Raw genomic sequence first — 288,358 nt, 5'->3', positions numbered from 1 at the left:
GGCCTCCTTGCACTTTCCCTTTCCTTCTGGGGCGCATGCCCACTCCGAGCCAGTCCAGGTCCTGGTTTTCCCCGTCGCCTCCTTCCCGCCGGCAGCAGGCTGCCTGTAAACAAGCGGGGCTCGCAGGGAGAAGCAACCGCTATTGGAGGAGCGATCCTGGCCTCCGCGATGCCTAGCTTTGGAGCTGTCAATTACTTGTACAGTGCGAGCTAGATTTTGGCGCCACAGCTGGGAGTGAGGCTTTTGTTCCATAACAAAAACAAGCGCCTGAATGGCAAGGCTGCCAGCGCCCAGCCAGGCCCAGGCAGGCGCAAAGGAGCCTTCGTCGGGAATGTTTGTGACCTGTCATTAGAGACAGCTCCCTCTGCTTCCAAAGGATCACATGGAGACAATGTGGCAAATTATGTTTGTACCAGCAACCACCCTGCTCCAGTCGCGCGGAGGTGAATATTCTGCACCAGACTCCAAGAATGGGCCTGTGAGCTCAGGTGGAAAATCACATTGTTACTGACCCACGGAGTCATTTTCTGTACTTTTTGTCTTCCCTGTCAGAAGAACTTCTGCTCCCCCTCTGTGACTGAAAGGCTGTCTTTCTGGAGCAAACAAGTGAAATGACAGATTCATTTATTCCAGGAGGAAAAGCTAAGCATTAAATGTCTTAACGCAGTTCACTTGACTTTTGGATCCCTGGTTAAAAATACGTGCAGACTGCTTAATTTTTTGCACATTTTGATGCTAAGTTAAAACACATCCAGATCCAGGTTAGTCTCTACTTTGAGGAAAAAAATCATATGTGCACACCGAAGTTAAAAATCCAGATAGATTAGGGGCAAGTATTTTCATTACAGAAAGGATGTTTCAAGTTTCAAAGCATTCAGGAGACTCCAAAGGCACCCCCTCCAAAAGAAAACAAACAAATAAATAAAATTGAACATCCCAATCCGTGGAGCTGATATCTAAAGGGCCACAATTAAAATTGTATTGCTTCTGAGTTGTTCTTGTCAGGATGAAAATACCCTTGTGGAAATAATGAGATTAAAAGATAATCATTTAAAGGGCTGGGGTTGTGGCTCAGTGGTAGAGAATTTGCCTAGCATGTGTGAGGCGCTGGGTTCTATCCTCAGCACCACATTAAAAATAGGTAAATAAAATTAAGGTATTGTGTCCAACTACAACTAAAAAATATTTTTTAAAAGGATAATCATTTAACTGGGCTCAGTGGCACACATCTGAATTTCCAACTACTCTGGAGGCTGAAGCAGGAAGATAGCAACTTTGAGGCCTGTCTTGGCACCTTAGCAAGACCCTGCCTCAAAATAAGAAAATTAAAAGGGCTAGGGATGTAGCTCCATGGTAAAGTTCCCCTGAGTTCAATCCCCAGCACACACACACACACACACACACACACACACCCAAACTGAGCCATTTATACCTTAGTGTGATGTGTTTCTTTCTTGAGAGTAGGTTTTCAGGACAGCTAGAGACTGGTTAAAACTAAATTCCTGAAAGGACACAGAGAAACAATATGAGTAACAATACAGGCAGAAAAGAGTCTGGTGCCTCAGAAAACAAATGTTTGTTGCTTTACAATTCTCAGAAAAGCTTGGCTTTTTCAAGAAAGGATTTGTTTGTTTATTCACTTGCTTTGTTCTTGCAATAGAATAGTGTGCAATGTTGGAAATGCTCTCTATCTGCCCTCACTAATATAGTAGACACTAGGCACCTGAGCACTTGTGACTATGTGACTGTGACTAAGAAATCCAACTTTTAATTTAATTTTAATAGCCACCATATTGAACAGTGCAGTTTTAGAGCATTTTAAAAATTGGATGTTTCTACAAATCTTCAGGAATAAAGAATCATGCAAGGTAACTGAGGTGGGCACCCTCTACAATGGCCTCAGTACTTCCCACCTCTTGTACTTGTGCCACTGAATGGCATGCCATCTCTTTGAGAAAAGGTACACCTTGCCACTTGCTTCTAGCAACATAACATGGCCAAGGCGATGAGATGTTACTTCTGTGTCTAGGTTGCGAAGAGACTCTGGTTGTCTTTAGCCTCCTCACTGGTTCTTCATTCATCTGTCCAGGGCAGCTAGCAGCTGTGTGGTCAGCTACTCGGTGGAGAGAACCTGGTGGGAAGGAATCCATGCCTTCAGCTAACAATAGCCGTCCAGGATCCAAGGACCTCAGAGCAATGACTGTCAAAGAACTAAGCGCTGCCAATGGCTAGGGGCATGACCCAGGCAGTGAAGTCCCCAGAAGCCCAGCCTTGAGATAGGTGCAGCTCTAGCTGATACCTTGATTACAATGAACTAGAGATGGGTAAGTCATACCTGAATCCCAGACCCACAGAAAATGTGAGATAATGAATATATGTTTTTTGGGGGTAATCTGTAATATAGTAACAAATGTTTATATGGTTAGGCTTATTTAAAATTCATTTGTGCTAGTTAGGGCAGGCTATAGTTTGGCTACAGTTTCAGTGGTCACCAAGGTTCATGGGATGCAGCTTGGTCCCAAGGGTATTGAGGGGTTATAGGGTCTTTAAAAGGTGAGACCTAATAGGAGATCCTTATGTCATTGGGAATGCTCCCTAGGAAGGGATTAAGGAATTCCAGGCTCCCTGGCTTCTTGTGTTTCAAAATGTGATCCTTGGGGTCTGGGAGGTAGCTTAGTAGTAGAGCACTTGCTTAACCCTGTGTTCAACCCCTACTCCTTAGTGGGAAGCAGGGGAGGAGAGGGGTGTGATTCTTTTCCCATGTTCACTTTCATCATTTATCATGGGACCCTTGCCAGAGCCAGTGCTCTGTTATTGAGACTTTTAGTCTCCTCAAAAGAATTTGAACTAAATAAACTTCTTTTAAAAACAAAGTTAGACTGCTGCTGGTATTTTGTGATAGTAATGAAAAGCAGAAAACTACAGGGCATCCTTAGATCCAGAGAAACTACCAAACATCAGTGCCCAATGCAACCAAATTTCCCTTGTGTTAATAGTCCAATGTGGGCATTCTTCTGAGGGCCATATAGAATCTTATCCCCGGCCCTTTTTTTTTTTTTTGGCTTTGGCTCTAATATCTTTAACTTACAGCTGCTCATGTTTCCCTAGAAGTTATTTCCATTCCAGCCGGATGGAAAGAGAAAAGAATACAGTGGGTCTGGTAGGGGATAAACCTGGAGATGATACACATCATTTCAGCCCATGTTCTACTGGCCTCGGTGAAAGAATCACCCCCTAACAATAAACCAGGCCTGGAAATAGAATCTGTCCAGGATGAATGTGAAGCAGAGTTGGAGATCAGCTGGCAGGTTTTGTTATAGTACAATATCCTTTTGAGTGGTGAGTTTCTTGACAAAACAAAACAAAAACAAAAACAAACAAACAACAACAACAAAACCCAAACCCCAAACAACAAAAACCTTTTTCATGTCTTCCCCAACCCCAGCCTCAGAATCTCTACATAAATGATGGTGATGCTGATGACAGAACCTGCACGTGACCAACTCTGCTCCTCCCTTCAGAATGCGAATTCACCAGAGTTCTCAGAATGTTCTAGTTCTGTAAGTTTCCATGACTTAACCAAAAGCAAAATGGTTCAAGAAAATGTATAACATTATGTTGAAAGTGGCCATGGAAAATCAGGAAGAAGTGTCAGTTCATGTTGGAAGGGGACATCTGAGCTACAGGTATGGTTGAGGGGAATCCTACAAGAGAGGCATCCCTCAGGTAGAATTACCAAGGAGTCTTTCAGGTTGATTGCTTCTGAGGTCAACACTGATTTTCTATTGCCCTTCATATCACTGTCACTTTTGGGATGTATAATAAAAGGATTGAAAAGCAAAAAAAAAAAAATGGTTTGATTGATTTGGGTTGTTTTAAATTGAGGAGCTCCTGTGTTAACACTTGTTATAAATGTCACTCCTCCTTTTATGGCCCTGGGCATCTTCTGAATACCTTCCCTCAGCTCAATCCGTGAGCTTGCTCCCACCCAGTGAAGATGGTGAGTTAGTCAACTTTTCATCACTGTGACAAAACACCTGAGAGAAATAAATTGGAAGAAAGATTGATTTGGGCTCATAGAAGTTTCTTTCCATGGTCACTTGGCTCCATTGATCTAGGCCTGAGGTGAGGCTTCTGCCTTATCATGGTGAAGAGGGTGTGAGAGAGCAAAGCTCTCACCTCATGGCAGCCAGAAAGCAGTGACAGGGTGGGGTCAGGGTGCGGGGTGGACAGAGGGCATGGTTACTTTAACAGAGTATGTATCTGTTAATATTATTTTAAAATTATTATTATTTTCTTTTGCAGTGATGGGGATTGAACCTGTCACAAATACAAGGGCCTCACAAACACCAGGGCCTCACAAATACCAGGCAAATGCTCTACCACTGATTACAACCTTAGCTTGACATTTTTTTTTTTTTTTAAAGTTTGGGAATCCTGAAATAAACTACTGAAAGAAAGAGAGAAGGGAAGGGAAAGGAAAGGAGGGCGCTTGGGGAGTATCCAAAGGAATTTCCAAGGAGCTAATGCAGCTGAAGCTATAGGGCCTGTCACTTTCAAGGCCCTTCCCATGCTGTGTGCCACCCTGCAGAGAGAAGGAGAAGCAGTAGCAGCTCTGGAATGGGCCTGAGGCAGGAGTACTGCCTTGGCTTGGGATGCTTCTGGCATGTTCCTAAGTTAATGAACCTATTTATTTTTTACTTTATTTTTATATTTTATTAGTTATTGATGGCCCTTTATTATTTATTTAATTGCTTATATATGGTGCTGAGAATCGAACCCAGTGCCTCACACATGCTAGGCAAGCACTATACCACTGAGCCACAACCCCAGCCCAGAACTTAATGCACCTATTTAAACTCTCTAATTCAGTGCTTTTTTCCCCCAGTATATTCACAGGTTGTGCAGCCTGCACCATAATCTAATTTTAGTACATTTTTATCATACCCCACTCTTCCTCCCCCAGATTAGCAGTCTCCTCTCATTCTTGCCTCTAGTATCTGAAATCCAGATAACCATTTGTCTACTTTCAGTTTCTGTAGGGTTTCCCACTCTGGACATTTCATATAAGTGGTGTCATATAGTATGTGGGTTTTTTTGTTGTTGTTGAGTGGATTCTTTCACAGAGCATAATGATTTCAAAGTTTATCCATGTGGTAGCATCTATCAGAATGTTACTTCTTTTGTTGCTGAATAACATGTCATGGTATGGCTATAACATATTCTGTTTATACAGTCATCAATGGATGAGCATTTTAGTTGTTTATTTCCACACCTTACAGCCCTACCTCCGTATCTACCTAGTCTCCTGTGAAAACTTGCCTTTGACAGTTATCAGGGAGCATTTGGACCTCATCTTTGATCCTTGGAGAAGGATGGAAACTAAGGCTGCTCTGTATCCTTCACATAGTGCACTGGGACCCAATTTTCCATATGTCTTATCTTTTAACCCCAGGACTGGCCCAGTGAGGGGAGAAGAAGGGGTGAAGCATAAGAGCCTGGTCAATCCTAACTAGCTGCTGAGATCCTAGCTGCAGGTACCATATCAATGCTGATCAAATTGCTGTGGTTCTTCCAGGGCTGGCTCTATCAAGAAAGCTTTGCCTGAGCAGGGCTGGAGGAGGTTGTAAATATGATATTGTACATCAGCTATCAGAAATAATTTTAAACTGTCAGTAATTTCTTTTTTGGGGTGTGGGGTGGTACCGGAGATTAAACTCAGGGGCACTCAACCACTGAGCCACATCCCCAGCCCTATTTTGTATTTTATTTAGAGGCAAGGTCTCACTGAATTGCTTAGCTTTTGCTGAGGCTGGCTTTGAACTTGTGATCCTCCTGCCTCAGCCTCCCAGAGCCACTGGGATTACAGGCATGTGCCACCATGCCCAGCTAGTAAATTTTTTAAAAAATCAACTATACTTAAGGAAAAACTGGGTTATCTTTCTACTATTTCAATGGAAAATTGTATTATAAAAATCATTATCATATGGAGAAGTAACCAAAAACAATACAGAAAGAAATGACATCAGTAAAAAGGGTGGAGTGTGGGACTCCATGTTCAGTCTGCTCTTTCATAAAAACAAAGACTAAAAAAAAACTATCGGAATCAACTTTTTAGAACTCTGGAAATTAATTAAAGTCTTACAGCCACCAGGAATGTTTATTTAAGGAACCCGAACCTCAGTAATGATAGCTTTGTGGCATTTTAACTCATATTTCAGCTCCAAGGAAGCCATGAAGAGAATGTCTGCATTCCTGAAACAAAATAGTGAAGGGGCAAAAATGGACCTCATTTTAAAAATAATTATAATTATTTTCTTTTTAAAAAAACTTATCTAGTGGCTCCATGAAGGAACAGCTCAAAAGGCTTATCTTTGTTTCGCTTGACTTGGAACAGTTCCAGTTTAAAAGCTACTGGGAGGGAGGGAGGCATTTGTCAAAAGCATAAGATAATGTTTTAGTTGGTACTGCCTGAAGGGATAGATAATAATTGGCATGAACCAAAAAGTTTGGGAGGAAAGTCTGGGAAACGAGATCTCCGTAAAAGCTTTGAAAAGTTCACACATGTTCCTGAGACTCTGAAATGGCATGCTTGTTTAGGAATGACCTGATAAGGCCCTAAGCTCTGACCTCTGGCTGACCTTGAGGTTCTGTAGGAGAAGGAAGTAAACGCTAAGGCAGAATTGAAAATTGCCTGGCTGAGGGTAGAAGGCAGCTCCCAATTCACACACAGAGTTTCTTGGTAAAAATCTGCTCAGATTTTTGGCTCCAGGCATTTAAGGAAATCTTCCTTTGATTATTATCTGACTATTGATCTTATGGAATAAAGACTTCAGAAATCACAAATGACAAAGGACACAGATGCTACCGAAGTTGTTCCTAAAATCATTAAATTAACAACAACAATAACTGAAGTGAGTGGCAGCAACAATAAATTACAGGGAGAAAGAGTTTGATTTCCAGAGTTGCCACATTATAGTATTCAAAATGTCCTGTTTTCATGAAAAATTATGAAACATGCAAAGAAAAGAAAGTATGGGCGGGGGAGTGGTGGAAGAAATTAATAGAAACTGTCCCTGAGGAGACTCAGACATTGAACTTACTAGAGAATGATGCTTAAATCAACTATTTGAAATAAGTTCAGTAAGCTAAAGGAAATCATATCTAAAAAACCGAGAAGTATCAGAATGATGTCTTTCCAAGTAGAGACTATCAATAAAAAGATAATGTTTTATTTTTAGAAGAAATTCTGGAGTGGAAAAAAGATAGTAACTGAAATAAAAAAAAAATTACCAGAGAAGCTCCACAGTAGATTTGAACAGATAAAAGAATCAGGGTCTTAAAGAGAGGTCAATTTAAGATTATGCAGTCTTAGAAGCAAAAGAAAAAGAAGTGAAGTAAAAAATTAATAGAGCCTTAGAGAACCATGGGGCATTTTAGTATACATAATGCTAATCTCAGAAGAAGAGGAACTGAAAAAAGTGGGAAAAATGAAAAAAAGAATGGCAGAAAATTAGCATTGATAAAAAACATTACCTACACATCCATGAACTCCAAGTAGGACAAACTCAGAGAGCTCCACAATGAGATAGTATCATCAAGTTCTCCAAAGACAAAGTCTTTTGAGAGCAAGTGAAAAATGACCCATTTCCTTGAGAAAAGCTTCAGCAAGATTAACAGCTGATTTCTCATCAAAAAAACCGTAGAGATCAAAAGGCAGTGGGATAAGTTCAAAGTGGTTAAAGGGGAAAAAAAAAGTTAACCAATCAACCAATAATTCTATACCCGGCAAAAGTATCTTTTGAAAGTAAAGAGAAATTAAGGTATTTCCAGATAAACAAAAACTCAATTTATTGCTAGCAAACCTATTCTCAAACAAATGCTAAAGTTCTTCAGGCTGAAACAAAACGAAACAAAACAAAACAGAAAGACACTAGATAGTAACTAAAAGCCATGCAAAAAATAAATAAATATCTCTGGTAAAGTAAACATAGGAATAAACATAAAAGATAGTGAAAATATAGATTTTTTTGGTTTGTAACTTCTTTTTTTCTGACTTAAAGATGATATAAAACAATATTTATAAATCTGTGATGACAGACCTATAATATATAAAGATATAATTTGTAACAATTACATACTTGTGGGGGAGAGGAGACAATGGAACTATGTAGAAGCAAAGATTTGACATGCTGATATTAAATTGATATTAATCAGTAAATTATTATAAATTGAGGCAAATTTTAAATTGCGAGGGCAACCACTAAGAAAATAACTAAAAATATAATAAAGAAAATGACAAACAAATTTATATGTATGATAGAAAATGTCTATTTAACATAGGAAATAATGGAGAAATTAAAGAATAAAAAAGGTATAAGACACACAGAAAAGAAATTACAAAATGCATTACACTAAATTTAAGTGGAATAAACTCTCTTACTAACTGGCAAAATGGGTTTAAAAACACAATCCAATTATATGCAACTTGAAAGACTCATTTTAGATTTAAAGTTACAAATATGTTGCAAATAAATGAATGAGAAAAGATATTCCACACAAATGGTAACAAAAGAAAGTTTCAGTGGCTACATAAAGCCAAACAGATTTGAATGAAAAAAGGTGTTAATGGAGACAAAAAAGGACATTATATGATGATGATGATGATGATGATGATGATGATGATAATAATGTGTGGGGTGGGTCAGTCCATTAAGAAGACATAAGAATTATAAACATGCATACACCTAAAAACAGATAAAAATTCTAAGAGATTGAAAGAAGACAACTCAACAGTAATTTTAGGAGACTTTAATATTTCACTTTCCATAATGGCTATCACAACTAGACAGATGATCTGCAGGAAGTAGAAAAATTGATAATGTCAAAGTATACTCCCAAGAAATTAAAAAGACCATCTCAAGAATCATGTATATATTAAGAGTCAAATATCCACAATAGAGAAGGAACTCATATAACTCAACAACAAAAAGACAATTTAGAAATGGGCAAGGGATTGGGCTGGAGTTGTAGCTCATCGGTAGAGTACTTGCCTTGCAAGTGTGAGGCACTGAGTTTGATCCTAGCACCACATTAAAAACAAATAAAGGCATTGAGTCCATATACAACTAACCAAAAATAATTTTTTAAAAAGAAATGGGCAGGGGCTCAGGTTGTGGCTCAGTGGTAGAGAGCTCTCCTTAGCATGTGAGAGGTGCTGGGTTCAATCCTCAGCACCACATAAAAATAAATAAGTAAAATAAAAGTATTGTGTCCAACTACACCTAAAAAATAATAATAAAAGAAATGGGCAAAGATTCGAGAAGATGTTTCTTCTGACAATAATACAAATTAGCTACATGTACATATCAATATATCCAACATCATTAGCTATTAGGAAAGTGTAAGGTAGAATGATAATGACATACTTATTATAATGGCTATAATAATAATAAAAAAGGAACAAAACAAGGGTGGATATGTAGAGAAATTACTGCCTTTGTATAATATTCAGGTAGAATGTAAAATGGCTTACTAGCATGAACCACAGTTTGGTAATTCCTCAAAATGTATAATACAGAATTATCTTAGGACCAGCAATTCTTCTCCTAGGAATACACCCAAAGGATTTGAAATAAAGTATTCAAAATATTGATGCACCTACACATTCACAGAAGCACTCTTTACTGTAGCCAAAAGGCAGAAAATCCTTAAATGGCTATCATCAGATGCATGGATAAACACAGTGTGGTATATCCACATAATGAAATATTATGCATTTATAAAAAGTAATGAATACATGCTACAATATGGATGAACCCCCAAGACATTACACGAAGTGAGAGAAGTGCAACATAGAATGTCACATCTTGTACAATTCCATTTATGTGAAATATCCAGGATAAATCCATACAGAGAGTAAAAAGGTAGTTACCAGGAACTGAGAAAGGGAAAAATTTGGAATAACTGTGTAACAAGCATGGGGTTTCATTTTGGTTTAATAAAAATATTCTGGAGTTTGTCAGAGGTGGTGATTGCATAGTATTGAGAATATACTAAATGCCATGGAATTGTTTATTTTAAATGGATAGTTTTTATGTTATGTGAATTTCACCTCAATACAATTTTTTAAAAAAGAAATGAAGTAGTGTTAGAGATAAAACATGGATGAACCTTGAGAATATTATGTTATGTGAAAGAAACCAGATCCAAAGGCCAAATATTACATGGTAACCATTCATATGAAATGTTCCAGAATAGGCAAATTCAGAGACAGAAAATAGATTAGTGGTCTCAGGGGATCAGCAAGTGGGGAATAGTGACTGATAGCTTATAGGGACATGTTTTCTTTCATGGTGATGGAAATGTTCTGCAAATAGAGGTGAAGGCTACATGGCATAATGAATGTACTAAAATCCACTGAGCTATCTACCTTGAAATGCTAAATTCATGTTATATAACTTGAATTCAATAAAAAAGGAAACAATACTGGAGAAGTGTGTCTGGTAGTAATATTTACAACAAAATTATTGTGTTATTTTCTAGATTTGTGATTTCGTTTTTTATTCTAAATGTATGCTCATTTTTTAACCAATTTTGAAAGTTTTTTCCCTAAGAGGACTCTCAAAATTAATTGAGATTCAGATCCCACAAAACCAGGGTTCTACAAGATTAAGGAATTCTGTCGCTAAGCAGGCTATGCACCATTTCACGAGGCCACCTGTCAACTGCTCTAGACCCCACTCCACAGTTCTTCTGCTCATTCTTCTCTAAGATGCCCCTCAGTCACCCCCACCTCCTACATTGTCTCTGCCTACATTCAGCTGCTTATTAGCCATCTAGTCCCTGGCAATCCTCAGACTGTTCTAGAGTTCCACAAACCACTTACTCCAACCGCCCTTCAAATGCTGGGTGCTTCATCTTGCTGAAACATACATTCTTCCCATTTTCCCTCTGCTGAGAAGCCTTCCAAGGCTTTAATTGCCTGTAGGATAAAGAACAAAGGCACTTGTCCCAGCCTGTCTGTTAATACCCATCTTGTAGCTTCTCACTAAAACATATCCCCATATTCACTCATGTCCAACTTCTACTGCTCCCCAGAACCTCACATTTTGTATGCCTCCTGTTACCTTTTGTGGGATTCTTCACTTACCTAGAATGAATTTCTTCCTCCACCCCTTGAGGAATTCTTTATCATCTGAGCCCAGCTCATATGTGGCCCTTCCGGGGAAGGTTTTCCAACTCCCTCTTCTTGTAGCTATTTGTATAGATACATGTGCACTTTACACATTCATATATATGTTTACAAATCAACAAATCACTTGGACGGCTTTGTGTATATGAATATATACAAATACATACATGAATATATAAATATTTGTATATATCAATTCATATGAGTTTATGTAATATATATATATATTTAATTTGTTTCCTCAAGATCTAAGTGTCTATAAATATGTCCAAGGCAGGGATGGTGTCTCATATCTTTAGAACGTGTTCTCAGCGGTGACTCTATTTTGTGTGCACAGTATGCCCTCATATGTTTCAGGCAATGTTATATTGAAGTGAATGCTTTTTGAATTGAATTGAATCAAATGTTCTTTTCCTTGAGGTCATCAGGCTCTGAATAAACAAATAAGCACCTGAGCACAATTAAGAATATTAACATTATGAGTAAATATCACGTGGTAAACTGCAAGCCAATTAAGTGAGCATCATCGACTACCTGGGGAACAGAGTGGATAACATCATCCAGGCAGTGGTCACCATGGTCCTCACTGTGGATTAGAGCTAATCCAAGCAACATTATGGAGTAGAGAAGTTATTAACAAAGGTGATGGGGGGATGTCCCAGGATGCAGGGCCAGCGGGGAGGCAGTGTTTCTCCTTGGTAAGGAAAGAGCTTGAAGACTGTTGGGGGAATTTTAAGATATTCAGAGGGAGGAAAGGGAATTCATTGATCCCATTGGAAGGCACATGGGTATTTTAGTGCTTTCTTTGGATGTACTACTTTCTCGCACTGAGATGAAAAGTGATATAGCAAGGTAAACATTTTTCTACATGGGTGAAAATTCCCACAAACACTCACACATCTCATTTTGTGAGGGAGATGGGGACTCAACTCAGTGAATGGGGTGAGTCTTTGGAACTCTATTAAAAGGAGGCAGGGAAAACACACTTTGTTGTTTGCTGTTGTTGTTGTAGATGGACACAAAACCTTTATTTTATTTATTTATTTTTATGCTGTGCTAGAACTCAGTGCCTCACACACGTTAGGCAAGCGCTCTACCACTGAGCTACAATTCCAGCCCCACACTCTGTTTTCTTTCCCATTCTTCCTCTCAGGTGGAGCAGCACATTGTGGCTGGGCTTCATGGGGAGGTGGCCGGCTGTGCACTTGCAGGATTCATGGTGTTGTTAGGAGAAAGTAGCAGATGCCTCTCTGGACTCGAATTCCCAGAACATCACGAAAAAACAAGTCACACTCCATATCTGTGTGTGGGAGGAAAAGGATAAACTCTCTTTGGCATGCTAGTGAAAAGGAGATTGTAAACTCCTTAAGGAAGCATATGCTAATTTTGGTGTGATTTTAAATTTAGTTATGTAATTTTAAACTAACTTCAATGCTTATGGTTTCTCTCCTTTCCCCTTCTTCCCTTCTATCTACCTCTACTTTTCCCTTTCCCTTCTCTCTCTCTCTCTCTCTCTCTCTCTCATAAGTAAGCTTGAAGAAGCTTGCTTTGGTGCTATTCTCTTTCCCTTCTGCTTTCTAAACCTGCTTGTGTACAGTGTTCTGAGCACCACAGAAATCTTTGGGAGGACTTGACCCTGCTTGAAAGTGTGCGTGATAACATACCTTGTATAGAAGATGCTCATTAACCTGAAAGAACAAATCTCTGGGGAGAATGAGTCAAGGCAGGTATTTGGGGATTTATCAGAAAGTCTGAAACAAGAACATAATCAGTGACTTTGATACTTTGTTCCTTTCTTCCTTCCACAAGCGATTGAGTGTGTACTATATGTTTGGCACTGTGCTAAGCATTTGAGTGGCATTATTGGAAAACCACAGAAGACATTTTTAAGCAGAGAGGCAATCAATGCATCTTATCAGTAAAGTTACCACCATGTTACAAAAGAACAATTGTATCTGGGGTGCCAGTGGGTGAGGCTACTCTGTGTGGAAGGGACATCACACACCAAGGCTCTGTAGCCAGAGGGAACATGGCAGGTGGAGAGATTATACAAGAGTCCTGATGAACTTGCTAGATTTGAGGTGCTTTTTTTTTTTTTTTTTTTTTTTTAACCACTGGCTGTTCTATAAATAAGAGCTGAAGTAGATGGAGGGAAATCTTCAGTAGGACCCAGGGTAGTGCAGAAGACCAGCAGTCTGGAGGCACAGCTAAGTTTCAGAAAGACTGGCACCTGGCCCAAGGAACGCTGTCTCTCCCTCTCTCTCCCCCTCCCCTTTTCTTCTCCCTCCCCCACCTCTTTTCTCTCTCTCTGTCTCTGGCTCTCTCTGCTTTTGTCTTTCTGTGTTTCTCTAGCCCTCCCTCCTTCTCCTGCTCTCCTTTTTCCCTCTCTCCTATCAGTGCATGTTTTCTCTGTCTCTTTCACATGCCTGCATTACCTTTTGCTCTCTGAACCCCAACATGGACCTTACCTGATCTTTTAGAGAGATCAGTTAAGGTTCAAAGAGACAGCCCAGAGCTCTGTGCCTCACCCACCCATGCCCCACCCCTACTGATTTCTTGCTGAATCAGCTGAGGCTTGAAATTGGGGCAGGGGCGTAGTTGTGTGGGCTGACCCTTATAGGTTTAGTTAGTTACTAGCACAGTTCCCAAAGAAGGGTGTTGGCTGGCCATACTTCCCAGATGTTGTTGCTGTTTTAAAAATAATAAGTAATTATCCATCAACATGTTTTTATGCAGTGACCAAACAGATTTAAAAAATGGCCACACGGGGACCAATCTATAACCCTTATCCAAACCATTATTTATTTGGCAAACATTTACTCATATATCTCCTATGTACTATACACTGTAATAGGTGCTTGAAACACACAAAACTAGTCCCAGACATCAAATCACTCACATACTAAGCAGGAATCAGGAAAATACATCAACGGCCCTCCATATCCATGAGTACTCTGCAGAATATTTTTTGTCTTCAATTCAATTTAACTCAATTCATTTCCTATATTACAAGAACCTTTCAGAGAAATACAAAGATAAATGCCTGGACTCTATCCCCAAGAAGTTCAGAGTTCAGAAGGGGAGGTAGACATATCAACAAATATTAACAGGGTGAAATGCTAAGTCAATAGCATTAAGTATGTGAAGGAGTCACAGGCAGAAAAGAGAAGTGATTAATGACCCCCCCCACCTCCCCCCCACCTGGACAGAGTCTCAGGAGTCTTTGTGGAGGAGGTGGCATCTAATCTGGGCTTTGAGGGATATTCTAGGCAATGAGGTTGGGGTACAAAGATACGTGGTGCTGAAAGTAAATGCTATGTTTAGAATGATAGCTGGAAGATGAGGTGGTTCTGCTGGAGGTGAGAAGCTGAGACACAGGAGAAGGCAGCCATATGAGACTGTAAAGGGCTTTGAGTCCCTTTGACAGCAGTTAAGCAGACAGGAGGGTGCTCTATGAAAGACAGCTGGAAGGAGAGACCATGATCAGGTTTTAGTTTTACAGCAAGTTCTGTAGCAGGAGCATGGAAAACTGGCAGAGTGGAGGCCGGGCTAGATGTAGAGGGGCCAGGCAGAAAGTGGTCATGAGAATTCAGACAAGAAGTGAGCACCTAAGGCAAGTGATTGGCATGGGAGAGGAAGAAGAGAAGCTGAATGGAAGAAGGGTTTGGGGAATAATTTGAGGGTACCTGTAACTGGTTGGATGCACCAGGTGAAAAACAGGAAGAAGTCCAGAATGAATCCCAGGTTTCTGCCATGGGAAAACTGGGTCAATGGTGATGTCACTAACTAAGAGAGAATAGAAAAGGAAGAGGGACAGTCAGAAAGAGAGAAGAAAATCATTCCAGATAAAGGCAGGTGAACACTTAAATGGGATTTTTCAGTTGGGTACACGTCTTAAGCAGGAGAAGAAAAAACTGAAATGCAAATATGAAATCTTCCCAAATTTTGGTGTCAGAGCCAAGGGAGAAGTTCAAATCTCCCTAGCAGAGAAGACAGAAGAAGCCAAGACAGACCACAGTCAATTGGGATCATTCGAGTAACATGATTAACTGATAAAGCACATAGGCCAGGAGAAGGGAGGATCTCATAATTGAAAGGAGAAAGTATCCATCGCCAAAGGGAGACTAGAAAAGCTTAGTTAAAGATAGGGAAGTTGGAAATTTTTGTCAAGGTATTTCCCTGCATTGTTGGTAATGGGAGACTAGTTGTAGGGTTGAATGTGAAGAAGTGGACTTATGAGTGAAGGTCATTGCATCTTGACCCTTATTTTTTAAGACATGCAGAGAGAAAATGGGATGCTGGGTTTGGGGAGGATTTTAGAAGTTGAGTCTTGAATATGTTTGTAGATTGAAGAGAACAGATTACAGAGCAGGCTTGGAGATACTGATCTGTAGTAGTGATGAGCATATTTCCATCTGATAGAAAAGGTTCCTTTTTGTGTGTGAGTATGTGTGTGTAACAGGAAAACTTAAGAATTTTAAGCTCAGTGGCTCAATGACTCAAATATGAAGCAGGGTGAAGCATCAAGAGAGGAGATAAACCACAGAGGGCAGACAGCGGTTCTTATATCTGCCATGGACATTGATGGCATGAAACTTCCAAGGAGGTACTAACTGGGCATTGAAAACCTTTGGGAAAATCATTAATTATCAGCGACACCAATCAGAAATCCAAAGGCTGAAGGATCTTGCTCACTACCATGCTACTGAACCCAGGTCTGATCCAATTTTCCCTAGATTGTCTATCTTCTAGAAACTCAAGACTCTTTTCTGCTGTTAAGCTAAGTATTTAAGTTAGATTGATTAATATAAAACCAGTGGAAAAATTATTTGGCCTGTGGACTATGTCAGTGGGAACTGAATGCAGGTTTTCTAGTGTTGGGGAGAGGGGTCAGGCTGTTCAGTATCTTTGTTGAGAACTAGCAATGGAAACAGGCTTAAATTGCAGCAAAGTTTCAGTTAGGAATGGTGTTCTAAGAAAGAGTGGTGAAATAGCAGACAGTGAGAGAGGACAGAGAACAACCTGTCCTTGTGATCCTTAGGAATAATTTACCTTAGGTGGTTTTGATTCAATCCTAAAATGATAATTTATGTGATTTCTTAAATGCCCTTTTAGCTCTATGCCACATTTTGGCATTAAGAAAAAAAAAAAGTAGTAACAGAGTCCGCTTAATTGAGACAATACTTAATACCTTGTTTCTTCCTTTGCTTTAATTTCCCTCTTGTTCGATTCCTTAATAAGCACATGAGAAAGTAAATTCTATGTAAAATGATCTGGACATTGAAGCCAAATAAGTCACATGTAATTATTAATGGTGTCACAGGCCCCATCAAGAAAAAAGAAATTTATAAGTCCCCCATCCTCCATCCAGTCTTGTTGGTTATCTCTAGCTTGATTAAAGGGAATGATACTCATTTGTAAATGCATTTGGCAAACTTACCCCGCTATTGTTTCCATTATTTTGCAAATTACAGACATTGAGATGAAGGCTCTGTAATTTCCTAGCGTTCCCTTTATTCCTGCTTGGAAAACTGGTATCGCCCTGGCATATTTCCACTTTGCTGTTATTTCATTTGAATACAGCAAATTCTTTATTATGATTAACAAAGACTTCTGCTCCATTCCTCTTTGAATATCAGTCTGCTTGTGAAGATGCGTTGATTTTGAGCCTGCTGTCTCCCTGCATCTCTGTTTCGCTGATCTCAAAGATGTTCAAGATAACAGACCCCCCCCCAAGTATTCCTAAATGACATGTTTTTTGTATGTTCTCCATTTTGAATTTGTTATATGTTTAGTAATTTAACTATCGTCTGGAACTTTTTTTCTCTTTTCAATTGTCTGATTCTAAATGTCTCCTTCGCTCATTACTTAAAAACCTGAAAGTATGCCAGTGGTTCAGTTTGGTAATTGTTGGAGATCAGAACAATGATACCCCAAAGCAAAGTCCTCAGAAACAGTTACTCCTTGACCTTCTCCTGTCCTCCTATCTCATCCCTTCTCCCAGGTCAACCATAGAAACTAGAATTCCTCTTCACCGCAGCAGATGGATCATAGAAAGCAGAACCCTCTTCCTCAAAGCCAGGCACCCTAATAGTATTACTGTAATTTTCCTGCCCTATGTAAGAGCTGGCCATAAACAAATTCTCTGACCTTCTTTGATTGTAGATCTTAAGATTCCCTATTCCATACCTGGAAGGAAGGAATGTAGATAGGAGGCCAACCAGAATCTGAACAGACAGCCTTGCTGGACTGGGCTTCCAAAATCTGTGCATACATTAGTTTATGACCTAATCACATGTCTACATGGATGTCTATAGTTTATAGAACCTAACCATCAAAATGAATCGTTTACCTTGGGTCTTTGGATATTTAATCTGAAGGCTCTTGGGTCATATAAAACTATCATTGGATCAATTTATTAGGCTTTTTTCTTATTAACCTGTTTTTTGTTGCAGGGGCAATGGCCATGACCCTTTATGATGGACATGACTTTTCATCCCCTACATGATCTTAGAATTTTTAAATTTTTCTCTCTTTAATCTTTTGGATTTTCTTCTTTGTCATATGTATATCAGGATTTTTATAATATTTTGTAAGTAGACTTGATTCCAGGTACTTTTATTGTTATTTAGATATTTATCATGCATGTATTGAGTGCTACTGTATGCTAGGCTAAATTTGACCTTTCATCTCATTTAATTTTCACATAGAATTAAGGTTTCCATTTTGCAGTCAAGGAAATGGAATGTCAAAGGCATTCTCTAACTTGCTCAAGATCACTCAAGCTAGTGGGCAAAGGGAAGCCCCCGGTACATCTTAGTTAGTCTCTGCTTTTCATCCCTCCACAGGGGTTTGCTTTGGAGAACATACTGGATTTTGCATCATCAGACTGAGAATTCTAACAAGGTCAAGGTCACATTATGAACAACTTGGAAGTCAATAACTTGTGTTTTCACTTGCACAGACAGGCAGTGGTCACTGAGGGGTAGAACACATGGGCTCACATATATGTCCTGCTGGGAGCTGTGCCTACTCTGCAGGGTCCCTCTAACTGAGGTGGGTGAAGGGAGTTGTTGTACAGTGGTCATGAAGTGGCACCCCCTTTCTCCACAGAAAAATCTTAACTCCAGAAATCTTCACCATGGCTGATTTTAGGACTGTCGGCAAACGAGTCTCTACAAAAGAGTTCAATGTAGACAAACTTCCAATGTTCATGTTGCCCTGTTTTACTTGGCCGCTGGCCGGGAAGAAATCAGCACTCCAGGTGCTGGACACCCCCTTACTCATTTTTCACAAACATGTATCCAGTAGAGTAGTTTGTAGAAATGTGTAAACAAGGCTTCTAGCCTTGAGCTGGGCTTCACAGAGATGTCTACATTTCTAAGATAAGAGAAGTGACCAATTGGGCTCCATGGTAACAGCTGGCAGGGGGAGGAAAGAAAGAGGAGAAGAAGCTCTCCCCTTCTCAGGTGTTGTCCTTGAAGGGTTAATTTACCCAGAACAGTAAAATAAAAAGCTGCTTTATGTGAACTTCTATAGACTGTGAAGCCCCTCCCCTTACATGCTGGGTATAAAACTCTGAAACTACCTGAACTCAGGGTTCAGGGAATTGATTGAGTACAGCAAAAGCTGTGCCTTCTGAACCTGGCTGTAGCCCAATAAAACTGTTTCCTGATATCTTTGGTGCCTTGCCTCGTCTGTCCCTACAACAGTCATTCACACCTGTCATATCCTCATGGTGCTTCTAGTGCCCTGGTTCTCTGACACCTAGAGCTATTGTTTTCAAGTTTTCTTAAAAATATTAAAGAAGCTCTCTCACTTTCATTTACAGCTTCTCTGCTGTCCATACAAGTCAAATATGAGTGCATGTGGTCCAGGCCAGGGCCCAAAAACCACATGACAGATTCCCTCCTGTATCTGGAATCATTTTCCCTGTCTACCCACTAAGATGTCTTGCTCCCTGGTTGACCTCGTTGAGTCTGGGTCTTTTTTGCTCAGAATGAATTCTCCCAGGAGACTCCTCTGGCAAGTCAGCCTATCCATGTTCTCAACGTGTTCTACACTATAAACTTCACTTCAGACTCTAGGGAGGAGCCTCTAATGACTGCTTGTCACTTGCTATCTGTCCAGCATCCAAACAGCAGCCCCTATTTCAGTTGGGGAAATTGCCTTTTCTTCATAGTTTGTTGTCTTGATGGAGGGCAATATCCGCCTCCTCCTAGGGAAGTTACAGAGCCAGGAAGTGAGCAGGTGATCTGTTTGGCCCATCAGTGTTCTTCCCTGGGGCCCTGACTGGTAAGTGACATGAAGATGTGGTGGGTGGGTATCAGTGAATCCTCCAACAGAAATGCAGCCCACCAGCAGGGTAACTCCTGCTGGGGATCCTGAGAGCTTGCCCTTGAATGGCCTGAATGCCTGCCAATTCTCTGAGCTTCTGGTAGTTTTATAATAAATTACCGTGTGTGTGTGTGTGTGTGTGTGTGTGTGTGTGTGTGTGATGATTGAACCCAGAGCCTCATGTATACTAGGCAAGTGCTCTACCATGGAGCTTATCCCCAGCCCTAATAAATTATCTTTAACATAAACTAGCACAGGGTGCATTTCTGTTGTACATTTTGAAGAATCCAGATTGAAATACATTTGAATTGGCAATGTAAATGTGATAAAGAACATTTTTGTGGCCATCTCGTGTCTCCTTTTCATTCCCTTACCTCTTAGTGTCTCCTCTACTTCTAACCACCAAGGATCTTAGGCAGCCCTCACAGCATAGGACCTCTCATGGCAGTAATTTTCCTGAGCTTGCTCTCTCCAGAGCCCAGAGTGTGGGAGACCAACCTTACACGTGACCGAGTCACACTCCCCGGCTAGGTGGCGAGGCGTTCAGTCCCAGAAATGTGGCAGAGCTTTCCCCACCCTTCTTGGGTCCGAGGGTCGGTGTCTCCTGCATGGGTGTGTCTTGCTACAGCCCATGGGTGAAGCTATGCTCACCTGTTCCTTCGTAATATAACCCCTTGTTCTGTTTAGGACAGAATCTTCCATGGAAATGCCTGTGTGTGTCCCCTTCTCTTACTGTGCCCTTGGGTGTGGCCTACCCAGGTGTCAGTCAACCTGCTGACAGTGGACATCATGAAGATACTTAGCCCCCTGAAACCTGACCCCTTGCCTCATTTGAATAGCTTCTCCCAATAAAAGGGGTCAGCGGCATGCTCTTGCTCTCTCTCTCTTTCTACGGACCCTTAAGGTCAGAGGAGCTGTCACAGTGACCCCAAACAAAAAGGTATTTGTGTCTCTTGTGTGGTTATTTTGTGCAGCCCAGTTAACCCAGTTTAACTGGAGTGACCCCTGAGCCTTTAGTCGCAAGAACAGAAACCTGGCACCAGAGGTCTGGGTTTCTTTCTCCACCTTTTGCCACAACCCACAAAACAATATATTCTATTTTCTTCAGCAAGGACTGCTACCCAGGTGATCTGCACTGTTGGGTGCCATAAAATCATATATCTTAACTCATAGAATACTCTTGAAATGAAGTCTTAAAGGGGCAATCTGGGTATCAGGTAAAGAGCAGTTTCTCTGGCTCACTGAGTCTGAAAACTAGTGTCATAAGCCAGTTTATGATTCCTTCTCCCACGGGTATTCACAGCTGTTGATGGTTTTGAATGGGCAAGGGAAAGAAATGATATTGATTGGATCTGAGGAGAGCTAGGATCATCTCCTACCTCTGCCACCATCTCAGAGGGTAGCTTTAATCCAATCACAGAATCTTGTGTGGTTTTCATTTTTGAATTTGGAAAAACAAGGGTGTTGTATTAGATTCTCTTTCCGTTCCTTCCAGCACTAGGGCGTGACTATTACTTGTTATGGTGGTATTTGCATGTTCCTAAAAGATTCTTGAAGATTTCATACTCTTGAATTCCAAATATAAATCATCAGTGTCCAGAAGTTGACCTTTACGACAGGCTATCATGAAAGATGTTTGGGAAGAAGGAGAGAGGAAAGAAAAAGAGAAAAGAAGTATCTCCAATTTGACTGTGGATGCTTTCAGTCAATTGCAACTCCAGGACCAACTCTTTTTTATTAGACAATGGAAGAGACTAGGAGCCACATCAGTAAGGTATAAAGGGCTTCCTGGTGTGCTTTGATATTTGGCCCAAACATATGACTGATAGCTTTCCTTTGTGTATGTGCACTACCAACTCATTGCCCCAATGCAGCAATATCAATTTCCCTAGGAGAGCATTGGTTCAAAGCACAGTGACTCCATGCTTTCTCCAGGAGTAAATAAAACCCCCTCCTTGCCATTCTATAGGGAGTGGAGGGAGCTCGATGGCTTTCTACTGTATGGGTGCATGTCTTTGTATTCTGTCCCTTTCAATGATAGGGATGTGTTTGTATTGTTACCCTGGTTACAATTCACACCAAGGAATGTTAGCCATGCTGGAGGTAGTTACCACCTCGGGATTCTTCAACAGAGACAATGTTTATAAAATGCTTTTAAAATATTACTATTTAGTTTCAACAATTGTGTGGAAGAAATACATTTTTCCTTTTCATTAATGGATGAGGAAACTGGGAAACAGGAAGCTCAGTAACTTTTCCAAAGTCACACAGCCATTAAGAGGCCGTGCTGGGATTTCAACCTGCACTCATTTCCCTCAAAATTCTTGCTGCTCAAAAATGAACCTTGAATGAGATTTTTTCCAAAGTGTGGGCAGATCATCTGAGGAATCGGAGGAGGATAAGCGCCCATTTATCTCTATTCACTGCGACTTAGGCCTGTCTAAAAGCAGGAGAGGATAGCAGGCATGAGTGTTCCCCATAATATTTGCAGTTCATAAGTTAGAAATTAGCAATCAGTCCCTTTTCACGTTGGACACAATAATAGACACTGGCACAGTCCCTGCAATTTGGTTTGTGCAAAGAAAACAGGAAACAAGCCCATTTCAACCGCAGCTTCAGTCTGGGGAGGGCTGGCATCTGCCGACCGAGGGCTGGATTTTCTTGTCAATATTGTATTTACTATCCTGGTCACATGAGCGGAGAGAGAAGGATGAGTCACAGTTAACTGACTGCTAAATTAGGAAAATGTAATCCATTTGTTTCTTTCAAATTAGATTCCCCCAAAGCATTTTAGAGCTTTTTTTTCCTCAGCAACCACAGCCACAACCTAAACAGCGAATGCATTCCCAAGTTGGGCTAATCTCGCTCTCCATTATAAGTAAATAAATGATCATTTTGTAGCCTTCTCTTCCTAAGTTAGCAGGATTTTGCGTATATTTATCTTCACCAACAAATACTAAACTTCTTCCACCAAGGTTTTACCCATATCCAACCCCCTCACTGCTTACTTTCCAGAGCCATTAAAATATAATGTATCATGTTGGATGTTGATTATTCCTAGTTATCCACAATGTAGTCCTGATCTAATGAAAATCATATCAGTCGCTTTGTAAGGAACCTGTTGGGTCACTCAATGTAACTTCCTTTTTTTTTTTTTTTTTTTTGCCCTGTACCAAGGATCAAATCCAGGGCCTCCTCCTGCTAAATTGCTAGGCTGGCCTCAAACTTGGGATCCTCCTGACTTGGTCTCCCTAGTAGCTGGGGTTGCCGGTGTACACCAACATGCCCACATTTAACTTACTCATTTTATATGTAAAGGAATAAGAGACCCAGCAAGGCTTAAGCAATTGCAAGAACTCAGGTTTCTGGTTGCCCAGGTGACCATTATGGACCCCTTTTTCTTGTGTATACCAGCACAACTGAACCTCAGTGTTATACAGGAAACCTTGACTTGAAAGTGTCAAATGCATGAAGGTTAAATCAAACAAACAAGCAAAAAAAACAAAACTGGCCAAGCAAAAAGAGAGAAAGTCCAAATAAATCAGTAGGTTTACACAGGTTCCAGATAGGCCATTCCCCAGGAGGGATGTGGTAGTGGTCATGGGTAGGGGAGGAATCCAAAGCTCTTCTATAGAAGGTAGTTCTGCTTAATCTCCTAATTGTATCTATCAGCTTAATTTCTTTATCGAATTTGCTCGATTGAATCAGAGCCAGATTTCTCATTTGACCCACCTTTAGCAATGAGATAGATCAGCAAGACTTGGTTTTTTTTTTTTTTTTTTTTTTTTTTGAAGCATAGACACTAGATTGTCTGTTTTGTTCTTTATTTTCAGGGAATGTTTTTGCTCTTTGGAAACCACTGATGATATTTTTCCTATGAACAGGGATGTGTTTCCTTTGGTCCTGACAGAGGAGGTACAATTTAGCCCATGGGTAGGAGCAGACTTCAGCAGTAAAGTGGGCCAGAAAAAGGTTACCCCTGAAACCATCCTTTTTCCTCATGGTCATCCTTACCATCTTACATTTATGCTGAGCACTATTAGGGTCTGACAGGTCTCACTTTATATTCTTGTGAATTTTTTTTTCTCATTAACGAGAACACCAAGTCTTAGGTTAGAACTTGGCCTAGACCATTATAGCTAATGAAAGACAACAACCTAAATTGAGGATTTTGACTCTGGAACAACAGATCAACACTGCCATTGCAGGAGGCCTTCGCCCACTCACCCAGAGGGTATATAGCCCCGTGTTTCTGGCAGTGTGTGTGTTTTTTGAAAGAAAGCATTTATAGTCATGTGGGTCTAGGTCCTGGTTCAAATGCTCCTGTTTTCTGCTTGGATCATGAAAATTCACTTTTCTGTCTTGAGTCCACCTCCAGGGTTGCAATAAGCATGAAATGAAAAAAATTGTGCTATCTTTGAAAATCCATGGAGCCATGAAAAAGATATGGCAGATATCAATTGTTTCTTCCCTTCCATCAAGGAAACCACCAGATGAACCCAGAGCAAAAATAATATAAGCAGTTAAATGGTGATTTTTAAAACAATAGGGACCAGTCCTCCTGGACAGAGATTTTGGGGTGACAATGTAGACTTCCTTTCAGCCATTTTGAGAAAGTAGGAATCTGTGTAACAAGGAGTTCTAGCACAGGACTAAGATCCCTCAAGCCAGACAGCCTGGGTGCAAATCTCAAGTTTGCCACTTGCTCCTCTTGTGGCCTGAGTGCTCTATGGCCTGATGGCTCTGTGCTTCAGTTTTCTTGTTTGTAAAATTAGATTATGGTAACAGAAAACCAAACTACCCAATTAAAAAATTGAGAAGGGACTCATTTATCCTCTAAAGAAGATACACAAATGGCCAAAAAGGACATGAAAAGATGTTCAAATGTCTTCAGCCACCGGAGAAGTACCACTCAAAACCACAATGAGATACTACTTCACAGCCAGTGGAATGGCTCTTATAAAAAGAGAAAATGACTAGTGTCAGCAAGGATGTGGAAAAATTAGTACCTTCGTACATCGTTGATGCATATGTGAGATGGTATAGCTTTTCTGTAAAGATTTGGTGGTTCCTCAAAAAGTAAAATATAGAATTAACATATGACCCAGCAATTCTACTCCTAGGTATATACCTAAATAAATAAAAAAAAACAGTCTTCCAAACAAACACATGTATGTGAACATAGTAATATGTATAATAGTTAAAAGGTAGAACAAGCCCAATGTTGATATACTAGTAAATGGGCAAACAAAATGTGTTATGTCCATGCAATGGTACACCATTTGGCCATGAAAGGGAATAATATACTTTACCATCCTAGACCATGGACAAACCTTTGCAGCTTTGCACTGTATTAAAGTAGTGAGACACAAAAACCATACAATGTTGAAATCATATTCATATTTAATATGTATGAAATATCCCAAATAGGGAGATCCATAGAGATTAAAAATTGATCACTGTTTTTAGGGACTGATCAGAGTGGATGATTGAATTATCTCCTTAATGGGTACAGGACTTCTTTTTTTGGGGTGACAATGTTCTAAAATTAAATGGTTCTAAACTTTGACAATGTTTTAAAACTAGATGGTGATGACATTTGTATTGTATTGTGAATGTAATAAGTGCCACCTAATTGTGTACTTTAAGATGGTAAGCTTTTTTTTTTGATATGTGTATTTTATCACAATTAAAAAAAGAGAGAGAGATCCTGGTAACAGACCTCATGGAGTTTTCAGTCTTAAATTACATGGTAAGCACTAACTAATTGTCGTCACTGATGGTATGGACAGGGATGAAACCTGGGAGAAGATAGAAAGAGGGTCCAAAAAGTCAGGATTGAAAAGCTAGTGGGAAAGAAATAAGTTGAAGCCTGGGAGGCCAGGTATTGAGGAATGAGTCCGGGAATTGTGTAGGAGGACACAGAAGAGGTGATGTGGATGGAAAAGGTGCATGCATGAGTGTATTAAATTAGGGAAAGTCATAGCAACCTTTTTGCAAAATTCTAAGCAGTGAGATAATTCCTACAAAGCCCGCTTAAAGTCAATAGGATGGCTGATATTTTGTGACAAGAATCAGGTCAATGAATTCAGTGCAGCATGAAAGTTCTACCTTTTGAAGTCACCCAAGTTCACATCAAGGGCTTCCCTCATTAAAAAAACAAAACAAAACCAAAAAACATTTCTGGGTGCAATACAAAAGCATTCTTGGGGCACTTTGGTTAGGATGGACACATTTGCTAAGTAGTTGTAGTAGATTTCAGGAAATGAGAATGCAATATTGGACCTTTTCTCTGTCCAGCAGCAGCTCTGATTCTAGAATATTCTTGATAAGTACGTTCCAAGGTGTGAGTTCAGAGTGAAAGAATAATTAGCCATAGCCGGTGTTTTAGTTAGACTTTTTGTTGCTGTGACTAAAGAATCTGACCAGAACAATTGTAGAGGAGGAAAAGTTTATTTGGGGGCTCATGGTTTCAGAGGTCTCAATCCACAGACCTCAGGGGTTGAGGTGAGGAAGAACATCATGGAGGAAGAGTGTGGCAGAGGGAAGCAGCTCACATGATGATCAAAAAACAGAGAGAGAGAAAGAGGTCTTCATTTTCCAGATACAAATATATACCCCAAAGTTACGTCCCAATACCTACCTCCTCCAGTCATACCCTACCACTTCAGTTACTCCTCAGTTAATCCCTATCAGGGGATTAACTCATTGATGGGGTTAAGGCTCTCTCAACACAATCATTTCTCCTCTGAACTTCTTGCATTGTCTCACACTTGAGTTTTTTGGGAGAGACCTCACATCCAAACCATAGCAGCCAGTTTTGCAGCCTAATGTGGCTTTCTGGGGACTTTTCATGAAAAGTCACCTGTTTCTCATATCCATTTCATTCCTAATCCTCCTTCACTTCCCCTTCCCCAATATTCTGGCCACACTAGGCTAGGAGTGATTATACACATTACACACAGGGAAAAGTTGTAATTCTTGGGGTCAAAACGAAAGGGAGGGAAAAAATAAGGTTTGCGTATAACAGATCCCTGCAATTCATAGCTATCTTACTCTTTGGCCCTGTTTTAGGTAGGGTACTTAGAAACTTCTTTCTGGCAAATGCTCCCCTGGGAAGAGAAACTGCAGATTTGCAGTAGCTAGGGCTAAAGAAACCTGAGTAGCTACTCTGGGATTGGAGAAAGAATGATAGCTGTATTTATAAGCTGTATTTCTGTCTTGAAGTCCAGTGGGTTGGGTGGTTTATGGGCCAATGTTTCCAGGTTCCATCTTGAACCCTTTACCCCACCATGAATTTTCTTCCAAAACTGGGTCTCCAATTATTAATTGAGAGTCCTTGCCAGTTGGGTTTCTGGATAGTTTATGAGAAGGAATTGGGAATGCTCAAGGAAAGCAGGCTAGAGAAATGGGTGGGTTGGTGGGAAGAAAGTGGGATAAAAGGAGAGAGAGAAATGGGGTCAGGGTGAAAGGGCAGAGAAACGCCTGGTGGGCTTTTCTGAGACAGCTTTGGATGTTGCATATTAGACGCTCTGGGGGGGTTTCAAGAGAGATGAAAGCTAGGATCCCAATGCTCTTTAATTCCTACCAGGCAGCTGGACATAGAGATGAGGCCACAGGAGATGAGCTTATATTTGGGTTATACAAATAAGCGGAGAGACTTGAAAGCTCTTCTGGTATGAATTGTCCCTTTGTTCTGAGAAAGCAACTGAGATAATGCAAAGATTATTGACTCCAATACACTGACAAAAAGCCATACCTCCAAGAAGTTAAACTCTCTGGCAAGCCATTGGAGTTATATCATTTACAATGAGATACTTAATGGGTTCATCTTAGTAGCAGCAATATTTTTCTTTTGTGTTTGTATTAGATCGAGTTGTATCTATGCAAACCAAGTTTGTTTGTTTGTTTGTTTTTTCAGGGAAAATTTTTCCTTCCCCATAAAGAACATGGGTTGAAATATCTCTTCAGTCATGAAAGCAGGGAATATCCCTGGCAGTGCTACAGTGAAGGGAACTCAGGAAAGATCTTAAGTCCCATTGACTGGGGACTCAATTTAACTCCAGGTGCATCCACTTGACCAGTCACTTTTGCTTTCACAACCAAATTTTAGGGAAACTGAAGTTCTTTTAATCTAGGGAAGAGTTTCAACCATTCACCATGACTAAAGTTACAAAGGACTCTGGTGATTTAAGTATCCAATTATTTTTTCTTATTTTTAGAAATGAATTTTTTTTTAACATCTAAGAAAGAAAGCCTATTTCTTTTGATCTTTCAAAATGTTAGAGCAAGGTTATTTGAGCTCTGGTTCTGGTAAAAATCATCACTTTCCCCAAGTCTATTGCTAGCTCTTGTCTCATCTTAGGAATGATCAAAGGGATCACATATAGAATCCCCTCTAAAACCTGGAGCAGGGAGAGGGAACCAGCAGCCCCACACTGTGAAATCTTTAGAAGACTCTGACACAATAGAATACTTATTAGAATTACCAAAGTGTAACTGTATCTCCTATTTAGGTATTTTCTTTTTAAAATATTTTTTTTCATTGTTGATGGACACGGTATCTTTATTTTACTTATTCATTTTTATGTGGCGCTAAAGATTGAACCCAGTGCCTCATACATGCTAGGCAAGCACTCCACCACTGAGCCACAACCCCAGCCCCAAGGGGCAGTTTCTTTCTTTCTTTCTTTCTTTTTTTTTTAATTTTAAAATTTTCTTTATTCTACTGTGTTATCTATGACAGCAGAATGCAATTCAATTCATATAACACAAATAGAGCACAACTTCCCGTGTCCCTGGTTGAACACACATTAGAGTCACACCATTCGTGTTTTCATATGTGTCTGAAATTATTATTTCATCATTACTTCCACTGTCCCTCCTACCTCCATACCCGCTCCCTTCCCCTCCCTTCCCTTTACCCTATCAAAAGCTTGTCTATTTCTCCCATGCTCCCTCCCCCATCCCCATTATGAATCATCATCCTTATATCAGAAAAGACATTCAGCATTTGTTTTTTTTTTTGGGATTGGCTTACTTCATTTAGCATTATATTTTCCAACTCCATCCATTTACCTGCAAATGCCATGATTTTATTCTCTTTTAATGCTGAATAATATGCCATTCCACATTTTCTTTATCCATTCATCTACTAAAGGGCAGCTAGGTTGGTTCCACAGTTTAGCTATTGTTAATTGTGCTGCTATAAACATTGATGTGACTGTGTCTCTGAGGTGTGGTGTTTTTAAATCCTTTGGGCATAAACCAAGGAGTGGGATAGCTGGGTCAAATGGTGGTTCCGAAATTCCCAGTTTTCCAAGGAATCTCCACACTGCTTTCTGAGGGGCAGTTTCTTAAGCCTCAGTTTTAAAATCAATTGGGATCTTAAATCTCTCAACTTCCCACTCTCTCCTCTCTCAGTGACTTCTGAGGACAACCCCCAAGTGGGGGAAAAAAAATTACTGTGCTTTTAGTTCCTTTATGTTTAAAAACTTCTGAGTCAGAGGAAATTGTTTAACGACAATTTTATCCCAACACAAATACATGCAAGGGAGAGGAAGGAAGAAAAGCTCACCAGCTCACAAGAGCATTTTCTCATTCACTGCCCACTTTTGCTGACCTGACAAATTAAAGTATGCAATTTCCTTACAGCATTTCAGGTATTCTTTCAGCAATATTTTGAAAGAGGAAGAAAAAAAGTCCTGTTTGCTCTTCATAAACAGGCCTCTTGGACTTTGGTTCCCTGAATACAATCCTGAGTTTGGAAACACTCCAAGTGACAGAAAATTGGCAGGTTCCTCATCATTGATTCCTGGCTGGCTTGGAGGTGGAGGGGAGGGTGGGGAGAAAAGGGTTCTGCTAGGGACTTGGCCGAGCTCTTGGCTTGGCACCCCAGCCAGTTACTCAAAGTTCAAGGAACTTGACAGACAGAGGCTGCTTGTCTGGCGAGAGACTTGGACGCGCTGGTTCAGTCTGCCATCTCATGCGTGGATCTTCTGTCTCCTTCCAGGGAAGCCTGATTTCTGACTAGACTCATGGTGGGTGTATTCTATGTGGAAAGACTTTTATCCACTGAGAGTGGTATTTGCCCTGTGTCAGGGTGAGCCCTGGATCCCTCTGGAATTTCAGCCATGCAGCCTCATTGGGTTGCACAAGATAGTGGTTGTGTGTGTGTGCGTGTGTGTGTGTGTGTGTGTGTGTGTGTGTGTGTGTGTGAGAGAGAGAGAGAGAGAGAGAGAGAGAGAGAGAGAGAGAGAGAGATTACTCACTTAAAAAAGAAAAAAAGACAGAAGGCTTAGACAGATTTCCGACAAACAGACTGCAACAGTCTAGACTAGTTAAACATAGCCAATTTAATTTCTGAATTTGCGAATATTATTGCTGTATTTATTTTGTGTTTAACCTCCCTCCCCACCAAAAGAATAAAGAAGTGAGAAAAACTATATGTATGTACTAAGCTAAGAAATGACCAATCATAACAACTGCTATATTGGCATCAAGACGGTTAAAATTCCAAGGATTAGAAAGTATATATCGTTTCTATAAAGAAGAAACTTTAGTGGGAATCTTTAAAGAGCATTATTTTATTTTTGAAGAAAAAACTTACACTGTTATTTTCAATTATACTATTGTTTGTGTAGAAAAATACAAAAAAGCATAAAGGTCACTAGTTTTTTTTTTAAAGCCACATTATTAAAACTTTAGGAAAAAAAATAAACAGAAAAATATTGAAACTGTGTGTAATCTCTCCATCTAGATATAAGATTACATGTCATTATAAAGCAGATATTACCCCCGAGTTGCGTAGAATATATTTAAAATTAAGGGCCTAACTGTATGATTCAGAGCATGTTAACTTTGCTGAACATCAATTTTATCTTCGTAAACCATGTAGAGTTATGGTAAAATTTTGAACACAAAAATAATTGCTGATTCATATCCACATTTTATTTATCATATCTATTTATCATATCTCACTATTTATCATATCTCACTATTACTTTCATATGACTTACAGTTTTAGAAAATGAGCTCCTTTTTTTGTCGTATTGTTGTGACATAAATTTGATTTCCGTCTTCTGCTTTGTAGTTTCTATTGCTTTTACTTGTCTGGGGTAAAATGTATCCAGGGTCATGTTTTATAGAGAGCAAGTCTGACTCCATAGTCCTACCATGTGTGTGTGTGTGTGTGCGTGTGTGTGTGAGTGAATGACATTACAGCAAATCTGAAACCAACTTTATTTTCCTCCATGTAGGTGATTATTTTGCCTAGTATTTACTTAAGAGTTTCTTAAAGTTTGTAGCATACTTAGGAAAACTTTGATACTGATATTCTCATTTAAATATCCCTGGAACATGATATCACTTTTTAACTTCAATTTCAGTAATATCTTAAAATTCAGATAATTCTCTTGTATTATATCTTGGAATATATCTTTGGGGACTTTCAAATTCACACACATCTATCATTCTTGTACTGGATTATGTTTATCTAGTATATACAATGTCTTCCATGCAATTGCCTTTCTAACTTTGTACTCACTCAGTAATTTGGGATTCTTCAGTTTTTATTTTGTTTTAGTTTTATTAGCTCTATAACTTTGCTGCTTCGTTCTTCAATTTTTCTTCATTTAGAAATTATTTTTTTAAACCTCATGTTTCCCTATCTTACTGATTGGATATTTTTATTCATACTCTAGTGAGAAATAAGTATAATATGTTTCAGTTGCTTAAGTTAAATTAAAGTTTGAGCTTTGTGTCTTTTGTACACTATGATTCCCCCTTTTTTCATCTGCTCATTGGGGGGAGTTTATTATTATATCATTTTATTTATTATTAAATTTTATTTTGGGATAATTAGAGTTAAGAATTAATGCTGAGAGATTGTATGAATTTTTTATCTATTTCCTTCTATGCTAACATCTTGTAGGCTAGTGTATCTAGCACTACAGCAAAAATATAGAACATTTTTATCAAGATTAGGGTCCCCTAGATTGTCTTTTATAAGCCAAATGGACTATTTTGGACATTTCATATAATAGAGTCATACAATATGTGGCCTTTTGTGACTGAATTCTTTCATTTTGCATACTATGTCTGGATTTATCTGTAATGGAGCATATTTTACTAACCTCACTCCTTTTTATCGCTGAAAACATTCCATTTTATTGCTATATTTTATGTATCTGTCCATCAGTTAATATGTATTGGGATTATTGATACTGGATGTTATGAATAATACTGATATTCCTTTTTTTTTTTTATTAGAGGATCCTAATAGGTACGAAGTGATATCTTGTTGCAATTTTGATTTCTATTTTCCTGATAGCTAATGATGCTGAGTATTTTTCAGGTACTTATTGGCCAATTGTATATTTTATTTCCTCAAATATATGTTGTTGTTGTTGTTGTTATTATTATTATTATTATTATTATTATTATTATTATTTTGGTACCAAAGATCGAACCTAGGGGGTGCTTAACCCCAGAGCCACATCCCCATCCCCTTTTACTTTTTATTTTGAGACAGGGTCTTGCTAAGTTGCTTAGGGCCTCGCTAAGTTACTGGGTCTGGCTTTGAACTTGTTATCCTCCTGCCTCAGCCTCACGAGCAGCTGAAATTACAGGCGTGTGCTACCGTGTCTAGCTTACATATTCATTTATTAAGGTCATTAAAAAAAGTCTTTACTACTGATTTTTGTAAAAGTTCTTTCTATATTTTATCTACAAGTCCCTGATTGTTATGTAGTTAACAAATAATGTCTTCAGTTCTGTGAATTGTCTTTTCACTTTCTTGATAATGACTTCTGAATCAGAAAATGAAAACAAAAATTTTTTTTGTAGTACTAGGTTTTATTTTGAGACAGGGTTCACTGAATTGCTGAGGGTTACCTTAAACTTGTGATATTTCTGCCTCAGTCTCCCAAGTAGGGTGTACCCCAGACTTTTGATTAAGTCCAATTCATTTGTTTTCTCTTTGTGGCATGTGGGGTACAGGTATTAAACCCAGTGCCTGAGCATGTCAGGCAAGCACTTTACCACTGACCTACATCCACAGTACTGTTTCTTGTGCTTTGGGTCATATCTAGTTAAAGTACAAAGTCATGAAAATTGATACCTACTTTTCTCTAAGAGTCTTGTAGTTCTTACACTGAGATCTTCAGTTCATTTTTAGTTACTTTTCAGATATAAGGTCAGATAATTTTTGTACAGGGGGTCAAATAGTTCCAATGTCATCCTTTGACAGGTGGATAATCAGTTGTTCTGGTATTGTTTATGAAATGACTATTCTTTCCTTCATTGAATTGTCTTAGTTACCTGGTTAAAAAAACAAAAAATAAAAAAACCCCAACAAACCAACTGTTGCTGATGCTTCTTGTCTGGGCCTTTGCTTTCCCCCCTACCTCCTTGACTACAAGGCTGTTTTTTAGATGTCTTCATTTTCCTGAGGCTTGCCATGTTTCTCTCACAAAGTGGGGGCTGTTATAAAACCATTCTGTGAACACCTGTAGTTAAGTCCCCCCCTGGCTTTGCATGATGAGGAAGCAAACACTGTGAATGACTTCCTTAAGTTGCATGAGATCCATGAAGATCTTTCCCTTCCACCTCATGGTAGTGCAGCTTCCGTTGCCCCAGTCTTTTCCAGAAGTTCCACAAGGTTCTCAGACTGCTCTGGATCCTCTCCGTTTTTGAGGCGGCCCTCACCAGGGCTTTATGTGGCTTCCTTTGCTACTTTAAAGCCAGGCACACCTGCTCTATCTGTTTTCTTTCTCACTGGTCTTGTATGAAGAGCAAGCAAACATTTCCCATGTTTGTCTTTCTCTATGGCTAAGGCCACAGAATACTGCTTGTTTGCACTCTGTTCCTTAAAAGCACAGTTGGTTTTTTGTTTGTTTATTTTTCATCGCAGCTCTGCTTCCTGAGACTTTGAAACCAGGCTCAGAGAAGCTGAGCAGGAAAGACCCTGACAGCTCCTTCTCTGAGTTCCTTCCTCCCTCAACCTATAGTGTTACCCCAAGTCTGTATCTCCAGGACCAGTCCCACCACTCTCTCCCTGCAGGTGATTTCCTTTAACTTTCCTTTCCTATTAAGAATGGCCTTTATCCTCTACTAGGCTTCAAGTGAGTTATGAACTCCCATTTTTACCCCAAAGACAGATAGCAGAATACAACAGTTACTAGTATGGCATTATGCAAAAATGTGGATGTGTAACTGATATGATTCTGCAATCTGTCTTTGGGGTAAAAATGGGAGTTCATAACTCACTTGAAGCCTATGTATGAAATATGATATGTCAAGAGCTTTGTAATGTTTTGAACAACCAATAAAAAAAAAAAGAATGGCCTTTATTTGCTCATCAGCCCAACGGGCTTAGTCTTGCAGAAAGGTCTTCCTAATAGCTGACCCATGTCACATGCTACCTTGTACCCCCTTGGGCTTTCACACACAATCATCAAAGCAGAATAGTTAGGTGTCTTGGTAAACTGCAGAGACATGAGTCAGAGCTACCAGGGACCATGAGAATAAATGAAAAAATTGGGGGCAGACTTTGAACCTCTGCAGTGCATGGAAAAAGGAGTCAAACTGACATCATCTGTAGCTCATTGGCCAGGCTACTCCAACTAACATCTGGAATCCATAGAAAGCAACACAGGCTGCCTTTTGTCAAAAAGTTAAAGGAAATCGCCTGTAGGGAGAGAGTGGTGGGACTGGTCCTGGAGGTACAGACTTTGGGTAACACTATAGGTTGAGGGAGGGAGGAATTGTGTCTCAGAGAAGGAGAAGCCAGGGTCTTTCCTCTTTTTCATAGCAGTATTGAGAAATGTGCATTTTTGCCAATTTGGGGTAGGTTGGTCAGTATAGGATTTAAGACACTTTTCTAATCATGCAAACTTAACTTTGCTGGTCCATTTTCCACCCACCTGAGGAAGATCTGCTCTGAGGGCATTGTGTTATAGAACCTCCCTGTTACCTCTGGGTGCTTTAACTTCATGTCCAAGATTATACCCAGGTATTATGTTCATTCAGGGAGCAATCAGGGAGAACTTCTCAGAGTATTTGAGAAAGATGAGTAGGAATTAGCTAAATAAGAAAATGGGGCAGGAATTCCCAGCAGAAAGACAAAGAGTGCATGTGAGAGCATGGAGGAACTACCCCCGCGTGGCTCTGGGGTAGAGTGGGAGGGGCAGATGAGGCTGAAACTTAAAGTTTCATCACTGTGAAGACCTTGATGTTTTATATTGCTGCTGCAACAACTTAGTTCAACACAAATTTATTATCTTAGTTCTGGAGGTTAAAGGTCCAAAATAAGTCTTGCTTGGACTAAAATCAAAGTATTAACAGAGCCATGTTCCTTTCTGGGGACTCTAGAGAAAGATTCATTTCCTTGCTTTCTCCAACTTCTAGATGCCACTTGCATCTAGAAGTGGCTCCATCATCCATCTTCAAAGTCAACTGTATATGATCTTCTAATCTCTCTGATTTCTGCTTCCCTTTTCTACTTTTATAACCCTTGTGTGTCCATTGATCCCATCTGAATAATCCAGGGTCATCTTTCTATACTGAGGTTGGCTGAGTAGCAATTTTAATCTTATCTGCAACCTTAATTCTCCCCTTGATGAGCAATCTTATGTATTCATAGGCTCTGGGGATTGGGACATAGACATCTTTCGGGGGCAATTATTCTGCCTACCAAAGATAAGGAGCTAACAAGATTTGAGCAGAGGAACAATATGATCAGATTTGGATTTAGAGGAATAGCTATTTTGGTTGGGTGAAATGAGGTTGGGGTAGCTGGGGTTGCTAGGGTGGGTGGCATGGGGAGCTGGGGGTACCTTATACAAATTGTAAATAAACAGCCTAGTAATTAAGTGAAAAATGATTGAGTCTACATGCACACACATTAGCTAACTTAACCTGGGGTTCTTTCAAAAGTTCAATATAACTAAATTTGAGGCAGACCTCCTAGTGTGGAGATAAGAACATTGTTTTAAAATTCCAATTGAAGACATGAAGGACTTTGGTGCAAAGGTTCAGTCTTCACATAAAATTTTCTTACTTTTCCTAAGAAGAAAAGTTTTCTTAGTTTATAAAATTAGGCTGTTGGACTAGGTCATCTCCTGTTTTCTCCCTATTTACTTTCCCCAGTTCAAAAAGGAGATGGAAGTTATTTCCAATCTACTTAGATTGTGGCCTGGAGGTGACATAACAACAGAGCTAATGCTACAGCAGAATCCCATCAACTATTGAACTACAGAAGCTGAAAGAAAAAGATGTAAATATGTAAAATCTGAACATCTCTGAATCCCAAGAGCTGAAGTCTGTGAAATTCAGAGGGTGTGTTTTCAAAAGAAATACAGCAGGTTTCAGCTTCAATTTTTGTAAACCCTGCAGATGGAACGAATGGTCTGAGGGGCAGACTTCTCCTGTGTCCATTAGGACTCCTGGTGGCAGTCCACAATGGAGGCTGAGCGCCTTGGGGGCCTCTTGAGGGTGGAGATTGGCAGGGAAGCTGAGGTCTGGCCCTTGAGGACTGTCAGGAAAAAAAGAGCACAGACTCCCAGAGATAGGATTACGACAAGGGGGTGCTGCAGAAATGTGCTGCCCCTGTGCCTGCAGAGAAAGTGACCTCATCTTTGTGTTGCTGAAAGGTAAAGCTGAAGGGTCAGAGCCCTAGAAGCAGACATCTGATGGGTTTCACACCCAGTTCCTTAGCTACAGAGGAAGAGTAGGGCCACCTCAGCTTCACCTTCCAGCCGGCCCACTCTTTACAGTAAAAGGCTCCTATAAGGACGGAAGACGTTCCAGTAAGTGTGCAAATGGGGTGAGGGTGGGTGGTGGGTGGGATGTTTGGTTGCTTTAATGGCCAAAAAATTGACCAATGTCTTCTAATCCAACTATCTGGAGGTTTCTTTCAGCCTCCTTTTAAACTTACTGAAAGGGAGATACACTGCCTCATTCTAGAATGAGGGTTAAAGTAGCACCTGAATTGCCAGGGTGAGTCCAAAAAATGAGGTTTTAAGAGTCCCCTATTCTTTTGAGAGTGCCATCGATAGAGCATATTGACACCTGCAAATGTTAAATCCCCACCTCAAGGAGGCTTAGTGGAGTTTTTTCCAGCTGATTTCTAACTGGTTCTAGTGGTATATGTGCAGCTCCTGACTGCCTCCCAGCAAGGCTGGTGGACAGACACATACACGGAGAGTGGCCTGAAGGGACCATAGCTTTGGGAGATGGAAACGTTAATGGCAGTTATGTTTGTCCACAAAGCCCATGGTGCCTGTCTGGTTCTATACCATCCTTGCTATGTAGTAATTCTAGGCAGAGCTCAATGACAGGGATAAGCTAAATTGACTGCTTTGCTCTGGAAGTATCTGCCTGTTGTTAATAGGACCAGAGACAGAAATTAGTGCTGAATTCCACCATCACTGGTGGCCCAGAGTAAGAAAACAAGATGAAATTCATCAACCCGGGAGGAAAATGTGTGTTTTTTAAGGGGTCACTCTGTGTGTCTGGATGAAAGGCTGACACAAACTCATAGTTCCCAGTAGAAGAGGAGCCAACAGGCCTGGGCTGGAAAACTCAAGTTTCTGTGGTTGTGCCCTAGAATCTAGTTGCTGAGAAATAGAAGACAACAACTTTTCTTCTTTCTGAATTATTCATTTTTTTCTAAATTATTGTCAAGTTGTAATATTGAAATGTTCTAAAAAATCCTTAAAGCAGAGGATTTTGAAATAAAAAGCAGCAGCCTTTCCTTCTTTGTGTGCATTGCAGAAAGTCTTTGCCTCCACCCCAAGCGTGGTGCGGCAGGGTGAGTCAAAGTAGAGATGAGCCAGACCTGTGGCCCTTCCCCCCTGGATGGAGGCTGGCCTGGCTGAGCTGCAGATTCTCAATCCGTCTCAGCATCATCATGAGGGGTGGAGGGGGGCAGTGAGGGTTCTTAGGAGAACCTGATCTTCATGGAGACGGAAGCCTGATTCTGGCCTTGAGAAATGGAAGCTGGGGGGGCTGCAGCAACTATTAGTAAATGGAGTTTATACAGATAACTCACCATTCACCATTGTCTTATATGTGAAGGATTTTTTTTTTTTTTTTTGATACTAGGATTGAACTCAGGGATGTTCTACCACGGAGCTAGAGCCCCAAACCTTTCTGTTTTCTGTTTTGAAAACAGGATCTCACTGAGTTGCTCAGGCTTGACCTTCAACTTGTGATCCTTCTGCCTCAGCTTCCTGAGTGGCTGGGGTTATGAGTGTGCACCAGTGAGCCTGGCTTAAGTCATTACATTTCTAGTAATTTATTACACCAGCAATAGGAAATTGACACAGGTCCTGGCTTGGTTAGCTTGTGTTGCTATAACAAAATGTCATCGACTGGGTAACTTATAAACAACAGAAATGAAGTTCTGGAGGCCGGGAAGTTCACGACTGAGGTGCCAACCCTCCTGTCTGGTGAAGGCTGCTTTCTGCTCCCAAGGTGGCATCTTCTTGCTGCATCCCCTTGAGGGGAGGAAGGTGTGTCCTCACATGGCAGAAAGGATAATGGAGCCAAAGGGTGCTTCAACCCCTTCAAACGCAAGCCTTTTCCACAAGAGTGGGCCCTCACGACTCTGTCACCTCCCAAAGGCCCGCCACCTTTTAATATTGCTGCACTGGGGATGACATTTCAACATGTTTCCTAAAGGGAAAAATGAACATTCAAGCCATAGCAGAACCAAAAGTGCTGATGAGGCAAATACACACTGATCTTATTATGGGATAGTAAAACCAGCCCGGCCTGTCACCCTGCAGCAGGCTATAAAAGAAAAGGCAAGATGGCGGAAGATAAATTTGTTAAAGAATTTTGCATGGAAAAAATAAATAAATAAATAAAAAAGAATTTTGCATGGAGTCCTTGGAGCAAAAAGTGTCTTGGGTCTGCCTTTCCTTCTTTGGATGCATTGTAGAAGGTTTTCGCCTCCACCCCAAGCATGGTGCGGCAGGGTGAGTCAAAGTAGAGATGAGCCAGACCTGTGGCCCTTTCCCTCTGGATGGAGGCTGGCCTGGCTGAGCTGCAGATTCTCACTCCATCTCAGCATCATCATGAGGGGTGGAGGGGGGCAGTGAGGGTTCTTAGGAGAACCTGATCTTCATGGAGACGGAAGCCTGATTCTGGCCTTGAGAAATGGAAGCTGGGAGGCTGCAGGAAGCAGTTGGGGCTGTGGGTAAAGGTAGAAGCCATGGCTGTACTTCCACTGGGATGTGGGAGCCCCTGACAGTGCTGTGGCAAAAGAACCCAGCTCTAGAAACCTGCCCACTGGGCCCCTCACCCAGGGAGTCTGAGGCTATGGGATAGTGCTAGGGGTAGGAACTAAGGCTGAGATGAGAAGTCACCATGGTGCGGTATAGCAGTCCCTTCTGGCCTTTTCTGAAGGGACTACTGACTTACCCCGTCAACGAGCCGGTATTTGGATGCTTTTGTGACCGAAGGACTGGACAATCAGGTTCAAGGTGCCTATTTCATTTCTTTTTCCTCGAGGAAAGGAGGAACTAGAAGGGTCACCAGGGCGGAGGGCAAGTGGCGGTGGGGAAAGTGGAAGGAAAGAATGGACCCTCCCCCTTTTTCACTTGGGGCCGTGCAGAAAGCTGCTGCCAAGGGACAACCCGAGGAAGCCGAGGAGAGGATTAGAGATTTGTGGATTTACAGGTGAGAATCAGTGTCCATGTTACAGGACATACTAGGCCTCCCTCCTTCAGGGTTTTGAACAAAATCTTCGGATGGCAGGATCGTGAGTGTATGTCACCAGAAGGAAAATGGTGAGAGCCATGGCATGCCATTCCCTTCTTTTATTTATCAATTCATTGAAAGAATATTTACTCGATGTTGACTGGGTAATACTGTATCTATAGAGCTGGTCTTTCTGAGAAAGGGTCAAGCCCTTTGCTGGATTTCTTCAGCCATCAGTAAGATTCCCCTAGTGACCCTTGGAGAGATCCACCTTGCCGGAGACACTAATGTGTCCTTCCTCATCGTCACCAGCATTGTCTAGTATAAAATGCATGCACCAAAAATCAGATGAGCAGTTTCACATTGAGGGAGTATCTTCTGATTGTACTCTGGAGGTTTGTTTTCCAAATATTTCTAAGTGAGCCAAGTACCCAGAAGTGGCGAAACTTTAATCCCTCCAAATCCTGGCTGATGGCTTCAAAAGTATGAACAACTCACCAGGATATTCCTGCCTTAAGTCCCTGGGAGAAGGGGGCTCATTTTCTCACCTCTCTATTGCTAAATTAGAATTTAGCCTCTCTGTACAACTGAATCAGAGTCTTGTACTACAGCCAAAACACAGTGTGCCTTAGACAACTAAAGATGTCTTTTCAAGTGAAACAAAGAAATTTAATTAGAACCAGGCAGGAAAGTATTTGCAGTGTGACATCTGGCTTTGTATCCTCTCTCTGGCCCTGCAGGCACCACCAAGGAGGGTACAATGTGGCAGGTGGTGGTTGGGAGTCTAAGCCAAAGCCAGAAGTTAACAGAGAATCCCTCACAGGATGGTGGCTGCCACCGGAGGTAGTGCAGGTGAGCAGTTGGGTCTCCCACTGGGCGGGAATCAATGTCAAGTGTGTGTGTGTGTGTGTGTGTGTGTGTGTGAATGTGTGTGCACATGTGTGTGTGCATGTGCATGCAAATGCTGTGTAAAACCTAGGCAGGTGGACAGGGGAGAAGGACACTAAAATAAAGTCATGATAATGATAAGTGGGCATCTTTTCCTCCAAGGTAAAGGTACGGCTCTTTGAAGGAACTCAGTCACTTTCACATGATCTTGAAATCCCCCGAGTTGAGTATGCTCCCCATTTCATACTCAAACAGACTGAGGCAGACAGAACGATTGCCCAATCTGTTCAAGGTTCTCTGGTGAATAATTGCCAGTGTTGGGATCTTTGATGTCTTTGACGCTGACACCTGTGACATCCTTTCTCCCACCCTGCCTCTCCAATAGCCCCTTCCTGTCGTTTTTTCCAAGGATGTGTGCCTTGTTGACTCCATCAGTGGGGCTCTGGAGGTAGATGATTCTGCCTTTCTGTCTTCTGTGGCTTTATCTGTAAAATGAGCTGGACCAAGTAGGCAAGATCAAAGATCCCTTTTAGCTGAACATTCTGTTTGTGAAGGGTATCCCAAACCAGAAGATGCTAGCTAGCGGTGGTGGAAATCTGACTTCATCATCAGACCCAGATACACACAGTGACATTTAGTTTTTCCAAAGCTGACTTGGAATTGGACACTAGTTCCCACTCTGCTCCACTGCAGGCCTACTGTTTTTAGTGTCTGGCACATAAAATGCTCAGCAATTGTTTGCTGAATGAAAGACGGAATGGAGCACAGCACTCATTTGATGGTGTGTTCAGGGTCAGGAATGAGAGTCTTCTATAGGTAACAGGAGGGATTATTAGGGCTGCAAGGTGAATAAAGCCTGGATTTTTTTTTTTAATTTTAAAGCAAACAAAGATCCGGTTTCAGTGGTTTAGTTAGATGACTTAGTTTGATGTAGCTGCATTATAGGCACATAAGAGCAAAAAAGAAGTGAAACTTTAACGCTACTGTTTATTTTTGTGGCAAAGAAGGAGATCCAGAGCAGATGATATTTTGTCTTCAAGCAGCACATCAAACAGTCTTAGAATATGTGATGGAAAGTCTTGAGCCCGGTGTGGGGGGGTGGAAAATGGAATTGCCCCGCACATTCAAATGAGGAGACTGAGGGGAGAGTGTTGGTGAGCAAGGATGTGGGAGGTGAGCTCCTCACTCCATACAAGATGCTTAATATTCAGTTTCAACTTTACTTTGTGTGACATCTGTTACCTTGATCAATGCTATGTGGGTGCAATTTTGAGGGAAATTTAAAAAGTAGGACTTGGGTTATTGTAGCAATAGAAACAGAGGAAAACAAGGTGGGTGGTTTAACAGAGATCAAGAGCAGCTGATCCCTGTTGAAGTCCCTGGCATTCTACAGAAGGCTGAGAACAACTTTGACCCACCTATAACCTTACTTTACATGGAAACTAATTTTGTTGAAATTTCAAATGAGAGCTTGACCTTCCCTGAAATTTGTGTAGTCTGGAAGGCGTGGGGCTTTGCCAAGGCAAGGGCTTCCATTCACTAGAGCCAGAGAGAGAGGGGGCATTTGGTTTAGGAGGCACAGCACAAGCAGGGCTCTATACACATGGCTGCTTTATTTCAGGACTCAGGAAGAAGCCATTGACGCCAAGGGATATGAATATTTAACATTTTCCCAAGAAAACAGTCAATCTGTTAGTTTTACCCTTCTGCATGCAACAAGATGTGGATGGTAAGCAAATGAAAGACACTGAGGACAATTCAAGGACACTGGATCCAACTGGTTATGAGAAATAATGAAATGAGAGAAGCACCAGAGAATTGAAGACCATGTAGAAAAATATGAGCAAGAAGAGCTAGTAAAGGAGATAACTGTGTGTGTGTGTGTGTGTGTGTGTGTGTGTAAACTATTTTACTTAAATTAAAAAATGCTAATCAGGTTAATAGTTTAGTTCTCTGTGCATTCATTCCTCCTCTTCCTCCTTCCCCTCCTTCTCTTCCTCCTCCTCCTCCTTTTCTTCTTTGTACTTGAGATTGAACCCAGGGATGCTTTACCACTGAACTACATTCCTAGTTATTTTTATTTTTTCTTTTGCAATAGGGTCTTGCTAAGTTGCTTAGGCTGGCCTTAAACTTGTGATCCTCCTGCCTTAGTCTCCCAAATTGTTGGGATTATAGACATGTGCCAACATGCCTAACATTCTTTCTTCTTTTTAGCTGTTCTCTCGGTCTCCACTATGTTGTACTTCTATTTGGTTACTAAGCTAGTCTTCACTCAAGTAACTGTGGACTTTCATCCAGTGCTGACATGATCATATCCTACAACACTTATTTTCTGGGGCTGGGGTTCATATACTGTTAATGGACAATAGCTATGAGATTTTTGGAAAACGATCAATGAAGTCTCCATGTGGAACGACTCACTGATTTGGTTCAGGTTTTTCAATTTATTATAATTGGAGATCTTACACCTTTCCTCCCTCAAATCCATGTAATAATAGTACAAATTGTCTTTTATCAACAAGCTCAAAGCAATATTATTATTATTCTGGTACTGGAAGTGGAACTCACAGACACTTTGTCACTGAGCTATATATCTCCAGAGCCATATATACCAGTTCTTTCTTTTGGGGGTTGGTGTTACTAGGGATTGAAGCAGGGATGCTCAACCACTGGCCCATACCCCCAGCCCTTTTTTGTATGTTATTTAGAGACAGGGTTTTGCTGAATTGCTTAGTGCCTTGCTAATTTGCTGAGGCTGGCTTTGAACTCTCAATCTTCCTGTCTCAGCCCTGGAGCCGCTGGGATTATAGGCATGTGCTACCATGCCCGGCTATCTCCAGGTTTTTTTTTTTTTTTTAATCTTTTATTTTGAAAAAAGGTCTCACTAAGTTGCTGAATATGGCCTCAAACTTGTGATCCTTTTACCTCTTTCTCCTGAGTTTCTGGGATTATAGGTGTGTGCCATTACACCAGGCTCAAAGCAATATTATTAAATAATTATGAAATCAGTAGGAAATAATAATGTGTTATTACTTGTGGAAAGTGAGAGGTGCATATTCTAAGTCCCAACTTAAATCATTATCTATTCCCCTTCAAACTTTCTCTTTCTATACCTATTGTAATATCATCATTTATCTAGAAATCCAAGAATTATCTTTACATCCGTATGCTCCTAATCCTTTACATTGCAGCAGTCATCAGATCTCTTCTGTTCTACCACTCAATTAGGTTGAGAATTAGCATCTTTGTGTTTTTCCTCTATTGTATTTGCCTGGTGAAGCCCTCATTATGTGTGAACTGGTCTCCTGCCTTTGGTCCTCACACTTCCCAGTACAAACTCCAACTGCCTCTGGCTGAAGCCCTTTAACTCCTTGCAAATGCTTGCATCTCCCACACACTGAGTTCACCTTTATGTCACCAGCACACGCGTACAGCTTGGGAGCCAGCTACACATAGACTTAAATATTATTCACCTACCACCTGCTCATGTACCATCCATCCCTTGACAGATGTTTAGGAGTTCCTACTTTGTGCAAGTGTACTTTAGGTGAATGAGATCATGGCAGCTAGTGCTGTCCTTAGATATGTTGCTTCTTATCCTGATGCATATATTTAAACATTTATAAAGAAGTTTTATAAATTTATGAAGACAAATATATCAGTGTCTTCCTTTATGATTTGTGCTTTTTGGGCATTTCTTGAGAAATCCTTCAGTTCTAAACCCTACTAAAAATCTTCATAGCACAATTTTGATTAAGAACTGAGGCCTGGGGCTGGGGTTGTGGCTCAGTGGTAGAGTGCTCGCCACCATGCATGAGGCAGTGGGTTCGATCCTTAGCACCGCATAAAAATAAAATATAGTGTCTAACTAAAAAATAAATATTAAAAAAAAGAATTGAGGCCTGGGATGAACTACCTGAGTTCAGATCCCTCCCAAAGCTGGACAACTTAGTTGTGCTGCTTCAGTTTGATCATCTGTATAGTGAGAATAAGAGTATTTAACTTATAGTTTGTTTTTAAGATTAAAGGTGGTGTCATTCACAGGAAAATGGATGGAATTTTTAAGACCATTGTGCTAAGTGAAATAAGTCAAACTCAGAAGATCAAGGGTTGTCTTTTCTCTCATACGTGGAAGATAAAGAGGAGAGCAGAACAGAGGAGGGAAGGGAGGGGTGGTATGCTGGGGAGGAATATTATCCAAATTATATTGGTATTTTTTTGTATACAAATATGTAACAACAAATTCCATCATTATGTACAACTATAATGCACCAATAAAATTATGGAGAAAAAAAGATTAAAGGTGCATATTGAACGGCACCTCATAAATGGCAGGTTTATATTGTTTATATTGTTACAGCTATTCTGTTAGTTCTTTATCTCTTAATATCAAATTTATTTTCATTTATAATATAAATTATAAATCCAATTTTTTTTGGTATGGAAAGATAATTGTTGCTAAACCCATTTGACATCGTTCAATGCCTTCTCTTTGCTCCTAGAATCACATCTCAATTCCTGATCTTGGTCTACTTTGCTTTATTGGATCTGATCCCTGCTCATCTTTAATTTTTTTTTCTCATTCTTTATCACTGGGACTCCATGGAGGTTTTAGAATAGCCTCTTTTCCTCTTTAGAGTTCTTTGGGATTGCTCTTTTTTAAAAAAAAATATTTTGTTGCTGTTGATAGACCTTTATTTATATGTGGTGCTAAGAATCAAACCCAGTGCCTCACACATGCTAGACAAGTGTTCTACCACTGAGCCACAACCTCAGCCCTGGGATTGCTCTTTTCTTGGAACGTTTTGCTCCTCACGTTTTATATGGTGCCAGGTCACTCACTGGTCTACCTACAAGAAAAAGGTATTCTCTTTCCTCACTCCCGAACTCTGGAACTCTTTACTTCATCCTCATTTATTTCCTTTACCTCTCTTGTTTTATTCATCACACTTAGGATCTGAATTTGTTTTGACAAGTTGTTTATGTTCTTCTCCCACTAGACTCAATGTTCATTGAAGTAGAAGCTCTTGTTTTATTTACTCCTGCATCCTCAACACCTGGAACAGTGTCGGGAAATAGTAGGGGTGTAGTACTTACCTTACTGAGTAATCTGTCTTTGTCTCCTTACCCGAATGGGCTTGCTTTTTGGGAGGATAATTCTAGTAACATTATGGAAGGTTGATTTGGAGTGTGCAGAGGTACTCAGGAGGGGAATGGCTAGACATGGGCGAGCAGAGTGGAGAGAGAGACATCTGGGGTCCAGTGGGTTGACCCTGCATTAACTTGTGTATATGTGTATGAGAAGGTCTATGCTTTCCTGGCGTGGAGCTTTGGTGTTGGCTGGGTGCCATGCCTGGAGTGCTCTTTCTTTGAATTAATCTTTTGAACTCATATAAACTATAACCTGCTCACAGACCCCTTTTATCTAAAGTAGATCTCTAGAGACCATACAATTGGCTGAGATATCAGGATACTACATTCCCTGAGGATTTAAATGTGTGTGCCAAACATTTAAAGGTAGACACTAAAACCATTACAATGTGAGCTCCAATGAGACAAGAGTTTTGTCTCTCTTCTGTCACTGTCTTTCAGCACCTGGGACAAACTAAGTGCTGAGTAAATATTTATAGAACGAATCAATAAGTGGATTTCCTGTGGTTTCTTTTGTTTTCCTGTTAACTTGTCTTTCTACTTTGATGTTGCAATGATTTTTTTTTTTTTCCTTTTGGGCTTGAGCATTGAAAGCTGTTTGCTTTGAGTCTGTTTCAGAAGACCCCTCTGCCAGGTGGTGAGGCTGCTTAGCTCAAGTCAGATGCCTCTCTTTCTCCCCCACCACTTTTTGCATTGGTCTAGTTTGGAGCACATCCCTACCTTGTTACTCAGCCATCTCTTCATAAATTCACCATCACAGAGAAGCTTTTGGAAAAGCTCAAGAATAAAATGGTAAACTTGAAAAACACTATTACAGGATGTACTCGTAGGACTATGGATGATAGAGAGGTGAGAGAATTCGAGCCAGACCAAACACTTATTTGGTGCTTGCTAAGCGTAGAAAACTGCAGGATATGTTATGAGGGCCACTTCACATCTCAAATGTGCCCTAAACGCCAAGATGAGAAAGCTGAGAAAGATGATTCCACTCCAGAATGATCACATTTTGAGATGACAACAGGACATACAGATGGAGACATCTTGGAAACAGATGTGATGCCTGGTAAGACAGTTGGCTTTGGAGCCTCTGAGGTCCAGCCTTAAGATTTTGATTTAAGAATCAACTAGGATGAGAACAATCAGAATGACAGCCTTAAAGGTAGCTGGGGACGTAGCTCAGTGGTAGAATGCTAACCTAGCGTGTGCAAGGCCCCCAGGTTCAATCCCCAGCAGTGCTAAAACCCCCCAACAAACCAACCTTAAAGGTATAGTAAGGTCCTGGGTCATATTTTAAATGAATAGAATCATAATGCAGATTGCAGTCTCAGAGGCAGAAAAGTGGACGACTGAACCAGTTTTTGAAACAATGACAAAGTGAGTGGGATATGTTTGTGTCACCATAATTAGGGAATCTGAATTCTTATTTCTCAATGAACATTTGCTAACTGTCTGCTAAGTGCTGGAATTGGCAGTGTACTTCTGCTAGAATAGCAGAGACTCTATTCCAAGATGACAGAAACCCTACTAACTTTCTGAGCTCCAGAACTTCAATTTGTTCAGTTAGTCCAGGTGCAATGACTGGTTCTGTCTCCCAAAGACTCAGAACAAGCTTTTCTTAGCTCCGAGGTTTCACATATAGAATGGCATTGAGACTAATGGGTCTTAGAAAGGAGAAGCAGTTCTCCCACATGGTTAGAAGTGAATCCAGGGTTGGAAACCAAGATGATCAGGAATTTCCCCACACTTGCCTCCAGGCTGCCATTAATGCTTTACGGCATATGCGAGGAAGCTAAGTCCTCTGGGGAGCCATGTCCTTTGACACCGGAAAGGGGCAAGCATGGCCTCTGAGGGCTCAGCAGGCCCCAGGTAAGATGGCCTATAGTCTGGGGAAGCCATGGCTCTCTGTTCTGCCTCTTCCACCCCATATACTCCCTGCAGCCTCTCTTGGGCTTGCAACACCCATCATTAGAGTGAAGGACGGTTCTGGTTCAAGAGCCCCAAGAGCAAGCTCCTTAAACTGTGAATGGTCCTAAAAGTAGGGGGGATATTTACCCGCTCCATAGGAGAAAGTTAGCTGGTTAGAAATGAGCATGTGAGTTTCCTGGAGAAATGGGGCCATGAGGTGAGTATCCTGGTGCAGATGGGGTGGGACAGAAGGAAAGAGCAAGGAATAGGCTCAGAAAGGGAGGCTGAGCTGTGGGTCGGTCTTATCTGAGGGGATACAGAATATAGGGCTTGGGGCATCCTGAGTTCAGGGGCACTGATAAAAAGGAGACAGAACACAAAAGAAAACCCTCACTGTTACACCTTTTGGCTCCAAGGCCAGTCTCCCCCACCCCCATATTAGTTGTAGATGGACACAATATCTTTATTTATTTATTTTTATGTGATGTTGAGGATTGAACCCAGTGCCACACACATGCCAGGCAAGTGCTCCACCCCAGAGCTACAACCCCAGTCCTCAAGGTCAGTCTTCATCAGGACAGAGTGGCCAAGGTTAAATTCTAAGTAAAGCCATTTGCTCTGAGACCTTCTCCTGGAGTTACTTGGTCCCTTCAGTGGATTTGCAGATGGGTCCTCAAGACCTGGGCACTGCCTGCTCACTTTCCTAGAAGTACCTGTCAAGTGCAGACAGACACCACCCAAAATTTCCCAAGGTTGTTGTGTAAGTTGGTCTTGCTAGTATTTAAGAGCATTTAGCATTTTCTGGGTACCATGCTGAAGACCTTAGTCCCCCAGGTAACCCTTTAGTCAGCTCTATGCTATGAGCCCACAGTCACCTAGGAACTGGGATGCAAATCTGCAGGTTCTTTTCTGCAGATTTTGACCCTAATTGCTACTCACTTTGGTCTGAGATTTACTCATATTCCCCTTCCTGTCAGGGTGGTGAGCTGACTGAGGGAGTCCCCAATCCTGGCTATGTACTAAGAGTATACGAATCAGCTCTTCTTGACCTTTCCAAATACCAAATGAATTTTAACAAGCTTTTATATAAAACTGACCTTTATTATAATTAAAAAAGAACAAAGACAATTTGATAAGTGCCTTTAATTACAGTGTACCTGCTATTTACATGTAATTATACTTTTTATATACAGCTTGAATAAGGTTCATTACATGTAAACTATAAGATATTACAAGCTACACTCCAGCCTTTTCTGAATATTCAGAATTGAAGTACTACCAGCAGGAACACAGAAAACAAATACCCACTTCAGTTCTTTAGGTACCATTACTGGATGAATAATCAAGATCTAGCCACAGAAGAGAATTGGAAATATGCATCAAATTGAAAGAGATTCTTAACATGACTAACAGTATTGCTATTATCTAAACTCTAACACAATTAATCATTGTATCATTAAAAACAATACAGCTTCAATTTATATAGCACCTTTCTTTGAAAGAGGTCAAAGCATTCATACTTATCTATATTATCTCATTTGTCCCCAAAACATCCCTATGAGGTAGGCAATGGTTGATATCATTATCCCCATTTTGAATATGGAGAAACTGAGGCACAGAGAAGTTAAATCATTTCTTTGAGGTCACACAGTAAAGTCAATGCTGGAACAGGTACCATAGCCCTGTGCTCTTGTCTCCAAAACCAATGTTATTGTTTCAACTAAATTGTTCCATTAGAGCATCTAATTCAACGCCTCAATTCACTTTTCCAAGAAATAAAAAAAAAGTGCATTTTTTTCACTCATAAAAATTGTTGAAATATTAAGAACCCTTCTGGGATGGATGGTAAATTGATGTTACACTCTTCTAGAAAGAGCTTAGGGAAGTTTTTGTTTTGCTTTTTTCATTCATTCAAGGAGTTTCTCTTCCTAGTTGGAACACAGAAGATGATTTGAAAGAATCCTCTTAGTCACATCCACATCTTAGTTTTTGTGGCCACATTATGTTATCTGCAAACCAGGTTTATTCCTGGGTTTAAAAAAAGAAGAAAACGTCTAAATAGTTTTATCATGGATACATATTTTCTGTTCACTCCTTAAAAGACTCCAGGTGGTAGGGAGGGAGTTAGTAACATACGTTTTCCAGACAGACATACAGATGAGAAACACAAAGGCAGTAAGTCACCCAGGTCACTTGGTTCAAATTTTACTACTAATCCCTTACCCCTCTCTGAGTCAAATATATAGGTCTATACTCAAAGGAAGAAAAAAAGTTTTTTTTTTTTTAAAGAAGTGTCAAAATCTAAGGAATAGAGCATGCTCTCAGGTTACCAGTTGCTGACTTGAACCTAACATTTAGTTTTCTTTGCTTAACTACTGGCACAGGTGAACTGCTTCTCCCAAGAGGCAAGCCCTGCTAAAGGTACTGACCCCCTCTGGGACGTCTGTGGGCAGCTGTGGAGCAGCACAGAGAAATGAAGGTTCTGGTGGTTCCAAAAAAAAACAAACAAAAAAAAAATCAGAGAAGCCTAGATGTGGAAAATACATTTTTAAAAAGCAAGCGAGCTAAGGGATCGGTGGCCAGTGTCACATCAGGTTCTTCTACGAGTTTTACATGAAAAAAATGCATGGAAGCCTGTCAAAGCAATGTTCTCATCTCAAAATCGTTTGCAAATAGTAGACTCCAGCTTTTGGTTTTAGCAGCTTCACTGAGGGAAGGACACTGCTGTCATTCAGGAAGCCTTTACTCTCTAAATGGGAGATAAAGACTAGAAAAAGAAAAAAAAATTCTCTTTCAGCTTCAGAAGGGAAAAGGAAATATATAGAGAGTGGGAGTAGGGAGAGTGTGTGTTTATATGTTTTAGTCCAGGGATTGAACCCAGGGGTGTTTTAAGGCAGGGTCTTGCTAAATTGCTGAGGCTGTCCTTGAACTTGCAATCCTCCTGCCTCAGCCTCCCAAATAGCTGGGATTACAGGTGTGTGCCACTGCACTTGGTTGAAAATAGTGCCTTTTAAACTCATTGTTTCCAAGTTGTTGAGTTAAAAAGGAAACTAAACAAAATCAAACCAGGACATTACAAGGCAATTCTGAACTGTAGGCTCCAAGCACCAAGACTAGTCTGTCTTCTAGCTTTAGTTCACCATTCAGGGTGAACTTTTAAAACAAAACAAAACAAAATAAACAAACAACAGCAACAAAAATATATATAGAGAGAGAATGAACAGATATGTATACTGTTAATTTTGAAAAGGTTATACTCTAGAATATTCAAATAACTATGATGAATTACAAGGAAGTTTAAAAATCAAAACTAGACACATCTTGGTGCCTTAAATATGTAGAAAAATGAGAATCTAGACTGCTTTATCACCCATTCACCTGTGCCAGTAGTTAAATAGTACTGCATTCCATAAATCAAACCTTTGCCTATAAATGATAACTTTGTATTTAGATACAGTTATTCTCAATATCTGATAACTTTGTATGCTGGAACATTGTCAGTTTTCTTGAGACCTGGGAGAGTAGCACAAACTAGGTTTTAACTAACATAGCTCATAAGCACCATTTCCCAAGGGAAGAGAGTCTAAGAGTTGGATGGCTAAGACATTTTACATTCAATTTATTTATAAAGTAATTAATAATTATGATTAAAAATAATTATGATTAATACAAGTGATTAAAAATTATTAATAATTTTCCCCTTGGAATAATCAGCTTTCTCCTACTTTACTGACAACAATTGCTGTGCAGCTGAAAGAGGGCTACCTTCAACAGGATGCTCAGTGAGGCTACTCCTTCCCTGGGACATGTAGGGACACATGCCAGCCTTGGAACACTGTGGGGGAAAGCAAGCTTACTTGTTATTTGGTGACAGTATGGTGCTAATATTTCTGAACTTGTGAGTTTGATTCTTCCTCACCATTTTAAAAAGTTCTGGGTTTTTTTTTGAATTTTTTTGTAGTTGTAGATAAACAGCATACCTTTATTTTGTTTATATTTATATGATGCTAAGAAACAAACTCGGTGCCTTATACATGCTAAGCAAGCATTCTGCCATTGAGCTACAGCCGCAGCCCCCAAAAGTTCTTTTCTTAATGTCAATTATGCTTATAAAAGAGGTGGGCAGGAGCGTGTATGGTTTAGCAAAACTTGTGACAAAAAAAACACCAACATCTGCTTCCCTAGGATGACCTATGGTCTTCTCTTGGTACTCCGTGAAGCAGGGAAATCTGACTTGGGCAGAACTGTCTGGTCACCAGCAGTTTTGGAGAATGGTTCTGGGCTGGCTGACAGGGTCTGGGATAATGGGGGATTGTGATTTGAAAAGATGTTAGTGGATGTCCTTTAAGTAGCAGACGGAGAGGTCTGGGTGGTAAAAAAAAAACCCAGGTGTGGTGGTATTCAAAGGAAAGCGACAGAATCTGTGCAGGACAAGCCAAAATAAGGCAGGGAGAAATATCAACCTCATGACCCCGTTCTTTAGACTCCCTTCTTCAAAGGAGTGAAGGAGACTCAATATCTAAGAGACATTTTTGCACTTACAACTAAAGTTTAAAAATTCTCACTTAAGTATTAAAAGCAACTTCCCCATGGTTCTATGAATTGGACAATTTGACCATTACAAAGACCTTTTGAGACAATGAGTAAAACGTCTGTTAAGTTTCAGAAATTATATTTTACTATATTTTGAGTAAGGGGGAGTATTCTCAACTGATTAGGACCACCCTTTAGATAGTATGTCACTTTTGGGGTAACCATTTTTATGAGGAAAAAAATGCATGAATAATGAAATGATAATTCTTATTTACAAATAACAGATTTGGGCAGGGAGCTATATTTTAATCTCCTCCAGAAAACATGAGACATGTTAACATAACACAAGTATCTAAAAGATAACAACATTAAAACATTTAACTGTTGATAATTTAACATACAGAAATCTGAGGAATGATAATTACTCACCTTTATAATACATTACATAGGTGATACAAAACAACCGTAGCACAATACTCTTTTGAAAATTACCCATCGTATGTAAGTGGCCAGCAAAGAAAAATCTTTCTGCTTTAAGATAAATTAATTCCAAATCAGATTTTTAAAAACAATCTTTAAACAAACAACAACATTTTTCTCATTTCAAAAGTCTGACATGTTGAGGAATTTGAACTATAATTTTTCATTAAAGAACATGAAAATAAATGAAATATTTCAGAAATACTAGAAACTAGATGGGAAAAAGACTTAAAAATGAGCAATGGGATTAAAAACAACACCATTACATAATGTTTGTTCTCTTCTGGACCATGATTTTAAAATTTTATGTGCAAATTCCAGATAAAAATTCTGATTCATCCAGGCTCCTGGATTGATCCCTTAAGTTGAACTCTTTCAGTTTTGGTGTGTTCAACTTGTCTAATGCCACTGCAAGGAATAATGGATTTTAAAAAAAAGATACAACACAGAGCAAGGAAACGATACTACAAGATAAGGAAGTTAGATTCCACTGCAAATAAAGCCATATTTGATATTATAGACACATGTTCCTATTTTCACATCAGTCACTTCTCAACACCAAACATTATACTTTAACTTTTCCCAATGACACAGTACAATAAGCCTGACAAGATTTCCAGGAAATAACCATCAGTATCTACTGCGCTTCCAGCAGACAAAGCTTGGCTGGGTACCTGAAATCAACACTTTTAGAAGAACAGCATCACAAGAGTACACAGACTTAATTATTACAAGGAATGTTGAAAAAAATGTGACTCATTTACACAATCCTAATTCAGTCTTGAGCTGGAGCTTTGTAATCTTGGCCATGGTGTCCTCTCAGGGCTGTTTTGCATATCATATCACATCGATGCCTGTTGATTCTGCTATAAAAACCTCTGGGTTTTAAAAGGGAACAAAACAGATCACCACCACCAGGTAACCAGTCATTGGTACTGGGACACTGGGAGTCACCTGGCCTGGGCTCCATCCTGGCTCAGGGTCATTCACTTGATGCTTTTGACCAAATCTCTTCTCACACACTTATCTGAGAAGCACACCTATCTACATTTCCTCCTCTCAGACAGAACATGTCTAATAAAAATCTTAAAATAACACTGTTTTTCAGCCAAGAGAATTATAGACATAATTTAAAATCTGAATGTATTCATTAGAGAAATTAAATGAGGTGCACTCTAGAAGGTTTTCTCTTAATTACCAAATTCAAACTATTGGAGGACTGTTTCTTCTAATCCTGCTTTTTATGACCAAGAGTTCATCATAGTCATATGATAAATACTTAATAGAGTGTATGCCAATTAATCAAGCACCAGAGCTGTGCAGAGCAACAATACATACATGTGTGTGTGTGTGTAGTTTATTCAAAGTTAAAGTAAGTAATTTAAGGTAATTAATGCTCTAATTTGAAAACTGAATAAGAGAAATAGATATAGTGACATACTAAGATTAAATTTTCATACTTTGACTACCTATTGTTAACTTAGAACTCAATTAGAATTAACTCTGGGATTTTGATGGCGGATAAATCAGTGATTAACCTTTTCCTCCCACAAAGAATTCTGGTATCTTTAAAAGCTTTAACTGACTTAATGATGTAATTTAGATCAGGAGGAGAAAAAAATATGTAGCAAATATATTTTCAAAAACTACTCTCTTCTAGAATTCCTTAAACATTTCACATATAACACATTAACTTTCTGCTAACTATACTTGGGAAATACTAAAAGCAGCACAAAAATGCTCCTAAACTTTAAAAATATCTGAACAAAATTTCTCAACCAAGGTAGATTTATAATTCTGATTTATAGCACAAAATTTTTATTAATCTTATTATCTTTTTATATAATTTCACATAACCTAGGTTATTATAACTAGATGCATACTGTAGATGTCAGTGGTGAATTTTAAATATACAGTGAATTGTTTTTGACAATCACCTTTCATACATTTAAACTCTGTAGCATTAAGATCAAGATCAAACTTTTAAAAAGAGGCCACAGGCTTCTAACTCTAAGACTGGAGTATAGATTTTGAACAAAGACGTGAAATTTATGAAAAACCGCACAATAAAGTCAAAACAAAGGTGAGACATCAATAAATACACTTCAATAAAACACCCGGTGCTCCGAAGAGCCAAGCTGTCTTCCTGGAGTTCACTCTGCATCTCCCTCCCCCATCCTGATGGACTGTGCTATCATATATTCTAGAATTTTTGCAGGAGGGCTTTAGAGTTCTTTTAAAAGTACACTTAGAATATTTTCTATCACAACGTATTCTCACCACTTGTTCTCAAATTAAGAGAGTTATTTCAGTGCATATCTTATGACTATATTGCATAACCTATATTTGAACACTTCTGGAGGAAATTCTGATAATGAAATTTTACTATGACGTGATTATTAATGATGAATTTGTCTCTAAAGAAAGTATTCTACACTTTAATAGAGATCATACCTATTTCCCTGGCTATAAGTCAGATATCATGAAATGCAATGAAACGTTTGACCTGGAAGGTGCCCACAGAGGAGGGTACAGCAGCGTGCTGTGTGCAGCGTGCTGTGTTCCCATTTACTAAGAGAACCTGTGACCTGAGATTGCTGGGTCAAACTCATTCATACAAAGCAGTGAAAATCAGCAGGCAGAGCAGAGCTTATGAAAGGTCTGAATTCAGAGAAGTGCCTTGAACTTTCCTGATAAACTTCTCTCAAGAGATTCAAGGTTATTCCACCCTTGTTTTCTAATCAACAATAATTGGGTTCACGCACTTGACTTCTTCATGGGAGAGACTTAGTGGATGGACAATGAATGGCAACCAACCAGTGTTCCCCAACAGAGTTCACTGTACAATTTCAAAAGTATAATACAAAGTCTTCACAAAACCAATCTACAAAGAGAGGGACACATACCAGCGGGCTGGTCTCTACATTTTCAAGATGCTTCATTTTCCCAATTGCATTCTTCATAAGGAAGGAAAACAGCAAGATTATCAAATGTTTAAAGTCACAGAGGTCACATTGGCATAGGATTATGACCTTTTTCTTTCTTTCTTTTTTTTTTTAATCAGTGCAGGAAGGTTCCCCTTCTGTAGCCTATACTTGATGGCACTTCAAATGACAAGTGAACAAGTTTTCCATGTTGGCCATATAAGACTTAAAGAGATGATTAAATTCAAACCAGGCTGACCTCTTAGTCTGAGCTACTTTCAGCCACTGATTTTTGTCAAATGAAGGAAAAAATTCTAATAGGCAATTTGTACTGGCAAGCCCTGGACTGTAGAATTCATCACTGTTTTCTTTAAAAATGCTATTAAACTTTATTAAAGTATGATACTTTTAGGAAGTTCATAACTCCTTATCATATTTTATTCTTCCATCCCTTTTCACCATTTCAAATATTTCAGTAGCCCACCACAATCACTGAAATGGATTATTTATTCCTATCACAACTGCTGTAGGTTATTGATGAGGAGAGTTCCAAGTACCATTTGAGAAGTTGAGTCTTTAAAAACCTTCAAAGTTTTAAATGTTTGTTACCAAAAACAAACAAACAAACAAACAAACAAACAAACAAAAAGTTACTTGTAATTATCTAGCTTATGTGCTTTGTGGTGTCTTTTCAAAATGAGAGTATAAATCATTGTACATAAAATCAAAATAGTTAATATACATTTTTCTGGCACTTTCTAGAAATTAGGCATTAAACATAAAACATCTTATAAATTTATATAATAAAAATAAATGTTTACATTTTAGTCTTAGATTACCTTAGGGTGTAGACAACTTATGCAAGTCTACACAGTTGGTGTGGGCGGCGACGATCACTGGAAATACCATGTCCACAGCCCTTCCAGTATGGATGCCTCGCTGCGGTCCACTTATGTGGTCTGTGTTCCAACATAAAGATTAAGGCTCTCTGTTTGGAAGGAATGAGCTCTGGGCTTCAGGAGTATAGGCGTACCACGATATTCATTGAAAATACTGAAAAGGCTCTGATGAGTTCCCAAGGTTTTGATTAGAAAAATAAAACAAAGCATCTAAAACTGACTTCAAGTACTTTGGGGAAAGGCTGCGGATGCACAGTACCAAAATAAAAAGGAACGAAGACCTAAGAGACTCAAGGGACCTCCTGCCCCAAACCTATGCATAGTTTGGATTCCCAGAGACGAAAGTTGCAGCTCTGGGAAGAGGACGAGTGAGATGGGTGGGGACCAGCAACCGGTTTCTCCCCATCCTATCTCCTCTCTGTTGAAAACCATTGCCAAGCCCTGTAGGAGAATTTCCTTGGATTGGACTGTAGAGATCAGAAGATTTTATAGGGGAACATGCCATATATTTTTAAGGTTGGTAGCAGACAGAGAAAAGAAAAGATAGAAAGAAAAACCTGGTTCTTCCAAATGGCAGTATTTCAGGCGGGTGGAAGTGCAGCTCTTGCTGAGTGTAGTTCTTCCTTACAGCATGGCTGTCCTTACTAGAGGGATAAACCCTGACAGCTGGGATCTTTTGTGGACGGTGAGGGGGTGTGCGTGTGCTGGGGTGTCTCCCGGGGCAGGCGGGTGCACACTTGGGGACAGCCAGGTCTGGACATCAGAGTTTCAGGAACTGGGGAAACAGTCGTGGCGTGTGCGATCATCTTCAGTTTACCAAAGCAGCATATATAGTAGAGATTGATGTCACTTCTTATCCCCACAGAACTGTCCCCAGATACTAACCACAGGCTCTCTGGAGTTGTCTTCTGGGTTGCTAGAGCCTGGTGACATCTCTGCATTGCTGCAGGTCCCCAATGCTCTCATAGTCATTCTCCTTGGGGACAAGACCAGGGTGGCCATTAATCTCCAGGGGGAGCTTATCTTCTTCTCTGTTTAGTGTCTGTATTGCTTCATAGTCGGGCTCTGGCTCCTCCATGGGTCTCCCTGCCGGTGGAAGCGTGCTGTTTGGAGTTTTCTCAAAGTCTTTAACGGTGGCATAGAGGTCATTACAAGAAGAGGGCGATCTCTGAGGGGCACTTTGAATGGTGGTGTAGGTGGATTCTAGCGCTTTAGGTCCTGGTTTATGCACCGACTGTCCAGGTTTATTCACTGATGAGTACATGGCTGAGATCTAGGAAACAGAGGGAGAACGGAATAAACAGGCTTCAAGATGTGACTTCTTCCTCCCCTTTCGGGTGACAAGTTATATACTTAGCACTCATGGGCATGTGTGTGCACGCACGCATGAGTGTGTGTATGTCTTTAAGATTTGTTTTACTTATCTGTACTAATTCTGGAGTCCATTACCAGAGAATAATGATAGATGTTATCTTCAAACTTTGTAAATAGATCAATCTTATTTGCTTAATTCTGTGCAAACTGAGTTCCGTGAGTCTACTGAGGGGACTAAAGGCACAGGCAATGGTGGGAGCTCAGGGTGCCCCAGGACCTGGCACACGCCCTCCTTTATTTGATTTCTAGATCAGAATGATATTTTACCCAAAACATCCTACAGCTTTACCAAAAAGGTAGAAGACATATTTTAGACCAACAATTCTCCAAATGTGGGTTTCCAACCAACAGCAGCAGCCTGTTGGAGTTTTTCAGAAGGGTAAATCTTTAGGCTGTACCTCAAGGCCTCTGACTCAGAGACGCCAGGGTAGGGCTCACAATCTGATGCCCACTAAAGTGTGAGAACCACGGAAGGAGACCATTCCATGCCTCCTGCTTCTGGTGGTGTGAGTGGCTGCTGGGCTCTGGGACATGTGCCCCTGTGAGCATTCAAGTCTCCACCACGCTCTGACTTGGCTGCATGGTACTGGTTAAAGAGACATTTACAGAGCAGGCTTAGTTTTCTTCAGTGGGAAAATGCATTCTTTTTTTGCAACCAGAAATGAAATTTGGGGACCATTTTGGGGTTACTCTTTCCTATAGTCAGAGCAGGCCCTTTCTAAACACACTGTGGCAGTGCTAATATATTCCACAAAACCTATAATATCAAGAGGGATTTAATTCTTCAGTCATGATAGATTAAATATACTGATGCACAGATATTTGGGGAGTACGACTCCCCAAATTTTTCTTAGAGATCATCCAGTAGGACATGATCTTCATTACCTGTATTTATTTTTACCACAGTGATTAATTCATTTAAATACCTGGGAAATAAATAAACATGTTTCCTGACAGATGCTTGGCTTCCCGAGCGCCCAGGGACATGTTCCTGTTCTCCCACATCTCGCAGACTGTGGGCGAGCTTTCCAGCTGGCTGCAGACGCTTCTGAAGACAGCCCTGCCGCCTGTTAACTGGTCATCTGCATCAGAACTTTCTACTACCGGCTGGTGGGTCTGTTTTGTGAGGCCCTGACAGAGAAATCATCTTTGGAAGACTCTTGCCTTGCCCATCTGACTGTTTAATGAAGAATTATATTATCTTAAGAAATATTAAATGAAGAGTCCCATCTTAGAGGTTTTTGTTTTTGGGGTGCTGGGGATCCAACCCAGGGCCCCCGCACATGCCAGGCAAGTGCTCTATCACTGAGGGATGCCCCCAGCCCTCGCCTTAGTTTTTAACGGGGAAATTGCTCTCAAATAGAAGAATTATAATTTCTTTCAATTTAGGAAGAATTTTAAAAGCACCAATTTTCATAGTTAGGTATACATATGGAATTTATTATCTAAAAGTGGTCTGAAAGCCAAAAATGGGGACAGATTATATAGGGGTAAGCCATGGATGGCAGTGACAAAGGGAACTGGTATAACAGCTTATCTTTCACCTTTACTTGGACAGTGACAATGACAGGTGGCCCTCACTGCCATCTCAATTCCCCCCCTCCAAGGTTACTGCCATTAACATCCTCCTCTCTTAGGAAGAGTTCTTGGGTGTATTTGGCCTTTACACTTTTTTTTTAAGTACAGGGCAGCACTGTACCTTTTAATTTTTATAAAAGCTTGTCAAGCCTTTGATTATTCCTTTTGAATATTTGTCTTCTATAGCTATGATTTCTACTTTATATATCAGTTTCTCAAGACCTCTTGCTACCTAGCTTTTTAATTTTTTTCTTTAAAACCTTAATCCTTATTACTCAATAAATTATTATAGTCTTAGGGATTACATGAATTCTCTTTTCCTTTACCCATTTCTCATCTGTTTATAATTGACTCTCTCTTCCTCACTCTTTTAAATCGGGACAGCAGGACTCAAAGTGCACACACACCTTAGTTTCAGTCTAGGTTATCACTAAAGGCATACAGGAATAAATAATTTCTACATTTTTTTTTCCTAAATCTTCCTCAAATGAAATTCTGTAAGTCACAGTGTTTTAAGTTAAAAATTCATCAATATAACTCTATTAAATATAAAGTGCTATTTCACAAATCTCAAATATGAGGAGTAAAGTAGTTTGAATAATTTATATAGATTTATTTATTTTATTTTTTTAATATTTATTTTTAAGTTTTAGGTAGACGCCATATCTTTATTTTACATTTATGTGGTGCTGAGGATCGAACCCAGTGCCTCATGCGTGCTAGGCGAGCACTCTACCTCTGAGCCACAACCTCAGCTCCTTAATGATTTATTTTCAAGGATGAGCTTCCAGATCTTCTTTATATTTTGCTTTGCTTTCCCAATTGTGTCTCTCTGGCTGCAGAAAACAGACCAGAGGGAGGCAAAGGAGCTGCCAAGGACCCAGAAGGAGGGGACTGCTGTAGTCTCCTGGGGAAGCCAGCAGATGGGGTATGTCTATGAACCCGTTTGGAGGTACACTTGAAGGAACCTGACAGTTTACTGCACCAGGGAAAGGAGGCATCAAGGATGACCCCTAGGGTTTTGGCTTGTGCAAGAAGGTGGACAGATGGCAGGTCCGTTCCTGGGGGATGGGACATGCAAGGGATTAGGCAAGACTGCCTAAGGAAAGCACTTTTGCTCCTTGAACTTTCAATGTGGGAGTCTACCTTCACACTAACCCTTTACTCAGAGTCCTGTTTAGGTACATACCTGTACACACACATCGATCTTGTATGTGCGCAAAATTTACTATACTGGAAGTTTCAGCTAGAAGCTATAGGCAGCTAGATCCATGAAGATGTTTATCTCTCTGTCTGAGCCTATCTTGACATGTACCACATATATTGGCTTTTATAATTTTAAGGCTTCACTAAAAGTCTAGCTAGCAACATTTCCGTGCAGTGTTTTTGAAAATACAAAATTCATTCTTGTTGGCTGCTATGTCTGACCCTTGTTCCAGTCTGGAATTGAACTTTCTAAAGCTTCCTGCTCCCTGGTGTCCAAAATTTCTCACTAACACCGTCTTCCAGGTGTGGTCACATTGGAGAACGCACTATCGATTTCCTTCTGATGTGGTCTTCCTGGCTTTTGAGTAAAGCTCCCATATTGAAATTCCTCTCCTCTTGTTCTTCTGTCCTTCCTTCTCCTGTTCTTCTTACCCTCATTTCATTTTACTTAGACTTCCTGTTCGTCTTGTCATCCTGCTTGGCTTACCACCTGCCAGTCACCCATCCTCAATTTTGACCTCCACATACAGGCATAAGAGAGCATTGAGCTCCTTCAGACCAAGGGAAACATTACATTCGGGGGAGACGTTCTGTTCTTTATTACAGGAGCTTTCTGGTTACTTCAAAAAGAAACCCAACTTACCTCCTCTTCTGTGAGAGTTGGATCCTCTTCCCGAGACTTGTATGACAATGAGCTAAATCTCTGTCAAACACAAATCAGAAAAAGATAGATTGAAGTCAGTAATCCCACCATTCTTTACATATATTTCCATGGATTTATTAAACCAATGTGATCCTGCAATCTGTACACGTAAAAATAAGAATTCATACCCCACTTGAACCAAATGTATGAAATCTGATATGTCAAGATCATTGCAACCAATAAAAAAATGTTTTCAAATTATTTCTATGGAACCACAAAGAAATTATGTCAAATGATTCCTATTGAACTATGAAGAAATTTTGTGAAGCACCTGGGAAATAGACATTTACACAATTATTGTGTAATATTCTTATATAACTAGTAGCATTACAAATAGAGAAACTGTTAATTTAACATTACAAACTGTAATTGCAAATAAGCCAGGAATAAATATTTAGACTACTATTTCAAGTTCTAATTGTCACTAAAGGGTTGATCATCAAAGGAGGATTGATGATAAAAGGCCTCTCTTTATCAAATGCCTGATTTTGATATTTCTATAGTTTGATGACATCATCAGGAAGATCCTTAAGTAATTCTGGAAACTTCAACCCCATGAAGAAATGAACTCTCAACTCTCCTTGTGTGGCCTTCCCCCTCTTGATTTCTCAATGACTAGTTCCTGTTTGCTAATTTTAACACACATCCTGTCTTAATTCTGTGATTGATTTTGAGGGAGATGTAAAACGGCTTAGGCAGCCAGGGAAAGATGGCGAGTGAGGAGGTTGGGGGCAGGGCCAGAAAAACGGAGCACGAGGAAGGTCTTCTAATGAGGTCTTCCAATGACTTCCTGGATGATGAAAGTGTTCATGGACACAAGTGGGGGACCCAGTCAGACAGACACTTCCATACGGGTGTACCTAAGTAGGGGATCCAGTAGAAAAACTAAAACAGATGTGTGGACAGATGTGAGGGCAACAATCTATAATAGGGGTGGAGGTGTGTGTAAACAGGAGAAGAGATAAGGAGGAAATTCCAGAGATCATAAAAAGAACAAGCCCAAACTCCCTCACCAATTCCCAGCTCCGGAGCCTCTTCTCTTTGGAGAAGTCTATCTTTGTTGCTTTTGCAGTAAATCTGCTGCTTACTGGTGCTATCTCTCTGTCCTGTTCTTCAATTCTTTGCTGAATGGATAAAATGAACCCAGCACCCCTAGACATAACAATTTCAACAAATGTGGACCTTCTCAAACCTAGCACAGATGATGGTGTGCTCCACCTGAGCTCCCCACCTACTCTCAGAGCTTTGCTCGCCCTGATCCACAGCCCCTCCACCATCCCTGCTCCTAGCAACTCCCTGCAGATCAACACTCACTGTTCAAAGTTTCTCCTTCTTTAATCAAATTCCAGGTCTTTTTTTTTTTTTTTTTGAGTGTGGAGTACCAGAGATTGAACTCAGGGCACTCAACCACTGAGCCACATCTCCAGCCCTATTTTGTATTTTATTTAGAGACAGGGTCTTACTGAGTTGCTTAGTGTCTCATTTTTGCTGAGGCTGGCTTTGAACTTATGATCCTCCTGCCTCCGCTTCCTAAGCTGCTGGGATAACTGGTGTGTGCCACTATGCCCAGCTGCATTTTTGCATTTTATGAACACTTTTGTGAACAATTTCATTGGTGATCTCATAGCTGATTTCATGGATAATATGAGAAGCTGGAATACATTCAGAGAATAGTTTTTCAATTTTTTTTTAGTTGTAGTGTTTTATTTATTTATTTTATGTGGTACCAAGGATTGAACCCAGTGCCTCACATATGCTAGGCAAGCACTCTATCACTGAGCTATAACTCTAGCCCCAGAGAACAGTTTTAAGAATGACTTGCTTCATGTAACTTATACAACCACAGCCAGGGGTCACCTCTGACCATGAACTCCAAGAAGTATTTTAGGGCCATAACTGACTGACCAACTCTTATTGGTCCTTCTCCCTTAAGTAGAAAAGGACTTTGCTATTTTCTTTTCCCATGTGGAGACCAGAAATTAGGTATAAATTGCCTAAAGCAGACGAGGGTTAGTTAAATCCCAAGGAAATTCTGTCAACTGAAAATGTGAGGTTCCAGATATCATGTTGGATACACACAGAAGGCTGTAGAGTACCAAGGCATTTTAGAGCTTTGTTGAGGTCTCAGTTTTACAACTGTAGGTTATTGCTTAGAAACTGTCACAAAATAAGATCTCTTGACTTATATAAAAGTATACACAACCAGAGAGAACCAGCTGCACCTGAGAGTCAGCTCTCTCTATAAATGTAACTAGGCTTTGATTTTGGGGGTCCTGCAAGGGTCAAAGCCACGACCAAAGACACCGGTAAGCAGAAGAGGTAAAAAAATGTACAGTGGAGAGTCTAGTAGCCTATTTAGTTCTTAGTCTTCGAAGAAAATAATACTTGGCCCTAACTCGACACAATGCAAAAACTGGAAAATAGCCAAGTAAGGTGCTGGGAGAGAAATATTTATAAACATGAGTTTTCAGAATTTTATTACTTGGAGTAGGGAAAAAAGAAAACACAGCTGACACTAAAATAGTTTTCATCAACGAACTTGCAAGTGTTTGGAAATAGTTCCTAGGAACACGTGCAAGAACACGTGTGGATGACCCACAAAACAAAGAATTGGAGCCTACCTTATTGGTCTCCCTGCTCCCCTCTGGGGCTTGCTCTTCTGCCTCTCCCTCCTCCTTCTCCTGAAGGTTTTCATTTGCATCCAGAAGTTTCACAGGAACAGGTGGTGGGGCCTCCTCTTCTGGCTCACACGCATTTCCAAGAATGCTCTCTACATTAACACTCTGGCGACACTTTTTGTTTCTGTCCACAGATGCATATTCAGCAAACTCCACTTTGTCCTCCGTTTGGGGCCCCGGAAGCTCTTTCAAGGTGGAAGCAGACTTTGACTTGCCACCCTGGCCTCTGTCTGGCTGTCCTGCTGCTGCCAGCTCCTTGATTTCCTTCACGGTTTCATACAAGCAGTCCTCCACCATGTTTTCCTGGGAGGAACTGTCCTTGAGTACCTCATAGGGCCCTTCTGTGCCTGGTCCCTGGTCCCCATCCACGCTCCTGTCAGTGAGCATTGTGTCCACCACACTCTCTGGGGGGATCCTGGGCAGCTCCCGACTCTGGTGACACTTAGGCTTCCCTGTGCTGTCCTGGGAGTCCAGCAGATCCGAAGCAGAGGTCTGAACTTCCTCATAAGGCTGCATGCAGGTCAGGGTACTGTCTTCTGAAAGAACTGAGAGAGCACAAGTATCACAAGATGGACGATTCCCAAAATGACCATTACAGTGAATCAGATGCACGACCTTAGGTTGAATCAAGATGCGTGCTTTTTATTTGATACCCAGCCGCAAATTTATATGGTTGAACTCTTATATTCTTATAAGGATTCTTATATTCTTAATTTTCCATCACAGCTTAAAATGAAACCCATTCATTCTCTCTTTCTCAGTACAACATTTAATAAATTCTCCTGGCTACCATCTGGCTCACTGTTACTTTCATTACTTGATATTATTCCTAATGAGACTCCTAAAGGCAGAGAGGTCCCATGTGACCAGAGGATGAAAGTGATAATTGATGGGGCCAAACTGGGAAGCTGGACACTAAAGAAAGGAGCATGTGGCGGACACTCTCTCTGGCCCTCCTGACTTCTACCTATTGGGAGGGAGTTGGTAGCCATGTTCTTTCACTGGTCACTATGTTCTTTCACTGGTCACTTTCTTTTGGCAGATGTAACAGAAGCAATGGGAAAAAAGAAAATGTACCCTTAAGCCAATATCACAAAGGTCCTGGAAACCTCGTGTCTCCTTCAGGAACTTTCTTCCATCTCCCTTCCCCACCCAACATCCCTATCTCAAGTTAGGACCTCCAAATGAGAAATTCTTGGACTGTCACAGAAATGTTCCTGTGTGAAGTCAGGTAGCTCTCCCTTCATCAGATATTTTAACAGGGTCTGCTACATACCAGGGATGGTTCAAGAAGGTGGAGGTACATTTGCCCATGAAGCAGAGTCCTGTCCTTCTAGTGCATACCCTGGAGTGAGTAAGTTCTTCGATGACTGTGCAGCCATTTGTGGCAGGTTAGAAATAGTATCCTCAAGGGATATGTGGGAAATGACACAAATTCCTGTGCCTTTGAACAATAACCCCCTGTGTTCTATACTCATCCTGCCCTTTGGTCTTGTCATCTGTGCCATGGAGGACAGAGAGTGGGCACTGGTGTCTGAGACTCAGGTATCAATACTGATCATGCCTTGGTTTGGTTTCCTTATCAGTAAATGGAGATAACGAGATGACCTCCCCCCTCAGGTGCCATGCACTGTAGACCATAAGGTCTGAAGCAAATGTTGTCACTACCTTCATCAGCAAAAGTATCCAGTGCACCAAATGGAAATTAAGCAGAATGGTTCTGGGTGCATAGAAGATTCCAATTGCCTGGTTCATATGGGTCCTCAGCTAATTACTATGTGACTTTAGGCAAATTATGAACCTCTGTGGTTGGAATAACAGTCCCCCAAGGATGTCCATGTCCTCCCGGGAAACCATGCATATGTTATGTAATACCGTAAGGGCAATAAAGGTTACAGATGAATGAATGCAGCCATTCAGCTGACCTTGACATGGGAGAGAATCCTAGACTAGCCAGGTAGGTCCAGTGAATTACAGGGTCTTTATTAGTGAAGGAGTGAGGCCTCGAATCAAGGATAGTAGTACCTCTAGAACTGCATGTTAATCAAATAAATCTGTGGTGTTTGGGGTCCTAAGTTTGTGGTAATTTGTTAGAGCAGAAATGTGGACAGTTTTCTCCTTTTAAGAGGTGGGTAGCAATGATACTCATTTTCAAGGTGGTAGTAATAGTCCTATCATTAAGAGTAACATTTCAGGGTTAGGGTGATGAGTTGGTACCCACACCCATCTTAGAGTGATACCTGGCACACAGAAGACAATTAATAGATATAAGATACTATTAATCCAAGCGAGATTATTTGCTAAAGCTTGCAGAAATAATAAAAGAGAGCAGGAACACATTCCCTAATTTCTCACCTACAATTTTTGAGACCTAGTACTTTCGTAGGTGATGGGCCCTGTGTGGAAGATGTTCCCCCCGCCCCCATTACCAGGGATTGAATCCAGGGGTGCTTAACTACTGACATACATTCCTAGCCCTTTTTTGTATTTTATTTAGAGACAGGGTCTCACTAAATTGCTTAGGGCCTTGCTAGGTTGCTGAGGCTGGCTTTGAACTTGTGATCCTCCTGCCTCAGCCTCCTGAGCCTCTAGGATTACAGACATGCACCCATGTCTGTAATATGTGCCCAGCTAAAGCTTGAGTATCTGCAGAACTTACTGTCACCGTTGGTGAGTGCCCCATTCTGTTCACTGCTGGCAAGAGCGTCTGTGGTCAGGCTAGTCGCTGAATGGCTGAACATCTCCTTATCCGAAGGCTGCAAAAAACCAAATGTATCCACATTGCTAAGAATATGGACTGCACAGCAGAGAACATTCCTGGCTTTTTCTAAGACTCAGAACATCAAAAGCAACAAACAGAATCGTCTACTTAGATTTAAATGAAGTAAAATCAAATCAAATTGAGCATTCAGTTAACAGTCATATTATAGGGCTCACTAGTGCGGATATAGACAGTACTAACACAGACTGCTTCCACCACTGTGAAAGGGTCTACCAGAGAGTGTGGTTCCAGAGTCACAGGGGCACTGGGAATCTTCTGAGGCCATTGACAGAGCTCCCACATGGTGATCTATAAATGGCCTACACCTAAGTTGTGACATCAGCCCCCTTAGCTCAAGGCAGGGAGGGGATCAGAAGTCCTGGGGCTGGTCAGCACTGACTCCAGCAGGGAGTAGCCTCATCCTCATATCACAGGTGCTGTAAAATGCTATTCTTTCAGGTGCGCCATGCTATGAAAAACAGCACGAAGCTTCATCCTCTGTCATCTGATGAGAACAGACTTAGATCTGGTCAAACACAGAAAATGCCATTGATTTCTGAGACTATTTCCGAACCAGGCAAGCCTCTGGCTTCAAGGTTCATAAAAGCAATCATGTGCTAAAAAAATAGCTTTGTAAACCTTTCCTATTCTCACAAACCAACACAGCACGCTTGGAGAGAAGGACAGAAAATTGACAGTTTTCTGCTGGGCTAGAATCTGTAGCTACTTCCTGGGACGACATGCCAGGCTGAGGTATTGCCAAGGGAAGGCAGAAACAAGTCGGTTCTTGGTGCACTTCTTTACCTACCCAACTGGGCCAGACGGCAGCCTGACTCAGGATCTGCCTCCCGCCACCCCCCATCCTTTTCATGTTTTCATGGCCTGTGTGACCCAAGAGGTAACCTCAGGCTCCAGGATCCCACATGCAAAGTTCTAACGTGAAAAGCAACTGAACCAAGTTCAGTTGGCCTCAAAGATCATCTGACTCCTGATTTGGAATCAAATAATAATAGACAGCAAATAGCCCAGGCCTCAGTTTCCAGGCAGTCTTCTGTTTCAGTTCAATGCTGCTGACATCTGCTGCTGTACGAGATGGCCACTGTGTTGGGTTGTCAGGGACTTGAGATACAGATGCCAATGACCCAGAAATGATGACCTGACAGGGCAGGAGTGGGTGGGAGAGGAAGACTTCCAGGTGGACCCATAACCGCAACATCCATCACAGCTGAAGTTCTATAATCCACTTCTAATCTTACCCTTCTAAGAGTTACGGGATCTGCAAGTTGTATGTACATAATTTGATCTGGGAGCTGAGCTCTTAAAGCCAAGCCACTTAGATTTAAATGAAATGAAATCACTGTGAGTCTGATCCTAGTGTGTGTGTGTGTGTGTGTGTGTGTGTGTGTGTGTGTGTGTATGCATGCCCATGGTGTGCCAGTGTCAGCACATGCTCCTGTGTGTGCACACTTGCTCTCAGACACACACAGTCATACAGGAGGTGCTAAGAGGGGCCAGTAGCTAAGAAGATGGCGTGTGAGGAGGAAAATGCAGAGGGCCAGATTTTCCTTTATTCAGTTGCCCCTCTCCTCCTATTTCACCCAAGGCTGCTGCGAACCTTGAGCAGAAGAGCAGGAACTGAAGGTCTAGAACTCTTGCTTGCTGCCCTCCATTCCCAGAATTTGCCCTCCTCACCAGCTCCTAGGTGATGCTGCTGCTGCTGGTGACCAGGCCACACTTGAGAACTCCTGTCCTAGAAGAAATGAGGACAGAAGTGGAAGCCCTCCCCCAGTCCCACTGGGCTCTGAGGAGGGTGAGGTGTGAAGAAAGACGGAGCCCGGGCTGTGTGTATGGGAGAAACCACAGCAGCGGGCCCCCTGCATCCGTCCAACTTTCTCTCTGGGACAATCACTGAGGTGGAACAGAGACACTGGGAACAGATGAAAAGTGGAGACAGCGTGGATGATGTGACCCAGAAAAAGGGTCAAGGGAGGATCAGTGCTGAGGGCCAGGAGAGGTGTGTTGGGCAAGGTTTGGGAAGATAAGGAGGACCTTGGAGCCCCCCTGAGAGGAACCCAGAACCTTGGCTACTTCCTGACTGCTTGGGCCACAGGAATCCTGAGAATCCAGTCAGGCAGCCTGGGCTGGGGGTGCCTCCTGTGTGTGCTCTGACTGTGTCTGCCAGCTGGGAGTCTGAGCCCAGGTCTCACATGAAGTATTTGGCTCATCCATACTTCCCTTTTTGGACCCTCTTTCCCCAACCATCTTGAGAAACGATGTCCAGGATAGGAAGTGACTTTTTTTTTTTTTTTTAATAAAAACTGTCAAAGGACATGGCAGGACTAGGATAATCTCAGGTTGCTCCTCTCCAGGTGGATCCCTGAGACTCTCAGAACCCATCAGAACCCAGGAGAGGCTGGGGACTGGCAGAATGTAGCAAGGCCCAGCTACCCTTTAAGTCTCTGGGCCCTAGGTCTCAGGGTGAGCTTAATGATTAGCTGTTATGGGTTGTTGAACTGTATCCCCCAATTCATGTCAAAGTCCTAACCCCCAGTACCTCAGAATATGATCATTTTGGGAACACAGTGCAGATGACACTGGTTAAGATGAGGTCACCCAAGGATAGGCTAGACCCTAGTCCAATGTCTGGTGCCTTTATAAAAAGGGAAAACTTGGACTCAGACAGACATGCAGAGAGGGAAGATGATATGAAAGACAGAGAAAAAAACGCCACGTGGAGATGAAGGCAGTTTGCACTGATGCCCCTACAAACCGAAGACCCCCAGGAAACCACCAGAAGCGAGGAGAGAGTTCTAGAAAAGACCTGACCTCAGAAGGAACGAACCCTGCCAACACCTTGATTTTTGGACTTTTGGCCTCCAGAATTGAGAGACAGTGAGTTTGTTACCTAAGCTACCAGTTTGTCCTTACGATAGCCCTAGCAGACTAATAACACTGGCTGGAGCCTGGCAGAGGCAAAACAGAAACATCCCCGCGGCAGATTGGAGCCACCTAAGGATCTTTCTGGCAGTAGCACAATCACATCTATTTCAGAAACTCTCTCCACAAACCTGGCGAAGGCACAGACCTCGGGCCACGGCGAACATGCACCTACAGAAGGAGGGTGCAGTGCAGGCAGTCACAGCTAAGTCCTGCTTAGTTCTGCCCCTCAGTTCCATTCAGGTCATCAGTAAGTGAGATAGGTGGAAAGGTGGCTGCTGTTTTAAAGTGCACACAACACACACACACACACACACACACACACACACACACGGAGGCTTACACTCACCACGTTCATCAGGTTCTCATGGTCTCCACTGTGTAGTCTTGGCTTCTTTTCTCTGAAATGGAAAAAATAAAATGTTGCTTGAATGCCAAAAGTGCTCCTTGAAACCAAACCCACACTACCTTTTCCTATCCTCATTCCTACCAACTTTAAGAGCCCTATTTATTTTGTTAAGAGAATGCTGGCCAGTCCCTGAAGCTCTCTGTAGGAGTCAGGGGGAGGAGGAGACCCCGCCACAGCAAGGGACTGCTCCCTTCTCGTAAGCATCCTTTCTCCAGGAGTAGGGAACACACATTCACCATGAGAGGACCAAGGTCGGGTCCAGTGTGGAAACTGTTGACACCTGGATCCACTGGTGTGAGTTATGCCTTTTTTGTCTATAGAAAAATGTAGAAGGTTATCTTATCTCACAAAGTCTGTGAAGTCACACACTTGCAATGGAACAGAGAAAGTAAAGAAAATACAAATTTTGGCACATCAGGAAGGGTACATGCTCTCAGGATGAGTCATTTGTACTTCGAGTCTATGGAAAAGTCTGTCGAATAAAAATAGAACTGTTTTCACCCAGGACAGTCTAAAGAAAGCTCCCGGTTGTAAAGAGGAAACCCATCCCAGTCGGGGCAAGAGAGCCACTTAGTGGTGGAGCGAGTAATTGCAGCAGCTGCTCTCTCAAGCCTAGGAGAGCCAGTACCCAGTCACCTCTATTTCTTCATCTTCCTGGCTGGATAACCAGTCCTCAGCCATGGAAGCCCAAGTCCAAGATGGGCAGGGATTAGAAGGCTATGTGGGGTCAGAGAGTCTGGCTTTTCCCCTCCTGACAGATTTTAGCATAGGACATCATATCAGACTTTTAAGTGACACTAGTCAAGTTTCTTGTGAGGTTGAGAAAACAGACATGACCAGGGCCAAACTGGTCCTCACTGGCTCCCAGCAGCATGGCTTGCATGCATTATAACTATTTCTGAATGTCTGGAGAAGTCACTCCTGGTGAGAAAGAATTTTACTTCTCTCTGAGCAAAGATCTCTTTTTATTGGGGGGGGGAGGGCATTGACATTTTGTATGAGAGGAGAGAGACAGAAGTATAATTCTAAAAAAAATTTTTAAAATGATGCTAATGAGTATTCTACATAAAATCTCTCCCTCTTCTAGGAAAACGAATCTGCTTCTTCAGAACTTGAAGATCTACCTCACATACTTTAGATAATAAGCTCCCTCTCCAAAGCCATGTGAGAGCAAAACTCCTTAGTAATTTCCAAATAGTGGTTAAAAAGATACATAGTGCACTTGGATTTCAAAATGTTCACGGCTGGAAAAATACAATAAAATATTGTTGAGAATGTGCTCAAAAAAAAAAACAGCAAGAATTTTATTAAAAGAAGTTTAAAATGTAAGAGGAGCTCTTTGCATTTCTTCCCAGCAAAATCAATACGGATTTTCATCCAATTAATATAGAATATTCTTGGAACCCTTTGCAGCAGAGAGAGGTAAGCTGATTTTAACATAGGAGTGTGAATGCCTTTACAGTCAGATTCCATTTATAAGAGGCTTTTTAGTGTAAAGATTCTTCTGGGTCCAGGGAATAGGTCGAGATTCACGTTAGATACATGTTGGCTCTCACCTGTCACAACTTGTGCATAGAAAGACCAGGAAGGTGATGAGGAAGAACGTGGCAACAGCTGCCAAACTTCCCCAGAGAATGATCTGCATCTGTCCGCCGCTCAGCACACTTCCTTCTGGTCCCATGGTGGGAAAAGGACCTGGCACAGCTGATGGAATGAGTCAATTCTTCAAAGGTGGCCACATCGGGGGCAGAGGGCCGTGGTGTCTTCCTGCAAAGAAACTGATGTGTTTGGAAATTACTTCTCATGACAAGTGCCAGAACCTTGCATGGATTGAGCATTCCAAGTTCCCAGACCCCAAACTTGAAATGCTCCAGAATCTGAAACTCTCTTGAGTGTAGGCATGACTCCACAAGTAGAAAATTCCACACCCGACCTCACAGGATGGGTCGCAGTCAAAATATGGGTGCACTAAAAACACGTCTAAAGTTACCTTCAAGTTATGTGCATACGGTGAATATGAAACATTAAATAAATTTCATGTTTAGATTTAGGTCCCTTTTCCAACATATCTCGAAATATCCCAAGGTCTGAAAAAATTCCAAATCCGAAACGCTTCTGATCCCAAGAATTTGGGGTAAGAGAATCCCAACCTGTAGTCAGGTTCCTGCCAGAAGCAAGAACTCATAGCACAGCCAGGGAGGTGCATGCAGGAAGCAGATGCGCTCTGAAACCTGACTCCAGGCAAGTCCCCATGCCTGGGGTAGCCTCTGTTTTCCTCATGTAAACATGTAAAATGGGAAAGTAGCTGTGACTAGCACAGTGTTTGAAGCAATAAAAGTTGTATCATCATCACATATTTGGGTGTGGATTCTTAATGTCTTCAGGTAAAGATTGCAAGTACTCCCCATTCTATGGCGAATAAATACATGTTGATTTGGATTCACTTTTCCCCCATCAGAACTGTATAAAACAATATATGGCTTTTACAAAAATGCATTCGTGACCTACTCCCTACGCCATCCTTTTAGAAGGTTTAAGGCTCATACAACGAACAAAACAGAACCCCTCTCTCCTCACCTGCGTACACAGCTGTCTATTCTGAGTGTGTGACTTTATTTTCAGGACTGGCTTCCACTGAGCTGTTGTGAACACCAATAAAAACGCATTTTCAAATGAATGGCTGGAAGTGTGGGCTTGCGACTACATCCCCAGCAGCAAATCAGACCTATTTATAAACAACTACAAATTAAGCAACAGAGCTATACTTAATATGCTTTAGTACCTGGTACTTGCTAGGGACTCTGCTAAATGCTTTCCTCATTTAATTGCTCCCGTCACCCTGTGAAGGAGGAACGGTGAGTCCCTGTTTTATAGACATGGAAGCAGAAACTCAGCAGAGAACCTACCCTAAGCGTCCCTGGAGCTCGAGGGCAAGGAGGTATGAGTCCTGCCATTTGGGCCCCAAAACTTGTGAACTCTACTCCTCCAAGAAGCTCCTGATCACTGGGGGCCACCGTTCCCTGCTCCTGCTACAGTGCTTCTAAATGAGGATGGTCAGATTCCTTTCATTCAATATTTTAAGTATCACAGATAATTTACAAATATAGTGGTACAGCAGATGAACAATGATCTATTGTCAGGGGGGCTTGGTTCAGGACTATTTGTCAGTTCTAGAACATTTTCACTTACCAAGAACCATCTGGAACTTAATCTCAAGTGTCATGTATAAAGTAAGCAAGTATTTTTGTCCTCGGACAATACTCATCACAGCATTCTTGAGAAAGACTGCCGATGTTTCCATGTTGGTCTGCTTTGGGGAGGGAGTGTAGATATTTGGCCATCTGAGTATCTGCAAGGGCAGCTTTGGGGTGTCTCAGCAGCACACCAGGGTGTGCCCAGAAGAGGGAAAATAAAAACCATTTGACAAAGACAGTTCCATTGGACCAAATTTTCCGCAGGGGAAATATGATCATATTTGTTTGAATATTCCAGGTAGAAGAATAATAAAAAGTGAGGGGAACTAGGAAATGTTATCTACAGTGTATAGAGAGAATTCTGGGAGATAAAGTGGTGGACTGCTTTTCTCAGCCTGTGAGTCAACATGAACAGCTCCTTCTAATGCTCTATAAGATGTAAATTGGAACTTTCTGTGTAACATAGAACTTCTTTCTTCCTGTGTTTGGCTATGTGTTGTGTTTATAAACGCTACAGGCATACAGTAATAAACAGTGAAATTGCTTTTGTATGTTTGTTCCTGAACAGCTGTAACTGAATGAAAATAAACACCACTTTTCTTATGAAACTAAATCTACAAATTAGCACCAGAATAGGTTATTAAAACACATTTTCTCTCATTCCAGTCAGAATGGTAACAATCAATAATACAAGTAACAATAAATTTTGGTGAGGCTGTGGGGATAAAGGTATAATATAATCATACATTGCCTGTGGGACTGCAAATTGGTGAAACTACTCTGGAAAGAAGTATGGAGATTCCTCAGAAAACTTGGAATGGAACCACCATTTGACCCAGCTGTCACACTCCTCAGTGTATATTTAAAAGACTTAAATCAGCATAGTATGGTGGCACAACCACGACAATATTTGTAGCAGCTTAATTCACAATAGCTCAGCTATAGAACTAACCTAGGTGTCCTTCAACAGATGAATGAATAAAGAAAATGTGGTACATATACACAATGGAATATTACTAAGCTATAAATAAGAATCAGTTTATAACTTTTGCCAGTAAATGGATGGATCTGGAGACTATTATGCTAAGCGAAATAAGCCAATCCCCCGAAATCAAAGGTTGAAAGTTCCTCTTTCATATGTGGATACAAACACACAAGTTGGGGTGGGGGAAGAATAGAAGTTCAAAAGATTAGACAAAGGGGAAGAAAAGGGAGGGGAGACAGGAATAGGAAAGACAGTAGAATGAATCTGACATAACTTTCCTATGTACATATGAATACACCATCCCATGTACAACCAGAAGACTGGGATCCTAATATCAGAATAAAATGTACTCCATGCTTACATAAATATGTCCAAGTACATTCAACTGCCATGCATAACTAAAAAGAATTTTTAAAAAATAGAAAAACAAATAAATAAAAGCTGAAAACAATAACAACCCAACACATTCAAGGAAGCCCTGAAATCATGGTGACCTATAAGTATATGAAATAAATTTTTGCACACAATCCCAAAGCATAGAACATTTTAGGAAGCCCAGACAAAAACTCTGTCTCTTGCACAGATATTTGTTTGTTCCTTCCTTTGTTCACACAACAGATTCATCAGTGCTTATTTATAAAGTGCTAAGTTCTTAGAAAGGAGATGGTGTGTGAATTGCTCAAAGGCAGAGAGGTGCATCCAGCAGGCCTAGCATGGGATCTCCAGCACCTTTCTCCATGGCTCTAAGTTTCTATTCTTTCCTTTCCTCTCTCAACAGGGGGAGGCTGATAGAATACAATGAAATATGTGGGGTGCCAGACTATTAGGACCTTGCAGGGAGAAAGAGGACGAAAGGAGACTATCACAAGTGCCCTAATAAAGGTAGGAACTCAGAAAAAATGTGTCCAAATGCCCGGCTTACTCCCCTTCAATCAAAATTTTCTCCAAAACTGCTGAAAGAAATAACTTTTTCTTAAAGTTCTCGCCCTGGATAAAAATCTCACAATGAAAAGAGACCTTCTGGTCTAGGTTTTTGAGAGTTGAATCCCGAGGGACAGTGCTCCAATGGCATGGGCAGCTTCCGCCTCAGAAGCCTGCTAGCACCACTCTAGAGGAGAACAAGGGAGCCAGGGAACAGCCGCTGCCACTTATCAGATGCCCTGCATTGGCCTAGCAGGGTGTGTGTGGAGGGGACTATGCACACCTGGCCTTTCATCTGCACAGAACTCTAGGTGAGATATTCCCACTTAGAGATCTGCCATTCTCTTCTCTTGGCTTCTTTCTGTATCTATTTGCTCCATAATTCTGCTGCCCATTTCTTCTCTGGCTTTCACCTTAATTATTTTTTTTGGGGGGGGGTACTGTGGATTGAACCCTTAATTATTTTTTTTTTGGGGGGGGCAGGGTACTGGGGATTGAGCCATATCCCCAGCCAATTTTATTTTTTATTTTGAGACAGGGTTTTACTAAGTTGCTTAGGGCCTATGTTGCAGAAGCTGGCTTTGAACTTGCATTCCTCCTGCCTCAGCCTCCTGAGCTGCTGGGATTACAGGTGTGCACATGGCACCTGGCTTCATCTTAAACTTTGATGGTTTATCTATAACTGGCTAGTACAGCCTCTCACTCCTTCCCCATCTATGTGTGTAGATCAATTGTTCTCCCCCCCTTCTGTGAAGATGACTGTCCCCTCCCAGGTGCATGGATGTACAGGTGTGACTTTTCTGCTCACCTTCTTGGCAGGGATAAGGACAGAATCATTTGCAGACCAAATGAGCATATGATCCAGGAGAAGATGTACCATGTCTCTGAAGTTTAAAAAATACTCAGTTGCAAAATAACATCCATTTCTCAGACCATATGTGTATATATTTGTGATTTATTCAACACAGAACAAAGGAGGGCCATTTATTTTTATTCTACCTAAACTGACACTTATTATGACACCTGAAAGCCCCACTAGAATGAGTTGCAGAATGATAATGTAATTGCAGATGTAGTTAATAATTGCCCATGAGATCTTTTTGCTTCAGAATAGACTTAATTATTCACTGTGCTGATTTAAGATCATGGCCAGAGACTGTAACTTAATAGAAACCTATGGGATTGCCGAAAAAGAGGCAGCGGTACTCCCTCTGTCCTCCGATGCTACACAATTTTAGATTACCATAGGAACTTGTTCTTTGGTCCTGAAAGGTTATTGGTTGGGGTTATGGAACCTTATAGGGACTAGGTAAGAAGAGGATGTGGTTAATTATTTGGAACTGAAAGCTTGATAATCTCTTACTCTTTTATGTATGTTCATTCCATGACTTTAAAGAATCAGGGAAAGCAGGTGCTACTTCCAACCACAAGGTGGCAGCATAATGCCAGTCTCAGCCCCCATCAGTAGCTCCTCCTCCAAGGAGAGGGGTTCAATTATTCTTGCCTGTCTCTTATGTTTGGCATTGGAATTGTCTTCGTTAGCCTGGACTATCAGCCACCCAAATCAATTACAACAGGAAAGGAAATGAAACCCAGATGAGATTAATGAAAGTTTGCAGACCAAATGACAGCCATTTACTTCTTTAGTCAAGCACCCTTAACAGGTAGGGGTTCTGATCACAGCCAAGTCTACAAATAATACTTCAGCAAAGCTGGGACGGTCAGTGAGAACAGCTACAGAGGCGGTACTTTACAGCTCCTTTGAAGCAGGTCTAGGTCAGTAATGACAGTCATTACCACTTCACATCTGTCCAACTCAGCCCATAATTAAGGATGATGGAAACCACATCTGCTGATGACCCCTCACTGATGGATGAAATCAGGAGAGCCAAGTCTCAAACCCCATGGGAATTCCTCCTTCCCAGTCATTATCAGGTGTGGGAACCATGTGGCAAAATACTTCATGAGCTACAAATTAATCAAACAAATTCAACCATCACCAAGGAGCCACATTCTCCGGTAGGTCCCTGTCCTGTGAGTACATTGGTATAGATCAAGGCTAAGTATTTAAATTACAGGTAGGTGTCTTTTCAGATTCAAGGGACTCTGCCTGGCTAGCCTGCTTCAGGGAAGGTGGAATGAATGAGAGTAGACCCCGTCTGGTGTGAGGTGAGGAACTGAAACTGGTGCTTATTCTTCCATTCTGATAAGGGTACAAAGTTGCCCTCCCCCACCCCAGAGATTGTAACCAAGATCTTCCCATGTGCTCCTTCACCAAGTCAGGGGAAAGATGCATGCAATGAGTCAAAGGTAGTGAAGGAGGACTTTGAGGCAAGGTTTTCTTGTGTAGTTCCCTGAATCATTTAATAATGTCAGTGCAGAGCAGTATCCTAAAATTTCTTCCTGTAGCAAAACTTGAGAAAAGCACATCAACTGGAAACCTCTCCACCATCAGACCAAAGGAACCCTGGTATCAAGACTTGCTCACAAAAGAAGAGCCAGCCATTTGTCCTAAGAGTGAGTTATGAATCCTTAGAGCCGTCTGCCAGCTCAGCCAAATTGATGTTTTGTACATATAGAACCTATTGATCGACTCAGGAAACAGGAAAGTGAACCTATTTGAAGAGGGGGTATGTGTGGCTGTCTCCTGTCTTAGGGAATACATTAAACTTACGTCATAGAAACAATGTAGCTTACTGTTTATATGTTTTTGTTATTGTTGTTTTGCATGGTACTGGGAACCCAGGGCCTTGTACATACCAGGCAAGTGCTCTATCACTGAGCCACATCCCTAGCCCTACCTTTTATAAAAGAATAGACACTTGGCTTTTGCCTATGGGAAAGCCAAGAGACAAGAGATTCTGATGGGAAATGAAGTGACTTCTAGGGTTGCTTTTTCTCATGTTATGATTAGGAAGTCAGTTTTCAAGGTTCACTTTTCATGGAGTGGAGAGAAGAGAGAGAAAGAAACAAGGTGGGTATGGCGGGGGGGGATAGGGAAAGAGAGGTCCTTGCATAAGTACACATTGCTTTGTACCATGTGCATCCTGATCGGAGTCCTGAGACACTTATTGGGGTGAAGGCCATATGTTCTACAGACTGGGTGAGGTGGCTTTGTTTTGCACGCACAGTCTTTGTGCGACGTTGCAGAAAGCATGCAGTTTGGACTTCAGGTCCTCTCTCTTCCTGTCTTGTGTGTTTGCGCAGCTGATCTACCTTAAAAGTTCCTTTAGGGTGAGATGTATTGGTCTCATTTCCTTCTATATTCCTGCCATCTACATGACCTGGAAAATAGGAGCCAGTCAGGGAATTTCTACGAAATACATGTTTCCGCAAGAAGGAATGGTGATTCCTAAGCAGACTCTCAAAAGTGCAAATTTAATTTTTAATTTATATGGTAAAGGAGAAGAGGAGAATAAAGAATATGAGCACACTAAGCAGTTAAAAAGTAGGCCCAGGGTGTCTTAAGGCCCAACCCTAACTCTTGGATAAACAAAGCCTCCTGCCTGTGTTCCTTCACCAAAGCAGTTGAACCTCGTTAAAAGAATCATTGCAGGAGCTGAGATTGTGGCTCAGCGGTAGAGCGCTGGCCTAGCATGGCGGGACCGGGTTTGATTCTCGGCACCACATTAAAAAAATAAATAAATAAAGGCATTGTCAGGAGCCTGGACCTTGAGTTTCTCCAAGGAAAAGGCAGCTTTCCATATTCTTGTGCCTCCTCCTTCTCTTGGTTTTCACCTGATGAGGCCCTTTCCGTAGGTTTCAATTTAAATGGTGGGTTTTTTTTTCTTTTTTTTTTTTGAGTTTCCTGATGCCTCTCAGCCTCCAAGGATAGTTGATAAGCATGTCCCTTCCCAACATTACTCAAAACTGAAATTATGAAGTGATTTTAGTGTCTCCTGGGCCGCCTAAGCCCTGTGAGGGAGGAGCTTGAAGCAGACCCACATAGGACAGGGCTGTCACCCTAGTGTGCAGCACACAGTAGGCACTTAATAAATATTTACTGACAAAACAGTTCATAGAAGGAAAAGCTTCCAGGACAAGCTGCCTATTGACCAGGCCTTCAAAGATGGAAAACATGTGAGTGAGAAGCGACAGGGCATAGCAGCCACAAAACTTAGCTTGTCAGCCAGCCACCTGGCCAGACAGCTCCTTCCTCCACTTAGTCACCTTGCCTTCTCCTTGTCCCTGAAGAGGCCCACTACGAATCAATAGTGACTCGAAAACTTGAAATAAATAAAACATACCAGAAAAGCTAAACAAGCCTGTACTACGACGTGCCAGCCACTTTCCCATGCGATCTTTTATTTAATCCTTGCGACCCTGTGATTTTGGTGTTACTGAAACTACTTATGGATGAGAAAATGGAAGCTCAACTTAAGTCTCTGATCTAAGGTCACACAGAGACAGCTTTCCTGACTCAGGGTCCCCAGCGCTTTCTATATTCTAGGATGTTGGCTGGCTGTGTGTTCTCATCCCCAGGTCATTCCTAACCCCAGGGGCCTGGCTTGTTTGTGACAGCAGAAGACAGGTGAGGACCTGGGAGCTACACCCTTCTTCCTGCCCATCTTTGCTTCCCTCCGTCATGACTTGTTTTGGGAGCCAGAGAGAAGAATGTCCTCTCCCAGTTGGTTTGGCCACGATGTGATTCCAGCCATGCATCCATCATGGACGGTCCGGTCCTTCCAGGGGATCCAGAGGGCTTTACAGATTTCATCCGGCCAGCCACACTGTGATGGATGTGACGTTTACACACAGGCCCGTTTCCTGAGACCAGAACTATTTACAGTCATACTTGGGTAAGCATTGCTCTGTACTGTTTTTATTTGGCTTCTGAGGGTCAGTGATTCAGCCATTTCTTTTCATAATAATAAAAGACTTAACCAAAAACAAACTTCAGCATCTTTGCTGAGAGAGGTTCAGAAATGTATTCTTGGGCAAAAATGGCTCTCCGTCAAGTCCTCCTTGCGGCTCATGCTATTTAAAAGATCAGATTCACTGTAACACGTGTTTAGACAAGGCTAATTACAAATGCTCCCCTCTGCCACAACCCTGTTAGCTTTTACAAAGCCCTCACCCTGACCATGCCACCCACTGAGACTCTGTGCATCAGATGGTATGTATTCTGGGAAAAGGATACTCAAGACTAGAGAGGTAAACCTTAAAAGCAGATGGCAATCTGGGAGTGGTGGAGCATCCCCATGGTTTGGGAGGCTGAGGCAGGAGGATCACAAGTTCAAAGCCAGCCTCAGCAACTTAGTGAGGCCCTAAGCACCTCAGTGAGATCCTGTCTCTAAATAAAATATCAAAAAGGGCTGGGGATGTGGCTCAGTGGTTAAGTGCCCCTGAGATTAATCCCTGGTGTCAAAAAAAAAAAAAAAAAAAAAAAAGCAGATGGCAGTTTAAGTCACATAACAGAGGAATGTCCACTGAGGTATTCTAACAGAAGCTCACTGATGTTTACCATGCTGTTAGAGGCTCTTCCACGGTAGGAACTGTCGACTTAACGTTCTACCCAGGTGCTGGCAAGAATGTGGATCCACTTATTACCCAGAGTTATCTTTATTTCTAATATTTTTATATTACAAAAGAGACAGACAAAATACTTCTTGACTCCTAAGAAACAGAACCCAAATCCTCAGAACACACCCCTGCAAGCTACTTCCTGGGGCTGTGTGATCTACATAGGGCTGGGGAAACAGACGAAGAAAGACTAGGTTGACTGAAATAAGCCTGAACTTGCATTTGAAAATGTAGGTTCTCAGGGCTCCTCTTCAAGGCTTCCTGCCAGGAGAGGGCAGAGGCAGGCAGATGGCTCAGGGACATGACCCTCCAGCTAGGGCTGGCCAGTCTGTTTATAACAAGCCCTCTGGGTGATCACAATGCCCCCTGAAATTTGAGAAGACTTCTAGAACAGTGCTTCTCAAACTTTAATGGGCCCCCGGATGATCAGGGGGGGGCCTGTTAAGGTGCAGATTCTGACTGACCCAGGCTGGAGCGGGGCTCAGGTTCTGCATTTCTAACTGGCAGCGGGCGCTGTCTGCAGCCTCTAACCTGAAGTTCATCTTCTTTCCAAGCAGGGTGAAGGCTTACGCAGCTGGATTCCTGGTGCTGAATCTTGGCCTTCATCTTAAAGTTAGGGGACCCCTGGGGCTGGGATTGTGGCTCAGCGGTAGAGCGCTTGCCTAGCACGGGCAGGCCTCGGGTTTGATCCTCAGTGCCACATAAAAATAAAGGCATTGTGTTGTGCCCATCTACACCTAAAAAAAAAAATATATATTTTTTTTAAAAGTTAGGGGACCCTAAGGCCACAGCTCCAGGATCCAAGAAGCCTTCTTGACTCCCACAGAGAGCTTAAGTATAAGCAGCTCTCTCAGTCCAGCTTCTAAGAAAATGGTAGTGAGTGGACACTCTCTGGGCACGGGAACACAGTCCTGGCTCCTATTCTGTGCTCTCCTACTCCACTGTTGTGTGGCCTGAAACAATTCTAAACCTCCTTGTGACTCAAATCTCCCTTCTGAAGAAAGCAGTCATTTCTAAGGTTTCTTTCAACATCTCAGCTTCTATCATTTCATAAAAGTGACTAGTGATTCGTAGAGTCATAAAACAAAAATTCAGAACTTTGCACATAAAGGCAAACGTTGCTCCAGCAAGAACCTCAAATTCTCAATGGGATCGATAGTTTCCACTTCCCTTAGAAACTTAAGACTGTGCTTAGTAATTCAGGGGAAACCCTGACGAGGGTGCACCAGAGGGGCGGTCATGGGCAACCTTTCCAGACCGTGCACCGTGCCAGAAATCAACGCTGACAGCCCTTTCCGGGCTCTTGGCAATGTCACCATTGTACACTGGCTGTGGAGCTGACCTAAGAGTATTTTATCTTTTCATTAACATGTAGTTTCTATATTTACACATTTCCAGTGAGATTTATAACCGCTTTTCAACAAAATGCAGGGACAGAACTGAAATGTGCAGATGGTGCAGGAACAGGTAATGCAGAAAGAAAACACTTCTCCTGGAAGCTACCAGGCTTTTTAAAGGCAAATATCTCAAACTTGGAAAATCTTACAGAGATAGCAAGAGGGATCCATCTATTTCCCAATCCGAGTACTTAATAAGCCTGAACAGATCCAAATGTGATAAGACATTTTAGAGAGATTCTTTGTTTTCAAAGACACCTTGGGTTGGTTTCATGACAAATACGTCGGATGATAGTCCCTTATTCTTTGACACTCTCATTCACTAAACAATAATTGCTAAATATCTATCACGTGCTAAGCACTATTCATCTTCTAACTACATCTTGACCATGAGACCATACTGGTCCTCTGTAATTTAACATTGCAAGTTGGGAAAATGTTTAGATGTAAATTCCTAATGCAGAGATGTGTTTTGGTCATAAGAAGAAAAAAAAACAATTAATTGTTGAATTCTAAGCATGTGAAATCAGAAAAACAGCCAACCAACCAACCAACCCTTTAACTCCTTCCCTCTCTACTATGCTGCATTAGAGCTGGCACTTCATCACAGTAACTGCAGCTTGATTCTGTTCAGCTTGGTGGCAGAGGCTCCAAGGGACGAATGCAGCGGCAGTGCCCTTGGACTGATGTTGTTTCAAGCTGAGAACTGTCCTCAATGTGTCTGGTGGATTCCAAAGGCAGCCTTTGCATGTTCAGAGGGTGGAAAAACCCACCTCCCTTGTGTGTCCGCCACCACAGCAGGTCTGCTGGCCTCTGAGCATGGGCTGGGTTCCAAGGCCTGTGTGTGTGTGTGTGTGTGTGTGTGTGTGTGTGTGTGTGTACATAGAGCCCCTGCCCCAGTATAAATGAAAGAAAACTGCTTTTATTTTATAGTTAAGGCCAGAACTTTAAAAAGCAAATACTCAAATACTCAAAGGACAAGTGGCCTGTGCATTGAATCTCACACTAAAGGGGCCAGGGAGGGCAGGCTTAACTAGCATGTGCAAGGCCCTGGGTTCTAACCCCAGTGCTGCAACAAAACAGGAAAGAAAATCATCCTAAGGCACAAGTGACAGACAACAGACCAAGTCACCTAGGGAGGAAAAAAAGGAGAGGGATGGGAGGGCTAAGACAGACACAGGGCACTGTGTGCTGAGGGAAATAAGACTAGCGGGAATCCACACGGGTAGCTTTTCATGTCATTTCCCCCTGCTTTTCCATTTTGACTGTGGCTGACCTTAATCCATAGGGAACTCAGTGAAGAATGACATATATATATATATATATATATATATATATATATATATATATATATGCCTAAGGACACTGGCCTCTCTGTCCTCTTTCACCCAAGGTGGAGAAGAAAAAACTCTGTCAGCAGAGGAGTGGGGACAGAACCTGTTCTTACATGGTCTGATGGGACTGATTATGGAACTCAACCATCAGAATTAGAATTAGTCACTGCTTCGGAAGAGGCTCATGTTCATTTTCAAAGGCTGCTAATACCCTGGAGAGTGAAAAAAGACTTTGGACTAGATATAAAAGGCAATATGGAGCAACTTCAAGGTCTCAAGGAGACGTGACAGTAGGACAGAACAGTGTCTCACTTCTGAACCAGAGGACATGCTGTCAATTTATGTGGATGAGAATTTCGACTGTGGTCTTACTAAACCACCTGCCTGAATTTATATCAGAATAAGTGACCTGCAGGTCCCTCCATTACCACCCCACATCTATTGGCCTCACGGGTTTCCCTTGCTTTCCTTCCCAGGCAAATTTGCCCTCCAGAATCTCTTACTCCTTGACCTCTCCCAGTCCCTGCTTTGTTATACCTGGGACATTTCTTAAACATTTGATGCCCAGATCTGGTCCTCAGATCTTCTGATACAGTAGATTTGGAGTGGGGCCCAAGTATTTGTACTTTTAGTGTGCACCTTACATCCTATGATATGTGGAGAAAAATAGTTTTTTCAATGAAGACTCTTTGAAGAACACATGTTGAGAGCTTGTTAGTCCTGTACTACTCAAGCCAGAAACTTTTCCCTGCTTCCTCCCACCCCAGTGAGCTGCTGAAGTGCCATGGCCTTCTCAGACCTGGTCATCTCTTGGGTTCTGCAGCAGGCCTCTCTATGGATCTGAAGGGCAGGCTTCAGTTTCTCCTGCCCAAGTTGTTTCATGGCTCCCAATCCAGAGATCTGGGCAGGAGGTGGTAGGGGGTTTTATTTCACATGTAACATCTTAAGGCTGATTCTGAAAGCTGCTGCTTCCTAGTGTGGATGACACCACTAATAAATATACTGAGTAACTGCTGCATGAGAATTCCAATAGAGTGGGGGTGGCTCATTGCATCAAGCCTTCAGAAGTTAAGGATTATTCAAAGCCGCCATAGCACGGGGCCAGAGGAATCATTATAAAGGGTGAGCATGATTTCTACATGCAGTATTGTTTCCACTGGTTCATCCTGTGAAAGAAAAAATCTAATCCCATTGTGGACCCCTGTGGGTAGAGGGAGTGAAAGTCTGGGGAAGTCCATGGGGACATCTCCAGAGGCCAACTTTGCTCCTCACAAAGCCATGCAGCTAATGTGATTATGAGACCTAATGAACTGAAACAAATCCAATTTTGAACATCTTCATAACTAATGACGATCACATCTTCTCCCTCAAGATTTTTCATTTTCTGTTTGTAAATCATGAATAAAATGGAGGTGATGGGTTCAGGATGACTTCATGAAAAGTCTCAGCATTTCCAGTGTGGTGTTTTATGCTGTGAATGTTACAGCAGTTCCCAGATTGAAGGATCATGTGGAGCTTATGCTACATTACATGCCACAGGCAGAAGAGACTTTTTTGGGGAGAGAACTTAGATTATGGATTTATTAAACTAAAAATTTAAAGAGAGCCCTTTCCCCTTATTGAGCTTAAAGTGCTTGTAGCTGGACAGCCTATAGGGTAACTCTATTCCAATATCCATTTTCTTTGGAAAGTAAAGAGCAGGCAAATTCTACAGTCCTGCACAAGGAGAGCTAACATCAGGTACAGCTTGGACACCACTACCCCTCACTGCTCTATGCTGTGTTTCACTCCTTTTCTGGAAGGGACATTTTAAAGTCATTCATTTGAGAGGCAGGCAGTGACAGATGGTGAAGTAGAAAGCTTCCCAGACTAGGAAAGGCGTATCTTAGAGATGTGTTCTGATGCTGGCCATATCTTCCTGCAGTGTTAAAATAACTCAATTCTAACTCTGTTAATTTAATAACAAAGGAAAGGGATATTTTTGGAATACACGGCTCCATTAAGAACTTTAAAAATAAAATATGGGAACTCAAAAGAAATTTTGCATAAAGAATTAGGAATTCACTCTTCTCTGTCATTGAGGCTTTGAGTAGGTCTGGCTGTGCTAAGAGCACAGGCTGCATTGTGAGTGGCGCCTCCTAGAGGTATGAGGTTGGCATTGCACAGCCATGGTGGATTCTGCCATTGCTGGACAGGGGCATTTGCTTTTGAGAGGACCATTGTGTATTTATTTCTCATGATTCCATAACATGAAAACTTCAAGAAAAATATATTTACAAAATGGCACAAGAGATGTATTTTGCGGGTAAAAAGAAAACTCATCTAGAAGCCAGGCATGGTGATGCATGCCAGTAGACCTGGCACTCAGGAGGCTGGCACAGGGAGGTGGATCACTTGAACCTCAGAGCCTTCAATCAGCCTGAGCATCACAGCAAGACACTGTCTCAAAAAGCAAAACAAAATCCCCAAAGGCAAAAACTAAAGTTATCTAGAAAAATCAAGGTAGTCATGGATATTTAGTAACTGCTAATGGGAAAAGAAGTTCATATTTTTAATTCACTAGATCAAATAATCTAGCTAAGTGGCTTCATTCCAGTTCTTTTTGTAAAATTATTTGCAACAGTTATGTGGTTTTTCAATTCTAACTGAAATAACTATAATACCAATTCAGTGAGACCGACTCAGTCTTTTTCACAGTTTTAGACCTTTATCCAAACGCTTTAATTTGAATTCATTTTACTTCTTAATAAACTTCCATGTTGTGCTATATCAGGGACAAGCAGATTTTATGGACAACTGGTCTACCTGTAGCTGAGACACATTCTGCTTTACCTGACTGAGAATTCAATTAAGAGCAGTGTAAGACACTGAACCCTCTCTAGTCTGATCAAAGTCTGTTTCTGCAGCCAGGATCCTTCCAGGACACCAAGGCATATAATTTCAGGATAGTTTCTAGACTGTTAATACCCTTCCAGACTGTAAGAGTTAAAAAGAGTAAAGGGTGGGCTGAAGGATCAAATGCCAAAATTTTCATACTTCCTAATAGAGTGGTGCTCATTGTCGCTTTCCCTTAATTTATTACTTGGTGTGGCTTTTGGATGCACTGAAGGGCATCCTCTGCCACTGCTAACCAGAATATCAACAGTCTCCTGTACTGTGGCTGGCACAGTCCTATTGTCATGAACTCATGTGGGCTGTATTAGGTACCAGCTGAACACACTGATTAATGTCATAAAAAGTAGTTTTATGAAATAGTAATATAAGAAATTGTCAAGATTTGTTTATCTGTATTTTTCATAAAAGTGTTAATGGTATTGTTCTATTGGTGGGTATATAAAGTTTAATGCATCCATGTAAGAAACTCTTGAGATTTTACAGCTTGAAAGGTTTTCTGTCTTTATGAATTAGCTTACCTCTTTTTATAAAAACTAAACTATACATACAAAAACCATATTTCTTTTTTTTTTCTTCCGTCGTAGGTTGTAAGCTCAAAGAATGTAATTATCTTCAATTATAGCAATTATCTTAGTCTGGCTCTTTTCTTTCTTCTCTCTGCACCAACTCCAATTACAAGTTTATTTCACACATTTTGAAGAAACTTATAGGTGCCTTTATTACATCTTCAGTATTTTTAGAAACAAAACTTAATTTCTGAGTAATGCACACAGTGAACTTTAATTACCATGGACTATTCCTTTATAGATTTTAAGTTTTCAATGTCTGGTTTATACTTTTGAAGGAAGATAAGTTTTCAAAGGAGCAAAAGATTGAAAAGAGGAAAAAGGAAGAAAAGAAAATTTTCCTACCAAATTAAACTTTGGGATCATAAATTCAGATACCTAAGGATATAATGAAGGCATCATTCAGACGACATCAGATACAAAGACTAAGAAAATAAAGCTCTAACCAGTTTATCCTAAGGGCTGTCCAGGGAATTATGAAGGTTCTTTAACTATTCTATTTCTTTGAAAAGATTAGTAGTCTTCAACCCTATCTATATATTAGAATCACTTGGGAAAATCTATGTCATATATATAAATGCCTAGGCCTAACCCCCAAAGCTGGCCTAATGGTCAGGAATAGGGGCTGGATATTTGATCCCCCGTGCATTTGAACATATAATTAGTTCTGAGAATCACTGAGCTAGATTGTTCATATTTCTAAATTGGCAAATGTATGTCAAATCTTACTCATTTCTATTGCAGTATTGGGAAATGGTGTGAGTAGAGTGGGGCAGCATAAAGAAGATACAGTTTATTATTCTGTTTTCCCCACAAGTCTGTACTGGGAATCACATTGACCAAACTTTTTGCTCATGTTCAGATGCTCCTCGACTTACAATGGGGTTATATTGCAATAAACCCTTCAGAAAAATATACCGAAAGTTGAAAATGATTCAATACCCTTGTCTACCAAACAGAGTACTGTGTTTAAGGTGGGTTATTACTTGTTACCCTTATGGTGGTGTGGCTGACTGGGATAGTGGCTTATTATTGCTGCTGTTCAGCATTGAGTGTTACCTGCACATCACTAGCCTGAGAGAAAGTATAAATTCAAAGCACAGCTTCTACTGAAAGCACATTGCTTTTACACCATTGTAAAATTGAGAAAACATAAGCTGAACCAATGTAAGTTGGAAAATGTGTATATTCTTAGAGGCCAGCACCAGTCTATTCAAGAATGTAAAACACAAAGATTCAGGTTCATCAGATACAGGTTTTGAGTCAGGTTTTTTTTTTAACTGCTATATTATTTCTACAATATTATTTTTGCATTCCTAAAAATGTCAATCTCAAAGTTATGTGGCTATTCATGATTTATTAAAGAAATTAAAATAACATTTGTTTTAAATTTCAACAAGAATTATATTAAATCTCTCGATGTGTTATTGGTATGAGGCTCACATACCACTGTCAAAGCCAATCTAAAATACACCTGTTATCTATCCACTTGCAAAATGACCCACAATTCTTAGAGGTAAAGAGGATACAAGAAATTGACACATTACTATGATAGTACCTTTCTTTATGCTTTACGCTATTTTAGTCTTTGTATTGTTCTTCATCACTTAAATGGACCCTACACTTTGTCCAGCTCAGTTTGACATTCATTGGAAGATTATTGTCAGGGGCCGGGTGGGCCTGAACGCTCCAGCCTCAGCAGGTCCTGTCTCCTTGGCCATGACCTTCTGTAGGCTTTTTCATTCCAGCTTGACATGTTAGGTTCACCCTCACCCTGGAACTTCTATATTAGTTGTTTACTTTCTGGAATGATCATCCTTTAGGACATCATACAACTGGATCATCCTCGTTTTTCAGTCCTGATCCAACATCATGTTCTCAGAGAAGCCCTCTCTGACAAAACTACTCAGTGACCTGCTGGGCACTCCCACCTGTCTTCATCTTATTACCCTGCCCTCTTTACCTGTTAGCTGAAGGCATCTTATTTATTAGCCTTTGTGCTTATTGTCACCTTGTGCTTAATAGAATATAACCTCCAGGAGCACAGGTCTTCGCAGCTATAACTCCTGCACCTCCAACAGTATCAGACACCCAGTAAAACACTGGTAGAGTGAATGAATGCATATCTCTTCAGTCTTAGATCAGAACTGAATACAGTCCTGTATTATTTTGAGGTTGAAACTACTGATGGTTAGCAGATAATAAATGAGTAGGCACAGTTGCAATTCTAACCTACAATTCTCCATGCAATATGCACATGTTGGGATTTTAATTGGATCCACAGTGCCAGCCACTTTTTGCAGAGAAGGCAATTTGCATCCTGAGTTTCACTGACCTCTGGCTGGCTTTAAGCTTCTGCCAGAATGAGCTCCTCCATTTTGTATATTTTGCAATCTTGGCCGTTCCTTTCAATTCCCAGCAGCTAGACATTGTTTGAAACTGCATTTCCAATCTTATGTTGATGTTTTTTTTTAAAGACTGCTTTATTGGGAGCAACACCATGTTTATTTGGCTTAGGGCTCTCAGTATGCCATGGTAAAGTTTTTGGGTCTCTTTTCATATGTCTGGCTTGAGATAGGAGTTACACTGCAAAAAAAAACATTCATCTAATGTTAGTAGATTCCTTACAGTCTGGGTCTTTTGTCAGTAATCTTATCCTTCCATTATTACCATGAGATACTAAGAGTACTGGCCAGGAAGTCAGTTGTAATATCTTCAGGACAAATCCTAGTGACATATGGCATAGACAGTTGGGCACTACCACTATTTTGAGACACTTGTGTTTGGTCTAGACTAGCGCTTTCAGCCATATTGATAACACACTTTGCCAGCTTTCCAAACATGTGCCTATGTTTGCATGTTGCTCTATTCAATATCATCAGTATTTCAGTTTTTCATTTCATATATAAAAGTTTATTTGATACCACTATTGAAATCAGCTGCAGTTGGATCTTGTAAAACATGTAGTCCAGTCCCCTCACCCAGAATAAATTCCCAATAAATATTAGTCCCTTCTCGTGCTTCCCTGGCTGGTTTAATAAAAAAAATCTTATTTTATTCCAAAACATACTTAAGGAATCTGCATCTTACTGTATTTAAAGGAGCTGATTCTGATATTATAATTTATCATTTGAATTTAACCGATGAGAAATAATCTGATACTAGCTGTACATTTATATATATTGAGTAATATTATTAACACAAGGAGATTCTTCTGAATCCAGTAGGTTTTTTGGGGGGAGGGGTACTAGGGGATTGAACCTAGGGCCACTTAACCACTAAGCTACAAGCTCAGCCCTTTTTAATATTTTTTATTTAGAGACAGGGTCTTGATGAGTTGCTTATGGCCTTGCTAAATTATTGATGCTAGCTTTGAACTTGTGATCCTCCTGCCTCAGCCTCCCAAGCTTCAGTGGTTAATTTTAACATGGTGAAAAGGGGCACAACCAGATACGGTGTTGTGCAATACAACAGAAAGTCAAGGGCACTAGCTAGAAAGTCTAGTTGTAATGAGAATGTGAAATAGCATTGTATAACTTGAATGATCAAACATCATGGATTTTGTCTACCCCTGCCAGTCAACTCACATGCAGATAATTTCAAAGTTTTTGCATAAATCTCTAGAGTTTTCTAACCACGTAAAAATATCAGACCAAATTTTAGACATGGTCCTTATATAATTATCCATAATGATTATCATCCATGTATTAATTAAAAAGGCAGACATATGGGTAAGAGGAAGATGACAAACACATTTCATTAAACACTCCCTGAGTTTGGTTCCTCTCCTCAGCTAGGAGATATTGTAGCTCCTTAAGGCTCAGGCTTAGTCTCTTTTCCATACTTTGATCTATGCTATCTTCATGGATGGAAATATTCATTACCTATAATAATGGCTTTGATTCCCATCAGGTGGCCTCGATTCCCAAATCTGGATCTCTAGCCAAGGCTCCATGAACTGCAGTGTCCCTATGCAGCTGGCACCTGGGCTCTCCATCTTCCCATGCCTAGGGGTCATGGCCAAGGAGACAGGACCTGCTGAGGCTAGAGTGTTCAGGCCCACCTGACCGTGTTTGTTAATGGAGCCACATTAAGCTAGGTGCTCTAGGGTGAATCCTCTCTCAGCTTCCCTCCGTGTCTAATTCCACATCAAGTCCCCTCCATGTCATCCCTTAGCTGACTTTCTTTCTTTTTTTTTTTTTTTTTTTTTTAAAGAGAGAGTGAGAGATTGAGAGAGGAGAGAGAGAGAGAATTTTTAATATTTATTTTTTAGTTCTCGGCGGACACAACATCTTTGTTGGTATGTGGTGCTGAGGATCGAACCCGGGCCGCACGCATGCCAGGCGAGCGCGCTACCGCTTGAGCCACATCCCCAGCCCCCTTAGCTGACTTTCAAATGCAGGTCTTCCACTCATTCTTGTCTCTGTACGTGCAGAGCCAGCTCTCTCCCTGGTCCAAACCACCAACCTCTCTCAACTTGGCTACTGCAGGAGCCTACTGGTTTCTTGCATTCACAATGCAGCTCTCCAGCCCCTTCTCTAAACCTCTGCCAGACAGATCTCAAAATGAAAGTCTGATCACACCAAGCTTACAGCTTAAAACCCTTTAACAGTTTCCCATTGATCAACGAATAAAGAAAATGCAACCCTATAAAACCAGCCTGCAAACTAAAGGCAAATGGCCTTTTGCCTACCTTCCCCCTCAACTCATTGCACTTTCTCACTGTTTATCATCCTGGCTACTTCCTCCTCTAGAATTTCTCCTTCCCTACCACAGGCTTTCCTCAGTTAAGTTCCACCTTCTCAGATGTTGGGTAGTCTTCCCAGCACAAGGTCATTGCCCATTGCTGTTGGGCTTCTTCCATAGCATCTCATTTTCCTAGCCTACCTAATAGTGGTGAATCAATTCACATGCGTCATAACTGCCAGACTGTGTGGAAGCCTTACCATGAAATCAAACCTGAGACGGCAGAGCGGGACGCTGCATCTTTTCATCTTGGGTCCGTGCAATCTCACCTGCTGTCACCCATGTTTAATCTTGCTGGAGCTGGAGACCCTCGCCAGGATTTGATTCTGGTTTGTTTTCACCATTAGTTTTAAATGAAGTCAGATTTAAAAAGAGGGTCCATTTGCATTATGTGTTTTCCCCAAAGCCCAGTATTATAAATGATCCAATAATGCTTCTGATTATCTTCTAGTAGACAATCATTTTTAAACTTTCAAGTTCAAAGTTCCACAGAACTATTTCCTCCAACCAATAATGGACTGACAAAAAGCATTTGGATTAGACTGACTTGGCATTATAATAAAAAGGCACTAACAGCATCGTCAATAACACTGGGATGACAAAACAGTATAGTTGAACACACACGGGCTGAGAAGCTGAACAGAGAGAAGGGGAATCCTGCTCAGCAGAGATGTCACCACATGCTCAGGCTGAGTTTCCTAACCTCCATCTTTCTACGCACCCAAGAGCCTTCTCCAGCCACCACCACCACAACTGCTCCAACTCAGGACAACTATTTTAACTAGTTTTATGTAAAGTTTCAGCTTATCAAACATTTTCACAGATTTTCCTTTGTGAGGAGCTCAAAAGCTAGCCAAGCCCTAAAAAACAAATGCCAAATGTCTCCTTTGATATAAAGAGAGCCACTAAGAACAGAACAGGAAGGAAGAGCATGAGGAAAAGACTAACAGTAAACAAAGACGAATGGGGGGAGAGAAAGGGAGAGAGAAGGGAAAGGATATGCAAATGGTAGGAGACCTTCAATGATACACAAAAGTATAAGAGGTTATGATGGGCAAAGGGGAGGGGGAAAAAAGGGAGAGAATTGAACAACAGCAGAGGAGGCAGAGAGGGAAGGTGGGAGGGGAGGGGAGGGGAGGGGGGATAGTAGGGGATAGGAAAGGTAGCAGATTACAACAGTCACTAATATGCCATTAGGTAAAAATGTGAGTATGTAACAGATGTGATTCTGCAATCTGTATTTGGGGTAGAAATGGGAGTTCAAAACCCAATGGAGTCAAATGTATGAAAGGTGATTTATCAAGAGCTCTGTAATGTTTGGAACAATCAATAAAAAAAAAAAAAGAAATTGGGGGTGGGAGGTGTTGTCGTTTTTTGTTTTTAAATCATTATGGGTGTTTTACAAATGAAGAAACAATACGACAGAGAGATTACGCAGCTGCCTGAGCCGAACAGGCTACCCAAGGGAACGCCCAATCCAGACTCTTACGTTTCTTCCTGAGGATACATTTGTATTTGTAGAAATGTGGTTCTGCAAAGTGAAGTTTTTGCCCTAAGCCAAGAGGAGACAGATCAGACAGCTGCCACCATCATAAACCGCAAAGCCACAGGAGCCTGGCAGACAGTGCACACACTGGGGAGGGCTGGTGGATATTAAACTTTCCTCCCTTTGCAAAGAAACACCATCTAACCCATTTTTATTGAAAGACATGGCTTACTTATTTTATCTTTTATTTTCCTATTTTTTTTCGCCTTAGCACTACCTAAAGAAAACCATGGCACAAAAATAAGGAAAATAGTGATTTCAACTTCATGGTTGGGGATTAACAGCAGAGTGGGGCTGGGCAAACCATGATCCCCTTCACTTACCTTGGGTATTGTTTTAAAAAAAAGTAAGGGACATAGTTCAAGAGTTTCAAAAAGTGAAAGAATGGGGGCCCATGACAGTGTCTACCTGTGAGAACTGTGTAAACACTGGCGAGGTGTAGTACTTATGTTTTACTAGTTGTTTAAAAACTGAAGACGAAACAGATTAAGCTTACCAAAATTGATGGCTTTCATCTGCACAGGGTTTCCAACCATTTTTGACATGAGGTGCTTACTATAAATTCTTTACAGAAAAATATTAAAAATCTTTGACTGTTTAGAAATCTTTGAGAGCTAATCTAGGAGATTATCATTTATTTTCTTATTTATTTAAAAAAATCACTGCAATAATTTAAAACTATTCCAGGGTGTGCAAGGGTAAAAATTCTCTTATCTTGGGCTTGTAAAGCTATACACAACTTCTAGTTTTGCAAACACATGTCAAAAATGTGGAATTCCCCTCAAAGATCTATGCATAAATAGAGTCATCAAGTTTAGACTCTGAAGCCCCAGATGGTCTATCGGTATCAACAGAAACCACTTTCCTTGCCAACACAAATTTCATAAATGAGAAATCATTCTCAGGCCCGTGAAGGCAGGCATGTCAAGTCTACAAATACTTATTACTCTGTTCTCGGTATCATGGTAGGTACTTCATTACATGGTCCATAAAACATATTTTAAAAACAAACAGTGAGTATTCAAAACAACCTGCTTATTCTTTACAGCAAAGGCACTGAAGCCCTTCTAGAAGGACTGACTGTACTCCTGTGTGTTTGGGTGAGGCAGGGGGGTGATGATAGTGGCGACCAGTGGCCTTCAAAAGCAGAAGCAATACCCTCCGTAGAACTCTTTGGGTCAGGTTTCTTAAATATTTTAACCTACATCCTTCCCCCCCACCCACCCACTTTCTGATTATCTCAATTTCCGAAATTAAATATTTGTGCTGTTGTTAATAACCTAATAAGTATAAATGTGATCAAACAGCTATGTAAACGTAAGTGGAATTATATGGTCATTACTGACGCAATAAGGAGTTTAGATGAGGTTTTTGAGGTTTACGGCTTCAATAGCTTCCCCTTGTTGCTCAGAAAAGAAAGTAGAAGAGATGGGATATAAGACACAGATCTTAATCGCTCCACAAGAACTTTCTGAAATTGTCAGAGGGACTACGGGACAATGAGATCTCGGTGTTTGAAAATCTCAGACAACAGGTGACACATGACTCTCTGAGGTTCTTGCTGTTGGGGGAGTCAACAGAATAGAGTCAAGAGGCAGAGCCCAATGAACACCTGAGATTGCTTTAAGGAGTTCCAATAAAAGTGCCACCCCTGTAAAAAAAAAAAAAAATCTGACACCATCTTCCAAGAACACGGACCATGATTCTACCCTACACATTTAAAAATGACTTTGGGTGTTCTATTTATTTCAAAAAAGACAGGCATTTTTTTGATTCAGTTCACATCACTGATTAGAGATATTCTAGCTGCCAAGTAAATCTCCACTGAATGCAATTTATGATGTTCAAGAACAATTTATGGATCAATCTGGAACTACATGGGACTTAGCTGGTTTTGTGAAAATACTTAGAGTGCTGAAAGAAATCAATAAAAATTTATTAAGATTGTCATTCTTTGCATAGGTTTTGAAATACATTCTTACCCCTTATTTTTAAAAAGCCTTTACTATCTCTGGAGTTGAACTATTGTACTTTACTGCTCTGGTCTTTCTCTTGTGTTGACCCCTCACATAGTGCTATTGCCAGGCTCTGTCAACCTCACCAGGTGATGACATCTGGATTCTGTGCCAAGATACTCATGCACTCAGAGGTCATAAACATGTCCCTATTTCTATCATCTTTCTGCAATAGGTAAAGAATACATAGCATTCACCCTTCCTGAGTAGAATCAGGAGGCTCAACTGATAGTCTCTGAAAGCAAGCAATTAAATAATCTGGCTGAAAATCTGATTTTTAATATATAAGCATCAGTTAATAGCTTTCATGTATTGAACATGCACTCTTTGCCAGATACTTTTGAACTTGGCGCCTTGCCTAAAAAAATCAAGTTACATCTAACTTGCTCTTCACAGGATTGCTGTGGGCCATTGGTAGGAGCAGAAGATTGTATGGATGGCCATAAGCCTTCCCTTCCCTGTATCCTCACTTACTGCAATATGACTTTGTAGCTCCTTTAAGCAAGAAATGCTATCTGTTTTTCTACTGTTTTACTGGGCTCTCTCTGTGACTCACTTTGGACTATGGAAGACAGTGGAAGCAACAGTGCATCAATTCTGAACTACCCATAAGCTTTGCAGGCTTCCACTCTGATTCTTGGAACTTTGCTGATCTCCTGTGTGAATAAGCCCAGTCTGGCACATTGGATGATGAGACAGGCAACCCAGTTGTCCTCACTATCTCCTAACAGTCAAGCAGTCCCCAGAGGCAGAGACACCAAGCAAACTGTAAACTGACCATAGACTCATCCATAAACCCAACTGAGAAAACCTGTCAGGAAACCACAGAATCAGGAGCTAAGCAAATAAAAGGTATTTAAGTTACAAAGTTGTGACGTGGCTTTTCATATAGCAAAGGCAACCGGCGCATAAGCATTGTTGGCCTCACTATACTAAACAGAAGCTCTGTAACTTGCCAAGCTCAACCAGCGGGTAGATGGTAAAGCTATCAGGTTATCACATCTGCTTTAAAGGCCCATTCTCTGAAGTCACGCCCCTGTTTTTATCTAAATAAGAAATTACATGTGGAGTGCCTTCTACCTATATTTGGTATTGGGTTAGACATTTCCTCCATTTAGGGAGCTAACAATCCCCATTTTGTATTTCACTAATGAAGCTGCAATTTAACGGCCTTACTCATTCTATTGCTTCTACCTGAAATGTATTTTCCACTTTTTCATATCTTTGAAATCTGCTCCAATGTAACCAGCTTGCAGGAATCTTCCATAAATGTCCCAAGATAAAATTAAATTTTTCCACCTTGTGATTGATTGCAAAAATAACCACAATTGCTCAGTCCTTTCTTTCTTCTTACAAAGTGACTTTTTCAGTACTTTCTATCAAAAGATGAGATCTATTTCCCCACCCCCCGGAATTCAGACTGGCCTTGTGATTTGCATTGGCCAAGAAACGTGGCAGAGGTGACAATGTGCTGTTCTGAGTCGAGGCCTAAGGTATGTTGGATACTGCCATTCATTTTTCAGAATCCTAACTCCTCCTCTCTAACAAGCCTGAGCTGGCCCTGCTGTGAGATGAGACCACAAGGACCAGAGCTTGGGCCACCAGTGTGTCTCAGCTAAAGGCCTCAGACACGTGAGGATCCCAGCCAAGATCAGCAAAGCCAAACCACCCTGAGCAGAGTTGCTCACAAGGGAGACCAGCTGAGCCCAGCCTGAACTGCCCCATCACAGAGTTAAATGGTCATTGAAAGCGACTACCTGTGCTGAAGCAACAGATAGGGGGTATCTATTGTACTTTTTGTGTAAGAGATTCTTTGTGCTTTTATGGCATTTTCGAACTTATTTTTTGAATATCCCCTGTATTCAATAAATGTCAGCGAATGAATGAGTGGATGGGTGACTAAATATTCAATTACACGGAGGTAAGCTTTTTTTCTAACGAAACAGAACTCTGACTCTTTATTTTTATTTTGGAATGAATAACTACTATCTTTTCGGGCTGTGAATTAGAGCAATGTTTAGCATGGGGCCCAACACTTAGCAGGTGTGCTCAATAGATGTTCACTCCCATTGATCCTGTACGTGAAATAAGATGCCCAACAAAGAAAAAGCCAAAGCAAACATCATGCATTGAGACATGCGGTGCATTTTTCCTAAATGCTTTTGAAATCAGGACAAACTTTCCTGGTTATTGCTGGATGGAGATTTAGGGCAAGTGACATGCTGCTTTGTTTTCTCAGATATTGGTAAGCTTCTTTCTCTCTGAAAATATATTCCTTTAAATGGCTTCATGGCCCCTTAGGCCACCTAAGCACAAAAAGTAGGAAAGTTCCAATAGGAAAAGGCTGTCTCCAGGGGTTTTCCTGCTTGCTCTAGGCTAGGAGTTTTCTTAGTTTGGGATGCACATTGGGAGCACCTAGGACACTTTAAAAAAACACTTCGGGTGGTGAATGCCTGTAATCCTAGCTACTTAGGAGGCTGAGGCAGGAGGATTGTGAATTTGAGGCCAGCCTCAGCAACTTGGCAGGACCCTGTGTCTCTTTCTCCCCCACTTCCTCCCTCTCCCTGCCCTCATGAAGCCACAAAAGATAATAAAATTAATAAGAAAGAAACAACAAAAAAGACCTCCAGAGATTGATTTAATTAGTCTGAGGGTACAGCTTGCACATGGGGACTTACAAAAGCCCCTTGGGTAATTTTACTGAATAGTCAAAGTTGAGAAATGCTATTCAACCTTTCCCCAGAGTATCACACCAGTAAAATGGTTACGATTGAATTTAACTTTAAAGGCAGTCCTAAATAAACCTTCTTTTTTATATGTCTCTAATCAAAACCCAGTGCTGAAACACTATAGCTGGAGAATAATTTCATATAATAGACAATGACTGTCTCAAAAGGAATTAAGAAATAATTATCAGATGAGCAACTTCCTGATGATTAATTCAACAAACATAATATGAACACTTGGCAGGGTATTAAATGTCTTAAAAGCCTTAAACATAATTAGGTATTCAAAATTTTACTGGCCTAAATTAAATAACACATAGCACTACAGGTTATATTAAATAATACATTGAAGCTAAACTGCATTTAAGTGTACAATCTTAAAATATATTCAGAGAAAGATTTAAGAGAAACCTTTATCACATTATCACATGAATAAAACTACTTTGTTATAAGTCAAGGTACAATATTTTTAAGTGATTTTGGGTTCAAATTTAGGAAGGACATTTTAAAAAAAAAACAGATCTCATCTTCCTAGCACACAAATGACATGGCAACAGCGTTATTTTCAGCAATTGATTATTTTTGATACTGTTCAAGTGTTGAAAAATGACAAATAATTTTGTTATAAACTATGTTATGGCATGCAAATTGCTTTAATGCCAAAATTTCATTCTTAATAAATTCAGTAACTGTAATCATTAATGGATGTCCAACTCATATTCAGCATGAGAATTTTCCAAGTCAAAGGCTTTCTAGGAGAAAAATCTGGTTTGACCTTCTGACTTCCAAGGAAGGGAAACAAGACTCAGAGAGGTCAGGCAATGTCCCCAACAGTGCCTGAGTGGCTGGGAATCCAGCCCCAATTGGCTGAGGCTTCCTTCTCTTTGTCTCTATAGGAACATCTGTAAGATAATGTCAAAGTGTAACCCAGTCTTACAAAAATGGGTGGTAGAGTTGGATTTGGTCCCCAGATTTTGCCAAGTACTTAGATTTTGCCAACCTCTGCTATTTGTAGTTATGTTCATTATAGGATTTTGGCACTGGGAGAAATTATCACTTTCTACCCCAAATCTTTATTATAAAACAGTCTGAATTCAACTATCATCATTTAATACATAGGTATAAATACATTTGCTGTATTTTTCTATTTCTATTACATTAGCATGTTATAACTAAAGAACCAATATTTGCACATTATTATTACGTACAGTTCATACTTAGTTCAGATTTCTTAGTTTTTATCTACTGTCCTTCTTTTGTTCCAGTAAGGTACAATAGGATGCCATATTAATTTAGTTTTCCCTATTTTGCATTATTGAGAGGGAGGGAAAAAGAGAGAAACAGACAGATACCGGCATGCACATACACACATACAGAAACAGAGAAAAAGAAACACGGATATCTCTCTTCCACTTTGAAGACAATTAAGGCCAAAATCCTACAAATTACTGTTCTCATGTTCTCTAATATAAAAGAAAAGGGCATATGTTAATGAAGTAATCCAGAGTTTTAATAATGAGAAATACATTGGGATAAGAAAAAGGTCAGGTTAAAAAGAATGTGACATTTGGAAAGATGTGGCAATGTGGTCCCTGATTTTAACATGGAATAATGAAATCTACAAAGCAAGAAATGGGGCAGAGTAGCATGAGAACTTAAAGTAGTAACAGGCAGTTCACATAAAACCATAGTTATATGGTGCAATTTGCCATCATTTACTTTAGGGAAGTTTGCATTTTTAAAACCCATAGAGATTCAGAGATAGTTTCCTTGCCAATATTTATGTAAAACATTTTCCAAACAAGACTGATTTATCTTACTCTGAAATGAATTGTTAGATCACAACAGAGAATGTTAAAGTGTTTGCATCCCTTATAGAAATGCCAAACATTTTACTCTGCCTGATGCTGTACTATAAATAGGGAGATTCATTCAAACGCTAAAAATGTTCAAGTTGCCAAACAGTTCTTTAGCATCTACTTCCCAGTACAAATGACTTGTTCTTCCAAAGTTTGAAACTGAAAGCTAGTTGCAATTTAGAGAAATGCTGTGGCTTACTTCAACTGATGGAGTGTGAAAGACACTTCGTTTATGTGTATTTCTTTTTGTTCAGATCATGTTCACTGAATTGCTTCTTTAGGCATTTACTAAAGCTTTGTTCAATAGGAGCTATTCAGATGAGAGTTAGGCCTTTAGCTAAACACAACTGGATCAGCTAAGGAACATGAGTATTGTTGGAAAATAATGATGCAGATTGAAATTAGTTCGAATTTTGCTAGCTCTGCTTGGATGTAATACTAGATATAAAATTTATTTATTTATTTTACATCTGGTTAAAAAAAAAAAAGAGGAATAGTAAAATCAGAATGAAACCTAACAAACTCACCCAACAAGATGATACAAATAAGACCCTGATATCCACGAGGAGATTAAAATAAAACTCGAAGAAATTTTAATGGATTAAGAAAAATAGGACATCTTAGGAAGAAATCACCTTTTGTGGTCAAAAGAACAGTAAATGGAGGAAGTGTCATTGATTTATGATTGGTATTTGAAAACAAGTATAGATCTCTCTATGTATTTTATAGAGAGAATATAAATAGTACAGAGATTTGTCTAAGATATTTAAAGCCAACATCACTTGAAGAAGTGGTGACTGGGACAGGAAACTACAGGAGGTGACAGAGTGAGGCAGGGCAAGGATGGCTCTGTGACATTTTCTTCCAATCAACTGACTATCCCAGGGGTCTTCGGTCTTCCTTCCACAACTGAACAGACCTCCCACTACCCAACTGTAGTCATGTATTCAAAAATGGCGAGATTTGCCCTTAAATGGAATCCAAATAATTATCACAACATTTTTTTCTTAGCGTTATTAAATGTGTTTTAATACTACATATGTTGATTTGCTAGATATTTTTTAATACTAGATATACTTTGATGTGCTTAGTTAGTATTTTGCAAGCCTCTGCAAAATAATAAAATATCTACTATTTTATAGTAAATTAGAATAATAGATGTATAATTTTATAATAATTTATAATATAATAATCATAATTATAATATTTTTATAATAATTTTATAGATGTAAGATTTTATAATATATAAGAAGTAACTTAAGTAAAATTATTTGATGTTAGGTAAATTACTATTAATTTTATTACCAAGTTAATTGAAATACAAACTTTATTATATTTTGAGGTTTCCCAACTCAAAGCTACTTATTTACTTTAAATTCATTTTTAAATGAAACATATGACTTGCAGACAATTTTTGAAATTGTGGCATTTTATTTTTGATTTGGGGAATAATTATGCAAGTTTAAAGCTGTATTTAATATGTCACAATATCAAAATAGATGTTATTTTTTATTAACTATTGTTTTGATACTTTGCATTTTGGACAAAGATAATCACCCCATAATAACTTTTGCATTTTATTATAAAAATGAGACAAGATGAAAAGTTCTAGGCTGCGGTTTTAGTGAAGCATTTCTCTGCAATTGATACAAACTGTGACTATGTTATCAGCTTGCCAGGGAGAGCCTAAGACAGATATGGAGACACATAGGTGGGCGCGCGCAAGCGCACACACAACACACACAACACACACACACACACACACACACACACAGTCCTCAGACACCTGGGGCTATGAGGCACCAGTACATTGTAAAGTTCCTGTACTCAGGGATTAATGCAGACACAGAACTTTAAGAAACAGAAACACCAGGCTCCATCATGTTTCTGTTTCTGCCCAGTTCCCACTCCAGGATTTGCATAGTGCTTTAAACCTCTGCTTTTGCAGTTTTGCCTTTATAGTTCTGGACGTCATGGGTGTGGCTCCCTCTCTCACCATTCCTAGCAATGCACCTCTAACGGCATGCTACATCTTTAAATGTTATTTTTCTTTTAAGGAGCACACACATGCTCCTATGAATCACCAGATAATGGGTATGAGTTAACAGTCATTGATACCAACATGGATGTTAATGCACAAAGAGCAATGTGAAAGCAGTCTGGTGTGTTCACAGTATTTCTAAACTTGCATGATTTTAATTCTTGTTAGTACAGTATTTAGATAGGCATACCACTCTCTTAAAGACCTTTCTCCTATAATACATGCATAATGCAATGTGAAGAAAGGAATTGCTGAAAGGAAAACTATTTCTCCAAATTATGACTTGCATCTCAGTAATGAGAAGCTATTAAAATATACTTTAAAAAAAATCCCTAAGCTGATCTATTCCTTAGCATTTTAAGATTTCCCACTGCTTTTCTATTTTCCCATTCTGTATGCACAGCACAGATTCCTGCCAGGCCTATTACAGTGAGCAAACAATGTCCTCTCTGTCAGAACAGAGAATGAATAGTGTCACAAAATTCTCCTCTAATGTACAGCCTACGTTCCCCTACCCATGCTTTTCAAAAGAGAATAACCGGGATGAGGGCTGAGGAGGAAAGCCGGACTCTCCCCTTGCCATCTGAAATTGCCTTCTAGAACACTAAGGAATAAAGCATGTCAACCATATATTAACTTCTAAACAGAGAGTTGACAAGCACATTTTCTTTTAAATTGGATCATGTATTTTTGCATTTCTGTGTATATGGGTATGCAAACATCTTTATCAGGAAAGGAGGAGACATTTTATCAGATAGTTTTAGGGCTTAGCACAAACAGCTTTTCGCCACAAACTGAGCAACAACAGGGGAAACTTCATAGAAACAACACAGCAATTTGTGTTAAAATATTGGCAGCTAATTCATGAATGCTGAAGCTATGAATTCAGCTGCTTTTGTTCAAGCCTTGATTCCTGCTCAGCTCATGATTCGTAAAGAACTTGCAGCGAGTCCTCTGAAACACAATACGATGCTGACAGATTCCTCTTTGGTATCAGTATCTGTCCATCTGTCTGTCTGTCTGTCTCTCTCACACACTCTCCCTTCCCACAAGAGACGTTAAGGGTATGATCTTCTAAAAACAAGAAATTCATGAAGTATTTCTTGTGAACCAATGAAATGGCATTTTCATAGAAAAACATGGGTTTCCTTAAACTCTACCTTATTTGTAAGTTTCGGTTGGTGTAAAATACGATGATTCAGGGTTTTCTGCCTTGTGTCATAAATACAGGATTTATTTTATTTAACCCTCAGGGAAATTATTTCATAAAGGTAGAAATGCTATTTTTATTTAAAAAAAATCAAACCCCACTGCTTTTGTTTTTGTGAATATCTGCAACAGAAAAAAGTCCAGCTTCCCCTTCCCTCACATTCCCACACATTTGCAGTGCAGCCCAATAAGCTTCCAGATTCTGATGGCATTCTCCTGGTAACACATTTAGCAGAGGCTGCAGGACACCCCAACAGCTCTGCTTTCTTCTCTCTCTCTCCTCTCACACCACCCTAGGTCTGTATTAGACTAAACAATTAAACCTTTGTGCTGTACGACTACAATCAGAAAATTCTAATGCTGTGTCCCTTATTGGTACAATGGTAATATTTACCTTGGAGCAATGTTTGTCCAAAAGAGTATTCCAAATTCTGGCAACACCTCCTTTTGAAGCCTTGTTATGGCGAGACTCTCTCTTCTTTCTTGGACTAAAACCAAAAAGAAAGTTAGAAAAAAAAAAGGAAAATGGACACAGGCTGTGAAAGATCCTTGCCTTGCTCACTCTAAAAATGTTGGCATATTTATGCCAAATATTGAGCTTTATATTCCTTCCTAACCAAAGCAAACACAATGTTTTAACTTCTCAACAGTCACAACTACAAATAGCAGTGAATGCATATAATACTTTCTCTATCACAACGGCCAAGTCAGTGTTTGATCAAATACAAATTATCTTACTTGCTCTTTCCATATTTTTCCAAGTTTATGACAAATAAATCTGTGTTTCTGTAGTAATATTAACACTGGAATAACTTATCTGAATTTGAGCTAAAAACAAGCGATTTCTTTGAAAAGAGCCATTTATGAAAGCTATCTATGGCAAGATAAGCTGTGATTCAGTTCTGGAAAGTTTTTAATTGAGGGAGACTAGCAGGACCTGATGATAATTGGTAGATCTAATCCCAGGTCATTCCTTCATTCTGCCCTAGAAATGGGGAAGACACAGAAATGGAGGAGACTGTCTTCCTCTGATTTTTCTGCTGCCAATCCTGTCTGTGGTTCTGCTCAACTGCTGCCCAACTCTTCCTCCATCCCTGATTCCCTCTCTGGTTCTCTTTCCATAAAGCATCTTGTGCACTGAACATTTTTGTAAAGACACCACCTCAGAAGCCAATGAGAGGGAGGAGGGGTTGGGGAGGATGGAATGAATGAAGGAATAAATGTGTTCACACTCTAAGGAGAATATCCTGGCTGAGGACTAGATCCAGACCCTCTCCATGACATTAGCAGACTGAGGCACAACTCCTGATTTTCAATATAAAACACTGGGTAGAACATGAAGCTTTCAGATTTGCATCTACTGCTATATTATCACCTCAGACTGAATGCCACTTTCTTCCAGAGTCAGGAGATTATTTATATTATCTGAAGGTACATCTCTTGTTCCCCTGCCAGTTATCAAGAGGGAAACACTGCCTTGTTTGCCGTTGCGTTCAGCTACATTATTATTTTCTTATTTTTCAAAATAAATCTAAAAAGATCAGAACAACACACACAATCATGAGCTGTCTGCCTCCAACCCGACTGCAGGTCTTTCTACTGTCAATCACGCAAGGTAGGAGGACAGGGCTTCACTGGGAGAGGTACTTGACAGATCAGTGCACTCTGAAGCCATTGTTCTGTGTTTTCATTAGATTTCAAATCAAACCTCCTTCCAAACCCCCACCACTCAGGCTTATTGAGATGTGGATTCCAACTGTATGCCTCTCCAGTTTTCTATGATAATGGTCAATCCCAGAGAAGTCTCTTGAATTAGTTAGCTGGGTAGTTTAAGTATCCAAATTAAATGATTGCAATAAAAATAAATATTTTTTCTTAAAAATGACAGATTATATTAATATATATTAGAAATAACATATATTCATTATTTCAGTAGAGTTTTTCTATTACTCAATGTGAATAAAGAGCCAGATTTGAAAAACACAACTTGACAGTTAATTTAATGATATAAAGGTGGAATGTAATTTGGCATTTTCAAAACAGACGTTTCGTGAATTAAAAATGTTCCAAGGAATCGAGGTAACCAGGACAGTTATGGTACGATCATAAAGACAGACATACAGACCAATGGGACAGAGTTCAGCCTCCACAGAAATAATCCCACATATTCACAGTCCTTTAATTACATGGTGAGTTGATTTTTTTTCTTTTTTTTTTTTTTGGACAAAGGTCCTAAGACTGCTCAATGGGGAAAGAACTATCACTTCAACATATGCTTCTGGGCAATTGAATAGCCATATGCAAAAGAATAAAGTGGGATCCTTAACTCAGACCATATAAAAAAGTTCACATAAAATGGAGAAAATACCTAAACGTGAGAATTAAAACTACAAAACTCTTACAAGGAAACATAGAGGTAAATCTTCATGAGTTTAAATTTTGGCAGTGGAGCTTTAGATGTACCCCAAGGTACAAGCAATAAAAAAAGAGAGCTAAATTGGACTTCATCTAAATAAAAATAATTGTGCTTTTAAAAGTACTATCTAGAGAGTGAAAGACACACAAAGAATAAGAGAAAATATGTCCAAATCACCTGATATGGCACTTGGTTAATATATCTAGAATACATAAACATTCTTATAACTCAATTAAAAAAACTAAAGAAAATGGGAAAATGGTAAAATGGAAAATGGGCCAATAGATACTTCTCCAAAAAGGATATATAAATGACCAATAAGCACATGCAAAGAGCTGGGTGTGGTAGTGCATGTCTGTATCCCAGCGACTTGGGTGGCAGAAGCAGGAGGAGCACAAGTCCAAGGGGCAGCAATATAGCAAAAACCCTTGGCAACTTGAAATAAAAGCACAATAAAAAGTAAAAAGGACTGAGGATGTAGCTCTGTGATAGAGCACCCCTGGGTTCAATCCCCAGTGACAAGAAAGAGGGAGGGGCATGCAAAGATGCTCAACATCATCATCAAGTAAATGCAAATGAAAGCCACAGGAGAATGAGAAATTATACAAAAGGTATCAAAATGCATTCTACTGTTATGAATAACTAATTAGAACAAAAGTTTTAAAAGCCACGAGGAGATATCACTTCACATCTGCACTCACTGACAAGGTAAAATAAAAATACCTAAGATAATAATGAGGGTCAGGGAGGCTATGGAGAAATCAGACCCTAACAGCCTGTTGCTAAGAGGATAAGATGATGCAGCCACTTTGAAAATTACCTAGCAGTTCTTCATCACTGTTAAGCATGGAGTTATCATTTGACTCAATAGTTCCAGTCCTAGGTATACACCAAGAGAAACTATAAATTTACAAACACAAAATCTTGTACATTGATGTTCATAGCAGCATTATCTAGATTAGCAGAAAACAGAAAACAACCCAATGTGAATGGATAAACAAAATTTGTTGTAATCACACAAAAGAATCTCATTCAGCCATTAAGTGGAATGAAGCATGGACACATGGTATAGCATGGATGTATTGTGAACACAGAACACACAGCAAGGGAAAAAAAACTGTATATTATATGATCCTCTTTTATAAGAAATGTTCAAAATGGGCAAATACACAGAGATGAAAAGTGGACTAGTAGTTGCTTAAGGCTAGGGGCAATGGGGGGATAGAGAGATGATGACAGCCAAGGGGTGATGAAAATGTGCTAAAATTGATGATTGTACAACTTTATACTAAACCCTATTAAATTGCATACTTTAAATGGATGAATTGTAAAATATGTGAATTGTATCTCAATACAGCTCTTACCAAAAAAGAAAAAAAAATACAAGGGATGTGGACTTTATAAGATCAGTCATTTTCCAGATCAATCTTAGAGAAATGTGGCAAACCCAAGTTTAATTCTAGCTGGACTGCTGGAGTTGTGGCACTGAAGCAGATCACCTATCTCCACTGAAAACTCTCATGTTCTGGCTGAGACCATCTGAATATAATTCTGCATGGACCAAATGTTCCTTCAGGTTCCCTGTAACCTGCCTGACTACCTCTACATGTGGATAGTAGTTCATCACTGCAAATGATTACTAATTCAATCAAGCATAAACCCATGCATTCAATATTAATTTTTCTATTGTGTGGAATTTTACAAATCCTGGAACCAGATATCTACTCAAATATGACTGATCCCCCCACCTACATATACTCAGTCAGAGGAACATCAAGTTCGACATCTATCCCATTGACAGCTTTCGTGAGGGCTGTTAGCAGGTTTTCATCCTTGATGGTGACATTCATAATAAGAACAAAACAAGGGCGTTCTGGGAGTTCACGATATGGTTACCCAACTAACCTAAAGGCCTGTTCTGACTAAAGCCACACAGAGGAAATGAAATACAGTTTAATTTCTGGGCCACTGGGACCATGATGGATGAGATCTGCACCTGACAGATGGCCTAGTCTGAGCCTCGGCTGACATTGCTTCCATTCCCAGCTTAAATTTAACAGTGCTTCTCAGAGACAGGACTCTGGAGGATGGAGGCTGTCCTTAATTATAAAGGGAATCTGGCATAGACTGGCTTATGTTCTGTTTATTTCCATTGTAACATGAAAGATAGTGAGTACATGGATGACATTTGCATGTTGGAAACATTGTTGTGGGTGGTATGAGTGACCTAATCCTACTAGTCCCTTCTTTGTCTATAGGGACTTTGAGTAAGGGTGGCTTTATTATAGCAATATCCTTGAGTCTACTTTGATTTTTAAAAATTAATTCACTTAATCAGCAATTAAAGATATCTCCCAGGCACTGTGAATTATTCAGTGTTCAATATCCAGAAACATAGGAACAGAATGAGCTGATATACGGCACATCCAACTATGAAACTTGGGTGTCATTCCTGGGATACCAACCCCTGAATTTAGATGGCAAAATACCACCAGGAATGCAATGGTATTCATCTCTGTGGTCATGCTGAGACAATACCATTTCAGGTTGGAAGATTAAAATTCAACAAACAAATTCAGCCAGCATTGAGTAATACTCCACTGTGGGTGAGGCATAAAGTGTGATTAGTGACATGCTCCATGGGACTGTGGGGTCCATTTAACCACCATAAGTATTTCCAGCTTTGGCTAGAAAAAAAATTTAGATTTGAGGAGGGAAAGATAAGGCATGCAAGAGGAACAAATAGCAAGGAAAGAGAGAAGGCAGGAAGAGACAAACTGGGAGCGGATATTTTCATTTTCTGGTTTTCCTCTTCTAAATGATCCAGGTCAAAGACAGTTTTCCAGATGAACTAGTCTTCAGTGAAGAGTGGCACAGGACCCTGACTTTTGTTGGTTTATATAATATACTTTTTTCAGGAAGCAGAAGATCAGAGGAGTTTTTTATTTTTTTAACCATCTAAATAGTATTGTTGACATACATGATATATACTTGACTAATAAGAACACAATTGATTTAAGGGTATTAGTTTTATATCCTGCTACTTTCCTGAATTCATTTATGAGTTTTGGAAGTTTTCTGGTGGAGTTTTTTGGGTCTTGTAAATATAGGATCATGTCATCGGCAAATACAGATAGTTTGAGCTCTTCTTTTCATATTCATATCCCTTTAATTTCCTTCTTTTGTCTAATTGCTCTAACTAGAGTTTCAAGGACTACATTGAATAGAAGTGTGAAAGAGGGAAAGAGAAATTAGGAAACATATCCCATTGACAATAGCCTCAAAAAAGAAAAAAAAAACACTTTTGGGAATCAATCTAAAAAAAAATAGGCATAGGACCTCTACAATGAAAACTACAGAACACTAAAGAAATAAATTGAAGAAGACCTTAGAAGATGGGAAGATCTTCCATGTTCTTGGATAGGCAGAATTAATATTGCCAAAATAGATATACTACCAAAAGCACTCTACAGATTTAGTACAATTCCTATTAAAAATTCCAATGACATTCTTTATAAAGATAGGAAAAGCAGTCATGAAGTTCACTTGGAAAAATAAGAGGCCCAGAATAGCCAAAGCAATCCTTAGAAAGAAAAGTGAAGCAGGAGGCATCACAATACCTGACCTTAATTTATACTTCAGAGCTACAGAAACAAAAAATGGCACGGTATTGGCACCAAACCAGGCATGAAGACCAATGGACCAGTACAGAAGACACAGACGAACCAATATAAATACAGTCATCTCATATTGGACAAAAGTGACGAAAACATACATTTGAAAACAAACAGCCTCTTCAATAAATGATGTTGGGAAAACTGGAAATCAATATGTAGTAGAATGAAATTTAACTCCTCTCTCTCACCCTGTACACAAATCAACTCAAAGTGGATCAAAGGCCTAGGTATTAAACCAGAAACCCTGCACCTAATAGAAGAAAATATAGGCAGGCCCAACTTTCCAACATGTCAGTTTAGGAACCTGACTTCCTCAAAAAGACTTTTAAAGTGTAAGAAGTAAAATCAAGAATTAACAAATGGGATGCTATCAAACTAAAAAGCCTTTTCACATCAAAGGAAACGATCAAGAGTGTGAAGAGAGTGTCTATACAATGGGAGAAAATCTTTGCCAGCCCGCACCTCATATAAGGCATTAATTTCTATAATATACAAAGAACTCAAAAAGCTTAACACCAAAAAAAAAAAAAAACCCTCCAAATACCTGATCAACAAATGGGTAAAGAAATTAAACAGATACTTCTCAAAAGAAGAAATGTGAATGGTCAACAAATATATGAAAAAATTTTCAACATCTCTCGCAATTAGAGAAATGCAAATTAAAACTACACTTGAGATTTCACCTCACTCCAGTCAAAATAGCAATTATAAAGAATATAAGTAACAACAAATGTTGGCAAGGATGTGGGAAAAAGGTACACTCATACATTGATGGTGGGACTGGATTGGTATAACCACTCTGGAAAGCAGTGTGGAAATTCCTCAAAAAACTAGGAATGGAACCACGTTTGACTTCCTTGGTATATATCCAAAGGAGTTAAAAGTAGCATACTACAGTGATGCAGCCACAACAATGTTTATAGCAGCACAATTCACAATATCTAAGCTATGGAACCAAACTAGGTGCCCTTCAACAGATGAATGGATAAAGAAAATGTGTTTTATATACATAATGGAATTACTGAGTAACAAAGAAGAGTAACTTTACAACATTTGTTGGTAAATGGATGGATCTAGAGACTATTATGCTATGTGAAATAAGCCACCCCCCAAAAAACAAATGTTGAATGTTGATGGGGCAGAGAATAGAAGTTCAGTGGATTAGACAAAGGGGAACAAAGGGAAGGGGTGGGGGTGGGAATAGAAAAGACAGTGGAATGAATCGGACATAACTTTTTGAACACACCACAGTGAATCTCAACATCGTGTACATCCACAAGAGTGGAATCCTAATTAGAATTAAATATACTCCATGTTTGCATAAATATATCAAAATAGATTCTATAATGAGCAAATAAATATTAAAAAAACAAGATCTAATAATTTTTCAAATATGATGTTGCTAAACCACGTCTCTCCTTCTGTCCTTTTGCAATTTCCCCCCGGGAGAGGCCACTTGCAGGATCCCAATGGCAGTTCTGCTTCTGAGCTTTGGGTGACTGTGTTAAATGTCAAAATTTTCCCAAATTCTGCTTTGTCATTTATTATATTAGTCATCTCTTCCAGCTTAAGGTCATGCACTGATAGACTCTTACCGAAGTGAGGCCTAACGTTGATGGAGACGGGATTAGGAGAAAATATCAAAAATCTCCTTCCAGGAAAAGAACAATTTATTAAGCAGTTCCTTCTGGATATACCCACCAAACCAGCTACTAACCCAGTTAATTTTTCACACATCTAATTTGTCCAAATGATAAATGTCAGCAATTTGATATACTTTTGGTGAAAAAAAAAATCCTCAAACTAATGCATGCTATTTCTCATTAATCCATCTGAATTCTACGACGGCTTTGATAAATTAACAATAACATAGAAATCAACCTCAAACCATAGATATTTCCTTTCATTAAAATTTTAGTATTCAGTCCTTCACAGCAATCATGCAATAAAATGATGTTAAAAGTGCTCAATGTTATAGCAACCAAAGTGGTGGCTAAAAACAGTGTAGCGGGCTATGAGGTACTGTGCAATATTGGAAAAACATAACCAGCAGTGCCTTCTCCTTCATCCTGTGATTCTTGCTCTCCTTGGCCTGGCTAAGCTCCCTCCTCTTTCTGTCTGTTTCTCTTGCTGGTTCCCCCAGCTGTGCCTCTCATGCCCTGACTCAGCTGCTCTGGCTCACACTTTCAGCCTTCCTGGTATTTACTGTGCTAACAGTTCTAGTCTTCATGCCATCTGATGTCTCCTGCTTCATTTTTTTATACACCCGAACAGCTGAAATCCCTGATGGATACAAAGCAACAGTCCATTAAGAGGGGAGTGTGTTCTGGGTTTTATTTTCCTCATTGCAAACAGAAAAATGGAAGAAGCAAGGAAAGATAATTCACAGAGGTGCCAAAGAGAGAGGATGCCCTGGAGATAAAGATGAAGGTTTAAAAAGAAAAAAATCAGACTTTTTTTTTTTAACCATCAAAAAGATTATGACACTGGGAAAATAGTTCCTTCTGAAAATTCTTTCAAAGGTACAGTTTTATAAAATAATTTCCTTTCTAAGAGGAAGATATTTTTCCTGAATTCTACAGAGTTGATGATAAAAATCCTTAAACATGTATTCTTATGCTATCTACAGTCTGGGATCCAGGTAACACAGATACAATTATAATACATATACTGATTTATCAACAAATGATATTTTATTAGCAAAAACTTTCTACTTATAAGTGTGCTATCTGGAAACAGGCTTAAAATGAACCAAGGTAGCATGAGCCTTATCTGTCAGCATAAATCCTAAGCATGGCTTGGACATAAACTCCTTGCAGTTTCAATATTAGAAGGGAAATAATTAAAACGATGAAGTACTCAACAAGAAACAAGAATTTCTCTTATTGGCAAAGAACAACATATTTTGCAATATCTATATCTGATGTATTTAGGGGAAGTTCTGTAGCATGCTTCTCAGACATCTGAACATCAAGGTAGAATAAATGCTAACATTAAAAAGACCAGCTTCAGTATTTAAATGCTGCTTCATTACATAAAATGACTCCTCTAATTGCTAGTTTACAAATTGGTAGCAAAAGAAATATTTCAAAAATATTTCCTTTAGATGATGTAAATAAACATGAAACCAAGCACAAAGAGGACAGTCATTCATTCATTCATTCATTCATTTTCTTTAGCACCTGTCAATGTTAGTTTCTTGCTTATGAATAAAAAGAGTAAAAGGTACATACTGCTCCAGAACCTTCCACTGTCTCCACACCCCCACACACTGGGGCTTTCACCGCCAGCCATTTAGAGGGCTTTGAGCTTTTTGTCTTGTCTTTCTCTCAGGATGGGCACCTGGTTGAGCGAGCCACCTACCACACTGTCTGATCCACCACATGGCCTTCGATCAGCCTCCAGAACATCCTGATGAGAAACAGCTCCTCTAACTCCTGTTTCCTCTAGCCTTGGGATCACCAAAGATGGTGGAGGTAAAGGGCTGTGGGTGGCCAGGCCCTCCCAGCAAAGTTGTGTAAGTGGGTGTCTATGTGGGGAGAGACACATAAAGATGACTTCCCCTTCCTAAGAAGCAGAGGAAGGTGTGGGGGCAGGAAATGGAAGTTTGCCTGGGTATGCCTTTGAGGCCTCCCAATTCATGAGTATCTATTCACAGTTAGAAGTCTGAGCCACGGAGTCACTTTGGGCTGGAACGGGCCCTTCCCTTCCTGCTGTTCTAGAGAATCTGCAGAATGACAGTGCTGTTTGTGTGGACCTGAGGCCAGGGCTGCCTGGGGGTCACAAAAGGAGATGCCTCTGAGCTCTGTGGATATGCCTAGAAGCCCTGCGTGCTGTCAAAGACAGTTGTTTGTAAAGTGTCTGTGTTTCAGAGGGATGGGTGGACCTGTGTGAGGGTAGGGGGTGCTTAGATTGGCATTCTGTAAATGGGCCATGGGAGACAAAGTAACTTTATAGTTTCCTTTCCATATATGTTTATAAGACTATATCTCTGTCTCTCTGTATATATAAAGACTATATATGTACCTATATTCTATACACACACAGTTAAAAGGAAAATTCCTTAGACTAATTAAACTTACTTAAGCTTATTTGAGCAAAACAAAATAAAAGCAGATTCCCCATTTTGCGGTTTCCACAACCAGAGCAGGTTCTGAGAAACGCAAGTGGGGTACAAAAACAACTCAATTGGTTACAGCCTAGTCATTCATCCAGTCAATTGGTTATAACTTAACTAGTTAAATTGTCTATAGTCTAATTAGTCTGGCTACAGGTCCTGCAAACAGCCAAAGTTCAGTGACTGTGATTAATCTTGATCCTTGTTTGGTCTCTTGGGCTCAATGCAGATGCCCAGTCCAAAGCCAAGGCCTCCTACCAAATGTCAATTCACACTCACACATGGCCCTCTGTGTCCATGGATTCAGCCAACTGTGGATCAAGTATATTTGGAAAAAAAAAAAAAACCTGCAGCCATACTCAATATATACAGACTTTTTTCTTGTCATTATTCCCAAATAATACAGTTTAACAATTATTCACATTGTATTAAGTATTATAAGTAATCTAGAGAGGGTTTAAAGGATATAGGAGGATAAACCAGGTTATTTGCAAACACTGTGCCATTTTATGTAAGATTTGGTATCTGCAGGGAGGGGGCACATCCTAGAACCAACATCCCTGCTAATGTGTAATGAAAGAACAAACGTGTGAAAACACACACACACACACACACACACACACACACACACACACGTGAGCTCTTGGCTCTTAGACTTCCCATGCTGCCTGAAGACTCCACACCAGTGCGGTGTCATTTTCTCACGATCTGGGACTCCTTCTATACATTCCTGTATTATGTACATTTCAATCATTTATCTGATGGAAAATAACTACTAGATGTACTAAGTTGAACCTTAGGGAAATTCCGAGACACATGGTGAGATGTAATGCTCAGAATCACAGAGCAAGTCAAGGAGATGGATTGGAAAACAAGTAACTGAAGAACCAATGGACACTTAAGCACCCCCAACAAGAGTCTTATAAGAGTAAGTGCGTAATGAATGTTAGATAGATTATGAATTATAAGGTGGGGTGTCATTAGCAGAACTGAAGGTATTATGATCGCTCCGTCTCCACAGGATGGTCATACTCAGAATACTAGACTGTGTGAGAGCATGCAGGCCTGCATACTGTCCTTTATAGCCTGTTATGGGGATGAATTGTGTCCATCCAAATCTGTATGTTAAAGTACTAACCTCCGGTATCTCAGAATGTGACCTTATTTAGAAAGGGGTCATCAGAAATATAATTAAGATGAGATTATACTAGGGGAGGGTGGACCCGGATCCTATGTAATTGGGATCTTTATAAAGAAATTCAGAGTTGTGCACACAGGGAAAAGGGATTCTTCAATCCTTTGTGTCTTTCAAGGTCCCCACATCAATCCAGCTGTTGTACTGAAATTATTTCTCAATTACATCAATTCAAAGGGTTATTGGAATCACAGGCAGATTCACATAATTCACTAAACAAAGAGGGGATTTATATTTTTTAAATATTGTTTTCAGCAATAACTTGAGGGACTAATTATGAAGACAACATGCCACAGAATTCATGAGAAAACTCAATAATTTTTACTTGTGAGAAAAGTTTCAAAAGGATTCCGTAAGAATTTGAATTGACCAAAATTCCTGGGGAACTGTTTTCCTTTATCTGGACACATGACATTTCCTACTCTCTCTTTCTCTATATGTTAGATCACTTATTTTGATTCCTCCTCTTCACTAATCCACTCTGCCTTGTCTTTGAAAAGTCATTCCAAATTCATGCTTCTAAGACTGTCCTGGTTGCCCTCTATTTTCTCAGACCTTTGTGTAAAATAATGCTTCTGTTAGACTGCTTAGCAGTTGTACCTATTTCAGAGTTAGAGTAATATAGTTTTAGAGTTAAAAGCAAATTCTACAATATTTCAGCTCAACTCCTAATATCAGGGACAAAGAAACGGAGGCCCAGTTGTGCTCACACAGCTGCTTGGGTACTTGTTCTCTCCTTTCAGAGGAGTACTTAGACCCAAAGATTCTCCTGCAATACTCTACTCAGGTCAGGCAAGCCAGAACACTTATGTAAATATAGATTATTTGATTTGGCTAGGTTTCGGTAAGAGGAGACTAGCAACTAATAGTTTATGACTGTTTAGTACATTTTTTAAAAAACAAGTCTCTTCAATTTGCTGACCATCTAGAATATGTTTCTTTCAATATATCTGTAGAAATAGTTAGCATTATATGTAACCCAATTTATTTTTAGTTGTTTTGATGTCCAGACTAATGATATTTTAAGTGAGTCATGACATCTGCACTGCGCTACTCTAACACTTTGCTGTCTAATGAAAGAAGGAACATGAGCCCGTCTAGTTGGTCATGGAAGGTGAGGGTGCAGGGATGAAAGGGAAGAACTAAAGAGGAGAGAAAAGGAGAAAGAAAAAACTGGTTATAAAGATTTTGAACTCTTGGATCAAGACCTGTATTTTTTTTGTTATTGGTAAAAATCACCAGACAACAAATCTTCCAAAGGGTGACAAGATTGCATCTTAGCATGTAAAACTAAAACAGCAGGAGAAAATGGGTGCAAACAACAAGATTAGAAAGAAGAAACACAATTATATTCTGAATCTAAGTGGGGGAGTGAGAAGCAGGACATAGGGTTGTGACTTCCTCACTGCAGAATTACATGTTTTTTTATGTTTGATTTGCCATCAACAGGTGTTGCCATGGTAACTAGCCTGTAGTGAAGAAGTAGTCGAGGTAAGAAAAACTGTTTCAAATCATCACTGAAGGGAAAAAAAAAAAAGTTATGTAGCAAGACTAACCTCAGACTTAAGAGAATGAGCCCCAGAGACCTGATCTGCCATTTTATCCAGCCTTTATATGATCTGAAAGAAATACTGCAAGGTGAGAGGCCACTGCCCAGGAGCAGGGTCCTTAGAGGAGCCAGAACCATCCGTGAGGGGATGCTATAGCCCTTGATTTATCTTAGGTGCTGTTTATATCCCCATTTTCATCAATACATTTTAGCTATTTGATAACTTTGGGATATAAGGAGGCAGTTGTATACTATTATGTCTGGAAACTTCTAGAAAATGAATATATCACTGTAGGATCCTACACTGTAGAACTGTACTTCCACAATTTCTCCGCTTTCTTCCTTCAGATGGAGAAGTTAAGGACTGCATGCAATGAATTAGTGGAATAATCAGTTATCTATTTCTTCTTATGAACAAGTATTGCCAATAGTTCTAAACCAGATACCAGTAAATACCCCAAAGCCTGGTGACGATCAAAACATCATTTTTTTGGTCCTTCCTGTCTTGCTTAAGCTCACGATAGTACCCATAGATTTGGCAGCATGAATGAGGAAGTAATTATCACTATTTCTGAAATTAAATTATAACAGTTAGTAAGCTATGGTTGGTAGCCTGCCAAAAAGGAACACTGTATCCCCATGACTTATCAAGCTTGTTGTTAAAATGACCAATCCACTTTATAAGAACATGGATTAATATTCTTTGATAACTTCTAAGATTCTTCAAAGGTAAGAAAACTAACAGAAGACTTGAGGGGATAAAAATTGGAAAGTTTAGGCTGAGAGACAAACCCATGGGATGCCAAGTACATTTTGCTAAGGCCAGGTAGGCATGAGAGTGTCACAGAAAAAAGAAAGCTGAGGTGTCACTGGACACAGCTCTGAGACCTGACTCTACTTTCTAACCCATTTCTGGGACTCAGTTTCCCCTTCCACAGAGAGATGGAAGCATTACCTACTTTAAAGCATTGGTGAGAGGCCCAAATGAGATTATGCATGTGAAAGTGTTTTGTTCACCAGCTGTAAAACACTAGGTATATGCACACTGTCACTGGAAACTCTACTCTTACCTATTTTTCAAGCCTTCTACTCCCCCAATACCTGATTCACATTTTTTTATGACAAAGTAAGTAGGTTATGTAAATTTTCAGATGATGATTTTGGTAGAACATCTGTTTCTTTCTTATTTGGAGGTGCTTATCCTATTTGGACAACATTTTCTTCTATGCATCCCCTTTCTTTTATCTTTTTGTTTTCAAGCTGGAAGATTTCTATCAGAGGGATGGGTGGGTATGTGTATATAAAAGGAAGAGAGACAAGTGGAAAAGAAGGTCAAAGAGAGAAGGGAAATAGAGAGGGACAAGTCATGGAACAAACCACAAGAAAGGGTGAAGAGTTCTCCCCCAGTGTTTCACAGACGCCTAAGAATCTTTGGTTTGTTACTATTGAAATCTGTAGAGAACTAAGAGAGAGTCATTGGTGCTCCACACTTTTCAGTAGAAGCAATTTTGGGGATGACACAAATTTCCACAATGAACTGTGATCTCATGGTATGTTTCTCCATTCGCTGGTGATGGGCCCTACCAGTCGTGGTAGGAGATGCACAAATCATTCTTGTTCTTAAACTAAAATTCCCAGTTCTTCTTTATAGTAGGATGCATACCTGTGTTTTTAATCATATATATATATATTTGGGGGTACCGGGGATTAAACTTAGGGGCATTCAACTACTGAGCCACATCCCCAGCCCTATTTTGTATTTTATTTAGAGACAGGGTGTCACTGAGTTGCTTAGCGCCTCACCATTGCTGAGGCTGGCTTTGAACTGGTGATCCTCCTGCCTCAGCCTCCCAAGCCCCTGGGATTACAGGCATGTACCACTGTGCCCAGCTAAACAGCTTTATTTTAAAAATATGCATCCTTTACAATGTTGTCCTTTTACCGCCGTTTTGAATTCATGTGCCCTTCTCATTCCTCTACCCTTTCTCCTTCTTTTCCCTCTCCATGCATTTGAAAGTACTAGTTCCTCCACCTAAATTCTCTTCTCTCATTCCCTAAGCATTACTAATGCTCCTTAGTAGTCTCCAGAGCCAGTTTCTTTAGGAGTTGTTGTGACAGCCCCTTCCCATCATTTTCCAGGCACAGCTGACTGACTCCATGGCCCCTCTGTGCTGCACCAAGAGCACTTGGACATTATTTTGCATTTGTCTGTGCACATCCACCTCTCTTTACTGCTGCTGCAAGTTTTCTGGAGTTTTTTTCTGTAAGTTTTCTGTTTGTCCTGCCAAGGTGCTGCACATAGAACGTCCACAAGGGATTTTTCTGGGTAAACTGTATACCAGTGCCATAAGACCATAAAACCTACAAATCATTGATCATAGATTTTAATTCTGCGAGAAGCGTCTCATGCAAAGGGGTACAGTACGGTCAGGGCTGACTGCAAATGGCTGACGCACACAATTGAAAATGACTCAAGAGTACTTTTCCACACACTGAATTGGTGGCTGTTTTCAGCTTGTTATTTCTGATGAGATTCATTCTCCTAATCAGCCACATTTAGAAACTTTAGTCTTTCCTGTCAGATACTGCAAACTAACAGCTCCCACCATCAAAGGTAAGTGTATAGATAATGCTGCCTTGTGGGATATGGACTCTGCCATTGACTGATGCTTCATGTAAGAATTGCTCACTAGAGATGGAAAGTAGACCAGTGGTTGCCCAAGGCTGGAAGCGTAAGAAATGGGGAAATTGGAGTGTGACAGATAAGGGGTGAAGGGCTTCCTTCTGGGTTTATGAAAATGCTCTAGGATTGATTGTGCTGATGGTTTTGCACAACTCTGAATACACTGAAAGCCACTGTACGGCACACTTTCATCCACAGGGTCAAAACAAATAGACCTGCATACAAGACAAAATTACCAGAGCCTGTAATGTTTACAATGTCCAAAAGGAAACCTGACAAGCAGGCATTTCATGTCTTGCCCTCCTACTCTGACCATTCCACTTTTCAGTTGTAGCAGCATTATTAGACCTCAGGATGCTCCTTTTCTTTAACAATATCTTCACCGCCTCTTCTTTCTCTTTGAGTCACTAAAGAGACCCTTGGTTCAATAAATTGGGAGCCAGAGGGAATGAAAAGCTAGTCACTTGGTCCCAGAGCCCTTGTTTTATAGGTGATACAATGACACTGAAGAAAGGAGCCCAAGGATGGAACTGGAGAATATTATGCTAAGCAAAATAAGCCAATCCCCACAGAACCAAGCCTGAATGTTTTCTCTGACATGTGGATGCTAATTCACAATGGAGGAGAGGCAGAATAGAGGTATCTTGGACTAGACAGAGGGGACAGAAGGGAATGGAGGAAGCATGGGGATAGGAAATATAGTAGAATGAAGCAGACATTATGACTCTATTTGCATATATGATTACATGAGCTGCGTAACTGTATCATGTACAAGCAGATGGATGAGAAGTTATGCTCCATTTTTGTATGATGTATCAAAATGCATTCTATTGTCAAGTATAACTAATTAGAACAAATAAAAATATATATTTTTAAAAAAGGAAGGATCCCTAAATGTCAACCGATTCTTAGGTAGTGGAGGTCAGTGAATTCAGGGATCACTGTGCTAATCAGGATACTAGCATGTCAGTGTGTCAGGCAGAGAAACCGTTCAGGAAGACTTCAGAACAACCGAGGCTATGTGTTCCCATAAGTAGACATCATGGGGCCCATCCATATGCTGTTCATATGGACCATCCATCATATGCTCTTAACAGCTCCCTAGTGAAACTCCCAACTTCTAGACGACAGGGAAGGTACCTGGTGGCTGGTATGTTTTCCTCCCCCACCTTTGCCTGAGAATGACTAATGTTCCATAGTGGTCCATTTCCAAAGCATTCAGCAAAGAGTTAGTAACTGCTTCTGGGGTACAGGAGAGACATAGCTCCTCCTGGTCTCACAGTATTGAAGTTTCTTTCTTTTTTTCTTTTTTGTGATACTGTTACTAATGATTCATAATTTAATGCAAGTAATAACAAAGTATTTGTAATAAGACCTTGATTTCTTTCAATTTTTTTTTTTTTTTTTCAGCACTGGGTATTGAACCCAGGGCCTCACACATGCTAGGCAAGAGCTCTACCACTGAGCGACACCCTCAGCTTTAAGGACTTAATCTTAAAATAAATTCATTGTGTTGTCACTTAATAGAAGCAGAAACCTTCTAAATCAATTGGGTCTTGTTTCTTGAATGTATCTGGCCCTGAACCTGTGAGCAGGATCCCACTGGGTCCACCCAGATGGACATACATTGTAGATTTCAATTTTGATAACTATCTCATAACTAAATCTTTTTTGGAGGTAGCTTTTATTGTAATCACAAACAAGATTTTTATCATAAAGGGTAGAAATAATTTCTACCTGTGACATGTCCTTATATAGATCATACATTCTAAAAATTATAGGCTCTTTGTATTGAAATCGAATGATCAGTCACTGAGTTCAAAATATATATTTGGAAAGCCTATAGTTAAGTATAATTAGCCAAGACAAATTACAGAGGGAACTGTGCAAATATATAAAAAAATATTCTCAGAGTTTAGGGTGCTAGGATACAATATAGCAAAAAGCAAACCTCTCATACATTTATTCACAATCAAATACTCAACCGTGTCATGGCTGAAAGCTCCTCAGACAAGACATTTGGTTCTTCATTTCCAGTCCCCAAACATGAATCCCAGTTTGGCTTGTTTTCCAACACAAACTCACCTCCTCTGCATGTAGCTTCACTGATACCATTCATGCCTAGACTGATTCTCCCCCTTTACACTTGATCACTGAGCTTCAAGTCCTAACCATCTTTAGGATCGTTCTTTTCCTTCTGTCCTTAGATTCTGTGCAGTTCATTTGATGTCAAATATTATTTTACCAGTCCTATATAGGAGTAAATTCTTCCCCACTCCCACACAGTTCCAGCATACCACATCTTCATTTACTCCATCTGCAGGGAGATGAAGTGAATCATCTATTGAATGATGCAGGGAGGTGAACCCTTGGCTCAGCTCCTTCTCCTTGGGGAGTGGGGTTGTCCTCTGGGATGTGAGTTCTCCTGTGATACTCCAGGTCATAATCTGAGTTGATCTTCTGGGCCCAGTGGGGGGACCATGCTGGCCACTGCGGTCTGCACTTCTGGGGTTCCATATTAGAACAACAAACTCTGACCTCCAACCTGGCCTCTTCTAGTAATAAGGGTGATGTATGAGCCTTGTCCACCAGTGATTTTAACCTCTCTCTTAATTTTTCTCAGAACTTGGGAAAGTCACAAAAGTGTCATATGGCTTTCATCGAAGACTCTACTGTCATTCCTGAATATAAGGAAACATATATAGACACATTTGTAGGGATTAAAAATGAAACAAAACGTAGGAGTTTGATACTTGTGATTCTGGCTAATGGTTTTGACTTTATCAGCACATTTCTGATATCACTTTTCTGCAGAATTACTATCAAATTAATACAGGCAGGGTGAGTATAAAGCTAATATATGCCACCCACTGTGATCCTGCAGAGTAAGTCTAATTGCACATTGAGTAAGAAGAGAATAAAAGATAAAAAAACCATACTGATTGATTTTCTTCATCCAACTCACAAGATTTCATTTCAACAAAACCCTTCATTAAATTGACAGAATATCTAAGAGTGAATTTTATGTGACAAGCATCCTAATGTAACTGCTTAAAGAGTGATAGCAATCTATTATGAACTGAGTTTTCATTTACCCAGTTCTTAAACCTTCATGTTATATGCTACATTATCCTTTGCTGACTCTTATTCACGTATACATAAAAAGCTATTAATGTACAATGTTGCTCAGAAATAATTTAGTTGCCTAAGTATGTATTTTTTGAGGGGGGTACCTAGGGGTTGAACCCAGGGGCACTCAACCACTAAGCCACATCCCCAGCCCTATTTTATATTTTATTTAGAGACAGGGTCTCACTGAGTTGCTTAGCACCTTTCTTTTGCTGAGGCTGGCTTTGAACTCGCAATCCTCCTGCCTCCGCCTCCTAAACTGCTGGGATTATAGGTGTGTACCACATGCCCGGAAGTATGTATCATTTTTGAGTGTTCTTCCATGGAAAAAACATTAAATACAGAAAGGAATTACAATTATGTCTAAGTAAATGCAGTGTCTCAAAAAAATGTTATAGGTCAAATAACTTAGGATGAATTAATAAATTTCCCTTAATTTTAATGGACAAATATTAGCTTTAAAATAACATATTTATTTATCAAATGCTAACTGGATGCCAATCCTAACAAGCACTGACAAGTAGCATGTCACACAACATCATGCTGGTAATGACTCCCGGGTCATCATTTTCCAGTTTTCAAAGATGTGACATTTTTCCTTTGATTCTCCTTTCATTTTCAGTCTTCCATTTAAATTTCAGAGTAAACACTGCCATACCCAGTGTACAAATGGGGAAACTGAGGCTCAGGGGATCAGTGATTTTCTGGAAGAATGGCAAGCCTGGCACTCTAGTCCAGAGTGCTGATGCCTTGTGGTTTATGGATTCATTTGAAGCATCTCCTGTGAAACAATCCCCTGTTGGGACTGGGGATAAAGTTCCTGCCCTCCTGGTCCCTCCCTGTGGTTGCCTTATTAGACATAAATCCAAACCATTTGCTTAGGGCAAATGCTATGTACTATTTTTATTTGATATACGGTTAAAAGCAAAAATAACTTAGCAAATATTTTTCTATAAAAACAAAAGTAAGGGAAATTGCCTTGAAATTAATACAGCTTAATTATTTGCTTTAAAATTTCAGCACATGTTTCATTGTCACTCCTCAATGCTCAAAATGGAATGATAGTGTTTCAATTAAAATTGAGACTCTAAATTAAAAATGTCCTTTGGCATTTTTGCAATGAAGCATTTAATCTTCTATCAAACGAATGAGAATTTAATCACATAAATTAGACTACCTCATTCACATACCAAAATGTCAGAATTTATCTAATGAAACAAACCTAGATTCAAACTTTACAGGAAGAGCTATAAGACTGTCGCTGGGGAAGATCCTCTTTGGAATTCAGTTTTAAGATTTATGTATCTATAATCACAGGGATCTGAGGTCTGGGTATCCCCCCCCCTCCAGTCAAAATTTTGATTTGAATTTACCCCTTAATAAGTGCAGTTGTCTTAAAATGCCATAAAACATGGGAGAGAGAACACTCATGCTTAATCCTGAAATGAAAGGTAATTACCCACTGTGCTTTTTATCTCTTTGCCCCCAGATTAATTCATGAGTGGTAAATATGTTTTAGTCAGGCTTCCTTTCAGGTAGAAAGAACAACAGATATGCAAGCAAACATGTTGCAGAGAAATGCAAGGAGGCAAAGAAAAGAAAGAAGGGGTGCCAAGTCAATCAGCCAGCAAGTGGCCTCCAGAGTCATGCTCACCCCACTTCTGCTGTTAAGCTGGGACCCTGTAGAAGGTGTGCTCAGTACCACCTGAGTCATCAGCCTTCTGGAGTTGAACAACAGGGAAGAGGGCCAAAGGGAATCTTAGTTGTCTACAGCATCCTTCCACCACTCACTCACTCTCTCTCTCTCTCTCTCTCTCTCTCTCTCTCTCTCTCTCTCTCTCTCTCTGTAAGACTGTAACTTTCCATTTGTCTTATGCTTTACTTTTCATGAGATAAAGTGTGTGTGTGTGTGTTTTAAAAGCCTCTTACTGAACGCAACGTGATTTCTCATGTGGTATGCTTTCTTGGGTCAATCTCTAAGCTGTCGCTCTTATCATCTGGGTGCTGGGATACATAATGTGATGCCAACTCTATCACGTGCCCAAGTTAAGCCTGGTCCACAGTGCCTGAAGGCTCTGCTTTCTTATGTAAAATGAGCACAACCTTATTAGAGTCCCTCTTAGATATAGTAAGAGGAAAATTAGAACAGAGAGGTTCTATTTTATATAAATCATGGTCAGGTGCCCTTTACAAACTACTTAAGCTTTTTGAAACCATCAGGCCTGGAGTGCCATATAAATTGCTATGGAAGTATGGATCCACTTAGCATTTCTCTTTTTGAGCTGAATTAAATAGAAACCTAAATCTTCTGCTTAACTTTTCCACATTCTTTGGCTTACTGTACATATCTAAGATTTTGGCAACATGTGGGAGGTGGGGTGCAGAAGAGTCTTGGTTTACAAACAGATTTTATTCCAGGAGTTCATCTTCCAGCCTGTCACTACTCACACAGAATGCACTTTCTCACCACAAAGTGAAGGTTGCAACATCTTCAAAGATCATAACAATTTTTATGAAGTAATATGACTTTACAGATAACAGAGGAACAAAAGAAAATTAAATGCTATTGTATTCTAAAGTTTCCTTTCATCTTATAAAAATAGTTACCAAGTTGCTATCAGCAAATATATACTGTTAAGTACCATTTTCAGTTACGACATCAAAAATACTTTTCTGTTTCAAAACAGCCTGTGTATGTCATTTAAAACTTACAAACTGTTGGACATTTTTATATCCTTAGTCCCTTCCTCATTGTTGAAGCAAATAGTTTCCAAATTCTCACTTTTTAAAAAATGAACTATTATGAATGATTTCAGATTTGTCTCCATGACACCAAGTCATGATCCCCTATGACAGAAAATTTAGCATCCTGGAGAAAAGCCCTTTATTTATCAATATTGAGATTACTCTTCATCTACTCAGCTAATGATAGCACCTGTGAATGACAAGGATGGGACCAGAAAAACTAAACAGAGATGCAGAATTAATTAGCATGAATCTTCAAAGGTGGTGGTGGTGGCGGTAGTAATGATAACTATAGCATCAAATATGACCACTACAACTTCCTAAGCACTCGCCACCTGCTGGGTTTTCTACAAACATTATTTCTAAACAATTTTTATAAAGTAGGCATCATTATTCCCCATTGTAAGCATGAAGAGGGGTTAAGTGACTTGTTATGATTTATATGTGGAAGCTCATATGTGAGATAATGCAAGAAGGTTTGGAGGAGAAATGATTGGGTTATAGCCTTAGCCTAATCAGTGAATTAATCCCTCATGGGATTAACTGAAGAGGTAGGGTGTGGCTGGAAGGGATGGGGAAACTGGGGCATAGCTTTGGATATATCTTTGTATCTGAGAGTGGAGTCTCTCTCTCTGCTTCTTGATCTCTACGATGTGAGCTGCTTCCCTCTGCCACACTCTCCACCACGATGATATTCAGCCTCATCTTCAGCACCAAGAAATGGAGCCTGCCTTCTATGGACTAAGATCTCTGAAACTGTGAGCCCTTAAATAAACCTTTCCTCCTCTACAATTGTGCTGGTTGGGTCTTTGAGTCACAGCAGTGAGAAGGCTAAGACATGATTCTAAGGCCACTCAGTTTCCCTGATCTCAGACTGCCTGCTCTTAGGAAAGGATCCCTGGATGGGGCTACTGACCTGCTAAGACCTCTTCACTGAAGACCTGAAAGATATTTCTACGTGGGACCTGGTGGGGACACTTTACGTGCCACTCTTTAGCCTAGGACAGAGGCTCTTCAGGGGCAGGAGCCCTCAGTACCACCAGCTGATGGAATAGTGACAGAGTAAAAGCAGAGGCCACCACCTCTGTAAGAGGAGATGGACAAAGGGACATTGTGGTGGAATTTTACCTTCATATCCTTCACCATTTACTTTTTTTCTTCTATTTTTTTTCAGTTATTCTGAAGTCTGATGGTAGGTGGCATTTCTTCTTTAAATTGGAAAGTAAAATCATCCTTAATTTGACAGTAATTGAGCTATATCATTCTTTACATGTCTGATCAAAATATAGCTTTAAAAGTCTACAGATACTTATAATTGCAGGAAGTGTTTGGAGAAACATACTAATGTGTTATATAATCATTAACCAAAGAAAAATATTAATCATGAAGATCATTGTTCAGCCCAGGGAACTATTATTCTTTGGCTTATTTTGTGTGAACAAACTCAAATCCTTACGTTACACAAAGGCTAATGTCTTTGCTCAGAGGATTAGAATTAATTTATGACTTCTGCTTTTGACTTAAGTGCTGTAAACAGCTCTGTTGTTCTTGGAAAACAAAGGCTGCTCCTGCATAAGTTTTCCAATAGAGAAACTGAAATTAAAGTACTATGAAAACATTTGCTGGATAGAACAAATGCCAAGATCAAAGATGCTAAGACACTGAGCGGATATTTATTATCCCCACTAATCCTTTTGTATTTCAAAGTTTATTTATTTTTACTATGCTCTTCTGTTCTCTTCAGCAGTTATTACAGCAGAATTTGAAATTCCGAAAAGAGAACGCAGAGTTCATATTATCATGAGCTTTACAGTAATATTCAAGTAATACTGATGAGGGTGAAAATGCATTTATTATCTGACTATGTTCTTTGGATGAACAAGAAAAAAAAAAACGATAACCTGATGTTAGAGTTTTAACTTCCCACCCCCAAAGAGGTCTTGCATAAAGAACAGAGATTTAGTTTTAAAATAGTAGTGACAACTCAATACATCAGATAGCCACGTACATTTTGGTATATCTCAGTAGAGAAAGTACACTTTTTACAACATTCTGACCTTCTACTGTTTCTAAGTTCTTACTTGTGAAGCAGTTTCTAAAGTTAAGAAATACACCCATCTCTGCATGGCTTGCTTGTGAGTAACACACCAGTAGTTACTCTCATCTTGCATACCATATGGCAACTTCTCAGGGACTGGACAGGGAATTTCTGGCCTGAGGGTGGTTCCTGAGAATACCAGAATGAGGAACACTGACTGTCACCATCTTCGAGAAGTTTATGTATGTAGAATCAATGAACAGGTTTTGATGACAGATTAGATATGGACGATAAAAGGGAGAAAAGCACCCTGGCATATGACAGTACCACTAACTGGGGCAGGAAACTCAGGAAGAGGAACTGACTTCAGGGCAGGGAATAAACACACAAAGAATTCAGTGTAGTCAATGTTCATTTTAAGGTAGATGTGGAGCATGGAAGGAGAAATTTGAAGTGTGGCTGAAATTTACAATTGAAGATTCTCAGTAAAAGATTGAAAGTAGTTAAGCAATATCAGGGAATGCAAAACTTTTCTTGTGAAAGGCTGAGGAGTAAATATTTCAGGCTTGGTTGACCACATGTTCTCTCATAGCTACTTGACCCTGCCATTGTACACAAAAGCAGCCACAAACAAGAGCAAAGAGTGAGTGTCACAGTGTTCCAATAAAACTTTATTTGCAAAATCCAGTGCTGGAATGTATTTGGCCTGCAGGTCAAAGTCTGCCCACCCCTGAAACAGATGACAAATGAAGCCCTGGGAATGGATGAGATAAACCAAAAAGAACATTCAGAAGACAAATTTGCTATGCTATGAAACTTGAAAACACATAATTCGGAATTTTGATCAAGTTCAGTAAGGATGTATACTATATACGAGGTTTGCAGTTGGACAGATGGAAAATCCCTGGCTCTGGGTTATACCAACTGTATGTGAAACGGGACAAGTTATTTAATCTCTGAGGCTCAGTTGCTTGGACTGCAAAATGAGAATATGATGATTACAGATAACTCTGAGCACAATGCTGAAGAATGTATTAATACCAATGCTCATAATTAGGAATTTTCTGCTACAATTTGCTGATATGGAGACACAAAGGGTGCTTAAGAAACCTAAGTGACCGGGTTAGTAAGTGGTAGGAGCGGTCGGATTCCAGCCCAGCAAGTTGGCCCTGAACCCCTTTGCTCTTCATCATCCCCATACCTCAAAAGGTCATGATGAAGGTTAGATGAGAGGGAGGAGCCTTTTATAATTGCAGGAGTGTGCAGAAAGAACCCAGCACAGCCACTGTTATTATAACCTTGAGTGATGTTAACAGCCTAAGGATATGAAGAGGTCTAAGACAGGTCAGTCTTGTCCAAGACACGCCCCATCACTGATTTTCTAACATTAGCTCAAGTCAAGTTCATTGTTATTTTTTGGTCTGTCTTTCCTCTGAAGAGGGGGTACTGAGGGTGGGAAATAGTAGCAGCTTTCGATACCACCTGCATGGCAGGTGCTCATTTTCACCAAGTGTACCTAATAAAATTGGGCTGATGCTTCTTAGTATAGACACAATGAAGCTTCCAAAAGGATGATTTCTTTTCTTTGCACTGCTGGTGATTAAACCTGTTCAAGAATCTACCGGTCCTTTCTGGAATCCTTGATAGATTAAGTTTTAATAAGCATTTAATCTTGGCAGGAATTAGGATTAGGGTTTGGGAGATGGGGGTGGGGCAGAGCTTTCACAAAGAAATCTTTGACCAAACAAGTCTCCCCTCTTCTGCAGAGTTCCCTAATTCCCTGGGTCCCCAAAGCTCCACTACTCTTGGCACATGTTTGATACTTACTTAAATCAGTAACTATCAACAACAGTTCATTCTGTCACTTCCTCTGGAGAAGGAGTTATTTTCCTGACATGTAGAATAATGCCCAGCAAAGGGATTTACATATATGGTAGCAAGAAGTAAAAGAAAAGTCATTAACCAAAAAAAGAAAATGGGATTTAAGTTATAAGTAAAAACAGCCAGTTTTCAGATTCTATTTTGTCAGAGATACTATTTTTTCTAGGCAGTTTTGGAAAGTTTAATAATCACATGAAACATACCCAATTATCATTTAAATTTATCAACTGTTACTAAGCTGAGGTTAAAATCAGCTCTTAATTTTCCCAACGAATATGAACCCTGGGATGAATGATCCCAGCTCAGGAAATGGATTAAGTATTTGAATCTTAAGAAGCCAAAGATGTCACAGCAAGAGAAAATATAAAAATTAGGATTTATAAGGGCAGACAGCATTCATGACATTTAAAAATCGGCTTATTTCTATAAGTATTCCATGTAACTATACAGCTATTTCTTGAAATAATTGTCAGTATCTTAAATATGTACTTCTTGACAAAAAGACTCAATAAATGTTTCTGTTTAACTATTTAGAAATACTACAACACTTCACAAAATTAAAAAATGCCTTGTGTTCTATGTCAATGTCAGATTAAAACACCAGGGTTTACAGCTTGAAAAACTGAAGCACAGGTTGAGGGTGTGGCTCAGGGGTAGAGTGCTCAACTAGCACATGCGAAGTCCTGGGTTTGATCCTCAGCACCACATAAAAATAAATAAATTAATTAAATAAAAGTATTGTGTCCAACTACAACTGAAAAAAAAAATGAAGTACAGACCCTGGTTGGAAGATGTAAGTCAAGGGGCTATAGATAGGATAGATAGCATTGGGTCCCTGTAAGCTTTGGAGTTTCTATGAATTACCTGCAATTACAGTTAAGACTTTCATTGACTCTGTCTTTCTTTACACATGGTCTAGAATTGTCATTAGACTTCTAAGGAGTCTATTGACTCCCCAAAACCAAATTAGTTTCTGCAAAACTGGCTTTCTTTTTTTTTTTTAAAGAGAGAGAGAGAGAGAGAGAGACTGAGAGAGAGAGAGAGAGAGAGAGAGAGGAGAGAATTTTATTTTTAATATTTATTTTTTAGTTCTCGGCGGACACAACATCTTTGTTGGTATGTGGTGCTGAGGATCGAACCCGGGCCGCAGGCACTCCAGGCGAGTGCGCTACCATTTGAGCCACATCCCCAGCCCAAAACTGGCTTTCTTTAAATACATTTATGCTATTTAAAAAGTTGAAGTATTTCTCTTAACCTTCCACTTTTGAAAGAACAGATAATTAGATTACCAGTCAAATTAAGTAAGTAAAATATTTGTATTTCTGCACTAAACCCTGGGCATTAGAACCAAACTCAAGATTTTGTCCTTAGTGCAAAAGTCAGTTCTCCTCCCACTGTTTACCCAGGGTAACTTAGTCTTAACTTAGAATTCTTAGTCTTTTCAATATTATCAAGGACTTCGGAATGCAAAAATGAAAGACAAAAATCAGTAGACACCCCAACAGCTAAGTACTTCTGAAATGTTAGTAATCAGCACACTGTACCTTTAAATTAATCTTTAGAATTAACTCTACTTAAAAGTGAAAAAGCATGCAGTAAGAGAATGTTGTCCTTGAAAGCTATTTTTCTGAGCTTAACCACAGCAAGTTATGGAAAAATAAAAGTAAGAATTGAGAACTCCCAGTATTCCATTCACAAACAATAATACATTCTCCTTAAATAAAAGGCATTTTAGCATCTCTTGGGAGACAAACCGACCTTTCTAGAACAAAGTAAATTTCTCTTGGGGAATAAGATTTTTAGAGACTTAACGACATTAACAGAAGGTTTTTTTCTGTATCTCCCTGCAAATTTAATTTTCTGCCTTTTCTCTGTTAGTAGCCAGGATCAATTTGGAATACCTTTTTTATATTATTGAAAATCGGTGAGCAAGAATCTCATTAATGATTACAGGTCACTAATGTACAAAGGTCACCACTTCAAAGTGTAAAAGATGGTCAGAAAAGAGTCGACCTTCCTAAATTCATAAGTAACAAAAGCCTTGAGATTCAAAGCTCTTTCTGTTTTACCTGAAATCATTTAATAAACATCTTCGGTGAACACAGAACCAACATTTCCTTGTGTTAGTCTGACATGAGCCCAAAAAATTGTATTCCACAGGCTCCACAACGGCTTCTCCACTCCCTGAAACAATAGCATAATTCATAACACTCCAAATTATGTCTGTTTTGCATAAATGAAGTAGACCTTGTAGAAAAGACTGGATTCATTATCATGTAAAATACAGCCATTAGCAGAAAATCTAGTAATTATATTCCCAGACATAACAAGATCAGACTCTTAGGTTATTGGGCTGGAGTTGGGGGATGAGAAGTGAAGTGTTCCTAAAAGAAGAAAGCCTTTCTTCTCAGTTGTTCACAGGGGTAAATGAAATAATAGGATCAGAAAAGGGAGCCACAGCAGACCAAGCCCCAAGTCGACCATCAGAACAGAGCACACTGTCCAACCACTTGTTTGTGTTAACATCGATGTAGGTGATTATTAAGTGTGTGTGTTTCTAGTTCAAAACCTTTCTTAAGCGGTATTGTGGCTGAAATATTTTAGGACTCATCCCAAATGCCTAGCATGTTGACATACTGTATCTCTGTTCTCGTTGTTATGGTATGGAAATGAGGTGTCCCCACTAGATGTCATACGTGAGACAATGCAAGAACCTTCTCAGGTGAAATGATGAGATTATGAGGTGTGGCTCAATCAGTGGCTTAATTCATTGATGTGGATTAACTGGGGGGTGACTATGGGCAGGTAGGATGTGGCTGGAGGAGATAGTTCACTGGGGGCGTGTCTTTGGGTATATATTTTCTCCCTGGTGAGCTGAATGAACTCTCTCTACTGCATGTCTTGAGCTGCTTTGAGTTGGTCAACCATGTACTGAACCTCTGAACCACGAGCCCAAAGAAACTTTTTCTCCTTTAAATTGTTCTTTTCATGTGTTTTTGTCACCTTCTTTGCCACTGTGTCCTTCCTCTATAAGAACAATTATAGAGGAAGAAAAGTTTATTTGGGGATTATGGTTTCAGAGGTCTTAGTCCATAGATGGCTAACTCCATTGCTCTGGGTCCCAGGTGAGGCAGAACATCATGGCAGAAAGGAGTGGAGGATGAAAGCAGCCTAGGACACAGAACCAGAAAACACAGAGACAGAGACAGAGACTCCACTCACCATGGACAAAATATATACCCCAAAGGCACAGTCCTGTGACCCACCTCTCCAGCTGCACTCTACCTGCCTACAGTCACTACCTAATTAATCCCTATCGGAAGATCAACACATGAGGTTAAGGTTCTCATAATCCCATCATTTTATCTATAAACTTTCTTGTATTGTCTCAATACTTTGGAGGACACCTCATCTAAACCATAACATCAGGTCTTTTGGTCAGAGCTACAAAAAACACCCGAAAATACTCATTCTACCCATCAGATGCCAAAACTAGGAAGAAGGTGCTGATTAATGACAAGAAGGCAAAGCGTAAAGCACCAGATTCCAGAAGATGGGGCGACCAAAGCAAAGCCTGATTCCTCAGTAATGATGCAGTGGCCGGGAGAAGGGGCACAGGGAAAAACCCAGAGAAGCAGCCCATGGATGGAAGGGACATCCACCCACGTGTGCCAATGCCAGGCACCCCACGGGGACACCACTGAGGACATGGGGTGAACAAAAGGGGTAGGTCTCAGCTGTCTTCCCTCTAGAACAGAGAAGACTGACAATGAAGTAATAGATAGGGAAAGTAAATTCAGAGGGGTGGTGGCTCAGTGGTAGAGCACTTGCCTAGCACGTGTGAAGCCCTGGGTTTGATTCTCAGTGCTGTATATAAATAAATGAATAAAATAAAGGTCCATCAACAACTAAAGACATATTTTATTTTAAAAAAAGGAAATATTTCCTCTTTAGAAATATAAAAAAAGGAAGAGGAGAAAAGAGTCCTGGAGCACTCTGGGGGGTTTCCTGAGACGTGGGTCTTGGGCAAACCTTTCTGAGGAAGTTTCAGTGACAGGCAGAAACCATCTTCTATACTTTAACCTATAAAAACCATCTCTGATGGAACAAGAGTACGGATAGCATGCTGTAGTGTCATCATTTGATGGTTTTCACCAGATTGTGTGTGTTTGAGGGACACTTTCAAATATCAGAATATTTATCAGATTATACAAAGGGATTATAAAAGAGAGTAATTCAAAATCACTCAACAATATATAGAGTCCTGTCGATCACAACACAACAACGCCTGAGTTATCACAAAAGCGCCCACACTCACACCAACAGTCCCGGGTGTACTTCTGGGTTGCTATTTGTAGCCTACTCCACCCTCTCCGGTAGTCAGGGACAAAAACGTCTCCAGGTAAGCAGATCGTTTACGAGCAGAGGCTCAGACATTAAACTCCTTGCATTTGCGTGTCCTTTGCAAACATAACCTGTTTGGCTTTAATAATCATTAACAACACTTTTAACTGTATGTACACACATTGTACTTATATGTTTTACTGTGGTAGAGTACATTTTAAAACAATAGGTGAGCAACAGCCAAGGAACACAGTGATGGAATGGTGAACCCATTTTAAGGTTTTAGTTTCCTTGCTGTAGCATGAGGAGATATTTTTTCATTCTTGACAGGATTATCAACCTCCCCCCCCCACCCCCCTGTATGAAATAGGAGATCTTATTTCTTTTTGCTTTCTTCCTTGTTGGCTGATTCTTCATAAAGCCACCATAGATAGACCTAACTTTTTTTTTGGGGGGGGGCGGTACCAGGGATCGAACCCAGGAGTGCTTAACCTCTGAGTCACATCCCCAGCCTTTTAAAATATTTTATTTAGAGAAAGGGTCTTGCTAAGTTGCTTACAGCCTTGCTAAGTTGCTGAGGCTGACTTTATACTCATGATCATCCTGCTTCAGACTCCTGAGCTGCTGGGATTATAGGTATGTGCCACTGCACCTGACTTGACTTTGTCTTTTTATGAAGTACCTTTAGAAGCACATTAATACCGTGGTCAAATTCCATCATTGCTGATCTCATGGCTATAATGAAAACCTATTTTAGAAAATATTAAGAAAGCATGAGAGTTTTCTATTTGGCAAAGTGATAGGCTGTGTAGCATTTTAGGTACCAATTTTGAAATCTACCAAGGGAGAAGGGGAAGATGGTGAAGATAAAGGAAGAAAATCATACATAGAAGAATAATCCAGAACTGCCTCTCTTCCGGGTCATTAATAACCATGGGAGACTTGGAATTTCAAAGTCTAGAACAAAATCACCATCTAGAGCTGGGCCATCTGTCCTGGGGTGCCTAGACAGAGCCACTGCAGCCCACGTGATCTCCTCTACTCAGGCTGTCTCAGGTAAGGCATAAGAGCCAAGGGCCTCCCCATCTTAGTATGGTATTGGTGAGGGGCTCCAGGAGGGTCTTCATTCCCAGAGTGGCAGACTCATCAGAGATTGTCAATGTCATGGGAAAGGAATATGGAAGCATCTGCAGCTGTCTCTGGTTCGAGAAGAGGCTGGAAGTAGAGCAATTCTATCCCCCTTGCTCACCAGACTGGCCTATAGTTCTGTGGCTCACAAGAGAGTCCTCCATGTGCATCCCTAGTCAAGTTCAAGACACTGAGAACCAGTGAAGAAGTGCTTTCTCCACTGTGGTGGCGATGGGGGAAGCTTTCCAAAAGATGGAGTGGGAACATCCGTCTGAAGAACATAAAAAAGGGACTTCCCTGGCATAAGAAGGGGAGGGGACTCGAAGGGAATGCAGGAGGAGAGAGAAGGGATGAGACCTTCCTGAAGACAGGTGAGATCTGGATAGTACATGATCTGGCTGGAGCTGTAATCACTATCATTGAAAGACCATGCCATCATCCTGAGATCTAACAGGATAAAGATGCTTAGAGGAATCTTTAGAGGATAAAGATTTCTCTAAGCTGGGTCTGAGGGAGGCTGAGAAGGCTGAGAGAAGGGAGGGCCTTACACCTCCCCACCCAGCATGAGACTCCAGGGCATGTGAGTTGAATGGGCCTTGGTCAACTCCCCTGCATCGGCTCCCGAGGCAAACCCAGGCATCAGAATGATGAGAAGCCATCAGAACGACTTCCCTATTGTCCCGCAGAGATGAGTGAGGGTGCACAGAGAAGGAAGGGTCCCCCTACAACAAGGTGACATTGTCAAAATGCTAGAAACTGTGGGTGATCCTTGAAGTCCAGAGATGGACATCATCCTGATTTAGTAATCTGGATGTGGGAGCTGTCTGGCTCTGTCATTTGCTACTCTGCTGATGACCAGGGTTGAGCTGAGGAGTAAAGATGGAATCAAACACAGGGCCAAGGAGAATGACTTCCTGATCCGTTCCCTTGAGGAATGCAGCATTCATTCATTTAAAGAGAGCAGATGGTCAGTGTCAAATAACGTCAAGTGGATTGTATTCAGGAATGTTAAAAAGACTTTGGAGGACTTAGCCAAAGCTGGTTAGGAAATGTAACAAGCAGCCCTTAACATCATGGTTGGATTCCAAACGGCAACCTCGCTTTTCTTCAAAGGAGTCCCCTAGAGAAGGTTCAGGTTAGGTAGCTCACTTCTACTGAGAGAGAGACCCCAGCTCAGGCCTCCAGAAGGAAGAGCTGAGAATCCTCTCCTTCATGAGATGAGCAGCAATGCTTTGAGCTTAATGGGAACAACTCTCCAACATCAACTTGCCACCAGGCTGTCTCAAGAGTCCAAAGCTGATGAGACAAAGGAAAACAGGTGTGACTCATGGGAACTGCCACTGAGACCAGAGTTCATGTCCTTTTCTCTTCCCATTCCCAGAACCTTCCTCTGAAGAGCTCACTTCAGTTGCTACCAGAAGAGAGGAAAGAGCTGAGTCCAAAGAGACAGCATCTTAAACACTTCTCCCAACCTTTGAGGAGGGGCTTGGACTCCTGGGAGCCGCAGGCCAGGCAGGACCCCCGAACCCCCTCCTCCATCTGCACTGTAGATCTCAGTTCCCAGTCTCTGAATTCCAGTTGTGCACCCTGGGCTGAGAAGTTTCTAGAGGGAATCATGGCCAATGGTAGCAGAGCAAATTATGTGAGATTTTCTTTTCTTTTTTTTTTTTTACAGAAAATCATGGGGTTTTAAAACTGGAAGAAAATATTTTGTTTATGAAAAAATAATCCTCACTTCTCTATCCTATTTTTCTTTTTAAATTTCCTCCTTTGAAAAAAATTCTACTAGTAACTTTTAAATGAAAAACACACGGAAGACTATAGAAAATAAGAAATGAATACCTGTCAATTTCACACACCCTCACTTACTGTTCTTTAAATGAGCAAACAAAACAATAATATAAATAAAGCCTCAGTTCCAGAGAAGTTCAGGAACCCATCTTAGGTCACACAGCAGCCATGAGTGAACCACAAAACAAACCAGTGTCTAGGTCATCTGATTCCCCAACCAGTTCTACTGTGCTAAGATCAGATTCCTAATAGAAAATGGGACACTTGAGCTTCCAGATGGTGACACTCTAGCCATCAGATGCACTTTCCAACCACTAGAAAAAACCAGTTAAGGTTCTAGGCAAATATAGAGCATATTTTTTCAAGCAAATTTAAAAGGCCTCATAGTAATTTTTATATGCTATGAACACTTTTAAAAGAAAATAGACTATTCATAATACATATTTATCAACTGTTAGGATTATACATGATTTTACAAGGCCCAGCTACAGTGAGAGTTGTTGCATATATTTTAACGAACCAACAAGGACACGAAATATTCTAAAGTGAATATATGCTCATATTGACTGCCTTCTGTACAGAAAAGCCCACCTCTGGAGCTCCCTGCACCAAGAGGCAGACTCAGAGGGGACCGATAACAGGGCTGGCAATCCTTTGCAAGTGAGCAGACAGATTTAGTGTCATCAAGGGATCAGAGCTGATGCCTGGGTTCTATCAGCCTGAGATTCCAACAACCAGTCATGTATCTGATCCAGTCAAGGCCTGGTTTTAGTCACAGTGCAATTAGGTTCATTTGCAAAGAAGCACAGAAGAGAGAAGAAGGAGGTTCATCCTATGCTGAAGTTTTCCTTTTACTCATGGAGGCCTGGAAACTGTACTTCTCCAGGCTTATGAGGTTACCCTCTGGCATCAGCTCATTGATTTCTGAGTCTTACAAAAGCTCTTCTTATTGTGCCTGCACCACAGATTTACACTGCTGTAACTCCTGTCAGACATCATCTTAGCTTTATGAATAAATAAAACTATGCTCTAGGGAAACATTGATTTAAGAAGAAAAATCAATACCCATCTAGCATGTGACAGACCTGAGCTTTAAGGCTGCTTATCCCCAAAGTACAAGGCAATACTAAGTGTAAGACCTCATTTTTTGTTTCCTTATAAAAGGTGAGGGAGGAGGGCCAGGGAAGTGGCTCAGTGGTAGTGCACTTGCCTGGCATGTGTGTTAGACCCCCAGAATCACACACACACACACACACACACACACACACACAAAAGTGACAGTATGTGAAGTAGGCAGGCAAAAAAATTTTCCACAGTCCTCAGAATTGTCAGGATCCTTCTTTTGTTTCTTTTTAAGAGAGAGTGAGAGAGGAGAGAGAGAGAATTTTTAATATTTATTTTTTTTTAGTTCTCGGCGGACACAACATCTTTGTTGGTATGTGGTGCTGAGGATCGAACCCGGGCCGCACGCATGCCAGGCGAGCGCGCTACCGCTTGAGCCACATCCCCAGCCCCCCTTCTTTTCTTTTTAAAAGTAGATAGCTGCTATTTAAAAAAAAAAAAACAAGGAAAGAAAAAGAGAAAAAAAAAAAGGATACATGAATGAAACCATGGTGGCAAATCTTGATCATCTGTGAACCTAGCTTGTGAGTACATGAGGAGTCACAATACAATCCTCCCTGTGAAATTGTTCATTACAGGAATTTTTAAATGTGCACATGTATGTTTGGTAGAAATTTTAGAAGGCTAGTGTCAACCAAGCTGCTGACCATGGTTCTCTCTGGGTGATGGATTCAGGAAGAGACTTCTTTTCTCTGATGAAGTTTTGTATTTTTCAACTATCTGAAGTGAATAGGTAAGTGGTTCTTATCATTTAGAATACAATGAATGTAGGAGAGGATAGCAAAAAACAACAAAAAGATGAACAAGACTCATCACAGGTATCTTGTTGACTGCCACCCTGGAGACGGCTATGATGTACATCAGAACACGTGTATTCCAGACCAAGTCTTCTTCCTGGTCTTGTGTGTTCCACAGGACACAAGCAAGTTGCCATTAAAATGGACTGATTTCAAAAATAAAGCCAACAGCTTATGCTGAAATTAACTTCATCTTTGTGAGCCGAAGATCAAACGTGAGACAATCACCTCACAACCTAAGCCAATTTTTACAGTGGAGACAGTTGTTAAAAGTTCTGACATGTCCTGTGGTAACCTTTGATTACAAAGCCACTCCAGAAAGCCCGGCTCTTGTTCAGAATCAGTCTGAATTAAAAATGAATCCCATTCTTTTCCCTTAGCTTCTCAAAGATGTGGTTCATGGCTAATTGTGCGAACTGTGGCCTCTTGAGAAACACACTTATTTGTTGATTTGGGTTAGGAACTTGAGTCTCACTGGACAGTGAGCGATTCTGTGTTTTCATTGCTTGTCTTTCTAATAACTAGGAAGGACAACACTGGAAATCTGAATTGCACATCCAATGCATAGGCAGGTTAGAAGCCAAAAAATGGTTTGGGACACTTTAAATTTTGAATTCCACATTAAAACATCACAAAAGTAGCTGAAAAAGCTACTGCCTGAATCAACTTCCAAGATGGACATGATAAAGAGTTTCAAGTACCAAAAAGATGTCTCCACCACATTGGTATTGATACCAGCAGAAGCGGGAAAGGGACCCTGACTTGGTGTTGGGGGCTCTTCTTTCACACATGGATATTAAAAGGAAAGAAAAAAAGGAGAGTCTGATTGTTGAGAAAAAGTGCTTATATGTAGTCAGAAAAAAAGCACAGCTTGAGATCAATTACTTAGCATGAATACCTTCTTTTTTCTTATTACAGTGTTAGAGATACATTCATTTAAAGAAATTAGAGCATTCTCTGCTTGTGACTATGTGCCAGGCATTTATGAGAAGTTGTAATATATAAATAAGGTCTGAACTTTGCCTTGAAATTTTGCATCAATAGGAGGGTCAGATACATAAGTAAATGACCGTAATGGAGTATGATTAGAGACAGAACTGAGGGACTGTGGGAGTCCAGCTATACCTGGAGGTATCAGGGAGGGCCTCTTGGACAAGATGGAATCAGGTAGGTCTGGAGAGAAGTATTAAATTTATCCTGAAAAAGTCATGTGTGCTTGATGGGGCATGATATGTTGGAATACCCCAAGAAAATCGGTACTAATGAAGCAGAGGCCAGAAAGCAGGGGAAGGCAGGCACTGTGCTGGAGGGTGGGCAGAGATCCATATCAGGGAAGCTGGAGCAGAGGTTATAAAGGCCTACAGAAGTCATTGAGAGGGACACTGTGTTATAAATTTGGGAGCAGGGTCCACAGAATGGGACTGTCTGTTGGAAGAGAGCTCCAGGCACTGATTTGTGAAGAGGTAATGAGGATCAGAACGAAAGCCCTGGCCAGTGGGAGGCAGAGAAGGGGAAGGTCAGAAAGATACTTACAATGAACATTTGTCAGAGCTGGCAGTGAGTATCTGACCTCACCAAGCGCCAGTCCTTGGTCTCAAAACTTTCATATATTATCTTAGATCAAGAATCTGGTGTGGGCTGAATGAGGGGGATGAGGCAATGACAGGACCGAGATTTCTGGCTTGAGTTACTGGGTCAACAGGGATGCCATTAATTGAAGTATTGATTCCAGGAAAGGCAATCAGTTGCAAGCACAGGATGAGTGAGGGAGGCGGGGGAAGATGCTTTCATTGTAGACCTATTAGTTTTAGTTTGTTTTTTTTTTTTTAATTTTATTTGTTCTTTCTAGCTTATTAGTTTTGAGAGCTACTTGGTACACATAAATAAAGCTAGCCAGAATGTTGGGGACCAGAGTATGACATAGCAGAGAGCAAACTGGAAAGACAGGTGAAATAAAGGAAAAAAAAAAAAAAAAAAGGTAGAAGAATATCTTTCTAGTGAAACTGTCAGGCATGTAAACCAGAAACCCAGGGCCAGATTCTCAAGGTAAGTCTTAATTACCTTCTAACTGAAAAATACTCTGCACTTCAGGCCACCACTGAAATGTGCAAGGCAAGCAGCTCTCATAGAAACAGAAGTGCAACAGAGAAAAACAATGTTTAAGGCCCCAGTCGAGATTCTTGTCAAACGTCTGAAGATCAGAGGAAGGCCTTGTGGAGTGTGGATGATCAAAGCTCTTGATGCACTGATTCTTGAGCCTAAGTTAACTAACAAAAGGCAGGCTGTCTTCCAGGATCTGTAGTTATATTTAGAACGATCCAGGCCTCAGAGGGAGACCAAAATGACCCCGAACTAGCTCCCTGCTCCCCTGAGGGGAAAGGGTTACTCTGGCATGGGAAAGGGTTACTCTGGCATGAGAAAGAATTTCTCACCAAGTTAAAGGAAAGGTCTAATGAAGACAGTGGCCTATTTTACAAGGTTCCTTCTGTGAAGAGATGGGGAAATTCAGACCAGATGGACCCCTTCCTCTCTAGGCCATAAAGGAATTGGATAATGATGTATAATGGGTGTGGGTCAATCGGGCCACAGCACTGGAGGTTTCTAAATCTTTTAAATGGGGTGGGCATGGCACTTCAAAGTCCAGAATTCATTACAAAAATTGATGACCCTATAGTAAACTCATTGCTAAAATTAAAGATAGAATGCCTTTGGATCATCACTCATTTGGGTTGGATGAGTTTTTTTTTTTTTTTTTCCTGAGTTGGATATTATTAACACAAGATGGCCCCAAGGTCATTAAGGAATTTTTGATGCTAATAATGATAACAATGAACACAGTGTGATTTTTTTTTTTTTTGATGATGGTGGTGGTGGTGAAGGTGCTAGGTATTCTACTAACCTTCCCATGGTGCCCATGAGGCTATCAATTATCATTCTATCTCAAAGATAAGGGAAGAGATTGAGAGAGGGTACACATTCGTCCACCTTCACAGAAGCATTACAAAGTAGAGCCAGGGTTGTGCCTGTCACCGATCACAAGAAAAAGATCATGTTGTAGGAATCTCACCTGTTGATGTCTCTGTGGCAGAAGACTTATGGTGTTAAACTCAAAATGGACTAGCTCACGCCTTGAGGTCTTTCAGCTTGGAAGCTATATCTGCAGACACATAACTCAGTCCCCAAATAAACAACTGCTGCCTGTACACAAAGTCAAGCCAGAAGCCAACTTGGATAATCAATAGTTCAGACAATAACATAGATAAATTAATACCTTGAAATCACCCTTTCCCAGCTCCAAAGTTGTGTGCAACTGTCGAAATAAGAGAAGGACTTCTTGCATTCTGGAAAGGAAACATAAAAGGAAACAATTTCAAAATTCTATACTGGATTAAACCTGCAAAAGCTAATAAGATAATTATCTTTTCATTTACTTGTTTAAGTTTTGGGGTAATAAAGAAAACAACTGACAACTGTAACCTTTAATATTTTAATACTATATAAGAAAAGTGTTCAAAGGCAAAAGTTAAAACTTGCTCTTAAAATATGCAGACATATGTAGTATTCTACATTTTATGTATGTAGGAATGTAAAAACAAAGGTGTTCAAACATGTGGTCATTAATTATGCAGATGCTTTGTCTTCTCATTGTCCCCTTCTACCTCTTTCTTAGATTCTGATAGTCACCATGAGTTGTCAGGGCTGCAACCACAGACCTCACATGTGGATGCCTCGAGATGTGTAAGGAACTATGGAAGCCAACAAAAAAGAAATGGCTGCATGCCTAGGAGGATGATGGCCTTGTCAGAAAAGACAGGGTGCGACAAACTGGCACAGAACCAGGAGGTGATGGTTAGAACAGATCTAGCCACATTATCCTACGCCTTCATCTTGAAATATACTGTATTTTTAACATGGTTCCTTGTGCTTAAAAGTAAAATTATATCACTTATAAAGATCACTTCTTCCAAGAGTAGGTGCGATTCAAGTTTGGGAATGTAATCTCGAATCTAAAATTCTGCTTTTACACAACTGTGGCTCTGAAGCCATCATCGATGTGCCTTGAAGAAGTAACCAGCATGGAGAGTGAAGGAGCGAGCAACCCAGCGTCTGGGGTGAAATTTCTGAGAAGGGACGGCCACTGAGGTAAACCAATGTCTCTCCCCATTCCTGCTTTTCTGACTCCCTTCTTTTTCTGGCAAGGTTTAAAAAGGGAAAACAAAGAGCTATCTCTTAGAAAGAAATGACAGGGAAAGCAAGGCTAGATGACCACAGAGAAGCAGTCCAGTGGATGACAAGCGAGGCTGGTGGCCCTCGTGAGCTACTCTAGTCAGAATCTGGTGATCAGCCAGACACGAGCTCCCAAAGCCTAACAGTCACACACTCTACCCCTGAGGGCCAAGAGCCCTTGGATGCAGTCACTGACTGAGAGGCACAAGGTGAGAGGGTGCACACAGGAGAGACAAGAAAGAAGTCAAGTTTGCTTTTGCAAAAGGCTGCCTGCAGCAGCAAAGGGCAGGGGAAATTCTCTGCTCTTGGCCTTATGCTGGGAAAATTCCCACCTGAGTAGCTCAGCATTGCAGCTCAGTGACACTGTGGGTTCTGGAAGGCTTCCACACCAGCCTTTAGGAAAAAACTCATCATTTATCAAGCCAGGAAGGTAAACTGCAAGCTCTAAACAACTTCATCAGAATGGCACCTGTTCAAAAGTTGAGCAGTAACAGCTGTGAGACGCTGCTAGTGGTGTTGAGAGTACAGCTAAAGCTGTTTAGTGAACATTGACAAACCTTCTTTCACACTATGTACACAGGCATGCAAAGGTAATGATGATAAGGCTCCATTTGGGAGACCCCATTATAAATAGGGACACACATATAATAACAGAACTATGTCTAAGTTGTGAACACAGTACAGAAAAGAATGTGATAGCTTTGTTCTGGAGGACCCATATGTACAGCCCCGGGGATAAAAACCAAGCACCCTGGCAGCTTTGCTGTCTACCTGTGGCACCTGCTGTCTGTCCTCTCTCAGTCTCCTCGCCCCCCCCCCCCTACCCTGAGATCCTCACGCCTCTGCCACATTGGTATTTTTTTAAATAAAAAAAAATCACAACCAGAGATATGAAAATTTGTGCTCCATGTGTGTAATATGAATTGTAATGCATTCTGCTGCCATATGTAACAAATTAGAATTTAAAAATTAAAAAAAAAGAAATCAAATAACTAATAAAAAATGAATATCTAATAAGGTTTTTAAGTGAAAAACTGCAGTGTGCTTTTAACGAGTAGGTAGATCTTGTAGCTGGCAAGAGGGGCCTGGGGTTTATCTCAACCTCCTGTCCCAACTATGTCCCTCGTCTGTCACATCCTACTTAATACTCTCCTTTAGAATCTAGTGAAGAAATAAACTGTAAGCAGTGTAAAGTTTATGCTCTAAAACATAGATTTTTGACCACTGCCCTGCTAGTATTTGGGGCTGGATAATTTTTTGTTTTGAGGGAATAGCATCCTTACAATAAGCTGTGACAACCAAAAATGTCTGCAGACTTTGACAAATGTCCTGAGGGGCAAAATCACTCCCATATTAAGCAAATCACGAGTCTAAAATGAATAATAGTGTATTAAAACACAATATTTATATCTTAATTTCCATATTATACTGACAGACAGTATGGGTGGGGCCCATTAGAAAGGGCACAGATGGGACGGGAGAGAGGGAGGGTGGTACGTGCATTGAGCGCCTACTGTGTTCTCAGCCCCACGGTGAGTTCAGCCATTTTATTTAATATTCACAAAAACCCTGTGTCTCCTCCTGAAAAGAGAGTTTGCTCAAAACCTTGAGAGGCAATGAGTATGCTGATGATGCTATGAAATGCAGAACTCTGCAGAATGAACTAAAAATAAATCTGCTAGAACTTCACAGAGACACCGGTACACCTTTGCTTCATCTTCAGCAGACAACACCCAACTTCTTGTCCTCAAGACAGACCAGCACCACAGGTTGTCATGGCAAATGTCCGGATTAGGCTATTTCACCACCAACTAAAAGCCACGTGATGGTTATCATAATGGAGTTTTCATTCATGGAGTCGGAGGAGTGGCTGAAATATCTCTTTTCCTAAAATCACAACAAATCAGGGATATTTTGCTTATGGAATCGCTATGAAATGCTAACTGGTTACAGTTCTTTGCCAGGGTCCTAGGAGACCATAACCGTGCTCTGGAGTCCATCCAGTACAGCATGGGTTGGTTAAATCCTGGCTTAAACTAGAGATGTCTCTGAGTGTATTTACTGAGACAAGGGACAGGGATTCTTGGATGAAATCTGATGTTGTCATTTCCTCTTCTCATCTCTGAAGGGCCTGGTATGCTCAACTATCTCTATTAAATTCAGCATAGGTAAGTCCAAAAACGTCCCCAAACAGGGATCTTTCCTAGCCCTGTCTATTCAAAATCTCAAATACCTCTTTTTAAATACATATGTTGGTGTGTATTTTTTCCCCAGTTGACTTTTTCTAATTCTAATATAATCACATCTCTCATTCTAATATCTATTTAAATACCCTCAGGAGTGTGTCTCCTGGTGCCAGTTACAATTCTAGGTGGGGTTTTGTTCTTGACCAAGCACTCATGGAGATTTCTAGAAGAGGTGGAAGGCAAGCTAATCGTCTTGCAGACCTTCTGAAATACCCACTGAAGAAAACTACTGAAGCCAGCATGGAGCTGGGGCTCCCAACGGGTGGGACTACGTTAAGTGGAGGAATCAGAAAGACATCATTAAGAGAATGCTGGGCGGCCAGAGGCCTGAAGAGGCAGGGGTTGGGGATGGTGGAACACAGGCCATATGTCCAGGATGACAGTGCGACTCATGGAGCCAGAACAAGCCCAGTGCTTCTGGAGACACCAAGGAAAGGACCTGGCCCCATGACACACACAAAGATAGGGGGGTAGATCCAGGAGAGGCTACGGAACAAGTTCTTTTCTAAGTCACGTCACAAAAAAAGAATGGGAAACAAGGTTATCAGCTGACATGCAGGTGGAGAAAGGGGTATTTAAGGTTTGGAGAGGAGCATGAAATCCTCTGGGAGAGAGCATGAGTGAGTGGACAAGGGGACCAGCAGCCTTGGGGCCCACTGGGCTGGAAGTGAGACCGGCTAGCCTAGTGGGTTGTGCTGTCCTCAGTCTTTTACCAGCAGAGGTGAGGACATGGAGTGGGGAGGGAAGTGGGGTCTACAGGTTTTTCCAGGTGAGTACAATGAGTAAGAGAAAGAAGCCAAGAACTTAAGGGTGGTTACAAAGGAGCGATCATGAGGAGATGGTGTAATCTAAGCTGGGTAAGCAGGAAAGAGCTAGAGGGAGTGTTGTCAGTAAGAGTGAGAAGGATCAATGGATTGTGAGAACTGATGGAGTTAAGGTACAGGGGACAGAAAGACAGCGGGTGCTGAACAGAGAAAGGGATGCTTGGGGAGAGAGTAGATTAGATACTTGCTACTCCAAGTATGGTTCCTGGACTAGTAGATTCTGCAATATTGGGTCTTATTAGAAATGCAAAACTGTGATTTCTTATTTTGCATCTTTGACCACATCTCGGACCTATGGAATCAGAATCTTCATTTGAACAAGATCCCCAGGTGATTGCCCAATAAACTGGGAATGAACATGCACAATAACATGGGGGAAGAACTGGCATAAGCCACTGTTGCAGCTGAGCCAAGCTTTGTCTCCACTCACATGGAAGCCACAGATGCCTTGTCAAAGGTGCTGGTGGACAGGTTTTTGAGGCTAGGGCCTTTCCTAGGGGCTATTTCCCATATTGTAGGCTCTACTTGAAGCAGCTTACTTTGGATTCTTGAGTTTCTATCCAGCTGTTCCACACCCTTGTTCTGCCGGTCTTGTATCCTTAAAATATAGCGGACAGGCTTCAGATTTCATTTACCAAGAAATGCTGCCCTGTGGCTTCTCTCCCTGTTCTTACTTCCTGAGACCAAGTTCCAGATAACCCCCCTCTATTCTCATTTGCATGTGAGGGGGCAACCAGATACTCAGGGTCCTCAATCTGGCCTTCACAATCCCAGATGTCCACAGATCTATTATGAGACACTGCTGCAAAATACACAGTATTGCCATTGGTGGCTTTTTAAAAGCTTAGCTTCCTGTTTTAATTATTCACACTCAAGCACCTCGAGAAAAGAAATCACAGTTTTGCATCTTCTTTACTATGAGTAGACTGTCTTCGTGCTTTATAGTTAATTTTATTTAAAAAAAAAAGGAAAACAACTTCTGTATGCTACATTACAGAATGAAAGATGAAATGGAGCCTAATTAACAAAGGCTTTGTCTCCATAGCAGCTTTATTCCTAATAAACAGAGTGTGACATTTCATTAACCCAGAGACAACCTCCTATACAAAGACATGAATACGAAGTAACATAAAAATACTAAATTTAGAATTGCTAACTCTTTTTTTCCATGACAGATGATCCTGATGCTGTCATATATACCAGTTTTATGATGATTACTGATAAAACTATTTGCAGACACTGTGCTACACACTCTATACATTCTCCTCTCTTCTAAAGCTTATAAGACTTCCATAGGATCCACACAATTGTCATCATGCTTGTCCCATAGTTAGGGAATCTGAGGCTCAGAAAAGTTGAATTACCACAGTCAATGAGTGGTAGAGACAAGTTTTGCACCCAGGTGTATCTGATTCCACAGTGGTTCCTAACACAAATCAGAGCTATAGCCTAAGAGCAGCGTTTCTTCTATATCTTTGTATCCCTGAGCACACACATGGTCACTACTAAATACTATATGTGCCTACCTGCATCAAAAAGGTTTAAACCACGGGTCTCTAGTCGCATCATTAGCAAATATTTGATTCAGAAACTCCTGACTAAATATGAACATTTGCTAAATCTGTGATAATTCTTTTTTTTTCTTTTTTTTTAGTTTTATTGATTTTATTTTTTAATACATGGCAGCAGAATGCATTACAATTCTTATTACACATAGAGAGTACAATTTTTCATATGTGATAATTCTTTTAGCTCTTACTGAGTTAGAACAAATAAATAAGTGAACCATCCTAGCATCACTCTGCTAACCAGAGTTAAGGTTATAACAAACTGGCTTATCATCCACAAATACCTGAATATAGTCAGGCCTGGCAGGTGAGCGGCCTGGCCTTCGGGAACAGAATTCGTTCTGCTTTCAGGAGAACATGCTGGCAATGGCCACTATACTCTGTCCTTGTCCAAAGTAGCCAAGTCCTTGGATCAGTTAAGCCAATGAAAGCACATACAAATGAAAGAGAACTGAATTCTAATCTTCGTGTGTGAGTTAATTACCATGAAGATTTGGACACACCAATTTCCCCTTCTGCATCATCAAACATCCTAGGAATCAGAGATGACCACATCCAGCCCTCCCTCCTTTGCTTCCAAGGGTAGAAGGAGGGTGACTGATGACCCTAGATCCTCGGGTAGGAAATGTTGCCATTAATTTAGTGACCCTTTGTGCTGCCCAACACAAAGTCAGGTCAAGACACCTGCACATGGATAGGGTTAGGCATGTAGGGCTGATAAAATTTTCTTTGAAGTTAATGAACTCAAATTCAATCAAACAACAACAAAAAGCAGCCTCAAAACTGACCTTGCCACTCCTAACCTCTGTCTATAACAGAAAAAGAAACCTCTTGTTTTTTTTTGTAAAAATTATAGGTTGTCTCTTTAGTTTCCCAGATTTGAAAAGGAACAAAAGTTGTACAAAAATAAGCATCCTGAAGGCCCGTGCTGAATATTTTAATGTATTTATATGTGGACGAACCTTTACCACTCAATGTCTATTATTGCCTCAATATTTATTACTGTTTCTACATATTTCTTAGATTGTCAAGTCTGATAAGGCAGGGACCAAATGTATTTAGTTCTTTTTTGTACAGCATGTAAAACTGTTATGCATAATTAGGCACTTAAGGGGTTTTTGATGAAGATGGTTGTGAAGAATGAGAACAGTTAACACCATGGCAGGCATGTTGTGTGAAACCCTCCTGTCTTTTCTGAAATGTCAGATGATCACACTGTCATAGAATTGTAGAGCTAATGGAAGCTTGAGTCTGATGATGTTGTGGAATTTGCTAAGCAAAATATATTCTTTTTTGTTTGTTTGTTTTTTACTCTTAAAATTATTTTTTTTATTATTAGTTGTTCAAAACATTACAAAGCTCTTGACATATCATATTCCATACATTTGATTCAAGTGGGTTATGAACTCCCATTTTTACCCTGTATACAGATTGCAGAATCACATTGGTTACACATCCACATTTTTACATAATGCCATATTAGTGACTGTTGTATTCTGCTACCTTTCCTATCCTCTACTGTCCCCCCTCCCCTCCCCTCCCATCTTCTTTCTCTACCCCATCTACTGTAATTCATTTCTGTCCTTGTTTATTTTCCCATTCCCTCACAACCTCTTATATGTAATTTTGTATAACAATAAGGGTCTCCTTCCATTTCCATGCAATTTCCCTTTTCTCTCCCTTTCCCTCCCACCTCGTGTCTCTGTTTAATGTTAATCTTTTCCTCCTGCTCTTCCTCCCTGCTCTGTTCTTATTCTGAGGACCAGCAGCAGTTGCAGCAGTAGCACCAAGAGGTCTTTAGAAAGGCAGACTCCAGGCCCCACTCTGGGCTTACCATGTCAGAAGCTGCAATTTTACAAGACTCCCAGGTAATTTCTATGCATACTAGAGTATCAGAAGCAGTGACTACAGCATCATGGAGCCCAACGGCTTCATTTTACAGCTGAGGAAGTATCAGACCCAGGCAGGCTGAGTGACTTGTGAGGGGTCACACAACCTGACCTGTGACTTGTACATCTGGAATCCAACCTTCTATAGCCCTTACTGTTTCAGGAATATCCTCCTTACATTACTCTCTGTGGGGCTCTAGGAGCTAAACTGCAAATAAGTAACAGTCAATGCCCTGCAGGGAACACCACCACACTGAGTGATCTACAAAGATCCTTTTTCTTTCAATGTTCTGAATACATTTACAAGATGCTGAAAATAGCAATCTAGATACCTATTTTATAGAAGTAGGCTTGCTCACCACATGCTGCCAGAGAGAGCGACTGCGCTGATGGCATGTGGGACTGGTTGAGCTATGGATCCTCACATTTTTGCAGGTGCCAGGTCCACCGATGCCAGCCAAAGCTGCTGCTGTTCTTTGATCTCCAGTTCCCTATTTCATTAGATGCTCCTAAGTCCTGGCTTACCCGTGGCTCTGTCCTGGAGCTTTAGAGCCCAGACAAATGAATATGATTCAAACATTCAAGAGTATGGGGTCCCAGAAGAAAAAAAAAAGAACCACTTAAAAACTGTTTAAAACTTCTTAGGGTTGTCACTGGTTTTCAATGCATCTTTCAAACCAGTTTCTGCCACACCTTGCCAAGTCTGGCCATTACATACTTTCTGTATAACAGATTCAGAGCCATCTAATATCTAACTGGGAGAATATTATTATGGTTATTTCCTCATACACTTCATCCATAAAGAGTAGTTAGTAAAGTCTGTTCAATAACATTCAAATTCCACCACTGCAATGTTTTCCAAGGCTGAAGGGGATCCACATGCACTTTCATCATTCAGTGTGGTAGACATCTGTTTTCACTCCCATTTGCAGACCAACTGGCACCCCCCAAACATATGGTGGCTTTTCTGGGGAAAAAAAAATATTCATTTCTCCAGGTGTGAAAAGATTGGCTATACTTTTGTCCAGAATTAATGTTTGGTTTTTTTCCTTCATATTTAGAAGTCAGAAAGAAATTTTTTAGAAATATAAGAAATGCACTGCACTAAAGACGGTACGGCTTAAAAACACAAAAGAGCACTTTTACACAGTTGGTGGGACTGTAAATTAGTAAAACCACAACGGAAACCAGTATGGAGGTTTTTCAAAAGACTAGGCATGGAACCACTATTACCCAGCTATATGATTTCTTAGTATTTACCCTAAAGAATTAAAGAGATCCTATTAGAGTGATACATGCATACCCATGTTTACAGTGGCACAATTCGAAATAGCCAAACTATGAAACCTGCCTAAGTATCCATCAATGAATGAATGGATAAAGAAAACGTGGCATGTATACACAATGGAATTTAATTCAGACATAAAGAAAAGTGAAATTATAGCATTTGCAGGAAAACAGATGGAACTAGAGACCATCATATTAAGCGAAATAAGTCAAACTCTGAAGGTTAAGGGATGTATGTTTTCTCTCACATGTGGAAGCTAGAGAGTAAAGGAACACAAAGGTGGGGGTGGATCTCCTAAAAATCAAAGAGAGATCAGTAGAGGAAAGGGATCAAGAGGAGGGAGGAGGGGTGGGGGAGTGCTGGGGAGTGACATTGGTCAATTTATATTGTTATATTGTGTGCATGTGTGAATATGTAACAACAGATCCCATCAATATGTACACCCTGTGAATATGTAACAATAAATCCCATCAATATGTACACCCACAAGCATCAATAAAAAATGTGGAAAAGAAGAAAAAGACACAAGAGAGTAAGCGAATCAATCAGAAAGATTTGAAGGAAGGATTTGGAAAGGATACTGAAACTTTGTCAGACACAGAAAAGACTGATCTATGTCACTTCCTAAATAAACACTGAGAGAGACCACCATATGGAAGAGAGAAAGGGGACAGGTTTACTTAAAAGCTCTCTCCTTGGCCTCCAGGAAATAGCCTCACAGAAGAACAACATCCCTTCATTTGGGGCAAAGTACAAAGAGTACAGACAGCTGAACTGCACGTCCCATGGATCCTGTCATGAATTGGCTCAAGTATCAGGTTTTAGGAAAACTTCACTTCATTTTTAGTGTTAAGTCAGTATATTAGGCACTCAGAATAGGACCCCAAATATGATATGTGGAATGTAAAATCTAACAGTACTAGGCTCAAGTCCCCCAATTCCCCCAAAGCCACAACTGAATGAGACTCTCTATCCTCTGTCCCTGGAGATGAGGCATGAGCTGTTTGCCTCAGTCCACACCACTCCATACTGTCTCTCAGACATTACAGCCAACTGCCAGATGCTTTTATCATTGCTGAGCACTGCTGTTTTCCTTAGAGCCAAAGGAAAAGGATATAGTTTTACCCCCCCGCCTTCTGTGAGGGTGCTTTGAGATCTCCTGGCTCAATTCACTCATATATGAGTTGCGACTCTTGCCCTGGATACTCTCAACCTGTTACATCCACTGGAACCGTGACCTCTTCCCCTTTCCTACCTGCCCAATGGAAGGTCATTCTTTAAGGCTTATGTAGGCTTTCTGAGCCCTTTGTTCAGAAACTATTGCTTTATTATTATGCATATAAAATTTAAAACTATTTTCTGCACCTCGGATCATTTTAGACCAGTGGTAGAATCTGCTGATCTTCCTCCTCACAATTTTAAGCCTTCCAGTACTGAATTCCAGCCCAAATTACCACTGCCCCCTACCCTGGGGAGGGAGTCTGCTAGAGAGGAAGATGGAGAAGAAGGGGGACAAGATACGGGAACATGGATGGAACTAGAGGTGGGAGGTGGGGTGGGGGCTTTGCCTTTCTCATGTTGCTTTCCCATCCTCACAGGACCTAATAAAGATATGGAGTTCAGCAGTAAGAGAAGACCAGAAAAGGTGTTGCACTTTTGCTTTGGTCAGCTTTTTCACTACAAGAATGATTTTAGAGGAGGAAAAGTTTATTTGGTGCTCCCAGTTTCAGAGGTCTCAGCCCACAGATGGCTGACTCCACAGTTCTGGGCCTGGGAAGAGGCAGACCATCACGGTAGAAGAGTGTGGAGGAGGAAAGCTGCTCAGGACATGACCACCAGGAAGTGGGGAGAGAGGGAGAAAGAGCTCTATCACCAGGGAGAAAATATAAACCTCAAAGGCAGGCCTCCAGGGACCCACCTCTTCCAGCCACTCCCCACTTGTCTACATGTACCACCAAGGTTAATCCACACAAGTGGATTAATCCACTGGTTAGGCTATAGTTCTCATAAACCAATGATTTAACCTCTGAAAATTCTTGTGCTGTCTGACACATGAGCTTTTAGGGGATACCTCATATTTAAACCACATCAACTTTTTTTGTGATACTTCTGAAGCTCTCCTCCTCAGCTGCCATTCTATAGCCCATATAGAAGTTGGTGGATGTGACAGAGTGGGATCAAAGAAGGGGGCTGCAGCAAGATAAAGAGAATGAAATAGCCTCACCTTTGCTGCTCAGGACCTCCTAACCCCTGGAGCAGATGAACTCAGCAGCTGTGGGAAGAGCCAGAAAGAAAAGATATTGGAGAAGGCGAATGCAGGTGAATGTCCGCACTCCTCCCTGAGACTGCTCAAGGCTTCAAGCCTCCTTCACCCCCATGTCCTCTCAGTCCCTTGCTTTTCTTCAGCTATATGAATCGTTCTTCCCACCATTCACTCTCCTACCACATCCTGAAGTTGATTCAAGTGAGCACTGGCAGGGGGCTGCAAGCTCCTGGGGGTCAGGATCCCCATCTTATTGCATTTGGGTATTACTATGTCTGCTGTTCCCTGGGCTGTGGCGATCAAGCCTACATGAATGAAACTGGACTAATGCAAACCCTGGAATCAAAAATATTTTTCCTTATAGGAAGGGTCATTGCTATAAAAATGTCCAGAAAACTACTTGACATATATTATTAAGAAAAACAAAGAAGGTTTCTGATAGTTTATTTCCTTCAGATTTCTGGGTTCAAATTACTCACATATTATTTCTCATGTACCTGCTTATTAAAAAGATGTCTTTAAACATTTCTTGTAGAAATAGAGAAAGCAATCATGAAATTCATATGGAAAAATAAAAGATCCAGAATAGCAAAAGCAATTCTAAGCAGGAAGTGTGAATCAGGCGGTATATGGATACCAGATTTCAAACTATATTACAGAGCAATAGTAACAAAAACAGCATGGTACTGGTACCAAAACAGGCGGGTGGACCAATGGTACAGAATAGAGGACACAGAGACCAATCCACAAAATTACAACTTTCTTATATTTGATAAAGGGGCTAAAAGCATGCAATGGAGGAAGGATAGCATCTTCAACAAATGGTGCTGGGAAAACTGGAAATCCATATGCAACAAAATGAAGCTGAACCCCTTTCTCTCACCATGCACAAAAGTTAACTCAAAATGGATCAAGGAGCTTGATATTAAATCAGAGACTCTGCAACTGATAGAAGAAAAAGTTGGCTCCGATCTACATATTGTGGGGTCAGGCTCCAAATTCCTTAATAGGACACCCATAGCACAAGAGTTAATAACAAGAATCAACAAATGGGACTTACTTAAACTAAAAAGTTTTTTCTCAGCAAGAGAAACAATAAGAGAGGTAAATAGGGAGCCTACATCATGGGAACAAATTTTTACTCCTCACACTTCAGATAGAGCCCTAATATCCAGAGTATACAAAGAACTCAAAAAATTAGACAATAAGATAACAAATAACCCAATAAACAAATGGGTCAAGGACCTGAACAGATACTTCACAGAGGAGGACATACAGTCAATCAACAAGTACAAGAAAAAATGCTCACTATCTCTAGCAGTCAGAGAAATGCAAATCAAAACCACCCTAAGATACCATCTCACTCCAGTAAGATTGGCAGCCATTATGAAGTCAAACAACAACAAGTGCTGGCGAGGATGTGGGGAAAAGGGTACACTTGTACATTGCTGATGGGACTGCAAATTGGTGCAGTCAATTTGGAAAGCAGTATGGAGATTCCTGGGAAAGCTGGGAATGGAACCACCATTTGACCCAGCTATTGCCCTTCTCGAACTATTCCCTGAAGACCTTAAAAGAGTGTACTACAGGGATACTGCCACATCCATGTTCATAGCAGCACAATTCACAATAGCTAGACTGTGGAACCAACCCAGATGCCCTTCAATAGATGAATGGATAAAAAAAAATGTGGCATTTATACACCATGGAGTATTATGCAGCACTAAAAAATGACAAAATCATGGAATTTGCAGGGAAATGGATGGCACTAGAGCAGATTATGCTAAGTGAAGCTAGCCAATCCCTAAAAAACAAATGCCAAATGTCTTCTTTGATATAATGAGAGCAACTAATAACAGAGCAGGGAGGAAGAGCAGGAGGAAAAGATTAACATTAAACAGAGACATGAGGTGGGAGGGAAAGGGAGAGAAAAGGGAAATTGCATGGAAATGGAAGGAGACCCTTATTGTTATACAAAATTACATATAAGAGGTTGTGAGGGGAATGGGAAAATAAACAAGGAGAGAAATGAATTACAGTAGATGGGGTAGAGAGAGAAGATGGGAGGGGAAGGGAGGGGGGATAGTTGAGGATAGGAAAGGTAGCAGAATACAACAGTCACTAATATGGCATTATGTAAAAATGTGGATGTGTAACCAATGTGATTCTGCAATCTGTATACAGGGTAAAAATGGGAGTTCATAACCCACTTGAATCAAATGTATGAAATATGATATGTCAAGAGCTTTGTAATGTTTTGAACAACTAATAAAAAATTTTAAAAAAAAAATTTTGGGTGGTGGGTGGGTACTGTGGATTGAACCCAGGGATACTTAACCACCACTGACACGCATCCCCAGGTTTTAGTTTTCATTTAGAGACAGGGTCTTGCTCAGTTGCTTAGGGCCTTGCTAAGTGGATGAGGCTAACTTGAACTTGTGATCCTCCTGCCTCAGCCTCTTGAGCCGTTGGAATTATAGTTGTGTGCCACCATGCCTGGTATTAAACATTGAATATGTTTAATAAAATCAACTGAAGAAACATTAAAATTTAGTACTAATGATACTTTAAGATATCTAAAGAGAACTGAGGTCAATCAATTTCACTGTACTTGGAAGGTTTTTCTTCTCTGGCTCTTAGGAAAGTAGGTCCTTCCTAATGTGTTTTTAAGTCATGAATATTATAAGTATTTTGGAAGTGAGCAGGTATTTGGATTTGGTGGACAAACTGAGTCTGGAAAAGAATGGAAGGTTAAAAATAGGTTCTCCAAAGATACATCTGGAAACATGCATTACATTGGCAATGATCCCAAATGCAAAATCCCTGACTGTCAATCTTTATTCTTCCTTATTTTATCTTGGTTTCCTCTCTGGCTCCTGACTCCTTACACTAAGATACATTGTGTTTCAGAATAAAAAGAATAATTGTATTTCAGAATATAAAGAGCAATTGACAAAGAAGAAAAATAATTGTAGGAAGCAGAGCTGTTGCCACTTAGGAAAGAGGTTGCTTCTTACTGACTGTTGAGTACAAGTCTCTTCTATCCTTGCCCTGGGAGCCTACCCTCCTACAATAGCAAACACTGAAGGCTGACAGCACAGCAGACCCGACTGTATGCACTTTTTGTAAGATAAGAATCCGATGGAGCAAATACCATTCCAGTTCCCATTTTGCAATGAGAAATCTGAAACCTTGAGAAATTAGTTATTTGCTCAGGCCACAAAGCTAACAGGGACAGAGAAAATGGGATGGAAAACTGAATATAAACAGTCTGGCTCCAGAGTATAAATTCCTACCCTCTTGGCTTTTAGAGTTATTTTGCACCCATTCACGGATTTCCTTATCTTCTTTCTCACTTGCAAGTGCTTACAGTGGCACAGAAGCTAAGAAGTCACCCACCTGCTAGTCTAAGGGAAGTCTAAGCCAGGACACAGACTTCTCAGCCTGCCCCTTTCAATGAGATTTCAGATTGGCCATTACAGATATGACAGAAGGACTGTGCAGCCTTCCCATTCTTGATTTTCCCACTCATTTCTGATCAGCTCAAATGCTAACATGAAAGCCAAATGGAACATGGAAGCCAAATACGGAAGTCAAACAAGTAGCACTTCTACACTAATCACACGCTCACCCTGGAAGGCCACCATATTCATGGAATCTTTCAATTCTGTGTCAGGACTTTCTCCTGACAGCTTCCTGTCATCTGGATCTTGATCAGACAAAAGCCACTCTTAACTGGAATTCAATACCCTGCAATATCATTATTGTTCTCAGACAACATTGAATCATTTGGGAGTTCAGGATCCAGCTTAATGGGTTCACTTCTGAATGTCTACTCTGTAACAAAAATGAGCTGAGTACTACAAAGTATATCAAAGTGCTACAAAGTACTACAAAGTGTGCATAATTCATTGATTTTTCCCTCATGGTAAAACCCTTAAAACCCTTCTGTGAAATTCCATTTCATATTTGGCTAACTATTTCAGATTGAGTACATGAAATTCAGGAAAGACTCTCAGATTTGGGCTCCATAGAGAGAGACCAATGTAAGGGAGGAGTGGCAGGCTTTGAGTCATAAAATAGAAAAGGTAGCTGGACCCAGTGTAGTTACAGCTGTAATTTCAGTGATTTGGGAGGCTGAGGCAGGAAGATCAAAAATTTGAGGCCAGCCTCAGCAACCAAGAGAGACTCTGTCTCCAAGTAAAACATTAAAATAAGTATTTAAGTGAGTAAATAAATAAATGGGCTGGAAATGAGGCTCGGTGGTAAAACATTCCTGGGTTCAATACACTGTACTGTAAAAAGCAACCCAAATTGAAAAGACTTCATTAGAAAACCAGATGTGAAAGAAATATTTCCACTTACTATGCATTTTACATGCCATGAAGCAAAATCAATTTATAAGCACCCCACTGAAAGTCTAGATAAGCTGCTAGGAAGTCTTTAGCAAGGAAAGTTAAAGTAATTATAACAACGAAGAAAGTAACATAAGAAATGTTGAAGGAGACGTCTATTTTGTGTGTGCCTATTTTATCTTAGTGAACAGCTTCAGTGGATTGTAATTTCAGCCCCTCCAAATCTATGGGGGGCTTAAGTTCAATAACCGTTAAGTTCACTAATAATGGAGGTTTTCCAACAAAATAGCTTTAAGCCATTTATAACTAGCAAGAACACAACCATTCAAATTGCTAAGATGAAAAGTGGAACCTAAAAGCTATCAGAAAGAAATATGGCTCCTACGTTAAAACAAAAATTAAAGCTTCCAATTTCTACTACAGAAATCATAAAAGACACGAAAGCCTTCAAGGAAGCCTATTGGGCAGGCAGGAAGGGAAGAAGAACATGATCCCAATAGGGATAACAGCTTTCCCAGTGTCAAAGTCAAATGCTAAGAGGCTCAGGCCGTACCCTGTAGGAATGAAGTTGGCCAGGGGAGCTCAGTGTCATCTCAGAAGGTCTGTGATTTGATGGTGAGATGATAGGGGAGCTCAGTGTCATCTCAGAAGGTCTGTGATTTGATGGTGAGATAGGTACAAACATTTCCTTCTCTCCTACTTTAACGATGGTGTCAAGTGATAATGAAAAGCTGCTCGTGATTGGCTGCAGAATTTGGAAGACAGGAGGCTCAGGACTGCAGCAATCCTGCCTCATCTAAGAGCAGCTCCTAAGTATCTGTATCAAGCTCTTGGTGGGGAATTTGGGAATGTGTACCCAGTGTTGGCAGATTTTTCTAATTTTGTCCTAAGAGAAGCCAGAAAAAATGGATTTTTAGGATTATCTTACAATGTTTAGATCATGCCATTAATGTAAATTTTAAAATAATGCCCTACTACCAGCATTAAGTAGGCCCACAAAATATGCTTGAGGGTCTGTGTATTCCCTGCAATAAAATATCTATTCTATTTTCTTATTTTCTAATTGCACCATTTAAGAAAACGGTTTCTCGTTCCTTGCTGGTCACAGGATTTGCAGATATTTTCTCCCACTGTGTAACCTGCCTCTTCATGTGTATAACAGAGTCTCTTGCAAGGCCAAAAGAGGCCAAAATTTTCATGACATCCTATTTATCAATATTTTTAAATAGAAATAAAAGGAAGTGTTTTGCTGGGTGTGGTGGCACACATCTGTAACATCAGCTACTCGGGAAATACAAGTTGAAGGTCAGTGAGGACAACTTGTACAACTGTCTCAGAATAAAATAAAAGGGGATGGAGATGTAGTTCAATGGGAAAGCACTTGCCTAGCATGCACAAGGCCTTGAGTTCAATTTTCAGACACACACACACACACACACACACACACACGAAAAAAAAAAAAAAACCCAAAGAAGTACTTTGTGTATCTTTGTCCAAAAAAGAACAGTTGGGTATCCTTGTGTGAATCTATTTCTGCACCTCTGTCAATACCACACAGTGTTGATTACTGTAGTTGTATAATGAGTCCTATAATTGAGCAGACTGATTCCTCCCACTTATTCTTCTTTTCCAAAATTGTTTAAGCTATCTTAGTTCTATATAACTTTTAGAATAATTTTGTGTGTGCCTATAAAAAAATCTTGCTGAGATTTTGAAATTTGTTAAACCAGTATGTTAACTTGGGAAGAATTAGCATCTTTACTATGTTGAGCCTTCTCATCCATGAAAACAGTATGCATCAGTGTTTTATAGCTTTCAATACACATATCCCATTTTGTAAGATTTATATTTATGAATTTCTTTTATTTTTGCAGTTACTATAACTGGTATTGTATTTTAAAAATTTTCCCCCTTTAAATATTTTTCTTTTTTTATCTTCTCTCTTCCCCCTCCACTTTTCTGCAGCACTGGGGATCAAACCCAGAGAGAGCTCTTTACCACTAAGCTACATCCCTAGTCCTTTTTACTTTTTAGTTGGAGTCAGGGTTTTGCTAAATTGCTGAGGATGGTCTGAAATTTATGATTGTTCTGTCTCATCATCTAGCATCACTGGGATTATAGGCATGTGCAACTACACCCAGCTAAATAGACTTAATTTTAAGCAGTTTTAGGTTCACAGCAAAATTGAGCAGAAAGTAGAGCTTCCAAATACTCCTTGGCCTCCCTTCATATACTGCCCTCCTCCCCCATCAAACTCCTACATCTGATTGATACATTTGTTACAACTGATAAACCTCCACTGACACATAATCATTGCCCAAAGTTGTCATTACTACGGTTTGTTCCTGGAACTGGTATTGTATTCTTAATTTGTTGTTTATGTACTCATTGCTAGTGTGTAAGAATGCTGCTGGTTTACCAGGGTTCCTGAACTCACATGTTAGTTCTAAGAGTTATTTTGTAGATTCACTTGGATTTTCTACTGAGACAATCATGTTTTCTGTAAATAGGAACCGTTCCCCCCACCCACATTCTCTGTAATTTTTATTTCTTTTTCTTGCCTTATTGCACTGGATAGAACTTCTAGTGCTATACCCCTGTTCCCAGTCTGAGAAGGAAAGCATTCTATCTTTCACCACTAAGTAGCTATAAGTTTTTTTTTTTCAAATGCTCTTTATCAAGTTTTATTTTCTACTGGTTCTGTTTTTCACTTCTCTGCTTTCTTATGCCTTCCAGTGGGTAACTTAAATATTGTTTAGAATTCCTTTTTGATTTATCTTTAATCATTTTAAGTGCATCTCCTTAGTATAGGAGTGTAGCTTTTGTAGTGGTTGTTCTAGGTACTACATATAGATACAAAATTTATCACTGTCTCCTGCTGTCAACACTATAACTTGGAGTGAAGTATAGAAATCTTAACCTTTCTTTATGTCCCTTTATCCCCTCTCTCTATATTTATCTTAACCATTTCTGCATATGTTTAGAACCATATCAGTTGTAATTTTTTTTTGTATCAACCATCAAATACAATTTTAAAAACTCAAGAAGAAGGGAAGTTTATTGTCTTAGCCACTCTGTTCACTCTTCCTTCCAGATCTTTTTCCTCTCTCTTTAGAGCACTTCCTTTAGCTATTCCTTTAGGAAGATCTACTGGTGACAAAAAAGAAAAAAAAATTTCCCCCTTCTGTTCTTGATTTCCTTTTCATTCCTGAAGGATATTTTCACTGGATATGGGATTCTGAGAAGACAGTGATTATAGTGGTTGACATATGCTAATTCCTTTTGATCTCCATAGTTTCAGATGGGAAATCTGCTGTCATTCAATTGTTTTCCCCACTGACTCACCTCATAAAGCATTTCCATTTCTTCTAAGACTTTTTGTATTTAGTATTCAGAAGTTTAAATAAGAAGTAACTTGGTGTGACTTTCTTTGGGTTCATCTTTCTGAAGTTGACTCAGTATAACAAATTACTACAAACTTGCCAGCTTAAAATATCTTATATGATTATCTTATAGATTTTAAGGTGGAAAGACCTTCTACATTCCATCTAGAAGCACTAGGGACAAATATATTTTCTTGACTTTTACTTTCTAGAGTCTCCGTGAAGATCTTGGCTTGTGACCTTGGGTCACACTGCCTTTTCTCCTTCTGCTTCCATGATCACATCTTCTCTGATCCTCCTGTCTTCTCCTCATAAGAACTCTTGCTATTGCAATGGGCCTACTCTCTTCATCTCAAAATATTTAAGTTAATTACCTTGGAAAGTCCATATCATGAAAGGTAATGCATTCACAGGTTCTGGGGATCAGGATGTGAACATCTTTGGGGGGTAACATTATTAAGTCTAGTACATTCTACTTCTTGTATTTATACATTTGTATTTTTGGCCAAATCTGTCAAGCTTCAATTATTTCAGCCCCTCTGTCTTCCTTTGCTTCTTATAGGACTCGAGTGACACAATGTTAGATTTTTAGTGTAGTCCCACAGGTCCCTGAGATCCTTTTCCCCTACTTCAATCTATTTTCCCTCTGTTGTCCAAACCAGATAACTTCTTTTCTTTTCTTTTCTTTTCTTTTCTTTTCTTTTCTTTTCTTTTCTTTTCTTTCCTTCCTTCCTTTCTTTCTTTCTTTCTTTCTTTCTTTCTTTCTCTCTCTCTCTCTCTCTCTCTCTCTCTCTCTCTCTCTCTCTCTCTCTTTCTTTCTTTCTTTCTTTCTCTATGTATCTATTTATTTATTTATTCGTGGTGCTGAGGATTGAATCCAGGGCCTTGTGCAGGAGAGGGAAGCACACTACCAACTGAGCTATATCCCCAGCCCCCAGGTAATTTCTATGGTTCTACATTCCAATTCACTGATTCTTTCCTCTGTCTTTTCTATTCTGCTATTCAACCTATCCAACTGAGATTTTTATTTTGGTTACTGTATTTTTTCATTCTAGGATATCTACCAAGTTCTTCATATCTTCTATTTATTTTCTGGCCTTTTTTTATGTGTATTTTTTCATTTATGTTCAGCAGCATGTTCATAATTATTCAACGAAGCATTTTTATGATGGCTGCTTTAAAATTTTTAGCAGATAATTCTAACATCTTTGTCATTGTGCCGTGTCTTCTATCGATTGCTTTTTTCTTTTTAATCCAGCTTGAGATCTTCCTGGTTCTTGGTGTAACAGGATTTTTTTTTTTTTCACTGACATCTGAATTTGGAGGTTATTAGGGTATGACTCTGGATCTTATTTAAACAACCTACTTTAATTGCCTTCCTCTGATAGCAACTCCAGCAAGGAAAGGGGGGAACTATGTTATTATTGCCAGCTCAGGGCAGAATCCAATTCCCCTCTACACCTCCACTGATGTCTGAATGGGAGATTCTTTCTTACTGCTAGGCAGGGGTAGGAGTCTGGGTCTCCACTTTAGACCTCCACTGATACCTTCCTGCTTCTCATGAACAGTCCTCTGACATCACTCCAGTGGGAGAGGAAAAAGGCACCTCATTACTTCTGATAACTGGGAGGGAGGGTAGGTATCCATGCTTCTCCTGTGGTCTTTGTTTCATGGGGTTGGGAGTGGAGGCTTTTGCTACTACTCATCAGAAATGAAAGTCTTGGCTCCCAGCTCAGCCATCTGTCACCATCCAGTGGGGAAAGGTGGGTTGCCTCCATTCAGCATTGAAGGAGTAGAAGTCTGGGTTCCAAATCAGCTTTTGCTGACAGAATTGGAGCCACATTTTTTTTTCTGTGATTTAAAGTGTACACAAGTATATATAAAATGTACATGAGGTCATAATATTACAGTTATTTTCCTTTAACAATAAACAGTAATAAGAGATGTGTAAATGTGAGTAACTTTCATGTTATAAGGCACTTGAAAAGAATCTAAGAATGTCTGTGAGTTACTCAGAGATGGTTGTTAGGCCTTTACTTAGAATAGTTCTGAGGAAATCAGGGCTCTGATTTTATGCTCCACATGCCAATTAGAAGTAAAAGGCGATTCCTCAGGCTAGACACTAAATTCATCACATTATTGCTTAATGTAGCCATTTTCTCTTTTTTGGGGGTGAACAGAAGGAAACTGCATGGTACAGTACTCAGTGAGATATAAAATAAGAATTAACAAGCCATTCTGGAGATTTAGCAAAATTGAGCTTCATCAACCAGCTTGACTCACAGCCAATCCAGCAAAAAGTACCCTAGAATGAAAATTTGTAGGGAAGTGACAAGTAACACAAAGAATTAACTCACAGAAGCATTAAAATCAGGAAACGTGCACTGTGTTTGATGGTCAAGACAACCCATAACTAAAATAAGAAGTGTCCATTCTGCACTCAATAAGTAAGCTCAAAACAGCCCAGTAGCCTACCATGAAATCTGCTTAGGAAGAAAATAGTCCATTACTAGTGCAGATACACTGGGGGGAGTTGTCCACCAGAGAGGAACACTTAGGCCTCTTCCAAGACTTATTTTCCCTTTATATACGACAAATATATGAAACATCTTTGCAGAGTAAGTCTGACAAAAAGTTCCATCTCAGGGCTGGGGTTATAGCCAGTTGGTAGAGTGCTTGCTTTGCATGCACAAGGCCCTGGGTTCAATCCCCAGCACTACCAAAAAAAAAAAAAAAAAAAAAAAAGTTCCATCTCTAGCTTCTTGAGATCTGGAAGGATAATGCTGAATAAATTTGAGTTTTGTTTGGATGGAATAAGTCTTTCATATTCAAAACTGAATTGTTAATACAGTCAAGTAAATCTTAGTACACAGTCAATATTTGAAGTTGTTGAATGTTTAACACTATAGCATGCATTTTGGTCTATTATGTCTTTTTGATTTATGGTCTTTTTTTATAATTCTAATTCTTCCAGCAAGCAGATCACACTTTATATCTGGTTGGTTTATAGATGCCATTTAACAACAGAATTTTGCCTCATTTAAAAATGAATTTATACTGTAACTTAGAATTTAGAGCTGGGAGTGCTATAGAAGTCATCAAGTTCATTCTCTTATTTAAGACAGGACTCCAATAAAGAAGTTCAGGCCTAACAAGAGTAGTCCTTACTCTCACTTTTGGGGATGAAGGAACATACATGTGCTTGTGTTTAAATGTTTATTTTTATGCATATATTTCTTTGTTTTTGCAGTGCTGGAAATCCAACTCAAGGCCTGCACATGCTAGGCAAACACTGTCTCTGAGCTATACACCCAAATCCTTATTTATTTTATTTCTATTTAACCTGCAATCCATATGTTCTAACTTAAGCCTACTTTCAAGTGTCTATATCTTATAGTTTGAGAACAAGTCATTAGCATCTTTCCTTAAAATACCTGAATAATATTAAAGATAATAGAACAACTGGTTATTGCAATGTAATTATTAGGTCACAACTTACACTATGCATGAACATCAATTTCAGGTAAATTAAATACTTAAATGTAAAAGGTGAAACTGTAAAACCTTTAGAAGATAACACAGGAAGCCTCTTATGAGCTCAGCGTCAGAGCAGTATCTTAAGACACAATACTAGCTACAAGCACAGAATCCAATAAATTCAGCTACATTAAAGAGGTTCTTTGTGAACATAGTAAACAAATCACTGAATTGTATATTTTAAGAGTAAACTTCATGCTACATGATTTGTTTTCTAATTAAGATATTACAGGTTGCGCAACCCTAATTCAGAAACCTGAAATCCAAAATGCTCTGTCAACTGAAACTTTTTGAGCACAAATAGAACATAGTTCAGAGTAGGGATGCACAATTGGTAAAGTCTAGCAAAAATTCCAGAATCAAAAAAAACCCTGAAGTCTAAAACACTTCTGATCTCAAGCATTTTAGATAAGACTCAACCAGTACTAAAAAACAAAAACAAAAAACCTCCCAAAAAGGCCATAAGAGAAAATATCTGAAACATATAATAGCGGTGGAATATATAAAAATTTCTAGAAACTGAAAAGAAAATATGCAAAAGCCCAAACAAAAAATAAGCGAAATATACAAACAAGCATTTCACGAGCTAGGAATCACAAATTGCCCATGACAGTAGGAAAAGATGCTCTGCATGATGGGTAACTGGGGAAATGTAAAATGAGGCCCATAATAAGATACTATTTCTATCTATTAGACAAATAATTTAAAATACAATAATGTCAGGTTATGGTGTGAATGAGGTACGTTGGGAATGCTCACATACCATTTGTGGGAGAATAAATTAATATATCATGTTAAGTTTCCTGTTGCCTGTCAAACTGATGATAAATGATTCAACTTTTTAGTATATACCTGAAATCAGGGTTCAGCAAACCTAGGGTTCACAAGCAACAAATGATTTTTACATTTTTAAAGAGTTATTTAAAAAGAAGTAAAAGAAGAAGAAATATGTAACAGGGATCATATATTCACTGAAAAGCCCAAATATTTACTAAATGGTGATTTATAAAAAAAGTTGGCTGATACTTATTTTTTGTCTATTTTTGCTTATCCTTAACACCATATACATAATAGAACAGAAAGAAAAAACCCAAATAACCATCAAAAGATTAAATAGATCAATTGTTGAATATTTATACAACAGAATTATATTCAGCAATGAAAATAAACTGTAGCTATAGCAATATACTGTATTTCAAAAATAGCTAAATAAAAGAATTGAGTCATAGGATATATGGTGCATGATTCCACTTGCATAAAGTTACTGAAGATGATCAGCTAATGCTTTGGGGATGTATGCATGGGTAGTGAAGCTAGTTATGCCTTGCAGCGCCACTGGGCACTGTGGATTTGTGGCAGTAGAACCTTTAGGTGGAGAGCCACACCAGTCCCCAAAGCTGGTCAGGCACCCAGAGCTGGTTGTAATTTTAGGAACTTGGACAGTTACAGGAAAGGGAGGGCATTTTAAGTATCACTGGGCTCCTTCCTAATATATATTAAATATCAATTTTAAAAAAACACTGATTTAAATTGAAAGAAAACATTTACTGTTTCAAGATACTTTTATATTACCTAATTTCCTCAAGTTTGATCAAAAGTAACTCTTAAGAATCCATTATCTCAAAAGCCTCTGGGTGTGCTTCTTTGATTATGTATTATATACCAACTCCTTCCTACTAGGAGTTGAAGCCCTCTAAGTAATTTAAGTTTAAGAAAAAAAATAGTAGACACAAATGTTGTAACAGTAGGTCATTAAAATTACAACTGGATATCAATGCAATTTTTATGATTTTTAATACCCCAAAGTCCATTGCCCTCCAAAAGAGTAACTCCTGGCACTAAAATAAGCTTCTTTGTCATAATTAATGAAATTTTTTCACTTCTGATTTTTCCTCAAAAGCATTTAATCCTATAACATGTTTATCCCTGTTATGGGCAAACAGCAAAATGACTATGATATATTTAGGTGTAATCAGAGAAAACAGAGACTTGGGAAAATAGTTGGAAAATGCTAAGAAAGAAAGTTGCTGGAAAATGCTAAGACTAAGAAAAAAGAGCCCAAATAAATATGCCTTGCCAAATTAATACAAACACATTTAAACAAATGACCTCTACCATGCATACATATTCAGAAAAAAAAAAAAAGCTAGCTTAACATGTCAGTAGAAAGACCCAGAAATGCTAAATTCTAACAAGAGCAAAGGAAAGTTGTCACAGAAAATGTCACAATGAAAGGCTTTAAACAAATTGAACAAGTTCATTTGTCATCCTTAAAAAGTTACATGAGCAAAGAACAATTTCCTTCTTGGCAATAAACACTGGCCTATTTGTTTTTAGCTTCTTAAGAAAGCATTGTACCAAATTCTGATTGTTCACCCTTGTACTTCTATATGACAAATAATTTTTATAAGTGGAGATTTATCAAATTTTATCAAAAACTGTAAAAGAGCTGAGATCTCATCTAATTTGTAATCTAACAAGTTGACCTGCACATTTTCATGGATGCTGGAAGAAGGCACAAGATTCCTGGATCTGAGACAAACGAGGTAATTACTCACGGCATGGCAAAGAGTGTGAGTTTTACGTTCAGTCATTTCTGCTGTGTTGTGGAGAGACTGGGAATGCAGTGCAGGTGGTGTGCTTGCATCACACCTAAACAACCCTGAGTTTAGGAAAGCTGATTGCTTGTAATGGAGCCTTGCACTGTGGGGAGACATTATCTTTATTGCATTAGGGAGTAAATAAATGTATCCTTTGCTTTGGAAGAAAACACAATCTCTGTCTTCTAACAGCTGTTCACATGACAATATCCTTGAAAAGAGAGCTTGGAACAAAAAGATCACTACTGCTTCTTGCAAGACATGCAGAAACGTAAAGAGAACACTGAGAATGGCCCCCCCAATATTCTCATTCTAAAGCCAAAGCAAATCTGTGAAGTCTTTTATTGAAATTGCTTTGTAGTTACTTATTAATTTGGAGAGGGACAGCATCTTTCCTACATTGAATCTCTCGATCTATGAAATAGTACCATCTTTCCATTTACCTAGTTATCTTATGTGATTCAATAGTTCTACAACTTTCTTCACAAAGGTAGGACACATTCTAGTTTCTGTAGCTAATTAAATGTTATTTTCACAATCTAAAACAATTACCTAATTCTCCTGGTATACAGAAAACAAGGAGGATCTATCCCACAACTAAACTCTCAGTAACTTGTCAAATCCCCATTGTTTATCAGTCAATAGTATTCTACAAATATCCAGTGGCTACTTTACTACATTTTCATGGGATGGACTATAAAATAGAAAAACATCTATGGAATTCTGTGTGCCAGGTATTATATTGATGCTTTCTATAGAGTAGCTCTTTATTTCTCAAAAAGACCCTTTGAGACAAATTTTGTTACTTAGATGAAGACAATGAAACAGGATATTTAACTTGACCAAAATCACAAATATTTGATTGGTTACTATAGACTAGATTCAATGCTAGATACCAGGGAAAGAAATATTAAAATATGATGTCTATCTTCAAGGAACCCCAATGGGAGAAAGAGAAACCACTAGCTAGTCAATTACAATGGACTATGAAAGGCTCCTAAAAGGAGCCAGCATTATGGAAATGCAAATGAGGGATGCCTAAACCAGACTGGCTTGAGATAGTTGGTCAGGCAGGATTAACTCCCTAGAGAAAAGGTCACCTGCAGAGTGAAGCAGGAGTTAACTGAGGGACTCAAGGGGATTGGCTTATGCAAAGCCTCAGGCCACATTTGAGGAACACTGTAACTAGAACACAGAGCACTTCGGAGATTATGAGAAACTACACTGATTGACCATCAGGGACCTGATCACTGATGACTTTGTATTCCATGCTAAGGAGTTAGAACTCTTTCCTGGAGACCATGTTCATTCAGAAAAAAAACAGCATATAAACAGTACATAGATAGTCATTTTGGCATCATCAAAACCAGCTGTATAAAACCAGAACTGACTATATACCTGACCCAACTCTGCCCCAGAAGCCACCCTCAATGAGTGAATTGGGAATCAAAGATGCAGGTGGCCCCTGAGAATACTACCCAGCAATTCATTTTAAAAATGTCTAAGGATGGTCATAAAGTCTAGAAATAGGTGAATACCATAACAAATGGCATATTGATATTACTTTACAATACACAGTATATTCTAGAACATTTCTATCTATGTTTCCAGACTTTGCAGACAAATGATATAATCAGCACATAAAAGCTTTCACTACCATCATGAAGCCTGTCTTTTTACCTGTGCAAGTCTATTGTTCTTAAAACTAGTTAGTCATTTACAGTTTTCTTTTCAAGATTGTCACTATAGTTCCTCTTTCACTTAGGCACAAATGCAGTCCCAAATGAGGCACATGTTGCTTTCAGGATATGATCTGAATGCTATGCCCCCAGAGGTGACCCTGAGTCTACCCTCAGTGATGACAATAAGGCTGACCACCAACAGTGAGCAACAGGATGTCCCCTTGGGGAAAACCTGGACACAACCAATCAGTCCCACACAGTGGCAACAGAATTTGATCACCACTGATGAGAATCACCTCAGGAAAGTGTGTTCACTTAAATTTTGTAGCAATCAAAGCAGCAATCTATACCACGACAATCATGGCGAGGCCTGTCGACAAAGAGGCCCACCTCTCCCCTGCCAATTCTGTAGGACGTATAACTGCCAGGCTTCAGGCGGAAAAAGAGCCTCCTCCATCACTTCTGGGAATCTCATTTAAGTTGGGTCTGTGCCATAGACAGACAAATCACAGGCTGGAGCCTGAGGGAAGCAGTGGTGGGTGTTCTAAAGGACATTAAGGTGTAGTTCACTGTACTCTTCCCTGGTCCCTGAAAGTCACCAAGCAGAGCATGTGGTGGGGATGATGCAGGGTGGGATGGTTGCACTGAAGATCCTTTCTTTCTTTTCTTTTCTTGTTTTGCACAGCTGGAGACTGAACCCAGAGCCTTGCATTTGCTAGGTAGATATTCTATCACTGAGCCACATCCCCAGGAGAATCCTTTCTTGCTTTATTCATGTTCTTCTTACCTATTCCCTAGGAGGGACACCTTCCTTAAACACACCCCCCCCACACACACACACACACACAAAACTTATGATGAAATTAAATCTTCCAGATAAATACATTCAACACTCTATCCACAGAAGAAAACTGGGCGGGAACCTCCTTCCCACGTTCAGATGGGGGCAGGCCGGTAGTTTATTGAAGCAAATGTGTTTTCAAGCCAGGTTTTTAAACAAGATTTCTAATTATTAGTATGCTTTTCACTCAGCAACCCTCCTCCACCTCTTCAACATCATTTCCACAACTCTTGGTTCAAGAGCCACTTAAGAAATAAATGATTCATGGCAATGGAAAGCATGCTAATTCTCTGTGATACATAATGGTTGAGTTTCTAGGTCTATGGGTGATAAAAGTATGCTACCCCTTGACCTACTCAACTCCTTTTAGGGAAAAAAAAAAAGGCAAAAGGAGACTCAGACTGATAAAGATCAAGTATCTTCTTTTCATATAGGTATTTACCCCTAGGACTTAAAATTCTAGCTTTGAGGAACAAAATTAAATTTTTTTTCTCAGAAAAAAAGAATTGCCACCAAAAATGAATATTTTTGATTTTCTCCCAAGAGGAGATGCACTGAGTCCCACATGTGAGAGATGGATCATGTTCATGCATTAAGACATATTAGCCCACAGAGGTTTTCTGAATGTTGCAGGACTGTTCTGACCATTTTCACACAAGCAGGACTATCCACAAAATGGGGCAAATTGTTTTGCCAGCCGTAACACGCACCAGCTGTGTGACCTTGGGCCAGATGCTTAATCACACGGAGCCTGCCGCCTAATCTGTAACCTAGGAAAAATAAGCCTCTCTCCCAGGGTTCTGGAGAGATTTAAGTGGAATGTTAAAGTTAAATGGGATATTAAAGTAACAGCACCATCTTTAGTTACAATATTTCTCAAAGATTGGTCCACAGACTTCCTACATCAGACTCCCCTGGAGGGTTAGTGGAGTGTCGGATCCCACTCCATGTCATTCGATGAAGACCAGGTCAGGAAATCATCATTTTAAACAAGAATTTTCATGAGTGAATTAAGGCTGATGTACTCACCAGCTGTGAGGTCCAATCTGGGTTTAGGCAGAGGACAAAAAAAAAAAAGGAGCCTAAGATCAGCATTTTAGCAGCATCTGGTAGACATGCTGCCTTCTCTACCCTGGCTCGGAGGCCAAGCATCCTTCTCTGGTTCCAATTTACCTTATGTGTAACTACCCAAGGGGTCCTTATTAAATACAAAGTTGGCCAGGAAATGGGTTCTGTGCTTCAGGGTGCAGGCACCATCAACTCCCTGCCCCCCGCTGGCCTCCTCTGGCTGATTGGGCCAACTCCATCCAGGCTGATGCCAATTCCAGCCAGCCCTGGTTGCTGCATTCATATCTCATCTTAAATGTCATCTTCCTCAGGTTGTAATGGCCCTGTCATTCTTGGTGACACAAATATACTTTATTCTCTAGAATCTGAAACCTGATGATAGTCCCTTATTTATGTGGTTATCACTTCCCACTGGAATTAAGAGTAGATAGCTTGTTTGCTCCTACACCTACGACCTGTCACGGTGCCTGGAATGAGGTAGGCACTCAGTGAACACGCTGAATGGATGAATGTGTTAGTTATGGGTCTGCACTATCGCCCGCCAGCCAGCCGAGGCAACATTCTCACTATAGGCCTGAGGGCTGGCAGGTAGAAAAGCTGCACTTCTTATCACACAACAGGACAACTGCAGACCACTGCTTTGTGCAATAACCGGGCTCCAGGAAAAATGACAAATAAAACTGCTTTAAACTGACTCCATGAAATTAAAGAAGGCTGGCATTAAAAAAAATTCCTATGGAAAAGCAGTTTGTAAAGTAAAGCATTTCTTTTAATACTTTTGAACAATTGGATTGTCACCGAATTTTCCCATCAGATTTCCTTGTCATTAGCATAAAAATCATCTCACTTAAAGTTTCTTAATGTATTAATCAAAGTGAAATTATCGTCCTTGGAACAAAAGGCTCGTGAATAATAGGGTCCAGAGAGTGTTGTAAAACTGCCCGTGTTCTAACTATCTGCAGCTCCTTTAGAAACCGCGTCCTGCTCTCCCGAAAAAGCACAGACTTCTGACTATAGAAACCTAGAGGAGACACTTCCTAAAGAAGGCCATGCGGGCTGGGGATGTGGCTCAAGCGGTACCGTGCTCGCCTGGCATGCGTGCGGCCCAGGTTCGATCCTCAGCACCACATACCAACAAAGATGTTGTGTCCGCCGAGAACTAAAAAATAAATATTAAAAAATTCTCTCTTTTCTCTCTCTTTAAAAAAAAAAAAAAAAAAAAAAAGGCCATGCAAATAAATCTCTGCTCAACTCCTGGACTTGTTAATGAAGGATGTTCGAGACTATCCATGTACCAGGAACAGAAGAAAACTATGAATAGAAGACAGTTCACTTTTGGTAAAGGCCTACCTTCTCCCACTAACTCAGATATATTATATTCTATACATGAATTCCCCAGCAAAGAATGCCTTCATTTTTTACTACAAGAGAAAAAAATGAAGAGAAAGGGGCTCGGGATGTGGATCAGTGGCCGGCAAAGCACCTGCCTTGCAGGTGTGAGGCCCTGGGTTCCATCACCAGCACCACCACCAAAAAAAAAAAAAGAGAGAGAGAGAGAGAGAGAGAGAGAGAGAGAAAGAAAATCTCCATTTGAGAACTTGAACTTGCTCCTATCATTTCAGCTACCAAGTTTCAAGTGAAGCAATAGCAGATGAGCAGGGTAGGGTACATGGCTCTGGCTTATAGTGTTTAATATAAAGGAAAAAATGGAAATACTAGGTTGTACAGGAGGAAAATCAGGATCCAGGTAGCCACCATGAAGAGATAAGTACAGGCTTCACCCAGAATGGTTTCTTGCCTGCTGAGGTCACAAAGATACCTGGGATTTACTGAGAATATAAGCCCTTGGGGGAGAATTCACACCAGCCACGCAGATATAGATGCTACTTCCCAGATGCCACTCTCCTGAGCTGAAATTGAAAGTAAACAGAAGAATAAGGGAGTATTCTTGTTTTGTTTTAGGTTTCCTCCCATCTGTTTTCCAAATTCCCCGCTACTCCTTCCACAATAGCTTTCATACCTACAGCACACAAGTATTGTGCCCTCTAAACTGGTTGTTATCAGCACTGGCTGCATCCTCCAGGGAGTTTTCAAAAACCATCAAGGTCAATGTTCCCCTCCCCCGGCACTTTAATCAGATTACCTGGTGTGGTCCTGGACATGAGTAAATCTTAAATCGCCCCAGTGATGCTTCAAGTGCAGCCAGTATGGAGAACTGTGGCTCTCAAGAGCATCACCAGACAAGAGGCCGTGGTGGTGGAGGGTGTATTCAAATGAGGAATAGCATGGTGTTCACCAGGTGAGGCTCCTGTGGGTTGCCAACTTTTTAACGACAGGAAATGTGGTCACAAGAAGAAATGTGTGCAAATTCAGGAAGACACTTTGACAAGAGAGGACAGGTGCAACCTGAAAGCAGGACAAGTTCAACTCTTTATAGTTGGGAGGTAGGAGAGAAAATGATACTTGTGAGGAATTTTAAGACCTGTGCAGAAACCGTTGGCTGGTACTAAGAGGTGGCCATGAACTAAGACACCCAAGAACAAACAAACTTTGCAAAGTCTGTGAATAGGGAAGGCGGCTTCATATTTCCACAACCAAACTGCAACAACTCAACCTCTCTTCTTATTGACGGTTCACTTTCAGACAGACATTTTGATGGCACACTTGAAGCAATTAAGAATTTTTAAAAAGGCCGCTGGAGTTATAGCTCAGTGGTAGAGCGCTTGCCTAGCATGTGTGAGGCACTGGGTTCCATCCTTAGCACCACATAAAATAAATAAATAAATAAAATAAAGGTACTGTGTCCATCTACAACTAAAAATATTTTTTAAGAAAGAACTTAGCAAGATCCTTTCGCAAAATAAAAATAAATAAATAAAAAGGGCTGGGGATGTAGTTTAGTGATAAGAGTGATTTCCTAGCATGGGCCAACTCCTGTGTTCAATCCCAACACGAGAAACAAACAAACAAACAAACAAAACACTACTAGTAGCAATGCCATCTCTCTTGTGCATACACCCAGGTGCCTATAAAAGCATACAGAATTACCAGCTCACTCCCTGGATTGACTATTAGCACCATACTGCCCTTTGATAGCTTACTACTTCCTGGACATGCATCCCAGTTCTTGGAAGGCAACGTTCTAACATGTTCATATCTATGTGAAATGTGTCTCTAATGCTGATGCAACACCTGATATTTCCACTAATTTGCAGAATTCAGGTCCCCTTATTAATATGTAGAACCCACAGTCTGTAACATGTCTTGTCATAGAATCATTGCCATCAAAGCATGTTTATTCACTCATAACAAAAGCAAATTTTATGCATGGGTCAAAATATTTATTCACATTCACAATGGGTCTATAGCAAGGTTGGAAAAACTAGTGAACTGTACCACTGCCAAGCAGGTACAGTTTCCTGAGTATGACCACTGGTATCTAGAAATTAATACAGATGTGGAACTTATAGTTTAAAGACTAACGAGGCTGACTGAGTACCATTAGGCCAATTATTTTAAATGATTATATAAAACCTAACAATTTGGAACCTGTCTTCACTATCTTGCTTTGAACCTCTGTCCTACTTGGGAGTTGCACATCCATTAAAGGACCTTACATAGTTTTTGTAGTGTCCTTATTTTTCTTGGACTCTAAGTACCTTTATTTATCTCAAGAAAATCTACCCTGGTGATTCTCTTCCTGGTTTTCATCTTTTCCTGTGGCTGTTTTGGGATGGGTGTTGTGAGTGACCAAGGACAAGTGCAGGGCTATTCAGGATGACAACTGGCATTGCTTCCTTTGGATTTTTCTCCATGAATATATTTTTGATCCAACAAAATGATCTTACTTTTTTTCAGGTTGCTGGTCCTGAAGTAGATGAAATGGCCACAGTCCAGGCCTATAGCAGGGAGGTGAAACCACAAACCACAAACCTGGCTGGCTATAACACATCCATCCACCTGGCCTCCATCCACCCCACTGAACAGCTGACTTGGCATTTTGTCAAGTCTGATGGGAAGCTGACATGGTACAAAAGCAAGGCAAGTCCATCGGGGCTAAATTATATCAAGTATGTAAATGGCAGAGGGGATTTGGAGGAACAGAAAAGGATGAACAATTTCCTGGAATGTAGTATCTTGAGATGCATTGAGACTCTCTCGAAAATCTTTATCCACAATTTTGAAATGCAAAAATTTCTGAAAACTATTTTTTTTACATTGCCACAAAATGAAGTTACTCCCCAAACTGACTTGAAAAAAAAGTCATTTAAAATTTGCCCGACTAGCTGTAAATATTCACTAACTTGCTTACCAAAATGACTATGTGTTTTCTGGACACTGACCAACACCATACGGACTATGTTATCTTGCTAAAAGTTGAATTATGAGACATTTGGCCCAAGGATGGTGAGACTGTATACAATCCCCAGATAGGCAAATTCTCCAGATCTAATTCTTTTGTCATTTACCCACATCATGCAGGTACCACCTGGCCTCAGCTTTTCATGATTTCTACAACATTATTTTAGTAGAGTAGAAGGGATGTCAACACTGATGCAGGAAAAAGCCGAGAAAGGCACACCATATACTCTTCAATGCGACACATACTATATTAAACATCTGCTTATCAATACCCTTGCTGCATTTCTTAGTTTAATTCAGGGTGTCCAGGCGTGTATGCCACAGGTAGTGTAAAAACTAAAAACATGACACTGATCTTGAAGGACAGATATCAAACTACATTCTACCAGTGAAAATTAATATCCCAAATGAAATGTTCAGAGATTTTTCTGAAAGGCCAATGTCTAGAGACAGGAAGGAACAGAGAAAATGGAAAAGTTAGTGGCTGCCTGCAGTTGTCAGTGGGAATGAGGATCAACCCCAGACAAGCATGAGGGATCTTTCTGAGAAAGGAAAAGTCCTAAAACTGAACTGTGGCGTCAACTCCCTAGTTCTGTAAGTTGAATAAGCATCATAAGTTGTGCAGTTAAAAGACGAGATTTTATGACACATAAATTACACTTTAATAGTATCCCTATGTGTTCAAAAACCAATAACTTAAATTTATTAAGTAACACTTTTTATGTCAATACGTCCTCTTCTTTTCTGACATTTCAAATTAAAACCAGTTGAAATGGGAAGAGAGGAAAACCGTAAGTGGTATCTATTCCTGATTAGCAAGGGAAAATGAGAAATTTCACACATGAAGGTCTAATACTCCATCTAGACAGAGCACATGATCCCTTCCAGATAATTTCCTAAAATTAGACAATGAAATCTAAATTATTTTTATTTCAATATGCCATGCATGCCTCTAATTACAGCATGTATCACAGTGAATAATAGTATTTTATTACCAGTCATTCTTTTAAAGAGAGTGCTTCCTCCTGAGGGCAAGAACTATGTCACCATCTTCATCGTATTCTCAGAACTTAGTAGGTGTTTATTATGATATTATACTGAACACAGTGATTTCTTCACCAGAACCATTTCTCACATTTCCATTTGCATGAAACATATAAAACAAATTAAACAGTCTTTTCCCATCTTCAGAGCAGAGTCTCTCAACCTCAGCCCTATGGACATTTTGGCCAGAAAATTCTTTGCCATAGAGGGCTGTTTTGTACATAGCAGAATGCTAAAAGTTCATGACTAGCAAGTAAGGATTCTCTGACCACAGGTGTTGGCATATTATGGGGAGAAAAAAAGGAGAAATTTTCGCTTTATTCTCCATGGAACTGTGGAGATGTAAAAGGCTTATTCTAACCCAAGGCTGACAGTTTTCAGGATGTGTGGAGCTGTGAAAATACATAAGAGAAGGGTCCTAATGCCAAATGGCCTGTGGCTATAAGCAGTTTGTAAGAAGCATGCTCGGTGCCAGCACTGAGCTGTTTATTATGAATTGTATCTAGGAGAACAATTTTGAAAATGCTATTGAATATTTATTAAAAGGAAAGATCTCTAATAATTCAGGTCTTGACACGCTATATTAGCAAATAACTCAGACAGTTGGAGAGGTTAAGAACTGCGGAAGCAGAAACCATTAACTTAAGTGTAAGTTTAATGCATCAGTGTTTTATTTTATTTTTCTCAAACACCACATTGTTTAGCAATCCTGTTCCAAATATCTCAGCACAAAGCCCGAAAAGCTGTTATCCATATGGTATCCTTTCAATAAGTTTCCAAACTTTTTGTCTCAATTCTTCTTTGGAAATATTATGTATTTTACACTAAAGTTCAAGTTCAAGATGTACATTTTGGGCAAAGTGACCAATATAATAAAACAAAGGAAAAAATGTTCTTAGCACTATATGAGTATGTACAAATATTTATGAGTATTCATGAAGTTTTACTTCAAAGCACCTTTATTTTTTATTTAACGAAACAAAGGAGTAGGCTTCTAACCTCATGGCTAACAATGCAGGCACTACACCAGCAACACCATTCTGGCTTTCAACCACATATATATTTCTTATCAATCTCTCTCATAAAAAAACAGCTATAGTAGATAGCTATATTAATTCCTAATACTGAATAGGAAGCATATCTTTTCAAATTCTGTTCATAAAAATATTTATATTTTGACCTGTGTTCCTGCAGGTAAACATAAATAGGTTTAGGACTGAAATAATGAGCATGTAATTCCTAAATCCAGTTTAAAAAAATACATAGTATGTGAAACAGCTCTATTCAATCAAACTCTAACTGTACACATAATTACAGTATTTAAATTAGCTTACTAATTTAGACATGTCCTATCATATCAAGTATACAAAAACATAAAAATGAATAAAATTCAAAAGGATTAAGAAAAAAAGAGGTCAAGAAGATTTAACTCTTCTTATTTAGGAAATGAAAAACTCCTAGTACCTGATATTAAAATACAAAATCATGAAAAGATTAGTAGAAAATGCAGCTTAATTGTTCATCTTGGTGAGTACTAAATACAGTAGTGTCAAATCACCTGAACAGACATCTAACTCTACATCCCGGATTATCATATTTGCATTTGGATGAAATTGGAACACATGAGGCATGAAATGGGCAAATTAATCTTCATTTTGTTTCATTTGTGTTTCCTGATCTATTATTATAAATATAAAGTACAATAAAATCACATATAAAACACCATATTATGTTACATTGTTATTTAAATTTTCATATTCCTATATTGTAATTCCTCAACTACGCTGGACTAAAGCCACTACAACATCATGTGTAATGATAATTACACAAACTAAGCTTAACATTTTATAAAACTTTTTAAAATTTATAAATGTATTGTTATTTTAAAAAATCAGCATCACCAACAAAAGACCAATCACCAAATGTCACAAATGCATAAGCCCCTTTGAATTCAACTTTTCCTACTGAAGCTAAAATGTAAAATTGGCACCATGAAGCTTGAAATTGAGATTTAGGGATAAGCATTGGCACCAGCGCTTTGCTACTTGCTAGAAATTACTTTCATCTGGAAATTGCCATTTAGCAGCCTCCTAGATATTTTTTTGTGAAATAAAAAAGGCAGCATCATAAACTTTTGCCAAAGGCCATAACATTCCATGTGCATTTCATGATTCTAACATTATTGTATATTAACAATTAAAATCTGCTTTACTAACAAAATTAGGGGAATCAAAATTTTAGACTGTCAAAGGCCAAAATACAAGGTATGAAGCTACAATAAACTTTAGATTTAACCTGCATCATTTTACACCTCTTATGAAAAAGACAATTGATTTAAGACTTTGGCATTAAGTGGGCCAGTTAATAGCTGCTTTGGCGAGACAAAGCAAGTTGCATTGTTCAATATATTTGGAGGATTCAAGAATATTACAAAAGAAAAAACAATAATTTAAATATAATTTGATTTTCATCTTATATATATGGACATACTGAACGCTTCTTACATATAACAGTCATTGCAACTGCTAAAAAATAAATTTCCTTTGCATCACAAACAGCAAGTTTAACTACAATAATATGACAGTTTAAAATACTGAATCCTCATTTTTTATACTCAGATGCTCTTTTAAAATCAGCACCAACAACAGATAATGAAAGAAAAAGATGTTCATTTTGTGAAACAGCAGATTTTCCCCTAGTCTAATTTAATCACATATATTTGCATAAATAACCTGTGGCCCATCAGATATAGAAATTGTAGCCAATACAGTTTCTACTGTTGGTGCTTAATATCCATCCCCTAGTTTTTTTCCTCAGTAGCTAGTCACCAAGAGATAGGCAACGTGATGGAAAGATATGAACACAAGATTTGAAGTCAGCCTGCCTCATTTTAGGTCCTATGAGCTCAGTCACTTACTAGCCATGTTATGGCCACTCAGTCATCTTCACCCTGAATCTCAGTCTCCTCATCTCTCTAATGGGAGTAATTCTACCTTTAAATCAAAATGGAAGGATAAAACATTTAAGAACGGAAATTCACGATACCAACTGAAACACATAAGATTATTTCTATTGTTGCTAAATGCAGATCACAACCTCACAACCATTTAAAATACACAGTTTGTCTATGAAATAATAAGGCAATTTTATAGGACAAGTTAAAATTATATGATATTGTACTCAACATACCTCAAATAATGCAATGAGCCAAAAGACACTCATGATCTGTAAAAGAATTGGTCCAAAGGTTCAAACCCTCTAAACACTCCAGGGCCAGGATAAAAGCTTAGTCTTTGTAAGCTGTCAAATAATGTGCCATTTACCACTTTCCCTTTCAGTTGTGCTCATGGATGCAGTACAAGAGATGCCTGCTTTGGAGAACCAAGCACTTTATGCACCAAGAAAGTTGTTCTGATCTTTCCATGTTCCCAAATGCCTGTGTACTGCTGTGAACAAGAGAAAAATGGAAAAATGGAAAAGAAAAACAAGAACTGACAAGCGTTGGCATCCAGGGTCATGCTTTATTCATGATTTGATTTCTTTCCCTGAACCTCATCCCCACTCACCTTCCACATAGTAGGTCTTAGGATTTGACAGAAACTGAAATCTTAAAAACAACCGTCACCTGTGAGGATACCCGCAAGGTAAGAGTCAGGCCCACCTCTGCTCTCTCAGCTTTTTCTTTGTATTTCATTTCCTTTGTCACTGGGTTCCCATTCAATCAAGCACCTCATTCCGCTTTGCTGCTGGCTTCTGCCACTTTGTGTCCAAGCCCTTGTCAAAAACTCCACTCACTTAATCTTACTCTCCAGTCTCCTTTTCTCCTGCCTGCCACCTTGGCTCATCTTTTTTAATTATTATTATTCCACACATTCTCCTATGCGGATCACGACCTCACAACAATTTCAAATACTCAGAGGACTTGCAGCTCAGCCTCTGCCTTGCATCCCAGAACCACAGGTTGTACAACTGTCATTGGAACCTCCTGATGCCTCACACTGTATAAATCTACAACTTGTCATCTTCCCCTTTGAACGGGTCCATCCTCTGTATTCACTGTCATCACCAATGGCACCTCTATTTATTACCCAAGCCAAATACTGGGGTGTCGTTCTTAAAGTTACCATCCCTTCCTTGCTTCTCCGTCTCCCCCAAATGTCCCCACCCTTATATGCATCTGAATTCTGACTTTAAATCTGCAGTAGGCTTCAAGAGCTACTTTTCCACAGCTTCCCTTTTGTGTTTTCCACATGGTCCACTCTGTACAACACACCCAGGGGAGTATTCTAAAAGAACCACTCCGAGAGCTGAAGTTCATCTACAAGACCAAACATGGCCGACAAGACCCTTTTTAAAAGTGCTTCTGGCCTCCATTCTCCATCTCCGGACCCACCTACCACATTAACAGGCCTCAGCCACCCACTCTTCCACAAACACACTGGTCTGTTTGGTGCTTTCATGGGAATGAATTCCCTGTTTCTCTGTGTTGGGTGATTTCTCCCAGCCCACGCCCACCCTCAGCTGCGTGGTACCCTGTTACAGACTCTTCCAGATTCAGACCAATCCCTGCTTCCTGGGTGAAGGCCTGTTCTTGAAAGTCAGGTACCTCTGACAGAGCCTGCTGCCCAGGGCCTTCTTCACTCATGACATGGAGGGAGGTTCCAGAGGGTGCACAGAGAAATTTGCTTGTGCTCAAGTTCTCATCTCTCATAGTTCCTGGTCTCCTATCAATATACATCTGGTGAATGTATAAATGAATAAATATCACCAACTAAATTTGTCTCAAACACAGCCAAGCTGCTAGCGATTATGTGTGAATTAGAAGGTTCACAGTTCTCCTGAGGTGTCAGGTAAAAAAATAATAAGGCCATCCTGGTTGCAATTCCCAAGTGCTGAATGCAGAGGTGTGGAATTCTTGTGTATAGCTATGTTGGTTACTGGCTTTTTAATTTTGATTTAAAAAATTTACTTGGGTTCTATCTCTAGCATAAAAAAAATTATTGTGTTGTGGTTTTATTGCCTCTGGTTCATAACAAGTGCTGCCTCAATATTAAGGTTTCCCAATAGCTTCAGCATATTCAACCACAATGTGGGTGACAGAGCAATGAGTAGGAAGTATGGTTCGAGGTACAGGGGCAGAGTGGGTGGAGGCCGCATTAACAGTCATGGATACAGTGAAACCAGATGCCTGAGGAGTCATTTGATCACCCTTCATTCCTCAGAGAATACATTCACATAAAAGCTTACATATGCAGTCCTGGGACTCTCCAGCCAAAGATGGCAGATGACAGCAATGCTGAGTTAGTCACACCTTTTGGTGCTTTGAGGAAATTGAGTGAAACTGATTATTTGCAAATGAATACAGGATATGGTATGTAGAAACTGGGCTATGCAATGGGAGAGGAAGGTACAAAACTGCCAGTGATTAATTTCAAAATATTTTCTTTCTTTTCTTTTTTTTTTTTTAACTTGCTGGAGCCATAAAGTTTATAAGGTTTTAAGTGCTCTGTATTTTAAGTAAGGACAGCACAGATTCCCCTGACCTCTGTCATAAACAGATTACATTTAGCAAACTGCATTTTAAAATAAGTTTTTAATCGCTTACTGGTTTGAGAATCATACAATCCCGTAACATCAGAATAGAAGTAGAGGAAACATCAATGATATGCCAAAATATCATAATGATAGTAGTTGACTTCATCATTCAAATCTCAGGGGACAGGAAGAACTTCCTGAATACATGCTGGGTTCAGTGTGAAATCAAGATAAAACAGAAGCAGATTCTGAAAATATTACAACATGGCTTTGAATTCTCTCTTTTACTTTCCATTTGGAATGGAGTTAGGAAGGCTATATGTAGCCAGAGGAGACTGATGCGAATTCTTGTTCTGAGACAACGCAGTTGAAACTTACTTTCAGCCATATGTATGTATTTCCTCTAAAAACCTTGGGCTCCTTGTGAATGACAGATGACACTGATGCAGTGTTTCAGTGACAAGTTATTAATGCTTTTTTAAAATTTAAATAAACTTTTTTTAATACCACCTGGAGAAAAATCTCAGGCCTCTCCACTTCTTTTCTTTAATAAGAATAGTGCAAGCATCTGCTCCTGAAGAGATAAAGTGAACATGCAGTTCCACTGTGGTCACATCAGCTGAAGGGTTTGTGCTTCCTATTTCACAAAATGAACATGTGGGTTTCTTTTTTGAGCACTTGCATGAACTAAGCTTAAGCTCTTCCTGTACAAAGATATGGAGATAATACTTCCTGAGTAGTCCATTCCAGCTGTTGGCTATGGGCCAGAAAGTTTTGAAAATAACAGAGCATACCTACACAATATCATGAAGGCTCAAGACTAGAGGTAGTAGAATGTTGTATCTAGTGGACTGATTTTGTCAGAAAGCCCTAGGTTCCACTTTTTATTATGAAACTCACTCATGTGGCCCTGGACAAATGCCCTGACCTTTTTAGACCTCAGTTTTCTCTTCTGCAAAAGATGACACGAAGGTTAACTACCACACAAGGTTATTGTGAGGATTACGAGAAATACTGTCAAACATGGTAGCCAGCACATGGTAAGGGTTCCCTGTTAGCTACTCATTCCAATTCTTATTCAGAAGGGCCAACCAGTGTGAACTAGGAATAGAATCCGATAAATCATGCTCACAGCTGTCTTCCCCTCATTCCTACCCCATGTCCAAGAACTCTGCAATCACCCAGCTCTGAGGCATACTCTTCCAGGTGGCACCTGCTTGCTTGTACAACCAGAAACTTGTATGACCCCCTAACATATCTCTTACTGTGCATGATGTAAGAGCTCTAGAAATATCCGCTCCCTACTCCTTATATCCAAAATGAAAATTCAAAATAGCAGATATAATTGGGGAGAGTAAATGATCTCTATTCACTTATATCCATATTAAAATGAGTTTGCATTTCTTGCACATGTGTCTTATGAAGGCTAAAGTGAACTGAGTGCCAGAGGAAAAGTTATTTGCAGATTTAAATATGTCCACAGACAACCTACTAAATAACAGGAAATAAAACAACATGCAAATTCTGAAGAGTTAACTAATAGTAAATCATGGACTTAGCTCAAGTCACAGAAGTAAGTGCTCAAGGGAGACTTTTACTCTAGAAAAACCCAGAGCAGAGGAACATTTCAAATATGGCTATTGACTGAGCCAAGGGGAGTATCTATTCTCTGAAAAGGAGGGCTAAAATTGAAGTAGAAGCTATTTCAGAGAGATGTGAGATGACTCAGTTGGCAGCAAGGGCTCTCTTTGGCACAATGCAACTGCTTGTGTCCCCAGGCACAGGGAAGCAGCCTACAGGAAGCTCACTCCTGGGGAGTTCTGATCTTAAAAAAAAAAAAAAAAAAAAAAAAAAAAAGAAAGCTAACCTTGAACATCTGTCTTGAACTACCTTTCATTGGTAGATATATTAGCTAAGAGGTTTCATTAAACATTAAATCCATGTGTGAGCAGGCTATTACCCATGTACTTATACAACAATTAGATTTTACTATCTAGAAAACAAAGATTTACCAAAGGCCAGAACCCTACCTAATATCTGAGTAACGACCTAAGAAAGCCAAAAAAATACCATAGCCTCTCAATCACTGGAACTTGGGAGAGAAGTTCAATGGGTTATGAAGAGTTTTAATCCTGCTCACACAGAATCCCTGAAAATGTTTCCAAGGTCACTGGAACTGAGGCCAAAAGAAAGCAGACATATTTATGTGAAGGAGAAATTATTCCCATATCTGAACATATAGTAGGAGGCAAACTACAAGGCCTTTCTCTCTACTCTAGGGGAGTCTTCCAGCAGGGACTGAATTTATGCTCAGGGATGATGCCATTTGTGGATTGATTATTGCTGCTTGCAGTGTTTTATTTGACTGTGTGGATTGCTGCAACTATGTGTGTGGGCAGGAAACAAAACAGAAAGCAACAACCTTCAGTGTGAACTGCAATATCAGACCAATTTTTCTCTTTTTGACTCTGACTATATGAATGGGCAGCGGAGCAACAGAATCCACTTCTAATTGGCGAAGAAAATTCACCTTACCTGGCATCTCTCCTGCACACAAGGAGGTATGCTACCAGGGCAGGGTATTTAACAATAATTATGATGGTAATAATAGCTCCCAGTCATGGAAAACTGGGGGATGGGGGGGGGCTGTTAAGCATTTTGCATACTTTAAGCTTAAATCTCTTCAGATGTAAATTGAAGATAATAATGCATTTATTTTGTTTGCAACTTGAAGCAGAACGGTCAAAAAGAACATAGTTTCAAACAGACATGGGTTAAAGTATCAGCTCCAACCTCTGCTATTTGATCTCACTGAGCTTTAGTTTCCTCATCCCTAACATGTAGATCAAGCATACTGTCTCATAGGCCTATAGTGAAGGAGTGAGGGAGACACTAAGTCAAATATCAGCTGGCATTGGTATGATTAGTAGGTGCCCAACAAATATTTATAACTTGATATAAATAAAATTATATAAAAGATATTGTTATACCTGTAAACTTCTATTGCCCTCCATCAACAGCCATTCAATGTCTACAATATCCAAAGATGCAAGGATAAGTTTATCCAGGGCAAGCTTAATATACAAGACAGTGGCTCAATAGCTTTACATGTATAAACTCCTTTAATCCTCACCACAATCCAACGAGGTAAGTGCTACTGTCCTTCCCATTTTACAGCTAGAGACACTGAGGCCCATTGAGAGATTATGTAACTTTCTCAGATTCAAACAGATGGTACTAGAGCTGGCAACCCGGCCTCATATGCTGTCCTCCTAACCATAATACAACAGTGCTTTCTGGGTCAACCTGTTTGAGATTCCATTCTTGGATGAAATCTCTTCTACAGGTAAGCACTCGGATGTTCTCATGAACTACAATATATTGACTAACTTTTCAAATTTTGAAGTAACATATTTTTATATTTTCTAAGAATTTTTAATATAAAAACTATACTTTAAATAAAGTATCTATAACTAGTTCATCTTGTTTTGTATGTTGGAACATCAAAAATAACTGCTCTCTTTCTAGATTACCCAAATAAATCTTACATTAGTATGTATCCTGAAGTTTTGGTTTAAAGAAAGATATTAAGTCCAAATTCACAAACAGATGTATACATATTTCTCTCTTTCCATATATACATTTATATGTGTATGTACATATATATGTGTGTGTGCCTATATATATATATATGCATATATGTATTTCAGGGAAGTCTTAATGTGATACATTTTGTTAAACTAATGACTTGTACAAATATTCCAAATATTTCTCTTATTTCTAATATCACTATCTAATAAGCCAAACCACAGTGCTATATGGTATTTCAAAGTATTCCTTTTACAAATTTAATCAACTCAAGTATTAAACATCAATGATGATAATCTATTGCTCTGCTTAAAAGGAATCTCTAGGGGACAGCTGAGAAATAAAGGTTAAAGATTTCTATACTTCAAAGCAGGATACTGCAGCTACCTATAAATCATGCTCTTTGTTTATTAAGATAATTAAACCCACCAGTACACTTAACTTTCAGACTCAACAATTGTCTGATATGAACAATTTCTACTTTTTCTAAAACAAAGGGGATGTGTTCCAAAAGGGTCCTTTACATGCTCTCTGCACAATGCATGCTATTTTAAAACATGATTTATGTGTCTAATTCCTGGAGCTGCCTTGAAAAATATACTGGGTTCTTCCTCCCCTGCTCCCTATTACCAGAAGACACTCCAATTTGAAGAGTGCACTCTGTTTCTGACTACAGGCTGCTATATCATGTCAGCATTTTCATTAAATACTGTTGGAGCTGGACCTTAAACAAATGGAATGGAGAGCCACAGCTGCAGCCACTGCAGAGAGGTAAAGTTATCCAGCTGGGAGGCTTACATAAGAGGTGCTGGACAATCCCTGTGAAACCCAGGTGTCATCATCTAAATCCTATTTCTTTGAGACTTGCCCACATCCTTAAAGTGTATGAAATCATATGCCGCACAGAACATTTTTTTTTCTCATGCTATATGCCTTAGAGCACGAAACACTGGGTTGACATATAAGTTGTTTTTCTCCCTAAAGGACTAGGCTCCAATTATGGGAACGTTGGCAACTTCTGCCTAGGGGAGGAGAAAAGAGAGATGCGCGGGAAGACTGCAGGCCTGAGAAGGAATGGCTCAGCTTCAGTTCCCAAAGATCCATTACAGTGCTGACCATCCAGGAGTCACATACGAAGAGTCCTCCCCAGAGCACTTATAATAGAGGTGGCAAGACCCTGCAGACCTGCCCCTGTCCCGCATACACAACAGACACAAAGTCAAGGAGTTCCGAATGTGCAATTAGCAGCAGGCGAAATGTCCTCGGAGCACCTGTCCTCTCCCAGCACATTCCCAATTGGCAACCTTCACCAGAGGCTGGAGCCATCTAGTTCTGGGCTCCAGGCTCCTCTCCCGCGGCGGATCCCCTTCTTGGCACCCCGCACTCCCTCCCCTAACTGAAATCCTGTTAATAAGAGGAGCCACTCCTGTCTGCTCACAACACGAAGATAATAAAAACGAACCTCTCCTTCCCACGGCTCCCTCCAACTTCAAAAACTCAAAAGTCAATTTACCGGGATGCAAGAGTCCAGGAGTGTTCTTGGGAACTGGCTTCAAGGCAACCCCTGCAAACTCTGGCTGCGCGCAGCCCCTCAGCTCCTGCAGTGGCCAGAGGCAGCTGCGGCTGCAGGACCAAGCGCTGCTGCTCTGCACCAGCCGCCTCGGCTCAGCGATGCCCGGCGCCTTGGCACTCGCCAGGGCGCACCACCGGGCGGCGGCGACGACTAAAACTGCACCCGGCCGCGCGAACCCTAGCGCTGCAGCTGCCGTCGGCCCCGGAAAGCTGCGCTCCGAGCCCCTGGTGCGTGTCTCCGCCTCGGAGGGAAGCACAGCTCAACAAGAAACCCCGTACTAGAAAAAGCCAAGGTACTGCTGTCCTCAGAGCTGCCAGCCTGCCCCCAGAGGATCAGTCACATCGCGGGCGCGCCGGCGAGCGAGTTGGCAGGCGGGGACCGCAGTCCGCACTAGCCGCCGCGCCGCGGAGAATGACAGGCGCCGAGGCGGAGCAGCGGCTCGGGGCGCGGGGCGCGAGTGCGCATGTTCCCAGCCCGCTGCGGCACGTCACGGGGAAAGAGGGGCGGGGAAGGGCGAGCCGGGCGGGGCCCGGGTGGGGGCGCCCGGGACTCCCCGCCTGGGTTGCGCCCTTCTAGCACGCCGGAAGGTGTAGGAAGTCGCCAGCCTTTGGGTTTTGTAAACCTAAAGCCCTGTGGTGGAACTTGTTTGCTTCCAGAGTCTATTGTCCCTTAAAAAGCACTGTTTATTTCAGCAGTCTTTGAGGTCCCAGTCGAGCCCACAAAAGCCAATTTAACTCAGAATATTGCTAAACCGTAAAGCGCTGCGATATGGGGGACAACGACCCTCCGCCTTGGTTGTACCTAACTTGGGGAGCTCTGTTACGGCCCGCTGCCTGGGCCGCACCCCCTGAATAAGCGCAGGAGAATCTCTGGGTGGGGCCCAGGTATCGGTAGGTAGGTGGTAAAACTTCCTCAGAGATACCGGGGTACAGCCGTGTTTCTCAAGCCTTTGGTGTGCCGCAGAATCCCCTAGGGAATTTGTTAGTGTGCGGCAGAATCCCCTGGGCAATGTGTTAAGATGCAGATGCCGATTCAGATTCGGTAGGTCTCAGAGGATAAGGGGAAGAATCTTCATTTGTAAGAAGTTGTGAGAGACTGCCACTGGGGAGTCCCCAGACCACATCCTTGCTGGAATCTGGAACAGAGCTTCTGAAGTGGTCTGCTGGACAATCACCTGAGAGACTTTTAAAAACTCAGAGCAAATTCCCAGGCCCTCTCCTCAGTGGTTCTGGTTCAGCCTCTAGGCAAACATGGGGCTCTGGAATTCCATGTACAACAAACACTTTAGATCAATCTGATAGGAGTTTTGTTTGGACAAAAATCTCAGAGTATTACACCAGCAACCTGGAGTTGGGAATAGGCATTTTGTAGTACCAAAGAACCAAGTTAATCTTAACTAAAGTACCTTCTAAACGAATCCGTGCTATATTTAACTAGTTCAAATTTTCTGCTAGTATTACTTAGCATTCCTTAGCAGGAAAAAAAAATGGTACAAATGACATTAAACATTATACACATAATGTCTCTCTGTTACATGTATCATGACAGGGAACTCAGAGTTGGCTGGAAGAGAAAGCTCAGTAAGCCAAGGGATGGGGAGTAAGGAACAGTGATGGATCAAGGGATATTAGTGTGTTGCAGAGAGAGAGGTGTGCAGGAGGAAACAAACTTCCGACTCAACCTAGAGCTTAGAAACCTGCTCTTGGGGACCTTAGGGTAGGAGAACCCCAGGACCAGGCTTGGCTTCCTGCTTCTGAGTTAGAGTGAAACTGGAATTTTGAAAAGCTAAAAGGTATGGATTTCACTAGGTTACCTTATTGAATCTCACAGTGATCTCTTAAAGCAGATTTTTAAAAGATACTTAGAACATTAAAAAAGTATACTTTGAGCATTAGTTGTGTGTTCAAGTGGAAGCACAGATATGTGTTGGATGTTTTTTTTTAATAGTCTGAGGAAAACAATTTGAATCTTGAAAATGGATTCTGTATTTACTATTCATATCTTTTAAAGGATATGCCTAAATTTTGAGTTAGACAGGATTTCATTTTTAGACAGGGAGAAAATACATTTTTTTGTCTTCATCCAATTTTGTAGTTCCACATAGTGGAATTGCAAAATGTTGTTTTAAGAGCATCGTAGTTCTAGGACACTGCAGTTACACAGTGCAGGCATTGTGGAGGAGTTCGAAGGACAACACTGGCATTTTCTGGTGACAAGTGTAATTATCATCCTCATTTTATCCAGGCCCAGAAACTAAGTGATCTAGACAAAACCGTTAATCCTGACAGGGGCCAGTTTCAAGGCTCTGTTTATTTCTTCACCTGTCTTGGTCAAATTACTATTCACCAAATGAATTTTTTTTTTTCATTTCCAAATTGTTTTTTTACCAAGATTTGCCATTGGTAAATTAGAACCTAAATATATTTCAAAGCCAGTTCTTGGACTTGTAAACGCTAGGAACTGTACTCCCAGTGTAGTCAAAGTTTTAGAGACAAGCATGTGAGATTTATATACAATCTCCTAAATCAGAGGTTGGCCTTTGCCAGGCATGATGGTATTATGTCTGTAATCCCAGCGACTCAGGAGGTTAGGCAGGAGAATTGCAAGTTCGAGGCCAACCTAAGCAATTTAGGACGGCCCTAAGCAACTTATTGAGACCCACTCTCAAAATAAAAAATAAAAATGGCTAGGGATGTGGTTCAGTGGTTAAGCACCCAGGGTTCAATCTCCAGTACCCAAACAACAACAACAACAACACAAAAACAGAAACAAAAAAACAGAGGTTTGTCTTGAAGTGCTGTTGCCAACTATACCCTCTGCCCAAATTTATCTTTATTCCTCATATAACTATTCCATTAAAGCTATTCTTCTGATCATGAAATAAAAAGTGAATGAATTCCTAAGAAAAAGAGAATTCCCAGTAAACGAAAGAGCTGCTTCACATTGACTGCAAGACTTACTTCTGTTTTTAATAAGAAAATATTTAAATTTTTTTTAAAAAATGAAGGTAGCAGAACGATCGTGTTGGGACCTTTAGGTAAAGGACCCAAGATTGTCTGTCATTCAGTTTTCTTAGGTGCTAGAAGCTCCAGTCAAAACATTTATTTAACATTTTACTGTCATGTATAACTAAAAAGAACAACAATACCAACAACAACAACAAACAATTTGAAAATAAATAAAAATATTTATTTAAGTAGTATTTTAATTCATCTGCATACTGACTTCAAGAAATCCAGAATTTAATTATATAAAAAGTTAATGAATATGCCCCACTATTATTGAATTTTGAGTCACTGTTATTGTCATTAAACATTTGAAATATGCAATATTGTCTTGATATTGACTGTATTGGCCTGTAGAATTTGTTTCTTATTAGCTGCTATTGTTGTCTAGCGGGAACAGCAGCTACATTTTTTTTTCTCTTGGAGGTTTGTATTCCTTATGGGTCAGGAAAGCCTGCTCTTTGGCTGAGAATTTCCTCATGCAATGCCCCTAGAAGTGCTGGTTCTTAATTATACAGATACCAGAAACTGCTCTGAACCTCTTCTCCCTGCATTCAAGAAACTATACATAGGATAGATTTTTATTAGACTCTGCCAAGAATCACAGGTGGGTCCCTGAGCTGAGAAGGTTCAGCTAAAAGTTCTCTACCTTTATTAATTATGTTTTTTCATCCATTTCACTCAAAGGGACTCTGACAGGAAAACCGTTCAACCCTGCTTACTTTGTAGATATAGAACAGAGAACTGTTGTAGAGTCCAAGGTGACTGGTGAGGCTGAGAGAGTTGGGAGCAAAGAATTAGATGGCACTTTATATAAAATAATCCTGCAGTATGTATGTTGTACTTGATTTTTGGACACAATTTATTACAAAACTTGCATTGTTTGAACATATGTAACAGTGAATAGCATCACTGCAAACCTAACTAAATCCCTAGTGAGGATGGAGGGTGTTTAGCAGTCTGTCTCTTTCTCCTCAGATACTTCTTGAAAAACCCAATTATTTTTGCCTTAAAACAGGAAACCTACAAAATACATGCATCTCAAATGTTGCATCTAAATTAGTTCATTTAGAATGTAGAGCAGAAAATATAATGCAGAATTTGGATTTCTGGGCTAGCTCTAAAATGCTTTTTAAACCCAGAAATAAGTTAATAGAATATTAGAGTTGGGGGCTGGGGATGTGGCTCAGTGGTAGAGCATTTGCCTAGCACATGTGAGGTGCTGGGTTCCATCCTCAACACCATATAAAAAATAAATAAATAAAGTTTTTTTTTTTTTTTTTAAAGAACATTAGAGTTGGCTATGCTTATCCACAGGATTCAACCTACTACGAATTAAAATACTCTGGAGGGGCTAGGGGTGATTGTGTTTGCACTGAATACATACGGAAATTTATCCTTGTCATTGTTCCATAAGCAGTGCAGTACAACAACTATTTACATAGTTTTATATTGTTAGGTATTATAAATAATATAGAGCTAATTTAAAATATACAGGAAGATATGCATAGGTTTTATGCAAATGCTATGCCATTTAAAATAAAGGACTTGAGTATCTATAGATTTTCATAAATGTAACTGAAAGGAACTAACCTCCCATGAATATATAAGGACTGGTCAACTGGTAAGTATAACTCGAAGCCTGAAAGGAAATAAGTTTTGGTAAGAATTGTGGCCCAAAGTAGAAGTGAGATTGAGAATTGGAGGATGGCATTTAGGGACTGCAGAGGAAGAATGGAGGTGGCCTTTGGTGGCTAAGGAGTAGGGGCTGGTGAAGACTAAATACCACCAGCTCCTGAGATTAAGTTGGGAGATAGCTTGTAACCAAGAAGAAAAAAACCTTCTATGGTGGCAACTGAGGGCTTTACTGTACTTAAAGTGTTAAGGCTTCAACATTTGACTTATCTATAAGAAAGAGTAGTCAGAGATAAATAAGCAGTTTGTAAATCCTTAAAACCCATAAAAAAAAGAACTATCATAGAGATGGACAATTTTAATCTCTAAGAAATACTTACCCCTCTCTCTCAGCCAAGTTTCCCATTAATAAAAGGAGAGAACAATGAAAGACAGGCAACAGGGCATGGTGTGAACCACACAGACTTGTGGAGCTCAAATGCTCAGCATCTTAGGCCGATGCAATCATACAGTCACCATCTTTGATTATCTAATGTGAAGTGATGATAACTTCAAGTACATAGTAGGTTTTTATTATTATATGCTTGCTGTTAATGAGTAAAACCTTTCTAAGAGTCAAATCTGTACCTAGTGGTCTCCTAGTGTCCATTTTAACATAAGCCATGATTGACTGTAGTTTTTATGACAGTGATTAGAGCTCATGTAAGAACAGGAGAATCTTGTAGAAAAGGCTTTCAGGGGGTGACCTAAGAAAACCTAATGTAACTCTGTGGCCTCACACTGTACTGCAGAGGAAAACATTGGACTTGAGCACTTGACATTCCAGATCTTTCGACTGGGAGAAAGAAATTATGGCAGAGAAAGAGAAAGTACTTACAGAAGTGGAAACAGAAAGAGTCTTACTGAAATGTCTTTATGTTACAAATTAAAAGAATGGCTATTCCCGTCATCCTGTGCCTCCTGACCTCACACAGTCCTTAAATTTCTATCCTCACATCAGCATTCAAGATTTGTGGTTCAAAACTGATGTGGATGCTAGAATGTTGGTGGAGATTTTGGGGGGAGTTCATCCTACTTCTTCCGCCTCCATCACTTCAATATTGCAGAATTTTTATAAAGATATTTAAAGTAGTATTAGAGAAAAATATGTTTCAGTGATCATAAACCATGTACTAGCCATCAAACAAAGCTTGAAGACTGAGAAAGGAAGGTTATAAAGTTAACGAGAGCTTCAGTTCCAAGGGAAGTAACTCATGCAGTCTCTAAGTATCAGAAACATTGAAAAGATTTTTAGTGGCTATTGCATTTCTCTCATTTCTTGCTGTGTTACACATCTTCTGTTCAGCACTTTAGAAAATAAAATTTTCTGCTCTTGGCCTTATACCCTCCCTATAGGGCAGGCCATCTCCTTTCATAACAAAAAGGGGCATATGATGGCTTTCTCTTTCACCCAGGATTCCATTTAGGTGGGGAAGAATCTGCATTGGTTACATGGCTTCCTTACTCTGTCAATTTCTGCTCCATTCACTTAGTCCCTTCTCTACTCCCAAACAAGAGAACACCTTCTAGAAAGAGGTGATAGTCAATAGCTGTGAGGGCCAAGGAGGGTCAGAATTTCTCAAGGTTTTTATACATTGGTCAGTGGCCAAACCTGATATTTGGAACAGGTGACCCAAATTGGCACTTGGCATGTTGCAGGTGTGGTAGGTGGTCAGACCTTCAGTGGATTCTCAAAACATGTTTTTCTAAGGTTGACTAAAAGCACAAGATCAGCTTGGTAGAAAGGCAAGGGACCTTGGAAATTTCCCAGCAATTCAGATAGAATTCCCACAGGCAAAAGCCATAAAATAAACCATCACTCCAAGATGTCTTGTAAAAACAGCAGTTGCTTTTAGAAATATTTAATCCCCAATTCCACTGAAGTGCACATGGTATTTCCTGTTTCTGGAAACAGAGGAAAATTAAGCTCTGTTTGAAAGAAAGCAAGCAGAGCCAGATGTTGGTGTTGGTAACAATCTGCAGAGCCCAACACGCATGTGGCGGCAGTCAGGGAAATGCATGACAGCTGTCTGAAGCCCTGGGAGCCTAATTTCTCTTGGCTAGAAAAGAAACAAAAGTGTAGGGGCTGTTTTGTTTATATGTACGAGGAGACAGCTGAGTCCAAGAGACATTATTTTGGTTAATAGAGCCAGCAACAGCAATTTAAAATTATTTTTCCCTTTCTTTGAACACATAGCTCAAATCACTTACTCAAGGAATATTCCAAATCCCACCAAATGTAATGACATTCTAAATCTTACTTTTATTTATTGATTTAAGAAAATTCAGGACTATTCCATTTTGAAACCAATTAAAAGCAATCTCATGGTATTTTGATTTGTCCATATTAATACTTAGAATTTTTATGTGGAAAATACATGATTGGACTTCTTGATTTAAAAATCTTGGGGATTTATGGGAGTGATAACAATCTAGTTTATCTTCCACTGTACCCCATTCTGAAGCTTCTCTTTCGGTTAAGCTGATTTTACCTTTGTCCTTTGTCCCTTCTTGCTTTTGCGTTTCACTGGTGTTTGTATCCAAGCTCTCCTCTCCCCTCTCTGATCTTCAAATACTAGCCATACTCTAATGCCTAATTCATACTCCAGCACATCCATGAAGTTGACCTTGATCTTCCTAGTGGAGGAGCCTCTCCTGTGAGTGTCCTGTATCATCTACAGTCTATATCATCACATGGCATTCTACTCTGCATAATAGCTATCAGTGTCTGTATCTCAACTGCTCCATGAGACAGAAAGCTCCTCAAGTTCACACTTCTTTATCCTTCCTCTCCCTCTCCCCACACCTCAAATTGATAGTTATTTTATACAAATTGCAAGGCGACTACCCACATTCATCCTTATGATGTTGTTGATCCTGATCATGTTTGATGGAAGACAACGTGCAGGTTTGTGGAGAAGATAAAGAACGCTGAGTGATTCATTATCAGATCCGCCTTGGACTGCAGAACTGGACATATGATGAAGGTTTATTTAGTCATATCTTGTTGCATATGAATTACAGGATGAAGCCTTGGTTTCAAGGGCAAAAATGGAAGTAGACAGTATGAGATTAATACTAAGATTTCCTTAATATTGAGCTCTGGACTAGGATATTTCAGTATCTCCCTCCCACTATCAATGGACAAGATTGAACACAGCCTGGAGAGGACTAGATATGTAACTGGGGGAAAGATGATCATCCATGGAAACAGTGAATAACAAAACCAAGAACATTTTTTCTTGCTGCTGCAATGCTCTTCATAGAGGCTGCTTGACATGAAGGGTGCAAGTCTTTGTGTCTGCCCCTCACCTTGCCACCATCTCTCTGTCCTGTTTATGGTCCCTTGTTTAGGGAAGTGACCCCAGACTGCACTGAGACCTGACATAAACACTGACTAGACCAGGCTGTCACTTGTTCCTAAGAGTAGGCTGATGCAGAGGGCTGACGGGGGGAGCTAGCCGGACCAATAGAATTAGCTCTATCTGAAATGTAGATGGGAGAAAATGGAGTGGATTGGACATTCTACAGAGGAAAATGGAACAGAAAAACAAGAAACAGAGAGCCAATAGAAGAAAGAGTGCAATGATTTTCCAGACTCTTCACATCTTTCAGTGAAGTTCTCTTTCTATTTCTCAATTCTTGTAAGCCAAAAAAAAATCTAACATAGTGCTTGATGAATGTTTATAAAAATGAATGACTAGAAATAAATTATGAATATTATGAGGCATTCATAAAACAGTATTTATGTGCATTTGTGATATAATAAAAACTATTTCTGGTCTCTGTCTCTGGTTCCACATTCAGATCTTCAAAATCCTTTGAATTTCCCAAGGGATAGGAGTGTCTTTTGTTATTCATAATTAACCCCTTTGGGTGCTTGAGTTTATGCTAATGAGGTCCAAGGGGGAACTAGCCCTGGATTAGAAGGTCGGAACTTCTAATCACATACCCCAGCCTTTGGGGAATAAGTGGGCCTGAAGATTAAGTTCATTCACAAGGCCAGTGACTTTATTAGTTGTGCCTACATGATGACACTCCAGTAAAAAACTTGGGACACTGAGGCTTGGGGAGCTTCCTGGTTGGTAAATGTATTGATGTACCAGGAGGGTGATGTATCCTGACTCCACCGGACAGCCCTGTGCTGTATACCTTTCCAGACCTTGCTCTATGTATCTCTTCCTCTGGCTCTTCAGCTATACCCTTGGGTAATCAGAATCATAATGCTTTCTTGAGTTTTGTGAGTTCTCCTCAAGCAATTTACTGAACCTGAAGAGGGGTTGTGGGAACCTCCAACTTTGCAGCCAAGTCAGACAAGGGCAAGTGGCCTGGGGATCCTGCTTACAGCTGGTGTCTATAGTAAGAGTTGTCTTACTGGGACCTTCACCCTATAACTTAGGGGATCTGATGCTCATTCCAAATAGTTAGTGACAGAATAAATTGTGGAATGTTCAGTTGACGTGAAAAAGTTCCACCAGAACAGACCATTACATTCTTTGGCATTTAAAAATACACCATGTTTTTTTTGTGATGTTTATTTTCAGTATTGATTAACACATAGCTAAATGATATCACCATCTCAAGCTGAAGGAGAGAGTAATTATACGGTTATTATGTCTGTAAGTCAATCTGCATGTGTTGATTGATGGTGGTGAAGTAATCAACAAATTTCAATATATACAACCCAACCCTTCAGCTGTATGGTTAGCTTTGTGGAGTCAAGTCCACATATTCCATATATTTGTATTTTAAACTATGCCTAGTGAATTGCCTTAAAAATCCTAAGTACTACTGAAATGCTTTATAGTTCCTAAGGTAATAAGTGCTTGTTAATTATAATACCTTGCATTTCATGCTTATTTAATAGTCTAGTCTCTCTGGGCATTAATAATCTTTTTCTCTTCCTTTCCTTATTTTACTAACAGGAAAAGCTAAGCCATAGGTAAGTGCCTTATCTAGAATTTGAGAGCAAGTCAGGACTAGATGTGATATTAAAAGTAAATTTCCCAGAGTTTCCAAGTCTATCACTTAGCTTATCAAACCTTCTTTCATTACTAAGAACTACTGATCATGTCTAGTTCTGACCATTCTGGGAAAGATGATAGTGAAATCATTATACACGTTCAGATCCTACCATGCCTGGCGCACATGGAACCACTTTGTCATTCATCTTAGAATTGTTCATTTGGCCATATGTTCATGCCAGTAGCTAAACCCAGTATCTTCTTGCCAAATTAAGTCAGTGAGTCATGTATATTGATAGAAAAGTTTAGGAATCTAACCTATGATATGCCAAGGAAGAGAAAGAGACTCAAGCACTGACAAAAACAGAAACAAGAAACATTTTTTAAAAAAGAAAAGAAAAGAATTCTCAAGAGTATAAAAATGACATCTTCCTTATGTAGCACGGTAGCATATGATTAGCCCTACTGGGTTGTAGCTGGTAGCATATGATTAGCCCTACTGGGTTGTAGCTGAACTCACCTGCCCCATCTTCTTCAAGCTGTAAACAGAATTGAAACAGTAAATTTGCAGCAGGAGAAATTTTTAATGACTATGAGGCCAACAATTTATTTCAGATGAGAAAGCAGTAAAATCTCAGTTTTCTGTTATCTGATTGAACATTACTCTTCAGAAGTAATCACTTGCTTTTTCTAACACACTACCCTTATACTTTATTACTAACAGGATCTCTGAAAATGACAGCCACTGGAGTTAGGGCATGGTCATTATGGTACCATTCAATTTGACAACATGCAATCACATCCATTATAAATGTGGTAAGAAATTTCCAAGTTGGTTTAACCCAGCGCTGAGTACCTAACAGGCTCAAAGAGAAGAAATGTCAGTAGACTGCTCTTCTATGCATATGTCTAGAAGATTCATCTACGTAGTGAACACTGACAGAGGTGACAATTTCCTGAGTCTGAGGTTCAGACCTACATGTGACACGTTTTCTGAGACAAAGCAGGTGATTTTAGTGGCCACTTTGCAGGTAAGAGAAAGCTTCACCGTCCTTCTGTTCCACCTCTGAATGAGGCTGCAGGCCCAGAAGGCACCTGGGTGGATGTTGATGTGTGTTTGCTCCATCCTGCCCCTCGTGTGTGCGTGAGCACTTGATTCAGAAACATCTGGGTGCTCGCCTCTTCAAGAGCAGGCCTCAGAGGTGTGCCCGACTTTGATTATTTCAAGTGTTTAATTCTAGAGGAGTCCAAATCAATTTTCTCTCTCTCTTTTATACTGATGATTGAACCTGGGGGCACTTACCCACTGAGCCAAAATGATAGAAATAGCCATAATAAGTAGAAATAGGCTTAATAAATAGAAAGCATGATGGCAACCATTTGGAATTTTTAAAATTATTATCTTAAATGATAGACAACTGTATAAATAACCAAGTCTGTATGAGTGGGAAGACTTGGGCTCAAATATATTTTCCATTTCCTAACTTACATTTTTTAATATTTAATTTAGAGACAGGGTCTCAGTGAGTTGCTTAAGGCCTCACTAGGTTGCTCAGGCTGGCTTTGAACTTGTGATCCTCCTGCCTCAACTTCCTGAGCTGTTGGTATTATAGGCTCCATTATCTTTTTGAGTCCCCCTAATAATTTCAAACTTCCTGAATTCTGGAGCAGGATGCTAACTAATGTCGATTGTTCAGGATTAAGGATGATGTGGCCCACTGTAGGACCACCTTCCAGAGGACACAGAGAATTAAAGGAGGTTTTGGGAGGGGGAAAGTAGCCTTGTTACAGAGTTCTGTACCTGCTGCAGAAGGAATCCCAAAGTAGTTTTTCTTTTTTCATAAGGAGAACCAGCCAATGTTGAGTTTCAGCCCCCAGCACAGTGGTTAACCGTGTGGGAATCCGAGGAAAGGTAGCCTAGGTTCATATGCCTCCTCTGACAGGTACTGAAATCTTAGTCAAATTGCTATGCTCTCCATGTCTCAAAATTTCTTGTCTGTAAAATATATTTAATAATATGCCAAGCATGTATGCTAATGGCGCAGTCTCTGGAACACAGAAGTACTCAAATCACCACTACCATATAGGGCTTTCTCTATGCCAGGTGCTCTCTGTGCGTTTTATATATGTAACTCATTTAATTTTCATGATAAACCATAAGACATATACCACATTCCCATTTTACAGATGAGGAAACTGAGGAGCAGATGAGACCATTCAGTTGGGGACAGCAAATTACCTCTTTGCATTTTAACCCAGGCCATGTGGTTCTGGAGTCTATGCACTGAGCCATTATTTTCTGCTGCCTTGTCTCTTTGAAAAGGGATACTTTATTTATTGTTTCCTTTCCTGTGAGGCTTTCCAACCCTGTGATACAGATATGACCCCTGCTCCCTGAGGTCTGAGGCCCCAGGGGAAGCCGCAGCTGACTCTTCCCATTGCTGAGCCACTGTGATCCATGCCAAGTCATCTGCCACTTGCATGATTCCCAGGATGAAAGTGAAAAGGTACAGGAGGATCTGAAAGCCTGCGTATGTGTTGTTATTTTTTCGTATTTGGATTCTGACACTCTCCTAGCTAGGTAAACTTGAAGACCTTCTTTGGGCCTTAATTTCCTAAATCAAAAATGACAGATTCAAACTGGAATATTTTTTATGCATCTTCTACATCTAGAATTTCACAATAGATCATCTGTTTATTTAAAGTTAACAAACATTTACTGACTACCTGTTAAGTATAAGGAATGTGTTCTTTGCTGTGGATAGAAAAAAAAATTGAATAATGGCAACCACATGGAATTTTTATATTAAATAATAGACAACTGTATAAATAACCAAGTCTGTATGAGTGGAAGACCTGGGCTCAAACGTATTTTCCATTTCCTAACTATCTCCTTAAACTAATTATCAAACAGAACCTTAATTTTCTCATTTGTAAAATGGGCTTGATCATATTTTTATTGTAAGATGTGAATCATTGCTGGCACTCAAAAATGTTATTGAAAGTATTCAACAAGAGCTTTGAATAAATGCATTGTATATATTTTTTTTAAACCAAGTAAAGTGGAGCACAGTGGTGTACACCTGTAATCCCACCTATTCAGGTTGAGGCAGGAGGATCATGCATTTGAAGTCAGGCTCAGCAACTTAGCAAGGCCCTTAAGCAATTTAGGGAGAACCTGTCTCAAAAGAAAAAAAAATTGAAAAAAGTGCTGGGGATATCACTCAATGGTAAAGCACTTCTGGGCTCAATCTCCAGTACTTCAATAAATAAATAAATAGACCATCGCCAACAACAAAAACCGAGTCAATAAATGGAATGAATTTAACTTAATTCAACTTAGTCTTCTGAATGTGATATATGGTATAAAAAGATGTGAACAAGAAATCTCATAATCACGAATATGTAATTTTAATAAATCTCTTTAATGCTAAAAGAATGTGTTCTATTATCAGACTCCTAATAAAAATCAAATGCATATTAAAATGGGACATGAGAAGCATGCCATTTCGTCCGTGGGTAAGTAAAGGGAAAAGATGAAGCAGAAGGAGACTAAGTTCAAATTCACGCTGCCTGTTAATGGCTATGCTAGGTGTGAATGGTGGATGTTTGAATGCTGGTGAAGCTTACAGACTGACTTCTTTTAAATTAGGGGCTTACCCAATAAAGATGTATATTTAGTTCAATGCAGCAAATATTTATTTAGTTGACTCATACTTTATGTCATCTTCTATGTTCTCTTTGTGTGAAAGAGCAATGACCCAGGCAAACATGAACAATGCCCTCCTGGGGAACAGGAGAAAGAACCCAGTTGTATTCATTCGTTAAATTTCTAATTTTTAACAGAGAAATGTTTTCTAAAGATAAGAACTCCATTGTTTAAATATATGTATTATAATTTTTATTGCTATGTTTCTTATAACAGGAAAAAATATAAGGGGATAAAACCCCAGCTGAATGTCCGTGGACAGGAGATGTTCTCAAAACTTAATATATAATGTGAAATAGAAAAAATAGACTGAATCTCAACTAAGAAAAATAAACAGGAATAGAGTGGGGATGAAAGTGTCAAGATGTTAAAAATATTTGTCTCTCAGTAGTATAATGATCATTGTGAGTAAATTTTTTTCTCCTGCCCACTTTTCTGTATTTTCTTGCTTAACCATGCATTTACGTAGCAATCAGAAAAAATAAAATTTATGAAGAAGATGTTTATAACATTTGACCTATTAATTCTGCTCCTAAGTGTCTTCTTAAAAATAGAACCTACCAGAAGAATCCTGATGCAAATAATTTCTTGTAAAGTAACTAAAAGGTTAAGCTATACCCTTCTTCCATTAGTCATTATTTAACAGTTTGGGGATCTTTTGGATTTTACAGTGCATTCAGCTACATCTTGGAATATCACACACTCCAATGAAGCAACACTGTTGTCAAGCTGATTGCTATGTGCTAACCATGTTCTAGTTGGGAAAACCCACTCCCTGCTAATCTGTGAGGTCATGATGTAAATCCAGGGGAAACAACTCGTCCTTCAGAAATTCCACAAGCTGTCCCCTCTAGCCATTAACTATATAAAAGGGGCATGCTCTCAAACCAATCAATAATAATAAATAAATAAAAATAAAGTAGTTCTTATATAGAAATTTATATTCTCAAACTTGAGACATTTAAAGCTCGAATAATTGCTTACTAGGTCATGTGAAGAGGGAGGATCCATTTCATTGAATTCTAATAGGCAGGCAATGCTTTTGACAGTGATTGCTACTATGTTTCATCTTCTGGTCTTTGGAAACAATGGTGACAGATGTAAATAGGTATTACACTGGGGTTGGATGCTCACCTAGAAGCTTTTGAGGCACTGGGGCTGGTCAAGAGGAAACAGGGACAGAGCGAGAAGGAAGGTATGTAGGAAAGTTTAGTCTCACTTCCTACCTGGAAAACCCCGAGCGCTGTTAAAACACTCTGGACGTGAAGGAGAATATCTGAGATGGAGTCACCTTCAAGTTTTTTGAACTTGAGCAAGTCAGTTAACCTCTGCGCAGTGAGCCTCTGATTTAATCTATGCTAAATTGAAGAAAAAGTTAGAAAAAAATACAAGTACTTTGCAAAGTTATTGTAAGGATCAAAGGAGATAATGTATGTGAAAGTATCTTATAAGGTGTAAAATTTGCTACATAAATTAGATATATTAACATTCAAGGGCCTGATTATATTCCTTGGGATACAGAAGACAGTGTCTTTCACTTGGTCATTATCAATTAAATATTTATTAAATTCATTTGGTGAGACAGGACATAAACTGGAGATAAAGTGATGTTTCAGCAGCTATTTTAATTAGAAAAACTAAGGTTTCCTGGGTATTGTAAAATTGAAAGACAGTTTTCAAATTTCACCTAGGAACAGAATAAATGGCACAGGGCATTCCTGGAACAGGTGGGATAATGTGTGGTCATTTGACTCACTGTTCTACTGGTGGCTAGAATTTATCTACCAATTCCTGGACCCAGCTGACTCAATGTGACTCATTGGTTCAGTTATGAGGCCAGTAAATATTTTTTGAGAACTAACTATGTTTCAGACACTCTACTTACAATGATTTGACATGGAGGTAAGAAGAGACAAACACACTCCCTGTTCTTATGGAGCTTACAGCATAGTATTGGAACAGTAAATAGTCGGGGAATCACGTAATCCATGACAAACATTATTGCTTGGGAGAGGAGATACCTAATTCCACAGGGGCATATCATTTCTATGCTCAGGTTAATCAGAGAGATCAGGAAGATTTCTTTGAAAGGGAGATTCATGGGCCTAAATCTGAAGGCTTTAATCTGTAGGCCAAAGGTGAAGAAGGGAGAGAGGAACATTATTTTATTTGAGACAAGTTCTAAGTTACCAAGGTTGACCTTGAACTTGCAATTTTCCTTGCTTCAGTCTCCCAAGAGGCTGGGATTATAGGGGTATACCACTATGGCCCCGGCTATCATGGATTAGGCTTTGAAGGACCTTGTATAATATGCAAGAAAGGTGACTCCCATCTTGGTAGAGCAAAGTCAGCTCCTTGGTTTTCATATGGTTTATAAAGGTTATTAGTCTTGGCTGTTCCTTCCCAAGTAATTCCAAGCTTCTGGACTTGGGGAGTGGGGGTGGATTATTTCAGAGTGACAGTGACTGATCAAATGAACAACTCATCTTATTTACTTCACAATATGAAAGGACAAGAATGTGCTATCTCTTTCATCTGCAAAGCTTTCCTTGACTTCAAAAAGCATATTATAAACAAAAGCATGTCACAGGATGTGGCGATGAAAACAAGTTATGAAACCAGTTTACATGCCACAGTTTAGGCAGAATCACAAGGGAGGAACAAAGAGACCCTTTTCAGTGTTTTTTTAAGCTCATATTTACACACATATATGCAATTACTATCAAGTTACTATGAATTTCAAACATCTTTAATTTGTTGGTCGTATCGTCAGCTTAAATGTGCTATTGTTTTTCTGGTCACATATAGTTTTTCTTAAATATTTTTTTTGTTCTTATCAAGTCAGAGAGGCTGAAAGCTGATGCTGACTACCCCAAATTTAGTTAAGTTCATGTTTCTTCACAGTGACATATTGATAGATATTTGTGTAGCAGAGCATAGAACATTAGAATAGGTAGTCCGTTATGAGTCATATGTAAGTTCAACATTAAAAGAAAGCTTTTAAAAATTTAGACAACATTTGGAAATTATGAACTGGACTTATATACCATAATTACTATACTCTGGCTAAATATTAAAAGTATTTTGAGAAGGGAATGGAACATTATTTCTCTAAATAAACTGTTGCTTTTAAAAAACTCAACACTGGGCCTGATGGCATAAGACACCTATTACTTTCAGCTACTCAGGAGGCTGAGGTAGGAGGATCAAAAGTTCAAGACCAGCCTCAGCAACTTAGCAAGATCCTGTCTTAAAATTAAAAATGATAATAATGATAAAGGATGAATATGTAGCTCAGAGGATGAACACCCCTGGGTTCAAGACTCAGTGCCAAGGAAACATAAATAAACAAACACATACTAAGAAGCTGTGATTTCTCATACGGAAACATTAGTAGAAAGATTCAAGTCTCTATAGAGAGTCTTCAGGATTATGCATCCTAATATATGAATAAATGGTTTTGGTTATTTTTAATCATAATAAATGTTGTTTCATGTTATGATTGATAGCAATAAAAGGGCATAAATATTTTAAATGTTTTAATTACACTTATTTGACATGGGTTCCTAAATCTGTCCCACTCTATTATTATAACACACCTATGGGACACAAAAGGGTGGGGGCAAGCACAGGCAGAGACTCAACAATGACAAAAACACCAATATTATCCCTTACCCTGCCCCGATGTATAAGAAAATACATTGCTGATTGAATGATTTCAATGTAATAAGCATAATCTCTTCGTCACAAGAATGCTCCAGGTGATCAGGCTAAACCTGCTTGCTTTTGCCATAGGAGGAAATACTGTCCCTTTCCTTTCACCTTCTGCTCTGTGGGTTGTGAGCAGTCTGGAGTCCAATGTAGGCTGCCCTGGAAAATGAGTCAGGGCTGTTCCTTCTCCCAGCTTCCCTGGCTCTGTCTGTGCAGGTCCTGTGGGAAGCCGAAGCCCAGCATGAGAGGTTTATTTGGGGAATTGTCTGTGGAGAACACAAGAGGGAGTAAACAGGTAGAGGCTTCACACCTGTTCAAGGAAAAAGGGGTGGAAGGATGGATACAGTGAGGCTCAGATCTCAGCCCTTCTGAGAAAGTTTCCGCTGTGCCAATGGGAAGTCCCTAAGACCCTGAGGTTTCCCAGTGAAGAAGCTTCCTGTTGGTTAGGAAGGGAGATTTTGGAGTGGACACTGCTGTGGACCCAAAGGAGTGACTACTGGAGACATTAACCAGTTCTGTCCTCTGTGCAGATGCTCTTGAAGGGAGATCTGAGCAGAGCAGAGCCTGGTCACCAAACCAGCATTATCATCCTTGTTCTGGGGATCAGATCACATGTCTACCCTGTCTGAAAGCTTTCAAAGGCTCCTTGTTGGCTGCAGAATAATGTGCAAACATGCATCGAAGGTTTCTGAAACTAAGATTCATTTACATCTACTTTTAGTATATTTCTCCCTGATTCCTGTTCTCCATAGACAAATTCACACCACAGTCTGGAGATCCAATGCAGTGTGATGCCTTTGAGCTTCTGCTCAAGCTGTTCCTGCACCTTCCCCTCCTTAGCCTCTCCAAATACTGCTCCTCTCCACAACCAGACACTCTTCTCCACTGAGCTATCTTTCTTGAGCCATTAACCCAACATGCATCGACTTTCCTTTGTGCTCAGACTCCATATTGTGCAGATGTCTGTTTGAAGTGATTTCATTTTACATCTTTTCTTCCAAGATCTAGAAAACAGGAACTATATCCGTAGGATCCTCCCAGGTTGTGCTTGTACCAGTGATAATTTGATAAGTGTTTATTGGAAATAAATGAATCCACATGTAGGAAAGAACATTAGTTTGTTAGGAGAGGGGATGGGACCAGAAAGCTGGAACTGTTTCAGGAATTTCAAAGACATTTCTGCACACAGCCTCATTGAATTCTCTTTGCTTCTCAAGTCCCTTTCCTGGAACTTGAACCAGATAGTGGCCAGCATGGTTGAGAGGTAAGGGGCAGGGAAGCAGGTAGATCTACCTTTTTATCCAGCCCTTTGAGAGCACAGCTCCAGAGAGAATCAAATCTGCCTTTTGTGTAATGCGTTCCTTCCTTTCTTACGTCTATCCATATGGTGCAACATTCTCTCACCCAGTTCTTACACGAAGACTGAACTGTGAGGCGTCAACTTCCTGCTCATGCTTATCTTTGAGTCCCCATCACCCAACGGAGGGCCTGGCAGGGAGCAGGTGCAGAGTTGCACAGTGTGGTGTGCAGGGAGGGAGGAAGTGGGCACACTCACAGAAGCAGAAATCTGATCATCAGAAGATGATTGCCAAGAAATCACAGAACGAATTACAGCAGCTAAAAAAAATATAGCAGGAGGTGAAGAGACAGATGGCAGGATGCAGAAAAGAAACCCAAAGGGAGACACCTTGCCTTACAATGAATGGCCAATTGAATTAAACTAGTTCTGGCCCTCATGAGAAGTAGAATATAGAGTAGAAATATTACTTGGGTTCAATTTAGTAGTCTTCACTGTGTGGTCATTTTTTTTTTATAAAAGTCCATCTTAATTTCTATAGTTAAGTTAAAAAATTAGAATATAATTAATTTCCAGTTGCAAAGCAATTCTAATCTAGTTGAGAATATATGTATAAAGACACATGAAATAGTCTGTGACATGGTCAAATATGAATTTGAGTTCTTTCCCCTCCTACACTTAATTAATCTATGAGTCCTGATGGCTTAACATGCAAAGTGTATCTGGAATCTGTCAACTTCTCCATCTTTACCACACAACTTTAGTTGTTTGTCTCTTTTATACCTGCAACAACTTCTAACTGGGCTCCTTCATTCCAGTTTTGTATCTTCATGGTCCATTCTCTGCCTGGTAGGCAAAGAAGTCTTTCAAAATAAACGATTCATGTTGTGACACTCTCCTGCCTAACAGGCTCCCAGGATTGCTGGGGTACTCGGTAAAAGGTGACGGTCTCCCTTGACCTGGCACTTGCTTCCCTCTGAGCTCCGTCTCTGCCTCACTTCTCCTGGCTCACCACCCTCCTCCCACACAACCCTGCTTTCTGTTCTTGAGAATTGCTATACTCAGTGCTAAAGAATTTAGGGCCTATATACTATTTATTCTGAAATAAAAAATAAAAGAATAAACAAGTGAAAGGAAGGTCAGTAGACTAAAGGAAGGAGAATGGGGGTAGGCAGTAGGGGAGGAAAGAGGGGGATATGAACTGAAGTTGAATTCCATGTTTGTGTGATTTTGTAGGGAGGAACTTAACTTCTCCCTATAACAATAATGCTCTAACAAAATTTTTTTTAAATAATAAAATAAAAATCAACAGAAATATTTTAAAAAACTTTATTCTGTTTGGAACAACTTGTGTCTCATCTTTGTAGGGCTTCTGGCTTCTTTTAAAATACATTTTATTTTTAATTAACTTGTATTAATTGTATATGTTAATGGGGTTCAATTTCAATACATATAGCACACACTGCTCAAATGTGTCTAGCCTTCCCTTTATCCACTCTTCCTTTCCCCTTCTCAGCCTGTAGTAAATCACTAGACTACATTCAGGTTGCTTTTATAAAAAATTTCCACATATAGAGAGAATAAACGGCACTTGGCTTTCTGTGTCTGACTTATTCCTCTTAGCATAATGTCCTCCACTTCCATCTATTTTGCTGCAAATGGCAGGTTTTCTTTCTTCTTTATGGCTGAATTCTACTGTGTATACATACAACATTTCCTTATTTATCTGTTGATGGGCACCTAGGTTAATCCTATATCTTGGCTATTGTGAATAGTGCAGCCATGAACATGAGAATGTAGGTATCTCTTTGGTATGTCGACTTCATTTCCTTTGGCTACATACCCAGAAGTGGGATAGCTGGATCATAAGTAACTCTATTTTTAGTTTTTTGAGGATATTCCATATTGTTCTCTATAATGGTTATACTAATTACATTCCAACAGTGTATGAGAGTTCCTTTTTCTCCATGTACTTGCCACCATTTTTGCATTCAGATCTCTTCAGTGAAGCCCTGAAACCTCCTAATCTAAGCTATCAATCCCCCTCCAGCCATTTTCCTATATCACCTTGTTATAGATCTTCATGGAACTTAGTATCTAAAATGAGTTTATTGTTTATCTTTTCCCTCCCTTCAACATACACACTATGAAGTTGAGCTCCTCCAGAGATCTTCTTTCCTATCTGTCTTTTAATGGCTCTGTTCTCAGTGCCTCTCTGTTCCCAGTGCCTAGCACGATGCCCTTTGAATAGTCGGTTGTCTCTCAAGAGCTGTCCAGTGAATGATAAACAATACCAACTAATAGAGACAAAGAAAGGACATTGTAGTTCAGAGTAGTTATGCAAAGTGCTTGGAGGAAGAAAGATTATTTTAGTTGCAAAGAATGCTAAGAGGCAAAGACTTGGAAGTGACAGTATGTGTCTTTTTGTCCAATGGAGGACACTGGCTTGACCGAAGCAGAAGATGCACAGAAATAAAGGTGGGCAGGAAATCAGAGGGCAAAAGAAAGTCATTACGCTGCCTCAGGTGGCAAAGCATTGAAATTCTACAGGGTACCTGAGAGCTAGGATAGCTATTTATCATTCTATTTCCAAGTCTGACAAATATGGAACTAAGTACAATTCCCGAATCATGAACATAATGAAAAAACAGTCAGTCAACCTTGTATATTTCATTTTTATGCCAGTGATGATGATTTGATTTTATTTTTTGGCTTCTCTGCTTCTCATGCAATGGTTCACTATTTTGATAGAGCGGCTCCCTGAATTATTCAATCTAGAAATAGTTTTCATTTATTTGACATTTTATTTTCTCTCAGGAATGGCCCTTATAGAATATGCATTTCTTTTCCTAGAATGAGATAATATATTTGAAAGTACTTTGCAAATCATCAGATGCCACTGGAATGGAAGGTAGAATGATATTCCCTTTAAAGGTCTTAAGGGACATAAACTACTCTCTGCCCTGGGTTTCCTGCTTTTTATCTTAATAAGAGGAACCAATTCATTATACTGGGAGATTATTCTCTACTATACTCAGGAGACAAACATGTTTGTCTATACATTGCCCACTTACTAACTCTAAGAAAATTAACAAAACTCACATGTTTCTGAAATAAATCACGGATGTCAGTTACAGAGCGTGCGCATGCACTGTCGAAGCACATAGAACGAAAATTCTGCCAATTTAAAAGAGTGCCTATACCTCTTGTCCCCCACCTGGCTCATTTTTCATCAGCAAGGAATAGCTTCCAGCAGAATCCAGGAATATAGCAGTTCCTCTGAGCACCTAAGATCACCATGGAGGGCTGGTGGGGAGACAAATTTTGTGTTTTAATTAACCGTGGAACTTACCCATTAAAGAATTTTAGGAACATACCAATACATGAATATATTTTTCAGAATGGAATCTATCTGTCCCTTTGTTCTCCACAAATAGCCAAGTGAAAGATGGCACCTCAGCATGATATTTCTGTGGCCACATTGATGCTTTCTATGTAAATTTTAAAAACTGATAATGTTTTCATTTTATAGACTTCATAAGAGAAACACGTTCTTCCAGGAGATACTGGAATGTCTGGGCCTTTCTCCAGGAAAAATAAAGACTGGAAATGCTATTTAAGGAGGCAAAGGACAGACAGAGGTAAAGAGAAGAGTGGGCTTGGACCCTGGCCAGGATGGAATTGCGACAATAAAAGGAAGTGGAAGAGCAGAGCATCTTGGTGGGGGTGAGCACAGCTCTATCTGAATAAATGTAGGAAAATGGGCACCCAGGCAAGAGTTTTTAAGGGAAAAGGCAAGACAAAGGAAAAATACGGCTTTTTTTTTTCTTTCTTTTTTTTTTTTTTTTTGCATGGAGAAGAGGATAGAATATAAAAGCAATTGCAAACTTTTCATTGAGCAAGGTAGAGAAAGCTCTCATCTGATGGAGGAGAAGGCAAGGATTAAAATTAAATGATGGCCCAGATAAACATGAAGTTTTAATGTAAGAATAATAGTAATATCTAATATTTATTGAGATACTTTTGCACTAGTTACTACACTAATCATTTTCATGAGTAATCTTGCATTAGCTCATTAACCTTCACAACTTCATGAAATAAGAACCATACTCATTTTTATTTGATAGCTGAGGAGACAAAGGTTCAAGAAATCTAAGATGCTCAAGTGGTACAACCAGGACCCAACTGTGTCTGTCTGACCCAAAATCTATGACATAATTTCCAAAGGCATAATATTGTTTATGTGCTTATATATTTAATTTGAGATATATATTTATTTATTTGCCACTGGGAATTGAACCCAGTGGTACTTTACCACTGAGCTACATTTCCCAATCCTTTACATTTTGTATTCTGAGATGAGTCTCACTAAGTTACTGAGGTTGCCCTTGAAATTGTGATCCTTCTGCCTCAGCCTCCCAAGTAGCTGAGATTACCAGGATGCACCACCACAAAAATTAATTAATTAAAATTAAATTTTAATTTAATTTTTTAAATTAAAAAATTTAAACACACATTTACAGAAATTAAATTTAACCTTACTTTTACCATGTAAAAAGATTGTAGCACTTCAGATAATCTCTATCCCCAAGGGTTACTGCTATTTCTGCTTTCATTTATATATTTCATAAACCTACATACATATGCATAAATATTTTGTATATTCACTTTACATATCCCTTTTATTTAAGTAGATCATCTTATAAACAGCTTTCTGAAACTTTTCATGTTAAAAATATAAAAATCCTTTTCTAAAATGATATCTTTCCATATTTGTTCATTTTTTCCCAAAGCAAAGAGTATTATAAAAATATATGTGGGGGGGGTGTGTGTTTATGTGTGTATACATATGCACAAAATATATGTATACATGAAGACACAAATTTTAATATATATTGCTAATAAGGACTGAAATAATTTATACTTAAGAGCACTTCTTTACTTACATTTTGCACCAACTTGTTAATTTTTAAACTTGTGTGATTCTGATAGTGGGGAAATGATCTCTCATTTGTTTTGCATATATTGAGTTGTTATTGAAGATGAAGGTTTTTCACATATTTATTGACCTTAATGTAACTACGTTCTAAAAATGTAGTTTTCGGTGTATCTGCTGTCTTTGTACCCATGTGTGCAGTAAGTAATTTGGGACGTAGGGATGAAGAGTGTTAGGAAGGCGTGAGTATGATGGAGAGTGTGAATTTTTAAAGCGGGGGTAAAATTTCCTTTGCCTTTAAAAAAATACTTGGAATGGTATAAAGAAAAGAAGAAATGAAAACACTTGAAAGCATCATTTCTCCATGTCATGATACTTGTTTTTATTTTCTTTTGTGTTGTCAATGACATTCTTTCAGATCTGACTAACCCATATTAAATCCACTCACACTCTTCCCTACCCTCTTACAAAAACACTTCACTTTAAAATAGTACAAATCGCACATCTCTGCTATTCTCTCAGGTTGACACTATCTTTAAGGCTTAGGGAAAGATGTCTTATTCCAGAGTTTAAGATTAAGAATTATCTGAGTTTTCTTTTAGTTAAGGACTCAAAGTAAGAGAGTTTATTCTGCTGTCATACATCTCAAAAAGAAAGAAAGAAAAAAAGAAAGAAAGAAAGAAAGAAAGAAAGAAAGAAAGAAAGAAAGAAAGAAAGAAAGAAATTCAAAGGCCTGAAATTTTACTTTCTTTTGATTCAGAAAAATCTAAACCTACCTTCCCTCGGGGCATTAAGTAAAGCACATCTGTTAAATCAGGATTTTCCTGATATAAATGGGCATGGTCTCTCTTGACAATTTTACCTATTTAAATTCTGTCACATTGCTGTACATATGCCTGCAGGGTCCTTCAAAGAATGGATATTATAAATCAAAATTAAAAAAATCACTTGGCTATATCATAATTATTACCCATGATCCATTAGAAATAATTCCCCAAATCTTCATCTTAATCAAGTGCAGTTTTATTAACCACTATACATGTTTAATAGCCAGCACTCTCTATTCATTGTAATTCAAGGTTGTGCCTGAGCTGCCATTCGTAAATCACTTGTTATGCGCTCCTGCTTTCTAATACCAGCCTAACCTTTTGCTATATCTTGCTGTCAAAACATTCCAATCTGATTTGATGCAATTCTATTCTGCATGTGTGCATTCCTATCTAAACTATGGAGTGGCAGAAATAATTAGACAACATCTGAGTGGGTTTTTTTTTTTCTGTAAACACCTGTACTAATTAAAACACCAAATAAATGGAAAATTCTTGACAATCGTGTTCATCATTAAAACTTCTTTTCATAGGCACAACAAACAAAATGTGGACCGTGTACAATGGCTGGTCAAAGATGGATGAATAATGGAAGCTTTATTCACTGAGCATTCCAAAGGATCCCATTTATGAGCCAGCTAAAACATGATTCATTGGATCCATCCATGGTTCTCACTCCAGCGGGAGGCTGGCATGAAAGACCCACATGTCCAGGCCCATGAAATGGCAGCCCTTTTACTGCCTGAAACAAAAGTGATTCCATGCCACTTCCCGTGTAGATGATATACTTCTATTGACTTTTCCTTGGTTGTTTTACAAAACATGGATCTTAATTTGCTCGGATCAATCACACTTGCCAGATTGGTGCTCAGTCAAAAGGCCTCTGTCCCCCCGACACCAAAAGCATTTAGAGAGACATCTTAGAGAACACAAAAATGGAAATCTCCATGAAACAGAGATTTAATTAATGGTATAGTCTTATTTTCTGTTACCTGATACTTGAAACACAAACAACATATTTTGGCTGACAAATGTTTTCTTCTTGCTTTCTGTTTTTATTACACATATGCTCTGAGAAGGACACAGGAAGGTGATAATACCAGTTTAAACTTTTCTGAAGGCAAGACCAGAAATTAAGTCTCCGGCAAGAAACCATCTCATAGAGATGTACAAATATTGCATCTTAATAAAAACTACACATAAAAGAAATCTTATGCAATTTGCAACTCTTCCTCTTTTCCATCCTTGAACAATAATCATTATATTCTTTTAGTAGAGAAACAGGCCCTTTGCTTGTTCATAGCAACACAGGAGCTGTCCTTTAAGTGGAAATGAAGTACTTAGCTGGGAATGAATGATTTGCTCTCCCGATGCCGTTTCCCACCATTCAAAGTCTCTGAGAAAAACTTAATTTTCCTTTTAATAGTCCTTATATGGATATAGTGTCAGATTTCATTATTTTCTTTATCTGTAGTTTCTTCAGTCATATCATAGATGCAACTTGGGAACCAATTCTCTTAAAATAAAAATGGGCTTATAGCCTTTTATTGCTTCTACTATTGAAATAAACTAGAAGGAAAAAAAAAGATGGAAAGTAATGTAATGTCACTGTAGAAAAAGATCTCAAATGTATCCTGGAATTTCTGCAGGAAAATTAGACTTGGCTTCAGTGTGTGGCTGGATGCCAAGGACCCAGATTAGTATAAAATACGCAGTATCTGCTTTGCAACAGTTTTTGATGTAACAAAGGAACCCAGATTTGTGTATAATATTTATAATGTATTTGCTTTATGCATAAACATAGAATATGTCACATGAACCGCAACTGAGCATGACCCCAAATGCTGTGGCTTGAACAAAGGAAGGCAGACCTCAATGTGACCAGATTCAGAGAATGATCTAAGAGATTAAAACTACATCGCAGTTATGGGGTGTTATCTTTATATATTGATGCAAAGAGTTGCCAAATGCAGTACGACTGTGTATATGAAGGGTTAAATGACAAGAAAAATTTCCAAGTCTCTAAAGTACTCCTTCATGAAATTTTGTGCAGACGTTCCAGAAGGTAAGAACAGAAGTATAAATCCATTTATTGCTTTATTTAATTGCATTCAATGATTCTTCTTAGGTGTGGGAATCAGGCTTGCCTGGAGGGCAGCCATCTTGGTCCTTGACCTCCAGTGACCTGACACTCATTCCAGACCCTACAGAATAAACAATGTTATTAAGATAGCTGAGCATTTCATGCTGGCCACCGATGCCTGGACTATTTCTTAACTGATGTGTGACATTTTAATAGTTTTTGAGAGAACCCAGGTACATTCTAGTTGGTGGCAGACCACTTTTGTTTAGCTTAGCATAAAAGCCCTTCCTTCCTGCCTTGGAGTATGAGGACTCTCTTGTCTTCTAAGACACACTATTGTGCAGTCCCTAATAAATTGCACTTGTGCAGCTCTAGCTCTATCGGCCTCTTTCCTCAGTCTCTTGATACCTTATGCCTTTGGCAATGGATTTTCATACACCAGAATCTGTTTTTTTTACGAAACACTATATTCTAGGTGCAAAGAATGATCCATGCAACGTTGTCACTCACTTAGAGCTCAGAGCTACAGGAGTTCTTGTGAAGGAAGTAATGCGAACATGTAACAGATAAAATGTGATAAGTGTGATAAAGAAGTGTGTCTAAAGTGCTGTGGAAAGAAGGGGCAAGATAATTCACTCTGTTTATTTAAGAGGGTAAATATTCCTGCTGCACTCCCATTCCCCTTTCCTACTTTATATTTTAATACACTTATTATCACTTGATCTGGTAAACATTTACTTATTTATTTTGATTTTTAAAAATATATTGTCCCTGATTCTACCCCACATATAATGTAGATTATCTGAAAATGAGAACTTTTTCCTTTCTATTTAAAACATATATTCTAGTGTCCAGAACATGGGTAATATCTAGTCCTTGCTAAATTGTTTGTTGAATGAATGAAAGGAATGCTGGCTATGTGCTTGATTCTGTATTGGATGCTAGAGATACAGTGGAGAACCATTTCTGAAGTAACTCTGACAAGAAGCTTCTGTTCTAAGAGGAGGAGAGAGAACCAACCCACATAGTGAATGTCATGGGTTCACACACCAATGAGAGCTGTGAACCCAACCACAGGGGATACACACACAGAGAGGGAAAAGGGATGTTGATTACGAAGGGAAGCCAGGCTTCTGTGAGAAGATGACATTTGAACTGAAATCCAGATCATAAGAAAGAGAAAGCCATGTGAAGATGTAGGGGATGAAAGAATAAGTTAAAGGGTGTCAGAGTTTGACTGTGTCCCCTCCAAATTTCAAACAAGTGTTAACACTTAAGGACCAATGGGATGATACGAAGAGGTGTCTTCTTTAAGAAGCGATTAGTTTGTGAAGGATCCTCCCCTTGTAACTAGGATTAAGGCCCTTATAAAAGAGGTCCTGTGATCCTTCTGCCGTGTGAGGACACAGTGTTGCTCTCCTCTGGAGGATGCGCCCATAAGACGCCATCTTGGAATCAGAGAGCAGTCCTTTCCAGACAACCAAATCTGGTGAAACCTTGGACTACTCAGACTCCAGAACTCTGAAAAATAAATTTCTATTCTTTATAAATTATCCAGTCTTGAGTATTTTGTTAGAGAAGTGCCAACGGACAGGGCTTGGTGTGTTACTTATCAGCCAGAGAGGTCTGTGTGTCTAGAAAGAGTTGATAAGAAGTGAGGGGTGGGAGGTGTCATACCACACAGGACATGGCAGGTGAAGGTAGGAAGTCTGGAGTTTATTGTGGTCTCCAAAGGAAGTCACTAGAACATTTCAAGCCCAAAGTGTCATGATCTGATTTTTGTTTCGGAATGTACATTTGCTTGTGATCAGAAGTTCAGAAGATCCTCAGGGAGGGCAGGGGGGTTCCTTCAAGGAGTATGTTACAGAGGCATAGAAAAATATGATCCCTGCTTCTACTGAGGTTAGAGCAGTGAGAATGGCAAGAACTGTCTGGAGTCCAGATGTGTCATGGAGATAGAACTGACAGGACTTGATGATGGATTCAATGAGGAGACTGAAAAGCTAAGTTGATGCATCAGTAACTGGTGATCTGTGTTAGTTGAGTAAAACAGAACCAGAACATTCTAAGAGGTAAGGAAGGGTGATGAGCTACTTAAAGCCTGTTCCTTGGAAACTTGAGTCAATCACCTTGGGAAGAAGACTGAGATTACAACTTTATAGGACTTTGGTTTGATCCTGTTGATGAGATGACAGAATGAAGGCCGTCCTAATAGCCTACAGTTGAGGGTGATTAAAAAAAAATAGCTTTGGAAAATAATAAATCTTAGAAAGTTGGTAGCACACTGTGCCAAGACATTGCCAAAACAACTCTACTTATCGAATGCAGAGGGAAATCATTTAAACTTGTAAACATAACAGCTAACAGATTGACTGCATTCCTCACACTTTAGTTACTTGTTTTTATACTACATACACAAACTTTTTTTTTCATGCATTGAAGGTAATGAATGAAGCAAAGAACAATTTCTGAGTTTGATTTCAAATTAACAAGGCCACAACTATAGTGCTGCCACATGTGATCAGGAGAAAACAGGGAGAAAAGAAAAAATAGACTAATGTAGTTACCTGAACTAGTGAAATGAGGTCAGTTCTTAAGGTAGCTAAATAAGATTTTTTCACCCTTGGCTTAGAAAATGTTTTTTATGTTTACATCTGAATGCAAGAGGGTGTGTTTTCAGGAAATTCATTTAAATATAATAAGTAAGTAAAGATCGCATTGGACTTAGGAAATGCTGGGAAGCTATTAATTTCTCAGCATCTATTCTGTACTGGGAATAGATCACTGTCTTGATCTTCTGGAAAGATGTCCTGTCTGGAGGCTTCCCAGAAAGATTATGGGAGGAAGCTACATGTTTATGTGTAGCATCCGGGGGACAAAAAGGAAGAATTGAGATGTCAGCAAAGCTATAATTAAGCTCATTCATTTATTCCTTTGACACATTGAAATTGCAGTCAAGTCTAATAGTACGTGATAGGTCTTCAAACCTCCTTGAGGTCAGGGACCGTTACACAATACGGCTTTCTGTGAGCATTTAGCTCAGAACACTTGGTGAATAAGATGAATAAAGATCGGATGGAGGAAAAAGTGTCTGTGGCTACAATGCTAAGGGAAGCCTCTTGGACAAAGGAGAATTTTAACTTGTCCTTTAGTAGAGAGACAACCTGCCTAGAAATTGAAAGATGTGAGGCATGAGAGCTATGGATAAATTTGCAAGTTAGATTTACTTCCAGCTCCAGATGTGGACAGATTGAGCAAAGACCATCAATGCATTCATCTTTCCCACAATTCTAGGCATTGTTATGCACCTTAAGTATGCATCCTAAGATAAAACACATCTCTGCCCTTATGAGGCTTATAATCTAGTGAGAAAGAAACCAATAGGTTGGTAACTGAATTCAAAACAACAGCAACAGGAAAGAAACCAGCTTGTACTAATAGAAAGCACTGAGAAGGTGTCTGATCGACCAGGGAAATCCTTTCTAGGGATTGGCACTGAATCTGGATGAGAAGCAGCCAACCATTCTGTGAGCAGAGGATGTGGTCAGCAGAGGTGGGAGTTGACATGGTTGAGGTTCCAGGCAGAGGGAAGAGCCTGCAGGAGCTTGTGAGGCAGGAAGCATCTTGACTCTTTTGAGAACTGAAAAGAAGATCTGAACGTCAGCTTTTTGAGGCTTGGCTTTGAACAAAAATGAGACACCCAAGTGAAGATCTTCTAGAACAAGGAGGAAGTCAACATCCTAAAAGCAGGGGTGAGATGCACTGGTGATATTCATTTCTCTGATAAATAGGCATCGATTCAGTTATTATCCTGGACATTGTGGAGGTAGCAGTCAGGAGTTTGCATAGTAGAGGGGAAGACAAATTAGAAAAGAAGTGATCCAATGAATAATTATTTTCAGGTCATGATAGGTACCATGAAGAGGACACTATCTCATGGGAGTCATGGTGACCACTTTGCACGGGGAAGTCAGAGAAGGTTCTCGAGGAGGAGAATCAGCTGCATAGCTTGGAGCAAGAGCATTTAAGGCAAAGCATGTGCCAAAGTCCTGGGCTCTGCTTGTTCTGTGTAGCTTTTTCCATGGTGGCAAAACCTGAGGATGTTCTTGCAATGTCTCTATCCCACACACCCCAAGTACAATTTACACTCCCTTATGTCTCAGAGGTACCTACCATTTCTGGGAAGCCAAGGTCATCCCTGGCTTGTATTGTGCCTCCTCTCTCTCCTGGAGTCTTGCCTCCCTTTTCTTTCTGTCACCCCTCACAACTCATCTTCCTACTTTAGCTACACTGCCAGAAAAATCTTGAGAAAGGTACAGCAAAGTGCTGTGGAGCAGGAGGAAACCCCAAGTACCAGAACAGGAAACCTGTGTGATCGGGGAGGTCAGATCAGGAAATGGGTGTAGCACAGTTCACTGCCAGGCTCAAGAGTCAGTTCAACAACCTGTTGCCAATTTCCTCCAGTGAGGGACCTATGGGCCCCGAGGCCCCAGGTGCATGCATCTTCCTCAATGTATGTTATGTGCATTTGGCCGAGAAAGTGAGTTCTAAATTTGGAAGCCAATGATGGGGTAGGTATGCACAGGGTAAGAATAAGGTGGAGAAATAAGTTCCCAAATTCAACCCTCGATTTTATGATGTTGCTATTAAAGATTAACTGAATTGGTATAGAGTTGCTTGTTAAGGCGAAAATTTAAGAAATACACATATTTTTTTATTATAAAAGAAAGTCAAGAATTGGATGCCACACATATTAATGGATCCCCAATGATAGAATGAACACTCTGGGAAACAGATTTATTCTTACAGTGGTGCTTTGAGATAGGTCTAATTTTCCCCACTTTCTCAGCAAGAGACAAGGGAACAGTCTAATGCACTGCTCACACCCTAGAAAGAGGCAGAGCAAGGTGTCTTCTGGCCACCAATCCTGAGGTCATCTCACAAGACCCCAGTTTCCTCCTCAGCATTGGGAGGGAGCCTGGTGAGCAGTCAAGAGCAGTGGGGGCTACTCCCGGTGAAGACATGGCTTAGAATATCAGCACTACTTCTTTCCAGTGGTGTGAGGATGATCTCTAAAATGGGAATAGCTCTCTGTATCCACCAGTTCTGCATCAGCAGATTCAACCATCCAGGACTGAATATTTAAAACAAAACACAACAGAAACAAAAATAACCCTGCATCTGCATTGCAACATGGACAGACTTTGATTATTCTTATTTTGGAAGTAATATGACAACTATTTACACAGTGTTTACACTGCATTAGGTATTATAAGTAATCTAGAGGGTAATTAAAGTATATGGGAGAATCTGCATACATTGTATGCAAATCAGCTTATGCTATATGAGAGACTTGAGCATCCATGGACTGCATATGCAATGGTGGTCCTGGATGCTGAGGACCTATGGATACTAAGGAATGACAGACTTGTTTAAGGAGTTTTAATGACCTTCTTATATTCAGTATCCACCATCATGCCTGTCATATTGAGTACTAAATAAATGGAAGCTACCTTTCATCTCAGAGGACAGTACTGAGCCCTTATGTCCCTCTTTTTAAGCTTGGCCACATCTGCTAGCTCATTGTATTGGAGGAGACGAGACGCGGTGGACCTGGATGGCCAGGGATGAGGGCTCCCCATGACAGGTGCTCCCTGCTCTCTAGACCTCTCCATGGAGAATGAATGCACTGGTCACCTCATTAAAGCCACCCCTGACCTCATGCCGGGCATCAGCAGAACCAGCAGGGGATATGAACTACAGCCAATAGGGGCACACTCATTGTCTGGAGACATGTCTAACCTTGAAGTCTTTGGTCAGAGAATGCTGAGGTTTCAACCACAGAAGAGCCTCGTGTTGGAATCAGGATGTTGCCCTGTAAAAATAATCACTGCCCCCTTGGACTTATAGACAGCTGAGCAGGAAGATCTGTGTAACTGTCCCACAGGTCATGTCAGAACACTTAACTGTGTGTGTTTGAGTTGGACTCTTATTAGGAAAAAATTCTTTTCTAATTTAATTTTTTGCATGCTTACCCCATCAAATCATTACCTTGCTAACAAATTATGTAAGGGGGGAAAAAAAGTTAAAAATAAGTGAATCACATGAACTTTGAAGTTAGAAACGAAATCAGAAAAGAATCAAAAGGGAATTAAATTGTTCTAAGTATGCCAGAAAGGCCTTATATGTATTCAGAAACTCATTTGCTTTTCTCCAAATCAATATGCAGCGCTCAGCACAGAGAACTCTCAGAGAACTATTGAATAGAAAGCTGGGAAGATAACGGCAGTGATTACAACGTGTGATTGTGCAGCTGTGATAGCATCCCCTCCCCTCCTCCGGGTCTCCTCCATCAGATTCGTTGCTATGTTAATATTTTAGGCTTCAAGGACCAGAATTAATGCATTCAGTCTGGTCTCTGATGTGTTGCTTTCCTGTCAAAATTTTCTGACAGAATTAACAGCCAATGAATCAGGATAATTAGATATGGAGACAGGCAGGCAATCATGCAGTTCTTTTTTTTTTTTTTTTTTCTTTGGTACCAGGGATTGAACCCAGGGGCACTCAACCACTGAGCCACATCTCCAGCCCCTATTTTGTATTTTACTTAGAGACAGGATCTCACTAGTCGCTTAGTACCTTGCTGTTGTTGAGGCTGGCTTTGAACTCATGATCCTCCTGCCTCAGCCTCCTGAGTTGCTGGGATTATAGGCATGTGCCGCCACACCCGGCCAATCATGCAGTTCCTGGAATTATCCGGTACCGTGATCTCCTACTTGGATTCAGGGCTTTGACACAGGGTGACCTCTCCTCCCGGTTCTTTTACAGGGCAAACAATTTTGAGTTATAAGTAGGTCACTCAGTTTTTTTTTCCCCTCTGAATAATGAACGTGGAGGATGGTGTCTTTCTGTTTTTGTGAACAACTACAAAGATCAGATGAAATCATGGAAGGCAACTAGAGGAAGTGTTTCAAAACCCTCAAAAGTGACAAAATTTAAGTTAAGAGCATACAACCCAATCACCTTATCGCTTCTTATTTTCATGGTGATGTAGTAGTTTTCTATTAATAGAGATCCAGTGAGATAGATAACATCTTCCAGATGACGTTTCAGTTCATTCAGCCTTAGAGTAAAAACAGGGAAGTTTTGGGGAAAGATAACAAAAAACACAAGAAATTAACAGCTGGAGAGGAGAAAGTGAAACTACAGTATTTTCCTAAGAGTCCCATTCTCTGCCCCTCCCCCACTCTGCCCGCCACCCCTTTTTCCTGAGGTTTTTACTCTTATGTAGGAATGTGGAGGAAGGCAGAGGGGGAAAGAATTCTAAAAGCATCTGGCTGCCAATAAAGACAGCACTCACTTCATGGTTAGAAATGATTAATCTTTATGACCTTTCTTATCAACATTTGCTGAAGAACAGTTGAGAACTAGGTCACAGGGCTGGCTATCAGCAGCTCAATCTTCCTAATCCAGAGTCTCTACTTCTGTTTTTGGTAATCTCTGGTTGGTTCCTCCAACCAGAGGTAAGATTTCTTTACTTGTCCTCTGAGAAATTTAAGCCCTGAAAAAACTTTTCGGAAGGAGAAAACGCTACCATGAATCATTTTGGTCTCTAACCTTGTGACCACTATGTATTTGAGGATGATTTTTTTTTTTTCTTTCCCCAGCACTGGGGATTGAACCTTGGGGAAGCTAGCTGCTAGCTGGCACTCTACCACTGAGCTACATCCCAGTCCCCAAGGGAGTGTTTCTGAACCCTGGGTAGGCCACTGACCTGTACCTTTGAGGACATTAGGTTCTGAAGTGGGCAGCTTTCTGAGACCCGTAGCTGTGTCAATAGGATCTTGGAAATGGGGATAGGCTAAGAGAGGAGGAAGAGGAGAAACAGATGAAATTGAAAAAGGGAGGTATTTCCCTTGATTTTTCTTCTGAAATTGTCAAAGGTTGGTTAGAAGTAAGGGAGGGAAATATTTGATAGGCAGGAACCAAGGTGGTGTAATATTATGAAATCCCCATAACCACAAACCTGTGAAATACACCATCTACCCTCAGAAAGATGGCTTCCTTTGCCCTAGGAAATTGCTGATGATAGAGATGTTGGATAATGCCTCTGCTTGACAGCAACCCATTACAGATTTACCAACGCTCACAAGGCACCAGACCCCATCATCTTTGATTTACAACTATAGTGGCAGTGACAGACATAAATAATTAAATAATTAAATATGCACATAAATCTTTTCTTCAATCATTTATCTAAAAGTTTCCCTTTTCTAAAGATTAGAGAAGATAAATTTTAATGTGGTTAAATTAGAATAAAACCTAAGAATATGTGCATTTGAAAGAATGTATTTTTCTTCCTTTTATTATAAGAGTAGCATCTAAGCCTCCCACCCTTGCTTATTCAGCCTTTACTAAAACTTAAAAGGGGAAATAATTCATCAGATTAAAAGAGCTGTGTTGAAAGGTATTAATTTAATTGTCCTTTACTATGACCAAGTAAATTTAATTAAAAAAATGTAAAAAAATGGCACACTCTTCTAATTCTTTCTTATCTACAGAAAGGAAAAACATGTGCAGATGTACATAATATTATAATGTGTGCATGATTATAAACTCATTTTTATTTAGTTTTTAAATGCATACACTCCTCTAATTCATTGCAGAAATTAGAGAATATGTTGTTGGGTCAGTTAACCATCTGGTTAAGGCAGATGTTACAGGAAGATCTCTTTCCTATCCTTGGTAAATATTAAGATAATTAATTCTTTATTGTAGGACCAGCAGCCTACTACAGAATTTTTGTCAGGCTCTGGAAAGATCATATATAGCATGCATGTTCTTATTCCTGCCTGCTTAAAACCCATCTTAAGATTTTTTTTCCTTTGGCTGTACTGGGAATTAAACATAGGGCCTTGTGCATACTAGGCAAATACTCTACCACTGAACTATATTCCAAACGCTTTTTATTTTATTTTGAGATACGGACACAATAAGTTGTCTGAGTTGGCCTTGAACTTGTGATCTTCTTGCCTCAGTCTCTCAAGTAGCTGGGATTACAGAAATGTGCCTGCAAGCCCAGTCTCCAAGATATTTTCCTTAAGAAATATTTAAGAATATTTTCTTTTTCTAGAACTATAGAGCATGTGTGTCAATACAATGGTGAGACCTTTGATCTTGTTGACTTAAAAATTATTTTGATGAAACTGGTAAGAGTGAAAATAAATATTACTAAGCGCACTCGACTAGAGCTATGTTGTGATCTAAATTTCTGAACAAAGCAGTATGTATAATAATTGAGTGCTCATTTCATAAAATGTTTAATTCGACAAAATGTTAGTCAAGAGCATTGGATTAACCTACAAAATTTTATTTAGATTTCATCTGACCAGGTCCTACTTTAAAAAAAAAAAATGATATCTACTGGGCCAAAATTGTGGCAAAGTGTGTTATGTGGTGTTTAAAGCAGGAGAATGTCCCAGGTGGGACTCAGGATGGCAATAGAGGTGGCTAGAAGCAATTCAAGAACTGATGAAAACCCAAGGGCACAGCAGAGGAAGAGAAAACTAATAATGAAGCTACAACTACGTGGTGTGTATTATTGTTACGTCCATCAAAGACAATGGCGAAAAATATTTTTGACATAGGGTTGATTATCTTTTCTTAGGATGAAACACTTTTATTAAAAGATTTTTTAAAATGTCTGTTTTAAAATGCTTTACTAGAGATATATTGGCACATGCTCAAATTTTTGTTTTAAACTGATGAGAGACACAGAAGTTCAGAGACCAGTTTCTGAAATAAATTAATATTAAATGTACTTAATCTAATGAGACATATAAAAGCACACCTTCCTCTCTGACAGAAGCAGGTTTTGAAGAAAAAGAAATATCCTAAAAAGTGAAAGAGAAACCTGAAACAAAGAATTCATGGACAATTGGTTTATAATGGCATTCATACAGCTTACTGACATGACTCCTAGAGCTTTTGATATTGATTGATTGATTGATTGTGGTTTTGGAGATCATACCCAGGGTATCACATATCCTTGGCAAATTCTCTACAACTGAAATATGTCCCCAGCCCCTTGTAGCCTATATTTTAAATTCATCAACATTTACGTACATTAAAAAAAAATTTTTTTTGAGACAGCGTCTCCCTATGTTGCTCAGGTTGGCCTCAAACTCCTGATCCACTTGCCTCAGCCTCCCAGATGGCTGGGATTACAGTTGTGAGCCACTGAACCCAGCTATTATTCTAAAATTTATATCAGCTTTACAGATCGCTTTTAAACTATTAGATTTGAAAAAAAAAAGAATTAAGTTTGCAGAGAAATAAAATTATTTTGCAGGTCATTAAACTTAAGATAACAGACTGATTTCATTTTATGCTCCAAATCTAACTCAATAGAAATCTGAATTCCTTTCAAAGCTGGGGAAGAGAATTCCAAGTAAGAAGGGGAGCACGGGTTGTCTTAACTACCTGTATTAAAGAGTCACAGCAATTTTGATTTTCTTTTTTCTTACTCATTTTTCCCTATTCTGTGGTTTCCATGGTGAATTCCTGTAATGTAGGTAGACTAATCCTATCTGCCTTTGAATCCAACAGTTCCAGAGGTGATGAATCACAGCAGTTTGCATCAAGCAGGGAGAGGCAAAAGATCTAGTTTCAGAAATCTACCCTCAGAAAAGAAATAAGCTTCCAATAATTATGAAGAAGAATCAGGTTAAATGATTTAATGAGGTTTTATCCTTGTAATTAGTCACATCATTTTATTAAAAGAAGAAAGAAAGGCTCCAATGAGCCTTCTGTGCCATAAGAAGCTAGATTTACAAAGCTTTTACAAAGCTGCGTTTACAAAGCTTTCTCACAGATAATTTCATCTTAATTTGTATGGTGCCTGCTTATTTTTCTGTCCAATTTGAGAACTCTGCTGTGATCTATCATCATCTGAAGCTTGAGGCTAGCTACCTATAGGACTTGGGCAATAGCGGGTGTGTTGTCTTGAAATATAACAGAGACCACTACTGGAAACCCCAGAAGGCACTTGCTCATGCATTGATCCATTTCTAGTATGATCTCAGAGACATGACGGCAGAGAGAACATGCATGTGAGACCCTACTGTAGTTAATTTATTTTTTTGTTACTCAAAATCAGTTTCTGGAAGACAGTATTATTATTGAAGTTTAGTTTTTAAAACCATTTTATTTTTACCACTGTTGCTTTTACTTTTGTTTTTTTGGATTGAAATTCTTTAGAAAAACTTCTTCTTAGTCATCATCCACAGAAATGAAACAGGAAACAATTGATCCACATAGATTTACTTTAAAAAAAAGACTGATAAAGTAAAATTGAATGTTTCACATGGTGAAAATAGCTGCCATTCTTATTTGCAAATTCAAATAAGCATTTCCTAATCTTTTGTGGAGATCCAGTTTCGCTTCTTAATTTCCATACTACCACCTGGATGCACCAGGCTGTTCTTTGACACAGTTGAGCTAGTTTTGAAGGTTCCTCCTTTGTCTCTGGGCTCCTTCTCTTTTATCCCCCTGGGACTCTCTGTGTCGAGTTATTTTATCTGAAGTTGTGCTGAACATGAATAGACTAATGGAGAACTGAGGCAATTACACTATTAATTTGAGCAGAAAGAAAAAGAAAAAGAAAAAAAAAAAAAAACACTTTGCCTAAGTTATCAGGAAATTCCTGGCAAACATTTCTTTCTATTTCAGTGATCTGGAAGATTGCCTAACTTCTTTTCTTTGGGGTGCAGATCTGGCCTGTCACATGGCTCCAATTGCCTCATTTCCTTCCGCCCTAAACTAACTGTATCTATTCTAGGAAGGCTAAGACATGAGAGGAAGATTTAATGGATTTGAGGTAGAGTATTTAAGATTTCCCTCTGAAGACTTAGATTGATGTTTTAAGTCCTTAACTGATCTTGGAGCTGGGTACACCAGTCATGGTGAACTGGACCAAAGGACATTTTCATTCATTTATTCACGCATCCATTATTTATTGAATGATTGCTCTAGATCCTGAGATACAAAGATGACAATGTCTTGGCTACAGCCCTTGAAGAGTTCAAAGATACATTAAAAAGCAGTTTCAGCCTGTAATCCTAGCAACATAGGAGGTTGAGGCAGGAGGGTCACAAGTTTGAGGCTAGTTTCAGCAACTTAAAAAGAATCTGTCTCAAAAATAAAATAATGATTTAAAAAGAGGATGGGAAAGTAGCTCAATGGTAGAGCAGTTGCCTCACATGTGCAAGACCCCTGGGTTCAATCCCTAGTACCAAACAAAAAACAAAACAAGCAAACAAAGACAAAACACAGACCCAGTTAGAATTCAATGCAGTAAGTTTGAACAGTTCCAGTGTGAGCAAAAGCAGATACCATCTATAAGTTTCAACCAGACAGAAGCAGAAGCACCAAAAGCCATTTCTCATAAATACATTTTTGCTGCTTATCTTGTTTGGTGCTTCCCTTACAATCCCTTTAGAATGATTTAAAGCAGATTCGTTTGCTATCTCTTGAAGATAGTCTCTGAGAGTTCTGGGGTCGACACTTTCAACAGAACAGGGTTTGGCAGAGGTTTGTCACGTCTCTTTGCCAAGGGCTCTCCCTGGCAGATGGCAACAGCTGTTTGTGATTGAGTCTAAGAACGTACAGGAGGAGCCCTGCAAAATGTCCTTTTTATTACACTAATGACTTTTTCCCTGGGAGTGGGTTTTCATTGTATCAGTGCATAATTGTTTTTGCTAATGCATTTGCTCCCATCATACAAAAATCTAATTACTTTATGTAATGAATCATTAACAATTTCCTTAAATTCATTTCGGTGTTTGCATGCTATATTCAGTTTATGCTAATAAACCTAAAATATTCATGCCTTCAAATCTGAGATTGCGGACTACGTTAAGAAATTTGTTTTAGTAAATGTACATTTTAAATCTGCATTTTGTAAAGTACTGAGGTGTAAACTCTGAAAGATTATTCTGGAATACAGCATGCTCATTTTCTATTCATTTTTTTTTAACAGATTTCTTTTAGCTCCTTTATAATCTACATTTGCTTATCTACAACAAAGTTACACCTGGTCACGTTTAACTTAAGACCATTAATTGGTGTTTAGTAATGAAAGAAGATCAAAATTGACTCATGTTGAAGTTTCTCACTTTGATTTATCCACATTGAGATTCAGTCTCTAATCCATTTGCTGGAATAGATATCAGGAACCAGCACCTAATTATTATTTTTAAATTATTTGTTCTATAAATAAAAATATACTCTTCATAAAAATATAAAATAAGAATCTTTCCTTAGTACTGTCACTATTATTATTAAACATAATATGTGCTAGTGTCCACTTGCTCTGTTAAAGTGTTTAGTATTCACCATTTCAATTCAACACCCCCAAAGCCTATGAGGTCAGTCCTATTACTGTCCTCTTTTTAAGCATGAGAAACACATTTAGAGAAGTGAAGCCACCACTTGCCCAAGGACAGTGTTGCACAATGGTTCTAGACGTGGGGCAACTTTGCTTCCTTGGGGACATTTGGCAATTTCTGAAGACATTTTTCATTGTCACCTCCAAGCAGGTGGAAGCAGGCACCTAGTGAAGAAAAGCCAAGGATTCTGCTTAATATCCTGCAAGACACAGGACGGCTCAAAAACGAAGAATTATCTGGTTCAAAATGTCCACAGTGCCATGGTTGAGAAATCACAGTGTAGCAGCTGAGAGCAAGGCCCACGTCACAGCTCTTGGGCTACTGATTTCAGAGCAGCTGTGGTAGACAGCTGTGGTGGACAGCTGTGATGGACAGTGAGTCTCACTCCAAGCCCATGTGGTAGTGGTGATTTGCTTTTCTGTCCCAGGATTTTCTTTGAAACATCTGTATAGGTGTAGCCCAGAATTGTGGTGCTATCGCCTGGTGGGAGTGTGTGTGGTGGGGGAGATTCACAACCAGTATTCAGCTTTCCTTTTCTTTAGTGGGACAATTCTGAGGGCCTTCTGTACAAATCCTCTGTGTGTCTCCAGAGGGACTGAACCTCAGCTACCCACTGTGATAACCGCCAGGTCCAGCAGGCTCTATGGACCTACTGCCTTGTCCCACCCGTTGTGGATTGCCCGAGGGCTGTGGAACTCTGCAATGACAAGCTGCTTCTGTTCTTGGGTTTTGGAGAGAACTTTGGGGCAGAAAACTAGAGAGACACACCACCACATGAGCTTGAGGTGGGATACTGGTAATTGCATTGAACTGTCTTCCATAACTGGCTACAATCAATAATATATACTTCACCAATATTTATCACTTCTTTGTATTACTCTCCACACCCTCACTTCTCCCTAGGCTTGCCTCCCAAATAAATACCCAAGCCTTATTTTTTTTTAAATAATCAATAATAATGTTTCTTTTTAAATTCATTCTGATTAGGTATATATTGCACAACACATAAATGGACTATAACTTCTCATTCTTCTGGTCATACACGATGTAGAATCACATGGGTCGTGTAAAAATATATGCATATAGAGTAATGTCTGATTCATTCTACTATCTTCCTACCCCCTAACCCCCTTCCCTCCCTAAAGGAACTCAAGCTAAGACACAAAGTTAGTAAGTCTGCCATATTATATTGTAAATACAAGTAAATAGAACGAAAGGTGAATGTCAGTCCATTTGTGGCCTTTGGTGTATGACTCCTTCACTCTAAATTTCACAACCAGTTGTTTAATATTGCTTTAGCAGAACTCTAAATTCTCTCACCATGTTTTTTCCAGATCCAATAACATATCTTTTTTTTTTCTGTGCAAAAGTCATATTGGCCTGCAGGAGGGACCCAGTTGATGTGACCTATTGCAGATTTATGCTGAGAAGTTCAGCTCAGCCTACACTGCTGTTTGGAAATCTTTCTAGACTCTTCTAACAGCTTCCTCACACAATCCCCATTCTTTCAGGCCCCAAACATGGCTTGATTGACTCTCTTTCTCTGGGTATTGTTTGATATGTTCTTCATGAATTTTTTTTCTTTCAACTTCCTTTCAACTCCTGTGCTCAATCACGCTCTCTATTAAACTATTTTTCTATCTCTTTATTTCTGCCAGCTCTTTGTTTTCTTTAATCTCCTGACATTTCTTTTTCCTCCTTCCTCCCAGTTGAGGACAAGAAAACTCTTCTATCCTTTTCCTATACTCACTCTCTGAGTGAGCTCACTTAATTTACAGATGACGACTACATTTCTATTTCCAGCTGTGATATCTCCTCTAGGTCCCAGGGTCACTCTTCACTGCCCCCTGCTGATCAGATTAGTTACAAGGAAGAAATATCTTTGAATAGCTTTTTTTTTTTTTTTGCATTTTAATATGCCCTCTTTAAAAATTGTATTAAACTGGCCCTGAAACTGCTCTCTCATCTGTCCTATAGTGAGAAAATGTGAAGTCATCTTTAACTACTTTCTCTTGTTCATTGTCCATTTTGAGGGTGGGCCTTGCTGGTTGCACACCCAGTTTCACTCACCCTTTCCCTTTTCTCTTAAAGGAACCCCACTTTTGGTACAATATCCAATTCTCTTCTAGGAAGCCCAAGTGGCTTAGGAGGTGAATCCCCTCCCATGTCCAGAAATGCACTAGAATGGTCTAAGAGAAATCCCCTTTCTCTTGCCAGGCTGGTTGAGCAATTCATATACAATTGGTTCTGGTTCCCCAGGTTCAAGGAAAGATTTGTTATTGATTCTGGGAAATTCTTCCTTGCTCTTCTGGAAGAACTTTCAGAGGTCCTTCTTTCCTTGATTTATTCCTGAGGATATATTCGTGTATGGTTGTGATGGCACTGAGCCATATTTCAGTACCACCTTAAGGCTGGGGCCAGCAAATGGAATGGTGATTAAATGAGCCTGGAGGAGGTGGAGCTGGAGGAACTGGCTCCAGTCTGTCTCAGCAGGTGTGCTGTCTCTGGATATCCTGCAACCTCACCTGATCCTTGTTTACAGTTTCTGTTACTTGCAGCCAAATTCTCTCCATGAGAAAATGCTCTACCTAATTCCCTTTGAAAGTGGCCTCAGTCTTTCCTTTCTCCTCTATTACCACTGTCTCCTTGGTAACCCACATCCAGTTACTGACCACCTCCCAGCTGAGGTACACACTTGTACATTCCCCTCTTTCTAATTTGTCTTTCACAGTGTTGCCAGGTGACATTTTAAAAAAGACAATTTTCATGGCTCCACTCTATTCCATCAGTTCCTACAATGCCTTAAGCTTTAGTCCAAACTCCCAAGATTTTCTTTCAAAGCATTTAATAATTGAACTTTTTTTAGTGGATTCAGTATGGTGTCTGTGTTCCCCAAAGTATAGATGTCTTTCTTCCCAGTGCTCTCTAACTGAGAAGCCATTTCCCCTGTGTGAATTCAGCCTATGCCTTTAGTCTCTATTCAGGTTCTAAGTTCTTGGAAAACTTCTGAACAGTCAAGATTTCTTTAAAGAGTCTTGATTAGGTACATATTAAGTGCCACGTGCTCAATAAGGCAATGGAGCTACAAAGACAAGTAATCATGGTCCCTCTTTCCTCTTGGGGGCACACAGTCAAATGCAATGATTTTCAAAGCTTTTAAGTGAATTTGTCAAGCGGAATCCCATAGACATCATAAATCTGTATGTATAGAATTTTAATTGATGGTTTAATTGATGCGAAATTTGATGTTTTAATTGATGCAAAATTTGAAATTAAGGCACATGGATGAGTGAAGTGGTTTGATATTTTACCTTAAAATGTAATTTATATCTGTAGTTTATTCTGGTTTACATACTATTAGGAAAACTATAACTTAGGGACTGGAGGTATGGCTCACTGGCAGAGTGTTTGCCTAGAAGGCACAGGGTTTGAGCCCCAGCACCACCAAAGAAAGAAAAAATTGTGACTCATGTATAGTCAAATTACCATAAATGTTAGCAATTTTTAGCAGTTTACCTCAGGATTCTCTAAAACAGAAGCAACAAAAAAGTTCTCTGATTTTTGCATAAAATTATTTTATGTGGCATATGTTAACATGTTAATGGTATTCAGTGTGATGAATTTGAAGTATATTAATTGACTTTATTGATTGATTGATTGATTGATTGTGGTACTAGCGATTGAACTCAGGAGCACTCTACTTTTAAGCTACATCCCCAGTCCTTTTTATTTTTTGAGACAATGTCTCATGAAGTTGCCCAGTCTTGCCCTGAACTTATGTTTCCCTTCCCTCAACTTCCTGAGTTGTTGGGATTGGGATTATAGGCATGGGTCACTGCACCTATCAAGTCATTCATTAATTTAGCATATAGTTATTTACCATCTAACAGATGAGAGGTCTTATTCTTGATCATACGTTCTCTGCCAAGGGGGGAAATTGGTTATGAAGGCAAACCCCCAAACCTTTAGATATTGAAATGGTTTGTGGCCCTCTAAAAATAAGCATATACAGAGTAGATCCATGGTATTGAATTTTCATGAGATATGATTAGGAAAAAAGATTTCCAAAAACGTCTTAGGGGAGCAATAATGAACACCAAGTTGAAAAGCACTCTTCTATATACTATAGTGACACATCAGTATCAATGCTCATAGCAGCTGTATTCATAATAGCTAGGCTATGGAACCAAATTAGGAGCCCTTCAATAGATGAATGGATAAAGAAAATGTGATATATATACAAAAGGGAATATTACTCAGCCATAAAGAAGAATGAAATTATGGCATTTGCCCAGAAATGGATGGAACTGGAGGCTATCATGCTAAGTGAAATAAGCCAATCCCCCAAAAAACAAAGGTGAATATTCTCTCTAATATGCTGGTGTTAGACTCACAATAGGCAGGAGATAGGGAGGAGTGAAGGGTCACCAGATTAGATAGGGGAAATGGGAGGAGGGAGGGAGTATGGGGATGTAAATGGGAAAGACAGTGGAATGAATCAGACAAAACTTTTTTATGTTCATATATGATTACATGAACAGTGTAACTCCACATCCACAAAAATGTATGTATAGTATGTCAAAATACATCCTACTGTCATGTATAACAGAAAGAAAGAAAGAAAGAGAGAAAGAAGGAAAGAAAGAAAGAAAGAAAGAAAGAAAGAAAGAAAGGAAGGAAGGAAGAAAAGCACTCTTCTAGACACTTGGTAAAGAGGAGTGAAAAAAATGAGAAATAAAATCCCCATCCTCAGGGAGCAGATACCCTGGTGAGGGAGGGTACACACACACAATGAAATAACCAGGAAGTAAAATGTATAATATTTTTTTTAAAAAAGCAGCACAAGATACAGGGGAAAAGTAAGCCAAGGAAAGGAGATAGGAAGTAGATGTGTGGGAGGCCAGAGTATTGACCCCACCAAGGTGACCACAAACAGGTGTGTGCACACCTTCCTGGCTGAGAGGTGAGTAGGATCTCTCCAGTGATGGCACAGGTTGCACCCAGGTCCCAAGGAGAGGAGAGACCTGGAACACTGAAGGAACAGTAAAGCAGTATAGTGGGAGAGGAAGCAGGAAGGGTATTAAAGTCCCCATCAAAGTTTACAGGTCCAAGTCACAGGGACCCTGTAAGGACCTTATTCTTAACTCTTACAAGAAGTGATTGGGGTATTTAGAGGAGGAATCTATATAATGTGATTTTCATTTTTACCAGGATCATTCTCACCACTGTGCTGAGAATGGACTGAACAAGGCAAAGGGGTAGAGCAGGGTAACTGGTTGGGCTACCATAGCAAATGACCACAGGCTGAGTGGCTTAGACAACCGGTATTCCCTCCTCGTGGTTTTGGAGGCTGGAGAGTCCAAGAGCAAGGTGCCAGCATGGCTTGTTTCATTCTGTTCATTCCAAGGTCTCTTCTCTTAGTGTGTGGGGAGCCACCTTCTTGCTATGCACTCACATGCCCCTTTCTTGATGAATGTGCATTGGGATAGGAGGAGAGAAAGCTCTCTGTGCATCCTCTTATACAAGGGATTAGAAGGGCACTAATCCCAATGTACCATGGCCCCACCCTCATGACCTCACCTAATCCTAGTCACCGGCCAAAAATCCCACCTCCAGAAAGCATCAGAGGGGGTTGAGGATTCAGCTAAATATTGAACTTGTTACTATGATGTTTTTATTCACTTAGAATCATTCAGTAAATACTTTTAGATGTTTTTATCTCATGATCATCATTTTAGAGTCCTTATTTTAGTAGTTGCATATAGTCCATCATATTAACTGGTAGATTCTTCCTTTTTTGTCCGATAAGTTATTTCTGGTCTTTATGAGTTACATTAATATTTCTATTTAGTCTTTCTGCCATTCATTTCTCTCATCCTTTATTAAAAATTGATCGAGCCAGGCGCAGTGGAACTCACCTGTAATCCCAGCATCTTGGGAGGCCGAGATGGAAGAATCATGAGTTCAAAGCCAGACTCAGCAACTTAGCAAGGCACTTAGCAACTCAGCGAGACCCTGTCTCTAAATAAAATATTTAAAAAGGACTGGGGAAGTGGCTCAGTGGTTAAGCATCCCTGAGTTTAATCCCTGGTATCAAACAAACAAACAAACAAAAAAACCACAAAAATATATTGATTGATGGAAGCATCAATTCACCTATCTGCCTTAGTGCTGACCAATGATAATGGCTTGAATCCTTCTAGCTCTTCTCCAACATTCGTATCCTGGCTCCTTATAGCTGATATTCCTGATCTCATGCTACTCAAGTGGTATTTAACACAATGTGAGCCAATGAGTTTTGATGGTTAAAGAGAAGACATACCCTGGAATAATTGAAACATTAAAAAGTCACATATTTTCTCTTTTGATGAAATCCAAAATTATAGTAAATATCCTCCCAAGATATTCCTGGATTACTTGATAAATACAACATAAAGGCTGATTATTGTTTTCAATGTTGAAGAAAAGCAAACACATGAATAGCAGTCATAACATTACTAGAATGAAATGATGTTTTGTATAAGATGTAATCTGGGTTCAAATAGCATCATTACTGTATTTCAGACTTTGGGGCATATTAAATCTATCAAAGCTAAGAGTCCATATAAATACAGGTCATGTGCACTATTAAAAGCAAACCTGGATTTGGAGAGCTAAATGAGGAGAGAGGGGTTAATAGGATCAAGTTCTATTCCAGCATTTTCCAAGCCTGCTGGGGATTCTCGTATTTATATCTGTAGTAATTTGTACTCACTGCTACCTGACAAAATACTCAAAACCAAAAATAAACATTTGCCACATCTCACCGCTGTGATGGGTTAGGAATCCAGGAGTGGCTTAGAGGCATGGTTCCGGCTTAGGGTGTCTCATGAGGTTGTGATCAAGATGACAAAGGAGGCTGCGGTCATTGGAAAGACTCAAGAGTTGGAGGTTTTGATTTCAAAGTGGCTCATCACATGAATCGAAGTCAGGGCTGGCTGTTTGTTGGCGGAAGAACACAGTTCTCCATGAGGGTTTTCCATAAGCTACTTATAAGTCCCAGCATCTTGGCAGTGAACCTCCCCCAGAAAAAGCAATCTGAGAGAAAAAATAGGAAGAACTTGCAATGTCTGATCTAGTCTCTAGGGCATCTCATCTAGCCCTAGGACATAAGGTGCCCTAGAGATGCATCAACTCTATTCAGCATGGGAGGGGATCACAACAAAATAAGAAACCAGGAGGTGAGGATCCCTGGGCACCATATTGGAGGTTGGCCACCACAGCATGCCTCTTCCAGTTACCAATGAGGAACTTAGAAATATATAGGCTTCTGTGTAAAAGTACTGAGTTCAAAGAAAGCAAATTGATGGAAAATTTCATGAAATAATGAGACCAATCTATCTTCTGTAATGAATTCTTTTCTTCTTTCTACTCCATTAGATTTCATTGTCAATAATACTCTGGAACTTGTAACTTGGATTGCATATCATGAAATAATTGGTGAAATCCACAGGGTTGGTAACCAGAAGCCAAAATTGTCCTCCTTAATGAGATATTTAATGTAAAGCAGATGGATTAGTGAGGTTTTCAGGCTCATTTGTTGAGTATTAATGCTTGCTTTCCTTGTCCTTCTAACAGTGTGCATGTAATCTGCTTTAAAGCTGCATTGATTTTTTAAATTGTATTGTTTTAGGTTTATCATTTTATCATTTGAAAGGTTCTTCCAATATGATAAATAACCAAAGTCTCTGTTATTGAATTAATGAAACTAATATTGAGTGAAAACACAGATGGCATTTTCAAAAAAGACCACAATTCTTAATTTTGAATAGGTAGAAGAATTAACCAAGAAGTTTGTATACAAATACAGCTTTCAGGATCCCACCCACAGAAACTGATTCATTAGGTCTGGATAGGGCCACGGATCCAAAATTTTAAATAAGCAGGTGATGTGATTCTGACATAGGTGACCCACAGGATAATGCAGGGGTGCATTATCTTGCAAACTTTTTATTATTATAATATCCAGCATTTTGAAGGATCAATTAAGAGAATGAAAGGTTGCTGACGAAGGGATCTAATAAGCAAGAAGGTGTTTTTGTTTGTTTGTTTGGTACTGGGGATTGAACCCAGGGATGCTCTGTCACTACGTTATGTACCCAGTCCTTTTTATTTTTTATTTTGAGATAAGGGCTTGCTAAATTGCCTAGGCTGGTCTCAAATTTGTAGTTCTACTGCCTTAGCCTCCCAAATCGCTGGGATTACAGGTGTGTCCCAACAGCCCTAGCTTCATCCATATATTCGATTTTTTTAAATGGTGTTTTAGCAAATGTCCAAGGTTAGATTAGAAATATCTGTGGTTAAGTAGCAAAGAATTGAAGAAAGAAGTTCTGTTCAGAGCAGCAAGGTCTGCAGCAGATAGCATTTCCTCCTCATCGCCTCATGAAGACTCAGTGACTTACTTTGGATGAAATGCTTAGAATAGTAGCAAGCACAGAATATAACCTCAATAAAATGTTGTGATGCATTATGATGATACTATAAATTTTATCATTAAGAACAGATAGTAAGTATTCTCTTGGAAACACCTAAAAGTACTATCCACTAATCAGTAAGAAAGAATTATGTATTAATATCAGATCCTACTGTGTATACAGTATAAAAACATAAATGCGAAAAGGAAAATGTATATACTTCAGTAAATGCAAAAAGGAAAATGTATACACTTCAACAAATCCAGACATCCTCAAAGAATATCCAACTGCTGCAAGTTAGAAAACATGAGCAAATATCAAAAACACCTTGGTATTAGTTTCCCAACTCTGCTGTAACAAAGTACCTGCAAAACGAGTGGTGTAAACAGAAGAAGATAATTTTCTCACAATTTTGGTATAAAATTTTATATCTCACAGTCTGAAATGGAAGTGTCAGAGGTTTGCCATTTCTGAAGACAATGAGGGAAGGATCTGTTCCAGGCCTCTCTTCTTGGATAATAGGTGACTGTCTTCCTCCTCCCTGTCTTCACACTCTCTTCTTGGTGCCTGTCTGTGTCCTAATCTCATCCTAGGAGAACATCAGTTTTATATAGTAGATTAGGGTGCACCTAAGGACTCATTTTGACTTGATCACCTCTGTAACTATCCTGTCTATAAATAAACTCTGAGATACTGATTTGGGGAGGGACAGAAATCAATGAATAAAAAGTGTTTCAATTCTCCTTGCAAGGTCTTATATTTATAAGCTTTGGTTTGGGACTGAAGGTCCCTAATAAGTATGTTTAGAATAGGACACACACACACACACACACACACACACACACCTGACAAATGCTCTTCCTACAGACTGCTTTTGTAATAATTTTGTTTTTTTAAGGGGGAGAGCTTGGTGGAATGGCCTTGTGAGCTGTAGAAGAAGAATTACCTTTGCCCTCAAAGGGCTTACGTTCATAGGACACAGGAGGTGTAAGTGTGTGAGAGAAAATGAAATAACAGTGTACAAATATCTCCTAGTTGAATTGAATTTACCTTAATGTGTGCCCCAATTTGGTGATTTGGCTTTCTACAAATTAAGTAGAAGTGCACTACAAGCAAAGAGAAGTAGCTTAATGAAGTAAAACCAGTAGGGCATGCTTGTCCAGAATTGCTTATGTTGTTCATAACCTTGGAGTAATAAGGTCTAAGTGGTCAATCAACTTTTATCTAATTCACTTCCTGAAGTTTCCCTCTTGTTATTTTCTTTGTCTCTGACTTTTTGTATTTTAAAAATTATCCATCATTTTGTAAATTCTCTCAAATATCTTCTGATAGAAGAGGGGGAACCACTACAATAAAGCGCTAGAAGGAATTGTTTTGCTTTATCAAGTTTGCCACAGGAAAATACTTTTGTAAGTCAAACCAGCTTTCAAAGGCTTGAAACTACAAATAATAAAAATGAGCAAAGGAAAGGTCAAATAATGGGTAAAACTAAATCATGTAATTTGGATTGAATGGATTTTTTTATAAGAGAGTGAAATTGTGTCAATTTAGTCGATTGTAGATTTAATAGGAGAAAAAGTCTCAGATCCATAGCGGCATGCATTTCATGTAATAAACTAAAACAGAAGTGAATAATAGTGATTTATGGGATTCCTCTTGACCCTGACATTTCATTATTTTTATACAGAAATAGCATTTCTAGAGCATGCTTTTAGCATTACATTTCTTCATCTTACTCTGAAATTATATATATATACTGCAACCAGTCATCTCCTTTTATAGTTTTTCTAACTTTCATCAGAAAATTGTTGTGCCATAAAGAAGAGTCCTGATCTATCTTCTATTGTGTTTTTCTACAAATATTCCCAAAGGTAGGGAAAAGAATGACATGAATATAAAATCTAGGACTCATAACTTACTTCTTACAAATTACAGGAGTATACACACACCCCCATCTAACATAATTGGCTTGTGCAGTTTAGAAATAGATAACAGAATTCAAATGATATGGCTTTATTCTTTCCATTTAACTGAGTTTTTCCTTTGTGTGTGTAGAAAATTTAATTATATTTCTTATTACAATTATTTATGAATGAGGAATGGGAGTTTCCTTTTTGTAGCAGAACATTTTTATTAATATGGTTCTCTTCGTTGCCTCAACATCTTTGTGTTTAAGATAGAACTTTTTAATAAGTGATAGACGGCACAGAATTTTAAGAGAGATGGAGAAAGAGATAATTGTGAGTGGCAAAAATCTATGGCTTGTATATTGTGTCTTGGCTAAACACTGATTATATGCTCTGACCTTGAGTTCACCCCTGCAGGGTAGTAGCTGTGGAGACTGCTGGATCTGGGCATGTATCTCTGCATTGACAATGAGTTGGAAGGAGCTGCTTTACCTTTCTAAGCCTCATTTTCTCCACCTGTGTATTTGAGATGATGATACACATTCCATAGGACTTTGTGGAAGATGAAATAATATATATATATATATATATATATATATATATATATATAATAAATGTTAGACATTACCTCTGGTAGTACTTACTTCTCTACAACAATTTAAAGGTTAACTGACTGAAATTAGAATTTTAAAAAACGAGAATAGTAAGCTGGGCATGGTGGCCCATGCCTGTAAGCCCACTAGCTTGGGAGGCTGAGGCAGGAAGATTTCAAGTGCAAGGATAGCCTCAGCAATTTAGCGGAGGCCATAAGCAACTTAGCAAAACTCTGTCTCAAAATAAAAAAAAAATAAAAAGGGCTGGGGATGTGTTTCAGCAGTTAAGCACCCTCAGTTCAATCCCTAGTACCCACCCCTCCGAGAGAGAGAGAGAGAGAGAGAGAGAGAGAGAGAGAGAGAGAGAGAATAATAGAATATTAGACTTTGAGAGATTGTGGAGGTGAAACTGGCCAACTAAGCAAACATCTTTAAGTTTGTAGCCTCTGCTTGAATGCTACAGCAAAAGGGCACTCACTATCTGCAAGGGTACTTGGCTCTGTGATGAACTGTTTTCATTATTACCATATTTTCTGTGTCACCCTATGCATAAAATACCAAGACCCATCAGAGCACGTGGCTTGTGGACTTTACACTTGTAATGACTACAACTCACATAGCAAAGAAAATACAGCAACGCCATGATATCTAAGTGAAATATTGCATGCCTGGGAGCACATCCTTTAGAAAACAGATGGTTCTTTGTTGACAACAAAATATGATTATGGTGTTTGCATGCAAGAAATCTTATACTGTCTAATTAGAAGAATAAGACTAGTTGTAGCTGTTTGAAAATGCAAAGCTTCTTCAAATCAGTAGAGAAATGTCCTATCCTCGAATCTATACAACTGAGAACAATGAGATACAGGTAAAATGTCTCTTTATTGAATATCATTATGATGTTCAGATCTATGTAATAAAACTATATGCATATGCAGACTTGAGTTTCAACATATACCACTTTTGTTTCAATATACAATGTTGGCACCAAAAAAAAAATAGCATAGCCGAAGTTGTCATTACTGGTCCTTGTCTATTTAGAGTTTATCTCCATGAATGTTGCTTTGATATTTACCATTATATTATAACTTGCTGTCAATGTAATAGAACATTTCTTTAAAATTCAAGAGGTGCCAGTAAAGAATGACTAGCTTTGAGAGGGAGAGTGCATAGGATCAGGGGGGTTAGCAAGGGAAAAATGAAGCTTTTTCTGAGTTAGAATCTTCCGTTGATAAATTAGAACAACTCAGTGGCTCTCAATTGGGCCAGTTTGCCTAGGGGCATTTGGAAATGTCTGGAGATATTTTTGGTTTTCACAATGATGATACTACTAGCATCTTCTGAGTAGAGGCCAGAGATGTTGCTAACCATCCCACAATACACAGGACATCCTCATGTGGCCCCCAAATATCAGTCCTGACCCTTCAAGACTGAAAATACTACATTTTGAAAGCCTAAACTAATTCCCTTTATGTGTATTTTATTAATAGATATCTATATAAATGAATTTCTAGCACAATAAAGCAACTGTTTTATATCAGTTTTATATATCAGTTTCATTATGGAATTCCACCCAGATTCTACAATTTAAAAAATAATTAATTCCTGAATGTGATATAAAAGATTTCCCCAGTGATAAAAACGTATCCTGAACAAATAGTGACCCATAACTAGGGCAGAAATTTGAACATATATGGACACTAAATCTGTAAATACCTTAAGTCCATTTGCATTCTCGGTGATGACACAGATTGCTCTGGGTAACAGCAGTTTAGGAGAGGGGAAGAGAAAGTCTTTCCCTCTACTCTCTGAGGGGTCACGAGTATAAAATAAACCCACAGTGAGTAGATGAATAGATACAGACTTGTCTCAACATATACCACTTTCGTTTCAATATACAATGTTGGCACCAAAAAATTAGCATAGGAGAAAAAGATACAGAAAAATTGTTACATGCATGGGAGCATTGCAATAAGGAAATGATCAGTGAGCCCTCATATGAACACAGACAGTGTGTAACAAGATCTGTTTGGGTGTCATTGATCTCCAATCTCTTCTCCTAGATATGAGTGTAATTTTCCCTGGTTAATCAGATTCTTGGAGAGAGAATTCCTGAGTTCCTTCTAGAGGATCTTTCTTTAGACAGATAAGAAGGAGGTCAGACATTCTTGGGGAGGGGAGGGGGGATAGTAGGGGTTAGGAAAGGTAGCAGATTAAGACAGTCACTAATATGCCATTATGTAAAAATGTGAGTATGTAACAGATGTGATTCTGCTATCTATATTTGGGGTAGAAATGGGAGTTCAAAACCCAATAGAGTCAAATGTATGAAAGATGATTTATCAAGAGCTCTGTAATATTTGGAACAATCAATAAAAAAAAAAGGTTAGCTATATTTGGAACTAAACTACACATTAGTCTCTTTTAAAGTTTGTATGCAAGTTTCTGTCCAAGTTTTTATACCTCAAAATGATACATATTGCAGAGAAGATTATAAGTTAGATTTTTTAATAAACATTGCTATAAAAAAAAAAAAGAAGGAGGTCAAACAAAGACCTTTCCTGCATTTGCTCTTCCCTAAGAGCTTTCAGTTTGAAGTCCAAAGCAACATATTTTGGGGTGGTATTTTCTTTTTTTTTTTTTTTTTTTTTTTTTTTTTTTTTTTTATTGGTCGTTCATAACATTACATAGTTCTTAATACATCATATTACACGGTTTGATTCAAGTGGATTATGAACTCCCGCTTTTACCCCGTATACAAATTGCTGTATCACATCAGTTACCCTTCCATTGATTGACATATTGCCTTTCTAGTGTCTGATGTATTCTGCTGTCTGTCCTATTGTCTACTATCCCCCCTCCCCTCCCCTCCCCTCCCCTCCCCTTTTCTCTCTCTACCCCTTCTACTGTAAATCATGTCTTCCATTTGTATTCTCTTGACTTACCCCTCCTTACCTCTTATATGACATTTTGTATAACCCTGAGGATCGCCTTCCATTTCCATGCAATTTCCCTTCTCACTCCCTTTCCCTCCCACCTCTCATCCCTGTTTACTGTAAATATTCTTCTCAAGCTCTTCGTCCCTACCCTGTCCTTGTTTACACCCCTTATATCAAAGGAGTCATTTGGTATTTGTTTTTTAAAGATTGACTAGCTTCACTTAGCATAATCTGCTCTAATGCCATCCATTTCCCTCCAAATTCTATAATTTTGTCATTTTTTAATGCAGAGTAATACTCCATAGTGTATAAATGCCACATTTTTTTTATCCATTCATCTATTGAAGGGCATCTAGGCTGGTTCCACAGTCTTGCTATCGTGAATTGAGCTGCTATGAACATCGATGTAGCAGTGTCCCTGTAGCATGCTCTTGTTAGGGCTTTAGGGAATAGACCGAGAAGGGGAATAGCTGGGTCAAATGGTGGTTCCATTCCCAGCTTTCCGAGAAATCTCCATACTGCTTTCCAAATTGGCTGCACCAATTTGCAGTCCCACCAGCAATGAACAAGAGTGCCCTTTTCCCCGCATCCTCTCCAGCACTTATTGTTGTTTGACTTCCTAATGGCTGCCAGTCTTACTGGAGTGAGATGGTATCTTAGGGTAGTTTTGATTTGCATTTCTCTGACTGCTAGCGATGGTGAGCATTTTTTCATGTACTTGTTGATTGATTGTATGTCCTCCTCTGAGAAGTGTCTGTTCAGGTCCTTGGCCCATTTATTGATTGGGTTATTTGTTATCTTATTGTCTAATTTTTTGAGTTCTTTGTATATTCTGGTTATTAGGGCTCTATCTGAAGTGTGTGGAGTAAAGATTTGTTCCCAGGATGTAGGCTCCCTATTTATCTCTCTTATTGTTTCTTTTGCTGAGAAAAAACTTTTTAGTTTGAGTAAGTCCCATTTGTTGATTCTATTTGTTAACTCTAGCGCTATGGGTGTCCTATTGAGGAATTTGGAGCCCGATCCCACAGCGTGTAGATCATAACCAACTTTTTCTTCTATCAGATGCCATGTCTCTGATTTAATATCAAGCTCCTTGATCCATTTTGAGTTAACTTTTGTGCACGGCGAGAGATAGGGATTCAGATTCATTTTGGTGCAAATGGATTTCCAGTTTTCCCAGCACCATTTGTTGAAGATGCTATCCTTCCTCCATTGCATGCTTTTAGCCCCTTTATCAAAAATAAGATAGTTGTAGTTTTGTGGATTGGTTGCTGTGTCCTCTATTCTGTACCATTGGTCCACCCGCCTGTTTTGGTACCAGTACCATGCTGTTTTTGTTACTATTGCTCTGTAGTATAGTTTGAAGTCTGGTATCGCTATACCGCCTGATTCACATTTCCTGCTTAGTATTGTTTTTGCTATTCTGGGTCTTTTATTATTCCATATGAATTTCATGATTCTTTTATCTATTTCTACAAGATATGCTGTTGGGATTTTGATTGGCATTGCATTGAACTTATAGAGAACTTTTGGTAATATCGCCATTTTGATGATGTTAGTTCTGCCTATCCATGAGCAGGGTATGTTTTTCCATCTTCTAAGGTCTTCTTCTATGTCTTTCTTGAGGGTTCTGTAATTTTCATTGTATAAATCTTTCACCTCTTTTGTTAGGTTGATTCCCAAGTATTTTATTTTTTGGGGGGATATTGTGAATGGAGTAGTTGTCCTCATTTCCGTTTCAGAGGATTTGTCGCTCATATACAGGAACGCCTTTGATTTATGCGTGTTGATCTTATATCCTGCCACTTTGCTGAATTCATTTATTAGCTCTAATAGCTTCTTTGTAGACCCTTTTGGGTCTGCTAGGTATAGAATCATATCATCTGCAAATAGTGATAATTTAAGTTCTTCTTTTCCTATTTTTATGCCTTTAATTTCTTTTGACTGTCTAATTGCTCTGGCCAGTGTTTCGAGGACTATGTTGAACAGAAGTGGTGAGAGAGGGCATCCCTGTCTTGTACCAGATCTTAGAGGGAATGCCTTCAATTTTTCTCCATTCAGAATGATGCTGGCCTGTGGCTTATCATATATTGCTTTTACAATGTTGAGGTATGATCCTGTTATCCCTAATTTTTCTAGCGTTTTGAACATAAAGGGATGCTGTACTTTGTCAAATGCTTTTTCTGCATCTATTGAGATGATCATATGGTTCTTATTTTTAAGTCTATTGATGTGGTGAATAACATTTATTGATTTCCGTATATTAAACCAGCCTTGCATCCCAGGGATGAATCCTACTTGATCATGATGTATAATTTTTTTGATATGTATTTGAATCCGATTCGCCAGAATTTTATTGAGGATTTTTGCGTCAAGGTTCATTAGAGATATTGGTCTGTAGTTTTCCTTCTTTGATGTGTCTTTGTCTGGTTTCGGAATCAGGGTGATGTTGGCCTCGTAGAATGAATTTGGAAGTTCTCCCTCTTTTTCTATTTCCTGAAATAGCTTGAAAAGTATTGGTGTTAGTTCCTCTTTAAAGGTTTTGTAAAACTCTGCTGTATACCCATCCGGTCCTGGGCTTTTCTTAGTTGGTAGTCTTTTGATGGTTTCTTCTATTTCCTCTATTGTTATTGGTCTGTTTAGGTTGTCTATATCCTCCTGGCTCAATCTGGGCAGATCATAGGACTCAAGGAATTTATCTATGCCTTCACTATCTTCTATTTTATTGGAGTATAAGGATTCAAAGTAATTTCTGATTATCTTCTGTATTTCTGAAGTGTCTGTTGTGATATTGTCTTTTTCATCCCGTATGCTAGTAATTTGGGTTCTCTCTCTTCTTCTCTTCGTTAGCATGGCTAAGGGTCTGTCAATTTTATTTATTTTTTCAAAGAACCAGCTTTTAGTTTTGTCAATTTTTTCAATTGTTTCTTTTGTTTCAATTTCATTAATTTCAGCTCTGATTTTAATTATTTCTTGCCTTCTACTTCTTTTGCTGTTGTTTTGCTCTTCTTTTTCTAGGATTTTGAGATGAAGTATGAGATCATTTATTTGTTGGTTTTTTCTTTTTTTGAGGAATGAACTCCAAGCAATGAATTTTCCTCTTAGAACTGCTTTCAATGTGTCCCATAGATTCCGATATGTTGTGTCTGTGTTTTCATTTAACTCTAGGAATTTTTTAATTTCCTCCTTGATGTCTTCTAAAACCCATTGATCACTCAGCAACCTATTGTTCATTCTCCAGGTGATGCTTGCTTTTTCCTTTCTTCTTTTATCATTGATTTTCAGTTTCATTCCATTATGATCAGATAAGATGCATGGTATTATCTCTACCCCTTTGTATTGTCTAAGAGTTGCCCTGTGACATAGTATATGGTCTATTTTTGAGAAGGTTCCATGTGCTGCTGAGAAAAAAGTGTAGCTACTTGATGTTGGGTGGTATAGTCTGTATATGTCAATTAAGTCTAGGTTGTTAATTGTGTTATTGAGTTCTATAGTTTCCTTATTTAACTTTTGTTTGGAAGATCTGTCCAGTGGTGAGAGAGGTGTGTTGAAGTCTCCCATGATTATTGTATGTTGGTCTATTAGACTCTTGAACTTGAGAAGAGTTTGCTTGATGAATACAGCTGCACCATTATTTGGGGCATATATATTTATGATTGTTATGTCTTGTTGGTGTATGGTTCCCTTGAGCAGTATGAAGTGTCCTTCTATATCCCTTTTGATTAGCTTTGGCTTGAAATCTATTTTATTAGATATGAGTATGGACACTCCTGCTTGTTTCCGCGGTCCATATGAGTGATATGATTTTTCCCAACCTTTCACCTTCAGTCTATGTATATCTTTTCCTATCAAATGCGTCTCCTGTAGACAGCATATTGTTGGGTCTTGTTTTTTGATCCATTCTACTAGCCTATGTCTCTTGATTGGTGAGTTTAAGCCATTAACATTTAGGGTTATTATTGAGATATGGTTTGTTCTTCTATCCATATTTGTTTATTGATGTTACTAAACCTGATTTGTTATCCTCTTTGACTACTTTCCCCCCTTTACTGTCCTACCTCCCATTGTTGGTTTTCAATGTTGTTTTCCATTTCCTCTTCCTGTAATGTTTTGCCAAGGATTTTTTGAAGAGATGGTTTTCTAGCTGCGAATTCTTTTAACTTTTGTTTATTGTGGAAGGTTTTAATTTCATCTTCTAACCTGAAGCTTAATTTCGCCGGATACACGATTCTTGGTTGGAGCCCATTGTCTTTCAGTGTTTTGGGGTGGTATTTTCTGATTACTCAGCAGTAAAAGCCAAACAATGTGGGACACAGAGGTGGTGGTAATTTAAGTTGTAAATGTTGGAGCAGTAGTGAAAACAAACAGAATTTGGTTACAAAACTAGAGAAATGGACAGAAGGTGGAGCAAATCTTACCTTGTCCTGGAATTGCACTTTGGGAGTTAAAAACAGGAAAAGTAGTCCAGAAAGCAGAGCTCAGAGAAAACCAGCCATATTCAGACCCTAGACTAGGCTAGACTAGACTATAATTAACATAATGTTCCTGCGTTTGGTCAGTTATTAGTGCATAACCATAAACACCTCAGTGCCTTTCAACAATAAGTATTTGTTTCTCCTGGGTCTGCTAGCTGGCAAGAGTTGGTTGGTCTGGGTTGGACTTGGCTGAGTTGCTTTGCTTGGAAGAGCAGGTTTGACTCTGATCTTTATTCTGTGGTAAACTTGTATGCAATAGTGTATTGCTCCATTTTCTATTGCTATAATAAAATACTTGAAAGTAGATAATGTATAAAGGAAGGAAGTTTATTTTGTTTTATGGAGGCTGGGAAGTCCAAGAACATGGCACCTGCAAGGGCCTTGTGTTGTATCATACCATGATGGAAGGTGGAAGGGAACTCAGGAATAGGTGAGAGGAAAAAGCACAGGGGTGAACTCACTTTATCACAACATGCTCTTGTGATAACTCCCTCCCTCCCATAAGAATGGCTACACTTCTGTGAAAATGGCATTACTTCCTTTTTATGGGTATGATGCAAACACCTCTTAAAGGGTCCATCACCTCTCAGTGCTGTTCCATTAGGGACCAAATTTTCATGAGTTTGGGAGGGGACAAACAATATTCAAACCATAGCACAGAGGAACTGTTTCTCATGGCAAGGACAGAAGGACAGGAAGATAACTGTGCAAATCAACAGATGGAAGCAAGTTGTAGGGGCAACCTGAAATCACAATAGAGAGCACTCCTCTTATGCAAGAAGGGAGAAATGATGGTTATTTAACAACAATGATGTCATCTACCACACCATTCACAACTGAGCTTAGATTTTGTGAAGGAATATAACCTTTCCGCACTCCATGACAATATCATATTTTTAATTCTCTGGGGGGAAAAAAAGACGTTTTTTTTTTAAAAAAAAAGAGGAAGAGAATTTTTTGATATTTATTTATTTATTTATTTTTAGTTTTCGGCGGACACAACATCTTTGTTTGTATGTGGTGCTGAGGATCCAACCCGGGTCGCACGCATGCCAGGCAAGCATGCTACCGCTTGAGCCACATCACCAGTCCCAAGATGGTCTTGTTAATGAGTGATGTAGCTGGATTCCTGGGTTCTGAATACCATTCTCCTCTCTCGCATCGATGTGAGAAGCTGAGCATATCAATGTTTCTTGCAATTGCATCTCTGCCATCTGCTAAAGGTAAACAACGTTTCTGTTGACCCACTATTCTACGCCTTCCAAAAACAAGGTAAAAATTTGAATATTTGAGGAAATCCTCAGTGGGAGGCAGTAATGAAAGTCACAGCATTATGAAATTACTTAGCCTCAAAAGCTTTTCTGCAGTTATTTTGATGCTAGTTAGAACATTTCCAGAATAGAGAAAAAAAAAGTTGGCAAGATAAGCATTTGAGATTTTTTTTTCTCTTCTCTCCCTCTGAGGGATATTACTTTGTAATTCATTTAGCATTTTAGTAAACCCATTAACCTTTCACCCCAGACTTAGAAAATGGGTTTGATGGTTTAATTCTGTTCCCCAAGGAGTCAATAACCACATCATAAACTGCATCGGGTTGGACATTAATTGGAATGTATTTTCAGGACAAATTCAGAGTTAGGAGAATGGAAGTAAAGAAAATAGTTACTGGAGAAATCAACAGAAATTTCTCCAGCTTTGTTCTTGCTGATTTTGAAATAGTTGTGCCAATATCTGTTGATAGGAATGGTATGTGCCAGCACTAGTGCTCAAAGAGTAAACTGACTTTTTAAAAATATTCACTTAAAAACTGAGAGGAATAGATGAACTCTAGATAGGGCAGAGGGGTGGGAGGAGGCATGGGGTTAGAACTGATGGTGGGATGTGATGGACATTGTTATCCCTCTGATGACCCTTTAAGTACCCTAAACATCACTGCTTCTTAGTGATGTTTAGGGATTAGAATGAAAAGGAAAATCTCAGGAAAAAAGATTTCAGTTTCCAGATGGAAGGGTTAGTTCTGAAGTTAGCCTTTGCTTTCTGTTGCCCCCTCTCACTTCCTGGACCCTGTAAAGCAGGAAATACTTCAATAGATTCATCAGATTAACGTGAGGAAGAGCTAAGCGTCCTTTTCCTCACTCCCCATACAGCTGGGATTATTGCTACCTACCTGCTATCTGCCACCTGGGTGGTGTGCCCACTTCTGCTCTATCCACCACATGCAACACATGGGGCTGGTGCCTACCTTGCACTGGACCTTGAGTTTTACCTGCTACCCCACACCTGGATACCAGGACCCTGGAAGTTTCTGTCACTATGGAGGACACATCTGCTATCTCTAGTTTGTCTGGACATGGGGTATTCTGCTACCTAACCGTCTTGACAAAGGTTACTCTTGTAACCAGGCTAAATTTCCCTCCTCTTTCTTGTGTTTGGTCACGGATTCCTCTCCAGTCCAATTTCCAATATTATAGAGATGTCAGAGGACTCCCTTCAACTCAGAGGAAAAACTTCTAGGAGATAATAAATGTGCATGTAAATTCTAACATTTCCCACAGATGTTAGTTTATGAAAACAGCCTTTTTGTTTCTAATGAAGGCATAAATCGTGGATGAGACAGAGCTTTAATATTTTGTGAAACAGAAGTGTGTGAGGAAGGAATAGGTGGTGATAATATGGAGGTCTCATATTTAACTCCTATATTTTTGGAAAAGTGAATGGATCGAAAAACTTGGGCACTCATTTAAAGTTCCCTTAAGAGCTATAGCATATTAGTTGGTCTTATAAACTTTTTTTCTTTTTGCAAAAGAATTAGTATGAGTGGGAAAGACTGAGGAGAAGCATTAGAAAGAAAAGGAAGCATTAAATAAGACGAGGAACAATGCCATTAAGAAAGAATAAAATAATTATACACAACGGGAAGCAGAACACTGTTCTTGTCAAACGAGAGGGAACACTTAAGTGCTATGTGAAACTAAAAGACCTACTGGTTACAATTAGTAAAATAGTCTTCAGAAAAAAATACCCACTTTCAAAAATTGTGCTGACAATTTGGTGTTATTTTACATGTTATTCACAATAACTTAGAAACATAAAATGTTGGCATAGGTAGGAATTTTTAAAAAGACATTTAATCAGTCCCTTACTTTACAGATTTGAAAATTGAGGCACAGAGAATTTAAGCGACTTAATAATACCTGTCAACGACAGAACTACCATGTGAGTAAACAGTGCCTATTTAAATGGCTTGTAGCAGGCTGAATGTTGGCTACCCAAAGATGCCTACTTGATAATCCCAGAACTTGCAAATGTGTTACAGTAAAAAGTAAAAGGGATTTTGCCCATGAGATTAGATTAGGGATGGTTGTAGATAGAAGCAACATAACCACAAGATTCATTCATTTTTTTTTTTTTAAACTGGGGATTGAACTCAGGGGCACTTGACCACTGAGCCACATCCCCAGCCCTATTTTGTATTTTATTCAGAGAGTCTCGCTGAGTTGCTTAGTGCCTAGCTTTTGCTGAGGCTGGCTTTGAACTCACAATCCTCCTGCCTCAGCCTCCCAAGCTACTGGAATTACAGGTGCGTGCCACTGTGCCAGGCTCCACGAGATTCTTAATTAGAGAGAAAGAGAAAGGCAAGGAATACAGAAGATGCAATAATGAAAACAGTTCCTGGTAATATGCTTTGAAGGTGAAGGAAGGCACCATGACCAAGGAATATAGGTGACCTGGGGATCTAAGGCAAAGAGATAGATTATCCCCCAGAAACTCCAGAGGGAGCAAAGCCCTGACAATACCTTGATTTTGGTCCATGAAACCCACTCAGGATTTCTGACCTCCATAAATATAAGATAATATATTTAAATTGTTTTCAGCCACTAGCTTCATGGTTTTTATAGCAGCAATATGAAACTAATACATGCTCTTTTTGTTTAAGTACCTTACTTTCTTTAAAAGAATCATGGGAGTTATTAAAAGAAGTGGAGAATTCAAGAACTATATAGAAAATTCAGGTTGCTATTATGGATAAACTGCGATGTGGTTTTATGAACCCATTGGCCAATTTCCACACAGGCTCACATATGAGTTAAGCTTACTATTTAAAAAAAATTAAAACCACTAAGTTTAAAATAATGTCAAAAATATGGTAATAGAATTTAAAAATGAAATGGAAGAACAACTACATCAGGAATACGCATTGTTGCCAGAAACCAAATTAACTCTGGTTAACCTAATAAAAATATGAATAGAGACTAGAAGCCAAAAGCAGAGTATCAGGACATTTTATAAGAACCAAGGGGACTACCTTTTCCATCTCTGTCTCACTGCATAGTCTCATGGTTCATAGCCTGTTTTTTTTTTTTTTCTCATTCTAGTTTGTCTTGGGTTGAACATGGCTGTCCAGTTCTGACTTTTTCTTTCTTATATCCCAGTTGGAGTCCAGAAAAGACTTATTACTGTCATTGTTTTCTAAATCTGATTTTCAAGGAGAGAAAAATCTGATTGGTCTATTGGATCAGATGCTTATCTCATCGAACTGATTGGGTCCCAAGTGACTAATTAAAGGATTGTAGTGTATCAAGGTCCTGCTCACTAGAGGTTGTACAGGCTTACTATCAGGAAAGGAGAATGTGAAGTAGGGGACAAGAGACCAATGTGTCAATTACATATCTAAGCTTTTAGCATGGAGCTGGATCATAATGTTAAATGCTATCATTGTTTCAAAAGAGGAATTCTATAGCTGGGCATGGTGGCACATGCTTGCAATCTCAGCAGCTCAGGAAGCAAAGCAGGAGGATCAGAAATTCAAAGCCAGCCTCAGCAATATCAAGGTGCAAAGCAACTCAGTGAGACCTTGTCTCTAAATAAAAATACAAAATAGAGTTGGGGATATGGCTCAGTGGCCGAGTGCCCCTGTGTTAAATCCCCAGTACCCACCCCAAAAAGAATAATTATAGGAACGAAACATTTTAGTTAAAGAGATAAAAGGATTCATGATCATGGTAATATATGAAACAAAATACATCAATAAAAAACTAAGTTCAAGGAAAAAAAGCAAATAGACCTAAGGGTGAAAGTAGATGTTAAATTAGAAAACAAGAACGTAAAATAACCACTTAGAGTAAAATAGGTTCCAAAATATTTATGGAATGAATTGAATAAAAGGACAAGTCCTCAGTACATCAAAGCAACATTAAACACAAGGTATTGGCATTATAAAGAAGAAATAAAACCATAAATACCTAAAAGAACTAGAAAATCAAGAGGGTACTAGGTATGACATATGAAAAATGGTGAATATTATTCAGAGAATTTAAAAAAATAACTCCAAGTAAAATAGAAAATCAGTAACCCAGAATTTTTTTAAACGTAAATAATAGCATTTTCTATTCTCAATTTCCAATTTTTTCTTATCTATTACCCAGCATTGCATGAAAAGACATATGAGTCAGGAAAAAAAATTATTTTTTAATTTATTCAAAAAGCATCAAGTCTAAGCATGGATAATAGTTGTTAAAATGTAACATTAAGGAGATGACCTGTTGGGTTATTAGTAACCATGGAAAAGACTTTCTCAAACTTCATCTATTCCCTCCACCAGACTACTGTGTAGTATGGAGGGAGGGGCACATTTTAAGGGAGGTTAATCATGAAATATTCAGACAAGCGTCATCTTGGGAAAGTCCTCACAGTGGGAAAGTCTGAGACAGCTCTAGAATTGAAGGGCCTGCTGGGCGTGGTGGTGCACACCTGTAATCCCAGCTGCTCAGGACAGAAGGATCTCAAGTTCAAAGCCAGCCTCAGCAACAGCAAGGTGCTAAGCAACTCAGTGAGATCCTGTCTCTAAATAAAATACAAAATAGGGCTGGGGATGTGGCTCAGTGGTGGAGTGCCTCTGAGTTTGATCCCCAGTACACCCTCCACCCCCTACCCCCCCATCAGCCCCACCTCACCCCGCCCCCCAAAAAAATGAATTGGAGAGCTTGTCTACCCCAGCGCCTTGTGAGCCTGTCTACCCAGATCTCTGGCCACATTTCTTTCACTGCCCCATTCTGCACCCTCTTTGTTTCCTCTTCATGGTTTTCCTGGGAATGTTTCTGAGGAAAGGGTAATCACAGGAACTTCTGATTTTCCTACATTGTACTTCTAGTGTGAACCAGGTAATATCCAAGGCCCCTTTCAACTCTGGAATGAATATATTAAAAATATATTAACTTATAAGAATAGTTTGAATACTTATATATTCTATACTTATACTGTACCATTTTGGCTTCCAGATGGCCTAAGAGTAAGCACTTTTCCAGCTCTGCCAAAGTGATAGTGGCCTTCCGTTAAGAGACATTGCTTAATGGTGTCAATGTACCCATGAGTGGGGGGGATAACCTGTCATGCCCTCTTGCCCATCCTTCAGATCACTCTAAAGGTCTCTTTTCCTCATAAGACTTTTGAAAATGACTCGCTTCAACCACTTGTGATTTTTCCTGTTGCCAACATGTTAACTGGAGTGCACCACCTGGATGATGAACCAGGAAGCATCCTGGCTGTGTTAACTGAGGTTACTCAATGTGGCCGCCCCGGGTGACCCTTGTGCAGGCAGAGTGGTAAGTACATTGTAATACGCCTCGAGAATTTATGGTTCAATAAATGGAAGGTCTAATGAAGAAACTAAAGCATCAACATACTGCATGTAAGCTGAAAAGGTTAGTGTAAAAGAGACATATGTCTCTACAGTGGTGTCTTTCCCTCTGGAGAAGGGTCTCTAGCCACACAGAGCTTGAGGTGTGCAGACACCTTTCTGGGGGGGAGACTTGAGTAATTCTCATCATGAGAAAACTGTTCCTATAATGTATCAAGATGCTACTCTGCAGCTATAATATTTTCCCCCTTAGGTTTGCCTTTTTAAATATTTTTTTATAGTAGATAGACACAATAGCTTTATTTTATTTTCACTTGGTGCTGAGGATGGAACCCAGTGCTTCACACATGCTAGGCAAGCGCTCTAGCAACTGAGCTGCAGCCCCAGCCCCTCTGCAACTGTAATATTCACACTAATTTTTCTGAGAAAATTACAATTTTACAGAAAAATTAAGGTCCAAAAAAGTTCTCTACAGAAAATTCTGAAGAACATGACACATTATGTAGCCAATTAATTCTGAATTCTATTTACAACCATATTTGTTGTTTTCTTTCTTTTTTTCTTTTGTTGTTTTCTCTTGACTACCTTTACGATCGATAGTTTAGAGCATGCCTGATTTTTTTAAGCGGTACAAAACACAGAAGTCTTCAGGAAGCCAGAATGTCAACAAGAGCTTGCTGGGTTTAATTATTGACTCTGAAAGGAAAATGCCAACCAATGAATCATCAACATATCTCTTGCCACACCTGGGGTTTTTCTCTGGATGACTTCCATCCAAATGTTGACAAAACTTGACCTTGGATAGTTACTAAGATTTGTTAGGACTATGGCCAAAGATACTTACCTGCCCGAGGGACAGGTTCCATACTCATGAACCAGATGATCCGGCTCCACATATGGCAAGAAAGGCACTTTTTTAGTTTTCTACATTAATGTTGATTTTGAAAGCTTCCAGATTAAAAGCCTCTAAATATTGTAAGGCCATGCAGTGCCCTGGACTCTTCACTGATACAAACCTGTGAAGCTAAGTTAAAAGACCAAAGCCCAGGGATGGGTTGTCCAGGAATCATAAACATGCCCATTTATTAAAGTTATCATTCAGGCCATAACCACACTAGGCTTTTACCTTTTTAATGGTCCTGGCAGCAATTAGAATGAGGGCAGTGTACTCTTTTCCAGTTGAATGAACTGGCAGCCCAAAGAGCAGGAGTCCTGACCCCAGCTGTGTATCTGATTTGTCCTGGGAAGGACATTTACCCAGATCCTCCCATTTTCCCCTTGGAACATAAGCTCATTAAGTAACTGACCTTGAAGTTTATTGTGAGGAATGATGACATATTAAAGGAAGGCTTGTCTTCTGGGTTAAAGGGTGCTTCATAGTGGTCTCACATGCTTCAGTGCTTTGACAATGGGTGGCAAATAGAATAAGGGGAGTGAAATAATAGTAATAAAAAGAACATTACAGAAAAAGACCAAATAATGCTGTCCAGACTGTTAAAACCTCTTCCTGCTGCTATTATCTGTAATTTCCAGCTCAATTATCCTAATGTCAACCCAGGGCCTGAGTTAAGGAGAGAATACAAGAAGATTTGTGTTGACATGAGGTCGGGAGAAGAGTGGCATGGTATCTGGCGCCTCATCGCGCCTCCCGTTGGATGTAACAGTCTGATTTGTTGCCAGTGTCTCACACAACATAGTGCTTCATCATGTCCCCGTGGAGCAGAACCAGAGACTAGCTGGATCACATATCCCAGAGCAAACTCAGTTGCACAAAATATCGGGTTAACTGTAAACTTGAACAATTAATTTTCAAGAAACCAGAGAAATCTTTGAAAGATACTAGAAAGCCAGTTATTAATATCTCTTGAGGATGCTTTCTGTGTGTCAGATCTGAGTGAGGCTCTTTAGGCATAATCACAAATCACTGTCAGGTCATAAAGCAAATTTAATAATATGAACAGAAAATTTCTCATATAAAAGCTAAGGAGCTGCGGGTATGTCTCAGTGGTAGAGTGTGTGCTTAGCATGCACAAGGCCCTGAGCTCCATCTCCAGCACCAGAAATAAGTGTATTAATTTCAATAGATTATCCTGTTCCATATTCACTCTAAGAAATCTTTGTGATCTAGGAAAGAAGATTTACTTTCAAATCTTTGCCCAGCATATGATGAGGAGACATACACTTAAACCAGGGTAACTAGATCTCTGCCCCAAAGTAGGCTTCCCAGCCTAGTAAGTAGCCCTAACAGGGAGAGAACCACCTGGATATAACATACAACTTTCCCCCAAGGGCCAGAGATATGAACCTGGGAACAGGACAATTTGGTCCTGTCTTTTGGAATAGCTCTGTTTTCTTCTCTATAGGACCCAACATTGATGGAAATTTATGTGACTGTGCTTAAGTTTCTGTTGGATCTTCTTCTTCTTTTTTTTTTTTTTTAAGAGAGAGAGAGAATTTTTTTTAATTTTTTTTTTTTTTTTTTTTTTTTTTAGTTTTCGGTGGACACAGCATCTTTATTTTATTTTTATGTGGTGTTGAGGATTGAACCCAGCGCCCTGCACATGCCAGGCGAGTGCGATACCACTTGAGCCACATCCCCAGCCCTCTGTTGGATCTTGTGTAACCTGGACTGGAAAGGGTAAACAGCTTTCTTTGACATGTGGGCAGCAAACTGATTCACTTTTGACAACTTAGTGTAGCAATGTAGTATGTGCAGCATGTCCAGGCATAGCCTGGATGTTCTCAGGGTGAACACCCTCTGATAAGCCATTGGGTACTATGGAAGGTCATTTGTCATTCACACTTGCTCACCTAAAGAGGTAAAGTCAAGTATCATTTGAGTGGCCCGTCCTTATACCCCTTGACCATAACCATTATGTATTCCAGCCTCTTGCTCTTCTTACTCTATAATACTTACAGACTAGACAACTGGGTAGATGTCCTTCAGCCAAACCCAAGTGCCAGTCTCTCATATCTCCCTGGATTCTCCAAACCCTCACAGCCTGCACTAGCTTCTTTTTCATTGACTGTAGATTTTCTTCTTGGGAGCAATTTATTATGAAATGTCTATTTCTTGCCCAACTAAAGCAAAAAGAAGTGCATAAAGACAAAAGAGCAAAGGCATTAGAGTAGAAGATGACAAATGTGGAATAATTAATGGTAAGAAGAAAACTGCTCTAGAATCACATAATGTGGCTTCATATAAGAGAAGAATAGAGCATGGTGGGGGATGTGATGTGCGATGATCAATAGACATTTTTATTCTTGAAACTGAAATGAAAATTTGGTTAAATATGTTCTTAAAAGGTTTAAAGTAGCTAATGGCATACTACAGAATTAGGCTAAAATAATATGGGAGCTATGAATTGTGGTAATCAACGTAAAGATTAAATGGCCCTATTAAAAAAGATTGTTGGATTGAGTCAATTAAGCGAATTAGATTATACTGTTTACAAGTAGAATTTTGTGAATGAATAGACTGAAAACAAAGTTACTGTTCAGAATAAAAGTATGAGGTAAGTAAGAAGGAAATTACTAGAACCAAGCCAGCATTAAAATGGGCAGAGGGCTTTTTATTTGATGTAGGATATTACTGATTTATTCACACATATTGAGTGTGTACATGATGTACATATACTCTTTGAGATCCTGAGGACACAGTGATGAACCAAACAGATAAGCATAAATGACAACAACAACAAATACCGAGCAAGGAGACAGAGAAAGATGGGTGGCTTGGAGTGTGGGTGACAAAGGTGTAGTGATCATGAATAATTGTTTTGCCCAAAATATATGGTATTGAAATTACTGATAGAAACCTAAATAGAAAAATAGTTCTATTATATCTCTTCAATATATTTCACTCTCTTTGGAAACCAAGTAGGCAAGTATAAAATGTGAGAAAAGAGAATTTTAATAATGGTAATTAGTAATGTTGATGTATTGATTATTATGTGTATATTGTATACTAGTTATGAACTTTACAAAAAGAAATAAATTTTCACCAGAATCTGTGAACATTTAAAAAAAAATCACCACTGATTAAGTCACAAAAAAAACCTCCCCAAACTCTCCAAAGCAATGGAGATATAGACTTTGATTTATTAATAGAAAAAGTATAAACCCAAACCTAACTGGGAGTGTTCACTAAATACTGCCTCATAATTCTTCATCAAAGAATTCAAAAAGATGACAATGGAAAACATTACATATATCCAGCCTTGCTCACTCTCAGCCTTCACCCCTGAGCCATTACACCAACTCTTGGGGGGCTTTTAATAGAGCAGAATGGGATAATGGGTACCTCCCATCAGCAACCCCACCTCAAGCACACACAGAATTGCCAGCTCTTCTGTGGGACCTCCAAATCTGAAGGCGTTCCATTCATGAGGACTGGGGTTTCAGAAAGAAGAGAATTATCTAGAATCACAAATCATTTAAAACCTCAATCTAAGAAACATGCCCAAAAGGCTCTTAATTATAGTGGTTTAGAACAAAGCAGGGGAGTCAATGTTTTCTGAGCCTAAACTGTTTTCCATGTTTAAAGGTAAAATTAAGGAGAAATTTTGGTCATTACCTCTCAGTGAGTTCCAACCGTTTGCATAATCAACTCCTTGGCACTAAAAAATAAGTAAACTGATAGCCTGAGCTGAGATGCCCTATTAAACCATGAAACTGAAATACAAAAAAAGAAAGAAAGAAAACATTACATATGAAAACAGGATTGCAGTCAAAGACATACTCAGAGACGAATTCATGTCATTAATAGAAGTGCAAAAGGGAACGCAAATGACTCAAAGCCAGAATTTTGTAAACCGTGATCCTGTATGACACCATTTCACAGATGTTAATAGTGTACCATAAAAAATGTTTCTAAGTTAAAAATAATTCTGGAAAATATGTGTTTAAAAATCTATATATTTTTAAACTATTGAGGATTTCTCAATACCTTTAACATGATAATGAGCATTGTGAAGCTGTAAGAGGAAATATAATATTTAGCATTTTCTGAAATATTTGATTAGGGAAAAAAAATTTTGTAGTATAGATACTAATATCTTGAACTAATGATCTGAACAGTATAGGAAACATTGAGTTGAGTGTTCAATTTAAGAAGCACTGAGGAATAATTAAGTAAAAATAAAAATAAAGTAAAAACACAAATTGCACAAATTAATAAATTCATAATCTGGTTCTCTAAAAATAAAATGACTACTAGTTGATAGTCTCTATAAAGAAATATAATAAATTATTTGATAATTAATTGAACTATCAATAAAAATGGTTTTGAGTAAACTATACATTGATTAAATTCTCTTGAAAGAAAAATAAAGACTACTAGAATTGGAAAAAAAGCCACCTTTAATGAAAGGTCACGAATTACTTGATTAGTTATTTCATAACTTCAACAGATAATTCAATTATTATACAAATGTTTCCAGGAAATCAAAGCTCATCAGCTTATTTAAAATATCTAAAGTCATAGTTTTCCCAAATTAAAATAGGATTATACAAAATAGGGCCCCCAAATAACAAGTAATTTCTTTTAGCAATATAGAACACACATTTCTAAGTAAACTACTAATAAACCAAATTAGTAAACTACTAATTATTTATTATTATTATTATTATTATTATTTATTAGTAAGCTACTAATAAACCAGATCTCTTATTTTATGTAAATATACATGCGTATGTACATTTTAAAGTTTTAATATCTTTAAGTATTTATACATAATTTATTGAGGTGATACAGACATTGCATATGAAATATATTAACATAATCCAACATTATCAATTATCAGAGACAAAAAACGGTAAACCTGATAGATGTTAGGCAGGCATTTGAAAAAAAATCCACATCCACTGCTAAGAAAAATATTTAGCTATTTAAAAATAATAGTTCTTTCTTATTAAGATGGCAAAGAATATTATCTCAAATTCAGCATACTGAATATGTGCATAGAGAACAAAAGAATTTGATGCTTGTTTTCTGCAAAATGCTCACTGAAGTAGTCATCTTGAGAAAATGGAGTGTTTAATTTCTTGAGAATATTTTACAGTTAATACCATTTCTGTTTTGAATTGCAGAGTGGATGGCTTCATCACCTCTTTTCATATTTCATCTCTACAAGTCTCTGGGCTCGAGCAATAGCGAACCTCATCCTTAATGGAAGTCTGCTTAATGTTTAAATAATTATCATTCCTAGTAAATGAAATAACAAAGCCAAGATGGCATTATCATTTGTATTTTAATAGATCTGTCAAAGTAATAAGGCAAGAAAAATAGGAAATACAATTATGAGACCCGAGGAGGCAAAATTATCATTTTATGCTAAGATTATTGGCCATTTACTTTGACAATCCATATGAAAGAAATACTTAAAAAAATTAGATACAGTAAAAAAGCCCATTATAGAATAAATATGGCAAATCTTTCATTTCTCTACTTACCTGCAGTGGTAAGTTTGAAAACATAATGGAAAAAAAAATCTCAATTACACTTCAAACAAAATCATCTTGGCAAAGAATCTAATCAGAAAGAAGGGCTTATAGGATTAAAATGATATATTTCTATCCTGAAAGACATAAAAGAAGATTGAATAAATGAAGATACACACCTTAATCTTGGATGAGAAATCTCAAAACTTTATGGATTGTCAATTGCAACAAATTATTGGTATACTGTCATTGGTAATTCGATTGAAATAATGTGAATAATTCTTAGATGTATCTGGGAAAATAAAGTCTTTGTGGGTTAAATATTAATAAGGGAATGAAAAGATTGGGGAAATTAGGAAAGGTTCATTTAAATAAAGTAAGAAATTTGAAGAAATCATGCAGAAAGAATAAAATATTTTGACTACACACACAAGAAAAAATGTAAAGTGCTATTTGGTAAAATACATATTAAAAACAAAAAAATGTTCCAGACATGGTGGTGGCACATACCTGTAATCAGCTGCCAGGAGGCTGAGGCAAGAGAATCACACAAAAAGTACAAAAAGAGCCTCACCAACTTAGCAAAACCCTGTCTCAAAATGAAAAATAAAAAGGGTTGGGGATGTAACTCAGTGGTAAAGTGTTCTTGGGTTCAATCCCCAGTATTGGAAGAATAAATAAGTAAAAACTCCAAAAAATGAAAGTTAAAAAGAATGTTTGCAAACAGCATTATAAATGATTGCTATTTGTTACATACAAAGGGCTTCTGTACATTTATGAAAAAAATATAGCCAAATTATGTAAGGCAAATAAATGGACAATTCATAGAAAAGGAAATCTAAGTGACTCAAACTATATACGCATGTAAAGATGATCAATTTTAGGTATGAAATACTAATTATCCATTGAATTTATGAAATGTTTTAAATGATAACATCTGGTACGTTAAGGATTTAGGCAAAATAGTATTCTCACAGATTCTGGCAGAATGTGAATTGTAGCACCCTTTTGTGAAGGAAGCAATCTGGTAATAGCTATCACCAAATATTACTTTTCAATCCAGAAATTCTATTCCTGTGAATTTTATCACATAGAAATAAAAGCTTTGATATCTTAGGATACCTGCTTTAAAAAGGTGCTATAGAGGATCCAACATGGCGGCCGGCGAGGAAGCAGCGACTCCAACGTCTCCACTTTAACGGGATATGAAAGACTCATCGAAACAGCTGCAGCCTAGCTACGGAGGAACTTCTAGCATAACTTCCTTAAGAGGAGAGCTGCCGTGAACTGGTAGGTTTACTCGAAGTGACAGGTTGCCCCAGAGAAGTGGATCTTGGAAGGCCACGCGGGCACAGAGGTCTAGTCCCCCAACCATCAGCCGCTCCGGCAGGCGGCTCCCCCTGGAGGCCTAGCTCTCGCCCTGGGAGAAGCGGCCCCACCCGCTCGCTTCCTAACCTGGCGGCCACAGCTACTCAGCGATAAAGGTGCCCACGTGGCGGGTGCAGAAGTTAAGTCCTGCAGACGCCAGCCACCTTTGCAACCCCCGGGAACCCTGAGTGGCTTGGCCCGCCCCGCCCGAACCGGCAGTCCTCCACCATACGGGCTCCCCCGGGAGGCCTAGCTCTCGCCCTGGGAGAAGCGGCCCCACCCGCCCGGTTCCTAACCAGGCAGCCACAGCTACTCGGCAATAAAGGTGCCCACGTGGCGGGTGCAGAAGTTAAGTCCTGCAGACGCCAGCCGCCTTTGCAACCCGCGGGAACCATGAGCGGCTTAGCCCGCCCCGCCCGAACCGGCGGGTGCAGAAGTTAAGTCCTGCAGACGCCAACCACCTTTGCAACCCGCGGGATCCCTGGGCGGCTTCGCCCGCCCCGCCCGAACCGGCAGTCCTCCACCATACGGGCTCCCCCGGGAGGCCTAGCTCTCGCCCTGGGAAAAGCGGCCCCACCCCCCCCGGTTCCTAACCAGGCAGCCACAGCTACTCGGCAATAAAGGTGCCCACGTGGCGGGTGCAGAAGTTAAGTCCTGCAGACGCCAGCCGCCTTTGCAACCCGTGGGAACCCTGAGCGGCTTGGCCCGCCCCGCCCGAACCGGCAGTCCTCCGCCATACGGGCTCCCCCTGGAGGCCTAGCTCTCGCCCTGGGAGAAGCGGCCCCACCCGCCCGGTTTCTAACCAGGTGGCCTCAGCTACTTGGAGATAAAGGTGCCCTCGTGGTGGGTGCAGAAGTTAAGTCCTGCAGACGCCAGCCACCTTTGCAACCCGCGGGATCCCTGAGCGGCTTGGCCCGCCCCGCCGGAACCGGCAGTCCTCCGACATACAGGCTCCCCCCGGGAGGCCTAGCTCTCGCCCTGGGAAAAGCGGCCCCACCCGCCCGGTTCCTAACCAGGCAGCCACAGCTACTAGGCAATAAAGGTGCCCACGTGGCGGGTGCAGAAGTTAAGTCCTGCAGACGCCAGCCGCCTTTGCAACCCGCGGGAACCCTGAGCGGCTTGGCCCTCCCCGCCTGAACCGGCGGCGGGTGCAGAAGTTAAGTCCTGCAGACGCCAACCGCCTTTGCAACCCGCGGGATCCCTGAGCGGCTTGGCCCGCCCCGCCTGAACCGGCAGTCCTCCACCATACGGGCTCCCCCGGGAGGCCTAGCTCTCGCCCTGGGAAAAGCGGCCCCACCCGCCCGGTTCCTAACCAGGTAGCCACAGCTACTCGGCAATAAAGGTGCCCATGTGGCGGGTGCAGAAGTTAAATCCTGCAGACGCCAGCCGCCTTTGCAACCCGCGGGAACCCTGAGCGGCTTGGCCCTCCCCGCCTGAACCGGCGGCGGGTGCAGAAGTTAAGTCCTGCAGACGCCAACCGCCTTTGCAACCCGCGGGATCCCTGAGCGGCTTGGCCCGCCCCGCCTGAACCGGCAGTCCTCCACCATACGGGCTCCCCCGGGAGGCATAGCTCTCGCCCAGGGAAAAGCGGCCCCACCCGCCCGGTTCCTAACCAGGCAGCCACAGCTACTCGACAATAAAGGTGCCCACGTGGCGGGTGCAGAAGTTAAGTCCTGCAGACGCCAGCCACCTTTGCAACCCGCAGGATCCCGGAGCGGCTTGGCCCGCCCCGCCTGAACCGGCAGTCCTCCGCCATCCGGGCTCCCCCGGGAGGCCCAGCTCTCGCCCTGGGAGAAGCGGCCCCACCCGCCCGGGTCCCAACCACGCGACCGCAGCTACTCGGTGATAAAGGTGCCCCCGCAGCGGGTGCAGGAGTTAAGTCCTGCTGATACCAGCTGCGTTTGCAAGCCGCCGGCACCCAGTGCGGCTTGGCCCACCCCGCCTGAACCGGCAGTCGGCCTCCACCATCCGGGCTCCCCCGGGAGGCCTAGCTCTCGCTCCGGGAGCAGCCCCCTGCAAGCTAGGCGAACCTTTGACCCATCGGGAGGTTAGGCCCAGCAACCTGCGGAGTGATAGAGGTGCCCCTCGTGCCTGCTGGGTAGGCGGACCTTTGACCGACCTAGGGCCTCCCAGCGTGGTAGACGGATCACACCAATTGGAGGAGGATCACAGCCACTACATGCCCTGCAAGGGTGATTATTCAACTATACAAGAGCAATATAAATAAATAGAAGGAAAATTTCAAAACACAACAGTTTCACCAAGCAGAAAGAAATGCCAGCAGTATGAAAAGACAAGGAAAGAAAGGACCACAGGCAATGCAGGTCAACTCAACTTTAGAAGAGGTAATAGGTGCAACAGATGGAATGTCAGATAGAGAGATCAGGATATACATGCTTCAGATGATCTGGAGTCTCAAGGAAGACATGAGACAGCAAAATCAGATAATGAAAGATCACATTGACAAACAAATCCAGGAAGTAAAAGATCAATTTCACAGGGAGATAGAGGAAATAAAAAACAAACAAATAGAAATACTAGAATTGCAGGAAAAAATAAACCAACTTAAAAACTCAATTGAGAATACTACCAGCAGAGTAGATCACTTAGAAGAGAGAACATCAGACAATGAAGACAAAGTATTTCAACTGGAAAAGAACATAGACAGCTCAGCAAGTCTGCTAAGAAACCATGAACAGAACATCCAAGAAATATGGGACAATATCAAAAGACCAAATTTAAGAGTCATTGGGATACAGGAAGGCACAGAGCTCCAAACCAGAGGAATACACAGCCTATTCAATGAAATAATACGAGAAAACTTCCCAGACTTGAAGAATGAGACAGAATCCCAAATCCTAGAAGCCTACAGGACGCCGAATGTACAAAACCATAAGAGATCCACACCTAGACACATTATAGTGAAGATGTCCAACATACAGAATAAGGAAAGAATTTTAAAAGCTACAAGGGAAAGGAAGCAGATTACATTTAGGGGTAAACCAATCAGGATAACAGCTGATCTCTCAACACAGACTCTGAAAGCTAGAAGATCCTGGAATAACATATTTCAAACACTGAAAGAAAATGGGTTCCAACCAAGAATCGTGTATCCGGCAAAATTAAGCTTCAGGTTAGAAGATGAAATTAAAACTTTCCATGATAAACAAAAGTTAAAAGAATTCGCAGCTAGAAAACCATCTCTTCAAAAAATCCTTGGCAAAACATTGCAGGAAGAGGAAATGGAAAATAACATTGAAAACCAACAATGGGAGGTAGGACAGTAAAGGGGGGAAAGTAGTCAAAGAGGATAACAAATCAGGTTTAGTAACATCAACAAACAAATATGGATAGAAGTACAAACCATATCTCAATAATAACCCTAAATGTCAATGGCTTAAACTCACCAATTAAGAGACACAGGCTAGTAGAATGGATCACAAAACAAGACCCAACAATATGCTGTCTACAGGAGACGCATCTGTTAGAAAAAGATATCCATAGACTGAAGGTGAAAGGTTGGGAAAAATCATACCACTCATATGGACAGCGGAAACAAGCAGGCGTGTCCATACTCATATCTAATAAAATAGATTTCAAGCCAAAGCTAATCAAAAGGGATAAAGAAGGACACTTCATACTGCTCAAGGGAACCATAAACCAACAAGACATAACAATCATAAATATATATGCCCCAAATAATGGTGCAGCGGTGTTCATCAAGCAAACTCTTCTCAAGTTCAAGAGTCTGATAGACCACCATACAATCATCATGGGAGACTTCAACACACCTCTCTCACCACTGGACAGATCTTCCAAACAAAAGTTAAACAAGGAAACTATAGAACTCAACAACACAATTAATAACCTAGACTTAATTGACATATATAGACTTTACCACCCAACATCAAGTAGTTACACTTTTTTTTCAGCAGCACATGGAACCTTCTCAAAAATAGACCATATATTATGTCACAGGGCAACTCTTAGACAATATAAAGGGGTAGAGATAATACCATGCATCTTATCTGATCATAATGGAATGAAACTGAAAATCAATGATAAAAGAAGAAAGGAAAAAGCAAGCATCACCTGGAGAATGAACAATAGGTTGCTGAGTGATCAATGGGTTTTAGAAGACATCAAGGAGGAAATTAAAAAATTCCTAGAGTTAAATGAAAACACGGACACAACATATCGGAATCTATGGGACACATTGAAAGCAGTCCTAAGAGGAAAATTCATTGCTTGGAGTTCATTCCTCAAAAAAAGAAAAAACCAACAAATAAATGATCTCATACTTCATCTCAAAATCCTAGAAAAAGAGGAGCAAAACAACAGCAAAAGAAGTAGAAGGCAAGAAATAATCAAAATCAGAGCTGAAATTAATGAAATTGAAACAAAAGAAACAATTGAAAAAATTGACAAAACTAAAAGCTGGTTCTTTGAAAAAATAAATAAAATTGACAGACCCTTAGCCATGCTAACGAAGAGAAGAAGAGAGAGAACCCAAATTACTAGCATACGGGATGAAAAAGGCAATATCACAACAGACACTTCAGAAATACAGAAGATAATCAGAGACTATTTTGAAGCCTTATACTCCAATAAAATAGAAGATAGTGAAGGCATAGATAAATTCCTTAAGTCTTACGATCTGCCCAGATTGAACCAGGAGGATATAGACAACCTAAACAGACCAATAACAATAGAAGAAATAGAAGAAACCATCAAAAGACTACCAACTAAGAAAAGCCCAGGACCAGATGGGTATACAGCAGAGTTTTACAAAACCTTTAAAGAGGAACTAACACCAATACTTTTCAAGCTATTTCAGGAAATAGAAAAAGAGGGAGAACTTCCAAATTCATTCTACGAGGCCAACATCACCCTGATTCCGAAACCAGACAAAGACACTTCAAAGAAAGAAAACTACAGACCAATATCTCTAATGAACCTTGACGCAAAAATTCTCAATAAAATTCTGGCAAACCGGATTCAAATACATATCAAAAAAATTATACACCATGATCAAGTAGGATTCATCCATGGGATGCAAGGCTGGTTCAATATACGGAAATCAATAAATGTTATCCACCACATCAATAGACTAAAAAATAAGAACCATATGATAGTCTCGATAGACGCAGAAAAAGCATTCGACAAAGTACAGCATCCCTTTATGTTCAAAACTCTAGAAAAATTAGGGATAACAGGATCATACCTCAACATTGTAAAAGCAATATATGATAAGCCACAGGCCAGCATCATTCGGAATGGAGAAAAATTGAAGGCATTCCCTCTAAGATCTGGTACAAGACAGGGATGCCCTCTCTCACCACTTCTGTTCAACATAGTCCTCGAAACACTGGCAAGAGCAATTAGACAGACGAAAGAAATTAAAGGGATAAAAATTGGAAAAGAAGAACTTAAATTATCACTATTTGCAGATGATATGATTCTATACCTAGCAGACCCAAAAGGGTCTACAGAGAAGCTATTAGAGCTAATAAATGAATTCAGCAAAGTGGCAGGATATAAAATCAACACGCATAAATCAAAGGCATTCCTGTATATCAGCGACAAATCCTCTGAAACGGAAATGAGGACAACTACTCCATTCACAATATCCCCCAAAAAAATAAAATACTTGGGAATCAACCTAACAAAAGAGGTGAAAGATTTATACAATGAAAATTACAAAACCCTAAAGAAAGACATAGAAGAAGACCTTAGAAGATGGAAAAATATACCCTGCTCATGGATAGGCAGATCCAACATCATCAAAATGGCGATATTACCAAAAGTTCTCTATAAGTTCAATGCAATGCCAATCAAAATCCCAGCTGCATTTCTTGTAGAAATAGATAAAAGAATCATGAAATTCATATGGAATAATAAAAGACCCAGAATAGCAAAAACAATACTAAGCAGGAAGTGTGAATCAGGCGGTATAGCGATACCAGACTTCAAACTATACTAGAGAGCAATAGTAACGAAAACAGCATGGTACTGGTACCAAAACAGGCGGGTGGACCAATGGTATAGAATAGAGGACACAGTAACCAATCCACAAAACTACAACTATCTTATATTTGATAAAGGGGCTAAAAGCATGCAATGGAGGAAGGATAGCATCTTCAACAAATGGTGCTGGGAAAACTGGAAATCCATTTGCATCAAAATGAATCTGAATCCCTATCTCTCGCCTTGCACAAAAGTTAACTCAAAATGGATGAAGGAGCTTGATATTAAATCAGAGACACGGCATCTGATAGAAGAAAAAGTTGGTTATGATCTACATACTGTAGGAGCAGGCTCCAAATTCCTCAATAGGACACCCATAGCGCAAGAGTTAACAAATAGAATCAACAAATGGGACTTACTCAAACTAAAAAGTTTTTTCTCAGCAAAAGAAACAATAAGAGAGATAAACAGGGAGCCTACATCCTGGGAACAAATCTTTACTCCACACACTTCAGATAGAGCCCTAATAACCAGAATATATAAAGAACTCAAAAAATTAGACAATAAGACAACAAGTAACCCAATCAATAAATGGGCAAAGGACCTGAACAGACACTTCTCAGAAGAGGACATACAATCAATCAATAAGTACATGAAAAAATGCTCACCATCGCTAGCAGTCAGAGAAATGCAAATCAAAACTACCCTAAGATACCATCTCACTCCAGTAAGATTGGCAGCCATTAGGAAGTCAAACAACAATAAGTGCTGGAGAGGATGTGGGGAGAAGGGCACTCTTGTTCATTGCTGGTGGGACTGCAAATTGGTGCAGCCAATTTGGAAAGCAGTATGGAGATTTCTTGGAAAGCTGGGAATGGAACCACCATTTGACCCAGCTATTCCCCTTCTCGGTCTATTCCCTAAAGACCTAATAAGAGCATGCTACAGGGACACTGCTACATCGATGTTCATAGCAGCACAATTCACGATAGCAAGATTGTGGAATCAGCCTAGATGCCCTTCAATAGATGAATGGATTAAAAAAATGTGGCATTTATACACAATGGAGTATTACTCTGCATTTAAAAATGACAAAATCATAGAATTTGGAGGGAAATGGATGGCATTAGAGCAGATTATGCTAAGTGAAGCTAGTCAATCTTTAAAAAACAAATACCAAATGACTCCTCTGATATAAGGGGAGGAAACAAGGACAGGGTAGGGACGAAGAGCTTGAGACGAAGATTTACATTAAACAGGGATGAGAGGTGGGAGGGAAAGGGAGGGAGAAGGGAAATTGCATGGAAATGGAAGGCGATCCTCAGGGTTATACAAAATGACATATAAGAGGAAAGGAGGGGTAAGACAAGATAATTCAAATGGAAGAAGTGATTTACAGTAGAAGGGGTAGAGAGAGAAAAGGGGAGGGGAGGGGAGGGGAGGGGGGATAGTAGAGAATAATATAGACAGCAGAATACATCAGACACTAGAAAGGCAATATGTCAATCAATGGAAGGGTAACTGATGTGATGCAGCAATCTGTATACGGGATAAAATTGGGAGTTCATAACTCATTTGAATCAAACTGTGAAATATGATGTATGAGGAACTATGTAATGTTTTGAACGACCAACAATAAAAAATAAAAAAATAAAAAAAAAGGTGCTATAGAATTGTTTGCAGAAGAAAAAGTTCAGCAAGTGATTGTCCATCAGTAGGAAAATTATTAAATATATTGTGTTACATCCATGCATGATTTCATGCAACCATAAGAAAATAGAGTGAAACATAACTATGTGCACCATAGTAAATTTCCCAGTATTCAGTGGGAAAATTAAGATGCAGAGAAAGGCTTATGGAATTAACCTCTCTTCTTTATGCATAAACCAGTCTGAGAACACCCAGAATAGAGTTCTCTGTGCTCAGCTACACCTCTACTTCTTTTTCTGTTTCAGGGAATACTAGAGTTTCAATAGGATTGCATATCTCAGTTTCATGTGCTGGAAGCGTGACCCCCAGTGTGGTGGTGTTGAGGTGATGAAACTTTTGGGAGGTGAAGCTTGGTGGGAGGTGATTATGACACAGGAGATACCACCTTGCTTGAAAGGAATTGGAGTAGTTCTTAGGGAACTCCAAACAACCCATCTGTTCTCACAAGACTAAATTGTTATAAAAGAAACAGCTCGGTCCTGAATCCCTCTTGCTTTCTCTTAGCCCATGACCTTTCCCTCTCAAATGCACTCACACTATGATGCCAGTCACCATGCTGTGGTGCATCTAGAGGGCCCTTGCCAAGATGCCAGTGCCATGCTCTTTGACCTCCAACTTTGAGCCAAATAATTTTTTTTCTTTATGCATTACCTAGTCTCAGGTATTTTGTTAGAGCAACAGAAAATGGACTAATACACAGAAATACAACTGAGGTCTCATTTGTAGTGGTAACAGGATCATGTCTAGAGCATGAGTTTGAGTAAGAACAAATTCTTCATTTAGAAGTAGAAACAGATCTCACTAGAGGAGTCTAGTTATCAGCTGCTGTATATCCAATCCTTTGGAGAAGTACCTCTTTCTTGATTCTCATTCCATATGGTAGCATAGAAGTTCTTGGGTTTAGAATTAGTCCCTCATGAGACTGCTGTCTTGGAAGAATCCAGAGTGCCCACACGTAATATTATAATAATCAAGCTGTGCCTTGCAGCTGGTTATAAGGCCTATTTCCTCCCCTTTTAACTGGCCACGTGTTTTTATTTGTTGCCCATGTGGTTCAGTCCTACAATGAGCCTAAATTTGAACGTAATCCACATAGTGAATGACTTGACAGGCTGTTAATGCATCTTCTTAGTAACTACTATTCCTCTAAATGATCATGGCGAAGTCTTAAAAGTAAAGCAATAGATTCCAAGTTTTTCCTTTTTCTGGAATTCACTAAATGCTTTTGCATATTTCATATTGTATGACATGCAGCTATATCTTACAAATTGTATGCATCCCAAGCTTTATAGTCTTCATAAATATTTTAATCAAAGTAAATTTCAAAGTGTTATGTTTTCCTCCAAGACTAAAAATATAACTGTTATTAAATCTTTCTGATTTTATTAATGTTATCTAGATACTATAAATCAAATTAAGATTATAAATTTTCATTTAGGTTGTTATTTCTTAAAGTGGCTCTACTTTGTGTTTAAAGAACTTAGATATTTTTCTGAAAATATTTGGAAAAATTGTTCATTTTCCCTGAAAATTACATTTTCAGTTGTGCATTTCTAATTATTCCATCTTATCTACCTGATATTTTGTTTATATCCTAAATGCCTAATTTATCATCTGTGGCTACAGTTGGCCCTTCATATGCATGAGTTTCTCATCCACAGATTCAACCACCACAAATTGAAAATGTAGTGAGGCCTAGGATAGTTGCATCTGTTCTCAACATGAGCAAATTTTTATTCTTGTCATTATTCCCTACACAATACAGTATAGCAAGCATTTACATAGCATTTGCATTGTAGTAAGTATTATAAATAATCTTAAGTATATAGGAGGATGCAAGTAGGTTATATGCAAATACCATGCCATTTTATATGAGGACTTGAGCAACCACAGATTTCAATATCCTTGGGGTTCCTAGAACATAATGTCCTGGATACCAAGGGACACTGTAGTTCATATGCCACTCCTTTGTTTCACCAATTGGAAATGCTTGTTTTGATTCTGAAGCCAACTACACCCTTTAGGGAAAGAGACAAACAAGAGAATTACAAAGTGAAAAAAAAATGTTTTCTTTTCTATCCCCCTCCCACACTTTCTCTGGAGATATGTACACATAATTAAGTTCATAAGTTTTAGCTTCTCTCATCGGGACCAAGTCTAGAAAGGAATGTAACCATCAATAAAATAACTCAGTGTGAAATACTCCAAATTTTGCATGATCATCTTAAAATTTATTCTCATTAGCAGGAAAATCAACAAGACGATCCACCTATAGAAATTTTTAATTTCCCTGAGGGAGTGTGTTCTTTTTGGAAATGAAACAACTGAAAAGATACTTCAGAAAAACAGCAGTTTGACTAATCCCTGCTCTGATTTCACCTAGAGTAGAAACACAGTAGGCTTTCTCCCTCTTCTGTTTTCTCAGAAGAGAACTTGCTTTGGAAAGAAAATATTTATTTATTTATTTTTTTAATTTATTTTTTTATTGGTTGTTCAAAACATTACAAAGATTGCAGAATCACGTCGGTTACACATCCACATTTTTACATACTGCCATATTAGTGACTGTTGTATTCTGCTGCCTTTCCTATCCCCTACTATCCCCCCTCCCCTCCCCTCCCATCTTCTCTCTCTACCCCATCTACTGTAATTCATTTCTCTCCTTGTTTTTTTTCCCCATTCCCCTCACAACCTCTTATATGTAATTTTATATAACAATGAGGGTCTCCCTCCATTTCCATGCAATTTCCCTTTTCTCTCCCTTTCCCTCCCACCTCATGTCTCTGTTTAATGTTAATCTTTTCCTCCTGCTCTTCCTCCCTGCTCTGTTCTTAGTTGCTCTCATTATATCAAAGAAGACATTTGGCATTTGTTTTTTAGGGATTGGCTAGCTTCACTTAGCGTAATCTGCTCTAGTGCCATCCATTTCCCTGCAAATTCCATGATTTTGTCATTTTTTAGTGCTGTGTAGTACTCCATTGTGTATAAATGCCACATTTTTTTATCCATTCATCTATTGAAGGGCATCTGGGTTGGTTCCACAGTCTAGCTATTGTGAGTTGTGCTGCTATGAACATCTATGTGGCAGTATCCCTGTAGTACACTCTTTTAAGGTCTTCAGGGAATAGTCTGAGAAGGGGAATAGCTGGGTCAAATGGTGGTTCCATTCCAAGCTTTCCCAGGAATCTCCATACTGCTTTCCAAATTGGCCGCACCAATTTGCAGTCCCACCAGCAATGTACAAGAGTACCCTTTTCCCCACATCCTCGCCAGCACTTGTTGTTGTTTGACTTTAGAATGGCTGCCAATCTTACTGGAGTGAGATGGTATCTTAGGGTGGTTTTGATTTGCATTTCTCTGACTGCTAGAGATGGTGAGCATTTTTTCATGTACTTGTTGATTGATTGTATGTCCTCCTCTGAGAGAAAGAAAATATTTAGAAAAAAAAATAATAAGAAATGAGAAAATATTTAGAGAGTACATTGATGCCAAAGTTACAATTATTTTCTGAGTTCCATTCTGCAATATTTTTAATCAATCAATCAATCAATCAATCCATCAACCCTGCTAAAGAATCAGTATGGTTTAGGAAAACTACAATACATACATAAATTGAACCCACTTGGATTTATCCTTGGATATTAGTTCATGAGGAAATACATTTACTAATCAGACAAACATCTTTAAAATCCTGAGTTCTGTTGGATACCAAGCTATAAAGTGTTTCACTTTCTGCTAATTGTTGCATCCACAGATACTTTAAAGAGATCAACTGGCATCTGATTTTTACTAAAAAGGCTAATTTATATTAGAATCCATCTTCTCAAATCTGCCTCCCTTTCACTATTACTAACTGTGGGTTCTATACGCTTTTCATCAAATTGAATATTTTTACACAATTATAGAGTTTACAAACACATTTGTCATACACAATATACAAATAACTGAATCGATCATGTCTTACAAACTCATTGCAGAGAGGGTGGCTACCAGGCATATGTGAGAACCGCAGTCCCTTGTTAGAAACTGTCTTCTTATTTTACATGAAAGATAGACAGAGTAATTAGTGAACCCAAGGCCTAATGAGAAAAAGAGGTATAATTTTTGGAGACAGAAATATCCAATTCATTCTTTTATAAGTGTTTTACCTATTAAAACTGCCAGCCTAGTCATCGGAAGGTCACGGTTTTATAGATTAACTCACTCAACTCATGTCAGAGGGCAGGAGCTCGCTGGTAAGAACAGCTGTTGGTCATTTGTCTTTCCACATCAAAGACCCAGGGAGACGCTTCAGTAAATGAGGGAGGTATTAAGGAAATGAAATTAGTTCCTGCCATTAAAAAAATACATACCACAGTCCATACCCATATTGAAAGTAGGAAGTATTAAAAACCGCTTGGTGCAATAAAACTTCCCAGAAAAAAATCTGTCTCTGATTATGAAGCCAATGAGGCTGTTGGATTTTGTAGATTGTTCCTAGGACACTGTGATTCTAGTTTTGAAAATATGTCCCAAATGATATTGAAAACACCACATGTAAATTTATGTTAGAGTAGTCTTTATTTTTCCATGCAAGTCGTAGATTTATTATTTTTTTTCAAAGAGTAAACTAAACTTTAATTGTTAAAAAAAGAAGCAGTTTATTTTTGCACACAGCTGGTGGCAAGTTTCAGCCTGGAATAATAGGAAAAGGAATGTGCTTTCAGAAGAAAATGAATCATTTCCAACCCTGTGCTAGGCATGTCACAAACATGGTGACACTGAACTCTCAGTGGTTATAAGGAGGTGGGGGTGATTTCCACCTCTATTTCTAAGGGGAGATATAGCAAGCTCAAGTTAAAAGCTATGGGAGGCAAGATTCTACAGATTCTCACCACCCCTCCTCCATTCCAGGCTCCTCTGGTTATTTAATCACACACTGATCTGGGTCGTGCTGTGAACGGGTTTTACAGTTGTAATTAAAATCCCAAGTCAGTTGACCTTAAGACCTGGAGATTATCCAAATGGGCCTGATCCACTCACACTGAGCCCTTTAAAAGACAAAGGCGGAAATTAAGAGAGTTGAAGAGTGGGAAGGCCAAGCTTGCCCTCTCTGGTTTGAAGATGGGGTGGGGGGTGATTGTGATGTGAGGGCGGGCAGTCTTAGGGGAGCAAAGTGGATCCCAACTGATGTCCAGTAAGCAAGCAGGGGCCTCAGTCCTGCAGCCCTAAGGCAATCAATTCTTTCCCCTAAACTCCTTCACAAAAAGAGCCCAGCCTGGCCAACACCTGGATTTGGGCTTTGTTAGAGAGACCTTTAGCAGAGAACCCAGCTGAGCTATGCCAGTTGTCTGAACTCCAGACTGTGAGATCACAAACAGGCATGCTTGTAAGTTGCTAGATGTGTGATAACTTGTTATGAAAGCAATGGAAAACTAATACAGAAATTCAGAGTCATCAAGCAAATAAACGGAAGATCCAAGATTTAATTGACTTGGCATGGAGTATCGTGATAAAAGTAGGTAAGAGCAAGAGAAGCAAGTAGACTCAAAGGAATTTTATTCATTCATTTTACATTCATTCATTCACCTACCAAAATAGTCTTGTCTGTTGACCTTCTGTGTGGCAGGCCCAGGGCTGTAAGGGATGCGGAGATAAAACAGCCCTTTCCTCTAAAGAGTTAGGGGCAAGTAAATAGATTATCGCGTGCAGTGTCTTCTCTTACCTAAGACAGAAAGATAGGTTACAGGTTGCTCTAAGCAGGTCCTCTCAATGTGCCCGGGGGTGGATGGGATAATGGACCCGAAAGGTGTCCTCCTTCTCACCGCCAGAAACTGTGACTCTGTTGTGTTAAATGTCAAAGGGAAATTAAGGATGGAGAAGATGGAACTGAAGTGGTTGATCCGCTGCCTGTCAGATAGGGAGATCATAGTGGCTTATTTAAGTGGACCAATGTGATTGCAGAATCCTTGAAAATAAAAGAGGGAGGAGGAGAGAAAGTCAGAGAGTTGTGTGAGAAGGATTGGAAAAGCCAGAATAGCTTTGTAGACAAAGGAAGGACCAGAAGCCAAGGCTTGTAGAGACCTTCCAGAAATTAGAAAAGACCAGAAAGTCAACTCTTTTTCTTCTTGAAATTTTTATTATAGCATGACAGTTATACACAATAGCAGGGTTCATCTTGACATCATTATACAAACATGGAATGGGGACTGAATCGGAGCAAAGAAAATGGAGTCTTTCTTAAGAGCCTCCAAGAGACAGCATCGCCCGGGTGACATTTTGATTTCAGCCCAGGGAGAACATTCTGGATCTCTGACTTCCAGCACTATAAGGTAATAGATTTGTGTCGTCACAAGCGAACACATTAGAGGTGACTTGTCAGAGCAGCAATGGGCAACTAATGTATTTCCCAAATTTCCCTGGAATGAGGTGGATTCGATTAGGAGTAGAAAGGGAGAATATGTTAGGGTTATTACATTTTAGCTGAGTCAGAACATAGTCTTCAAACATTGAGCACATGTGAAAACAGAACGTGAGCACAAAAAAATACAAATCGGTAGACATCAAATTGACAAATTAAACTTTATCAAATTAAACACTTTTTTTTCTAAAAAACTATTAAAATAAGAGAAAAGAAGCTGTAAACCGAGTGAAAATATTTATACATGTGCATCTGATAAAGAACTTGTATTCTGCATTGCTGGTGGGACTGAAAATTGGTACAACCCCTATAGAAAGCAGTATGGAGATTCCTGAGAAAACTTGGAATGAAACCATTATTTGGCACAGTTATCACACTCCTCAGTATAGATCCAAAGGGTTTAAAATCAGCATACTACAGTGACACAGCCACATTAATATTTACAGCAGCTCAAATCACAATAGCTAAAATATGGAACCAACCTAGGTGCCCTTCAATAGATAAATGGATAATGAAAATGTGGTATATATACACAGTGGAATATTACTCAGCCATAAATAAGAATGAAATGATGGCATTTTCCAGTAAATGGATCAAACTGGAAACTATCATGCTAAGTTAAGTAAGCTGACCCCCCCCACCAAAAAAAAGCTGAATGTTCTCTCTGATACGGAAATACCAACATAACAAAGGTGGAGGAGAGAAGAATAGAAGTTCATTGGATGAGACAAAGGGAAATGAAGGGAAGAGAGCGGGGAGGGAAATAGGAAAGACAGTAGAATTAATCTGATATAACTTTCCTATATGCATATATGAATACATATATGACCAGTGTCCAAAATGTACAACCACAGGAATGTGAAGTTACACTCCATGTATGTATGATATGTCAAAATATACTCTACTGTCATGTACATCTAAAAAGGATAAATAAAAATCTAAAAAAAAAAATCTGTGTTCAGGATATGTAGAAAACTCTTTACAAATCAGCAATAAGAAGACAAAAGATGCAATTAAAAAATGGGAAAATATTTGAAGTGGCCCTTCACCAAAGAGACTGGTTCCCAAATGGCTAAAAAGTACAAGAAAATGCGATTCATATTATTAGTTATTGGGGAAATGCCAAATTAAACCACAATGAGCTTCAACTGTATGTGTAAAATGTCTGAAATGGAAGATTGATATTGCCCAGTGTGGGTGGGGATGTGGAGCAACTGAGATCCTGTGCATTGCTGGCAGGAATACATAATGGCATCACCAAACTTTGGGACATGGTGGGTCTGGCAGTGTCCTAGAAGTCAGACACATCCTTGCCACCTGACCCAGCAATTCCTTTCCTGGGTATTGATCCGAGAGAAATAGAAGTGAATATTTATAGCCGTTTTAGTCACAATGGCCCAAACTGGAAATAACCCACCAACTGGTGAATGGATAAACTCTGGTACATTCATATAGTGAAATACTACCCAGAAGCCACAGGGAATAGACTGCAGATGCAGACAGCAGCATGGGTGAATCTCAGAAGCATTGTGCTAAGTGAGAAAACACACACAAATGGCCACGTAGCCTATGATTCCGCATGACATTCTAGAAAAGGCAAACTGTAGGGTTAGCAGGTTATGCTGCTGGGGGCTGGATAGGGCTGGGGTTGCAAAGAGGCTTGAGGGAATTTTGGGGGGGCATGGGGGATACTGGGGTGCTCAATCCCTGAGCTACATCCACAGCTCTTTTTATTTTTTGTTTTGAGACAGGATCTGCTAATTTGCATAGGACCTTGGTAAGTTGCTGAGGATGGTCTCGAACTTTTGATCCTCCTGCCTCAGACTCCTGAGTTACTGGAACAACAAGCGTGTACCACCTAGCCTGGCAAAGGGACTTTCAAAGATGATGAAAATATTACGTATGTTGTTTGTGGTGGTAGTTACATAACTGTGTTTATAAAAATTCACTTCCCTCTACTCACAAAAGAAAAACTTAATTGCATATAAATGATGCTTCAGTAAACCTGATTTAAACTCCCCTTCCCCACAAAAGTAACGGCACTTGGTTAAAACAAGGGACTGACTAACTTCCCAAATGTGATCTCTGTCAAGTAAATGAGGCTTCTTAACACAGAAGGGCAGAAATCTCCTCCACGTGCCAAGCTTTGCAATTACTGTTCATGCATTAACATTTAGCTGTAGTGTATATTTCCTTGTTTGGTTTATTAAATCCATGTAAAACTCTAAAAAGGGATATTTTATTTAAATATAGGAACCCACAGATGAATGAAGAGAGCCTGAAAGAAAAACAAGAAATGTTCTCACATCATCATGGAAAAAAAAAATGCACTCCGATAAACAGTCTGATGCACAGTGAATAGTATATTGAGAATTACACAATAGTGTGCTGAAATGAGTGTAATTTATCTCGCTCAGTGTTCAGGAATAGACTTTTAAAGGACTTTTTTTTTTTGCTAAAAAGAGAAACATTTTCATGCTTGTAAAGTGCTCTAAGCTCCTCAGAGAAAAATGCTAAGTACAGGGTATTATTATTTCATGAGCTTCGGGCTTACTTTGACAGTCATTATAGTTGTTCCGTTTATAATTGCTAGGACTGATCCAGAAAGCGCATCTTTTGTATGTGCGTCTGTAATTCATTAAAAGCTCATCCTCATTTTGGGAAATGTCTTTTCAGAGAAATGGACACAGAACTTGTGAAAAGGCAGCAATTTTCCCCAAATTATTTAGTGCCATCTGAGGGCACCTAGCGGGGGCAGGTCGGTCCAAACAGGCTGTCTTCCTCTGGCATCTTCTGTATTAAAATACGGTCTCTGTGACTCTATGAATTATTTACATGAGAAAGACTTTTAAGAATTTTATTTTATGGACAGTCCCTTTATGGATGTAATTTGGCAAGAAATTGTCATCCTTGCCTTTTATTCTGCAAAGGGGTTCCAAAGATTGGAATAGAAAAACCAGTAGATTAGAAAAATGTATTTTCTTTTACTTACAAATTTTATAATCGAAGGGAGGAAACGTCCCAATCCAATTATTTGTTAATATCCTTCAATTGCAGCATATTTCATTTATAAAGGCAGCGTGCCTCTCCTTACTTTAATAAGCATTTCTGCCTCTTCCCTTGAGGGTTTGTGTTCGTAGTCAATAGCCATAAACTGTAAAGATGTGACAGGATGTTTCATCTCATTAAGATGCCCCACAACCAGGATTCCTTCATTCTCCTTCTTACATCTGATTTGTGCTCCTCAAATATGACCTTTAAGGCCTTTGTTGGTGTGCAAATACATTGCATGTCCCAAGGGCACATAATTAAGTAGGCCACATGCTTCATATTGCATATTAGTGTTTGCCTTTCAACATGCATTTCCTCTGTTACACTGTGGGAAAATTTTCTTTTTCATAAGACATTCTTGGATAAGTTCTTGGCACTTTCTGTAGGGAAAAAAAAAATGTCCTTGATGTACAGTGGGAATACTTGAGGTCATTTGGGATTTTGTCAGTCATGAGAATAATTGGACTCACATTTTTTTTTTTTCAGAGTAGAGTCCACACACACTATTTGTAGTATTGCCTTGGGCTTGTGATATTTCAAGGATAATAATTCCATTGTACTCTTGGCCAGTTAAAGTACAGTATATCAATAATTTTTGAATGACATTCTCTATAAAATTAAAAAAAATGTATTTGGATAACCTCTGACATTAATAAATGCCCATGTCTTGGATAGAGTTTCTATTAATTCTTTTTGGAAATGGCATCTACTATGCATGCTGGAGGATTTTCCAATCAAATAAATAAATATGCATGCTATAATCATTTAAAAAATAATTTTGCTTGGATGACTTTAATAACTGAGTCTGAATTTTTAGCCATGAGTTACAATTTCATCTTGCTGACTATAATTATTAAATCGTAGAACATTTCAAGATATGACTATAATTATGAAATCGTAGAACATTTGAAGATATTTAGGACAAGTAGGTTTTTGCTCCCCCCCCCCAAAATGTGTGCATAGAAAATGACAGATAAAATTGTATGCATTTGGTACCAGTAGATTTTGAAGAAAATGGAGATTTGTGGCTGTCTTTCCACCCTAACATCACAATCTTCATTCTTTGTAAATCAAGTTAAGTTTTCTCCACCCAACAATTCAACTAGATTAATCCAAGATGAAGCATTGGAGTCTCAATTAACAGGCTCCCTTAATTAAGGTAGACTGCACGTCACACGATGGGTATAGGCAAAAAGGGAGATTCACTTGGAGGGTAGGAGATGGCAGGCAGATGTGACAGATGACATGTGTGTGCCTGTGTGTGCCCTCATGTGCATTTCCACCCTCAGTGGGGTGGAATCCAACTGCCACAGCTTCCCACTTTTACTCTTTCCCTAAAATGTGGACTAAAGCTTTCATTTCCAATCTTCTGGAATGTGAGCTCCTCCTTTTTTAAAAAATAAAAAGAATTCCAGGAATTTTATTACCCAACTGAAAAATTTATAATCCGAACCTTCTAGATTAATTTGCCTCTAATTTTATGGACAAAAAATTAGGGACAAAAGCTGGTGTGAGACGCATATTATTCACTGAAGGTAGAGCTGATGGTTTGTCCCTGCAGCCGTGGTTTTGGACATTTGGTGGTTTTGGAGCTGCTCGATTACTAGGACGTGGCTGACGGACCTCACCACGTTTAGACGGCCTCCTGTTTTGTTCTCCAGGTGGAGGATCCCCTGTGCCGAGGAGAGAGCCAGGAAAGACTGCAATATGGACTTTTGTAAGATCCAGAAGTGGAAGGCCCCAGAAATTATCGGTTTTGAAAATAGAAAATAAAGGATGCCCCACTGTTCCTTAACATAATAAATGGTGTGGAACTGACAAACAAATTCAAAGATGGCTGTGAAGGCCTGGAGATATTTTTTTCTCTTTCTATTTATTATCTTTGGCTGGGTGATGTTTCCTTATCAATGTTGAATCAACAAAGCCCATAGTAGTATGTGAAGGCTTATTGCCAAGATTTCACTATCAACAGAGGGGACTTCCATGTTTTGCAATAACAAATACAGGTTCACTCTGTGATGTGTTCTCCACTCACCCGTTTCCTTGTCCTTCTAGGCACACGAATGGTCCGCATCTCCTGCCCTCCCTTCTTGCCAGTTATAGCTTGGTGACTGAATTTTAGCTAAGGGAATGAAAAAGAAATGCGTTCCTTCTCTAAGACTGTCTCATGGAGAACTCGCCGTAATCCCCCATGTGCTTTTACCCCTGGTGACCAACTGGAGAGGACAAAAGGACTGTGAGGAGCCACAAGATGGAAGGTGCCTTTGTCCTTGAATGACTGGGTAGAAGGTCATCAGGAGAAGAAACTCACCAGTGTACACTACAGAGCAAACAGATCTTCTGTAGCCCTCACTCTTCCTTTTGAAGAATTCTTGACCCAGAACGTTATTTGGCTCTGTGAAGCCTGTGGCCATAGGTGTATTGGGGATCACAGGATATTGACACGAGGCCTGCCTTTACTGAGCAGAGTAAATGGTAACTTTATTCTTCTAGATGATCAGGCCCCCAAATTTAGAGTCATCCTGAGTCCTCTCCTCCTCTCAAGTCCTCACCCAACCTCTCAACAAATCCTCATGGCTCTACCATGAACCATCTTGCTCTCTACTTCTACCCAGACTGCTGTAAGCCTACACAAAGCCACATCAGCTTTTACTTTGATTTCTGTGGCAGCTTCTGATTGGTCTCCCTTCTTCAAGCACTTGCTCTTCCTTCTAGAAGCCAGAGAAACCCCCTCAGATTATGTCACTTCTCAGTAAATTTCTGCAATGGTCCCCCAATTTGCAATGGCCTCTAGTGACTTGTTACAGTCCACGCTGTTTCCCCTGGGCCCTTCCAACTTCATCTCCCAGCACTTCCCTCTCTCCCACTCTGTTCCAGCCCTACTGACCGCCCTTCCTGCTTCTCTTCAAGCATGCTGAGCATTTCCTAGTGTCAGAGCCTTGCACCTGCTGCTTGGATGTTCCCCCTGCTTCCTGTGTGTTCCGTGGAGGATGATAATTGCTATCATGAATAGACTCAGAATTCTAGGATGCATCAGACACGGTGAACATTTCCTTTCTCTTGTCAAGTGTGGCTCAGGGTGACAGCTCTGTGGCTAGGCCATCCTCCGTGTTGACCTTCTGGAACCAGCCTAAGGAAAGCTCTGCGACATTCAGCATAATGTTTCCAAGGTTGCTCAGGAGGGTGCCCTTCTACTTCCAGACTGAAGTGGGGGAGAGCCTGGAGGAGTCAGGACAGAGGTTTGGTGGGACAGGCTGTCAGCACTTCCACTCCGGTTCCATCAACCCGAACTCAGTCTCAAGGACAAACCCAATGGTGTGAAGCTGGGACCTCAGGACCAGTGTGGGTGACCGGAGAAGAAAGAACCTGGTAAGCAGCTAACTTCCCTGGACCACGCTGGCACCCACACGAATCTGTCTGTCATTTCCTTCAGGCCTATTTTTTTTTCTATTTCTTTTCATTTTTGACTTGAAGATGCACCTTTATTTCAGAGATGTCAAATTTTTTTCAGAGTTTAATTTACTTATATTTTATATATGTTTTTACTTGTTCTCACTAGTGATGCCTGGCAGTAGAATGCATTTGGACCTATCCTACATAAATGAAGTATAACTTCTCATTTATTTGGTTGTACATGATGTAGAGTTCAACAGGTTGTGCCATCAAATATGCACAGAGGATAATAATGTCTGATCCATTCTACGATCATTCCTACCCATGCTCCCTCCTCTCCTTTCACTCCCCTCTGTCTAGTCCAAAATACCTCTAATCCCCCACTCCTCATTATGAATTAGCATCCACATATCAGAGAAAACCCTGCAGGCCTGTTCTTCAATATCCCAGTCATTACACAGGGACAGCATCCACACCTGTGCACAGTGTTCTTTCCCCGTTTTATTTCTCTCCATCCATGGTCATGATGTACTAGCTCCTGACTTTAAAAAATTACTTTCATTTCTTATAGCGGATTGAAATGTGCCCCGCCCAACACACACACACACACACACACACACACACACACACACACACACCACAGAAGAGACGTCCGTGTACTCATCTCTGGGACCCAAGAAGGTGACCTTATTTGGAGAAAGGAAACTTTGCAGGTGTAATGAAGGAACCTGAGATGAGCTCATTTTTGGATTACCTCATGGGTCCTAAATCCACTGACAAGTGCCCTGGGTAGAGAGGGAGAAGATGGGGCTGGGGTGTGCAGGTGAAGGAGGCAGAGTGTGGAGCCCTCGGGTGTGGAGGAGGAGTGGGCACTTCCTGTCCTGCAGCCTTCAAATGGAGCACAGTGCGACGGACACCTTGAGTCTGGCCTCTGGGCCTCCAGGACTGTGAGATCTTCTGTTGTTGTATGCCACCGAGTTTGTGATCATTTGTTACATCAGCCCTAATAAATGAATAAATCTTCACTATTGTAATAGAAGCTCCTGGAGGGTAGAGATTTTGTTTTGTTTATCATTGTGGTTTCTGTGTAGAGAACACTGCCCCCACCTATGAATGCTTGTTGAGTGAATGAGTGAGTGGAGAGAGGCACATGCCTCTCCATCTACTCAGAAGATGAATTTTCCTTTTTGAAAAGCTTTTAGAGTCATTAGGAAATTGTCCCAGAGGACTGTTTTTTTGTTTGTTTGTTTTTCTTTTCCTGAATTGTCCTTATTTTGAGACAGTATGTGTAGTGGTTAAGAGCTGAGGCTCTGAAATTTGGATTAAAACTCTGGCCATGGAATTGCTGACAAGCATATATTGGATAAATGAATTGATATCCCTAAACCTCAATTTCTACATTTGTGAAATAGACATGTCTTGCATGAGATCGGGTGGAAGGATTAAATGAGATAACGTACAGAAGCTCCTTGACTTTTGATTGGATCACATCCTGATAAAGCTATTGTAAAGTTGAAAATACTGCAAGTTGAAAATGCACTAAATACACCCAACTGAACATTCCAGTTTGGCAACACAGCACACTGTGGAGTCCCGGCTGCTTCACTCCTGATGACCTTGCTAGACAGCATCATTGTGCACCACGCTAGCCCAGGAGAAGACCAGGGCGGGGCGGGCAAAAGTGCAGTCAGTGTAGGCAATAAATAATTGAGTCTGATCAGAAAGATGGGGGCTGATTCAAGTGGAAAGGAAATACAATGCTAATATCTCCAAAGAACTTCCTCCTCTAACCTGTTGCCAAGGCTACCTGCTCCAGGGAATTATTCCTCCCAGCGGGGAGTTGTAGAAGTCCTTAATGAAGTACCTCTTGGGTGGTCCCTTTCCTGCCCGGTTGGGAAGACTCAGAGGGGAGCCCCTGGAAGACTTCTTTCCCACCTTTTAGTCACTAGTTACATAGGCAAGATAAGGGGAGAGGAGGGCATGAGAACAAAGGAAATCTAAACCTAAGAAAGGGACTGGACACCCCACTTCTCCAGACACGCAGCTCTGGGGTCCCTTCTCTGCAGAGTCGTCTATTTCTGTTCTATTCCTGTAAAGAATACCTGCTTCTCACACTCACCTCTGCATTTCTCAGGTGTTCAATCTTCACATCAGGGAAATGGGACTCGGCTCTGATTCTCTTCACGGATATCAAAAGTATGGTTCCTAATGAATGTGTGTCACTTTCACACCATCATAAAGTAAAAAAAGATTATTAAGTCCAATCGTTGTAAGTCAAGGATGATCTGTATATGCATTCACTCATCGCTTAATGCTTGGCATATAATTGTATAATAAATTATTATTATAGGGATGATAATTACTTAGGATTAAAAGGAAATGTCTAAAGTGTCATAGACTTTATTACCTTTTAATTTAAAATTAATTTGAAATAGCATTCATCTTTTGAAACCTTTTAAAAATTATTAAAAACTATCTCTTATTTATTTATTTATTTATTTATTTATTTATTTATTTGTTTGTTTATTGGTACTGGGGATTGAATCCAGGGCCTCATACATGTTAGGCAAGCACTCTACCAACTGAGCTATATCCCCAGTCCTTCTTATATCTTTACTATGAATTTCAATTGCTGACACAGTGGTGCATTCCTGTAATCCCAGCAACTTGAGAGGCTGAGGCAGGAGGATTGCAAGTTCAAGACCAGACTTGCCAATTTAGTGAGGTCCTAGGTAACTTAACAAGACCCTGTCTCAAAATAAAAAAAAAAATAAAAAGGGCTAGGGAGGTAACTCAGTGGTTAAGTGCCCCTGGTTTTCATCCCCCATACACACCCCTCCAATTAAACCATTAGGAAGAGCCCTTCCTAATCTCTAAATACCGTACTATAGTATTTTCAAAATTACTGCTAGGTGACACATAAAAGCTATGGCAATTGTATGGGCAAATTTCTGGGGAATCCACCTTGTAAAAGAAAACCAGGCCAGTCTGAGCATCTGGCCTCTCCACATCTCAGGGAGACTGGAGGAACACCGGCTTCTTGCTTCTCTGCCTTTCGGCTTACTGGCCCAACAGAACTTGTCACAATTTTGCTCTCTCCTGAAAAATCAATGATCTCTGTGCGGTTGATGTTGTGATTTAGTGCTTCCGTATCACCTATTGATATTGTGAGCCTCTCAAGGATACAACTTTTCAAAAACATAATTGCTTATTTGCATGCATTAGCATAACACTGGAGCACAGACAAAAATTCATAAGCTCCTATATCATCACTGCGGATAAATAGATAAATGAACCTGACAGAAAAGCTCAAAGAATCTGAGGAAATGACTGGATGATGTGGAGGATTGCCAAAGAAGTGGCCGGGCAAGCATTCCTTAGTCTGTCCGCTGAACCTAAAAAATCGTTGTCAGAATTTCATAAGTTCGCTCTCAATCTCCTCTGGCTGAAGAAATCTCGCCTGCAGTACCTCCTGGACACTCAGAGCTATCCCCACTCGTGTCGCAGGAGTTTTCTCTTGGTTCCCCAGGGTTGGCTGCACCTTTGCCCTGACTGTCTCCTTGGCCTCCCAGGGCTTGTTCCCACTCTTCACGTAGATTCCCAGAACTGATGTCCTCAAATTCCTGCTCACACACCATCCTGGTGTTATTCTTTGCCAGCACAAATATTCTTCTCGTGTCTCTGTGTGTGTGCATGTGTGTGCATGTGAGTCCATGCCCATTTGCCCATTCATGGATTAACTGGGCATCTCCTCCTCATCTCATCAAAACATAAACTCCACAAAAACCACACCCCATCTGTCCAGGTTCCTGGCTGTATCTCCAGTGCCTAGAACACTTAATGCCTACTCGATGCTCAATAAGTACATACTAAATATAATTAAAGCAAAAGCCCCACCCCTCACAGACACACATTTATTTAATGGCTAGTTTTTCTTCTCAGTCTTAGGTAGTTTGAATTCTGACTTTTAAATTCCAGAAGCTGTTGGGCTAGTTCAAAAATCTGACTTCTGAGACGATGAACGGTACGCAACACTAACGTGATACTTAGCTATGGAATGCTTCTTCAGGCAGCTGTTGGTCAGCAAGGTGGGTTATAATTGGAGAGCCTTTGCCAGAGGGATTCAGGAACGCAAATATTATCTTGCTACTGGCATCCCTTCTACCTTGACATTCCCAAGGGAGAAGCACATGCAGAGAAACCTTGAGCAAGAACAGCCAAGGATAACTTGATTGTTAGTGGTGATGGCACCTCAGATCCCAAGGAAAGTTTTCGAGTAAAGGAGCTAGCACAAGAGGCTTGTGGCCTGAGGTGTATGTGGAGAGCTTGAGCTTTATCCTATTAGGCTCAAGTTTTTAGAATCTTTTTTTTTTTTCCCTTGCCAATAATGAGATACAACATCTGTGAAGCAGAGAGATGGGGCATTGGCTCCAGATTTTTCTGCATGGGAGTGGCCCTTTAGTCTTGCAGTATTCTGGGTACATAGATTTAGAAAGAAGCACCGTGCTTAGTAAATTTATTCCTGTATAAAGTGTGGGGCAGAGTCTTAAAAGTTAAACATCCACTTGCTGGCCAGGAAAATCCAGTACACCCACGCTAAGGAATTCACCAGAGATAAATGAAAACCTGTGTTCGCCTAAAGGCTTGTATTTGAAGGTTTTAGTAGCTTTGTTCATGAAGGCTAAAAACCAAAAAGAAGAAGATGTTTGGTGTTGGTGAGTGAGTAAACAAATTTCAATATGTCTATGCAATGAAATACTGCTCAACAATTAAAGCACTCCACTGATATATAGGACGTGATGGTTGAATTTTATAAGCATTATATAGAATGAAACAAGCCAGGCAAGAAAGGGCTGTATGGTTTCATATGACATTCTAGAAAAAGAAGAACTAGGGTGACAGAACGCAGAGTGTTTATTGTTAAGAGCTGGAGGGAGGAAGGAGACTTTGCACAATAAATGTGAAAATTTTGGAGTCATGAGAAATGGTCGCAACAGCAGTGGATAAACAACAGTATACAGTTGCCAAAACTCATTAAAGGGTACATTTAAATCTGGTGAATTTTATTTTAATTTATTTTATTTTAATAATCTTATTTTAATAATATCTAGATCAAGTACACAATAGGACACACCCATAATTATCTTCTATATGAGATATTTATGGAATGTGAGGCAAGAATATTAGTTATTCTTCCTTTTGAAGAACAGGGGAGAAGAAGGAAGAAGGTAGGTTCTTTTGTTCTCATTTAATAGAACAGCCTCTGGGGCATGTTCTAGCAAAATGACAATGGGTGACATACTTTTCTGTTTCACTCAACAGCTCTCAATGTGTCTTCTCATTTTGGATTTACAAATTGTCCTTTGTGTTCACGAATGACATTTTTTGGCTGGGATTGTTTTTTCTTTTAGATATTGTTGGGGGATGGGCAAGGGGCAAGATGGGGTGTGAGGAGTTGCAGGATTGTGTTCTAAGAAACAGAAGTGTATGTCAAGGTTCCTCTTGGTCTGTGTAAATAAATTGTGACCTGAACTTGCTGTGACTCAACCTGCTGTGACTCAACATCTCCTATGCATTTTGAATGTCCCAATCATGGATTCCTCAATTTTACAAAAGTCCCTATGTGTAGTGATTGGATAGAACATATGTTTTATGAAAAGACTGTAGGGGTGTGCCTTTGATCTAGTCCTTTAAGTTGGTTAGGAGGTCGTCTTGTAGTGAATTGTGCTAGAGTCAGTGCTATTGACAGATATGATTATTTTAGATCATAGAACAGAGTGTTCTTGAGTTTCGGTTTCAACACCACTGAAAAAATGAATCGTCTATGACAGAGGATAAAATCATGTCTTGCCTGATGAAATTATTTATTGGACTATGTTTCTTTCTGTTAAATATTTGTCTAAGATTTGTACCTATTTAACCCAAGCTAAATACAATAGTTGAAAAGCTATCAGGGTAAAGGAAAGTGGAAGTCAACCGTCGACCAAGTAGACACAGGTACTGAACTGGCCCTTCTGTGGGTAAATGCATCTCTCAATCCATAGGGTATTTAGTCCCTAAAATGAGATGAATGGTATCTAGACTTACTGCAGCAAATAGAGGTCTGAGGACAGATACATCTTTAATTAAATAAGCCAGGATTACAGGACCTCTCTCCTCTGTGAAGGAAGAAATGAGGAAGATACATTGTTTTCTTTAGTTCTCTTTTGTCTTTATAAATTTTCAAATATATGGGAAATTACTTTGAATATATGTTTGTGGTTCTTGACTTTGAACAATGAGAATGTTCCCCTTTAACGCTTAACTACATAAGTCAGAATATTGTTTCTGACCCCATCTCCTAAATTTGCAGGGAAATAGCAATGTGTAACTGTTGCTAAATCTCATGGTTTCCAACATTTGACCACACCTAGGCCAACCTCTCTCCAGACTGGGCTGGTTGTGCCATCTGGTGGATTCCTCAAGAACTGCATCAATAGGGCATTGCCTGCTTTCACCAGTTCAATCCCTGAGAATTAATTCTCATTTAATTTAATGTGATTAGTTTTGGTCTTCATGTCCTTTTATTCTCATCTATTATCTGTGTGACCATGGGAAAATTACTTAATATTTCCATGACTCAGTTTATTGATCTGTAGAATGGGGGTAAGTACCTGTCTTCTACAGTTTTCACGAGGCCCGTGTGAGATAATATATGCAAAACTCTTAGCAGCCTGGAAAAAGACTCGATGTTGTTATAACTGTGACTATTACTATGCAAGTCCAGAACTGAAAAAATAGGCCAAAGCATGGGAAATCAAGTTATGGATTTATATGAGCATTTCAGAATAAATTAAGACTATAATATTTAAAGCTTGGAAGAGGATCAAGTTTATTTAGGCTTTTTATGTACACTGCCAACAAATACATTATTTCAATTACACTCGCCTCATTCCAAGTCTTTCCCCACATCATTTTAAATGTTCCCCACACAGCAGACAACTCATTACTCTGCTTGCATTTTAATGCCTTGTTGGAGCTTTCTAAAATTTCTCCCTCTCGTTTTTACACTTCACAATCTTTAACTCCCGACTTGAATGTTGGCTTCCTGTACGTACTCCTGTTGTGCTGTCGTGCGCGGTTTAATCCTGGGTAGCTCTGTATTCTTGTCTCTATTAGAGCGTTTGACACAAGCAGGCTGTACAGCAGAGAATGGAATGGGGTGCAGGCAGCCCTGGCACTCAAGTGTGAAGTTCCCACCTTGGGCTCTGTGGGCTATTCTTGTATCTTCTCTTCCCCGTCCCAATGCCTAGCATGAAGGCTTCCACAGCAGCACTCCACTGAAGCTTGTTGAATTGAAATAAAAGCTCAGAAAATACGTTAGCGCATCCTTTTAGGGAGGCTGAGTGGCTCACAAAGCCTTCTAATGTATGTTGGACTAGACTCATCTTGTGGTTTGAGTTGGCAGGTTTGATCCATGAAAATATGCTTTTGCATTAAAAATTAATATTCTTACAGTGGTGATGAGGAGGAGGATGGATTTCATTAAAGAATGTGTAAAAATTCCCAAAAAGTAAAAAAAAAAAATTCTGACTCCCATACTCCAATATTATTAATATCTGACATATTTTTTCAGCATTTTTTTTATACATTGTCTGTATTACATGGCTGTAATGGATTGTCTATTTGCAATTATATCCCCTGGTTTTTAAATTGAACATATTTAAATTTTTTCCTATTATTCTACATACATATTAAGAATGCTACTCTAAAAACCAGAATCTCACTAAGTGTACCATCGTGCACTTAACATGATTATATTCTAGGCACTTAGCTTTTTTTTTTTTTTTTTTGTAATTTCTTGGCTATTATATATAACATCTCAGAGTAAATCTTTGGGCATAAAGGCTTTCCTTTGTCTAGGATTACTCGCTTTCATGAGTCCCAGAAGCATAATTCTATTGCCTCTCTTATTATAGTAAGCCCCGATGGCCCAGGAATTGAAATATCGTAACAGATGCAATGTCCTGTCAACTGAAAGGTAACCAGAAAATCATTTCTGACTTGTAGTGAGGTCACCTTGATGCACCCGACTGCCCACAGGTTACTGTAGATGTGAAGAAAAGAACGTTAGGCTGAGCAGGCCTGGAGGACATTCTTGTTCCCATTCTTTGATATTAAGGTGTTTTCTTGATTTGTGTGTGTGTGTGTGTGTGTGTGTGTGTGTGTGTGTATGTGTGTGTCTTGTTATTTCATTCTAACAGTGACTCAGACTGAGTGCATGTTATCAAACTTTGAATTTTATTGCACAAAGAACGATTCCTTTGGTTCACAGATGTATTTGTTTATTTTATAAATATCGATGGGTGTGACTCTATGCCAGGTACTTTTACTAGGTGTTAATTCCCTAGAGATTAATGAAACATACTCTTAGATTGAACTCAGGGGCACTTGGCCACTAAGCCACATCCCCAGCTGTATTTTGTAATTTTATTTAGAGACAGAATCTCACTGAGTTGTTCACTGCCTTGCTTTTGCTGAGGCTGGCTTTGGATTTGCGATCCTCCTTCCTCAGCCTCTTGAAGACTGGGATTACAGGCTTTCGTCACCAAGCCTGATTTAACAGACATTCTTAATAAGAAAAGGACAAACAATCAATGACATAGCCATAGGGAACTTTCTTTAATAAAAGTGAGATCTACATGGTTTCAGGAACAAAATGGAAGAGGTAAATCTGTCTGGGGCAGACTTCACCGAGGAGCTTCTGTGTGAGTCTTGAATGATGGTAGCAGTTTAAGAGATGAGCTTCAGAAAATTCCAGGAAGAGTGACCAACATATTCATGGGTAAGAAGGGATCTGACATGGCATGGGGAAACTGAAGTATTCTTTGTGGTTAAAGAATGGGCTGCCATGGAAGGGAGGAGCAGAAATCAATCAGGAAAGACAGAAGGAGGCTACATCTTGGACACTGTTATATTCTTCTAAGTCAAGCTAATATAGCCTTTATAGTGAAGCCTATCAGGAACTGTTTTAAGTTTTTTGTTTGTTTGTTTGTTCTGGTTCATTTGTTTTTTAGTTTTAGAGTTTGTTTCCCTTTTCTTTTTGCAAAGGAATGACACTAAAATGATAGATAGCCTTCAGTACTTGAACCTACTTTATGCTGGGCATCTTACTTTAGCATTGTACATGAGAAATACCCTCAACAATACTCTGAGACAGGACAGTTGTTTTCATGAGTCATATGGAAGAGGGAAATGAAGCTTGGCATTAATCATTTGTCAGTGGCCAGAGACAAACCTGGACATCGCTGACCACAGAGCTCAGTCTCTGAACTACTGGGTTTTATGGCACCTTTGAAGTCACATTTAGAATGATTATTTTGGTGTTTGGAGGGAAAGGGATTTATCACAGAGAGAGTCGGAAGTGGGAGGGCCATTTGAGGAACTATGGCCAGAATATAGGACAGAGGGGGTGAGGACCAGAACCAGGAGGTAATGATGGAGACAGAGGTAGAAAGTTACAGCTCTCGGTATGGGGTACGGAGAAGCAGAAAATCACAGCAATTTCGGGAAAAAATAGGTGAATTTCAATAAATAGACTGAAAAGTTCCCTATTTGTGGTAACTGCCTGAGATTTGGGACTGTCATAATGCTCTTGAGGAAAGTCTTCTGTCTCTGACAGAAGTCCTGGATAATGGCATCCTTCTCGAAAATCTAACATAATTCAATATAATGCTATATCCTGGGGCACACAAAGACGAGGAAGACTATATAACTATATAACTTCTCTTAAAATTCTTCCCATCAGAAAGGGTCAAAAAGACCAGAACAATTCATCACAACACTAACAAAATGTACCAAGTATTCCAAGGCGTGAGGACCAAGCAGCCTGGGAGTCCTGAGGGGCCCTGTCCCTGGATGTGGCCTGTGGACAAAGTCCCGAGGTAGCTTTCTGATGAAAATTTGCTTGGAAGTTGAACAAGATAAAGAAAAGGAAGCGAGAGTGATGAGTTCCAGTTAGGAAGAAGAACATTGTCCAGAAAGCTGAGGAAGGCAAGTGCTGGGTATGTGGGGGAGCAGGGTGTGACCCAGTTAGGTGGCAGCAGGGGGCATTTATATATGAGAAACATGACTGCAGTGTGCATTCCACTATTACAGAGCAGGACAATGTGATTGGCATTTTTTTTTAATAGGAACTTAGAAAGAAAGTGAACATTAATTCTGTAATATTGAGGAGAATTTTGGGGGGGCAGGGTGGGGGACATTGGGTATTAAACTCAAGGGC

The 288,358-nt window shown here is 39.7% G+C and overlaps 1 protein-coding gene across 1 annotated transcript; it reads right to left on the bottom strand.

Annotated features, from left to right (window-relative positions):
* Window positions 1-56,934: 56,934 nt before the first annotated feature.
* Window positions 56,935-185,217, bottom strand: Pag1 (phosphoprotein membrane anchor with glycosphingolipid microdomains 1). The gene is made up of 9 exons (XM_026384740.2): window positions 185,047-185,217; window positions 140,505-140,574; window positions 103,016-103,109; window positions 71,221-71,442; window positions 69,605-69,656; window positions 66,217-66,313; window positions 63,501-64,102; window positions 60,820-60,879; window positions 56,935-57,291 (listed from the first exon to the last, which is right to left on the bottom strand). The coding sequence occupies exons 4-9, from the start codon at window positions 71,343-71,345 to the stop codon at window positions 56,935-56,937; spliced, it is 1,293 nt and encodes a 430-aa protein (XP_026240525.1). The 5' UTR covers window positions 71,346-71,442; window positions 103,016-103,109; window positions 140,505-140,574; window positions 185,047-185,217.
* Between the last annotated feature and the right edge of the window lie 103,141 nt (window positions 185,218-288,358).

Source organism: Urocitellus parryii, chromosome 7, assembly GCF_045843805.1.
Source record: "Urocitellus parryii isolate mUroPar1 chromosome 7, mUroPar1.hap1, whole genome shotgun sequence".
Classification (NCBI taxonomy): Eukaryota; Metazoa; Chordata; class Mammalia; order Rodentia; family Sciuridae; genus Urocitellus; species Urocitellus parryii.
Note: the sequence above shows the minus strand (reverse complement) of the source record. Positions and strands in the feature narration are given on the sequence as shown.

Excerpts from the sequence above, each read along its gene's own strand:
- Pag1 (XM_026384740.2), bottom strand. The coding sequence starts at position 71,345 with ATGGGACCAGAAGGAAGTGTGCTGAGCGGCGGACAGATGCAGATCATT. Across the intron at positions 64,103-66,216 it reads GGCACTCACCAACGGTGACA|TTCTTTCAGAAGACAGTACC; the intron begins GTAAGTTCTGCA and ends GTGCTCTCTCAG. Across the intron at positions 57,292-60,819 it reads CAACTCTCACAGAAGAGGAG|ATCTCAGCCATGTACTCATC; the intron begins GTAAGTTGGGTT and ends TCTGTTTCCTAG.